General features: G+C 38.6%; 1 protein-coding gene across 1 annotated transcript; it reads right to left on the bottom strand.

Moving 5' to 3' along the window:
* Window positions 1-46,013: 46,013 nt before the first annotated feature.
* On the bottom strand, window positions 46,014-256,788 carry HCN1 (hyperpolarization activated cyclic nucleotide gated potassium channel 1). The gene is made up of 8 exons (XM_075411543.1): window positions 256,332-256,788; window positions 232,512-232,935; window positions 146,417-146,578; window positions 118,412-118,630; window positions 91,323-91,469; window positions 67,889-68,129; window positions 51,387-51,551; window positions 46,014-49,442 (listed from the first exon to the last, which is right to left on the bottom strand). The coding sequence occupies exons 1-8, from the start codon at window positions 256,709-256,711 to the stop codon at window positions 48,634-48,636; spliced, it is 2,547 nt and encodes an 848-aa protein (XP_075267658.1). The 5' UTR covers window positions 256,712-256,788; the 3' UTR covers window positions 46,014-48,633.
* Window positions 256,789-288,358: the final 31,570 nt, after the last annotated feature.

Below are 288,358 nucleotides of genomic sequence, written 5' to 3'. Positions count from 1 at the left end.
GCTGAGGTACTCAATGCCTGCTTTGCCTCAGTCTTTAATAGTCAGAGTGGTTATTCCCAGGGTATTCAGCCCCCAGTGTTGGAAGATAGGCAAGGAGTGCGGAATGAAACTCCCATAATCCAGGAGGAAGCAGTTAATGACCTGCTATGCCACCTGGACCAGAACGAGAATCCTGGGAACTACAGGCCTGTCAACCTGACCTCGGTGCCGGGCAAGATTATGGAGCGATTCATCCTGAGTGCGCTCAGCGGGTGTGTGAAAGACAACCAGGGGATCAGGCCCAGCCAGCATGGGTTCGTGAAGAGCAGGTCCTGCTTGACCAACCTGATCTCCTTCTATGACCAGGTGACCTGCCTACTGGATGAAGGTAAGGCTGTGGATGTCATCTACGTGGACTTTCATAAGGCCTTTGACACTGTACCCCACAGCATCCTCCTGGAGAAACTGACTGCCCATGCTTTGGATGGGAGTACTCTTTGCTGAATAAAGAACTGGTTGAATGGCCGAGCGCAGAGAGTGATGGTGTATGGAGTTAAATCCAGCTAGTGACCAGTCACAAGTCGTGTTCCCCAGGGCTCAGTTTTGGGTCCGGTCTTGTTTAACATCTTTATCAATTATCTGGATGAGAGGATTGGGTGTTCCCTCAGTAAGTTTGCAGATGACACCATGGTGGGTGGGAGTGTCAGTCCGCTTGAGGGTAGGAAGGCTCTTCAGAGGGATCTGGACAGGCTGGATCAATGGGCTGAGGCCAACTGTATGAGGTTTAACAAGGCCAAATGCCAGGTCCTGCAGTTGGGTCACAAAAACCCCATGCAAAGTTACAGGCTTGGGGAGGAGTGGCTGGAAAGCTGCCCAGCAGAAAAGGACCTTGGGGTGTTGGTCGACAGCTGGCTGAACATGAGCCAGCAGTGTGCCCAGGTGGCCAAGCAGGCCAATGGCATCCTGGCTTGTATCAGGAATAGTGTGGCCAGCAGCAATAGGGAGGTGATCGTGCCCCTGTACTCAGCACTGGTGAGGCCACACCTTCAACACTGCATTCCTTTTTGGGGCCCTCATTACAAGAAAGACATTGAGTTGCCGGAGCATGTCCATAGCAGGGCAGCGAGGCTGATGAGGGGTCTATAGAAGAAGTCTTATGAGGAGTGACTGAAGGAACAGGGGCTATTTAGTCTGGAGAAGAGGAGGCTGAGGGGGGACCTTATTGCTCTCTACAACTACCTGAAAGGAGGTTGTAGTGAGGCAGGTGTTGGTCTGTTCTCCCAGGTAGCCAGCAATAGGATGAGAGGCAATGGCCTCAAGTTGCTTCAGGTAAGGTTTAGATTGGATATTAGGAAAGATTTCTTTACTGGATGAGTGGTCAGACATTGGAATAGGCTGCTCAGGGAGGCGGTTGAGTGCCCATCCCTGGAGGTGTTTAAAAAAATGTGTAGATGTGGCACTTCAGGATATGGTTTAGTGGGAATGGTGGTGTGAGTTGAATGGTTGGACTCAATGATCTTAGAGGTCTTTTCCAATCTATGATTCTATGATCCTATGACCTTAGACCTGTGGTAGAATCTGAGGTGTGTGCATAGGTGTTTTGTGTTTCATTTTTAATATTTTGTGGGTTTTATTTGTCAAATAAGAAGATTAACATTAGTTTCTGATAAGAGGCTGGCATTAATTACTATAGCTGTGCTAAAGATGTTGGACTTTGCCTGACATGCAGCAAGCAAGAATCTGACTTTTTAGTCCCAGAACCTTTCCGCTCACACTGAAATGAAGCATCCTCTCGTGCTGTCATATGCTTTTGTGCAATTCATCATGCCACATCCAGAAAGATCTTTCCCTTCAATAGCTGTCAGCACTTTCTGAAAGCTTGCCAATTATTCACTTAAAATTTGCAGGATGGAGGAAGCAAAAGAGCAGATTTATAGGCTGCAGCTTATTGTTTTCCTCAAATTCCACATATTTACCCTACACCTAATGAGTGCTCACAAGAGCACTTTCACTTTGCTAACATATGTTGGAAAGGTCAGAATATATATATTACATATATACATAATATACATAAAAGATCCCTATTTATATTTCACAGGACAATCACATAATGCATCACATTTCTCTTCTAGGAAGGCTAATTGAACATCTTAAATTTAGTGCTGCAGAAGTGATAACTTTGAAGATTTAGGTTCCTGTCTCTTTGGGATGCAATGTACTCTTGAGTGTTTATGCTCATGTGCCCTGCGTGTACCCACAAAGCAGTTCTGGGAAGGGAGGGACTGTGCCTGAGCCAGGATGCAGAACAGAAGCAACCTAAATTGTACTTTGCTTGCTATCTAGTCTGAAAAAACTGTGCTTGATCAACTGGGTGGTGGCTGTTAATTAGTACATCTACTGCAGTGTACTGAAACAGCTTGGCTTCTGAATTTGAAGGCACCGTACTATGTAGGCACATCATCTAACAAAAAGAGAAGTTAAAGATCTCAGTTCTTCATTGTGCGTGTGTCTGAGAAGACGAATATTTAGCTGATACAGTTTTTCCATCATGACTGATGCAGATGATGGAAAGCCATTTTTGCAGGTGCCTGATAAAGACATTAAGGATTCTTGTTTTATTACTCACAAAGAAGTTATCAGCCAATTCAGATAGTTTTCTTGAGATAAAAAGTTCCAGAAAGGGCAATTATAATATGAAGCATTTTATGAGATATTCATGAAGTATTTTTACAAAATGTTACTAATGCTCTTGCTCCATGTTTTCATCTTCCTCTTGTTTAATTTGGATTAAAACACCAGCAGTAGATTGAAGTGGCTCTAACCCAGGTCTCTGAAGTTTGCCAATCCTTCTGGGATCCTACATCACATGTTCACACAATGTCTTTGCATATGTAGGACAATGTATAGCTATACAGTCAAATACTGTAGTTTTTAAGGGTGTCACAGACAGCTTTTGCTGTGCAGCCCCTCCTTGCATCCCTGACAGGCACAGTTATTCATCATCCATGGCCACAGGGCCATGCTCTCACTCTCAAGTTTGGCAGAATTCACCTGCAGGTTCACAAGTAAAATTGTTCTCATTCTCATCTTTGCTTGCACTGTACTACTTCTGTTTCTGACATAAAGAAGGTTTAAAGACTAGAAATCTTGTCTGTTGTTGCAACTCTACCACTGATTCAACAGCAGGTATTCGCCCTCACAACATAACTTCAATATACCAGGATCTAATTTAAATATAGTCAGCTGAAAACCAGCAATGAGGAGACTACTCATAGTGATGAGAAAGATAATGAGAATTAACATTTTGCTGCTATGAGAAAAGCAATGCAGTGACATGTATCAGATATCTGGAGATATGGCTAGGCATTTGAATTAATTTTGCCTTAATCTTCTGTTTTAATTCAGACAATCTGAGCTACAAATGTTACTTTGGAAACTAAGTGATTCTGCCACCTAACCTGTCATGTTAGATTCCTGTATAGAGTATAGTTATATTCTATATTTCTGTCTGTGAGCACTGGAAAATGAAATGCAAGCACAGATAAGAAGTGCCTCTTGTCAAAATCCCAAAACCAAATTCTCAAACAGCTCCCTGGTAGCAGTACAGGTTTTCATTAGTGCACCTCCCCTCTGCTTCTCTGACCTCTTTTCCATCTCTGTGTGATGCCTGCATGAACATTCTTGCAATTATGGGGTGAACTGGACTGAGGAGCTGATCCAGGTGCAAAGGAACCACGAACATTCATAATTTAATTTAAGCAGTACTGTTATTAAATACTGAACCACACTCAGTTCTCTCAAGTAAGTAAGTCACAAAGTAGCAGGATGTGATCAAAACATTTTATATTACAGACATAAATTCCAGCAGCAGAAGACATGCGCGTTCTTTGCCTGCCCAAATATTCATCGCTTTGTCCTGTTTAACTGTGCCTCGAAGTCCAATGAAAGTTCACGCTGACAAAGGTCATGCAGCAGGAGTAATGTCCTGGCTCAGAGAGGCAGGTGTTCTCTTTACTTTTTCCTCTGGATTTGATTTTTGATAATGTAGGCTTTGGAATGAATGGGGAGTTCCACCTCCTACACAGTGCGTTCCAGGAGCCTAGTTGATTTCCAGCTGAGCATGTTACAAGTGGTAGGAAATTTAAGGGCTAAACCTTGATAACAACTCAGTATTAATTTTTTGGACTTCAATGCCTTAATGAAAGGATGTGGCTTGAAAAATGGCTCTGGAAACAACAAGCAGTATTTTTCCTTGTGATAATATCTCATCATACTTACTGGGGCCCAATGCTTAAATTTTCACTGATTTGCAGCATCTGGCTTTAATCAGCTGGTTGAAGACTTAATCCAGGGACATAATGACTTAAATGCTTGTGGAGAACAAGAGCACAATCTGCCTTTCCTGAAAGTCTTTTTAACTAGGATGGGCAAGTTGGCGGGCCTAAGCAGACAGTTTTTAGTTCCCATGTAAGTCACCCTGTGACTGCCCTTGTGTTGCTTTGTTAGGTGGGTCACAAAGAGCACGGCACAAAGGCGGATGTCCTCAACCACCCTGAAAGCCTCTGGGGCATTTTTTGAGCATCGATCAGTTACATGCCCAATGCATCAGGAGCAGCTGCCTTCTCACAACATGTCTACTGTATCTAACTATAACACGTGGGAAGGTTCTGCCAGTAGCCATCCTAAAGCAGGGTTTCTGGGGGATGGAAAGCAATTGTATCTCACTATACATCTTTAAACAAGGGACACTGAACTTGTCTCATGTAATTATTTGAGGGAAAACTATAGAAGTGGGAAAAGACAGTGAAGATACCTTGGGTAAGCTGCTGTACCCTCAGAAAGCTCATGTTCGTTGGAAGCTGGGAAGAGGGGGCCAGGGGACAGCTGCTTCTAGTCACATAAAATACAACTGATTTCTTGTCAGAAAAGTTTAGCATCATTCTTATTTTTCTGACCTCAATATCATGAAACCTTCAAACATTACCACACATAATTAATCGCAAACTTAGATACTGAGATTACCATTCAGCTTCCTGAAGTGCCATAATTGTTACTCACAGGTATCAGAGAAGTAGACATTACAAACATAGTAAAACCAATCGATGAAAACTACCTACAAAAAGGACCACATCGTTTTCAGAACAGCTCAACTACGTTTCCACGATGCATACCTAAAGCGCAGAGATTTTTTTCCTTAAAGGTGCATGTCTTGTTTTCTAAACTGCTACTGACACCGCTGCAGTAGATTTTTATTTCATTTATATATAATGCTAAACTTATTTTGAAAATGCCTCCTAAATTGCTTTCTTCATCCAACACCTTAGTTTAAAACAGCTCAAAGGCTTCAAAATAACAATTATTGATTTCCACCATAAATGAGGTTTTTCCTCCACAGCATATTTGTATCTCAGCCAGGTCTCACTGCTGCCATTGTTCTTCAAAATAAGAATGTATGCAATGAAGAATAAAAATCCCTATGCCCATCCTCCCCACAAAAAAATAGCCAAATAATGCTGGGACACAGCTCACCTGCAACATCTAAAAGAGAAATTACATGACTAGATGACTAAAAATCAGGAAGACCACAACACAGAGTAGTCAGATTTTTATATCAAGCAAGTACCCTAACATTAGTGTTCCTTACATACCACCATAGTATCCGTGCAGCCCTGATCAACCAGAAATGCCCTGTTAGGGATGCCCCAAACCCCAGGAGGTCACTGTCCACTTACACAGCTCTCTCCCATGCATTTTCCCTCACAAGCTCCTGCCAGCCAAGAGCCACTGTGCTTTAGGTCCACCCACATGGTTTCTATGGGACCAGAGCCAGGTTAGTTGTTAATTCAGAGCAGCCCTAGGATGCTGCAATTTCTATTGAGGCAAATGTAGACGTTTAGGATCAGGGAACCGGGCGCTGCCTTACTGTTCACTTAGCTACAACCAGTACAGGCCAGACACTTCAGGCAAGTGCTGAAGCATGTAGGGTAATTTTCTGAACAAAAATCAAACAAACCCCTCCCTTTTCACTCTAAACTGTATTTATTATAGTTTGCCTTCTACTGTCAGTCCCATACTTCCCAAGCTCACTGTTCCAGCTGTCCTAGGAGAGCAAACCAGTGACCAGAGAGGAAGGCATATCTCTTCATAAAGAGATCAGATTGAAGATCTTCTCCCTCATGCTGCCAAATGCAGCCATAAGCAATCACTCAGCAACTGTGCAACACAAATAAGAAAAAACTGCTTCCAAAGGAGAAGTGATTTTGTTTGTAAGCTGTAATAGACATACAAGTTACGCTGACCAAGAGACTCTCATTATCCTAACCAGTTGTAATAAGTCATGGAATAACATTAAAACAGATTTTAGGTGCAATTAGTCAATTACCTTTAAACATAATTGGCTTAATTGTAAAAATAAGCAGCTACACCCTCTGTAGTCACTCTCAGATCACAGGAAGTTTAGCATGATGCTTTCATTGGCAGGGAACATTAAAAATGAAATTATCCATTCCTACTCTGTTTGTTACAAATATCCTATACATATATAGCTTGTTTCTATGGTATAGAAAAGTGCCATATATTTGTGTCAACACTTACTAATTATTAACTTTGTTATATTTCAACACACTGCATATACAGGACACACTGAAGAACACAGCGTACAAACAATATGATCAGAAAAAGGATAATACATTAAATTTCAGATTTCTTATGGATTTGTGTGGCTTCTGTATTGCTGAAACCTTTACTAGTGTGAGTTCTCTTAGCTTCCATCCACAGGAATATTGGTCTAAGAGATTGGAAACAAAAAGTACACAAATGTACTCTCAGACCATAGCAGCACAAAGTGGAGATTAAGCTAAATGTTGAAAGCTTTCCATTTTCAAATATCTTTTGTTTTTTAATTGTCATCACACTTTAATAAAGCTAAAAGGGAATCAGAATTACTGGAAATAGTTCTTTGAATGAACTTTAGCCATAAATGGACAGCTCAACAACATTTTCTTTCCTCTTTCATCTGCCACAAAATGAAGATGAGACTATGGCATTTAAACCAAGTTAAAATAATGTTGCTAGTTTTAATTTTGGAGGATGAGATAATGAACCCAGTACAAGAAAACTGCAGCATGGTTCTAAAGACAGACTGGGCATAGAAAAGTGTATGCATGGTCCCCAAAGGCTGTGTTACGCTAAAGCCACACCATCTCCATGCTGTAAAGGCTAAATCCACCTTGTTCTTGCCACCATTGCAGCTCTATTTTCATGTGTAGACATACGCTCAATACAGATAGATTCTCTGTAGGAACAAGTGGAAAACATTGCCACACTAGTTTCCCCATGGGCCTGGGTACCTTGCCAAACAGTCAAGTGGAAGAGTGGCTGAAGGGCCTGAGCTACCACCACCCATGGCAAGACATAAGCTATCTAAGAGCGTAACAGAACTGAGACCAGGCCATAGAATGGCCATGCTAACAGGGAACAACATAATGCCTCAAGCGCAGATCTCTTAGGCCACATAAGCATGGAGTTGTGCTTGTTTTAATAGCAAAGTTGAAAAAAAGAGTTATTTGTCTTGATAACTGTGTTTGCATAAAGGCTTCTTTTAGGCTGTAACCTGCTTTTGCATAGACTCTAGAAAAGATAGGTAAGGTAGAAATAACCAAATATTTTCAAGCCTCCCACAGGGTTTATGTGTCAGCTGAATGTATTAACAGTCACAGCAGCATGAAATAGTAAGCACCTGAAGCATTTCAAAAAAGATATCCTTACCACTGCATGAAAAAACATGTAAACTCATCTAGTGACTTTGTCCTCTGAAAAAAGTCAGCTGTTTGTCAAGGGAGCGATGACTCAGATGTCTCCCTAATATTGCTAGATGACCTGGCAAGGTTTACTGAAATTCCAATTACCAGAAGTCATTCAAGCACTCTCTAGTAATAATTACATCTTCAGCTACCTAGTAGATGGTACTGAGCAGCAGGAAATTGGAGGAAACAGATAACCCTACATTAGATTCTAATTACTTAAAATTTGGTAAACAAATCAAGGAAAAAAATGACTCTTTCTAGATGATTGCCCCTTAACTTAGTGAATAAAGATCAATATTAAGCATCCTCATTGATACGCAATAAACGAAAGCACAGCTGAAAAATAATCACCTATTCAATGTCTGAATAACCCTGCACGTTCAGATATTTCTCATCACCATGGTTTGAGCAGGTATAGGATTTGGCTTCCTCCTCGGTCATTATGCCCTCATTCCAATATTTTAATGTTTAAATGAGTCTTTATCTTTCTGCCCAAGAGCTGCAGCTAGTTAATGGTTTAACAGTAATTCTAATAAATGTGTTGAACAATGTAGATGATGATCATCATCATTTAAAATCATTTCATGAATGCTTTATCACTATTGTGTAATAATGTAGACTTAAAGTATGTTTTGGCAAAGCTTGCACTTCCAATCCATTATGACCCTGACCTCAAAGCAAGAAACTCATTAAGAAAATTGCTTAAATGTCTTATCTGGCAGTTAATATATGCAATCTAAGAGTGGTCATCATTGACTCATTAGAGTAACAAATAAGATAGAACAAATGTGATGAGACACTGAGATTTATGGGGTCAATATGTGTGGATAAAAGACCACAGAGTCTAAATGCATTAGTTGCTAGGGATCTGTGAGAAGAAGGAAGATCCTGGGTGGGAAGTCTTGGAATCAGGCAACAGCCAGCATCAACCTCCTTTTGGAGAGCTACAGATATTTTCCAAATGGTATATCAGCTTTTTAGCAGTGACCTCATGGCTGCGCAGTCGTAGGGATAGTAGGCACAAGGTAGATAACCTCACCAGGGAAGGTGGCCAGCCTAAGGTTGAGCATCCTGGCACACCTTGTACATCCCTGTACAGAGAAGCCTTGTCCATGTTGACTAATGACAACAGTCTCTGACCTGTTCACCTCGCCAAGACTGTTAAGCGAAATAGATAACTGGAGGCCAGAGCTCAAATGCTTGTCCCAGCTCTATTCAGTTTGCAGACTATCACATCCTGGCTAATTATCTCAAAACTGCATCTGTGCTGACACAAGTTAGGTTTCAGTGCGCTCACAAGGAATTCACATTATCAGCTCTGGATGGTGTCTACATTTCCACAGTGTTATTTAGAGAGGTCATATGAAAGATGTAAGATATATCTGATATAAAAATATAAGAATATCTTTAAGATGTTCTTAAAAATCTAGGGACATTTATTCCATGCTGTTCCTGACCTCAGTGCTGAAGAAGTCAAGCCAGAACTTCTCAAATACGCTATTTCCTTTATCACATTTTCCCAGCTTGGCAGAACTAAACACAATGAGCAATCTACAGGATTTAAAATTGGGTACCTACTGATAATTTCTCAAGTACAATAACTGGGAATACTTCTTAAGTGCCTGTGCTGTCCTGTGGTGCAGCGAGGTTTTCCAAGGTGGTCAGCACATCAGCTGGCCGGGAGTAGCTGGACCACCAACTCTGGCGATGGCATTCCCTAAGGCTCAGCTGTTTCCAGCTGCTGGACCGGCTGCTGGCTTCAACCCTGCTAAGCAAAACAAACAACTCAGGGCTCTCTTTGTTCTTCTGCTATTATTGTACAGAAAGATGTTGCCCTTTTTTCAGCTTCTCTCTGTGGGGAAAAAAAGACTTTTGCTTTAGTTATCACAGAGGGCTGTGCCATTCTTTCCCATCACATAAGTACATACAGTGTCTTCTTTTAGGAAACTGTTTCAGCTCCAAGCAATAAATTAGAAGATTCTTTAGTTTTCTTTATATATCTTGAAATCCTCATTGGACCTCCTATTAGGTAACAGTGTTGCTAACAAGTCTTATTACCAATTTTTGACAGAAAAGAGAAGAGGGAACGTTGCAAGACTGGGCCACAAGCTGATGCAGTGGCAGGGGCTACATTATTGTTTTCCGCGAGTCTCTTGAATCACTTGCATAGTTGGGACTTGCAATACATATTTCACATCCAGTGTTACTATGAGCAGCTTAAAGTCATGCATGCAGTTTGTTATCAAACATCAAAACCAAAGGCTTAGCTTATGAAAATATGTATAATAGCAACACTAAACTGTTGAGTACTACCTAGCTAATAAAAATCAGGCAAATTATATAAAAGTCTTGAACAAACACTTTCTTTGATTCCAGCTGATCCAGTCTTGTGCACGAACTCACCACTGATTTTATAGTAGGATTAGGTTTTGTGAGGATTTCTCAGTATCCCAATGTAGTTGAGACCCGAGTATGCCAGCTTCACCATCTTTTTTCCTACCTCCAAATAATCCTGGTATGAGTTCATTAAACATCTCTTTGTTATACTTTTGAAAACACCACACAGGTGTGTTTAAGCAAAATCCCAGCTAGGCTTGGTAGCTGTCCCTCAAGGAGAGACTAAAGGCTATAAGCACACTGTCCAAATACACTCTGTAATTTTTTGCTGTGTCTTCTTCTCAACAGCAGTTTGGGCAATCACAATGTCCTATCCCTTCATTATTGGAAAGGCAGGTAAACTGATTGGCATGCTGTGATGGGACTCTGTGCAGACAGAGATGCCTGCATCACTTTGCCTAAGGGAATACACCCTAAACGTGCCTTCCAAGACTTTTGAATTAATAAATGTAGAGATTTTTCAAAACTCTGTCTAGAATAACTAACTCCTTAAACAGAAAATATCAGGGTTAAATAGATGAAAAATAAAGGATTTAATGAAGAGATAACTCATTTCCTTTGGAGAAACTGGTAGTTCAGAAAAATCAGTACACTTCCATATGGACCCCTTGAGATTTCTCCTTTCCATCTTGCCTGGCACTTGGCTATGCAATTGCTCTGTGTCTTGCTGGGAACTCTCTCAGCCTTTGACCGAACAGCTGAACCGTGCCCCAGGAGACCTCTTGCCCTACCAGCATCCAGTGAAAACACTGAGAGCAAATGTGATCTCTTCCCCACCACACATGCAAACCATCATTTTTGTCTCGCTTTGTATTTGTCAGCAGCTCCAGAAAGTGCATCAATATCAAACAAATCTTTCCCAGGTTTGTACCCAATCTGCAAATCATATAATTGCATCTGAAAACAAACAAGCAACCCTTGGAGGGTTTTCTTTCTTGGTTAAGCCACTCTTAGCTACGGAGATGTTTCTTATTCAGCAAATATTGACCTGCTATATGCAAAGACATGAAAAATTATTTATGCCAGTGCCCAAGGACCAAAGCCTAGTTCTGCATTTCAAAATATTGTGACTGTTTTAGCAAGTACTGTGGTAGCTAAACTGTTGTGCAGCAGGGCTTCTGGGCATCATTTTATCTTGCATTTTATGCTACAGCATGAACAATGCCTTGTACTGTTTTTTTTTCTATTCTGAATTTGAACAGTATACAACTTTCTCTCCCAGGTTTTTTTTCTGTCTTGTTTTATACCCTCTTTCACATCCAAACTGCAGAACTACTATCTGCCCCTATAAACATCGGAGTGGAAGAAGCAAATTCCCTTGCTTGCCAGATTTAATTACTTTGTCAAAGGCAAATTCTGGATCATTCTGAATGTTCTGCCTCAAATCCTGGAATAATGTTTTCTCTTGGTCGGAAAATCTTCTCAATTTTTACGTTCTTCTGGTGCTCTCTCAGTAAGCACACAACTAAAATGTTTGTTTGTTGTTTTTTTTTCCCCTCAGTAAAAAGGAAATGCCACAGATCATTCATACAGTTTTGTCAAAAAGTCATGTATTCATATAACTGCTCCAATGCCTATAAATTATACCAGTGTAAAAGGGGAGTTATAGACTGATGATTGGAATCAAAGCTATCAGATTTCTGGACTATAGGAAAATTGGTTTGTGGAAAACTTTATTTTGACTTCTTAGTCTGCTGTTATGTAACAGTCTCTCTACTGCCTAAAGATAAATCAAGTTACAAAAAGCCTTTTTGACGGGCAGAAGTTACAGTCAAGCTTTAACTCCCATAATTAATGATTACCCCTTAGTAAAAATATCTGGGTGCAAGGTCCAGAATTCATTACAGAAGTTATAAATGCTGACCTTGATTTTCCCTTTCCTCTGGTGGTTCTCATATATGCCTTTCTGCCTGGGGGCATGGATGCTAATATTGAAAATGTATTAAAATATGCTTCCACAAAGATTCTGGCTAATTGGCCAGATTTTTCTCAAATCAATAGCAAGCATACTGGGCTGAACTCTGAGTGCTTGACCTATGAATGATAAAAAAAAAAATAGCCATGTTCTTAAGATGTGATCCCAGAATCCCAGGATATTTTTAGCGATTTCTAATTTTTCCTGCCCCAAACTTGAAGCCACAAGCTTCATGTCTCTCTGGCACTATATTTTTGTCTTCAGGATTATCTCATATTTTGTTCAAAGTGATTGTATTTTTTTGTCTGTCTTTTTCCGATGTCTCCTTCAACTCACAGAAGCCTCATACATAAGATGAATCAAGGCAAAATGGAGAGGAAATGCATAAATTTAGAATGTCTGCCTGTGCTTTTTCTTCTTTGTTTCACACCATACACTTTCATATTATTTTCTTGATATGAGAAAATCCTGGTTCTGCACATTAAAAAATAATAATTTTGCTTTGTGTTTATTTTTTCTTTGTGTTTACACTGTCAATGTCAGCTCTGGTGTGGTCTTTCAGCCCTCCATCTCAGACATTCTTATGTGAAGGATTACAGTAACATTCCACCCAGAAAAGTCAAACCTGAAATTGTATCTTTGTTTGATGGGAACATCTAGAATAGCATTCATCTCAACTAGTATGAAATGTCTATGAAGCCTAAACCTGTTCAATTGATCTAAGCTCCCTCCCTCATCAACAGAGGAAAACACTCACAACCAAGCAGTGATTCATCCTCTCTGTGTTAAGCACTTACTTCAGTAAGACTCTGGAGATGCTTATTTTTCTAACTTAAGAGAGATTTCTTAGTCTTGTTAAAGAAAAGTTTATCATGGCCATCAAGAGTTGCATTTTTAATTGGCAAGAAGTAGACCACATAAAGTAAAATAAACTTGTATGAAATTCTGGTAGATTGTTAAATGGAAAGTTGGGCAGAGAGGAACTTAATGAGGTTCAACAAGGGCAAATGCAGCGTCCTGCACCTGGGGAGGAACAACCCCATGCATCAGTACAGGCTTGGGGTGGACATGCTCGAAAGCAGCTCTGTGGAGAGGGACCTGGGTGTCCTCGTGGACGACAAGCTGACCATGAGTCAGCAGTGTGCCCTGGTTGCCAAGAAGGCCAATGGCATCCTGGGGTGCATTAGGAGGACTGTGGCCAGCAGGTCGAGGGAGGATCTCCTTCCCCTCTACTCTGCCCTAGTGAGGCCTCATCTGGAGTACTCTGTCCAGTTCTGGGCTCCCCAGTTCAAGAAAGATGAAGAGCTACTGGAGAGAGTCCAGCGGAGGGCTACAAGGATGATGAGGGGACTGGAGCATCTCTCCTACGAGGAGAGGCTGAGGGGGCTGGGCTTGTTTAGCCTGAAGAAGAGAAGGCTGAGAGGGGGCCTTATAAATGCGTACAAATATCTGAAGGGTGGGTGTTAGGAGGATGGGGCCAAACTCTTTTCAGTGGTGCCCAGCGACAGGACAAGGGGCAATGGGCACAAACTGAAGCATAGGAAGTTGCGTCTGAACATGAGGAAGAACTTCTTCCCTCTGAGGGTGACAGAGCACTGGAACAGGCTGCCCAGGGAGGCTGTGGAGTCTCCTTCTCTGGAGATATTCAAGACTCGCCTGGACAAGGTCCTGTGCAGCCTACTGTAGGTGACCCTGCTTTGGCAGGAGGGTTGGACTAGATGACCCACAGAGGTGCCTTCCAACCCCTACCATTCTGTGATTCTGTGATTCTATTTCTTTGGGTAACACTGAAACTAATGATTACTTGATCTGGTAAGAATAGGACACACAAAAACTTCCAGTGCTGAGAATGGCTTCTGATTTCTAATTCCATACTTGATATTTGACATGCTGCTGTAAATGAAAGCTGAAACATTTCCTACAGTTTATAATGATCATGTCATAGGAAATTATAGTTCTCATGACAAGAAAATGACCCTTTTAAAAGACTTTAGTGGTTTGAATTCATGTTTCCCTTTAAACTAGCAGTGTACTGAATCACAAAGGAGACACTGTGAATACTTACTGATTCAACTTTAAAGAGAACCTTGGATGTCCTTTAAGGAGAAGCATCTGTCTCATCTTCTATTCTGCAATATAAGAAGCCACATAAATAGGAATATAAGTGAGACTGCCTCGAAAAAGAAAAAAAATCAACCACCTAATGTATCACATCTCTTTTATTAGTTATTAGTATTAGGGGGGCACAAAACTACCTATTCAGCTGCTCCCAAAGGCTGCATGCCAGGCAGGAGCACAGAAACTGGTGGGAAGGGGTTTGCTACTGGGAAGAGTTGAGTCCACCTTGACCCAGCCTGAGCTGCAGGAACAAGTATGTCTGCAAACTCCTGAGAGGAGGGTGAAAAAAAAAAAAACAAATCCAAACCACAAAGCACTCCAAATCCCAGCTACCTCTAGCAACCCAGAGAGAAAAGTGCAGTTTCAGGCAATCAAGGAAGCCAGGAAAAGGTACTGTGATAGCATCAAGTGAAAAGGAAGAGACAGCAGGCAGAGGAGATTTGTTTTGAAACTTCTGATACCAAGCTTTTCAGTGGGAAGACTCAGCTTTGTCTGTTTTAAAAGTGATCTTTTTTCTAGTGTAAATATACTAGGAAAGCCTGACTTCAAGAGTCTGAAACCAATTGGCAGTTTCAATGTGCTCAGATAAAGGGAAAATTTTAGGCAAGTAAATTACGGACTCATCCTAAAGAGCAAAATTATCCCTAAATTATCTCTAACATGATCCCTAAAATGCTCAGCTCTTAATCCTCAGTCACATTAACTTAATTTGTCAGTAGTAGCGAGACGCCTGGTCCTTATATAAGAACTACTTTAAAAATGGTAGCTCAAGATATTTTCAAGATATCAGTTGGACTGACCAGAGTATTTGTGTCTTATCTGGGAAGAAATCAACTGAATGTTCCGAAATACTGTCATGGAGTGAATAACACAAGCATTAGTTTCTTAATTTAAAATGCCCTTTATGATATCCCAGTCTAATGCACATTTTTCAGTCCTGAAATCCCCAACAAGGGGTAATCTTCCTCCTTGTTCTACCGATATTTTATAAAAACCTAAGTTTGAGGTAAAGACAGTGAAGGCTCCTTAAATTACACGTTTGATCTCAGATAACCCCAAAGCTGGTGTGCACACAGCAACTCAAGTTTGCATGCATAAAAATAAACTCTCTTTGGTGCATTGAAGGCAGCAGTAAGTTTTACTTTAAGTTGTTTGCATGTATTTTCTTCTTCGGTATTAAGTTCATGCTGACCTAGACTTCAGTTTGCTTTAATTGCTTTTTTCTTAGTATTTTATTTCTATTTTTGTAATGTAGAAGAGACCCAGCAGGGTAGGGTAGAAGCAGACGAAATGTCCTTCTTTTTTTGCAGTGTTTTGCAGTAGAATATTATGTAGAAAATGTCTCTGCCCATATTACATGAGGGCTGGAAGATACCTTGGAAAAGGTTGCTGTGCCAAAAAATTCCCAGGTGAAACTTTTAGTTGAAAACTGCTGGAATAAAATATCCTGACACTACAAATTACCCATATAGAAAAAGAAACAAATGAACAATGGCACTTTGGTTTAGTTTAGGAAGAAGAGTTCATACTGAAGAATAAAGTAACTGACTTTCCAACTGTATTCTCAGTGGCCAAATATAAAATCAAAGAAAAAAGAGGAAAGATGGACTAAGAAGGTCACCTATTTTACCTCCAGGTTACATTAACTATACCTAACCAGTCCTGACAGATGTTTCTCTAACTTGTCCTTAAAATCCTCCAATGACAGAAAGTCTGCAGCCTCTGAAAGCAGTCTCATACATAAAAATTTATTACAATAGTAGCTAAACAGAAAACTGAATTTTTTAATCAGAGGCTACATTTAAGGTTCTAAAGGAAAACAGGTATAAAGTTTTGAAACTGCCTGGCTATCATCCAGGCTGGCTTGAGAGAATCACAAGAAGAAAGGTGTACAGATGCAGTGCACTTAAGGTCAAGGCCAGGACCCAATGAAGCACATCCATTTACTTGAAAGGATGATGAATCAAGTGCTGAATGCAAATACAATAGAGAATTATGAATTACTGGCAAAGCTACAGCATTAAATCTGTGCAGCACCTGGCAAGCACACATGAACATGCAGCTTCACCAAGTACAAGGTACCCTAGTTCTCTTCTATTGAGTGGGAGGAGATGTTACATTCAACAGGGAAGAGACAGAACATAGCCCAGTAATGTGGAATAGCTGATTAAGAACTCATGCCACAGCTTTTTTTGCAGCAATAATTTCATGTGTCTATACTTACAGAATGGATAAGATAGTGCAACATTATATTCTCGATTACGTTGATGATTTTGAGGAAAATATAGAAGAGGACATATATTTTTCTTTATTTCTTTTTCTTTTTCTTTTCCTAATCAGGGTTTTCCCAGGGTCAACTGACTGACAATCACAGGGTAGTCTTACACAGAGAGTCAGATGAAAAAAACAAACTTTGATCTTTTATAAAAATTAAAAAACAGCCAAAGGATTATGCAATATCAAAAGTTCTCTGAACTAGGTAATATGTTGGCTGCTGTGCAATGGAACTGAAAATTCAATACATTACCAATATTTTTCAGTTTCTCCATCTCTCCCAGTATGAGCAGAAAACTGTCTGATCTGCACATTGACTTGCATTGTAGTTTACAAGGTCTTTGGAGTCATGAATGTATACTCAGTCTTTACAGCATACATTTCTGCATCTGTTGTGAACGATACTCAATTTGTAACAAAAAATATGTTGGCTGAGGGAAAATGTTAGCTCAAGAGCAAAAATAATAGGAATATTTGGTCCTTCAGATATGTTAGGAGTAAATATTGAGGCGAACATCAGATATTAACAAAACCTGCCTATTTGCACTGACTATACACACCACCCTATCTGCTAAGGGACCACAATTCTGCAAAAGGAGAGTTAAAAAGTTTACACAATATGATATACAAGACAAGATGGAAGATGCTGGAGTAGTTTGGGAAGAGAATAGGTGATCAAATAAAAGTGAGAATGAAACTAAAGGAATAAATATTCTACATTTCTTCGGAGTAGGACAATAGTTTTAAATTGCACCAAGGGAAGTTTAGGTTGGAAATTACAAAAGAGCATGGAGAGTTAGGTATCATAACATTGGTTGGAAAATGACTGCTTGCCAGAGAAAGCCTGGGGAACTGCTATCTCCAGATGTTTTTTAAGATCCTGTTAAAATAAACCTCAGGGAGGACTGCTTCAGAATAGCTGATCTGGAATTGGGAGTAGCGGACCAGACCAAGACACCTCCAGCTCCATCCTATGTTGTTTTCCCAGCCCTACGGCTCGTAGAGAATGGCAGGGATTGGGATGTGGGAAGGCATTGCTTTGCTAGATGATTCAAAAGTCCTTCCAGCTAGAATTCAGTCAAAACCTTTACCTCTCTGCCTTCTCCCAGAAACATGTTTCTAATCCTTTGCTTCGCATTTTCTTGGCTGTCTTTTTGTAATTCCTTTTTTGTGGTGATTTGCCACTTTTGCCTCCGGGCAACCAGACATACAGCTGTGAGCAAATAGATCCCTCACTCTTTGCGTTATTATTTTTCTTTAATCAGAGCTCCTAGGCTTAGAAGGAAGGCTTAGGCGCTGCCCATGTTTGAATAGTCTAGTTTTTGATGTCTGCATGTTCATAGTTTCTTCAGTGACTAGATATAGGGTGATTTATTTCCATATTTAGTGTGCAATGACTGTCACATCTTTCAAAAAGGTGATGAGATGGGTGATCTAACTCATAACAAAATTCACTTGCACTGGGTGTTGCTGCTCCAAAAAATGAGTTGGAGGCGGGAGAGAGAAGGAGAGAAAAGATGAACACAACTTATTGAGACAAACAAAAAAGTATGAGACTACAAATACAAAGCCACATGATGGCAGCATTTTACCCACACTTTTCAGACTAATAACGTGCACTAAGAAACTGGAGAAAATGCTAGAAACTAGACAGGAGTGAACTTTTTCTTGAAATAAACCCAATTAAAATGTTTCTCTCGTGTATAATTTTCATCTCTAGGTCCCCTGGAAAGAATGAGCGCTCAGCAGAAAACAGATGCCATCTTCACTCAGGTATGTTTTGGAGATGTTAACAAAAGCAAGAAGGAAGTGGCAAATTAAATAAACAAATTAATGAGGTGTGGTGAAATAAGCTGCATTTGAAGCTCAGATTCTCAGTGTAGCTCAAAGACCTGTTATGGCTAAATATCTCCAAACAAATTAAAAAATGATATCATTAAAATGACAAGGGCAAAATTTAACACAGATCTCGAATCCACAGCATTATAAATTCCAGTACAATTGCTCAAAACAGAATTTTTGCTACTCTCTCCAGAACTGAAATCAAAGAGACATTATCGTAGCATGAGTTCTTACACAACTGCACAAGGCACCAGCATGAAAGTATGAGTAGATCTCTTCAGAAGCATAGATCACCACAGTCAGTGCTTTTGTAATTCAATGTCCTCAGCAGACCAAAAAATAAACAGTGGCTTGAAGTCTTACTGATTCTAAGGGAAGAAAAATGTTGTTTCACACTCTTTTCAACAACCAGTCACCCTTTTTGGCTGGCCAGAAAGCTGCAGTCTGTGTTCTCTGTACAGCCCTGGGGCTTGCAACTCCTGTGCTGAAGAGAACTTTCCATGAAGTGCAGCATTCATGCTATCGTACACAATATCCGTGCTCAGTACAAATGGAGTCGACCTTTTGCAAGAATATTTCTGCTTCAGGTGTAAAAAACAGAAAAAAAAATTTAAATTTAGAAAATAATATAAAGAAATAATTATGTTTACTTTCAGTACGTGCTTTTGACCCTGCTTGATATGTAAAAGCTAGAAAAAATACTGATTGAATCATAACAAGATTCAGTCTGTGGTTCCAGTTCACTGAAACTTCATTTAGTATTTGAAGAGCTTAAAAGACTTCCAGAATCCATAACACAAATGTTGCAATGACCTCTGCTCAAACAAAATGTAATAAATTTGGCTTTTCTGCCTACAGTAACTACAATTGTATTTAGAAGGATGCCAGCAGCATAACCTTAAACCAGGTATTGCTACACAGAGCACATTTTAAAAGTCAAAAACATTTGTTTGCTCTAGTATAATTGACACACCTTACAATTTTTTGGTAAAGGAAAATGAAGTGGAAGCAGAGAGTTTTCTTCACTGTTTTACCTGTCTAGAGCTAATGGGCTTTTCCATTAATGATCTTTATTGAAGATCCATTTATCACTTTATAAACTTGCTTGTAGGTTTTCTTCAATGCAGGACCACAGTGCAACTGTACCAATTAAATTCTAGCTGGGTAAAAGAAAACGAAATCAGCACCAAGGCACCACAGGCAAGACAGAGACTATTCAACAAGTGAGAGAGGAATCTCTCTGAACGTATATTACTATAAAGGTTGCACAGGTTGTGTTAAACACACTCAGTATAAAATCCTTCTGAAAAATTTATTTGGTGAAATGCGTGAACTAGCATACTTTAACGATATTCTGTTTCCTGTTCGAGACATAACCTGGGGATAAGCCATTATACGTACTACGTGTTGGTAGTCCATGTCAGTGAGAGTAACATGGTTCATTCAGTTCAAACTGTCCACTTCAATCCTTGTGCCCCTTCACAAGAACAAGGTAATAGATGAACTTCTCTGCAAGCAATTTATTGTTTGCTTTTGTAAAATTTTCAGTGGGAAGGTTAACCAAGTGAATGGACTAATCCATCTACCACAGCTCAAGGAAATATCTTCCACTAGCAGGTAGGCTAGCAAGTCTCAGACCAGGTGGAGGTGGCCACTACTGAAATACTAAGCACATTGAATATCCAAAGCACATTCAAGCACAACTAACTAATATTTTGATGCCATGAAAAGCCAGAGTTGAAGACTCAATAGTCGGAAGAGTATTAAGCAGGTATTCTTTGTTACGGCGCCAGGCACACGGGATCTCTCCTCCAAAAGTGCGCACCAAGCACCCTATCATTTCAGGTTAAGTACAATCACAGTATACATATTCATTGTATTTCCCAGAAATGCTTAGTATTTTCATGACTTTTCCGAGAACTAATTAGTATATGTTAATGTCTTTCACGCATGTCTGTTATCATCCTCAGGTTGTTGTCGGGGGTCTTCAGATGAAGGCTTGTACTCTTCATCAGTGTCCGCTGGTTGACCTTTGTTTCTGTGCAAACTCAGTTCTAAGATCACATATACCGTGTCCTTCCAGGTTGTTTTGCTCTGTCTTGTTGCCCTCTTGGTGCCTCTTTATCTCTGTAGCTTGGTGCATTTGCCCTCCCAAGGCTGAGCTCTCTGGGTAGAATTATTTAGGAACCTCTCTATCTTAGAGCTTTCCTGTCTTCTCAAAACAGCAAGGATCTACTTTATTTTAATTACAATCACTTCAGTAAGTGGAAATTTTACATTTACGGATATTTGCTCTATAAGAATTTGCAGAACTGCTATAGATTCTGGATAGAGGAATTGTTTATTTTTGTAAACCTCACAATTCTAGTGTCACTTACTTTACGATAGCCATTTTTGATTTACAAGATTTGAGTGCTGGGTGTCTTTGCTTCTATATAATGATAGATTATAAGCAGTCTACAAAAAATATTTCTGGAAAATGGTTGAGGGCCAGGCATGCAGATTCTCCGTTCAGAGGGCAGAATTGTCCCACTGTAGCTACCAGAGAATAAGGGGATCACATCATACAATTATTTTTTGGTCCTCTGAAACGACTGCAGGATCAAACTTGCTGCTGTTACTGCTGCTATAGTCCCTACGGTTACACTGAGCACTCTCCAAGAAAAGGGTTTGCACAGCTGGTCATCTCTTGTTTCTGTGTTTAATGGGGATTTAGTTCAAAGCAGAATGTTGCACCAGCCAGGGGACTAGTATTACCTGCACGGCACTTCAGGGAAGTGAAAACACTCATTCTGCCTCCTTCTTAGTTTGGATATTCACAGAGCAGGAAGGTACAGTGTACCGTGACCTTCTAAAATTGAAGGTAATCATTAATCTCTATGCTTTTCTCAGCCTGTGAACATATTTGTGTTACCATGTGTTTAAGCAGCATGAATCTTTTCTTACATCTGTGCATTTAATTTCAATTAATTAGAAATAGTGCTAAAGCTAGCTGGATTATGCATGGATTAAATACGTAGTACAACCTCTAGTAAGAAGGCTTGATGTTTTTCAATGCCATGGTACATCACCTAACAACTGAGCATTCCCTCTAGGGTGTGTATGTGACTAGCACAGGGTCATATGTACAAGGCCAAAGGACACAGTAAGATTTAAGAGGAATGATTTAGACTTATAAATTGAAAAATCCAACCATATTTTGATTATATTTTTCCTAATAAGTACAGTCTTCAGTTTAAATACAAAAAAACTAAGTCATTACCATAAACACTAGTGAAAGCTTAAAGAATGTACTGAAAAAAGCATGATAAGCTAATGAATAAGTGCCTAGTGAGCAAAAAAGTAATGTTTCCTTACCTGTGTAACTATTTTAGGAGAATTTTGCAGTTTAATGATCTTAGCCTATTTCTATTTCTAGTTTTGCAAGTGCTGCTGTTTGGGAGTCTCACAGCATTTGATACTTTACACTGGTGTGCGCTGTCCCAGATGTGTCGTTCTATGTGCCAAAATATATTTGCAGAGTTGCATTTTTTTTTCCGCTGACTCTTGGCATGATATCAAAGGCAGGTGCATGCAGAAGTTGGATAAAAAAAATTGTTAACTACCCTACTACTATTTTTATCATAAATAATATTGTTTTTGTAAGTATACAAATATTTTCAATACTTCCCAGGCTGCAGGGATGAAAAACGCAAAGGCTCAAAATTAGAGTGACTTGTTCAAACAAATTTAACTACTTTGTTAATCTCATGGGCAGACCAGATGCTCAGGGAAAGATTATTTGGGTGGCTGATTTGTGAATTGGATTGTATTGTAGAAGCTGCCACATGCTTTCCGGAGCTTTTTTATTAATGCCCATCACAGTAGGATATGGGGGAGGATAAATGCCTCGTAAATTCTTATAGAAAAAGAGAAGTAGTTGTTAATCCAGACCTGGTCCTAAATACTGTTACTATTGTAGCTCATCTTCTTTCTTGAGCCAGATCATCTCACATGTAAAAAATGTGGCTTTAACCCCAATCTCTTTAAGAAAGTGCTTTCATTGAAATTGTTCATGTTTTCAGTGCTTATTGAATAAGGACATCTAGTTATTAACTTATTAGATTTATGTTCTATTTTAAGCAGAATAACCTGAGTGTGGCTAAATCAGATGTTAAAGGAATGTCTTCAGTGAAGATGAGGACCAGCTAGGCTGTTCATGTCTTTCATCATAGACAGTTTTTGAGACTATTTACAATGCATTTACCAACACCAAATGCAAAAGACAAAGAACAGATTTTTTGATGCAGGCTTTTAGGCATCATTCTCCTATAAACCCTCTGGTCATTAAAAAATCTTGTCCTTGTATGAATGAGAGCAAATTCAAGGAATCTACTTGTTATAGCAGCCCTTGGAATAACTCTCCTTTCCCCACCTTTCCCCAGCACACGTTTGGCTCAGGTTCATCCTAATTCTCTTACATGATAAATTCCTAAAGCTTCTCAAAGCGCTTGGAAGGGAGAGATGTAATAAAAACAACAGAGGAGAGAGGAGGTCATTAGGATTTATAATAACTGTCACCAAATGGCTTGCACTACTGCTGAACAGTCATAAATATGTTCCCCAGGAGTGATTTGTCAGGCTGCTCCCCTCTCCCCATAGCATGTCTGGAGGTAGTGATTAGCTTCACAGTAAGAAGCAGACTAATGGGGAAACAGGGGGAAACACACACAAGTCTAGTAAATGCAGTAGACAAACAGGGAAAAACTCATGATCCCATTATCCTGCCCTTATGTTGATTTACCTAGTGAGTGAGATTTGTGTGCATACATTGCTCATGTCTTCATGTAAAATCCCTTCTATGTCGATATGCTCAGGAGCTGCCTGGCATTGTGGCATTTTTTCCATGACTTGTGTGTGCCTGGAAACAGCAGGTTCTGGGCACTGGCACATGACACGCACTGCACAGTGCTGTAGACACCAGTTTCAGTCTGCATTGCCCTGTGCTACAGGGTGCCTGTGCTCTGCAGCAACAGCACACTAGACAAAGAAAACACAGGTTCTACTACAACGAGCAGTTTGTCCAGTTCTGTGCTATTAAATCAAGGAATACGCATAAATGCTAGAGCTTATCTTGCCTGAATAGGTACAGGGGTAAATTATACTCAAGGAAATGAAGAGAAGATGCAACTGGAAGCTAAAAATATCAGGATCAAATGATGTATCTTTGGAAATAGAGAACTTTGAAGTATTCCTAGGATTACATGTGGGGAGAGGAAATAAATAAATGTAGCTCCTTGACTTTTCATGTGTCATCACTTCAGTCAATGTAAAAACTCTGTTAGGATCTGCAGCAGACTTTTCAGTTCATGTGGACTTCGAACAGACACCAACTGTCAGAGAGTTAAAGCTATGTAAGCTACCCTTGGTCACAGCAGTTCTGCTGGCAGTAAATCAGGAAACATTGTGGAAAAAGAATCAAGGAAATTCAATGAAACATCATCACAAAGAAAAACAAAAGGTCACGGTTGACTGCTATTCTTTTCTAGTAAATACTTGTCATCTATATCTGTTTTGGTTTTTTTTCTTATACAGTGATGGAAGGCTTTATAAGTAAGATGAGCACATAGAAATTTCAAGGAAATCTTGCAAAGCTTTATATGTACACATTAGAAAGTGTACATGCCCATTTTCAGTGGACCTGTCATGAATAGAAGAGCTTTTTATAAAACATGAGGAAGAATTGCATAAAATGAGTCACAAATGCGATCAGTATAGTATAGGCCTGTGTATATATATGACAGAATGTTCTTTCTCTTACTAAACACATTGTTCTATCAAGAAGGTGGAAAAATCTGAAGAAAAATAGCTTGAGATATCTGAGAGCTAAAAGTTGATACATATTTCTGCAGGAAGACAAAAAACAGGGCTACAGAACATGGATGTGAATTAGAACATGTTTTTAAGAATCAAGACCATTAAGCATTGTATAACTGCGAAGTTTTCCTCAAAACTTAGAAAATGTCCCTGAAAGATAGATAGATACTGCTCACAGGCATCAGGGAGCAAGAAAAACAGAGCGTGTCAGATCGATATTTCATTTTCAACAGCGCTTGTCTCTAAAGAATTTGGGGTCTTATTACCGACACTTACTCCAGCCCTCGGACTATGGTCTCCAGAAACTCTGGGAAGTGGAGGCTGATAAACTGAGTACTGCGAACTCATGAGATGGCCGTACACTTGCTAGCTACACTGTGCAAATGACCAGCACTGGCTAACACAGATTTCCTGGCCCGAGCCCATGTACCCTGTCCGTACAGCTGACATTCACCCACTGCGCTTTGGGTCCTGGACAGCCTAGGGTGCCAAGGCAGTGTGTGTGCTTCTGCCTCCCTGTGCACAGCTGTCTATGCCAGCCCGCACGAAGGTCATTCAGAGCTTCTGGGTGCTGGACTGTCTTCTGCACTATTGCAGCTGTGTCTTCAGGTCCATAAAGCTGCCTCAAGCAAGCAAGGCCACCCTTGCTCCAAGCTCAGCAGCTCTTTATGTTGGGACACATCATCAGTAAAGTGTGTCTCACTGCTTAGGAAATGATACTTCAGAGTGATGAAGGCATTAAGCACCACAGTCTTAGATGCTCTTCTGGAGCAAGTCTCCAAATCTGATTCAGTAACAGGCATTGCTTATGTTTCAGTGAGAAATCTGGCTGTGTGAAAAGCCTTGCAGGAAGTGCTGCTCTGTGGGTATGCTTTTATTGTGACAAACAGCAATATTCCCTACTATAAAGAATCATTTTACCGATTCAGCTTATGGCTTTCAATGGCTTATTAGCTGCCAGAAGATAGAAACACTTGCTTTAAATAGGTTGGACTACATGAAAAGAAACCACCAAGCCAGGAAAGAAATGAAAGCTATGCTCTTTCTTCTCTCCCGCAGTTTGCCTTGTTTTAAGCACTAGTTAAACGAGTGTAATTGAAAGAAACACTTTCATGCAGCAGCATTCAGCAAATTTACAACTAAAGAGAGACAAGCTCTTCTTCTGTACATGAATTTGAAATATTTAGATCTTATAGATGTTGGCTTTTATAGTTTCAGGGGTATCAAATGTAAACAATGTGATAACACACAGCAATCAATCTTTAACACTGAATATTTATAGCTATTAAAACCTGGAAAACTTTCCATGCAAAACCTGTTCCTGCAGAACGCACTAAACTTCACAAAAAAAAAAGTGATCCAGCAAATCATAAAATTATGGAAAATGTCAGCAGGAAATTATCAGGGACTAGTAGAAAACAGAAAACAAAAAATAAACAGTGATGATATAGCTCTTCCATCATTGAAAACTGTAAATTGTCCTGAATCAAAAGCAACGAGCAACAGTTGGCTTAGCTATCTGACAAAAAAAAATAGAGTGCATGTCTTATTCAAGCATAATATGTTACATAGCCAAGGAGGGTAACATATTTGAATGCCTGATGAAGTAATAATTTACCTTTAATGCACTTAACTGAAGCTTTCCAATCAGAGAAATTGCCTGTTTTTTGACAACAGTCAGAAGTATTTGCAACGTCAGAATGTTAAAATGCATTTTTGCCACAGAAAATGGGACAGGCAAAATGGAAAACTGAAACAGAAACAGTATTGAAGAGCCTGGCATCCACTAAGAGGTATTGCAGCACATGTAGATGGACATTGGCTGATCAGAGATTATACAAAGAAGTAGAGGAATAAAATGTAATGAATTGATAATGATTTATGCAGAAGAAAATGAATATGTTAAAATTAATTCTGACTTTCAGCTGTAAGTGCAGAAGATGCAGCTGGATCCCCTGGGGGACTAAAAGTGCCCAGGTCCTACTCATGGGAGTTGACAGTATTTCCAGCAGCCCTGCTATTAAACCATGAGCTCATCAGCTATTAAACAGGTGCCCAGAGTTTCTAGACTCTTCTTCACCTACTTACTTCCCCCATGAATGAATGAATTCCTGATGATGGGAAAGTCCATACTTAATATGAACTGTGACTGAACATCTGGGCTGCGCACCTAATTCATGCTAAAGCCCTGAGAAGTCTGCACACCTGGGATGTAGGAAGGCTCTGCCCTTGTTTTGGACAGAAATTTTCATCCTGGCTTTGCATCCTCTTGTAAAATGTCTTATCCAGCAGGCTGTGAAATAAATACACTGGACCAGTTTAAACTGGACGTGTTAAGCAAATCTCTCCATGAAATAGCCTGGTGGTGGAGGTGCTCAGGACATCCCTGTCACATCGCTGCACAGTTAGAGAGTGGGTTATGAGCTGCAGTCCTTTATAACCCGATGATTTTTATTCATTTATCTGGCAAAAATTCCTATCTTTCAGCCAGAAAAGAAGGCCGGCCTTGCTTTGTTTAGGCACCAGATGAGGGTTCTCAGCTCTGAATCCTGGATGGAGGAAAATGCTTTTCTTTGGCCTAGAAAGAAGTATGTGGCTCAGCATTGCTTCCTCCTAGAAGAGCTTAGGCTCTCTTGGCTGTCTTTTCTCCCTGAAATTTTGTTTCTGGGTCAGATCTCTCCCTGCTCAGTCATGAGCCTATTTGTACGCACCTAACTTGTCACATGTATTGTACCAGGCAGTGCTGTCAAGGTGAATACTGTGAAGGGCAGCCTAAAAATTTGGTAGTCTACAGTGAGTCTACAGCTTGCTTCGTTCTCAGTTAATCAGCAGTATTTTTCAAGACACACTGCCAAAATATGTCATCTAAAGTGATTTACATTGCTAATGAAATGAATGCAAATGAATATCACACTTTGTCAGATTATCCAAGGCATGGTTTCTGAGTGTATATAAGGATAAAGGATATTAAAATATGTGCATGAAATATTTCTCATAAGGACACAGATTCTGAATTTGACCAACTCACCTCTTGTAAATATCCTTTTGTTACTTAGAATTTTATTTATTTGGGATTTTAAATATGACTTCTGGACTGCTCGGGGAACGTAATTCCAAAACTACCAGAATCTCTTAAGTAGGCAACTATTTGGAGATCAGAAGAGACTATAAAGTTGTAGCTGTGTAACAATCATGCATGATAGAAATCAAACATTCATTTCAAAACCTGTAATTCTAACTGACATACAAAATATTATTGACTGAGTAAGGAACAAAGGCAATGGAAGTTTCTACAATTCTTCACGAAAATTAAAAGGCAGTCTTGAATGGACATTAGAAATTAACAAAGAAAATTTTTACTTGTACCTGCCGTTTTGCATTTGTACATGACAAAGCTGCCCAGTCTGTTTTCCTTGTTCAAGCTGAGTGAAATGGGGAAGAAACAGCAGCAAACAAAAAGCCTGAACACTAGGAATCAGCTTTATTATTCTCAGTCTGACACTCAGAACTCTAAGTTGTTATTACTGCCCCAAAAAGAAACATTGAAAAATAATTTAAAATTTTTTGCAAGTTTTTTTTTCCCCTCACTCTTCTTTGTCTGGCTGAAAGCATGTTAGTTTTAAAAGGATAAGACTCACACAGTCTGCGTTATGTGGCTGCATAGAGATGACTATATACTACTGCACTGGCACAAAGGCTTCACAATTTATTTACAGCTGGATGGGACAGAAATTTGTTGTCAGTTACCCAAGCATTCATATCATCAGAATGACAGCTGGAGTAAAGGAATTGCAGGTATTGTTTAATTTTTTACCTCGAGGGGCATTTACTAAAAAGAAATTAAGATTCTGTGCTCTTGGCAGCATATAAAGGTATTACAAGATTCTCTGAGATTTACACTTATCAATATTTTGTTAATTGGTGTTCTACTTCTGATTTAGCTGGTTGCATCTAATTTCACGGTTGAATTCCTGATATAATTTCTGAGCTTTATTAGTAGTGATCTGGTTATTAAGAGCCATATGGTGAATTAAAAGAACCAATAGCTTGTTAAAAGGGGACCGGATGTGCAGTCTGTTGAAGTCAGTGGAAGCTTCCCTTAGATTACAGGCCAAGCCCAAGGGAAGCAGCTTCTCAGCCACCAGGAATGCTGGTAATTCACTGCCTTCCCACTGCATCCTTCCAGTACAGTCCTGAAAGCAATCTCCTGCCTGTTGGCTGTTACAGTTTTGCAATCTTAGTATTAAAGAAGGCCATTCTGTTTTGTTGGTTTATTTATGATTTCACCAACTTTAAAACTGCCACATTTTACTTTAAAATATTCATTAGTGATTCATTTTTGCCCATAAACCTCCCCACTGGATCCCACAGGTCTATCTATTGCCAACACTTTAAATCATTTTTTGTCCTTTAATCAACTTTCCTCCACTAAATTGATATTGCTCACAAAAGTACATATTTCTTTTTTCATAAAGCACATTTATGTTGAAAACCTGTGATATCAAACAGCCATTGCTACTGCAGTGAAAAATGAACCTTTATTGCAAAAAATGGAAACCTGAGTAACATATTATGCAAAATAATATATGTCAAAGTCACCAGAGTCTCACTTAGGATCCCAGTGTAGATGTGCATACTTTATTGTTCTAACTTAAATACATACATTCACCATACTGAAATAAGGTCATGCAGCCATTTTTACAGCAAGAGTCAGATTTTCAGAGTGTTCCTGGCTAGATTTTCAAAGACATTTACTTCAATCCCCAAGAAAGACCTTTTTTTTTTTTGAAGCAGCCACCTCTGTTTTTGATATACTGATGCTGAGCTTTTTAGAAAATACTGCTAAATGTGCAACAGGCAACAGTTCTATAACTACTTGCTAATATGAGTCATCAACAACAATTAAATCACATGTGCATTTAGATATTAATTACAGAAACAGACACTGATATGGCTGTCCCAAATTTCTTTGTATACACTTTCCTGCGACTCCATACATTACTGAGGCATGCTGGTGCAAAGACCTGGTTTAAGCTAAACACACAGTATTTTCATGTGAAGTGATATGTAATTAAAATATTAGAAAGTTCCTTTTTGGTTAAACTGGTACAGCATGCCCACATGCAGACACACAAATGGACCAGATGATGGAAACAAGCGGGACACTCTGGGCTGTGTGCCTCTACAGTGCAAACACCAGTGTTATTGAGATGGTCTCCACCATGGACCCGCACTGCTGTGTTGTCCATAAATGAATGACTAGTTTGCATCTGTGAAAGCAACACGCAATTTGCTGACACCTTTACTGTAGATTTCCATCAGCTGCACTTCTGCAAGTGTAGTTCAAATGTGCCCTCAAGATCAGCTTCCCCTGAGAGCTGAATGTCTCTAGCAACATGGAGAGCATGGGACTGTTTGAGGTACAGGTAAAAGACAGTCTGGTCTTGGGACAGGACACTTCCGAAAATGTTGGTATTTCTGAGGAAAAATCATGTGTTAACTGTAAGTAACCTAGAAATTTCTGAAATGAATGTAAATCAATTTTAGGAGCCCTCTGCCAAGCCACAGTGACTCAGCATCTCCAAATGTTAGGGGGGAAGCATATAAGGACGTCTGGAAGCAACGTTTGAGTTTGGCTTCCTGACATGCTGGTCTGTCTTTCGAGGAACAGTGGGGCATCTTGCAGGCTTTCAGGTTGCCAGTACAGTCCTATAACTATTTCCTACACTATGCCTTTAAAATCTATCAAGAAAAATATTTTACACTGTACAGGAAGGCCTCATAGGGTCTGAACTCAGAAGAAGCCTCTGCTCCAGTATTAAGGCAGTTACACCCTCCACGACCGACTGGTTTTCAAATGGCTGCAGCCTATTCTGTCTCTGCAGGAACAGCATCTCTTGAGTCTCCCTCCAACCTGACAGCTGCCCAAACCGAGGTGGCTCTCCTGGCACTCCCCTTAAGCTCCTCAGAGATGGACGAGCAGGAAAGCATTTGTTAAGTCTCAACAGATCACAGGGAGAATGTAAACACACAAAGGTGTAGCCCAGAGCTAAAAAGTTTTCACAGCTTGTAACTAAAAAGCAATTCTCTGAGTCAGAAAATGGCTGTTACCAGGATATATTGGAATTAAAAGTTGATGAACAACTTCAATTCCTTGTGACTGAGGTACAGGCAGAGATTTATTTTCTTCCATGATTCCAATACTAGAGCAGTGTCTTAAAGTGAAGACAGATTTGATATGTCTGCTCATGACGAAATAATCATTAAAGTATTGGCTCCCTTTAGCATAAAATGATGTCATCTCAACTCCAGAGCCAGGAGAGGAAGCCTGAAGTACCTTTTCCATACCAAGATCACAGACTCATAGAATAGCTGAGGTTGGACAGCAGTTCTGGAGACCTCCTAGTCCCACACCCTTGCTCAGAGCAGGGTCACCTATGGCAAGTTACTCAGAGGTGTGTCCAGTCAGGTTTTGAGTATCTCTGAGGCTGGACAGTCCACACGCCTCTCTGGGCAACCTGATCCAGTGTTTGATCACCAATACAACAAAAAAAATTCCTTTGTATGTTCAAGTGCAATTTCAATTTGTGCTTATTGCATCTTGTCCTGTCACTGGGCATCACTGAGAAGGGTGTGGCTTAATCTTCTTTATGTTCTCTCATCATCAGGAATTTACACATTGATAAGATTTCCCCTGAGCTTTGCCTTCTCCAGAATAAACAGTCTCAGCTCTCTCAGTATCTCCTGGTACTGCTGATGCTCCGAGGCCTCAGTTATGTTAGTGGCTCTTTGCCGGACTGTAGCTAGTATGTCCACACCTTTCTTGTACTCGAAACCCAGCACTGGGCCCAGCACTCCAGATGTGTCTCACCAGTGCTGCACAGAGGGGATGGATCACCCCACTAGACCTGCTGGCAACAGTCCTAACGCAGCCCAGGATGCTATTGGCCTTCTTTACCACAAAAGCCTGTTGCTGGCTCACAGCCATCTCGTGTTCTACAAGGATTCCCAGATCTTTCTCTTCAAAGCTGCTTTCTAACCAATTAGCCCCCAGCATTTACTGATGCCAGGAGCTTTTCCTCCCTAGGTGCAGGGTTTTGCAGTTCCTTGTTGAGCTCCGTGAGTTTCCTGTTGGCCCATATCTCCAACTTGCTAAGAACCCTTTGAATAGTGGCACAATCAACTGATGTATCAGCCACTCTTTCCGACTCTGTATCATCTGCAAACTTTCAGCAAGTGCACTCTGCATCATCATCCAGGTTATAAATGAAGATGTTAAACAGGATTAGTTCTAATATTGGAGGGAGGCTGTATTGCATGTTCAAGGAAGGGCAAAGTATTAAATGAATAAAGCAAAGCAGCAAAAATATAGCCTTTGATAAGGTCCTCTACTATACAAATCTTACATACATCCATCAATGCAGCTGGCTGGTGGGGACAAACGGCGTCCTTCAACACAAACTTTGGTTCCTGCAGACTAGTGTTCTGGTACTTTGACTTACTTCTACAAACGTCTGTACTTTTAGGTAATATTCTGTCATGCATTAGACTGTCTGGAACTACTTAAATTCCAAGACCAAAACCAGGAGTATTCATCCCAGTATGACCAAATGTAGTACACTCAACAATAAAAGACTGAATGGGCAAAAGAGGCCATCCAACCCTTTTTCACCCCAAAGGCTGTGTCTACACCAACAAGCAATTTACCACTATAAGAGAAGATCAGTAGACTGAAACAGCTGGTGCTGAGGCCCAGAACTTAGTTTGCAAAGTCAGCTAAACTCTTCTGCAATCAGAACCACCATGGGGACGATCAGGGGATTTGCTTGAAAACCACAACTGCTCTGCACTAAAACACTAATGTAGGCACAGCCTAAACCACAGATATCAGAGACAGAAATATGTTGTACCCTTCCAGCAGATGCAGTAAAAAAATTAGTCTGAAACACGCCAGGGAGCAAATCTCTTTGTCCTTAACATCTTTATCTCATTTATCTCTAGGAATAAGGAAGTAGTGTCTGAGGGGGACCAGAGGAATAAAAGTCTAGAGAAATAAGTACCGAGTGGCTGCTTGTATATATATGGGTACATATGTGTGTATATATGTGTGAATGTACAATTTTTGTCTTTTCCCAAAGCTCATGAAGTGCAGGCCATGTAAGTCCTTTTTTATTCTGTATTGTAAGGAAATACATCTCTCTTCTTTTATGCTCAGTTTTGTGTTCACTGAATTAATGGAGAGTTATCTTTGTCAGTTCAGTCAACACTTGATGAGACCCATACATTGGAACAGAGTACAGCATTTGGAGGACTGGCTTACCTTGCATGAAGAACTTAGAACACAGCTATCAATAAATATTTAACATTGCCTTGTATGTTATTGATTTTTTCTTTAAAAAATTCAAGGAAATAATGTCACAACAATGTCATGGTTTACAAACTTTCATTGTTTCTTAATGTGTACAATGTGCATATAGGAACTCTGTAAACTAGGTTTCTATTAAAATCCCCTATTATTTCCCCAGTGGTAACAAAGATCAAATTTACCTCACTGAAAAGTAAATACAGATCAAAGCAATGTACTGAATATCTTCAAAAGCTATTTTTACTTCTCATAAATGCTACTTTCTTAGACTATTAAAATGATTTAAATTTAAAATGTGATGGGTATTTACATCCTTATCAGCTGCAGATTTGCTACAGTAAGCAATTAAGGTGTTTCTCTGTTAGTCATCCACAATGTTGAATTTTCTCTCATTGTAGCAAACTTTTAATCAAATTAGTGCAAAAGTAGCAACTGGTTGAATAGTGAGCCCAAGACAGTATAAAAATATAACCTATCTTTTTCTGACCATAGGTGGTGTATAATGAACCAGGTAATACTAGCACTCTCGAGTACTGGAAAATAGCCCACTGGCAATAATTCTCAGGATGCACCATGTTGGGGACAGGCTACTGTCCCAAATGAAGCAGTCAGGTAGCAAAGTTAAAGCCAAAATATCTTTTCGCCCTCCATCTATGCTTGGGCAGGTTGCAGCGCAGCCAGGGAATGACTGGCCGCTGGGGTCTCTGTCAGGCTTTGCCTGTGCTGCATTTAAAGAAGAGTGATGGTGTCAAACTTAGGCTTCTAAAAATCAAGCATTAGAGCTAAATAAAATAGTGACAGTCTGCCTGTAACACACTCAGGGCTCCTTTTTTTGTTTACCTCACATCCTGAACATAGTTTCAGCTTGGCTATAGAGCAGTAAGATCTAGTCTGTTTGTCTTTTAGTGAAGCTGACATATCAATATGTTCATTAACCTAGCTTTGGGGCTGTTAAAAACAGTATAAAATATCAGAAGACTTACTGTAAACTAGTGAGGACTGGTAACACTGTATGATAATAAGATGACTATAACAAACACCACTGAGCACTGCAGTTTGTAGCTTTATAAGAACTTCCATTAAGTATGTGCTTTGCTTCATTTAAGAATGTTTGAATTGAAAAGGAGTTCATTTAGGTATAAAAACAAGGCATATTCAGCTGGCATTAATTCTCTAGGAAGATTCAAGATAGCAAAAGGTTTTGACAGAGGCTAAAAGTTTATTTTTTGTTGGGGTTTTCTTTAAGTAATTACTTAACAATTTCCTGAGCAGCTACTTATTCTCTTGATGAAATAATACTTTTTACCTTACTTTTTACCAAAAAGCCTTGCAGAGTGTGACTTGAAATGGCAACTGTAAAAACAAGATGCAAAAGGGAAGCAACATATGCCTGGATGCTGCTAGTAGTTTTGACACACCAGTTTAAGCCTAAGAGTGATTCTTCTGTCTGCATGCTCAGCACGTAGCCTAACACCATGGCAGAGGCACGCAAACCGACAAGTGACACAGCAGAGCACTGGTGTGAAGTGACACAGGCAACTGAAAGGCAAGGAGATGTTTTCCCTACGCTTTGCTCGTGCACTTTTCTTTCATGTTGCTAGGTCTCAAGCATGGTTGATACATATTGTGGTTAACAAGGAATCCCTGTAAAAGTGATCTTGGTCTTCAAGCAGCAAAGTTAATTTCATAGAAAATAAAACACTACCTCCTAGCTCTGTTTTCTTCTACGCCTTTTTCCTCTTGAGCTGATTTTGACTGGAGTTCAGTATCTAAATCCTGAGGGCCACCTGGGCCCCAGGAGTTTATTTTACTGTTTCAAGCAGGCCCATGTGTTCTGGGAGAAACATTAAAAGATACTCCTTCCACTGAGCATTACTCCATGAAATACAGGGCACAAGTTGTATCCAACTGACATTAGACTGAATTTTCTAACACAAACTGCCCAGTTACATGAACCTCCGTTTGATTAGCTGTGGACTGCCGCATCCATTCAGATGATTTTGGCTGTGTTTAAGCAGATATGGTCGAACAGGCACTGGAAATGGATTTCTTTATCACTGTTCATAATGTATGCATGTGCTCTGAGTTAGTCTTCCCTGTAGTGAGTTAAATTGGAGCCTGGTGACTTCAAATTCAATTGCTTCAAAAGGCTATTTCTTTGCTCCTCAGACAAATAATTTTTTTGTGAGACACTCGAACTTTATTCTTATTTTGCATCTCTGGGCCTTCATGTATCACCATCACAATATGCAGAAAAATATTCAGGATTTACATCACCTGGACTTTATTTTGGACAACAGTTTGAGTTCACGGGATGTGTGTGATAAGGGTTAAAAAGATTTACAGTAAAAGCTTCTTGCACTGTCTGAGGCAGAATGAACTTGGGACTCTCTTAAAAGTGAAGACGTGGTTTCACTCCTGACTCTGGCAATAACTTCTAGTCCTGTTACTCTGTTCCCCATCTATAAATTGAGGATTATGACATTGCCTTGTCTCCCAGACTATTCTAAGAACTTGTTCGAAATTGTTAATATCTTTGTTATGTTGACTAGCTAGGGAAAATATTAAGTTACCTGTAAGACAAAGAGCACATTTACAAAATACAAACCATCTAGAAAGAACTGTGGGATGAATGTTAGGTGTGTGGATTTTCTAACTATCAGATATGTGAAGCTGTACAATGTTCTTTCACTAGGATGAGTTAACAATAAAATCTGCTAACTAGTAAGGAGATCCAGCAGAAAAAATAGATCTAATGGGTAAGGAAGGTCTCCTTGAACTACTTCTTAGTATGTAAAAAAAATGCAAGTACCTCATCAGTGCTTTTGCCCTCGATCTTCTAGGGCTGTGTAATGCAAACCCTATACTTTTCTGTGCAGTTTTAAAAAACTGTACTTCAAGGCAGCTGACTGTATATCCCTGAAATGAACACTGAATAATTTTAAGCTAATGATATAATAAAATATTTTCTAAACATAAAGGAACGTCTTCTATAAACCACAGTGCATGCTTTTGGCACTATTGTAAGCTCCCTAAAACAGCAGTTACATGTGCTGAGAAAAAGGAATGACTCTAATATGAATAAAAGAAAATTTTTACCACTTCCTGGAGTTTTCTTGGGTAAGGTAAACTAGAAATTATATCAGAAGATATGTGTTTTAGTCATACAGAGTTCTTAATCAACTTTGCTCTTCTGTCACTATTTTACAGAGAAAAAAGGCTACTAAGAACTGAAAATAAATTCAGGTATCTCATTTCAGCTCAGCTCTTTTCAGTTTTATAAACCCCAAATCTAAGTGCTGTCTGCCATATCACTAAAGCCAGTGGCCATACTTGCTCCTGTAACAAGCGTTTAATGATACTGCAAAAAATTTTGAAGACACATCTGCAATTCACAGAGGGGGAAAATAAGAGAAAGGACAGTAATCTTTTCTGAGCTAATCACACACAGCTTCTTAGTTTCCATTACACTAACAGGTCTTCACTGATGCTACCTTTTCAACACTGAACTATTCTGTCACTGATATGAATGGTGCCTGATATCTATTTAATTAATTGGTTGGCTTCTATTTCGCCTAGAATGAACACAACTACTATCACAAACACTGTAATTTTGTTTCATTTCCTTTCTTTATAAAGCTGTATACGATTCTTACAGCAAAGATTTCCAGGCCAGAGAAACATGAATCTTAACTCTTTTTTGGAAACAGACTATACACATATTCAGATCACAGATTAGCTCAGGAAATATTTTCTGCTGCAAAGTTTTCTCAAATAGTTGATTCTGGGAATACAAAAGCAGTCATTAAAATTGCATATAACATTAGTTTCTTGAGCTTGCACTACAGGATTCTGCTAATGCAGCTGCAACAAGGATACATGGACTCACTAAGCTGCAGGATTCCTCCTGGACAGAAAAATTGATCAGCAAAATTCTACTGTTAGCAGAGTTGCTCATTTCATTTATAGGGTGAACACTCTGCAGACTGTGTAGACTGAAACTCTATCTTTCCCACTTAGAGCACTTATCTGGGAAACCACATTTACATTTCAGTGCAGACATAGACAGCATCCACTCACATTTGTGTTAGAAAAAAGTGGCATTAGTCATACATTTCCTATCGCCTCTTTCAGTTTTAGGAACTGATGGTGATCTCATAGTCTTCCTATAAGCAAAAACAACAGTCTCGGTCCCTGCATCAGCATCATCCATAGGACTTTCTTTCATCACATTGCATATGATAGAAACTAAAGAAGCAAAAGTTGCAAGGCAGCTCTCACATCTCAGAACAAATTGTTTCCTACACATCATCAGTTAACGCAACTGGTTTTCTGCTTGAACTTGGGCATAGATTCTGTCTGCACATGGGCCAGCAGAACTATTAAGATGTCTCTGTTTCAGCATCAGTGCTCTGGCAATGTATTTAAGAGTAAGTAGAATCAGTAAATCTGATGGCAATGAACAAAATTTCCAGACTGATTTACACTTTAATTAATTACAATGGCTTGCCAATTATCTTTGCAGATGTAAGGCTAACCTTAAATAAATCGAATTAATCATTATCTGTTCAGAAAAAGAGCACTTAATAATTAAGGCACAGGTTTACAGAAAAATAAAACAATTAAAAGCAATAAGAGAGGACATTATTACTAACTTACACAATGGAGGAAGAAATTAATGGAAGGATGATAGGCCAAGGGAACATGGAAAAAGAAATCTTAAATAAGAGAGTGGGAGTGGCAGACATATATATAAGTATTCTAATTTTCAGATTTTCTTCCGCTTTTTATTACTCAGAATAAAGGAAGCTCACCACTGTGAATTCTATGAAATGAAGAATACCTGCCTGCGGACAGAGAATGTAATTCAGCACTTCGCAATTTTTTATGTCCTACAATAAATACAGGTTCCATGCAATCCAAGATGTAACTAACCAGGAAAACCCACCACATTTGGAAAAGTAGTTCCACTCCAGAAAAGTGACTGTAAAAACTCAGCTGTGTAAGGCTCTGCATCTTATGTGTCTCAATGGCAGTAAATCACATTTGTTCAAAGCACAAGTTGTTTTTTTCCCTTTCAAAAACATGGCCACAAGGCTTCCCTCAAGATAAGAAAGTTCTGCTGTGCTCCTTTTGGCTTATGCATCATCCTCAGAAAGAGATGATTCATTGGAATCCATATTTCTGAGTATGATGTGTGATTCAAAAGGAAAGTAGCTGAAGTTTCTTGTAACACTGGCTACTTGCAGAAATCTTTAGATATGGGGCAGTGACTCAGAGCAGACTCTGAACAGTAGTGGAGCACCTCACCTGGCTAACTATATTCTGTGAAGGCTAGTGTTAAAATGGTCATATAGTTACTATGGTAATCTGCTCAGTAACTAACTTAGCACGCTGCCTTGAATTTTGCGGCATGTGTCTAAAAATGACTAAAGCCTCCTTTGACATAGAGAGTCTACCACCAAACTTGAGATATACATAATAAAATTGCAGCAGTATGCAGTGTACCACTGCTTCGTGTCAATATCTAATCTCCTAATTAAATAAGATACTACCAAGAGCAATCTGCAACTGTATCGGGCAGCGGCTCCTCTCTAGTCCTTCTTTGCCAGCTCAGATGTTAACTACCCTGTGCTTCTGGCTGCAGAGTCTGAGGACTGGAAGGGAAAATTTCAAAATGCCACGAGTCTGTCCCCTGAAATGAGAAAACAATCTCAGTACCTAAGACTACTTTGGCCTGTAGAAACCTCTAGGATGCCATTCAGCCAGCAAAGCCAGAGAGGCCTGTCTACTGCTCATATATCAGCCAAAAAGCACATTTTATCCTCAAAAATTAAAAAACATTGATAATCAGGTATTTGAAGCCTAATTGAAGTCACTGCCTGAATGAAGAGCAATGGCTGTAAGACAATCCAGGCATGTCTGGAGGAAACACACAACCAGATGAAGACTTGTCTCATCTTGTAACAGCGTTTACAGGTATTAGCTCTCTTACGAACCTTTAAATTTTCAGTATTATTGGGCCATAAACAATCATTGCACACACACAAAATCAGTTTGATTTGTAGCTGAACAAAATAGTTAATTCCCTTCAATACGGAGTGAACATGCGGGGCCACGTTCAGCTTGCGTGCGAATTGTGACAGTGCATAGAATATAAGTATACCCTAGTTTCTGTATTACAGATGAGGATGCTGGCCTATAATCCACACAGAAGAATAAGAAAGATGTTTATAGCAGCTTTAAATTTGCCCATTGCACTGCTGCCACAAATAAAGACTGAGTTTTGGCTGTATCACCAGAAGTTTTCTGACAGATTTTGTTCTGGTTTATAGCAAGAGACAGAAGGGAATGCAGCCCAGCCTGCTGGAACTGTAGTGTTAAGTGTGAGAGATAGTAAAGACATTCGTCAGTTGAGTGAATGGAAGAGACTTGAATGTGTGCAGAAATAACACTGCCTGAAGAAAGAATTGGCAGTTTTACTTAAGCATTTTCCACCAGGAAGGACATTGTACTACCTGAGACATTTTATTGCCTTTTACTTTTCTCCACTTCTTTGCATCCTTCTCTTTATCCATTTCTTTCAACTAGAGGAGCAATTTCATGAAACCTCACTTCTAAAGCTCCTTGTACAAGGGGGCTGCTTTACAATCTCCACGCCAGGAAAAGGCCCCATATTAACAACAAACAAATGGTGTTTGCGATTTGTGACACAGGCCATTGGATCCAAGCTTGTTCAAACTAAGTGGCTGGTGCCAAGAAGGCAGGAGAGGTGGGTACAGATGATGACATTGCAATCATACGATCACAGAATAATTTAGGTTGGAAGTGATCTCTGGGGTCTATCCAGTACAACACCCCACTCAAAACAGGTCTAATTAGATCAGGGTGCTCAGGGCCATGCCTGGCTGAGTCTTGAATGTCTTCAAGGACAAAGATCATAGAATTATAGAATCAATCATAGAATCATAGAATCATAGAATCATAGAATCATAGAATCATAGGTTGGAAAATACCTCTAAGATCACCAAGTCAAACCATCCACCAACACCACCATGCCTACTAAACCATATCCCGAAGTGCCACATCTACACGTTTTTTGAACACCTCTAACAGTTGTGACCCAGCCACCTCCCTGGGCAGCCTATTCCAATGTCTGACCAGCCTATTCCAGTGTCTGATCCCATAGCCTCTCTCTGCTCCTGTTCCGGTGTTTGTCTACCCAATTAATAAAAAACATTTTTCCTTTATATCCAGTTGGGACTTCCTATGTTCCAGTTTATGCTCATCATCTCTCAACCTATTGCTGTGCACCTGCATGAAGAGTCTGGCTCCACCTTGATGGTATCCTCCAATCAGGTATTCACAGACAGCAATAAGGCCTCTGCAAGTCCCTCACTTTATTTTAAGGCTAAACACACCCAGCTTGCTCAGCCTTTCGTTGTACCTCACTTGCTCCAACCCCCCCGGACATCTTGCTGATTCTTTGCTGGACTTGCTCCACTTGGTGAACATTTTTCTGGAGTTGAGGAGCCCAAAGCTGGACACAAGATTCCTGATTCAGTCCCACAAGCACTGAGCTGAGGGGGAGGATCACTTCCCTCAGCCCACTGGCTGCTGCATTGCTAATACAGCCTGGCATGCCAATTGCTGCCTCAGCTGCCAGAGCGCAACCTTGGCTCATGTTCACCTTGTCCACAGGATCCCTGGGTCCCCCAGCTCTTTTGCAAAGCCGTTTTCACACAGCCATCCTCCAGCCTCTAATGTTGAATAAGATTATTCCACGCCAAAAGCAAGACAGTGCATTTGCTGTTGTTGACCTTCTTGAGATCAATGTCATCCCCCTTCTCCAGCCTGCTGAGGGCCCATTGAACACGCTTGTCCTCCAGCGTATTAATTGTTCCCACCTCCCGCATTCTCACCTGTCAAACTGGGGTGTTGGCAAACTTGCTGAGAGTGCACTTTGTCCCAACATCAGAGTTAATGAAGACATTAAACAGTATTGGCCTGAATAGTGATCCCAGGGTATGCTGCTAGTTACTGACTGACAGCTGGACTGTGCGCCAGAACCACTATCCATACAATGGGTGTACGCACCATTTAAACAGCCTTAAAAGGCAGGTAATCACTGTAAATGGCTTGTGATTCTCCTGGAGAAGAGAGTGAAAATTCAGGCTGGACTTGGTAAAACTAGCAAAAAGGCGAGGGGATGAATGGCTAAATAAATAATCCTGTGCAGAACGGACGCACCAAAGCTGAAGGGCTGGTACTGCAGCAAAACCATATGAGCAGAGCTGAAAAATTTTTGTTCATAGTATTTGGTAGAGTGTGAGATTTCTTTACTCTGGCCCTTAAAGAAATCTCTCTGTTAGTTCTATTGGGTTAGGAGTTCTTTGTTGCATTCAAACACTATTCTCTAGTGCCAACAGGAAAGATAAGCCATAAAGGTAATAATCAAAAAATATGCCTACTGATGGTACTTTAATCTTAGTATATGGTATAATCATAACATATGATATAAATGCGGGCTTTACATAATACTTGCTGAAGAAAATCTAAAATGAAGTGTCTAAAGTTATGCCTATTGATGGTACTTTAATCTTAGTATATGGTATAATCATAACATACGACATAAATGCAGGCTTTACATACTACTTGCTGAAGAAAGTAAAATTAAGTGTCTCAAGTATTCTATTTAGTATTTGCATACTAGTTAACAGTTTAAGATTAGGAAATACTTTTGTCTAAAATATTTCCCTGCACCTAAAGTGTAAAAGGAATATTTTTGATTCCCAGCATTCTTCTGCTGGCTGAAAAACTATCTCTTTAGCCATTGAGAATGGTATTGCATCCACTTAGCAATGGCTCGAGATCACTAACGGTAGTAACCAACCTAACATCCAATGCGTATTCTCTGGATTCAATGTGTAGAATGCTGGGCTGCACAGCTGTCTGCATAAGAGCCCATATTTATTTATCCTATACTTACTGTTACTATCTATAACAAGCTCTCCTTTCCCCAACTATAATGTTAAAACAAAACTTAATGTACAAATAGATAGAATTCATTTGTATTCTGGATATTTTCTCCTAGGATTTCAAAATAATGCATGCCACTGTTTACCCCCACTATTTGCAGGACATACTATGAAGCAAACAAGTCACTTTTCTGATTACAGTCTTAGGCTGCCAAAGACATGTTTATTGTATTTTAGTGGGGTGCTGTCATGATTTGTTGCCCTTCACAACCAGTACAGTGATGTTCTGGCTTCACTCCCAGAAGCCAACAAACGACTTGCAGGATGTGTAAAAAAGGAAATGGGCAATAAGCCACAGCAAATAAGGAAGATAAGGGAATGTGTGGGAAGGTAAGATTCGGTTCCAATCTTTGGAAGAAACACCTCTGGAAATCTTATGTGCTGTTTATGCCGTGTCTCAGCCTCCACCAAGCCCTGATCAATAGTATTTTTTGTGGTTTCCATCTAAGTTATCTGGACCAACTCATAGTAAACTTGCTTCAGCCTATTGTGAAGGTTAATTACCATTGTTGACAAATCTTGTGCATATTTTCCAGCGTTCATAAAAGCAGTTGTTAGACACACAATGCAATACTATTACAATAAGACAAAAAAATTACTACAGCATTTTTCAATATACAAAAAGTGCTAAAAGGGTGCATAGGATAAGTGACAAAAAGTGCCCAGAATACCCACCAGTTTTGTGATTTTCCAGACAGTCTCTCTCTCAGCAAAGTGTGTCTATCTGTCTTCAGTTCTCAAAATAAATGAAATAAATTACCTAAAAGAAGTCCTGTATTTGTGACGGAAACAAGACAGATTGATTTCTCCTGCTTCTCCTGCTTTATCGCTACTCTCATGACAGAGCTGCTAGGCAGCCTTAAATAGGACATGACATGTTGTCAGCTTTCCTCCGCTATCCCTTTCATGTCCTTCAGGGAATCTCAACACAAATGCCTTATTTCAAGGAAATATTTTTTTTCTGCCTCTGGCACTTCTCTTTGCTTTTCTTCTACTCATTGTTATTGTCACTTTTTCTCTTTTCACTGCTCTTTGGCAATGACATCAGTATGTCCCATTACTATTGAGAAGCTCCCCCAAACATCTGAAAAAAGAGAAAAAAAACCCAGAGATCAATCATTCCACTTGACACAATATATTTTGTCACCTGTCACAGCTGAAATTAGGAAAAAGCTGTTCTATAAGACAGAAGAATTTTTACGTGTTCCAGATATTCAGTATCTCTGTCTTGTAAAGGACTATTAGGGACAGGAAAAGACAGCAAAAAGTGACCTGCAAGAGTGCAGCAATAAGCAATACATGACCTCATTGGCAGTCATGGACTTGAAATAGCCAGCGTAACCAGGACCATGACATATGGTGCTCTGTGCTCAATGCTGTCTTCTGTAATAACACTGCCTACACCATGGAAGTTCACCCCAGATAAGTCAGTTTTTGCCAACTATTAACAATGCCAACTCTCTTTTCCTTTGCAAGCAGTAAAATAAATGGCAAAAGAGCAGTTAAAAACATGGCTCCTCTTTCATGGAACACTCGACCATCATAGACCCAAGCCAGAAAATAAAGGCTGTGAAGTATTCATCTTCTCAGACTCCAAATCTGAGAGATGTTTTCTGTCAGACATTTTCATTCAGATTAATTCAGGTCTCATAGAAACCAGAAACACAACTGTAATGCCTACTTATAGAAGATCAAAACCTAAGGGATTCGTAAAGTCACAGATCCTTTTTTTTTTGTATTTGGATTTGTTATTTTGGGAGATTTAAATGTATGTAAATAAAATAGGAAATTAAAAGCCCAAAATCCGTTTCTCACCTTTTGGCTCAGAGGTTATCTTTGATCTAACCCACACAGTAGATTACACTGTTTAGGGGCACATACCATCTTCAGTCATGTACACAGTGGTGAGCAAATTAATTTTTTCCAGTGTCTAAAAGCTTGCTTTCTGATGTTATGTGCCAGTTGATGTAATATTATCATAAGCTCTATAAAAGAAATTTATTTCTCTGTGTGCATGAGTTCAGACAAGATTTTGACTAGGCGTTCTGAACGGCATCCACAACTTTTTGTCTTTCAAAGTACACACAAACAAAAGAAAAAGACCTGAGCTGTCTTCTCTAGAGTATAATTTATCTGGTGGATCTGATGAATTTCTTGCTACTAGTGAAAAGAAAGGAGATGTCCAAACCATTCTCTTAGATTTTTTCATGGCGTTCATCGTTTCTGCTCAGGGCACCATTATCTGTGGTATAATACCAAAGGTCCAGTGAACCATTAAAATTACTTGAGCCTTTCTTTGAGGAAAGCATTAGCATAATACCTGTTGGTAAAATGCACACAATGCATTCTTAAACTTTTTCAAATATCAACACGTAGGTATCAGTTACACTGAAATATGGTTGAGATACAGCACTGCCTCCATGTATTGGTACACATTTCTGTTGCCAAGATGACTTAGCACAGGGTGAAGACAAATTATAGGCAAAAAGGGTATCGATTCACAGATATAAAAAAATCCCAAAGTTTGCACAGACAATATAATCCACTTCATCATAGAGGATTCAGATGTGAATTGATCAGTCCAGGTGATATTTAGGAATACTTCTTTGTTCTTTGTAAAAGCACTTCTAATGCTGTTGTCCATCTTCTCTCCTTACCTAGAAGCTTGCCTGTTGCTCTGGACAATGACCTGGCATCAGTTATTGCTCACATTGCCTCTTGGCTGGACTACAGGAACTGATGTAATTGTACATAAATCCTCCAGCACTTCTAGCACTGAGAATGTATTTCTTAGAGAATATGGTCTAGAGCAATTTTAATGTTCTAACTCTTCCCTGCTTAAAAAAAAAGAAGGGAGGGGAAAGGCCAAATCCATTAAACAAATAAATATGCACATCCAATTCTTGTAATGTGTTCTAGACTGTACCAGATAATAGTTTTATCTCAGAACCATGTTTTCTAAACAAACACTTTCTCTTCCTATCTTGTAACTTTTTCTTGTGTGAACAGAGGACTCTGGAACAACAGAAATTACTAATGTCACTGTCTATTCCCAGAGCAGTTGAATTGCAAGTTTGTTTAAAAATTGAACATCTCTTTTTTAAAATAAAACTTTTGTCTCAATGGACAAGGTCACCTATAAACTCACATGGGTAGAAATAATGAAGTCAGTATGAGAACTCATCAGTAAATTGTGAAAATACAAATATTAAGCTTTACTCTTAATGACAGGCATCAAGACATGAAAATTTGATGTTTAAAATAAAATTTAGTTTGGTTTGAGTTCTGCTGATGCTTTTTAAGCTAAAATTAAGGTAAAGTAGGAAGTAATCTGAGACAGATATAAGAAATGGATAGATTTTAAAAATATACTCATTGGTGTGTAGGTACATATCAATATTATATATAGTGATATGAATAGCACTTTTTTTCTTTTGGTTCTGTACACAAACATGTATGAAATAATAAGGTCGGACCACAGTATACACCTTGCAGTGGTCAAATGTAGACAGCGGAACTGAATTTTGCTGCCAAACAAGAATTTTCTAGTACAATGCTGATCCGTTTGGAAATAATTTAATTGACTACCATTGGACTGGACTTATATCTTAGTAATGCAAAATAAAAATTATATGCCACTGAACAGAATTCACAATATATTTTAAGGTGCCATTTGAAAATACAACTACTCATGTTTGCGTAAAATCACAGTTTATCAGTCTAGGATTATATTGATCCTACTGAAGTTAATGCAAAAAAAAAAAAGTCTATAATTGGTTTGAATGGACTATGCTTTCATTTACAATGACCTAAAATGTAATTAATGCACACTACTTCCACATAAACATTGCCTCAAAATCTCAACTATTATACAGAAGTTGAGAGGTACATCGTCTAAGGTTGGCACACACAGTAACATAAAGTGAAAGTATGTTAAAATGCAGTTTTCTTATGTTACACAAACAACTACTTGGGATTCTCCTCCAGGATATTTAAAATTTTGTATGTAAGTAAACTGCAGTTTGAAATATTTGTACTCAGGAGATATTACAGGTTAGTGGTAATGGCTTAAATGAGAGTTTTGTGGGGAAAATGTTTTTAGCACAATGAATTCCTCTAATCTACAGAGGAAATACAGCTTAGGAATTGCTTGAGTAAATCAGCTAGTATCCTTGAATTTCTAAGTCCTCTTTCCTACAACGCACGTAAATAGGCATTTTTTTCCCCACCTCCCCATAGTTAGTGCATATCAGTTCTGGGCTCAGAACAAAGAAAAGAGGAAAGCAAACAGTTCTTCCTTCATGTTAAAGCAAAACTTGCTCAGTTATAAAGATATTGGAACCAAAAAATATTCATGGTTTTATTTTTTATGTATTTTCTTCAATTTATTAATAATCATTTAGATATATTTATTTATTTATGGCTTTGAGCAAAGACAAAAGAAAAAATCTAACTCATCCCTGATCATACAATTATTGTAAGAATCAGCTCTATAGTCTTCCCAGCAGCAGTAAGTTCCAACCTTTATCATTAACACATTTCATCCTGTACAGATGTGAGATTTCACACTTATGGGCTTACTTATGTACAGAGAAAATCGGTCAGTTCTGAAACTAGTAATGGACCTTTATCTTACAGGAATGTGAGTCATTTGTTTCTTAATCTAAGTATATATACATTCATACATACATTTATATATATACGTATATAATTTTATACCCTGTACCATATTTTTTTAATTAACATACAAATCCTAGATATTGTCCACTCTATTACAAAGTCATTAAAAATTATTTATGGTTTCACTGAAAGACCATGTGAATTAATATTTCTTCATAGTGCTTAAAATAAAATAAAAATATATATAAAAATATTTTGCTACTAACCCCATTACTCCTATTAAATGTAAACCTTAAACAGTTTGAAAGATCAGTATATGATCTTAATTAACTGACAGAATTTGTTAGTATTAAAATAATATAAGGGCTATTGTACTCATAAATAAATGGTCTTGCAGCGTATCCACAATATTCTAGACACTTTTAAACAATCATATCCCCATATACCACTCTGGGCCACTTAAATTAATGGCAGCAGCATGTTAATGGGTTAATTACATCGATTTTTACCAGTGAGTGGGAGCCAGTGAAAACTGGAGGATTTTTTAACATTTTTATTTGATGTACCACTTTAGTAAAAGGCATAACAGGCAGCATGGGTTCAAGCTCTGTTAGCTTTAGAATATTTACTTGGCTCTCAAGTACATCTGGATTCACTGCATTACATAGCTTGTGATGTTATTTAATTTTTCCATGCATCCTTAAACTCAGCATTAATGGGAAAAGAAGTCCTTTGCATTCACTTCCTGAACATGAGTCAGCTGGATTTTAAGGAACAGAATATATGCTTGTATCATATCCATAATGCTGATTTTTCAATGAGTTATATTATGACACATTTAATTTCAATCTCTATTTAATGTGACAAATCAGGCACAAATGATTACGAAAGAATGCTTTTTTTGTGGATAAGATAATGTGAAGGTTTGAGCAAACAAATCAAAACTTTCACAAAACAGTATGCTTTAACCCTGCTTTCTGTCACCATTTCCTTTCTGTTTTGAAAACATCATAAAAAATAATAAACCTCATACCTATGGGCTATGTTTGACACTACATGCCTTAGGATATACTAACCATTTAATTACAATATACACAGAGCAAATCGTGCATTTCCAGACAGACTTGATGCTATATTATATTTATTTTTGTAAATTAACACCACAGTCAACTACAAACTACAGTGAAGACACAGAAAGCACCTGAAAGCCTAAATCAAGCTGTGGTTTACAAATAATCGTTTAAATGAAAAACCTCACTTCTAGACTTAAATCAGAGATTCAAAGTCAGCATTATAGGAATTTTAAGGTAGACACAATTAAGGAATGGTTATTATTTTCTAAGATACCATAAAGCCTTTTCCTACAATGGCTGACCGAACCTATTTTTATGATTTTTTTTTTTTTTCAAAAGCATGCATGGAATATTGTCAGATGCTATTGAGGGCAAGGAGAAGAAAAATGATGGTACTGGTGAAGTACAAGCGGTTTGCAGGATCAAGCGTACAATTTTGCATAAAACATTGCATGTAAAAGTAACATCGTAGGTTTTAAGCCATTGCATTACATTTTAACAGTTGTGTTGCACTTAGCTTTAAAAAATTTTAAAACTCTAAATTTTGAAGTGAAGAGCAGAACCTAAATTCCTAAACAAAGACCTTGCAATGGTACACCACACAGCAGCTATTTTTGTTTGGGTCTAAAAAGTTATTTACAGTGGCAATATTGATAGTCTTTGTTGAAGTCTTTAGCAATGTGAAGGTCAAAGTCCACCCAGTTTTCTGAAACAACAGAAGGGTCGACATGTCTTGAGGTCACTACCTATCCAGAGGAGTGCTTGTGCCAGCCTTTTGACTGCAGGCATTTGCTATTTATTTCTTTTCCAATCTAATTCCAAATGGAAAGTGCTAACATATGAAATGCAATGGGAAATAACAACTGAATTCTTCACAAGAAATTAACAGCGTGTATGCAGTAAATGAAATAACTAAGGTTTCAGAACACCGCTTGGTCAGTGCTATGTGTTCGTTAGATTGATATTTCTCTTTTTACTTCCTAATATACTTGTTTGAGGTTTGCTATTGTGTTGACAATTTCCCCATGAAAATAGCGAACCTCATAAACAGAGAAATCTGTTAGACTGATTTTGAAGTTGACACATTAAAAAGAAGGAATATTACAGTTGAATTTAGACTTAATGGTTGCGAGAAAGGAAGACGTGTTCAAACAAGTTTTTTTAATTCCTTTTTTTTATATATATATATTTCATATATATATATAAAACTCTTACATTCGTTACGTAGAGCAAAGCTGTCTAAAGTGTTTTTCTCATAGTAGACTGCCGGGGCACATTAGGAAACAGGCTAAAACAGTTCCAGGGACGGTGCTCGGTTCATTGCAAGTCTGTCTCTCACAGTTACCAGGGATCATAGGTTTGACGCGAACCGCGGTTTCTCTCCCTCGGGCTCTGTGCTTAAGACTGTGGAAGAATCCCTTTGCAGGGTGGCCGGGGGCAGCGCAGCCCCCCGGTTCGGGGGGATGGCTCCCGAGGACATCTGTCGGAAGAGCGAGACCCGCTGGGGGACGGAGGCCCGGCCGGCCGGGGGCACGCCGGGGCCGGCGGCGGGCTGCGGGAGGGAGGCGAGGGACTCCCCCACCGTGGGGTGAGGCCTGGCGATCAGGGTGGAGATCTCGTGGGGCAGGGAAGGCTGCGAGGCGGAGAGGGGCCGCACCTCCCGGGTCAGGCTGGTGTTGTGGAGGGCCTGGGTGCTCTTGTGGACCTCGTTCTTCTGTGCGGAGCCGGGGAGCTGCTGGGGCGCCTGCGGCTGCTGCTGCATGAGGGAGAGCTGCGAGGCGGTCGGCGAGGCGTACTGGAAAGTTCGGCCAGCCAGAGGGCTCTGCACGGGCGGGCTGCAGACAGCGGTGGTGTAGGAGCAGGGTGAGAGGATGACGGCTTGCTGGGGCGTCTGTGTGCTGGGTGAGGGGGAGTGCAGGTTTCCATGGGACAGGCTGCTGGCGGTGTACACGGGAGGCGACTGCGTCCTGACGCGCGACGACGAGGCGGAGGTGCTGGAGTTGAGGGCGGGCATCTGCTGCAGGCTCACCGGGGCGACGGTCTGCACCATCTCCCTGTCGTGCTTCACGATCTGCTTCAAGATCTCATTCTCCTGGTTGTTGAAAACCCCGGTGTTGAGGTCCTTCTGGAACTTCTGCAGGAGGATCGAGTTCTTCTTCCCTTCACAGAGAGGCAGAAGAGTTAGCGAGCCTGACATGCAGGGACAGACCCCCACTCTGAATTTGCATTTCAGCCCCCATTACTGCGGGCTATGCACCTTAAAAGCCTCGGCAAACACCGGGCTGAGCAGGGGTCACAGCTCGGCAGGAGGCTGTGCCACACCGGGCACTGCCACGGCGACCCACGCCAGCGACAGCTCCCAGCGGCTGGCCACCATGCACGCCGTGCAGGGCCCCCTCTCTGCACCAGCACGGCGGGCTTCACAACACCGCTGCGCTCAGGCACCTGGACTTGCTCTGCTTCTTCACTTGCTGGTACTGCAATTACTCTGAAAATGTAACCATGGCAATCTACTGAACAATAGGGTGGAAAAAGCCACCGGGCTCTGCATGTGTAAACATCTTTCTCTTTCGTTGCAAAATCGTCCTAATTTCCACTAAACTGTTACATAAGTTATACACACACCTGCCATTTAGCAAATTCCCTGGAACTAATCATTAGACATCAGTCACCAGTGACCACTAGCTTGCAAGAAATAATCTTTTTTAAATGTCTGTGAACTAATGTGAACTCACAGATAATGGTGACACCTATTTGCTCAATAAAGAGTGCTGTACACTGTGTCCTGATGTCTGCTTGATGGCTCTCAGTGTCTGCAAGATGTAGACACTATTCTGTGTCACCAGATGCACAGGAATACAATTGCACTCAATTGTCCCTTTTTTTGATAAAATGGTTCACACTTTATCTCTTATCCTATGTAGATTTCATATTGTACACACAGCATTTCAGATGGCATTGCTACTCCAAGAGCAGACTGGACTTTACAACCAATATTATTTAAGCACATTTTACTTAGAGATTAAATACATTTCCAGAGAGTCTTGTGAGACAAATTGCAAGAGTTTGAAAAGTTTTGTTAAGATCAGTTAATGCACTGAGTGCAAAATACTAAAACAGGTCTATTAAATATTAGAAACCAGTATAAATGTATTTAATTTCTTTACTCTTTCTATGTTAAACATGTTTTCTTCCAGATCTCATCTTCAGCTTAGAATAGACAGCATGACACTGCCCTGCAACTCTTCCTGTATTCACTTTGAAGAAACTGCGGACATAACTCTATTGAGAAAGTGATGTGGGAGAAAAACCGAAATTTTCTTGTGAAGTTGAGGAAATGCTGTCAAACAGGATAAATGAATTTTATGCACAGCTGCGTTTTAAAACCAGTGTCAATAATAACAATCAGAGTGCAATTCTCTTGAGCAAAGACCATCTATTTTATCTAGTATGTCCTATTAGACAGGTCCAGAATGTATGGATGCACCACCGCAGACTTCGCACACCCTGTTTTGATAATCTGCCATATACTTCTGCCTTTCACCTGGATATTGTTGGCCTGCTTTTCTGATTGCAAGCAGATCTGAGTAATGCCAGTGTGCAGCCATCAATGGTAGCAGTGCCCATGTTGTGAGGAAAATGAGAGTCCTGCTGCAAAGGATTAATTCAGTTCAACAAACACACAGGTTTTGTGAGTGCTGAGAGGCTTCAGCTTTTCCCAGCATTACAGATGCCATCTGTAAACAGTTTATGTTGGAAAATGTCATCTACTGCTCATGAAACAGCATAAGCCCTACCAAGTGCTGAGGGCAGCAGAAGAAATATACAGGATTAATAAATAATACTGATCATAATTAAACTATACAAAATAATCCTCAGAGGTGTATGAGAGTTTTCTAAAACTCAAAGGCTTTTATTATTTAAAAGTGAGATTGCAGAATTCCTTGTCTGGAGACACCTCTTATTCATAGCTGAACAGAACATTTACTGCAGTGTGACAAACAAAATTTTGAAGAATTTAAACTGGGCATTTTATCCTGTAACTCAAGGAAAAGAAAATGTATAAATGTTTTCAGATTTCCTAATATGGAAAAAAAAAAATACCTATCCTGTCAAGTCTATCGATTGCCACCGTTTCAAAGGCCCTTCTCATCATGGGGTACTCTTCCAGCACCTCATTGAAGTTGTCCACCGAGAGAGAATACAGGCGACAGTACGTGTCTGCTCGTACACTGGCAGTTCGACGGCCTTTTGTCAAAAGGCAAATCTCTGGGGAGAGAAAAATCCAACACACAGAGAAAATAAAGAAATTAGTGAACGATGCAAAACTTAAAATCTAGGAAGTGACTCAGTGCTAACAAATAATAATTTGGTACTCAGTGGCAATTTTTCTATTGCTGTATATGCAAGGTTGCAGGGACAATTCTGAAGGTGTTTGATTCTATTTTTGCTACTCTGAAAAAATAACTAATGTCCTTTAAGAGCCCTGCTTATAGGTTTTCTTGGTCTGGACTCTGATATTATCAAGTCTTTTTAAAAAAAATTCTTCATTTTAAGAAATGATGTCAGCTGTCAAAACCAGCTTGCTGACTCAATTAACCCAAGTGATTCTATTGATTTTCTTTTAAATATCCAGCTGACATAGAGGACCAATTCCTTTAATCATTTACCAGATTTACTAAACTAACTTAATACATGATATAATGATATTTGAATATAATACCTGTTCTGAGAAAAAATGTTTCAAGCATGAAAATGCCTTCTGTTTCTTTAGGTTTTATGTCCTAGGTATTCTGGGAGAATAAACTTAAGAGTTTAGACTTTTTTTTCTCGTTGGGCTAAAAACCAGTCCCCTTTTAACCTCTGCTTACTCCATTTGATTAGGCTAGTAGCCTTTCTCTGCAAGTGACTCCAACAAGAATTCATCGTTCTGGAACAGAGGAGACCAAAGCCATATGCAGACTCCCAAGAAACAGCCTCAAACTCGTGACCGTTGATTCCAGAATGCACAGGGAGAGGCTTAATGGATAAAGGCCAAAGTCAGTGTCCAAGGTTTGTAACAGTAAAATGTATGGGGTAGAATATTCAAAATACAAAAAATTAAAAAGTCAATTGCAAATAGTATTTGAGTTGATCTAATTTTCAAGCTTGGGAATAAGAACACACTTAGAAATATCAACAATTCTTGGGCTCAGGCAGGGTGAGAGATAGTTTTCCTATCCAGTTCTAGCACTCAAGAGCAGTGAGTTCATATTTGTTCATATTTAAATACCAGCTAGAAAACTGTCTCCTACCCTGCTTGTGTGTCTATCACAAACAATCATTCTCAATCTCAGTTAAACTATCATTCTCAAGTGTGGAAACTCAAATATTCTTCATTAAAAAAAATAAAGAATTATGCAGGCTTTGCTTCATATCTGTACCGTGCTAGCATAGTTCTTTCTTTTTTTGCATGTATTTAACAAAATGCATCTCTTATTATCTAGAATGATTAGAATGTTTATGGTTTTTCTTCTCATGCGTCTTGAAGAATTTCCTCATGCCACCTAACCCTGAAGGCTTAGGGGCTGAGATGCTTAAGTTATAGCGGATAAATCAAAGCAAATTAACGTGGGACCAGTACTAGTACAGAATGTACTTAAACCCCAACAGCTTTGGGGAGAATTTATAGAGTCTAATGGGTATTGTAAGAGTCTTGACTTAATGTCCCTCACAAAACTTGATGCCCATGAAATAATGACAGTTTACTGTAAAGAGCCAGACAGGTCAAACAGAAATCAGTCCTTTCCTCTTCTATCCCTTAGCTCACCCTGACCCCTTCTCCTTTGATTGAACCCATTGCTTTTTAGTTACAAGAGTGAGCAGGACATTTTGCCCAAAGGGAGCAGTTAAATGCAGTGAATGCCTGCTCCATTTCCTAAGATATTCTTTAGATTTCACATAGAATAAAGTTTTACAATACATGGTTGAAATTAGAGATAACTAGCTGGAAAATCTGTGTGACTAATGATCACCTTTTGATTTTCAGTTTCTTCACATCAAACTGCTGCAAACAATAACAGAGACAAAAGGAGATGACTTCTGCTACACTCAACAAATAAAAGTACTTGAGTTTAAAAAACATCACATGCCCAAAACAGAACAGAGGTTGACTATGGATCCCTACCATTCTGAAGAGTGTAAAAAAACCCAGCGAAAGTACTGTTTTCATCATTATTAATCTAGAACACTGTATTTTAGATTACTTCTACAAGAAGGATGGGAAGAAACCGTAAGAGACAATGTTGGATTTCATGACAGGACAAAGGGACCATGGAATTCATGGGTATTACTGCAATAAATCCCCGTCTTTGATCTTCTATTATTCTTGTCAAGTAAGGGGAATGGAAAGAATCACTGAAAGCTATACATTGTATTCTGCAAACCTTGTCAGCCCACAACTTACGGTTGAAAACCACATTTTTGGAAGGCATTTTAATAACCATAACGGAGTCCAAGATAATAAAGGATGGGTCAGAAAAGACATTAAAAATGTCCCAGAACCTAGAAACGGATCAGGGAGTGCCACCTGAGTGCTCCTGTCTGCTCAGGAGGCTGGGAAAGCTTTGTGTTCTCTGCTCCAGTTGAAAGGTCTCATTCAAAAGACGAACTGCAGAATTCTGACAGAAAAAGTTCCATGTGATGAATACCCATGTAATGCATTTCCAGCAATGTTTCTTGACTGATTATAGATGTATTATAGTAACTGATACATCATCTATATTGCTGTGTTATATTTATCAATAGCATCATTCGTACTCTGGCCACAAGATTAATGTGTTTGTTAATTGTATGTGTTCTGCATTTAAGTTCATTTCATCTATTAGCTATTTGTTTGGAGCAAACTCTCAAGCATAACAAGACATAATATATGAAATCTCATTTACTTGGACCAGAGAGGAAGAACACAGAATGTCAAAATGTGTACCCATCAAACACTTGTGTTCTTTTAAGTAAATCAAAGCAATTATTTACAAATAAATAAACAATAGATTTCATGAAGAGGACAAAGTAATGAAAATATCCATGATATATTTAAAATGAGTCTTAGTGGCATCAAGTACACCAGGTGCCCTCAACAATTCTCTCTTTGATGTTCAATTGATTAAAACGGACTACGAAATACAAACAATAGCACAGGAGTGTGCAGTGAAACACAAAGGGCACAGACTATTTTCAAGCAGCTTGGACAAACAGGGTTCTCTCTTAGCACAGAAAGCAGCGGCAGCATATTACTCACTAATATTCCCATCTGCGGTTGGCATGGTGCGTTGCCTTCACGCTGACACTTTCAAAGTGTCAAATACTTCTATCTTTCCTTTCCAAACAAAAGAATGTCTTCAATTCCAATTAGTAATTATGTATAGGCTACAATGAACCTGTAATTCAACTCTTAAGGCAAGTTTTACTTTAATTATTTAATCTCTTTGGACAACTGTTCCCTGTAACATTCTGAAACAAACATCAATCACTGCACTAACGAAAAATGACGATTTAAAAGCACTAAACAATGCTAAGAACACTCATTTGTTCTTATAGTTCATATTTAATACAAATGTAATTAATTTGTGTGTGAAAATGACAATTTCTGTTCTGCTAGCATCAGATCTTTCCTGCAGAACAATGCAGCTCTCAAAAGAAACATGGAAAAGCACTCAAATACAAAGTACTTTCTGCTGTCAAGACATTGACTAAAAAGCACAATGGTACAAGTTTAAAGCTAAGTCTGTTCTGAAACTTATAATAATCAAAACTGATCACCAATGTTTCAGCTGCACACATACATGGGACATGGTTTAGAGGTGTACTTGGCAGTGTTAGGTCAACGGTTGACCTCAATTATCTTAAACGTCTTTTCCAATCTTAATCATAGAATCCTAGAATGGTTTGAGCTGGAAGGGGCCTTAAAGATCATCCAGTTCAAACCTCCCCTGCCATGGGCAGGGACACCTTCCATTCCACCAGGTTGCTCAAAGCCCCATCCACCCTAGCCTTGAACACTTTCAGGGAGGGGGCAGCCATTGCTTCTGTGCACAACCTCTTCCAGTGCCTCACCACCCTCACAGTAAAGTATGGTACATAGTAATACATAGTAATATGTATAAAATTAATACAATGAATTATTATCATATGCACAGCTTTTTTTTTTCTCTTTTTTTTTTTGCAAAGATTCAAGGACCAGAATTAAAACAAAAGTTTGCTTTACTATGTGCAGGAATTATTTGTAGTAATGAAAAAATAAGTTAACTAGCATTTTAGACATGTAGTGCTTTTACATTAAATTAAAGTAAAACTAATTAGCAGTTTCTATGCCTTTCTGAACTACAGCAGTTTATTAAGTACTCTGTCCCCTTCCAAAGTTGTAACAGGTTTCCCATCATCTGTCATATTTAGCATTACAGGATATAACAAAGCGTCCTTCCAGCTGAGGGCAGCTGACTATCGCTTCAGTTCCTTGGCAGGAAACTTGTTTCATCTTGTAGCAGGCATATATGTTGCTGTGCAAATGGGGAAGCAGCTATTCAGACCATCTGGTTACTTTCAGCAGCAGAAGAAAGATGGAAAATTAAAGGAATTCAAAGGCTTGGGTATGTCAGTCCAACGCATCTGGGAATGTTTTATGAGAATGGGAGAGTGGATTAGAATATTATTTATTTTACAGAAAGTAATGAGTTACTAAACCATTACAGACAAAACTTAGGTGTTCGAAAGCTATTTCCATCCACCCATCTTCTATGCCTTCAGAGCAAATTTCTCAGAACTACCAGGTTTAGGTTATTCTTCTTTTCAAACATAACTCTTCATAACAGCAACTCTTTGGCATGGTGCAAAGATCAATAGTTCTTGACGACCTTCAAGCCACTGAAGTTGTCCACTGGCCAGAAACTTGCTAATGGGCACTTTCTTGGTGTGCCAGCCACAGGAAGGGACTTGTAGCTTGGGGCACTCTACTCCCAGCTTTACAACAAGTAATATGAATGATGTTTTATTCTTTAGGAAAGGACTATATAAACTTCAAGCAATTAAAAAAATCAGTAAGCTTCTAGACACCCCTTTATTTCAGAAATGAAGTGATTTCCCTGTTCCATGTTGACTTAACCATCTCTAATACAGAAAACAGGGAAAAGCTGTTTCATACGATAAAAATGTGATTGCTTTAACACATACTTCTGCATTTCTGACTCATTTTTCTTTATTAAGCTCTGGAAAACATCAATTGCATCTATCAACAATTCTTTTCTAACTTTTCAATGTGTTCTTTTTATCTTTCAATACGTTATCACTAGTGCACAAAATAGAGAACTCAGGGATACGCTACTTTTTGTTATAAATACTAAAATGACTAGCACCAGGTCTTATGATTGGTCAGAATGTAGTTTACACCAATTAAATGAGTTTCAGTTATCTACTTTTTTTTAAAAATACCTATGCCGCATAGATATACAGTTTTTATTTTGCAGTTGTTTTGCAAAACAGTATTTACATTCCCATTAGTCACAACTGTGGAGGAAATAAAAAAGGAAGCAATATCCCCCAATTCCAGATTCATGGAGTGGATGGAAATTAAAAGACTCAGGTAGAATTTAGCTCTGAATTCAGTCGTATATTTAAGAAACTTTAAAATATAGTCACTGCTCAACAGGAACATTCCTGCAGCAAAGGAGAGAACTTAAGGAGGAAGGAAAATGGAGACAACTACTGCCTTTTACAGCCAGGTTTGTAATCTGGACTGCCCAAAAGAAAGCTACAAACAACCTACACCTTTTCCGACCTTATTTACACTAAATACGGAATTGCAGGCAAGACAGTTTGAGTTTGTCAGAGTGAGCAATAGCAGACACTGCCTGTATGACCTCTTCATTTAAAAAACACCAACAACACTTGCCTGTAAAGTTGCTTTCAGATACCTGGATTCATCAGCCAGAGTGATGGTTCATGAAGGAGGCCTGGATACACTGCTGAGTAGTTACAATGTTGAAAAGGGACTGAAAATGGCCAATTACAATTAAGAGTCCCAAACAACTTCCTTAATGCCTTAGTTTCAGTCTCCTGTCGCTTTTTGAACTATTTATCTAAACCTAATTTAAATGTATCTATTTGTCGTAGCTGTTGCCCCTATATAGTGATCCTATCTGAAAAACAAAACAAAAACCCCAACAGCTTAGTTTATTTCACATTTCTCTTGCATGTTTGTAGTCATTCAAGATTTCTGGCTCTGAAGACCCTGACACGAGCTCTCAGAATGGTCATTGTTTATTTTATTTTATTTTATTTTATTTTATTTTATTTTATTTTATTTTATTTTATTTTATTTTATTTTATTTTATTTTATTTTATTTTATTTTATAGAACAAAAAAAGAAATAGAAAACGTGCCCTCACCAGCAAGGTTGAAACTGTCAATTTTTTAAACAGAAAAAGATTAGCAAAAGGTGAATTACACCTCTATTAGTACAGCAATTAAAAATGAAAAAATGTGTTTCATACAGGAAGCTAAAGACTCATGGTTACTGACTTCTGGAATTGTCCCCTCATTGCAAGTTAGGAACCTGATTCCTGTTTGCACATATCTGCCCCTCCTTGACAGCACCCTTACCAGCTGAGACAATTTTTCCATTATGAAGACGTCCCATATGTACCATGACATATATCTCAAGAGAGGAAGAGAATGCAATGGGAACTGAAAAAAATATTTCCTTCTATGTTTGAACATGACAGGAGGCTATGGTGTAACAGCCAATAGTAATAACAGGAGTTTTAGCCTTCTTGAGACAGGAAATGGTCAGTAGGAAGAAGAATTATACCATAAAGGATATCAGCAGCCCCCACAAACAGTATTTTACCAGTCCCTTTCATCCAGAATGTTATCCTTAGGACATAATCCCAACATTTGGAAAAAGGAGAGTTCGCCTCCAAAGCCACTCTGGGACAAGCAGGAACCTTCAAAACAGATAAGTTAGAAGCTGCTGGAGACAGATATCCATAATGGACATTTTATAACCATTTTCCTCATCTAAAATACAAACGAAAGATGATTAGTTCTGTTGCTATATTTCTTTCCATTAGTCTCTTCCCTATAGGTTTCCTTCCCTAGCTTTCATTTGCTTAACCTTTGTACGTATATGTCAGACGTTTGGTACAGTAAGTGGTCTAATCCGAGAGGTTCTATTCTTGGTTTTTTTTGAACAGTATTTCTAATTGGCAGAGAGGGACATGTATTTCACTGGAGTTAGCACAAATTTCTTGAGGGAAAAACTATTCTTCCAAACAGAATTGCCTAACTTTCATTGACCCCAATTTTGATACGATTTATGGAGGAATACTTATTTTAAAAAATGCTATTATTTAGGGTTTGTCAACTAGCTTGAAAGTATGCTCTTTTCTTTACTTTGTCCCAAATTTGTCTTTTATGTCACCTACCTGTGAGAAGTCTGTGGCTTGGAACAATTCTGTTCCTATCCGTCCGTTTCCTTGAATAAGGCTTAGTACACTCCTTTACAGCAACTCTGAGAAAAGCAGTGTGATAACATGCTACTAATTTGGATGCTTTGACACTTAGTCAGAGCAGGCGTCTTGTTATTTCCATGTTAAGTTCATTAAACCAACTTGGCAGAGCCTTTAAAATATTATCTACTGTGATATAAGTAAATGTTGATAAGGAAAAAGACATTTTTGGCATATATTAACTTCCAAGGCACATTTGGATGTAATAAGCCAATCTATTTTAGCCATTGTCTAATGACTTTTGTAACTTTTGACAAGACTGATATATAACTGGATGTTTTTAAGTCCTCATATTTCCTGTAAAGTTAATGCTGTTACACTATTAAGCGTATTTCAATGTAATATGCTTAATGTATATTGACAATATAATTTAATTCTTTTCAGAAAGGTTGTTAGCCATAATTATTTTTACATCAGGAAAGAGCCAAATATACATGGTCAGAATACAATTGCCATTATAAAAAGTGGCAAGTTATCTGACCAGAGATATTTTATGTTTCATCCTGACCTATCTTGTCTTTTTTCTGTCTCAAGGTACTGAAAACAGCTGTGGCCAAGTTTTCATGACTGGAGAAAACAGAGGCCAGTAACATTTCTTACATCCTCTCTGTTTTCTTTTGTGAACTCAAATTGTTCTGAGAAAGCTCTGTTTGATAGAACAGGACCTTAGGATTATTACATAAAAGGGAAATGCGAGTCCTTGTTTTATCTTCAAAGCTATTTGCAACACAGCATCCATACATTTTTATGCTACTTTAACAAAGAGTTCCTTCTACCAAGTGAGACTAAGATAGTCTATTTATCATCTTGTAAAAGCTCATAATTTGATTTGTATTAATTTTATTTTCTTTAAAAAAATAATAATTAAGCTTAGATTCTAAGATAATGTGCCTAAGTACAGATTTGGCTTTCATACTGGCGGAGTCATTCATTTACGCTTACTTTTGTTCAGATGGATGCCTACTCCCCATTGAAAAAAGTCACTTAGTTTTTTTATGTATTCAGTGTTATGCTCTTGTCATCTTGAATTTGGCAAACAATAACAGTTACAAATTAAACTATTCATCTTGAATTTAAGTGGACTGTAAAAATATTGCACTTCATTTTTTTTCCCTTAAATTATTAAACAAATGATCAGAGACTGTCAGTTCTGAATTAAATATTTAAATTAAATAGTCTAAACTCAAATATTTAGTTTAAAGTCTACTGTGTAAGATTGAAGGTACTTGCAAAATCATCTTCTGGTTTATCTGTATTGGCCATGTCAGATTTACAAGCTATGCTGATGTGATATTTTGCCTGTGTCTAATTCTTTTATGTATAAGTCTAAATTAAAAATTTATACTGTTCATGAATTCGCAGAATTAGAATTATAATTTGTTTTGAAGACCATGGTATTTAGATAACAAGAATTACTATAGAATTATTATTATTAATATTTTAATATATATTTACATTTGCTAATTAATAAAACTCTTAAAACCAAACCAACGTGTAACTTTTAGCATCACAGACTAAATTATTTTCATTCTATCTTCTTAAAAAGCCTCTTAGACTTTCAATAATAATATTCTGTCTGAATAGCAAGAAGTTCTTCTGACTGCATAGTATTTTCTATATGAAATAAGGTGTCCAAAGAACACAATGCAGAACAAGAAACTATGCTATATCCTGAGGAAATGTATCCTCAAAATGGCAGACTAGTGTGTGCCAAAAAAGACATTTCATTTTTAGTACTTCTTGCAGACAATACTTTTAAAAAAACATTCTATACTGTTCACCTGAAAAGAATTTTAGAATGAGTTGGTATGGAGATCTGGAAATCCTGCTCCTTTAAAGAATTTTATTGTGTACTTGCCATTAAGAACATGAATAATCACACCTCAGGGAGGCTACTTATGATTAATTATTTGGATTGGATTATGAATAGTGAGAAAATTAATTCATCACTACCTTGAATAAGGAGTAACCATATTCAGTATTTTTGCAAAATGTAAAACTGAATATCATATCATATTGTCAGGAGTAAAGCACTGAGCAGTCAGGCACTTTAACAACATTTGGTCTATGTATAATCAGTATTACACTGCAAATCTTTAAAAGCAGTGTATCAAAAGGAAGTACCTAGAGTTTACCCAGAAAAAAATAAGTGGCAAAAGATAATCTAAAGTGACTCAACATTTCCCATGGTATGATTTTCCACTGCACTGGTCTAAAATATACTGACAGTTGCTGTTCCGAAATGGGGAAAAGCTCCATAAATAATAGCTGGGTCAAAGAAGTTCTGCCTAATTGGCCTTCTACAAGCTGAAGCAAATGCAAGATACAATTTATTAGAATTTCAAGTGTGGAAGGATAACTGCTAAAACAGTGTTAAATAATTTAAACAAAATAAAACATTTAAAAACCTATTCTATGAACTATGTGTTATAAAAAATAAACTAAAAAAGAACAGACGCCATAATACATCTCTGGGATGTATTCTGGGAAGATGGGGTTGCACAATTAGCGATAGCTGCCTTTGAAGAAGTAAAATAAAACATGTCTCTGTCTCTTATTACAATGCAAGAGGTAGGCCATTACATTTTCATATTCATATTCACACACAGCAACTCTCATACATATATCATAAAAAGAGTACTAAAAAAATCACATGCACTTATTCATGTTCAACATACCTGGAAGCTGATCAAAAAATTATTTCTCAGAAATATGAGTTTCAATTGGTCTACAAACTGATTTATTGAATGACTCCAAGTGGCATGATACCATTGGTATTCTCAATGGGGAAAAAAGCAGAAAAAAATCAGTGGCAAGGGGGCACTGCAATAGACACATCACAGTTTGGGTACGGTGAATCACACACTGGAACTAGGAAACTCCCTCCAACAGCAAACACAATGAACCCTCCATGGGGACCCCAGAACTAATTAATAAAAATATATCTACACTTCCTACTCACTCATTTTGGATTTCCCTAGCAATATCGACATTCCTTCAGCTCTAACACAGTATCTGTTAAAAACAGAAAAAAGTGGTTATAATTTCCTGAAACATACATTTGCGTTGCTGAATGAAGGAAAGCCTGTGTAAACACAGGTGGGAAAACAGACGGAGAAAGGAAAAGATAGCAGGGACACAAGTCTTCTCTTGCGTCGTTTAAGGTTGAGAGGAATTTTGCCAGTGACTACAGCAAGAGTAGGATGAGACCACAGTGAGCAATCAGTCCTCTGTCCACCAGCAAGACAGCAAATGAAGTAACAGCAGAGTCTTGAATGCATTCCCACAAATCCTCATTCGATTAAGTTGCTCTGAGCCTTACTGGTTGGGTAGTGCTGGATTTACTCCTTTCTTTTTCCCTTTTTAGACATGTCAGCCCCACTCTAATACATCAGTTAAGCACAAAGGCATTTCAGCACACACTTAGTTTGATCAGGGCTGCATGCCCGGAGGATTTGCTCTGACTCTATGGGGCTGGCAGCTGGAGGGGAACAGGACATCACAAAACCACTCCCGCTCATCACCATGTTCTGCAGCAGCTTTGAGACAGCTTTAACCTTTATCTTTGCAGGGGTAACAACCTGAGGCGAGTTATGAAATGGCAAAATGCTGCTTTTCTGCTTTGTTCCCCAAGCAGGAGCTTGCAGTCCGTAACAGAGTGCATGTGAACACCAGCAGGCTGGGGCTGCGGTTAGGGGTATGCAGGCAAGTGGAGGGTTGCAAGTCAGCAGCGAGAAAAAGGCCTTTCTAGAAGGGAAGGAGAACTTGCAGAGGCAGATCTTACTGTGATGACTAAAGGAGCCCTAAGAGCCACATGTGGAGCCAGCTGAGTAAGAGGAAGGAAATTGTTGGAAAGGAGTTCTTTTACTAAAGCAAATTTCTCTTTAGTTTATTACACTCCTGCATGTTTGCTATTGTTATTAATCATGAGATATTTTGAAGCACCAACATACGTAATATTACTATGGAGTGGTTCTGATATCATTTACTGCAGCAAAAATCAGAATTGTCTTGTAGCAGTGGTATTACACTAGTTTATACCAATGTATATTGGTATAATGTCGATTAGTATTAGGCTCATGATATACATTATTTCTGCTCTGTAAAGCCTCAGTAAACGGTGAACCATGCTTCTCTATAGGCAAAAGACTCATATTCCTGTGCATCATCTGTAAAGACTTCAAAATCTTTGCATTTCACCAATTTTATGTGTCTAGTGAAGAATTAATATGCAATCTGTTCAGTAATTCCTCCTGTCAGAAAAAGCCTTTGAGTAATTCCTAATACAATCACCTGTACTCAGAGGAAAAGGTTCAGTAGGATTGAAACATGGCAATTTCCTCACTACCACTTACTGCTTGGGTTCTACCATAAATGAGTTTGAACTACCAAGGTATGAAAGAAAAGAAACAAAAATATGCACCGAGACAGACAAAAAAATTGGAGAGCTCTCATTCTCCACTGCTGTGTACTTAACAAAGACTTTACATTTTCAGCATTGTAAGTGGTACGTACTCAAAACCATGGACAAGATGACAAAAAAATATATAATATAGCCATCACAACATCCTCAAAATAAGTTGCTTAGATTTTTCACCTGCCTTCTGATTCTTATTCTCTTAATCTCCATTCAGGAAGGCTGAATTCACGTGTGTTCATCTCAAGTTTGCTATTCAACTTAGCTGCAAACACACGTGCAGTCTGGTTTTCCTACCTGCTGTTCTAAAGATATAGGTGTAAGCACCTTCCCACTCCTTTACAGATTCTGAAGGCTGCTTTAGTCTGTCTTGTTCAGATGAGCTCTTGCCCTTTGCATTTTCTTCCCTCTCCCATCAATCTCATGCCCACGACGCTCCCCTGCACTCACAGTTCCCCTGTCTCAGATTTCTTTGCACCACCCACAACCTGACACCTACCCGAGTAGTCCTCCCTCTGTTGACCTCTGTTGTGTTCCCCATGCTCTTCTGACCTCCCCTATGGTTTTGTCCCATGTCTTAACACAGCTCTGACCATCCACTCTCTCCTGACCTTCTTCATTTACATTTTACTCTCCCTACAGAAGCAGCTAGAAGGAGAAGGTGGTGATTTCCATTGAGGGCAACCTTGTTTCCCTCCTATGAAAACTGTGTCGGTCTCAGTGGGAGAAGTTTCTCTTCTATCTGTGAAGAGAATAGATGCATTTCCTGCTTTGCTGAAAGTAGCAGCAATGCTATTCCTAATAATGAGGAACTGGGAGACATTTTAGAAAATGAAGGGGAAAAGTGAAGGAAGACATGAAAAAATCCATAGATGTTTAGGAAAATGAGTATTGCTCTATTTCCTCAAAAATAACAAGATATGGTCCTGGAGAATCCAATTAAAGTGGCCATGAGGTATTAAAATCCTTGAATTCTCCACTGGTAACTGTGGCTTACATAATTCCACTGATGTAGAAATGACTACATAGCTGTGCAATATAGTGAAAATTAGATTCCTGTACTCTTCATTGCCTAATTCCTGTCCCTTTCAGAAAAATTCACACAAGCACACCATGTGATGACAGGGATTCTAAGGTAAGGCAATAAAAAGTTACTCTTTTCTTTAAAGAAAATACTGTTCCTTCTAAAACAGGAAAGTATTTTCCTTCTAAAAGGCAAAGGAAAATGGGTTGTCCTCAATCTTTATGAAACAATCCTTCCAATGATCCATGTCTGTTCAAGACAGAATTTATGTCACTCTCTTTAAAATATTTTCTCTGTGGTCATTACTGAAAGACTTGAAAGAACACAGTCAACCTAAAATCACACTTTTTTTCTGAACATATTTAGTGTCTAACAATTGGGGGGGTGTTGGTTTTTTGGTATGTTGACTGCAGATCTGAGGGAGTGTAGAGTGGTCAGTATTTCTCACATGTTCCTTCACACACTTTGTGCATTCCATTGAAGGGGGAGGGGGGCGAGGGTAAGGGGTATATGGCCTAGGGAAAAGGATAGTACCAGAAATTACTTTCATATTCCTACTAGCCCTTGGAGTAGATACGTAGGTTGATAATATTGTTCCATCAGCAGTCTGAAAAAAATTACTGGGGTGAAAATTAGCATCCTACGTGCTGCTGGGCTAAGTAATGCTCCGGCACACAAAGTTCAAGAAGATTAGATTTACGAACACACATGAAGGTTAAGGGATAGGATGCTCTTCCCACAGGAATACCAACAAACAGACCACAAAATCTATGTGGTTACTGTCATGTACTTACTCGTTCCCTCCAGAAAGGAGAAAACAGTGAGCACAGATGAGGAAAGAAGCAGACAGTAATCAAGCCCAGACCTATGAAGGGCTCTCTGGAGTCACCACTCTGCATCTTGCTCAAAAATCAACAGAGAACATAAAACAGAGGTGAAGTGTAGTCTGATTAATCTATTGCATTGATAGTTACCCAGGCACATTCTTTTTGAGAAAAATTGTAAGGCGTATATAGTGTCATGTGAGACTTTTAACACCCAGACCCATAGGGAAGCCTGTTTTTTGACTAAGAACAAAGACTAGGCAGGAGAATTTAAATGTTCAACAGCATCTCAGTCTTCAAACCTCCAGATATTGCCTCTCTTTATTACTGCAACTTTTGTTTTTCAGGCTCTCGCTCTCCCAACAGTCTCCATTCAAGCCTTTCCCAAATACTGGTGACACTGCTTTGAGTCTTCTTAAATTTTGGCTTTCATGCTAACCTTCAGCTTTCCAGTAACTCCTGGGTGTCATAATTTTTCTACTGAAACACTGTTGTCAATACCCAAACATTTTCCTCATTGAAAGTTTGATAAATGTTTTCCAAATTCAAGGCACGATGCTGGTGAAACCCTTCATGAGTTCTGGAGGTGAGCCTGCCTCTCCAGGGACTCCTCCTGAACCAGAGGCAGAGCCCCCCAGAAACTCAGCACTGAGACGTATCTGACATCCAACAGTTAGCACCTCTGAGCTGGGACTGGGAACTTCCAATTCTTGAGACATTTAAAAACTGAAAAATTATCTGTTTAGGTATGGCACACCCCTCCCACCTGTGTGTTCTTCCCTTGCTTGTGAGAGCACAAGTGTTGATACTGGTTTATTGTATCAGATCTGGGAGTTATACAGTTGCTGTTGGAAGTTATAAGCTGCAGCTTCTTAAATGGTATCTCAGCCTCTGATTTTGCACGTCTTGATTAGGCAAAAAAAAGGTCCTATTTGCCTTAGGACCTGAACACAAGCTTACTCTTCCAGCTAGTTATTTTGTCACTGTGCAACTTTTCATGCGTCTGCTTTGGTCAGGAAGCTTTGCTCAGATTCTGATATACATTTCAGGGAAAGAATGTCTTCTCCAGAGAGACAAGAACATTTGAATTTTTATTTTCCGCTTTAACAAACCAAATCTTTTCAACTCACAGTCATCCAATGTGCAGCTTGTGTCCTCTTTTTTCAGCTGCAGTCAAATAGATCTTTCTTCTCCAGGGCCTGAAATCCCCTTCAGGGAATTCACAATGCTGTATGATATTTTGTTAAAACAGATCTGAATCACACCACTTTGGATCTTAAGGCACTTCCTTTCTCAGTTCCTCTCTCGCTGTGTGTTTGGCCTTCCTCTCATCTCCTCTCGCCTCTTCTCATCTTGTCTCCTGTCGTCTCCTGTCCTCACCTCTCCTTGCCGCTCCATGCTACATCCAGAAACAGCTATTATCTCTGATTTGCCCCACCAGCTATCAGGCTTTGGATGCATTTGTCCCCATTTTTGTACCCCTTGTCTCATCCCGGATGCAGTCTGGATGAGCAAAACCGCTTCGGCATGCAGTGTAATAAGTTCTCGTGGTGTCTGGATAATGCAAATAGCTTATTTTTTGTCTGCATTCCTGCTAAGAAGGGTAGTGGATGAACAGGATGAGCTAAGTAGTCGTTTGCACTGCAAGAACAGGCTGACAGTTATGTAAAATACTTTCATGTGCAATCTCCTCTGATCCTCTGCTGGTTCAGAGGAGCATTATGGTCGGATTCAGCATGCAGACACTTGCAAACTCATTTTCATAAACTGGGGCACTGCTAAGCACAGAGAAGACCAAGACCAAGGTTGCTCTGTTTCTTCATCCTCAGCATTTACCTTTTCTTTCTCCTTAATCTCCTGTCTTCAGCGTTTATAGTTTAAGCCCATGGGATAAGCACAAGACCTCTTTACTGAAGTGCTTCTACAAATACTGGTACAAATTACCTTGCAGTGGTTACTGAAGAGTGACAAGGCCTGCTGGTCAGATCAGCAGAGGTTGCTTTAGTGCATTATTCTAAAATGGGATTAGTTAAGTAACTCTATAGCCCATTTCAAACACCGAGCCCAGTTCTGTTTTCTAAGCTTCACATTGCCGTATACCAGCTAAATGCCACTGATTATGCTTTCAATTGAACATTCTCTGAAAGGCTTTTGACTTTGTTCTGGGATGATTCATGGGATTCAACAGATAATTATTGCAATGACCAACTAACTGTAACCATCATGAGCAGCGGTGGCACACACAAAAGTTCAGTCAGCTTCTGGAAACCAGCCTTGCTGCTACTCCCAGGAGCAGACACCTATTTTATTGCACAAAGACAATTTATAGTCACAAGGAACAACATCTTGATACCACTCCATTATTATTTAAACTACTTTTGTAGTTCTTACAGTAATTTTTTACATTTTAGAAGTACTTTACATTTATGACTCAAAAATTCTACCCCTATTCAGGAAGACGAATCCTGTTTATTTTACCTTTAAATAGTTCTAAAATTACTATGCAATTTATTATATTCTTATTGAAATACCATCTGTTAAGTAACAGTGCTCTTAATTCAAAATAACTACAAAATTCAGGAAGGTCATTTTGCATATTCAGTAGCTGTCCTCACAACAGTAAGCAGCCTCTGAATGTCTTATTCAGGAATATTTTGTGCAGTCTTCACGGCAGTTGGAATCATGTAGGCAAAAGACACTCAGTAGACTTGTTCTGATGTCTCTATGCATCTGGTATCTGAACATGTTTTGTTCTAGTGCATTCACTCATATGTTATAATTCATTTTTTCCTACTCACCTCCGAAGTAAGACCCATCTGTCAGCTTTAGCTCCTTGTTGGATTTGGTGATGACACCAGCAACACCATGCTGAATGAAATACATCTTTTTGCCTACAGCCCCTTCTCGGATAATATAATCTCCAGGTTGGAACACCTCAAATCGCAGCTTGCTTAACATGGCAGTCACAAAATTTGGGTCTGCATTAGCAAAAAGAGGCATTGTAGCAACCAGCTTCCGACAGTTGAAGTTGACAATCTCCTAAATGAGAAGGAAACATTATGATAATAATGGTCAGCAAATATATACAATATGATGGGCATTGAAAAAAAGGCTTCCTGTTTTCTTCACAAAGTTCTTTATGCTCATAATGGACTTCTCTGTGTTTCTTTCTGTGCCTAATTTTTTAGTCCTCTCATTATATTTTCATGTGTTTCTAGTGAAGTGATTGAAACAACAGTGCAGTCTGATTTGTATTTCTGAGGTGAAAGGTTGTCTTCTTCAGGCAATTTTTCACATTATTTATAATTCTCCTTGGATTTTAAGGGGAAAAATATAAAGGAGAGATAAAAATTAAATAGGAGTTACACTGCCGGAAAACAAGATTAGCTGCTGCAATAACTGTACTAAGTGATGAAGTTACGCAACCCTTGTGTTTTCAAATCTTACACCAGTAACAGCTTTCTGACAAGAACAACTCAGGTGGTAATACAGATGTGCATTACAGCTAGCTGCAGGGCTAGCTGAAATCAACAGTAAAATTTCCTTCCAGAATTTAATTCATTTTATAAACATCAAGGTGTACATTCCTGCCCTTCGAAGAAATACATATACAGTAGAACCTTACATGCAGAAAGCACTGCTAGTTTGCTAAGACTCCTACAGGCTTTAAGGGCATCTCCCACCAAGAATATTTACATTTACAGAGCCAACTATGGGCAAATATGGATGAAAGTATTAATACCAAAAAGCTATAAATGTACTACTTGCTTTAAATAAAAAAAAGAATAATTTCTGAAAGAGTTTCAAGCTCATTGTTGCAGACCTTACTTTGTCTTATCAAAATTACTACCATCAGTTGTCACACAGATTTAACAGCATATTGAAGAGCTGAGACTAACCAGTGTTACCCATGGAGGGGGACTCAGGCAGGCAACATCTACCGAGTTAGCAACCCAAACATGACAGGAAAAGCATATATGATCATCTGTATATAAATGCACACAGAACAAAAAAAGGAAAAATACAACCAGCAGTTACCTAACTGCTTTAGAAAACTAAACATAATTTCATTGTCAGTGGAGTATCCCTAGCATTTCTTACACTAAGCCAAGGCTTTATGCTTTATGTAAAGGAGACATCCCACCCACCAGTGCTCTCACCCTTTTGACTGATGCCCATTGCACTCCTGATGGAAGTTACTTTTTCAACCTCCCATGCATCTGCTATCTCATTAATCTTGTATCTCCCATGCAGCTAGCTGTCTGAGCAGCAAGCTTAGATATTCTTGTCCACAGTTCAGACAAATTCCTTTCTGCTCCTCCCACGCCCATCATGTAATATTGTGCTTTTTTACATGATGGGGAAGTTCAGCTTATTCCACAGTGTAAGCAACAAAACCATTACAGATTCTTCAAATCAGTCCCTTTGCATCTGAGAAGGAGATGGGGAATCTCTACGGGGAAGCCCTTGGCTACTGAGACAATCAAGAAGCATAGGCATGACCTAAGAGCAAAGAAACAACTGCATTTCCCAGAGAAATCACATTCTTTCAAAATAAATCCAATGGAAATTGGAAAAATAATGTGGAACAAAAAGTCTCACCAGGCACCTGGGAAGCAGAAAGTTCTTATCTCCAGAAATGTCTTATTTTCCATTAAAGAAAGAAAAAAGAAGGCAAAATTACTTCCTAGTGCTACTCCTAGGATAGATATATCTTCTGACAATCCCACAAGAAAATGTCATTATGTAATGGCAAGCTGGAAATAGAAGGGTGTCTAAGCAGAAATAAACATTGTACAGTATTTTTCTTTAACCCTGGTCTCAATAGCATCACCTCTGTACACTCAGACAAACACTACATGAGCCTTTTTCCCCCTCCTCTTTTTTTCCTCTGGAATGCACCAAGGAGACATAAAAGTATATATAGTTATATATAATCATAATTTCATGCAGATTTTATTCCAGAATTATTGGGTTACATAGAGTGAAGGAAGACTAAGATGCTACGTCTTTGAAGTCAAACACTGAACTCTGACTGAATTCAGTGCGGATATGGTTCCACCAAGCACGCTTTATCTGAGAATTATTTATAAGTGATGGGAATAGAACAACACTACTCTTCCATCACTTTTTACTGTATCGCCACATTCTTTGCCACCATCTCTGACTGCCAAAATTCCCCCTTCTTATGAGTGTTTTGGCAAGCCTGAAACACTGCATCATGGATGGACTCCATGGCTAAGCATAAGTGGGCTGGATTAAGACAGGAGGAGACAGATCTGAGACTAACAGCAGACTTCTTCATGGTTGCATGAAACTTGAAATTTACATGAATATACGTCAGGAATGGAAACAGAAAAGATGTGAGGAAAAGAGCACTGAGATCTGTAATGACTGAGAGACTCCTTCTTACAGAAACAAAGAGCAGTCTGACTATGACTCCCACCCAGTACAAACAAAGATATGGGTGCTACTGATGCAAAACTATGGGACAAAACCATCTGCACACATGACATGAGAATCAGAGCTTAAAAAAAAAACCCACAAAATACTCTTGCTTATAAAAACACATTGAAAATTTGATGCAAGATATGGTGCTGTTTGCCGAAATCCAAAAATTATCTCAAGCACCAGCACCGCAAGGTGTGAACTACCAGATAGATGTCACTGGCATTCAAGATCAGTGAATCCTGCTAAATCATGAAGTCAAGAGGAATAATCCCAGGCTGCTCCTTCAAGTATATTCTGTATGAGGGAATAAATATTAAAAAGAGATTCCAGTTGACTGTCTTTCTAAAGGATGACAAAAAGCCTGTTTTCCTGCTCATCTAAATACTCCCTTTCTCAGTAAAGCTTCAGCCACCACCTCCCTCCAAAGGAAAGTTGTTCTCTGCTCCCACTGCTCACAGTATGGTGGCATCATGCAAGGAGTCCCAGACTACATCCTCAGCTCTGTATGAGATGGCCTTACTGCCATCTCAGCTGATGCTGGAAAGATGGCAATAACTATTACTTATCTTGCCTTGCTCAGGGACTTTTCAGTAGACTTGCTGCTTGTTTTCTGTTTCTGAAAGTGAGTATCTTGTCCTGCTTGCCCAGGAGGCAGAGAAAGGAAATTACTAAAGAAAACAAAAATTGACTGGAAATTATATAGAAGCTGGTGGGGATGCACAGAACAGGCTGGGAGAGTGGAAAGTTCAACTCCAGTCATGATCAGGAAGAAAGAGTAAAATAGACCGAAGTGGAGTAGTATTAAGAAAGAGAGAATGGAAAGAAAACAAAAAGAAGGAACACGAAGACCTAGAGGAGAGGGGAAAAAAGAAGGCAGGAAGGCTGACTTCAAAAACAGCTGGAGAAACCGAAAATCCTGAAAAAGAGAGAGCACAGGAGCACCTTTGGAGAAAAGGTGTCTGGAGTCAAAGCTGAGAATTAGGGCAGATGAAGCAAAAAAAAAGGGAATTTGGAAAAAAAAAGACAAGTGATCAGTAACGTATCTTAACAGCATCATAGGAGAGCATGATATAGGCGAAGGCAAGAATTCAGACCTGCATGACTCCTCCTCACAAAGCCGGTCCATTCCAGCCGGAAAGGAATTCAACTCGTCTTGGGAATCCCAGCAAAACACAACCTTGTCACAGGATTTTCACACTTGGAATGTCATGTCCTCTTATGGCTCCATCTTCTGCCCACTTTTCTCTTTCAATACATGTAATTTATATCTGGATATATCCATATATATACTCATGTTACCTGCTTAGCCTGAGTTGCCTAATGAAGGTACCAGCATAGCTACAAAACCACCCTGCTGTGGTAATTTCAGTTGTCATATCCTAGTAATGCATTCATTTTGTTGATTCGTTTTCTGTGAAACTTTATGCTAAAGTACAAACTTTCCTTATTTCAGACCTTAGAAGGTGGGAAATTACTGAGGGAGAAAGAAATGTGTCATTTTTAAGTGCTTTATTTTTCTTTAAAGTGTTCTTTTACTTAAATATGAGATCATTCAGAGTATGTTAAATACATTTCCCTGAGTTTTAATCACAGGCCATGCTGCAATTTCAGATTCTCGTGTATTACTTTAAATATCATCTTGGGGAGAAAGAAACAGTAAAGATTATGAACATGTTTTATGTAACTCAGAAAGTACTAGGAGAAATAGTTCTGTATTGTAAAAGAAAAGCAACAAAGAACAAACTGCCAAATTATAAGTTGACATTTTGTGCAGAGAAAAATCTTTCACTGATTTTCTTTAAGTTAGTTCTTTGGAGCCAGACCAGAACCAGATTATGCTGCCCAATATGATAGCTTAATTAAATGAAATAATAATAATTTTGTCTCATCTCCACATGAAGAAAATACCAAGTGAAGCCTGAGGAAAGGATTAGGAGTGTATTATACAGCTGAAGTAGTTAAATGACAAGAGTGATTCAGACCTGCACAGAGCAAGTGTTCAAGTATTTGTCTCTGTTACACAAGAGCTAAGTCGGAGGTACAATGCTCTGCTTTATGTAAGAGATTGTTAGATAATTACACTGGCTCCTGCTCCTTTATAATGTATTGGTTTTGTTACTCATCTTTGCCTTCCTGGATTTTTTTTTGAACTGATGTTAAAGCACTAGATATTATAATTTTGCATGGGTTCAATACTTCTGGACAACTGCTGTGATGCATCTCAAGATGTCACAGTTACAGAGGCAGCCACAAGACTGTCCTAGCCATGACCGAGGCACAGTGGTGGCCAACTTCTCCAATGGCATCTGTAAGAGTTTTTAGGACCTTTTCTCCAGGAGAAGATTTTTAGATAGAGGTAGTGCTTTTAGCTAGACTGACTGCAAAAAGCTGGTGCTGCAACAAAGCAGACAAAGTTCTTGAAAGATCTATATGCCTGAAGGGTTCTTTGCTTTTTCCCACTAATACAATTGAGCTAATAAAAGGTACTACATTCACCTACAAACTATGTCCTTCTTATGTGTAGGCCACCAAAGTCTGTCTATGACTACATCAAAAAATAGGTTAGTTTCATTAGGTCACTTCTACATACTATTGTAAAAATCTAGTGCATTACTTTAACAATGCACATTTTTTTTCAGAGTTTATCTCCTTTAAACTCTGCATTCAAAGGTTGAGAATTTAAATCAGTCTTGAATTCATGGCCATTGAAAGGAAGAGATCACTTCATTGAGAAGGCTATTTTTTCTCTAAAAAACACTCAAGAAAAATTACTGAGTAACTGATTAAGACAGAACTATAGGAAAAGCACGATGTTTAGGGATTTGAGGCTGTATGAACAGGTTAAGTATATTCAGACCTGGTTTTAAGGAGTCATATTCTGTATGTGCTCATGATTACCTGTAATTTTTTAACCCATTGGTCAATTACAGCCATCTTTGACAGAAAGGAGGCATCTCACTGATATTGAGTTCTTATAGATTTTATGACAGCAGGCAATCAGGAGGACTAGGATTAGTATCTCACTGAGAGAATGACAACATCATTAACTCACAACTTATTTAATGCCAGAAAATCTGCATGTGGCAACAGGATGCCATATTCTTCAATTCTGGTGCACCTGAAATTGTTCAAATTGCTTTGACACATTCTGTTTAATCATCTATACAGAGCATAAGACTTAAAAATAAATTCTGCTCAGAGGTTTTCATATCAGTAATAACAACTATGTACATTTTTCTCTTTGAATGGGATCTCCACACTTTTCCGTTTTTCTGTTACATTGATCAATTTTAACGCAGAGACTCCACTTAAATTTTGCTTACAAATAGGGTAAATCTTGGATACCGTCATTTATATCTGCATTGAGATAAACCTTTTTTTTTTATTCACGACTTTGATATTTTGCCTTTCTGTTAACATAGTTTGATATTGCATGTGTGTGTGTGTTTCAGGAAACTTCAATGTCTAGTCCTTTCGGCTACATATTTTAAAGCCCAAGAATCCAATCTGAGGTAACCTACAAGTTTGACCTACAGACAAAGCACAAAACCTGACAAAACTCTCATCTGTAAGGCAAAGACAGTCCACGTGATCTCAGTCGACTTGAAAACCAGTGGCCAGCCTGCATATTTAAATTTTCAAAGCCCTCAGGTCCTCAAGACCTCAAGCATAGCTGCATATATGTTGTCCAGATGCAGAAAATTTTCCAGCCAGCTATAAGATAAGCCTAGTCAGGCAAAAGGAAGGGAGGAATAAATGTGCTTTCCAGCCAAATGATGAATGAAATCCTCTGCTTGGATTCTAACAGAACTGAGTTGAAGAAGGTTTTTTTTTTCTGTCTAGCTCCATTCAACTCAGTTGAAGACAAGTCAGTCTTAAAGAGAGCATAGGATAGCTAGTATTGCTGTCTCCTAAGAGAAAGCAATCTTTTTTATGCATTTACAAGCAGAAGGGATATAGATTTGACCAATTATATTTTCTTGGCTTCGTTGATTAAATGTTGGCTTTTTGCATACTTTTCTATCATTCCCTACTTGATTAGAATTTTCTATTCAATTCCTTATATGCATTTTTTATGCTTCATAATTATTATTCCATTAAATTCAAATGCAGACAGGATAATCCTGTTGAGGATATATGGTTCAACCAAACCTCCAACAAAGTCAGCCTGATGAAGGATATCCATCTTTTTCCTAGCTTGTTAATTGATTTAACGGAGCTTAAGGGAGAGCAGTTCTGTGCATCTCATGCTTCTCTTCTCTGGATCTTCCGCTATGTTCAGAAGATTAAAAAAGAGCAAAAGAAATAAGAAAAGAAAGGAAAAAGACACCATCTATCCACCTTTTCATGCACCCAACTGTCCATCCATTCCTTAACTGGGCTATTTTTAGAGAGAATTTAGCTGTCATGTTCTTCAATACCCTGAAATGTTCTATGCCTCTTAAGCTATGTTTCCAGCTGGGAAAACAGAAGCATCAAAATGAGATCAGGGATACAGGAAATGTTTTAATGCAGTCTGTAATTGTGAGATAGCCAGTCTAATTTCAAAAGCCTGAGAAGTCCTGATAATCCAAAGTACTGAAAGGTTTGGTCAGTGGACCAATCTCTATTTCTTGCAGGTTTTCCCTTCTGAACTGTACTGCTGAACAAACTTCCTGAATGCTCTTAGCAAAAAAATACCCACAGTTCATTACAGAACGTAGTATGAAATTAGTGCTGTACAATACAGCAGCTGCTGTAGAGACTGTTCCCTTTTATTAACTGAATAAATAAACTGCAATTTGCAAATGTATTTAACAACCACTATTTCAGTTTTCTGCACCTGAGTAACCAAATATCTTCACTTCCGTTTGTGTGTGTTTATACATTTGTGCATTAACTCACTAATACTATAGTATTTACTAAATAATATCTTAGGCAGGGGGCACTTAAGACTGAAATCTTGGTTTAGTAAGGCATTTTAAATATTGAAGTTGTCCCATTATGCCAATGAGACTACAGATTTAAACATAAGTATTATCAAATTGTGGCAGAAAGGCGAATCCTGAGATGTGAATTTTACAAAATTCTCTCGGTACCCATATCCTATCGATAACCATAACAGAAACTTGTTTTAGTACATTGAAAACTGGCATGAATTCGTCATCAAGTTCGTTGTACAAATGAATGAAGCACACCTCACATTTTTCTTCAACAGTGATTAAGAAAAAGGAGAAAGTTTGTTTGATACTAATTATAAAATTTTGTCTAGTCTGCTTGCTCACAGGTTGATGCCTGCTGTAGCATTGCTTTTCCACTGTTTTTGGAGCTTCCAGTCACATCATCTATCTGGTAATCTGAGGATTTTGGAAACCATGTTCATTCTTGTGTATTTGTACTGAAACTCCAGTGATACCACTTGCTAACACCAATCAATCTGTGCTTGACCTTGTATGTGATCTGTGTGGTAGCTACTATTTTTTTCTACTATATCCATTAAAAAAAAAAAGCTCAAATGCTACTTATAGCTTTTCCGAATGAAGAGTACTTCTTATATTCACCAAAGTCAGTAAGAATTCACCTGATTGTCAGAAAAAAAAATCGCTTTGTTTTAGAATAATGCTGGAAAGAGTGCTGCTGTTCTGAGGATTGCGCTTGATTCACCTGATTGCAAGGAAGAGTAGTTGTGCATGAGGGAAAGAAAAAGAGGAAGGGACAGTGGCATTTCACAAAGGCATCCTTAGTTACATCTCTGTGACTTATTAGGTAACATATATTGATTTGGGTACTTTGTTGCGTAAAATATGTCAGTCAGAATGCAGAACAACATGTGATGCCTGAACAACACAGTTTCTCTTGCTTAAGAAAGGGAAGGCCATGAAGAGACCAATCTGTGGACGGAATCAAGAAGGAAAGAAATCTGTGTTTGAAGCTAGCAGGGCAGCTGACTGGGGGCTAAACGAAAGTACTCAAGCAAAGAACCAGGTAGCAGGAAAAAATCAACATGCCTTAGGAGAAAGAGAAAGCTATGGCTTGGATACAAATTTCTGTGTTGACTTACTTCTGACTTGCACTTGTTTGATCAAGATCAGAAACTGAAGCTAGGAATGCTTCCATGGAGAGTTTATCATGAGATCTGCAACAGGCAGGAAACACCTTCTGCTGTCCCATGCCTCCCTCTTTGTCCCCTTGTCCCATCTCCTGTCCCCTGTGTACTGCAATGCAAATGGCCAGAAGAACTGAGTCAGCAAGGAGGTAGTTCTCAAGAGAATGTGCTTTATCTGCACCCTATGTGTACAGTTTAGCTGACACAGTAACAACAACAACCAGGAAAACACTTATTTAAAAATCAGTGGTGTTTTGTTCACTGAGTATTTTAAAGCTCTCCAAGAGCTCTGGATCAGAAATACTGTTATCTTGTTAATTGCTTGGTTAACACTTATTTCTTATTACGAATTAAAAGAACATTGGTTGAAAGCCTCTCTCTATAAAATTATTAAGTGGCTTAAATTAAATCTTACTGATTATACTGGATAAATCCCAGTTAGCTAGCTTGAAATATCCACACTGAAATTACGTTCAGAGTTTTTAAGTACATTTCTGTTTGCAACTAATTTGATTTGTAGCTAGCCAATGAAGGCCTACTCTATATTAAGATGTGGAAGAAACAGCGAGCTCCTAACTTTGTCTAACACACAAAATGTAAACATCTGTACCTTACATATAATCCACATGTTAAAGTGGCGAAAAAGAGCATTTGTAAACAATTATAAGATTTATATAGATTTCTTAGACAAATGTGCAACAGAACCCTGAATGCCTATGTGCTAGAATATTTACAATGTTAGCTACAGAGGTACCCACCTATATGTAACAGAAGGATATAAAAAGAAAGATAAGGAGGATGCACAATCCCTTTCCAATTCTGAATCGGCCTTCGTCACTGCTTTGCTATGTGACTGGGACAAACTAATTATGAGACCAGCTGAATGTGCCCTCTAAAGGAAAATACTGAAAAGGGTGCTGGAGTGGGATCAGGCTCGGTGATGTTATGTTGTGAGTAGTAGCTTGCGACACAAGTGTAAGGAGCTCATGACCCACATTCAGGCCACCGTGCCAGAGTGCAAGCACGCAGAAGTAGAAAAATATTGAAAACACTGATTCTAGAGCCCAGTTTTACAGTGAAGCATGAGGATGATGCTCTGTTGCAAGGGTGAGACATGGAGAGCTGGCTCCAGAAGTGATGTCATCAGACGGTAAAAATGAAGATGAAGTCTCTGGGAATGACTTAGTAGAGTGACAGCCAGAAAGCCCTGAAGACAGAATTTGCTTGAGAGTAACACTTTGGTTAATACTGGCAGCTGCAGGGGAAAGAGATGCATAAATGGCACAGGAGGTGTAAAGAGGATACAAGTAGACAAGGTGACAGCAAGAATAGCCTCGATAGCAGATGAAGTGGAGGAAAGAGAAGGCAAAGTGGCAGGAGTAGACTAGTCACTGTGAACTAGTAATAACAGCTAGAGTAAACGTAATTCATCAGACTCTTCAAACATCCTGCAGGCAGACGCACTCAATAATGGCGTGGTATCAGAGTAACAAAGAAAGAGTCACATTACAACTAGGAGCCAAATCATGGTCCAGACTTGACAGATCAAGGACGCATGGGACATCCTCAGCATTTGTACATCCTGAAATCTTTTGTTCTAGGGAGAATGCAGAGAAAGCAGCTATATAAATAATAAACAGGAAACTAGGGGAGATACCTGTAGCCTTCTGTCATCTATATTTAATAGTTCTGCTGTGCTTGCTCTGCTGCGTGCAATCACTAAGGCCTTAAACATTTGTGCTTGTGCTCTCTTTGCAGGACTACAAATGCACTGAAAGCAAGGGGACCTGATTACAGCAGGGCTCTGGTTCTCAGCAATTGCCATTAGCATCTGTTCATGAGAGCTGGTAGCCACAGGATGCAGGTGCATAGGCAGTGCCATGTTCTTTACCTTAGTTAAATATTCTTTTTCAAAACAATTTCAGTTCATCTGCTTGCCCAAAGTTTTAAATTTATTTAACCATTAATAGCATTTAATTATAATTACATTACTCCATGAATTAAATATAGGCTGAGGATTATTTCCATAAAAAATGTATTCCTACAATTTATTCAGAAAGATTTTCAAATAATCTTAAGACTATATCTTATTCTTTACATTTATGAATAAATGTATCTATATTGACAACACTGTAGGAGAGCCGTTAAAACCCTTGTCATTGCAGTTCATTTTAAGGTAATATATTATAAACATAGACTGGTAGCATAAGAAACATGTTGAGGTATACTCTAACAGTGAGAACATAAAGACCATACTGGAGTACATAGTGCAATGTATGTAGTGAGTACTATGCAAAGCTATCAACAGAGTATTACACAGTATTTTTCTCACACATACATGGACACATGAGTGTGCATGGATGTGCCTGAAAATCTGTTTCTGTGTGTTTATATATATGCATATGCAGGCTCTGCCACACATATATTTAGATGTGTACATCTATATATGTACAACTATACACATCGGTAAAATCAATGTAAAAAAATCAAAGTTTAACTAATTAATGTGTCCCATTAGAACTTTATTTCAAATTAGTTTTAGTTAAATATTTAGAGGTTGATATAACTCATGTAAGTGCCTGTGCTTGTGTAACAGAAGTTATAATCTACAAGTAAAAAGGTGAGAGGAAAGAAGATTCTGCTCCCAGTCCCAATTATGTTCTTTGGAAATGAAATGTCCTGATGTTCTATATTCTGCAAGGACACATGATCTGTATCTATTTTCAGTGAACATCTTCTCACATGGTGGCCTAAAAATAGGCAAGCCATGAACTTTAAATAATGGCTCAGGAAGGGTATTAACCTCTTTCTCACATTCTAAGTTTGTCCCATTGCTGTAAGTATCAATATTATGAAGAAATATCTGGTGTTAGAGAATGACAAAGCAAGCTACATACAGCTCCATTTCTTCTTCTCTGAAGATGTCATTGCCTCTTAATTCCTCTCAAGGTCTATTATATACTAAGGCGTCCACACATAATATTGACAGTGTTTCTGTTCCTCTCAGTAGTGAATCTGTTTTGTACCAGATGCTAAAAAGCATGAACTATTTCATTTCCAGCCCCTACTGATGGGAAACTTTCTACTCTTGATAGAAACATGGATGATTACGAAGACTCACATTTTCATAAATACACAAATGTTTATACAAGGTCTAGCAATGAGTGGTACCATGAGTAGCTACATTTTTGTTTTGGGGACTGTGGATGACTGTACTAGCCACTGTATTTTCCAATTATCTATTACAATTCCCATAGCATAATGCTCTGATCAGGTATATGTCAAATGCTTCTCACAGAATCACAGAATCACAGAATAGTAGGGGTTGGAAGGGACCTCTGTGGGTCATCTAGTCCAAACCCCCTCCCGAAGCAGGATCACCTACAGTAGGCTGCACAGGACCTTGTCCAGGCGGGTCTTGAATATCTCCAGAGAAGGAGACTCCACAACCTCCCTGGGCAGCCTGTTCCAGTGCTCCGTCACCCTCAGAGGGAAGAAGTTCTTCCTCATGTTCAGACGGAACTTCCTCTGCTTCAGTTTGTGCCCATTGCCCCTTGTCCTGTCACTGGGCACCACTGAAAAGAGCTTGGCCCCATCTTCCTGACACCCACCCTTCAGATATTTGTAGGCATTTATAAGGTCCCCTCTCAGCCTTCTCTTCTTCAGGCTGAACAAGCCCAGTTCCCTCAACCTCTCCTCGTAGGGCAGATGCTCCAGTCCCCTCACCATCCTTGTAGCCCTCCGCTGGACTCTCTCCAGTAGCTCTTCATCTTTCTTGAACTGGGGAGACCAGAACTGGACAGAGTACTCCAGATGAGGCCTCACCAGGGCAGTGTAGAGGGGAAGGAGAACCTCCCTCGTCCTGCTGGCCACACTCTTCTTGATGCACCCCAGGATCCCATTGGCTTTCTTGGCAGCCAGGGCACACTGCTGGCTCATGGTTAACCTGTCGTCCACCAGGAAACCCAGGTCCCTCTCCGCAGAGCTGCTCTCCATCAGGTCCACCCCCAAGCCTGTACTGGTGCATGAGGTTGTTCCTCCCCAGGTGCAGGACCCTGCACTTGCCCTTGTTGAACCTCATCAGGTTCCTCTCTGCCCAGCTTTCCAGCCTGTCCAGGTTACGCTGAATGGCAGCACAGCCTTCTGGTGTATCTACCACACCTCCCAGTTTGGTGTCATCAGCAAACTTGCTGAGGGTACATTCTAACTCTTCATCCAGGTCGTTGATGAAGAAGTTAAACAAGACTGAGCCCAGTACTGACCCCTGAGGGACACCACTTGTCACCAGCCTCCAACTAGACTCAGCGCCGCTGATGACAACCCTCTGAGTTCTGCCATTCAGCCAGTTCTCGATCCACTTCACTGACCACTCATCCAGCCCACACTTCCTCAGCTTCCCTAGGAGGATATCATGGGAGACTGTGTCGAAAGCCTTGCTGAAGTCAAGGTAGATAACATCCACGGCTCTCCCTTCGTCTACCCAGCCAGTCATGCCATCGTAGAAAGCTATCAGATTGGTCAGGCATGATTTCCCCTTGGTGAATCCATGCTGACTACTCCTGATAACCTTCTTTTCTTCCACTTGCTTCATGACGGCCTCCAGGATAAGCTGCTCCGTCACCTTTCCCGGGATGGAGGTGAGATTGACCGGCCTGTAGTTCCCTGGGTCCTCCTTCTTGCCCTTTTTGAAGATTGGAGTGACATTGGCCTTTCTCCAGTCCTCGGGCACCTCTCCTGTCCTCCAGGACCTTTCAAAGATGATGGAGAGCTGCTCAGCAACGATATCTGCCAGCTCCCTCAGCACTCGTGGGTGCATTCCATTGGGGCCCATGGATTTGTGGACATCCAGATCGCTTAAGCGATCCGTCACACAGTCCTCCTCAACCAAGGGAAAGTCGTCCTCTTTGTAGGCTTGTTCTCTTACCTCCGGGGCCTGGGATTCCTGAGGGCCAGTCTTAGCACTGAAGACTGAAGCAAAGAAGGCATTCGTTAGCTCTGCCTTCTCCGCACCCTCCGTCACCAGGACACCCGCCTCATTCAGCAGCGGCCCCACGTTGTCCCTAGCCTTCCTTTTGCTGCTGATGTAGTTGAAGAAGCCCTTCTTGTTGTTTTTGACATCCCTTGCCAGCTTCAATTCCAGGTGAGCCTTGGCCTTCCTCGTCGCATCCCTGCATGCTCTGACCACGTTTGTGTACTCTTCCCAAGTGGCCTGTCCCTCTTTCCACATTCCATGGACCTTTCTCTTCTGCCTGATCTCCACTAGAAGCTCCTTGTTTAACCATGCAGGTCTCCTGCCTCCTTTGCTAAATTTCTTTCTCAGGGGGATGCATAGTTCTACTATTTTCTTACTTTTTTAACAGACCCAGGGCCATTTTTTCTTCCTGATTTTCCACTTAGTACAAGAATAAACTCCTCAATGTGAAACAAAATTATTTTCAATACATGTAAGTGGCATTCGTGACATCACAGAAACAAATATTAGTTTTCAGTTGCACAGTTAACTAATAACTGCAATCCAGGCTAAAATGAAAACCGTTAATTACAAAGAATGTGACTTTTCATTAAAGTATATATAACCACACAGGTATTTATTTTATCTACAAAATAGTTTAGCCTTCTAGCAAGGCACTGTCCATTGCTTTGTATGTACTATAATAATCAGAGCACAAAACATACAATGATCAGCTCATAAAACTTGCAACTGTATGTGCTTTAGGGCACCTTATTAGTATCCTCTCAACCAACCACAGTGTTTTTGCTTTTGACAAATGAAGGAGAAGAAAAATGGATGTATTCAGAAGAGAATTAACCAACATAGACTCCACGGAACAAGCTCAGAGATTAAAATCCTCTTAGGGGAACTGCTTGCCAGTCAGTGCTCTACTTCTACCAAAGCTTGCTTAGGATCTAGAGCTACCCCTGAGCAGGACTGTGTGAAGGTATCATGAAAGAGACGGAGATGACAGATAAAAACCATTGCCTTGAACTCAGCCCAGGAGCTACCGGGAAGTGTATACCTGTACTCACAGTGTCATACTCCACATTTTGCACCAGCTTTTAACTTCACTCATCTCTAACAATCTTGTATCACAGTAGTTTAGGGAGGAAGACTCTTGTTAATCACTAAAAATATCAGCCACTAAGTTCCTTCAGTGTTAGATACTGTCTTTAAAACAAGTGTAACTCAACACCTTGTGCATCCATATCTACACTAGATTTCATCTGTCCACTTATAAGTGATTTCAAAACTTTTTTTGCAATTCCCATTTCCATTTAATCTCTTACACAAAGACTCTTTGTCAAAAGAGACTACACTTTGAAAAGATTATTCTGCAAGTGAGGAGGAGAACCCTGATTTTTCAGGTACTGAGACTTTAGAAAAATAATCAGTATTTCTTCATCCTTGGCTTACCTGCAAAACTTGCAGAAAAGATTTTAAGTATTTGCTTATTGTGTTTGCTAGATAACAGCAACAATCCAAAACTACAGATCAGAGTTCTGTGCAAGTTTCAAAATAAGGTACTCTATTTTGTTTTAGTGGCTCTAGGAAAAGAAGAAAACAATGATCTAGCATTGCCATGATGTGCAGAGTTTAACTTGGATATCTCCCACAGCTTTAGCAAGATTTACCTTCTCAAATCACCAGTGCACCAACTGGAAATTCACGTTCATAAACGTGCATTCAGAACAGATTTTGTGCTCTGTTGATTTTGTTCTCCTTGTCTTTGCCTTTGAGATCACACGCTTTTAAAAGGCAACTCCAAAGTTATGCATGGGAAATGCTGTATACCCTTCTGTACGCTGTTACTACCATAATCATAATGTGCAAGTGAGTGCATAAAAATAGGCATATGCATTTGCTTCTGCATCAGACAGTTCACTGCATATTTATCTCCTCTTGCTGGTGGTGAGTCACGATGTTAATCTTTATTTGTGGTGCCTTTCATGGATGCTGGTACATTTAAAGGGTGCCCACTCAACACAGAAACTTTTGTATTACATGACTCCCAGAGCACTTTTACCGATTCCAAACAAATATGCTTCAAAAGACTTTAGCCTGCTTCTGGATCCAGAATTTAAATTTCACAGTGAAAACTGAATGAAAAAATGTTCCTTCTCACCACCTCCAAGGATGAGATTTACAGGAAAGGGACGTGGGCAAGTCCACACCGTGCATCCCTGTCTTGTCTGGATCACCTTTTCTACTGGGACCAGGGCTGCATCCTGTGCTTTACTTCCCCTCCTACCCTTCCCACGCTCCCCTTGTGCAAGTGGAGATATTCAAGACCCGCCTGGACAAGGTCCGGTGCAGCCTGCTCTAGGTGACCCTGCTTTGGCCGGGGGGTTGGACTAGATGACCCACAGAGGTCCATTCCAACCTCTAACATTTTGTGATTCTGTGAAGTGCCATGACTTTTTACTGCAGAAGCCCACAAGCAGAAAGAGGAGAACCCTGGCTGGCACCAGACTGCTTTTCTGTAGCCAGATCCTGCATGACCTAATCTGGAATTAAAACAGACCATGCAGTTTCCAACCCTGCATCAAGAATTTTCATGTATTTATTTTTCATTTATCTTCATATATTCTCTGAAGGGTTCAAAGGAACATGTGTTAACTTCTGCTGTTTTCACATAAAGGACTTGCAGTCACAATTCAGGGATTAGAGCAAAAGATCATTCGGTTTTAGCTAAATAAATCAAAACCTTCCCAATCCTACTAAAGAGGGCACTAGCCAAGCCAAAGCAAGCACAGTCTTAAAAGAACATGTTTACATAAGGAGAACTAACTCAGAAGTCATCTGGGGTAATTTGGTGTTACTTTTAACCTCCTAATAATCAGCAGTGCCATCTATAATTGCAGTAGCATATTCAGACCTAATAGAAATAAACATGCTGGGGCAAGCATTTTCTAGTATGTAGTAACTCTTCCTGGTTTTCAGCAGAAGCTGCATGAAGATAAAAGAATAAAAATGTTTGACTCTTTCCATCCACTGCCCTTAGCACTACCTGGGCATCAGCTATCTGAATAATCATTCATTCCATTAAAAACTGAGACATGACAGACACTGACAAGCATGATCTTGGAGTGAATTAAGGTAATGGTACAAAATTCTCCTCCATGGGACAGCACTCCTGTTGCACTAGCTGTTGTTCTCTCAATGCACCACACATGGTGCCCATGGAAACCTTTCTGATTCTGCTCCTCAGATGTCTGGACAGCAGTTCAGAAAGGAGCAGGCACAGACTGGATTTAGTCTTCTGTAATGGGATTTGACATCTGTCACAGCATTTAGTTTGCTTCTAAATAGTCTGGTACTTTTCTCCAATAACTTATCCTTCTACGAAAGGCAACTACTGCACTAAGATTTGGGGATTTAATTTGGAGTAGTGTATATGAAGAGCTCATGAAAGAACTGTCATGCCTGAAATTTATTAAACAATTATGGAAAAGGAATCTCATAGGTCCAGTAACAAGCCTGTCCAAAATCAGAATTACTGAGATCTGCTGGCGTATTAGTATTTGTATTGTTGGAAGCAGATAGATCTTAGACTTGCCAAAGCATGTCTCAGCTCAGGATGGATTTGCTGACAAAGCATGTCAAACACAGAAGGGACTGTGATGTAAAGTTTCTTGAATATGTGCAACAGCGATGGAAGTGGTTGACAATTCAAAAACTATGTCTCAACTGCAGTATGTACGCTCATGTATGTGCATACATCGTGGAGCAAACACACTCTCCATAGTTCAGAATATCAAACTATATTGTCTTTGTAATGCTGTGATATATCAACATTTATTCTGCAAGACTGGCGCTGCATAATTCATTCATGACTTCAGTACTCCACAGTATGAACTAAAATTATGTTTTATCTGTGTCCATGTGAATAAAACCTTTAATGTACTAGATAAAAAGGTATTCACTCTCCTCATATAGCTATATAAAGAGATACTTAAATGAGTTCCAGTATGACTAAATCTATAATTTTGATGAATTTTCCCTAGTTCTCCTCTTTAACCTTCATACCAATGTTCACTGCATATAAAAATGCATAAAAGTGCAGTGGATTGTATTGAAAGAATTGCCTCTCTGTCTTTTATGCGGTAAATTTATGAACATAAGTTGTTAGGAAAGCAAAATATTTGGAATCTCCAAGAATTTAATTTTGACTCTGATACTTTATTCCTTTTTAATAAACACATTTGATTTTCTACCTTTATTTTAATGTTTGATGGCCTGTAATAAAAAATCACAAGGACTATGTACTGTTAAAAAGGATTGAAGCGCACTACGATGTAACCACAACAAGTTTTGTCCTCATACTATTAAGTCTGGAGAAGTTTCCTCCTTTGGGCATAGGATTATATTATAGTCTAAATGAGAGTATAATGACTTGTGGTTTCTAAAGATAAATATTAAATAGAAGGAAAGATATTAAAATAGGAAGTGAGTTTTAATGGCAAAAAGGAGAAGGTTAACAACCGGGAAAAAAGTAGTGAAGCTACTGAATTGATAATTTTAAAATTGATTTTGAAAGCACCAAATGCTTTCTCTAAAAATATACTCAATTTGTCTACATGTACCCAGCTGATCTGGTTTCAGTCCTTTTTTCACTTAGATACAATTACTATTATCAATTATAAATCCAGTAGTGAAAGCTTTCCATTATTTTGTTGTAAGAGTACTTCCCTTACAAGAAGTATCACAAAATGTCACACCTGATGCAACACTAAGGACTGTAAAAGATCTTTTTCAGAATCTTACACCTAACTCATTAGGCTGTAACAGGTCCCATAATATACTTACATTCACTGTCCCTATGGGAACAACAAAAGCCAAGAACTTCACACAGTTCTGCGCAATTTCAGGAACAGCACCGTGTAAAGATGAAGCAGCTTGTTAAAAAGAAACTAAAAGCAGCTTCTTATGGGCTGGTTGGAAATTACTGATGGAGGGCAATGTTAAGTGATACATCTAGACAAATACATAAAATAATGTATCCATTACCTCTTAGAAGTTACCTCTTACAGTTACAATAAAAAAAAGTAAGCTCAATGGTTGGCAGTGACTAAAAAAGCAAATTAATGTTAGCAATTATTAGGAAAGGAATCACTGGTATTATTACAACATTAGTATGCTGGTTGCAGATCTGGTGCTCTCGTCTCTAAAAGGCTGTAGTAGAGCGAGGAAAAAATTTTGAGAAGGGTAAGAAGGATGATCATGGGAGAGGGTTGGCTTCCATGCAAGAAAGAATTAAGTAGAATAGGTCTCTTTACCTTCAAAAACATACAGTTTAAGGATGTTATCATAGAAGTCTATAAAATCATAGTCAGCAGGCAAAGGGTAGATAGGAACTGACTGTACTATCACTTTTGCTACAAGAATTAATGGCCATCAAAACCAAAGAACAGCAGGAGTGAAGTTCAATCCCAAAATGAGGAGGTGGTTTCTCATGCAGCAGGTACAGGCCTGTGCTCCTTGCCAAAGAATGCTACGGCTGCAGAGAGATTACATGGATTCAAGAGGAGTGTAAACAAGTAACTGCAATATAAATGTATGAAGGATTACCCAGTAGATAAACCACATCAGTCTCAGAGAATTTCTTGAACTTAAAATATTGGGAGCCTAGGAGAGTCATTAAGGGGAATACCATACTTGCTGTGTTCTCGTTCTTGTCTGGGCATACACGTACAGGCACACCTGGTGAGGCTGGTGGCTTAGACGAACTCCACTTTGACATTTCTTACTCTCTGTTCTTAGGTGAAACTGCTTATGTATATGTCGTTGAACTTTTGTAATTCAGGTGCCCTTTTGGAATAGATTTCTCTTAGCTGTGGGGTTTTTTTTGGTTTGGGTTTTTTTTTTCTTCTTCTCTGTACCATCTCCATTTCATGTCATGACAGTTATTAGGATCACTTCTGGGACTAGGAACTTCTGATATCAAATTATGTTCAAGTATGTAAGTGGCAAGAACTCTGAGTTAAAAAACGTGAACTTTAGAAAACTTCTGTCTGCTGAAGAACCAGAGATGATATTTATGTAAGGGAAACACGCTAATTGCTACCAATTGCTAATTACTAGCTCAAGAAATGAGGGAGGGAGATAGTTAATTGCAAATGCTTTTAAATGCAGAATTCATTTCACATGTCAACTGCTGTTTGAAGATGTAGCCTTTTTTCTAAGCTAGTCAGCTAGGCTTTCTCTACAGTGAGAGTGGTGGGGAGGGGGGGGATGTCCAGAGAAGGCCTGATGGGTAGCTCAGACTTATCGTAGAACTTATATGGAGCTACAGATAGGTTTGATGAATCCAACCCTGCATGGCTTGGAAGAAGCAATTCAATGTATTCTGTCTCTACCAAAATTATAGCTGCCAGGAATCTCCTGACTATCTGATTCTCAAGAAGGCTGGACAGTTATTACCAGATATTCAGTAAGAGTGAAATTTCTGAATTTAATGAAAAAAATCCCTTAATTCTTTACTTTCATCAGAAAGCACCCTTCCTTACGAACAGATAGTAGCATACCACATATGGCAACTCATGGCTAATTCAGTTTGAGTGTGTAGAGATGAGGATATCCAATTACTAGATTATCATGGGACTAATATACCCAAATTGTGCAACTAACTGGGGAGAAGATAAAGTTTTGAAGTCCCATTTTCTAATAAGTGTCTATCTTAGTTCCCAGTCATTGAAGGGAATCTCTTTATTAATACAAGCTTGTCCTTGAATGATACAGGTCAGCTACCAGTTGCTTTACTCTTGTTATGAAACATCTAGACAGAGCCTTGTAAAATATAAAAATGTTCAGGATTCTTCCTTTCCTTTTTTTATGAAACCCTAGTTAATTGCCCGCAATAAACATGACTCTATTTCTGTTATTCAGCCATGTTAGCCACTAACATATATGCATCAAATCTTTTCTTAGCTTTTCATTATTTTAATAATCCAACTCACTATGAATATACCATACATAATTTTCAGAAGCTCAGTACAATTAACACCCACCTTCTTTCACCAAAAAGGTTTTACCTCTACTATAAGCATATACAGCTTTCTTAGTAGTATTTACCATGTAAGAACTAATTTTATATCAGATTTTTACTGCTAATTCTATATCCTTTAGCTATTTTAATGGTTGAATGATCATATTTATATCGTGTAATTTTTCTGCTAAAAAAATAATGAGCCAAAATTTTAATATATGGACCAGAAAATGGTCATCACTCCTAAAGAGAGACTAGCTGTGGAAAACTTCAGCCCGTACAGTAAATTTGAGTGGCTGTGAACATGGAGAACTAAAATCACTGCAACATTTTTTATAACAACTGGTGATATTCATGGTACAATCACGCAGTATTTTGTGTATCAGAATTTGGACAGATTCATTGGGAAACCTGTTCTGGCATTGCCACTGTCCAGTTCTTATTTTTTCTCATTTTTTTGGATGTTTTTCTCGAACTACTACTCTGTTATCTTTAGTGCATTGTACAACCAGATTGTGGCTGAGTAAAAGATTTTTTTTTTTTATATAATGTAGACAACAAAGAAGACATGTTAACTACAGCATAACCGTAGCAAAACCAGAAGCCACTCCCTCTGTGAAATTCTATTCTTACTCCATGTTTTTTGTGGCTCATTACTTTTTGAAATTTTCCATGCTTGATCTCTCCTCAGAAGTGCTTTTTGTTTTTTATGCTTGACCAAATTTGCCTTGCTCCTTTGAAGCAATAAGAAAAGAGGAAGGGAAGTGGACAGGACTAGGGAGAGAGGGAGGAAGGGAGGAAACAAGGAAGAAGCAAGGAAAGGGGGAAAAGACAGGTAATTCAAGTCCCATAACTGCAAACTGTTAGTAAAACAACATTTTGCAATGGAAAGGTACTGGACTTCATTTATGGAGAAATGCTTTCCTTTAAAGCAGAAATAGATGGAACTGCTTCTGATGTCAGTGACTGATGCATCTGTATATGCTTCCATTCTTTTAACAAAACAAAAGCTCCATACTGGCCAAGATTCATGTTTTGACTGTCACCGTACTTTAGGGATAAATCCCACACTTTTCCTGGCCTACATGATAGATTTTTATAATACATTTTCCTCTTGACATTTCAAAAGCTACCAAGGGGAGCCACAGGGTAAACTGGCAGAGGCAGTGAAGAAGCCAGAGCCCTCCACCTGCCCTCCAAAACACTTATAAACCCACAATATTACGAACGGGCTGAGGCTACATCTATGTTAGGGAATTAAATGGGTGCAGCCACTGGAGTTCAGTCATCCATACTGTTAAATTGTTAGAACCGTCATGCTTTGGCCTGATTTTGACTTGAACCTTGTAGCGGTGACCCAGCAATTCTAGGCACTGTTCAACATTTCCAGCTGGCACTTTGTAAGGTGGGAGGCAACTACTAGACTTTCATAACACAGATGTGGCGAAACTGCATCAGCTGCCCTCAGAGCCCATAAGCAGGCAAGGTATTGTTTCTGATAACTATTTTAAACACTGAACTTGATAGATTTTGTCAATGGATTGTATGACATGTTTTCCCTTCACAACAAAGAGCAGGATTCAGTGGTACAGACAATTCATTGCACATTTATGCTCTTGTTAAAAAAGTAGCAACCTTCACATCTCTTTCTAAAAGTACAGATGTCATCCTGTGCTCTGCTGGGTGGATATATGCACATATATTCAGCACCGCTCCTTCCACAGCAGAGGATACGAAAAGGCATTACTTGGTATCACTGAAAATTGCACAGGTTTCATCAAAACCAGACTGTTCCTCCTTCCTTCTCCCATTTTCTTGTTTCTTTCCTCCTTTCCCTATTTGTGCTTTCTTCCCTCTGAATTTTTCAACTTCATTGCCCTCCTCTGTTTTTGCTTTCCTTCTTTCAGTAGAGGATATCAGCCAAATGATAACACAAACATCCTTGAGTAGGTATGAGCGCCACCCAACAGAAGACAGTCAGATTTATATTCCCACTAAGGACCTACCTCTGTTACAGCAAGGTAATGCAGCCTTTCTCCCCCACAAGCACCTGGCTAAAGAATATTCCAACTGCACATAACATAACAACATACCACACCATACCATACCATACCATACCATACCATACCATACCATACCATACCATACCATACCATACCATACCATTATAAAAACCTCAAAACTGGGATACAAACTAGAGTCTTAACAAAAGACATTCTTTAATGGCTTGTATATCGTATTCCATCTTCCTCAGCTCAAGTAAAAACCGTCTTAACCGAGGATGCAACTTCACAGCATGAAACAAATCAACTCTTACTTCACTGGTGACTTTCAGTGGTTTCATCAGCACAGATTCATGGTTAGCAAGTAAGGATAGCAGAAAAAATTTTCACCCAGGACCATTCTAGTCCAGCTTCTCTCTATTTTAAATAATGGCAGAAAACTATGAGTTTCTCTCAACAATTAAAGACAGGAATTTACTCTTTGACATCCTTATGTGGCAGCGACTCTGGCAGACTGGTTCAGAACAGAGTGTAAATCTTCTTATTTCTTTGTGTTGATTTAATAAAAAATTCATGCTCCTGGTCTTTCATTGACTAGGTCAAATGACATCAAATGGTACAGACTAGAATCGGAAAGAGCCTTTCAACACAGAAACAGCAAAGACATGAAAGTTTTCTGTGCCATAAAGAACTACTCAAATACTCTTACCTCCCTGAGGGGGTCATTGAGCTCATTCAAAATGTTTTCTTCATCAAAAATCTTGCCTTGGTAGCGGTGCTCATAGTAATCATGGATCTTCTGGCGCATTTCAGCAGGTAACTTGTGGAATGACATATACTGCTCCACTTGTTTGTACTGTCAGGACAATAAAAAGAAGAATCAGAAAAAAAAGCCCACCACTTTTTACCATCTAAAGGCACCTACAAAATGAAAAATTATTCATGTATCTCTTAGGCTTTCCATATTTTATAACATTTTATTTGTATGTCAGAGAACCCTCGCAAAAATATTAGTTAATTTAGCATTACTTACATGATAGTACTCCTAGAAATTACAGAAACTGCCTTGAGTGGTGATGCTAATATCCACAATAATATATACATTTTAGAAGCCAAACCCTCACACTTGTCATGTGCTTCCTAAATTTCCAGCTATACAGAAATTGTGAAAGTACACCAACACCATTTTTAGATCATACCATGCACTAGACAGGGAAATGGTACACAGTATGCGTCTATGTTTCTAGTGCTGCATTCAGAGAGAGTTTAAGGTGTGAAATTTCAGAAACTGGCTATGCTGCATTAATATGAAGCATACTAATGTTGTGTATGGTTATAAAGTGGCTGAAGGACAAAGCTTACATCTGTAGAGATTACGCAGTAGAAAGCATTCATGGGGAGGAATGAAGAGAACAGAAAAGTAAACTGGAAAAACAGGCATGGCATCAGGAAACAGAAAGTGGGGGAAGAGAGAGATGCCAGGACCCAGCAGACTCAGAGGACCTCACTTCATTTACCTTGTGCATTTGATTTCCTTGTTTCTACTAGTTCTCTGTCCTGTCTTCTGCTTTGTTTGCTTCACCTCTTCAGAAGTCTTTTTGGATAGCATAATTTTCAGAAAAGAAAGTCCTGAACTAACATACTTGGAGTGGTACTGCACTAAACTGCATGCTACATCCAAGACCCACACAATGGAGAAGCTGCCTAAACCGCAAATGGACAAGTACCTCTTGACCAAGACTTTTGCCCCTCAGACCCCTAAACTCCTCCCAATTGAAGAGGGTAAGGCACTGAGACACAGAAGTATAAAACGCCTCCCAGGCTTATAAGAGAGTTAAAACTTGGGAGAAACTTGGTTTACTTATGTAAAGAGTTTTCATTTAATTATTTTCTTCATTTTTTCATGGTTAATTAGGCAATTTTGACAGTTTTCAATGAAAAACCCAATGAAGTCTTAATTAGGATCAGCATCTCTGTAGAGCAATTAGATGAATTTATAATGTACATGCACTCCTTACGAACTGCAGCACAAATCCTTTAACTTGTATAATTGAAGGCTGCTCCATCCTCTGGAATTGAAATTAGTTTTTCCTTTGCAAAGTGGCAAAAGATTAGATGAGGCCACATGTACAACATGCATTTCACAAATAAGAGGAAAGTAATTTTGCATGGGACTATTTAATATATGAAAGTCTGATCTAACCTCTGTACAGCTATTTTGCATCTCTGAAGCATGAATTCTTCACCTCCCATCCTTTAGAAATGATATTTAAATTTGCATGCTCATCATTTGTTTCTTTTCTGATATGGAGAAATTTATCATATATTGTGGATTTGAATCAGAATTCTGGGTCTCCAGGAGACAGGTATGGTCTAGCATAAATAAATTATTGCTTCTAAAATTACCCTACTAATCAGTTACAGCTAATCTAGGCACAGATTTACTTAGAGGGAAAGCACAGGAGATCGCCCAGTGCTCTACATATCTCATCGAGGTGGTCACACAGGTCCAGCTGTGGTGCATTGCTCCAGCTTTCTGCAGCAAAGCCAAGGAGAAGATGCTGCACTGCACAATGTCCCCTTCATATCTGTGTCCAGCCCTCCATTGCTGTGGCCTCATGTACGGATATGTAACATGTGTGTCATAGCACACATGGAGCCGGAAAGGACTTTACTATGCTCCCTATTAAAAGGGCTGCACCCCTCTACCCAATCTTCTTTGCATACAAATGTGCTTGAGTAATGCTAACAAAGAGTAATCCTTGCTAATAAAAAATACACATTCATTCAGATGTATTATGCAAGAAAGCTGCAAAGGACTTGTATACCAGAATGACCTTGTGGAAGAGAACAGAGAACACTCATCCTGAAAAGCAATTTGCTTTGCCAGCAACTTACACTGCTCCCTTTCATTAGTGCTGTTGTTTGAATACTTGCTTTCTCCCACACAAGCAAGTTCTTTTCTCTACCAGAGTTTATGCTTGCACATAAGAATTTTAGAGAAACAGAAAAAAAATAAAACTAGTAGGAATGTAGTGCTTATCACTGGTGTGTCTCAAAATGTTTTGAAATTAATAACACATAGAATAATAGGGACAGCTGCATATTAGTAACATTTTCTTTAAAAAAATCTATGACAAGGAAATTAAAGTCTCCCACAGCTCCCAGAAATATTTAACCATCTAAAATACTATCAGGGTTTCTTTCCATGTCAAAATATCTGACCCCGTGACTGTATAGTATACTATCACTATCACTCTGTAATAAATCTTTTCCTAATCTTTCTCAGTGTGATTTTGACTCATATTCTGTATCATTCATGCTACTACTACTCCCTTCCTTACATTCTGTCATACCATTCATGTGAAGTATTCCTTGAAAACTTTTAACTTATTCTTTTGTTTAGCAACTGGCATTTTTCACTAACTCAGTCCAAGTAATTCTTGCTTTTTTTATTTCTCAGTAGAGCAAGCTCATTTTTTCAGCCTGCTATATGTTATTGGCAATATTAAAGGTTTGCCAGATCGGTTGTCATTGTGGTGTGTCACATGCCAATTGCAAGAAAGTGTGCCAAAACGAAGACACAAAGAGAGAAAAATTAATACAGTCTTGTTCATTTAGTGTAATAAAACACTAAGTTTTCCAAGTTAATTTTGAATAATATTTTCTTTGTGGATACCACAGACATCAATAATGGCTAGAGATGGAAACATTTTTCACTTTTAAATAAATATACTGATTTTTGTTGGTTTTGGTTTTTTTTTATTCAGTAAAAAAATGCAAATGAAGAGAATTGAATTATTTTCTGGTAAAAAATTACATGTTAAAAAGGTTCAAGAATTCTCATTAGCTCTGTGAATCCCTTGAATAAATATGAAAATTCAGTAGCTTCTTCCTCTGATTTTTCTAAGTATGATTTTACACATGAAGTTGATAATATTGTCAGTGAAGTTAAATTTCATATGTGAGTGGAATAATTTCTTTCTAATGACTCTTCTCATCACACTGTGGCCTGTATCTTTTTCCTTCTAGATTGATAATTGTGGGTTGCTTGGGAGTTTTGTTTATTTGTTTGTCTGTTTTACTGTTTGTTTTGGATTGTTCAGATGTCTTAATTCTACATTCAGAAAAGCACCTCTGGTTCTTTTCTTACATCTATGTGAAATAACTTTCAGAGCCACAGCAAGTTCCCTCAAAACTCACTTAAATTTATTTTTCTCTTTTTTTTTTTTGACTTTTCTTATGCCACATGAGAAGCACCAGACAACAGCCAAATATAAATGACTGTGTTAAAACCCTCTTTTTTAATTTCAAATTGCTTTTCTTTCTTTGCTTCTGCCTGACACCAAGGAGCACTTGATTTTCCAGGGAGGACTATTTAGAAATGGACTCCACATGTGCACATCTAAAGGGATGTTAGAGACCTCTAAAGGCAATGGCAACTAACTCCAGTTCCAGGCTTCTGAGGAGAGAAAGAAGAGGCATCCAGTTAATTTAGCAGAGCCTGGGCTGGATGAAGACACAGCAAGACAAAGGAAAGCTAATTTAAACTATTTAAAATGAGAACATTATTGATTCATCTAGTGTTACTACACCCAAGTCTGAGTTTATTTCCATAAAACCTTAAATATCGTCCACTTAACCTCTGTATGTTTTCTGGTAATCAAAAGCTTTCAGACTGCTTTTAAAAACTTCTTAATGCATAAATATGTAACTGACTGCAATCAAATAAAAAGATTGTCATCTTTCTTTTTTTTTCCTGAATCAGTTGTCTTATGCTCTGAAATAAGATCACAAGCCTTCTGATCCTAGTTGATACAATTTTAAACGTTTTTACTATCCATACAAATACCTACTTTTCTATCCCGCTGTGCTTGTATACTATCTACAGTGGGTTTGGCCTGTACAAAGAATATATTCTTTTTCCACTTTAATTTTCCTCTCTCTCAAATTCATTACATGCTGTCGTATATTTTCATAAAAGTAAATAGTATTTGTTTCTTGTTGTTTCAGCCATAATATTATTCATGGGCTCTTTGTATGTAGCAAAATTCTGATACTGTGTTCATCCAGAAAAAGGTGAGTTGGATGACATCAACCATATGAGGTCCTTAGTAGAGTTGGTTGGGAAGCAATAAGTATGGAAAAAGGTAAAGGAGAGGAGTGCGGTCTTTTTCACAATGATTTGCAGCTAAAGCAAGGAAAGTATTTTAAAATTGAGAAAATATACCAGCAAAATAGAAATCTGAATGTTGATCTCTCACAAGATATTTTAGTACATATGTTGAGTCTACCATGTCCTTTCCTCATAATATTTCATAACTAGCAAGTTGCCCGTTTTAGCTGAAAAAATTCTCTGAGTCCTAATAATCTTCACAGCTCAACATGCAGTGTTTGATACAACAAACCATATAAACATACAAAATACATTAATACTATCAGTTAAAACATGTGAAACTAGTGACATTTGCATACAGTACCTGGACCTGGACCTGGTAACATCCAAACTATCTGAATACCTTTCAGGAACAAGTGCCAATGTCAGATTATTTCCAAAGTGGCAACACTTAACAAATTCGGTAACAGACTAGTTTTTCACAGGACCTAGGTCCCTATACCTTCACTTGGAAATCCAGCTTGAATGGTATGCCTTTTGCACTTTGTAAAATGATTTTGTCCTTGGCAATACAGCCTCACTTCTAGGAAAGTTCCTCCCAAAAAACAAAGCATCTGTAAAAATGTTTATGTTCAGCTTTTCTTTCCTTCCACCACAAATTTAATTCTGACCCTTAAAGAACATTAACAAAATATTCTAATTGCATTTTTAACATACTGTATAAGAATGTTCATATAAATGAAACACATACAGATGGTCTAGGAAAAAAAGAGGAAATAGCATTTTACTTTATTGGAGGTTTATATCCAGCCAAAGCCACAGCCTTACCAACACAAACTTTTCAATGAGTGTGTCAAAAAAATGAATCCTATATAATGACTACAAATGTAAGAAGAAAGCAGAAATAATTTGTAAAATCCTTCTGCTGAATTAAGCAAGTTCTGTCCCACAATTTAGATGCAATAAATTCATCAGTATTCTTGGGAAGGTTTGAAAACACTTGCCTGCCAAGTACAGAAGAATCTAAGCAGCATTATAATATGCAGGAGATTTAACTCACTGAGAAGGAGCAGAAAGGTTACAGGAGGCAATTTGATCAAGATGAAGCCTTTCTAAATAATGAACATCAAAATAAGAACCATCATAATTCTGCATGGTTTCTAAACTGCTTTAGGAGTTATTGAATTTATTCCCCTGCTACTGCAAATCTACACGTCATATAACTCCTTATACAGAAATGAAGCCACTTCAAAACCAGTTACATTTTCTTTCTTCATCAGTCCTCTAAGAATATTATTTCAAGAAGCTCACTGGTCTTCTATATATAGTTCTAAGCTTTATTCTAAATTTCAGCCTAAATGTAAGCAGATGAAGTTTAAATCAGGTAATGCTTAATACAAAATTATCTAGCACCTCCAAAAGCTCCTGTTCCTTGGTATTTCTCTCTGGAGCGTTCATAGATGGGAATCATGTCTGTTCCCAGCCTTGTCCAAGTAGTCTATTCTACTTCTCGTTCAGAGGACAGCATACTGTCCCTCTTCTTTTTCATCTATTCTAGTGTGAGTTCATCTTTCTCCAACTGTAATTACTAGAAGTGTACATAATATTTTAGAAGAAGTCTCACCGATTCTTTCTTTTATTTCTTTCCTATCTAGTGGAAAACCAAGATGCATTGAAACGGTTGTTTGCAGTCATTCTATGACCAGTTTCATCACTCAGATTCCTCATTTTCTCCTCGTCACTTGCAATTGCTGTGCTTCTCATCTTCCATTTTTTAGCAGCAGCTTGTACTGGTACCTGAGTCCTTTGATTTTGAATTTTTGAATTTCATTCTATTCCTGTCACTTTTACTCCCAAAACTCAACTCATTCTTTCTATAAAGTATCTTGATCTTTCTACAATATCAGTATCTGAAACTTTATACCTTCCTAAGCTTCGTACCATCATTGAACTCATCAGCACGCTCCTGAAGGTATGCAAGCCAAGTGACAATATTATGCCTTTAGGTATTTTTCTACTAGGCTTGCTCCAGCTCAATATCTGGAAAAGCCGCAATGGGTCCACAACTGAACTGGAGGAAGGACTGGTAGTAGTTTATCAAAAGCGAAGAAAATTACTCTCGTACACCAGTTTTGCTTGTGAGAGCAGGATGAGGTCTACACACCCTAAAGCAAATCAGTTTTGTCTGGATGACATGTTACAGTCTACATAGCAGGTGTCACACAGAAGAGATCCCAGAAACTTCTTATACATCCTAATACTAAAAGAATTTTCATCTTTATAAATTTTCATCTACTGCTACTTTCATAATATCAATTGAATCAAAAGGCAACGAACTTGACTATCACCAAAACTGCACTTTAAACAGGAACTTCTAGAATTATAAAATTGACGGCTCTCTTTGTGTGTTAAACAGTCTCGAAAAACGTGAACTGACAACAATGACTGAAAAGTTATTAGTGCAATACCCTAGCTCAGCTTTCTAAAAGTGTGTAATTTAAACCAGTTATCCTGACTCCCTCTCTCATAACCAGAGACAACAAGGGGAAATTAATCTAATTTCTAATTCAAGTCATGAATAGATGGAATAAATTCACCTTTGTCATCCTTATCTCTCTCTCCATTGACCCTAAAGGAGGTCTAAATGACTAGCACAGAACAATTAGCTAAACATCAACTGTAACTATGTATTTTAAAATAATAATTTATTTAAAGATTCTTAAAATATTAATCATTCTATTGTGAAACACATATCTATAACATCTGATCCAATAGAAAAATACTAAAGGATTACTTTCAAATTAAATCTTTTGCCCTTATAAACATGCTTCTAAAATTTTAAACTTAAAAGAAGATATTTAATAAATTTGGTTATCAAATGAAGAAAGTGAATGCTGCAGGGAGGTACTGAAGAATCTTTAGTTATCAAATGTCAGGTGAGGATTTCATACTTGTGTTTCAGATTCCGTATGGAAAAAAGCAGACAGGTGCTCTGCATTGGAAGGGCAATAAATGACATTATGACATTCTCTCTGAAGGAAAGTAAGGGAACGATAGTGTGCCAACACATCACTGAATAACAACTGAAAAAATGCACTGAACTACAGAACTGTCTGACATAGAAATGATTTAATTTTAATCAAGCAATATAATTATAATATTTCTCCTCTGTCTAACCTTTTAGCAGTGACTACCCCATGATTCAGGTGACTGTCAGTCATGTCATCTGGCAGAGTGTACGGCATTTCAAAAACCAGCTCATCTTAATCGGTTTTCCAGTAAGTGTTGAATAAAAAGGAACAGCCCAAACACTTTCATATTATCCGAATGGCTTTTTCTTGGTAGAGTGTTTCTGTATAAACACACAGTTCATAATATGAAACAATTTTCCAGTATTTTTTAATCCCTGTGAAAATTCACTGGGTTTACACATCACGAGTTCAAATGCAGTTCTGCACTTACCACTAAACATAAGCAGGCATCATTGATGCCAAAATCCTTTTTCTCTGTGCCATTGTGCTGCAAGGCCTTGAAATGAATTGAAAGAGCTGAGGAGGTTTACCTCTCCTTTTGTCTTCTTTGCTGGGCACAAGATTTTATTTTCTACCTACAGACTTTTTTTTTTTCCAGTGGAGAAAAGGGTGAAAAACTTCCTGAAGTAGTTTGGGAGCAGGGGGAGGGAATAGTTTCAAAGTATCTAAACATCCCATGTCTCAGTTTGAAATAAATTTGTTTATTCATGGAGTTTTAGGCCCCTCACTTTATAGGACGTACCAGACAGACCATCTTTCAGGAAAAGCGGTGAGGTTCAACAGGGATCCCCAGATACAGAACAAGAGGGATGATTATTTAAGCAAAAACAGTTTAATATTGAAGCTATGCAAAATGAAATGTGAAAAGTTTTAAGCTAAAACAAAATTACACATGATGGTCTTTTTATTTGTGGAAAATGGGCATAATTTTCTTGGAGTGTGGAAAGGATCACGGTTTTGGTGGAAAATTTTGCTCTGTGGAAAGTGTGCTTGGTATTAAAAATATCCACCTTCCCCTCAAGCACTGTTATTGGAGTGCTTGCTCTAAGCTCTGGAGATAACGAGCACTGTATGGACATGGACAGAACTGAATGATGATCACATATTTGCAACGAACTGCAGCTGGGGAGAGGCTTTGTCATATTCACTACATGATAGGTTTTATTACCTCTACCTCAAAATTATTCAGATGCATAAGTGGATTTGGAAAGCAAATAATCATGGAATTACACATACAGTTAAATATGCAGGAAAGTTCAATTCCTAGTTAAAAATGAAACATATCAAAATAGCACTGTGGTTTACAATTCACAGAAATATCTGTAATATCTACTACACTTAAATTTGGTCTTCAACTGAATGTTGACTTATCACTCAAATTACACTAACGAAGGAAATTAAAAAATGCACACTGAAGATTCACCTGACCAGAAATTCACAGGAAATTAATTTTTAAGCAATATGTATTTGTCATGTGTTGAGATTTCATTCTGCAGTTGAAGAATAACTGCAAGTGCAATGAACGAGTACTGAAAGAACATAAAGGAGAAAAGTTTCTCTCTTTATGAAAAAGGAGTAACAACACTTTTTAAAAACAATCTTTCAGCAAAATATACTTTCTAAGATTTAAAGGATAAGATTCACAAAATTCCGTGCAAAGACCACATATTGAAAAAAAATAACTTCCACTTAAATATACTATTTTGAATGAAAACATTGTGCATTTTAAAGCAGCCACATTGCTAAAATACCTTATAATGTACTTCAGTTAAATTCCGTATATTCTATTATGCAATGCTAGTAAAATGGTATGTAGAAATAACATTTGTTCCCCTCACAAAAACAGGAATGTGTAATTTCATTTGGCACATTTCCCCTTTTTGATGATATCTATCTCCCTCTCACAGGAAATAATAAACTATTTGCTTTTTTCACTCAGTCATTTGAGAAATTAGATAATAGATTGTTTACAAGCTTTTAAAATGATGTCTTAACCAAGTAGTCAGGAGTTCCAGCTCACTAGCTGAGCTGCGCAGCTGTATGTTTAAGTATCACATGATACTGCTTCTGTTTGCTGAATGAATAATCTAATCTGTGTAAATAAAAATAATGTGTGAAAAAAATCCCTGAGGCTTGATTCTCCCAGAAGAATTTGAATAACATGAAACAATCATAGACAGCAGACTACACTTTAACTTCCAGTCTGAATTCATAAGTGGATTCCATGTTAAAATAACGATAAAAGACATTAAGTTACAGATTAATGGCAAAGCAATGAGAATAATTGTATAGCTTATATGTATTAATGGCTATTTAACAGATTTTCAATTCAATTTTCTCTTGTCACATTTATTCAGAGAGTCTGGTATTTTTCTTTTCTTTAACTGCTTAATGTGCCACCAGCTGCAAGCATTAGTCCTGACACAGTGGTGTAAATAAGGTAAAACCAGTATTCCTCCACATAAAAAATGGGCAACACTTATTTCTGGCCCAGACATTGTCTGACTGTGGGAGTCTGGGCAGGGCATGTAGATACCACAGAATTCAGTTACATGCATCTTTTCTGTCTCAGACTGCGAACAGTGCTACTTAATGAACCTGTCAGCTGGGTGATACAAGGTTCTCCAAAGTTATTATCTCCTCTCTGCAGTTGTTGTCAGTTGCACAATCCATTCACCAAATGTCCATGTGCCTCGATTCACAGCTACAGAGCCAAACAATAATATACTGGGTCTGCTGCTATGTATTAGCTGTGCTGATGCCTCTAGCCTGGTGCTTCAGCTACCAGCAGCTAGAATGGAGTAGAAGACATGAGCACCAGTCAGCTCTCTTCTACAGTAACGGAATCCTACCTCACTAGCAACTATTCCTCATTATTGCAAGGCCCTCGCGTTATGCAAATACAGCATAGGTCTAAGCTTTTACCTACTGCCCTTGGCTGAGGACCTCAACAGATTGCCGGAGGACAGAAAGGAGAGAAAGATCAAAACCACCACCTTCCCAAGCTATAAAGAATTCTGGATAAATATTCCCAAAGTGTTTAAGCTCAACTTCTATTCAGTCCCACCCAACGTTTAAAAGCATTATCTTCTGTAGCTGCTATTATGTATTTGCTCTATGCATTGCTCATTCTCTTCTGTATGAAAACATTTTTTTTTGTCTGTATAGGAGTGGACTCATTGATTCTGTCCTAATAAAAAAAAAATCTCTTTAGGCTCCTGCTTCTTTTTCACTGGAGGGCTGTAGCCTGTTTCCATGCGCTTGGCAAAAGGCGACTCATCCTCCACTGGAAATTCAGCCAGAAAACAAGGAACTTTGTTGTACCCCCTTGCAAGGGTTACTGTATGTCTGGTGTTTGTACAGCTCATCCTTTTAAAATCCTTTTCATCCTAGCTTTGACTGGGATTACTAGGAAAAGAAAGAAAGAAAGAATCACAGAATCATAGGTTGGAAAAGACCTCCAAGATCATCAAGTCCAACCATCAACCCAACACCACCATGCCTACTAAACCACATTCCGAAGTGCCATATCTACAAATTTTTTGAAAGATTTTGCATCTTCAAGTATCTCCATGTTTGAAATGGAGACAAGACTCAAATCCCTGTCCCTCTCTTGTATGTGTTCCCCCAAACACACTGCTAAAAGGAACGATTTCCATTTCACAAACACCTCTCACTTATGCGTCATCCTCTGGCCTCCTATGGTAGGTTATTTCATGAGCCAGCTGAACTTCTGACCTGACCATCAAGGCATCAAAGGACAATCTCTAACCAAAGATTTGGTCAAACTTGAAGTTAGAACTAACCTTAACATTTACTCATAGGACGATTATCTGTGATGATAACCACATATACAAAAAATGAGGAATCACAGATGGTTCTCAAATGACCAGAGGTCTGGCTGCGTTCAGAAAAGACACCAAACAGTGAACTCGCGAATCAACCATCTGGTTGTCTTATTTCAGTAGAGGCAAAGTAATAAGCTCACCTGTTCATCCCACAGTCACTGAATGGCTGAATTCACTACGAATCCAGAGATATTTCTACAGTCTCCTTTTGTCACTGCTACTCTTCTTAGCATAGAGATATTTTCACAAGAAGGAAAAAAGAGTTTATAATCAATCATAGATCAAAATGAAAGTTTCCTGCTGAATGCTGTGATAGGTTCACTTTTATAGTTCTTTATCATGAGATGGAACTGAAGTGATTTGTTCAGCCTAAAAGCTATCATGTGTTTACTATCTATTTTTCACTAATTACCCCCCAAAGAGTACTGTCGCTTGCAAGAATGCTTTAAGCTGTCATTTTACTTACACACAGTAATTAAACCTTTCCATTCAATTGACACAAAATACACAATCTCTTATTATTGTTCTTTTCAATTAGTGTAATTGAGAAATTAATTAAGTTATAGGGAATCTTCTGAATAGGATTTGTTTTCTTAGTCTGTTTTTTATCTTGCGCAAATTTGCTTTTTACTGTTTTAAAAAGGGGAGCAGAGGGAAGGATCATGAAAACCGAGCTCAGTTCCTCTCTTCACAGAGGCAATGACAGAGCTCTGACTTAATGAAATAACTATCAAAGCCCTGAGGCATGAAAAGAAAAGCATCTCTTCTCCATACTACTATAGGTGAAACTGTATCAAGTCTAAGGCAGGATGATTTTCTTTTTTAATGAGAAAAATACTGTACAGATGACAGCTTATTTGAAAATATCAGATATGCTGTAATGTCTCCTTGAAGTTGTCAGTTTCAAAGTGAAATTTAATACCTATCCAGTCATCTTGTACAATTTTCCTTATCTTTTGAATGCTTTAGATTCCTTTTTCTTTCTTTACAGTTCGCCTGTGCCAGTAAAACAGAATATACATTTTAAAAAGTGCCTGGAGCGGAGGGAGAGGAGGCAGGAGAAATTATTCCCCACGCGCACCCTGGGGAAAGTATGGGCTGAGGGAGATCCTCTCTGCTCTGCTTGGTCACTTTTCAGTTCTGTGCATGAGCAGCAGTGTGTGCAGCTCGGGGACCTGTGGTTGGGACCTCTGTCCCTAGGCACTGAATGCATGCTACCTTTGATGCTGACTCTGAATACAGGGTGGCAAGTGTCCATTGCCTATTTTATTTGAATGAAAATTTTTTAGAGATGCATGTTGGGTCTGCCTATTGGAAGCAGTGGTTTCCTGTGGCACGGGCTTTACCTCACCCCGTTGGTCCTCCAATGCAGAAACACTGCATAATGTTGAATTCAGCATGTGCTGCAATGCCTTTAGCTAAATAGGCATGCTTAATTGTTAGCATCTCACCCACAGGAAAGCCAGTTATTTCAAGAAGCAATTTGAAGTAGTAATTTAGAAAAGGAATACAGAAAAATGAATAATTAGGTTGAAACTATGTAACTTTATATCTATTGTTTAATAGTTGCAATGAAATGAAGAAAAAGAAATTTATTAGCACTGTAACTGTTACATCTGCTTGGTGTTGTGCCAACAGCTATGCTACTAGCAGCACCCACCAACACAAGCAAGACAGAAACACCGGCATGATACAGCTGCTGATCCTGGAAATTCTGGCTCTGATAAGACTTAAATATGGATTGCCAGTTCTTTTTTGCATGAATTAGTGGAGAATGCCAATTCATCAAGAAGAATTTGCTTTATAAATGGATCAATTTCAAAGGCATGGCAATAAGTTTATCATGCACGAGACAGTCTGTCCAACGCTAAAGGGAGAGGCAAAGAGATTCTTCAGTGAACAAAGATGGCCCAGTTGCTCAGTTATACAACGTATTGCTTTTCTTGATCTCTGATTAGAGACCTGAAACTGGCCTTTCATTACACAGCAGTGTCCTAATGATAAGGAAATGGTTCTTCTAGGCTGGGCATCTCTCAGTGTCTTTTCTGCTTTGCCTAATAAGCACGTATCAAGGTAGAGAGAGACTTGATACCCATAAATGTAAAATTTCCACTTACTATTGTGATTGTATGTAACCTGAAATGACAGGGTGTTTGGTGCTCACATTTGGAGGAGACATCCCCGTGTGCCCAGCACCATAATAAAGGTTACCTGCTTAATAGTCTTCCGACTATTGAGTCTTCAACTCCGGCTTTTCACGGCGTGAGACAGAAAGTTCACTTGTTCTTCATAGTGATAGAAATAGCAATGTAGATGATCACATTTCACCTTGCTTTTCCAATGAAGTATAATCACTTACACAGAGCCAAGGTGGTGGGAAACACTGACTAAGACTCTCCCCATGCAGATGCTACTTGTGGGAAAGAAGGGTCTGCACAAGGCCATTGACTCCAGTGAATCTACCTCCTTGCAGGCATTTCACAGGTAAACCCCTGAGTCAGTGTCAGACAGCTGTAGTATTGAGATGTTTTTTAAAAACTGCAGGAGCTTAGAGGACACCAGAAAGCCTCTGCTATAAGCAGGTAGCCTCATTAATACTATTATTATTTCATGATCTATTTTTTAACATATACAGTCTGAAACCTTCTTGCATATTTTATTTGAGCATACAGCTTGTTACTGCATGATGCAAAGAGCCCTTCCACTTACAAATGAGAATTGGAGATTATAATTTATTTATTTAGATAATCTAACATCATTTATTAGACTGTTCAAGTCTCCAGCTTCACCTGAATCACTGAGGTTAACACACAATATCACACAACATTCACGACTCAGCCTTCTGCACTAATGTCTGCAACAGTCTGAGAAACTGCTTGTCTTCTTCATGTTCCCAGCTGTTGTGTTTCATTCATTCTTACAAAATACATGTAATCTTCTTATCTTCTTTTTCTCCTTACCTTGTCTTTGTCTAGTCTTGAAGTATAAACACTTCAGAGACATCCTTGGGGAAATTAATCAGTGGCACCTGGAGATAAATGACAGCCATAGATGGCAGTAAAGTAATACTCCCGGCAAGTTTTTGTACTCCCTTGAAAAGCATCATTATAACCCTGAGGGTTCCAGAGGAATGCCTGTGAGCAACAGGATGTATCCTCTTGCATTTCAGAATTATGGAACTTATTCACTAGGTATGGAAAAAACTTACTGAATTTTAGTAAAACTTAAAGATAATTCATTAATTAGAATAAAAATGAGAAATAAGAGAGCTAGAGAACCTATCAGGGGTAGAAAAGCCAATGGACCGCATTCTACAAAGAACATTATTTTAAGGCAATGTATAGCTGTCTTCAAACAAACAGACTAACAATCTTTGTGATATTTCTGGTTGTGAAGAGATAGTTTAATGCATAACGATTCAGTCATCCGGATTCATCAAACCTTACATAATGAGTAAGTCTTATTTTTTGTTCTCCAAAAAGACAGACAAAAAAAATTTAGTAATAGCGGATTACTTCCCATATCTCTATGGAGATATAACTCTCAAACAAATGATGATACTGTATTTCTGTGCTGATCATTTCTTCAGAAACACTGAGGGAAAGTGTTTTATTCAGTACATCTGGGTTCATCCAAAGGTGAAGTCACAAAATTTTAACTGCTAAAGAGAAATAATGGAATCTTTGTCAAATAATGCCTTTATTTTCTTTTTTTCCTTCTTTCATAACAATAAGGAGAAATACAGAGAGCTTTAGAGAAGCAGGCAAAACATCTGTAAAACATTTGTACGATGCTATGAAAAACCATGAAAGTAGTGAAAGGTTAGCAAAGGGTTCTTAAAAAAATCTACAGATAATTCTATATTAAAAAAATGTAAGGATTACTTACATTTTCTTTGACTTAACAGAAATCAGATTTATAAAATACATATCTATATCTTCCCATATTTTTTGAGGAGCACTCTGCTTAGCATCTGAAATTTTTGCAAAATATACGTTAGAGGATCATAAAGGAGCCTTTGTATTCATGGCAAGAGAGGCAGCTGGCACGAGAGTACCGCTGGCTGTGAGCATGATAGCCTCCAACAGCTGTTCTTTCACAAGTGCAATTGAAGATCCAAGTCCACTTTTATTTGGAACTAGTACTCTAAGCACCACTACCAGCACTGACGACAGTATCCCATGGAAAGGCTGCAGTGCAGGAGCCCTGGTGAAGCTGACCTGGCATCTCCACAGCCCTGCTGAGGAGGGTCCTTCCAGCTGGGCAACACAAAGTGTTTGGTTTTTCTTAAAAAAAAATCTGTTTTGTTGTGCCTTGTTTTGTTTTGAAAGGGGCTTGGTTTTTTAAGCATGCAATAGATAAGATCACCAGGCCCCTTTTCAGTCTTCAAGAGACATTTGGCCTAGACCATGAAGTTTTGTACAACATCCATGAAATTGCAAGGGAAACCTTCCCAAGAGAATAGTACTGCACCGCCTATGGAGAATGCAACACATGGGCTATGTGAAAAACACAGTTAACAAGCTGCTCAGGCAAGGAAAGGCTGTTCATTTGTATTTTGTTTCTCATCTGAATGTGAAAACAGAGCTGGAAGAATTCTGAATGTCTTCACAACATATCTATTTATTTTAAAGCTGCACAGAAAATAAAATACGATTATGAGTAGTCATAATCAAATACAGCACATGGACTTTATGATGCTAATTCCTGAGAAGTACAGAAACAGAATATTGCATCAGCTAAAACTTCGGTACTACGTAAAAACCTCACAACAAATAGTAACTGCATCTAGGTAGTTACTACCTAATGGGCTAACGCAGCAGCCACGTATAAGCTGGTGTTTCCGTTTTTCACATCTGATACTGACATTTTCTCAGATTGATGGCCAGCACAGAAGTCCTCTCTGCCACCCAGGGAAAATATGTTAGAAGTTGCATAAAATGTAAATTATAAAGTTAAACTCTGTTTTGAGCAATTTTGTGCCTTTAGCCCTGGCGTGACATAGAAACCCACACCGCCCCACTGAGGAATTTCCTTCAGCCACTGCAGGTAGAAAGACAGCTCATTTTCTCAGCCTGTCACAGGATTGTTCCCTACTCTGTTCATAACTGTACTGCAAATTTAAATGTCACATGCAATGGGGCATATACCTAATATTAATGCATATGCCACAGTACAATGCTTTCATTATTCACTTTTTTCTCCTTTTTCCTGCTTTGTCAGATTATTCTATGTAATTACACTGATACACCCTCCCTTGGGAAGCTCTCAATTCGCTGGCGTAAGTGGCACAGCATCCTTCAGAAAATCAAAGCTTTTTTTTTCCTGTCATGGCAAGCCTGGTGGAAGGTTTAGATGACAGTCCTATCTTCTCTAAACCTCACAAAACAGACAGTTTCTGTGGGGGACTTTGAGGAAAAAGAGGATAATTTTTCTCTGTCAGACGCAGACTGCCTTGGACACAGGCATAGGGAATGGGGGAAAGACTGGTAGACTGAGAAACTATGAAAGAAAACAAAGGTGAGGTAAAAACAAGGAAGAGTTAAGGTTTGTGTTTGTTCCAAATAATTTCCGGGTGTGGCACTGTCTGGCAAGGTTGCACTGCTATCTTCCCCAAATCATGAGCTCTTACAGAGCAAGACCCACTTTCTTAAATATTTTGCAAACAGAAACTTAGAACACAGTCTTTCAGTAATAAAGAACTATATTTTCATTTACTGAGTTATATATACTAGTGATTTTATTGTGTCATTGCTTTTCAGAATTGCTTATTGATTTTTATAGTTTTGCTTTAAAATCAATGGCCCAATATAGTCCATTAGAGTTTTTAACCTCCTTTTCCTTTTTTATAGTAGTTCATTTACTACATTTCAGAATTTTTTCTAGAAAAACTGTCTGATCAATAAGTACTGTTGTCTGCCTGCAGTGCACCTGATGGAGCAGGGGTTATCAGCTGCTATCCTGTGTGCCCACGCAACCCAGAACCTCATGGCCAACTGACCAGGTGATGTGAGATTGTGTACAGGTAATTATTACCGCTGATCATTCTCACTGCCATTTTATTTGCACTGTCCACTTATGGAAGCTGCTGATGCTCAAAGTGAGGGAAATGCAGCTGGAAGTACAAGGCTTATCTCTACCCCTTTGCCCAAAAATCAGAGAGTATGCCAAATCATTTCCGAATTTCTTCCAGGTAATTTCATGCAATGCCCAACGGGCGGCTTTTCTCAGCAAATGAATTCAAGGACCGTCAACAAATCTCTCCTTGTAAGTTCCTATGACTATGACAGTTCTTCCCTAAAACAAGCTGACATCCTCTCCACCTGGTGCAGTCCCAGTTCTTTCTTCTCTTCTTCCCTCCCCACCTCCTCCCACTTCATATATCATTTGGCTCCTGCTACTTCCAGCTGCTTTTTTCCTCACAGGCATACCATAGGAAAAAGTCACAGATGCCTTTCCAGCACCTCTGTTACTCTGATTAGTCATCTTTTGGGGCTCTCTGCCTTAATTTTCCTTTGTGTTAGCCGTTTGGGCTGCCTCTGGTGTCGGTGGTACTCCTGGCTGAGCTGAGGCCATCTCCATCTTCTGATGCTGCCCAATGCTGCCCAAACAAGGCCTGAAAAACTCCTGGTGCTGTGCAGGAGTGAAGCAGCAGCAAAAAGAGCTAGACTCTTGTGCCAGGTAATCGCCCGCTCCTCTCACTTGCTCATATTCTCTACAAAGTTAGCGGAAAAGAAAGGTCCATGCCAAAAAAAAAAGAAAAAAGAAGCTGAAAAAGGATAGGGAGCTATGCTAATTAGGGGAATTAACTCCATTCAACTCTGGTTGCCAGCTCCTATCAAATGTCTAATAAGAACACCCAAAGACTTGCCTTTACTTTTCATTTAGAAAGTGATAAGTGTTTCCTTTAAAGATTTACAAAATTATTTTTACATTTATGCCAAATTTTGCAGTGAAGAAATATGTTCAGCAGACTCTGCCCGAATACATACAGGCATCCAGCACTGCCCATAACAAAAGGCAGCTGATGAACAAATATTTTGTCTAGAAGAAGATTATATAGATTCTTCTATGAAAATGACATTTTCCTAACCCCAAAATGTGCAATACAAACTCATAGCATTGTGCATTTTTATGAAAAGATCTGCTTTTATTATGTTTTAATAAATATTTAGTGTTTAGAAACGTGTTATAAAGGTTTTGTTGATTTTTTTTTTGATTGCAGATATTTACTGCAAAAGATAAGTCTAGTGCATTTTATGAAAAGACATGGAGAGAAAAACATTATACTTCCATATTCATTACTGAGTCTGTAATAGAGACTGAGGTTTCTTGAATTAGTATTACAACATTTTTTCAAGGTTAATAACCATGTGGACAAAACTGTTAATTTAGCATAGAACAGAATACAAAAGACTGTTTAAAACATTCTTTTGCAGAGAAAAGCTTTCAGAGTTACTGTTGTAGTCTGCAATCCAAAGCTTTTATAAATCTATTTTCATGTCTTAGTTACATGAATTATTATGTTTTCAAGGCAGACATGCTTTAATTACTCAAACCTCAAGAAAGGTGGTGAGGTCGGGAAAGAATTATGATTTAAGCATCAAGATAAAAATAATCCTTCTTTCTTCCCTTCTTCCCTAACAAAGAAAAGCAAAAAAAAGAATCTGCACAGCAAGGATTATTTTCTCACTCATAATATTATATTAGATAATATTGAGTGCTATTTCCTTCTACACATGCAGGACACAAACACAATCATTGTAGTGTAACTGGGATAATTGCTACCAGTTATATCTAACTGGTGTGAAGCACAGTTTCCTCTTACTTAAGGTAATTTGTGATAAATTTGAACAGAGACTTTGAAAAACAAAAGTTAGTTCCTTGTTGTTTGTTTCACTTTAAAAAAAAAAACTATTTAATGTGTAACCCTATGACAATTACTATGAAAAGAAAGCAGATTGTGTGTAAAATTTGGCTCTGGTATAACTTCATGCCTTCACAGCTAATTTTATATAGTCACCATGAACATGGCTGAAAATGTAATGAGCTTGCTCTGCAATTTCGTGTGGAAAACTGTTAGAAACCTAATCCATAATGCACGACAGCAGAACACTTTATAGGTAAATTACCCACAACACAGCAATAAATCAAAGTAAGTCCCATCTGTCATTTTAAAAGCAGTGTGAGTCTATTACACTTTGGCACAGGTATGATGCAGCTGGGTGGATAGCACTTGGCTTGCACAGTACCTGCTACTGGGAGGAACCAATAGCCTTTTTAGAGATACAAGAAAAAATAACCAGCCCGATTACCCCATCAAGATTGACCATAATGAGAAGCTGAAACACAATAATGAAGGAGAAGGACAAAAGAGGAGAGCGGTCTACAGGCAACGTTCTGACTGATTTGTATTCCTCTCTTACCCTTGAACAGAGCGTACTATTCAGTTCCACTTGAAAAGAAACAAACACATTTATTTTGTTATTGCTGTATTGTTAAAGGTGAGTAACTTCTGATTTTTGATTAGGAGCAGATGGGGAATAGTTTTTGTCCTTGTTGCAATAGTATCTGTTGTTCTCTCCCATTTGAAAGCTTGAGAAGGTCAAGGTCAAATTAAATATCGCAACTATGTGCAGCAAAAATTCAGATAATTATAATAAATGCAAATTGATAAAGATGAGCATACAAAAAGAGAAAGCAAGTGATATCAGTAGAGGCCTTATCCTGACATAACAAATATTTTCATGCTCAATGAATAAGTCTCTGTGCAGCCCACACTGGCTCTCGTGGCTGTATTTACGTATTCATTTATATGTCAGAGGACTGAGTTCACAATGGTGCTAATTGTGCATCAAAATATTTAAAAGAATGCACACAAATAAAAGAATTGACATATATAGAAGTTCTTTTATGTGCATGTTCTTTTAAACAACAGCAAGCACCCTGTGAAACAGAATATTTGAAAAGTTTTTCTGAGCTGCAGCCATGTGTTTTTTCCCTTTCAGAACATTTTATAAATCACTTATATCAAATACCTTTTAATAACTTGCTCTATTCTCAGAAATCTCAGTGCTTTCTACACGGATCAATAAGGCTCACAGAAGACAGGAATCTATCCATCTATCCATTTAGCAGCATGTTACCGAACGTTTGCCAAAACAGCGTAAGATGATAAGATGATTCAGAAATAATCCGAAAGGTGAGACTTTAACAATAAGACACCCTGGACTTCTAAATAAAATCACAAGACTAAGAATTATAACTACCAGAAAGAATTCACAGATACTGCCTCAGGCAATGACTCTCAGTTATGCCTGAATATTTAGGGAATAATGAATTTTCTACTTCACAATGTTACGATGACTGTACAGCTTTTGGTACAGTCAATACTACGTCTGGAAGATCTGAGACGGTGCAAAACTTCTACCAACTCTTGCACTTGATCATTTGTAACACACCTCAAAAATTGTTTACTATTTAAAATACTGCTCAGTGGCAAAGCTAAATAGGATATATCTCTGTGCAAGCTCATGACATTTTTATAAAACTTGCAAAACTACAGGCTGATAGTGACATGATTTTGCCCTATTTCTTTTTTCTTTTTATCCTGTGAGTAGATATAACTACAGGATAAGGTAAACCATCTCTCATTCTCCAAAATAAGTAATTCCTTTGGAGCAGTATGTATACTGTAGCACAACTGCACAGAAAAGATAAGATTTATCTGCCAAGTGGCTCACCTTCTTCAGCAATCTCAACATGACATGACCTATTGCTAAAATTATGCTGTATAAGTGAAAATGGACTATTGTTAAGGAAAGAGCGGGAGTTGAGACAAGTCACAGAACATTTTTGTGTTACACTATTTTCGAGCTTTCTAAAAACCGCTAGCAGCATCAGAAAAGCAAGAGGTCCATTTTTTAAAGAAATGTGAACACCATGAAAAGCTACTGAACTTAGCAAGTAGTATTTTATAAGAAAGTCTGCTGCTCAGTTCAGATCAGTCCCAGTAACTGAATGCTAAAACTCCAGGACTGCAAGTTCAGCAGGTTGTCTAAAATTCAAGTTCTGCAATTTGCATTTTGAACATCTGTCCAGTTTAGAGATCATATTTAGATTTTCAAAGATTTTTATGAATGTTATATATAGTATGTATGCAACAGAAACTCTGCTTTATCTGTTTCACTCCATTTCATCTGACTATGGATTCCAGCAAGGGCAAGCTGACAAAAAAATATATTTACATTTATACATGTATAGACAATTATATTTAGTTTAATAAAAAATATACCAAAAGCTGGCACCAACCTAGTTAATCAGTGATGTGGTCCTGAGTTTGCCGTAGCTCTTCCTTTCCTACACATTTTCATCATGACCAGAATTGCCTTTTCCTAGTCTGCTGTGGAAATTCGCAAGTCCCTGATACTTCTAGATGAGATTCTTACAGATATCTAAGATTTTGCAGAATAGTCTCCTAGGCACTAAAGCAGTGCTAATGAGAATGCCAAGAACTTGGCATCTGCCTTGTTCCACCTTCTTTTTATTCATGAAGTGCTTGAAATTTAGGAAAACCTGCAAGTGCTGCCTTGTATTCCTCTTAAGAAAATGCAGAGGCATCACTGGCTGAATGAGTAGCCACTAAAGTCTTGGTTTGCTCTATGGCAGAGCCCCTCCACTGCACCCTAAAACAATCCCTCAGATAAAGGAGCACAAAGAGGCGGTCTTGCTCCCCAGTTTTCGAAGGGAGGACCTCAGACATCTCACTGCACAAGGCTCCTGTGTAGGTACCACAGCTGCATGGAGGGGAAGGGAAGCGGAAACACGCTTCCGCCACTGCTGCCCCTGAGAGCTTGGTGCCTCTCACAAACGCATGTCGAGCATGTCTCTCCGTGGACTACACAGGCCACTTAGCTACCCAAACTGGAGCTGTGCGGGGAAGGTTTGAAAAGCTAGTGCAAGGTCTTGTGCTGCAAAAGCTGAAGCTGTCCACCTGCCTTAACTCTGTTCTTCATTTGTAAACATTTCTTTGCATCCTTAAGAAATGAAAAAGGAGCCATTTGTGCTTCAAATCCCGATGCTGCCTATGTAAAAATGCACATTGCCAATTAGTAAGTTGCTTTTAAATTATCTTTAGATGCAGTTGTTGCTTTTTCTCTGTAGAAAAGCACTTTTAGATCTTTTTCTCCCTTTGAACTAGACTGATTTAACTGAGGATGTGCTAAAAGACCGTTAATTAAGAGATGAGATAAAAGCAGAGTATAAGGTTAGAAGGAGATGTCCTTTGGGACATCTGAAGTTGATGTCAAGCCCAGAATTCTTTTGCAGCCTTAACAATGTTTAAACATATCTTCCCATCACTGGGAAAGCGTCCACTATAGGGAGATAGTTGTCAATTTTTTTGCATGTCCTATGACACATATAGGATTAAATTAATTATATTATATGTCCCTTTACTACTTGCAATTGGTAAAATTGCTTTGACTGTTTTTTCTACTTTTGTAACCTTGTGCAGTTGTTTGAGTTGCTTACAAATAGAGAAAAATCAAAATACACAAAATGATGGCATAATGAAAATGGATCTAATAGTTGTCATTTTATCAAACCAATTTAAAAATCTTTGTGCTATGAGACTATTTGTATGCTACTACAAATATTGCCTCTATTAGCTTGTTGTGACTTTGTTCCTAGATATTTTACGCCCACAACAGACTGGAACAGATGAATTCTTAACCTGTTGTCAATCAAGATTATTCAATGACATTCACAGCATTAGGTGAACATCTTCCTATTAAAAACTGCCAACATATAAAGGAAGAAATATGTAACTAATTATCTTCACCTCCTTGTCAAGTAACTGTCCATTTGGTTGCTTTTTTCACAGTAGTTCGTTAACAAGTTCTGTGTATGCATTTCTGGTTCTTTCAAATAAATTTTGCCTGTGCAAAGGCAAATGTCTTTGAGATGTGGTGATATTGCTTTTATTTACTGCTGCATTCTTCTTTGACTTATACCAAAGACAGGATGGAGAGTGCTAAGATGCCATTGATTCATTGATTTTTTTCAGTCCTTTTATGAGGTAGAATGGCCTGTCAGACTTTCTTACTGAAAAGGGAATATGGATTGAGTATACCTGACTTGGACATGTATTTCTCCTTTGTCAGGTATTCACCCTTCACTCATTTTACCAAGATCTATGTATTCAGTCTGAGAGGTATTTTTCCACTGAGAACAGTTCCACTCACTTCAGCAGAAAAACACCTGAACTTCCTCACAGTGACCAGAATGAACAGCTGTGTCTTTTTTTGTAGTATTTCTTGGTATGTGATTTTATTGTCCACCTTCTACATTTCACAGCTTACAATTACTGTTAATTTCACCTGCTAAATGATGTCTTTGACCCATAACAGCAAACACGTGGAACAGTATTTGCTTTCTTATCATACTTTTTCCCAGCACAGGTTAAATTCTTAGCCGGTGCTCTTAGATGGTGCTCTTTGATGTGTTTGGTTTAATGAAAGCTCTCTCTTGTCTTCCTGTGTTTATTTCTTCCATTATTAATTATGTCTGTTCTAGTTTTGCATACCCTGAGCTTTGGGAGGATCTCAGTGAGGAAGATACAAAGTTTTCAGCAAATATGTCATTTCTTGCTGCTTTCAATGTGAGAAGGACCAGAACACTCCTTCCACTAGCTGCATTCCACAGACACATTTATGAAATATTATTTTAGCTACAGCAGAAAAAAAAGCAGTCAAAAAAAAAGGAGGATAAGATTTTGGAATGGTGTTATGCAGAGAAGACCCAAAGAACAACCTCTTCCTTCATTTCCACTATCATTCTATGTCACCTAGCAATTCACGGTAATTACATAATTTTCTGTAACTGTTATAAAGAAAACAATGGATTCAAGAAATGCACAATCTTATATATGTAAGACTGAAAAAAGAAGTTGATCCTAGCATTTAAGCCCCAAAAATCAAGACAAGTCACAGTCTCCTGATTTTTCCAATTTTTTAATTCCAGGAGAAGAAAAAAGCAATGCACTTGTCAAAAATCGATATTGCAGTATATATACATAAACTATGAAACCTGTGGCTGGAGATTTGATTTACCTTTTTCTCAAGACTCATTTAAGTGAAATATAAGCTATTTTTATCTGCCAATGCATGCTGAAAAAATTGGTAGCACAAACTGATCTTTGAAATACCCATTTATCTAGTTTGCAGAGTAAAGAAAAATATGTAATATACATTAGCAGTATACAGTAATGGCTTGTAATTCTTAGGCTATAATCAAAGATTTATTTAAAAATGTGTGATTAAACTATGATAAAGCAATAGCAAAGAATATATAAACACATCAGTATAGTTGGTACAGCTGATATTATGCATATGATTTCAGGGTCTCAGAAATCAGTAGAAAAAAATTCTTTAATTAAGACATCCTTTAGCTTTAGCCCATAATAACTGGCATAGAAACAGCTGCCAGAAAAAGAGAAACATTTTTCTAAAGCATAGAAATATGCAAATTCAGGCTCATTTCACTCATTCCTGATTGTTAATGCCATGCTATGGTTTTGCCTGTGATGTCAGGAAACAAGAAGTAAAAACAGAAAGAATGAAAATGTTGAGAACTGCAGGAACTGAAAAATGCCAGACATTTCTATGCTATTGTTTACTAAAGTGTGTGCAAAAAAAACAGAGAGGAAAAAAAAAAGGCTTTGTTTGCTATAATGTGAAAACATGAGAAATGCAATACCACTTGACTGCTACTGGGTTTTAATTTACACCAAAACCACAAATGAAGCTGGATTTACGCAACACAGTTTAAAATATACTAATATCTTTAGACATGCATTATATTTCTGATGCTAAAAACACTGTGATGTCATGCTGCAGCCAGCAAGGTCTGAGGATGACTATGAAGATGAGGTTTCAGGTGGATGGTGACATTTCTGCTGATTTAATGTATCTGTGCACGTGTGTGTATATATGTTGACCCTAACCTCTAATGAAACTGCAGTTATATTAGATCTAGGGTTTCCGTCTCTACATCTTCCTTCATGTCCATGGTTAAGATGTTTCTGCCCCACAGCTCCCTACAAATGTCCCATTTTGATAAAAACTCTTCCCTTTCAGCTGGCAGCACAGACCCAACAAGCCCATTACTTTGGGTTACATCACGCACCAGGATTAGCCCCGTGACTTTATGCTGCAATGGGTTAGGGACTTTCACGTGGTCAATGACAGAGCTCAGATTTTTAGAGTTTTTAATGCTCACCCATCCTCTCCTTCTAAACCCCTCATTCTCACTTTGTTTCAAGATAACACCATGTGGTCTTTCTTGCTTGTAAACTTACCTTCTAAATAGCTGTGAGATTGTCAGCCACTGGCTAATATTTCTGTTACTGGATTTACAGCTCTTCCCTTACCTCTCCCTGCCTCTGTTATATTGACACTGTGGTATTCGTTTGACTCAAGCTTAACAAAATTCAACAGAAACTCTTTTTCCCCCACACACTCTGACTTCCTCCCTCTTTGCCTACTTGTAAAGAAAACATCCTAATCCTTCCTACTCAAATCTTTCTTGGACTTTTCCCTTTTTCTTGTCTAGCAAACTCAGGCCATTCCTCTTCATCTTCAGCAGATTCCAGGGTCACACTCTCCTCTACCTACTCTCTTCCAGGTTTCTCCCTCAAGCTTGTGTTCCATCACACTGTGATTTCTGCCCAGTTTGCCTTTCTGGACTTTCTTACGGACATATGCCAAATACTATTGATCAGGGCTTGTTTCTTGTTTGCTGATGTGAACTCTCTGATTTCACTACTTTGCTCAACTGACCTCTCTCCTGGCACCGCCTCTCTAGTTCCCCCATTTACTGTAATAACCGATTTTGGCTTCTTTTAAGCACCTCAGCAACTCTGCACACCCTTATTGTCCCTGGCTGAGGTTCATTCTGATCTGTTCTTCCTTATGCCACCATTCCTAGACTCATCTCCTGGTTTCACATCTTCGCCTACACTTGCCTCTGCCTTTTATTAAACAACTGACAGTGTTAATTAGTACTCATTCCAGAAAGTTCCCATCCTGTACTCATTTATGCCTTTCTAATTCCAAATGTACCTACAAGGAATCAAAAAACCTTTTTCTTTGTTTTTCATAAAGAACTCTCTCTCTTCCACTAAACTCTCTCTACTTTTCTACCTTTTGGCCACCGTTCCTTTTGTCCTTGGAGAGGACCTAATGAGGTCATGGATTAGCATGTAAACAATACCATTATAAAGTAAAAAAAGACCTATTCTGAGTACTTCTCTGAGGTAGTTCCAAAAAAACCTAATTGATTTGGTCTGGTAGTCATTTAAAGGCCATTCTTTTGACATGTCCAAGGTTATACCTAAACTGCAGTCTTACAGAATGACAGGAAACTGTATAGACATGCCCAAGTTACTGAGCTCAAGGCCCTTGTTCAAGCTACCTAGTGCAGCACAGGGGTACAAAGCACAGTCTGAACCAGAGGATGGAGTTTTCACCAAACATTTCACAGAGTTTAAAGAAAGCTTCACATCCAAGATTTCATTCAATGCATGTGACATGCAAAACCATCTGCTCCCTAAGGAAAGTGGGTTCATGCAGGAATATGTTGAGCCCATGGTTTGTTCTGAATTCCTTGGTGTTCATTGAAATCTGCTGCAGGATACAGATGCTACAAGATTATATCATGTAAACTCATATGGCCTCTTCCACATTTAAAACATCCCATTAATCTATTTTGAAACTTAAGGAGTTACATTAAAAGGAGATACCTTTTCTTGATATTGTCGTCGTGAGGAATCCAGAGACTGTATGAGGGCAGTGGCGTGACCAACAAACATAGCATAACAAGTAGCCCCCACGATCATACTCAACATGGTTATCCAGAGGTCGGACATGCTGACAGGGGCACGGGCTCCATAACCAATGCAGAGCATATGGCTCATGGCTTTGAAGAGTGCGTATGAGTACTGCTTTCCCCAGGAATCATTCTGCAAGAAAAGAGACAAGTGACTGAGCCAGCAGGAAGCTGAAGGGAAAAATACATTTGTACCTGTATAGTGGGATCATAGATTACTGGCTCTGAAAGAGCAGTCTGGTAATGTATCTTCTGTGTGTGAGAAGAGATATCCCTTCTAAATTAATTGTTAGATAAAGCATCAGAGATTCTGCCAGATAATACTTAGCACAGTGAGACGAAATTAAGCTGACTATTTTTAATATAGGATTTTATTCCTGAACCTGGGTGTTAACCTAATTACAAGGAGACTAAAGGTCAATTTTATTTTACAGTCCATGGCAGACGGATTAGAAAGAGCTGAGCATGCAGACTTACCAAGTGCAAGAAGGTAGTATTTTGTTTTAATATGCATGAAAATACTCCTGTGGCCCCATTTTCCCTTTCAGAATTGTCCATTCTAGCACACAACCACATTTCATCTTACCAGCTGTTTCAGTTCCCAAGGGCAGAAAAAAAGTGTTATTTATTGTAATGTCTGCCTATCCTGTTTTTTCTCATAATATTGTGTTTATACCAGAATCATCTCAGTTCAAAAGAAATCTGTTTATTCTGCAATCATAGCAAACCCATGTTCACAGCCATGGTCTGTACAACCCAGCTCAAAAGAAAAAGTGAATACCTGGTTCCTGCACTTCTGATGTGTAGCTACCCTTTCCCATTCACTCTCGGAGATTAGTAGGACCCAACAGCTCACTCACAAGCTTTCAAAATTGCAAAGGTGCTCTCAGCATCCTTCCTTTAGCTCTACATAGAGACAGTCAGAGGGGATGTTCACAGAGAAAAGCAGACATTTTAACACATTCCAAAGAGCCCTGGGACTCCTTGTCAGATTTTTCTATTTTCCTTGCTCAAGGAACGAAACGAGAACAGTTTTATAGCTGTTGGTCATCCAGCACCCAGGAAAATAAATTGTGCTTGGAGGCACCCAGTGTACATGAGAAAACACAGTGTTTACCGCAAAGAACTGAGAAAAATTGCAGAAATTAAGAAGTGAAGAAGGAAGAACTGGGATAACGTCAATAAGATTAGGCAGTTATCCGGTACAGTGTGTAATATACAGGACCAAAAATAATAATCCTGTTAACATAAATCTCCAAATCGGCTGTAGCATTTGTATATAAAATTTACATATGAAATATCAATATTTGTGTCTCTCTTCCACCTACAGAAGCTTTGCACAAGTGCTCTTGTTTCTCAAAGAGCTTCAGGCTTGCTCTCTTGCCATTTAAATGCCAAGGTTACTAACTATTCTTGTGCTTTTCATCTATTAAAATGCTTTTTCTAGACTCCCTATTAGCTAAAATAACTGGTAGCAGGAAATAAGCTAACAATCCTTGGATTGCAGATGACAGTTACTATTTATTCACCAGTATAATAATTTACAAACTAATAGTTCCTCTGTATTTACACTTGTTTCACTTTCTGAATTAAAGCTTTTCAGATTTGTGAGCTATTTCTGTCTTCACAACTGAAAATCTTGTGTTGTAAATACTGCTAAGGAATAGGTTTTCAATGTCTACACTTAATTCAAATATCCATCTGAAGCACAGAAACTCCTTGCTGTCTGGGTGAGTGTAAATATTTTAATGCAAGTTCCCTGTCTCTCAGGAAAGCAACTTTCAGCAATCAAGGCATGGTCTATTTTGAAGGACTTTCCTTCCAGCTGGTATCAATCTTCTTTGGGTGGTAATAATTAATAATGGAATTTTTAAAGACCCATACCAAATTCCTTAGCAGTTGCAGCTTTATGTAGACTACATTGGGGAAAACAGTAAACTTCTTGCTGGAAAAAGTATGTTTTTCAAGGCTACAAGTAGCATTATTAAAGCCATAGTATTCAAGAGGTTGGAAGGTCAAAACCTCAATGCTTGCAGGGCTCCATACAGTGGATCTTGCTCTTAAACTGTATTTTTTAGCATAACTGTTATGAATATTAAATAAAAATACAGGCTTATCTTGGTCTTGTCTATGAATCTTTTCTATCCTATCCTTGGTGTAAAAAATCTCAACTTTTTTTCAGTAAAATGAAATTATTGTATCAAAGTCTTTGAATTAATGCAAATGTTGGTTGATTTTATTTTTTGACTGAGATCCTTTCCAAGTCTGTAAATGACAGTTTTAAGTACAATACCACTGTCATTAAGAAAGAATAAGAAAAGGGAAGCGAGGCGAAGCAAGAAGAAACAAAATACACGGAGGGCTTTCTACTAAGTATATAACAAAGCAAGTGAAAAAGAAATGAAATACTACTTGAGAAGCAGTAACCTGAGGGAATAGGTGAGCTACAATAACAGAAGAGAAATAACAAAAAATATACAACAAAATCAACAAATATAAGTTTAACCATGTATCTACCTCTATTCATAAGCCAAAGTAGGATCGAACACCTCAAAAGTCATGATTGCATCTGAATCCAGACTGGAGGTCAAGGCCATCTCAAATGGCCATTTGTTATACAAGTGGCATTAGATCAGTTCAGAGAGCTGAAACACCTCTCCTACGAGGAAAGGCTGAAAAAATCGGGGCTGTTCAGCTGGAGAAGATAAGGTTCTGAGAAGACCTTATTGCAGCCTTTCAGTACTTACAGGGGGCTTTTATAAGCTGTTCCTATGAAAGATGGAGACAAACTTTGGATCAGGGCCGTTGTTATAGGACAATGGGTAATGGTTTTACACTAAAAGCAGATAAATTCATACTAGATATAAGAAAAATTTTTTTACATGGAGGGTGGTGAAACACTGGAACATGTTGCCAAGGGAGGTGGTAGATGCCCCATCCCTGGAAACATTCCAGGTCAGGTTGGATGGGGCTCTGAGCAACCTGGTCTAGTTGAAGATGTCCCTGCTCATTGCAGGGGACTTGGACTAGATGACCTTTAAACATCCCTTCCAACACAAACCATTCTATGATTCTGTGATTCTATGATTATGGTGTAGCTTGTGATAGACATTGTTACAGGCTAGGCACATCTCAGACATTTGTGAATGGATGGTCCTCTGACAGGTAGAAAGGGTTTGGCAGAGGGAGAAAACCACCTGGTGAAAAAACCTGACAAAACATTTGAATTCAACTTCAGTTTGCCTGAGGATTTTGTTGCTGAAAATACTTGTCATTGCTTTTTTTTTTTTTTCTTTTTCTTACTAATCAATTAGTTGTACAATCATTTATAAACATTGGTCTCTTTCGATTCTATGGGCATTTTTTTTAAGGTGATGCTTAACAAATACCTTTGAGGGTACAAATTTCAGTACGGTTTCTTCTGTTGTTCAATGATTTATCCCATATATATACTACTTCAAAAGAACATTGTTTCTAATGTCAAATCCTATAAATCATGTATGCTACTGCCAACATTAGTATGTGACATAATTATTATCATTCACTTATTTTTCTGCTTGCATTGTATAACCTAAGGGTTTGGCAGGAGCAAGTCCAACTTTGTTTCAATGTGAGAGTTTGGAATTTTCCACAACTCCGTACCAATGTGCTGCTTTTTGCTGTATGAAAATGAGGAGTGACCATTCCTCTGCTACTAGCCTATAGAGATGTTTTTTACTAAGAAGCATTTCTGCACTTGCGTCATAAGGAGATGTTTACGTAACACATTCACAGATAATATCCCTGAGTTAAAAAAACCCTCTTCTATGAAATAAAGAATCCTATGTTTACATAGTCAGCTTTTCTTTGATGTAATTTTCAATTATTAATATTTATATAAATGCATGTTCAAGGTTTCCCTAAGTGGTCATATTCTGATTTTATGTATAGATTAAAAAAAAAACAAATCACAGACCTTTATGAGCTGAAAAAATCTCATACCAAGCAGTAAAAAAGAGCCTTTAATTTGTTAGTTGACAATGGGTCGATCACTGTTTCCAGATTAGCAGTAACAGTAACCGTTTTAAAATGTTTTAAATGAAATTACATTAATTTGGAAAAACTATTAAAGACAGTAATTGTGAAAAATAGCAAAGCTGTTTATCCAATGATTGATTACATAATCTTGCTTGATGACATTAGGAAATCCTCACATTTGTGAAAGGAATGATCACGGATCATTTGCAACTAGTTCTGTAAGTATATCAATCAATTTAGCAGTCATCCTGAAGAATACAGTAATCATAATGCACTCCTGATTTTTAGAAGTCTGTTTCCAAGCCTCTTCCTTCACTGCATGATGGTATCCTTTGTCTAGTAATTTCACACGAACCTGCTAGAATTATCTTTTTGCAATATTAGCTTTTCAGCTCATAAGAAATAAAGCACAGAAAGGTCACACGGCACCTTCTAAGTGACAACAGTAAAAGGCAAATAATTTTTCTTCATGGATTAAAACAGGGTTCCTGTTTTACTGGAATCTATGGAGGTTTTCTTCAGGACATTTTGTTGTTATCAGACAAATCAATCCCACTCCCACATTGTGGTCATTCCCGTAGGCACAACTTATCTTCCCTCAGCCATACCCTTGCTCTGAGATATAGATTAATTTAGAAATCTTGTAGTAAGCAGACTATTGCACAGGCAGTAGTGCTTTCCACATTTTTGACTCCGTTTCTTTTTCCTTTCACATCACATTCACTGCATGTGTCAGAGAAATGGTCGTCTCTGTTTGCAAGGGCATGCTTTACAATCATGAATCACAGACTGACTTAAGAATTAAGTGAAATGGTTTCTATGAGGATCTTGAACTCACACTACTGCTTCTCCCTTTCAAAACTGCAGTAGGAGTGGGGAAGTAGCCTCTCCCTACCCCAAAGAGCTTGCCTTGTAATCAATCATACATATCCATTCTTTCCCACCATTGGCTTTCGGTTCTTCTGAAAGTAAGTGAAGAGGAAGAGCGAAGATGCATACAAATCTTGACAGGACGTAGATGGTTTGTCTCTATCCTAATAAATTAAAAAGTATCAGAAAGCATTTCCAAGCTCTAGAACTTGATTCACACGGGTATACTCTTAGAAACACCCCTAGTGTGGCACTGGCCATGTAGCAATCTCCTAAGCAACAGCAAGTCTACTTTGGAGCTGGTGTGGGTGAGGCACCATTCCTTCTAGGCAGCTGGCATCAGCTTGTCCAGTGCTGAAACCTAAATGACGTAAATATTACGGACACAGTAGGTAGTTCCTATCCCAGTCCCCATTAAAAGTGGGCACTTTTAATTTACGAGCATGGAGGCAGATAGACAGTCCGTAAGTAAGTCTCCTGCTTTTACCGTTGTCACAGAAAGTTACTGCAAAAAATGAATGTAAAATTCAGGGTGGAGCTTCAAAGGTCAAAGAAAGCACAAAGCATCCTTGTTCCCATGGCAGCACTGGCTGTAATGAAGTAGCGGCCCCAGTGAAACATCTGCCTAAAATCTGGAGGACATGAGCTGGTTAAAGTTACTGTAAAAATTACAGTCTTTTCCAATGGGAATTCTGTTAAACTGTATTTGTGTCTTATATAGCCATGATATGATTTTTTTATGTATATTTATTTGCAAGCCATTATTTACCACAGTTTTTTATAGACTTCTTAAATTTAAGAACTATTTAAAATATAATTTGATTAATCAAAAAGGCTTGCTAAGAGAATGCTATACTTGTATGTTAATCACATTTCTAATTGATATGTCAGACAGATCTAAAAAAACCCCACACATTTCTTACCAAATCCTGCATCATCTAAGTTCAATGGCCAAATCCTCCCAACAGTTACACTTATATATCCATAAAGGTTTTATTGTCCTCAAAAGTTTCTCATGCTTTGGATTGGCATCTTCACGTCTTCAAACTTTGGCTCTGCTTTCCTATTTCAGAATACAAGTTACATCGGCTAGCAGTAACTTCCCTGTATCAACAGGTTATAGGCACAGAACACTGATATGAAACTAGAATTCGGCCTCTGTATGACATCTATAATTTTAACAGTAATCCATACATACATTTTGATATAGACATATAGCTTACCTACTTGTCCATCAGTCAGTTGCATAATTTACTGCCGCTGGCTTCATAAAGTACTTTAGAATGACACATTAGTTAAAATCTCAGACAGAAAATTACAGCAAAACACCACCTCAGTATTTCAACTTTTAAAGAAGTTGTCTGAATACCACAATGAATAACCAAGATCGTGTGGAATTATTAGTAAAATTAAGGTTTATATGAAAAACATAGCACTGGTCACCCGTAGAGGAAAAGCATAAAATCTAAAGGAGCTCTGAGGATGGGACACAGCTGCAACAGGCATGAGAGGAACCCACTAACACAGCAATTCCATGTAACATACCATAGAGGATGGAGCGGAGTGGAGACTCTGTGACCGTGCTCCGTGATGATAAAGCGGGAAGAGATGGTCCTCTAGAATTGATAAGCAGCTCATCTGACCCCCTGAGCCAACAGGTTTTCGAGATGTTGTCAAAGTGCTATCCTTTTGTGAAGGTTGCTCATTTTAATATCATTTTAATATCAAAACACACCTCCATCCCGAAGGCTACCTGCCTCCGAGGCGCAAACACTCCTCTTTGAGTCTGCGCCCTTGATTTTTTGTAAACTATACCTTTAAATGTGAAGTGAGAGAATTTCCCACCAATCATGATAAAAGGTATGTATGACTACAGTCACTCAAACTCCACTTTGAATGTAGAAAGGATACAAAAATAGCCAGGGAAATATGGGATTTTCGGAGAAGAAGATAACACCGTGAGCAAGTCATTGGAAACTCCACCTCAGACTGCCTCTGACTACCGGGATCGGCCAATGGGCTGAGCTGTGCTTCTCCCCTCCTTGGGATGCCTTGGGTGAGACTTAGACTACGCATTTTTCTCAGGAATCTTGGAAATCTCTCTAGAGAGTTACTCCCCAATGTTTATAGCCAGGCTGTATTATTTATAACCTTTTCATGGGTTTATATTACTTTTTATATTACACGTTATTTCACTTAATAACATCACATTTGCACTTGCTTTCTTGCAGTCACTATCACCGGCAATTCAAAAAACCTATATACCTGTTGCACAAATAAAACTGCACTGTTTAAGTAGCCAATTGTCACAGTTTCTCACTGAACGCGACCAAACCCTACAGCGCGGCTGTGCTAGTTCATGCACATGACTAGACTGAAGGTGCAGAACGCTATTAGCGCATCCAGAATCGTGGTAGTTTAATATACATATTAAACTTGACTGGACTGGTAGTGGTAAATTGGATATCACTCAGAATTTAAACTGAGCTGCACCTAGCCTCCCACTCCAGTGAGGAGAGTTAGAAACAAGGGGGTTTACTTTCTGCCTAATTCCTCCATCCCTTATAACGCAACAGATGGCCAACAGGGATAGTTGTGCAACATACACTGTTTCAAAACTCGTGCAATGATGAATGTACTATCATGCAAAACCTCTACTTCTCACAGCTAATATTACTAAGAATCTCATGTTGTTTTCTAACACTAGTAAACAAAGGCAAGGTGGGGTCAGGCTTGCAAGACTAAAAATTCTGCTGTTCTCCTAAAAATCTTAAGAAGTGCAAGGAAGTAGAGTGTATTTTAGGAAGTGTGTAACTACATATGATTTAAGGAAAAAGCCCAGAACTGGTAAGCTCAGTGGAATAAGCATATGTCTTCAGAAACTTCTCAACATTTCTTTCTGCTGATACATGCACGATAACAGATGGTGCAAATGACTCAGCATATGCTTTGAAGACCAATACTGGTAGAAAAATTTTAGAAAGTGTTTGGCATTGCATTTCACAGGAAAAGAGGTTTGACCGGAGGACCAATGACTAAATATTGTATACTATTTACTTTCTTCAGAGTCGTTACGTGACATTGCTGTCACTGCAGCTTACTCATGTTTTGGTGCTATGCCTTTGGCACTAGCCACCAAACAAAAACAATATGTAGCATAACAGATTTTTCTTTTTCTTTTTATTATTTTTCCTAATGCAGGAAAATTTAAATATTTACCTGATAATACATTCCCCCATTTAAAGCAAGCAGCAAGAACATCTACCTGTGTTCACCTTTTTGTGGTGAGGATGAATAATTTTCATTGTAGAATCAGTGCGGCAATTGATAAACAGCAACAGAAGTGAAGATATTTGGCTTACGCACACAGCCTGGTCTTTCACACATATTTGAGTTATTACATTCACATGAATAGGTCTGTTGCATTCAAAAGGATCGGTTACATAAGAAGATGCACTCAGAATCTCATAGAGGAGGCTTCCCTGTACGCTGCCCACTACTGCTCTTTGTTCTGTGTGTCTGTACCTAATCAGAGATACAATCACGAATTCCTAAGCTGCATATATAAAATTACAAAATTATTAAAGCTTATGGGTCTGTTCTTCTGCTTATGAATCATCCCGCTCTGACTCATCCTTTTATCTGGTCACTGTGCTCCCTTAACTGAACCTAGAAGACTGAAGAAAATTTGTAATGCATAAGTCGCATTTAAAATCACATTCCATTCCAAAGGATTATTTTAATAAGAATTTTTCTGGAATTACAGATTACACAGCTGTTATGAAGCTTTTATAAAGTTTAGAGTAAAATGTTAAAAGTACACACTGTGTCTACTTTTCCCATGTGAAAATTCAATGGTGCTAGGAAACATTCTCCCACCGTGGAATCTGATTGTCTGTACTTTTAGTTTTTCAGAAAGCAGCAGTTTTGGCTCGGGTGAATTAATACTCTCCAGAACAACTCCTGAATACAGCCTGAGAGTTAGCACAGCTTTACTTGAGGCCACCTTGTCTTGGTGACTAAGCAGTCTAGTTCTGTGAAAGCAGGCTGTGGAGGTGATTAAGTTCCAGGAGAGAAAACAGACCTTGGCCTACTTTATTTACCAGTATTAATACAGCCCCCATATCAGTGGGACCAATACTGGTGACAGAATTTTCCAAAACATACCTCTTGCTTCATCTCGTGCCCGTCTGCTGGAAAAGTGGTGCCCAGTGACAGGACAAGAGGCAATGGGCACAAACTGAAGCATAGGACATTCCAGCTGAGCATGAGGAAGAACTTCCTCACTTTGAGAGTAATGGAGCTCTGGAACAGGCTGACCAGGGAGGCTGTGGATTCTCCTCTGGACCCGCCTGGACAAGGTCCTGTGCAGCCTGCTATAGGTGACCCTGCTTTGGCAGGGGGGGTTGGACTAGATGACCCACAGAGGTCCCTTTCAACCCCTAACATTCTGTAATTCTGTGTGATTCTGTGATTCTGTGAAAGGCAAGATCAGAATGCAGTGAAGCAGTCAGGAGTTTTTAAAGGGTTTGTATTTCCATTCCTTAACAACTCTTACAGGATGCAAACTGCTTCAGTAAGGAGGACATTGGGGGGCTCTATACTCTGCCTACCAGTTGTGACTATTTTTTATACATCTGTCTTCAAACTTGTTAGGTGGCGTCACCTTTAGTAACAATTACTGCCACTGGACAGCATTCCTTCTCCCCTCCTTTGCAATCAATTTCATTATTACAAAATATATAGAAAAAAATCAAGTTTTTACAAATGCATATCACTGAAACTGCAGATGTTACCATGCCATTTACGTTGAACTTTCTTCTTTGCAATCCTTTTATTGAAATTTATCAGATACTCTAAAAATCTGATTAAGACATTGGCTTTTGTTCTCCTCTCTCACAGCACACTCAAAGTCTGATGAAGTACAAATCACACTGTTTTCTGATCCTGAAATAAACTTAAGTGCCATTGTTTACAGGGGACTGACTGTAACAGATACACATTGTCCACCAAAGGGAAAATCTGTTGTAATCACAATAAGTACACAATAAGTATTGTGTGGTCACAGTAAGTGATTACATGTACATCTGCAGGTTTTTAGTAAACATAATTTCACTGGGGAAACCACGCATCACAGAGAGAAATACTTTCTTACAAGAAAAGAAAAGAGTCAAAACCATGGCATGTCTAATAAAACAATACATAAATCCTGCAAGGAATCATTTTCAATGAGAAACTGAAGTTCATGAAATAACACTGCTCAGGAGAGGTAAAAAAAGTTAATCAAAGACACCATATCTTTTTTTTCTGCTCTTTTCAGTTCATGAAAGGAGCTGGAAATGATGCCACACATTTTACGTAAGAAGCCTCAAGCATTGAATCAAACCTTTTATCAAATGCTTTTACAATGCAACCACCAAGAAAAGCTTTGAATTTTCAACAGTGGTTTATCTGATAGTCAAGAACAGGCAGATGATAATGTGGGCTTAATATAGTACAGTGTTGGAAGACGGCTAAAGGAGTGAAGTGACATAAACCTGACTTGTGACTCCACAGCATACTGCTTTACTGAAAACTGTTGGGAAGAATCGCCACCTTCATAGACAACATTTGGAACCAATTTAGGAAAGGGAACTCGACAGAAGGAACTGCATCTCTCCATTCTGTGAACAACTCAGACTAGACAGCAAATTACCAAATAAAATGACGAATTAAAATGATATGGTTTTGGCAGTGGACATTTGCCTTTCTGAGTAACCACCACTCTTTTTAAATCAAAGTGATACTGAAGCTATATAAAAACAAGGAAGGAAACAACTAACTCGGCAAGTCACAGAAGAGGCTATTATTAGGAATAAACCAGGAAAACTTGATACATAAATTTCAAGGCACACAGACACACACAAAATTATAGTATCACAATGCTTTCTCACTAAGAACATCACAAAATATTCAAAGCCTGATTTTCCAATAATTATTTTGATCCTTCTTCTATATACGTACCTACCCTAGCAAAATATTTTCTTTTTCTAAGCATTTGTAGGAATGTGTCTTAAGAAAAGAATAAATAAATTGTGGATTACAGTGTATTAAAACAGTCTAACCTAATCCACTGATAAAGGCAAATGTGTCTACTTAAGGTCTGAATATGTTTCAATCTGTTTAAAAATGAATCAAAGTGAACCAATGCTATATTCACACAAAGAATCAGCGTGAGGGTTGGGACTGGGATTCAGGGGTTCCAGTTTTTTAAAAAACAGGTTCTTTCCCTGGTAAGGTGATGCTTGGTACCACATAGGCAAATTCAATGATTTTTCTCCTTAGTCTAAAGATATAATTTTATCCTGTTTTATTTTCTCTTTCAGTAAGTAGTTTTTAAAGCTGAGGTTCAGTATTGGTTTTAAGCATTCTTCTTCACTTAACTGGTACTGAAGGCAATGCTTCCCTTGTAATTTTTTTGGTTTATTTCCTAACCTGATGCCTTTGAGACTTTACGCTACATCTGGTTAGTTTACAGTTCTTCAGGAAATTAACTCACTAAATATATGAGCCCTCAAGAAGCTGGTCTGATTTTTTCGTAAATCACAGTCTTTCATCAAATACTATGTCCCACAAAAAGCTGCACATTATTTTACTAGGCAGGGACAGCAGGAAGCAAAAGAGTTTTGCAGCTGAAATCCTATTTTGGCTCTATGAAAAGAATAAGCCTCAGTGCAAAAGCAAGTAGGCTGGATCTAGGTCAGAGGCTTTTCTTTTTCTGAGAACTCATCTGAGTTTTGCTGATGACCTGTTCTTAAATTCAGATGCCCTAAAACTGCAGGTGCTTACCTGAGTCTGCAAGACTTTCAAGGTAGCATAATAATATAGAGAAAAAATCATTTAGCAGCCTAAACACAGCCCACAAAATGAGGTCTAGGCATTTAAAACAAACAAACAAACAAACAAACAAACAAACAAACAAACAAACACTGAGTGGCTCATAAAATATTTATTTCCCCTTTCTACCAGAAGAAAGTTGACCTAAACTGTAGAAGAGTGTCCTAACTTTTGGGGCACCACTTTCATACTCTGAGGGGAAGAAGGGGAACGTGCTCCTATTCTCTTTTAATGCCCTTGAGGGAGCTGACAGAGCAAGCGTGTGACCCTGTAGCTTTCGCCTAAGATTTGAGGAGCACCCAGGTCCCAGTTTCAGCTCCGAATACAGGGATGGCCCTGTACAACCAGCAGCCCATGTCCACTTGGTCAGCTCTGGGCCCTCTCAGGTAAAGTCATCCCAGTGTGAGATGCAGTACCAAGGACAGCCAGCAAGGCCAGCTCGAAACCATGACAGCGTGGCAGAGTCCTGACTCTGTGACACCGTGCCCAAGCTTCTGGTCTACTAGCAAAATTGCCCTTGGATAGGGGCCAGACCACGGGCCAGACTTCACATGACCACTCTGTCAGTCCTGCAGTTCCACCTGAATGAAATCTTTTTCCTCTGCCCACCTTCCAACCTCTTCCCCAAAACCTCTTGTATTCTTCATCCAAAAGTGAGGTGCATCAAAGTCGTTGACGCACAATTCTAATTTCATGTTCAGTCTTTTGTATAGACTGTTTCACTGCATTACTTTCACCTGATCAGTGATCATGTGGGATATAACCTCTGTTACTATCATGTGTAGTTTTCAGACAAATAAATTATTTGTTGCTGATCAGAGAAACGGCAGTTCAAAGATATTAATTCCTTGTTCTACACTATCTACCTCCACTAAGACTTTTATTATCTAAAGAAGAGGGAAAATAAAAATACTTTGAATAAGTCAAATTTGGAAAAAGCTATGGCCAAGTCATAAATGGGCTTAATTGTTCTATACTTTGTTTCAACAGATTTGTAAATGCAGAAAAGGTATGTCATAAATTACCTACTTTTCACGTGACATTTCTTTAGCCAGCTTGCCTTCTCACAGCTCCACAGTAACTATTTATGAGACACCTATTCCATCCACATAGCAATGGTAATGTGATTCAACTGTACAGAAGTGCTTGGAAATCACGTGGGATGCTTTCATAACGGCAACATAAAAATTGAGAATGTCTCTTGTTGCATTTAAGAATTAAACTGAACACTTTGATTGCAGGAAGATCCACAAAATTATCCTGCCGAGCAATTACAACATCCACCTGCTGAGCAGTTTAAAGGATTTCAGGTTCCTCAGTCTAGATACCAAGGATGAAAATGCTCTGACTGAAATGTATAAGGCTGAGGCAGATGGCTCAGCCCAGAGGACAAACCTCAGGTAGAAGCCAGTCATGGGAGGTCTAGGATTGAAGTCTGAGGGAGAGAGGAACAGGAAGAACATCAGAGTCCTGAGTGATGGAGGATGAACAGGAATTGTACCTGTGCATTTCATTTTGTATTGTTTACACATGGGTATCTAAAACCACCAGCGACCCAAATTTTCCTGGGTTTTGTTTGCGAGAATGGGCAATAAGGGAGGAAAACTTAATAAAATTTCACATCAGCTGACTTCAGGAACTTCACTTTGATGCCTGAGTTGGTGAGTCTCCTTAGGCTTACTACATACTCAGCAAAAATCAGACTCCTGCAGATGGTGATTCAGAGTAGTAGTTTAATGCAGGTGCTCTTTATCACCTCCAGGGGAGAGTTTCTCTCTCCATCAGCTGCAGCAGGATCCTATTCAGCTAAAGCCACCTCCATTAGCTATCTGAGCTACCCTGCTGAGCGAGCTTGTGCTTTAGTTGATGGACATGCTTCCACAATTCTTCCTTGCTCCTATCCAGTGGAGCAAACAAAATTCCTAAGGACAGTTGCTTCTCTCAAGCTATGATTTTATTTTGTAATCCACGGTTTTACTCTTGCAACTGAATCTGACAATCAGATTAGGATATGTGTTTGCCAGTGCAGAGGCTGAGAAAGTCAGTGGGGCTCTGTAAGGGGTGCTGAAGATTTGACTAGGTGAATTCAGTTCCAGTGCAGTAGCTTTAATGCAAGCATACTACCGTAAGATGGTATCACAAATCACACATTAGAGTAAGTGAGAGACAAAAAAAAATACCTAATGAGAACAGAGCAGTGCTCAGAATGCAAACTTGATAATTATTCAATTATATGGATAAAGTTATACAGCAGAGAGCACACAATGAGAGTAAGGGTTCTTGGATTCAGGGCACATATTTGAATATTCACATTTTGAAGGCATGGCATTTACTTTGCTTGAAAAGGTTGAGAAACCTGTTAAAATGGAAATATCCTAAAGGACTCTGATTCTAAAGAAAGTAGCATATATTTGCTCAAACACTGTCTTATCTAACTTGCAAATAGTTGGAAACCTTTCTCAAATAGAAGCTACATAATTACTGGGCATGGGCTAAATGACAGGACTGATCTTAAAAATCTATTGTCTGTCATACATTTAGTATAATCAAAAGAATAGCTTTTTTACTATTAGTTGGTCCATTGAAACAAAGTAATCAAACCATTCAGTTAAGGTTGCCTTGGAACCATGTCAATGTTTGATTATGTTAATAAATCTAGCCACCCACAGTATTACGTATGGCACTAAGTATGCATAGTAATAAAAACCCAATCATTTATTTTTATTGCAACTGTGTTTTACATTCTTCAAGCACATAGGTACGGACAAATTTTAGTTGACTGAGAAACTGAAACAGTTGCATAATTCCCATCAAAAAGTTGTCAACAGAAGTTCTCCTTTCATTGAAATTAGGTTAAAAATGGTCTTGAATTGAATCTAATTTTATAGAATCATAGAACAGCTTGAGTTGGAAGAGGTCTTTAAAGGTCATCTAGTCCAACCCCCCTGCAATGAGCAGGAACATCTTCAAAAAAACCAGGTGTCTCAGAGCCCCGTCCAACCTGACCTGGAATGTTTCCAGGGATGGGACATCTACCACCTTTCTGGGCAACCCGTTCCAGTGTTTCACCAACCTCAGCGTAAAAAAAATTCTTCTTGTATCTAGTCTGAATTTATCCTCTTTTAGCGTAAAACCATTACTCCGTGTCCTATTGCAACAGGCCCTACTAAAAAGCCTGTCCCCATCTTTCTTGTAGGCCACCTTTAAGTACTGAAAGCCACAGTAAGGTCTCCCCGTAGCCTTCTCTTCTCCAGGCTGAACAGCCCTAACTCTCTCAGCCTTTCCTCACAGGAGTGGTGCTCCAGCCCCGTCATAATTTTTGTGGCCTTCTCTGGCCCTGCTCCAACAGGTCCATGTCTTTCCCATGCTGAGGGCTCCAGAGCTGGACACAGGACTCCAGGTGGACTCTCACCAGAGTGGAGCAGAGGGGCAGAATCCCCTCCCTTGACTTGCTGCCCACGTTGGTTTTTTCAGATCGCATGGCTATTTCTTCCTTCTGAAGTTTACTTTAAAAATATCAGAATTCATGATAAGGAAAGAAAATACATTAAAATATTTTTAATACATTAGATAATAATACATTAAATACGAATTTAATAATAATAATAATAATAATAAAATACTAATTAAATAATACATTAAATACTTTAAAGTATTTTTCAGATCCAATCTTTAGAATCAAACCTGTGAAAAAGAACAAAATTGCTCTAGGGGAGGAAGTTTATCAGAGGAAGTATATCAAAGGAGCATTCACTCTTCAAAATATCTGCATTTCGTACACAGAGATGAGGGTAAGGGACAGGTAGCCTTGGTATGGACTATGAGAGTTTATGGAGACATATCTGCATAGGTCCAAAAATTCCAGAGCCAAATCTGCCCTCATCTACTGGAAATGTAGCACACCTGCCGATAGCCTTTGAGTGTACCTTCCCAAGGCGAGCTCTTGCATCTTCTTTTCACATGAATCTGAGTTAAATTTATACTTTGCTCCCACCAACGGTTTTTATTATTACATCATAAACTTGATTTCTCAACATCTGGAAAAAGCTATCAAAAATAAATAGAAAACTCCCTCAAATACTCTTCTGTCAACATTGGATTAACAACATTTAACTGAGTTTAGATTTGGCGTACCTTTTCTAGTTGCATCTAAGAGGTAAACTTAAAAGTTTATTTACAATTAGAGGTAGGCATAGAGATCTTACGTGTTATTGGAAAGAGCGACAAATGATTGGTAGCATGCTTTTATTCCTGACCACTACTCCATTGCTCTCTAGAAAGCTGAACTAGCAGTCTGAGTAGACTCTGCTTGAAAATATAACTTCTAAGTAGAAAGTTGTTCAAAAACAATCATATAAGCCCTTCCCCATCTAGACCAATCTAGATAATCCTTTTTTGATTATATGAACTACTGTCAAAGTACAAGGTTACCATCAAACGCAGTCAAACTTCATTCTCTTCCAAATACAAAAGATCAAATACAGTGACTACACTGTAATGTATTTTTGCCTAAAAAATATGGAAAAGGACAAAAAAAATTTATTTCCATGAGGATTTATTTCCATCCAAGAGAAATTACGTTATCTTATTTTATTACAGATCAAGACATCTTGGATGGAGTAAAATTATACACAAGACGGACTGGAAAAGGTACTTGAATCATCTGTGAAGAATATTGGAACTATTTTCTTGTCTCATTCAAATGCCAAGTGGTGATTTTCAAAGAGATTTTTTCAAAGCATCTCTCTCATTTTATCAGCAGTAGCACAAATGTAGGTAAAATTGTGTTATTGAAGTAGACCTGATAGTGTACATCTCTCTCTGCTCCAATTATACTCATATGAGATTGTCAGGAACCTTTTGTAATAAACCCCAACCATCCAAAACAAAGAAAAAAAAATTATAGTAATGTCAAGAATGTTTTTTTTTTAATTTAGGGAAAATTGTTTTTATTTTTACAGATAGGTTAAACAGATTAGCCAATAATTTATAGCAGTTTTTTAAAACAGATACTCAGCTTTTTTTTAATGCTAAGATTGCTATTCCTCATACTTGAGAAAAAAAACCCACTGTAAATTATTAGAAGTGGTATATGGACCAGAGAAATTCTCATCACAGGGTTTTGTTCTTTTCCTGTCATTATCAGTAGTATTTTCTAAACAGTAAATGAAACAGATATAAAAACACAGGCAGCATAAAGAAAACAAAATATATTTAAGAGGCATTTAATGTTTAAAGTAATCGATACAAGAAAGAACTCATTTCTTGCTCATGTATGTAATGCATAGACATCTGTACACAGATTATCTAGAAGATATTCTTCAAAATACTCTTGAATAACAATGTCAAATAAGATGCTGCACATTTCAGATGTGTAAAGTTTGTGGAATATTACTGTATTTCTCCTGTAGAAAACCCTTTCCATCATTTCCATTAAATTGCACTACTTTCTGAAAGTTTTATACCTCTGTTGGAATTACTTCAAGATGATTCTGCTCAAATGAGTGTATGTACAGAAAGTAGGAAGAGCAGAAAAGGGGAAGGAAAGGAGCAATGTTAAAGAAAATTACGCTACTCTTTTAACATGGGCAAAATACATGGAGCCTAAATATGGGTGAGTTGTGTACGTTCCTGGGTTATATGTATAAAAAGTATGAGCAAAACTATTTCAGATGGTTAAGGAAAACCAGTAGATTAAAACAAATAAAAGAAAACAATAATGCCATATATTTCCTGCTTTTCTCAAATTTTGGTAACTAGAACTGCATGCTAATCAGGACTTCCAGCTCTACAGGGAATTCTCCTTGTTCAGCTTTTAGCTTCATTATGAATTAAAATGAAAACATGAAATATTGACATTTCCATGGAAGGAGACCTTCAGAAATAACCAGATTTCAAAACATTGTTGTGGTAACTTCTTGCCTCCTTCTGGGATTTTGGGAATCCAGATTACAGATTTTATAGACTACTGATGTAGGTTTGGTAGACATAGGTCAATAGAGACAAAAATATCTCAAATGTCTGGTGTACTGCCTCAGTTCAGAATTACGTGACCCAGAACAAATTATCTTGCTCTGATTTTTTTCTAATATGAAATGTTCTAAATGCACTATTTCAGGTGGCCAATTTTTATGTTGAATTGCACGTCAATAGTGACTTCTGTCCAGATGTACTTTAGATATTAGAATAGGTGAGGTGCTGAATAGCCATGCGTAGTAAGTTCAAATTTCATATGGTAAAACCCCTCAGTTAAAAGCACTAAAATCAGTGGTCTTGAGAAAACCTGATTACGATTTGGCAATAATACAAAGTTTGTGCAAAGCCAATTATCTTTATATAGTCTTAGAGCACACAGAACAAGAATTGTACTCTGCATATTAATGTAGGTTTGCAAGGAACAAGAGAAAGATATGTTGAAGAACAGCTGTATATGAGTGGTATTCATCTGGATGTATCTACATCTGGGTTCTTTCTGGGAAACCTGTTCTTGCATGAGTTTTCCAAGGGCTCAGTTTTTGGATATTCCAGTCACAGGAGGAAAGGCCACTCACAGAGAGCTAATTCAGAATAATTGTTCCACACTAGTGTGCCAATTCAACCTGGAATACCACCACATGCAGAAAAACACTTACTGTTAAATTTATAGAGACAGAGCAAAGCAGACTGATCCAGCTCCCCCAGAACAAAGGGAACACTCTCTTCTACAACAGAGAAGCTGCATTTGGCTATGAGGTGTTTATAACTCCTTCTGAATTTTCATTCTAAGGCAAATGAAGGATACAATGTTCTAAAATATGACAGGTCCAACTTATGTTTCTGCTCTAGTTCACACTTTTTCTTAAAGAAATGCTTCAAGCATGCTTTATGATGTCTATTACCTTTCCCTAGAATGTCTATTAAACACAACATTAGACATAACTGTGTTATGTGCGGTTTCTTGTATTCTTTCAAGTTTAAGGATTACGTAAAATATTTTGTAACTTACAGTTACCAGAAATTCTTTCACAATATACTGCAGTATAAGCATTTATGAGTTGGGTTGATTCTTGAGGGGGAAACATGGAAATTAAATTTTGATGATAAATGGGCAAGTCCCTCCTTGCATCGACATCTACCATTTCCTACATTTCTTATGATAAATAAGAAAAAGTGTGGAATAAATTAGTAACCATTAGGTATATCAACATGCTTTTGCATGCTTCTTTTAACTGTTTCATCATTCTTATCCCATATAAGGAAGACCAGCTTTCTCTCTGAAAGAAACAGAAGCACACAAAGCAGCCAACTAGTTCATTGCAGAAGTCATCCTCTTTCGCACCTATTATCCAATCAGTAACACAGTGCAACCATCAGCACTTACAAACACAGGTGTCCTAACTTAGGTCCTTTCTCTGTAGGACTGAGCACAAATATCTACTGAAAAAACTATCACCATCAGTGTTAAATAGTTATATCAATACTACAACATTGAGTTTAAAGCATTTTAGTGAGAATAAAGTAAGGTAGCAGGGCTTATAACAGTAGCTGAATTCATGATACTAAATGATTTCCAAAACTGGCAAGATTACAACCAGGAATACCTTCTTTGAAGGACTGCTTTCACTTTTTCCTCAGTCATAATCTAAATATTTATGGATAACGTGAATGCTATCACTAATGTTAAACTTCTAGGAAGTTTTAAACCTCCTCGTAAAAGTTTTTGCACGTTTTTCTACTTTTCACAGAATCATCACAGAATGTTAGGCGTTGGAAGGGACCTCTGGAGATCATCTAGTCCACCCCTCCTGCCAAAGCAGGGTCACGTACAGCAGGCTGCACAGGACAGCATCCAGGCGGGTTTTGAATATCTCCAGAGAAGGAGACTCCACAACCCCTCTGGGCAGCCTGTTCCAGTGCTCCATCACCCTGAGACATAGAACTTCCAGTGCTCCTAGTTACCCTGAACTACTACTAGTTACCCGTAGAGCTTCTAATGCTCCTAGTTACCCTAAGACACAGAACCTGAAAAGTTCTATGTCTCAACGCATGGCATTAATGCAATTTGCTCAAAATGATAATCCAAGAACACATCAATCGTAGTAAGTCATGAAGATGAATGCTTTTGTCGTTGTTTTAGTTATGGAACCAGTAAGGCCTGACTTAGGCAGAATCTAAAAGAGTTTCTGATAGATATCAGATTTTTAGAAACAAGAAGCACACTGTTTTGCACCAGTGTTTCATGGCTTGAAAGAGATAAATGACACAATCTCAACCAGAAAACGTAAAAGAAACATTAAGAAGAGAGTATGGAACAAATTAATACAATTTTTAGGACAAGAAACAGCAGCCATGATGGAAATAACTTTTAAAGCATACTGTATAAATGCTGGGTTTAATCACCTGAACTTCCTTATTATTTGGAAACAATTTCCTGTTAGTAGAAATCAATACACAGATAAAAATATAAACAATGAAATATTATCAATAAAAACGAGGCACAGGAAACCGAATTGTTTTTATGTATGCACATCAGAAATCTACTGTCAAAAATACAGAATCCAACAGTACAGGAGTCATCAGCAAGATCATACAGAATATTACACCAAAGGCAAGAAGGTAGGAAGGAAAAGTTATTACTAGTTCCCTTTCTAGACCTGCAATAGCGGATGACCCTCTAACCCGTCAGAGAACAGAAAAACACATAACCCAAAACCTATGTGGTCTTCCTGAAGCCTCACCAATCTTAACAATGAGAACTTGATTTGTTTTCCTCTTCATTGATCATGACACACTGAGTTAAAACAACAGTGTCCTCAGCTACCCCATTTCTCTGGTCCTCCCTAGCTTGGCAAAAAACTTCGGTATTGCTATTAACATGTCCTCAGTCTGCATGAAACAATGCCTTGTCATTTAGCACCGCACATCTACAAAATCTTCTTCTGCAGTTTCTCATAGTGTCAAATCACATGAACTAATATATTCTCTGAGCTAATATATTCCTAGGCCTAACACTTGATCCCAACCCACTGAAACAGGTCATTACTTAATCATCTTGATGCAGAGGGAAATGGACTGACCTTAGTGACTAGGTCCGTGCTGTATGCAAGAGAGAAAAATAAGTGAATAAGTGAATTGTGAACAGCTGCATGTTCATCTTTTAAAAGTGACTACATAATAATAATATATTATGGAATTTATTAAAGGAATATTATTATTATGTAGTCACTTTTAAAAGATCCAGGGAACTACAGGCCAGTCAGTCTCACCTCTGTGCCTGGCAAGATCATGGAGTAGATCCTGCTGGAAACTAAGCTAAGGCAGATGGAAGACAAGGAGGTGATTGGTGACAGCCAAATTTGCTTCACTTAAGGGCAAATCACGCCTGACAAATTAGGTGGCCCTCTATGACAAGGTTACTGCGTTAGTGGATAAGGGAAGAGCAACAGATGTCATCTAACCGGACTTGTGCAAAGCATTTCACACTGTCCCACTACATCCATGTCTCTAAATTGGAGAGACATGGATTTGATGGATGGACCACTCAGTTGATTAGGAACTGGCTGGATGGTCACACTCAAAGAGTTGCAGTTAACAGCTCAATGTCCAAGTGGAGACCAGTGCTGAGTGGCTTTCCTCGGGGGTTGGTATCGGGACTGGTTAAACTGCTGTTTAACCTCTTTGTTGGAGACGTGAACAGTGGGATTAAGTGCACCCTCAGAAAGTTTTCCAATGACAACAAGCTGTGTGGTGCAGTTGACATGCTGGAGGGAAGGGACGCCATCCAGAGGAAACCTGACAGGCTTGAGAGGTGGGCCTGTATGAACCTCAAGAAGTTCAACAAGGCCAAGTGGAAGATCCTGCACATGGGTTGGGGCAATCCCAAGCACAAACACAGACTGGACAGTGAATGGACTGAGAGCAGCCCCGAGAAGAAGGCTGGGGGTGCTGATTGATGAGAAGCTCAACATGACCCGGCAATGTGCATTGGCAGCCTGGAAAGCCAGCCATATCCTGCATCAAAGAAAGCATGGCCTGCAGGTTGAGGGAGGCGATTGCTCTGGTGAGACCCCACCTGGAGTCCCGTGTTCAGCTCTGGGACCCCCAGCATAAGACGGGCATGGACCTGTTGGAACAAATCCAGAGAAGGGCCATGAAGATGATTAGAGGGATGGAACACTTCTCCCATGAAGACAGGCTGATAGAGTTTGGGTTGTTCAGACTGGAGAAGAGAAGGCTCCTGGGAGACCTCATAGCAGCCTTCAAGTAGCTGAAGGGGGCCTACAAGAAAGCTGGAGAGGGACTTTTTACGAGGGCATGTAGTGATAGCACAAGAGGTAATGGCTTTAAACTGAAAGAGGGTAGATTTAGACCAGCTGTAAGAAAAAAAATTCTTTACTCTGAGGGTGGTGAGGCACTGGAACAGGTTGCGCAGAGGAGCTGTGGATGTTCTGTCCCAGGAAGTGTTCAAGGCCAAGTAGAATGGGGCTTTGTGTAACCTGGTTTAGAGGAAGGTGTCCCTGCCTACGGGAGAGGGGTTGGAACGAGATGATCTGTAAGGTCCCTTCCAACCTAAACCATTTTATGATTCTATGATGATTCTGTGACGATTCTGTGATTAGCTGAAGATTCCCAAAATATGGGTACCTTACTCCTAAGAATGTCTGTTATACGTTGTTGTTATTGTTATTACCATATTTCCAAACTGTGTTATAAATAGAGCAGTTTTCTGAGTTGGGCCATTCCCCTTATTTTGATCACTGTCCATCTCTGATAAGTAATTCCAATAATTTATCTGTTCCTAGAAGTATTTGCTATAACTAGGCAGACATAAATATAAATATATAAGTACAATATACATTAGAGTAGTAGTATACCTCATGAGATCCTCAGTGCTTCCAATAATCAGATGATTCTCATATGTTCCATATTTCCTAAGTACGCAGTTTGAAACTGTGGGATTTGATTTACATAAGCATTTATTGCTCAGCACTGCAAATGAAGTCAGAGGAATCTAATGCTTTAAACGTGGCTCTACAATATCTTGCCATATAACAAAAAGGTACTCAAAGAATTTGTGAAGCTCTGAATGATGATTATCACATAATGGTAAAATGCAGTAAAATATGAGAAAAATAGCTGCCCTGATGTCCAACCACAGAGAAGACGCTAAGCTGATGCTTTATCAAACATGAGAAAATCCAATGCTGAATAACACATCAACTAACTATAATGCATTTGTTGAGCTCCATTGAGTAAAGCAGAGATCATATTGAAAAATCTATGTGATTGTATAATTGACAATGGTGTTCATTATTAAGAAATGTTGAAAATTAAAGTTGTGTGTGTTACCATTAAATAGTTTTTGTGCACATAATATATACATTAGCATAGTTCTTACAGCATTATAAATCCTCATCATCTCCTGCACTTCTCAATTTAAGTCATTTGTTTTATAATGAGAGGGACTTTCAGATGCTACAGCAGAAACTTCCAAATTCTTTTCCTAGTGATGCTGATACTGTCAGATATAATAATCTGAAGCCTAACGTCTGAGTTCCTCTGCCTCTGAGGAAATAAAGTGACTCAAAGGAGGATGAATATAATGCAAAATCCCCCTTCTCCAAATCCAAACCCTAAAAATCCCCAAGAGCTGCAAACAATCCAACTGCAAGGACAGTAAGGAAACGCCAAAACAAAGAAACCGGAGCAGCTGAAGGTTCTTGCTGAGCAAACATTGGCTGACTGCCACGAGAAATGCCAGCAAAGCAAGCCTTTTCCAAAAGCTCTGCAATCCCTTCTGGCTTTTAAAAACCTCACCCTTCAGGTTAAATTCTATACTTCTCTGGAAGATTTTTATCTCTCTAAGGGAAAGTTATATGTGAAAAATCTGGACACATCAGGTAAATACCTTGCTTAAAGGACCATATGTTTTCTTAACCACACAACCAATTACTGCAAATATAGACAGGAAAATACAGATTAGGCATCTTCAGATACTGTTACTTCAAGGACTAACATGCCTTTGAGTATTTGCCATCAGTCATACAAAAAGACAGAGCAAAGTTCCAACACAACAAAAAATCTTCTCCTGCAAAGGATGCTTCATTGCAGGAAGTCATGCTTAGATGGCCAGATGGCATCTGTGGCAAAAGTGTCATCTCTTATCTCTACTTGCCTAGAAAATCTGTTCTGTATAAGACCTGGCTATAACTATTCATCAGTTGGAACTCACACACTATGTTTTCTTAATTCTTTGCAGCTGAAACTGAACACAAAATGCAGTATCTCAGTTTGCACAGACTGATTATAGGAGAGGATCCCTGTGTTTTCCTGTTCTTGTGTCTCCCCTTGTTTCAGCTGCAAGCCTTACTCCTAATTTTCTAAAGAACTATTGGCTCAAACTCTGAGGTATAACAAAGATTTTTGGTCTATGTGTCATTATGGAAGTACACCAGTCTGAATCAATGCAGATCAGAGAGCTGAGGATAAATCACACAAGGAGCTATAGATATTGGGCTTTCTGAGCCAAGGAAAAAATAGGCAGCTTCATCACAAAGTTTGTGAAACTTCTTCAGAAAAGACCTTTTCTAGGAATGAAACTCACAATTCTAGTGTTAAAAGAAACTAGCACCTAGTTAAACGAAACAGCATCAGAAAGCCATATATCCTCGCAGAAGTAATTGACTGCTACTTTGTAATGGACAGGTTGGAACATGACTTAAAGTGAGTAGAAAAAAAGAGCTTCTGCTTACTTTTACATTGTATTTACTGGTTTTCTTACTTTTAAAGAGCAGTGCATTGATATTCTGGAAGATCACAAGATCCTGCCTGACAATAGTAACTCAGCATTAATAAAGTCAGTTCAGTCAAACGGCAGTAAAGATACAGAAGTGGGCAAGTGGGATCACATTTAGAAAATGAAAGGAAGATGTCAGCTCTGGCTTTCATTTCATCACAACGTGAACGACAATGTAAAGAACTGGCCAAGGCAAATTTGAGAGTACAGATACAACGTGGGTTCATTATTATTATTACTACTATTGAAGATAATATCCAAACATGATCTGATTTGTTGAACTACTTGGGCTGTAAGTTAGTGCAGTATTAACCAGCGGTGGATCTTATTCTCTTTTACAGAGAAGGCTTTTCCATTTCATTTCCTAGTCTACTTCATGATGCTTTATGACGTTTTTATCATACTTTCAAAGATGAGCATCCAACTGATTTATTTTGCTTTAATTGCATTAAGTCACACTGCTCAGAGAGACAGTAAGCAAAATGCAGCTTGGTTTCATTATGCTATTCCTTTGTGACATTACATTTAACCTATGTTATTTTTCTTCACAGTATTTATAAAGTAAAACCATAAGAATGCCTGTAGAATTTGAATAGTTTCACTTCTCAGCTTGTTCCAAACAAACAGCTTTCAGGCGAAGGCTTTTAGAAGAGTTCTTACATTCTACAGCCTGAAGCAACTAATGTGCAAGACAGAAGGAAACTATGGGCTGGAAAAGTACGCTGGGCTGTGTCAACTGAGGAGACAGTATGTCATCCTCATAGCATCCTTACTTCCTTTAGCATCAGGTAATTTGCAAATGCTCTGGCTTGCAACTGGCTTGGCATATTGCAAAACTAACATTTTCTGGCTGAGCACACATTGGCTTGAATAAGTCTTCAAGCCAATGATGACCATGCATAAGTGTTAAAATTATACTGCAAACTAAAATTGGTGTATTAGCCTGAGGTTAGGCCTTGCAACAAAGCTGTTTCGAGGAATGTAGGTTGGAGTCATGATATGAAACCCAGGAAATCCCCACACAAACCCTCCCCTACTCAAAGAAAGACTGAAATCCAAAGAGAAGCAATTTTGTCTTTCTTAGAGCATTTGTATCTCAGAACTATCTGACTCTGAAATCTGAAAAAACTCAAAACGTATGCAGATGCAAGGAGTTATCTTTATCTATTAATCCACTAAAATCTCTGACTACAATCTGAGTAGAATGGAATACTTTGACAAAAAGGTGCATTAGCTGGGGCCAGTGAAAGACCTCCTCTTCCTGCCAGTATTGGCCTTTTGCGACTGCTACCGGTTCACAGCTAAAGAACTTAAGGGCAGAATAAATAAGATTCTTGTCCGACTTTCTGTCTTAACAGCATTTGAGTCCAAACCCCAGTATTAGGAGCAGTCATTTCAGCAGCAAAAGTTTTAAAATTCAGAGCAGATTAAACTGTTTTATGCTGCAGTGTATTGGGGGAGTAAGTCACCCCCCTTCCCAAAACTCTTGCAGTATCAGGAACCTGAAGTCCTTCCAAAATCCAGAGTCAACAGTCAATTAGACTCTGAATACATCAGCAAAGCGTGTAACCATCATCATCACCACCATCATCATCCTTCTATTCCCTCTATATTTCAGAGGACTGATAGTCCGTGATAGCTTTTCTATCTGTATTCACTGCTATAGAATTCACTTCCAAAGCCTGGAAAGCAATCAGGAAACATCTCGTAACATCATGACAGGGTAAGAAGACAGGTCTAGTTGTTTCTGCCAACAATGGCCTTAGATATTCTCTGGATTCCAGGCTGGCAGTCCACAAGTCTTTCTCTTGGAAGAGGTGTGAAAGACTGCCTGTGCTGTGAACATAATCTTGCTTAATTTTCAGATCTCCCCACAATGTTTATTAACAGCAACAGATTCAGTTGCCAGAAAAAAACAAAAAAAAGTTCAACTTTCAAAAAGGATCTTTCCAAGAGTATGTGGCCAGTAAGGAGACAGTATACTTTCCATAAAAAAAACTGAGTGTGGGCAGGCAGAAAGGAGAGTCTTCCTGAGCATGTGTGCATTGTGCACAGCCTTCTTAGATTAACTGTAGCTCTTCTTATGGAAGAGAGAATTTTATAATTTAGTGTTATTTAAAAGTTAAATACTTCAGTTATGTGTAACCCAAGGCTTCCTTTCACTCGCTAGCATGGTTTTCATCCAGATCTTTAACAAGCTGGTAATGTGAATGGAAGATGCTACAAAGCAGAACCCAAAATGCAGCAGAATGCAAAGATATGCCAGTCAGCATCCTGGTGACCTACTTTTATTGTAGCAATCCCATTTCTGAAGATATGTCACTATTCTTTTTAGGTAAGCTGCACAATGAGGTGTCAGCAAACATGCTGCTTATCATTAAAGATGTTGCTTGATGACTGCAAATACTTGTCTGTATGACTGCCATTCTTAGTCAACGAGCTCCCACAGTAATGTGCAGTATCACTTTCCTAAAAGAACAAATACTGTTATGCTTCTACAATAGATATATGTGGGACTGAGCAAAATGCCCATCTATCATAAAGGTGCTGCTCTATGGATTCTAAAACTGTGAAAAACAGAAAGACGTGTTTTCAGATGGACAATGAGAGAGTGGCTTGAGGCTTTTTCTTTTTGGTCTAGGCACATTTAAACAACTATTTCAGTGTGTTTCCTACATGTTCCATTTCCTACATGTCCTAAATGTTCTATGTATTACCTCACTATCTGACTTGATAAAAACTCCTTAGTTCTTCACAGCCATTGATCTTTAAGGCACATGTCAAGCAAGCAGAACATCATTACCCTCCCCTATAAATAAGGCACAGCCGCATTCCTACATTGAACAGTCAGTTCACACACACAAAAGTATCATAGAAGTGAATTTATTTCACTTATATTACTCAGAAAAATCTCAGGGAGACTCATAAGTTTGGAACAACTTAGTAAAGAAATCATGAAATGACCCAGAAGTTATTTACAAAACAAACTGCTGACAACATTGGATGAAACAAACACCAGTAATATACCTTCAGGAGCATTCTGAAACTGCAGCCTAAATTGAAAGCACTGGTGAACTGAGTGCTTCCAAATTTCTCTTAGTGGCTTTTTTCAGGGAATGAGGGATAATAAATTAAAAAGACCTTAAAACTGGAAGTATTTTCTGGCTCATTTACTGACAATGAGTCAATATAATTTTACGGGTGATGAAGGCTACAAAACAAACTAGTTCATTAGCAAGCCAGCCAACAAAACCCAAAAGTAACCTTGAACAACTTGCAGGGCAGTGTATTACTAGGCATGTATTTTTACACTTCAGTCTGAAGCTAAATGTTTAGAAAAATAATATTTAGAAAGCACAATGAAAAATGAACAATACTTACAACCATACCGTTTAGGGACACCCAGCAATCTGGTGGGAAATCCTGGAGCAATGGTACTAAAAATTGAAGACAACCATCCCAGTGGCACAGCAGTAGCATCATTCCAATCAGATTAAAGATTCTCACCACAGCACTGGCCAGATCGTACGTCATGTGGAAAATCTGTGGGTAAAAATTACAGGTGATGTACCTGATGCAAATCAGAAAGATAAAACATTTGCTTCTCATTGGGCAGGTTAAAGGCAAAGAAGTATCATCCAGAACTTCTAAAAAAGCTGAGATTTCTCAGCAAGGACCATTAGTTCGGGCACACTAATTTGGGCAGAGAGCTGTGCTGACATACCTGACTCTTGGCTGCACACGAGTGTTATATAAGCTGCTGAAAAGGCATATTTTGGGTAACAAGTCACCAATTAAAGTATTTTCTCAAAGCCTACAATCCCTTTGGATTGAAGCAAGTCTCACAAATTAAAAAAGCTTGTTAAAAGTAGAGAGATCATTACTTGTCTGTGAATTTGGTGTCTAAAAATCTGAGTAAAGAAATAATATAAGTAATTTCACATATTTTTGGACTTCTATTTCTATACTATTGATCCAATTTGCACACACCAGTTCACCAGGCAAAATGATGAAAAGGTAGTTCATTGCTCTTAATCGTTAGCAGTTTTCCTAAAATGCTGAGAAACCTACAGCTACTACATCTGCAGTAGCTAAGTTTATATCAAACTAATACAGCCATTTGGATTTCAATATATTCCTCCATTCTTAAGACAAAAAATGTTTGCACCTGAAAAGTGTCTTACAGCAAATCACACATATACTCTTTAAAACAACATAGACATTCTCAGGTTTGTCATGGGCAAATTTGTTAGACAGAATTAGCATGAACAGCAGCAGTCCACTGCCAGCTAATATGGAGAAAAACACTGTGTTCGGCACTTTTCTACTATATTCGTTTGAAAGCACTTCCAAACTACAAATACAGGTATATTCTTTACTTCTTATACAATTCAGTGAACTCAGTATAAATATGTTACATTTTAATACACATAATTGTCACTATGCAGGAGTTCCACTGAGAAGATGAAGAATGCGCAGTTGGTATCTTATGGAGTTTTAAGTAGGAAATGTTATTTAATTGTACAGATAGACATAGAAATCAGAGACTTTAGTGCTGAAATCTTCAGATTGCTAGAGGTATACAGGCATTTTGCACATGACATTTTACATTTGTAAATAAAGTAATTCACATATGAAAGAGAGGATGTTTGCATCGTAACTTTAAGACATCTAAACTAAAAGCAGAGATTAAGTACCCACACTGTAAATGAGTGCAAATGCAAATATGGAGAGCATGTTATGGTGTCTTTCAACATCATTTTCTGTTAGTGGGAGTTTGTCCTTGTTTGAAAATGGTGGTGTGTGTTTACCTATGTCGTAGAAACATGCCTCAGACGTTAACTTTATGTGCAAAATATTTTTTCATTCATCTAGGTCATCTTAAGAGAGTATGTTCCAAATCCCAGTTTGATAGACAATGGAAACAGATGCTTGTAATGTTATTCAAAATGTCATGTCTTATCCAAATACCATCTAGGTCCTGCCAAAATTCAGGAGATGACACTGATATTTAGGAGACACTTTAAATGGAAATTAACAGAAAAGTGTCACCATTACACCTTTGTCTTGTTAAGAAGTGTATTTACATTACATCTTTTTCAATAGCTACAGTTTCTGTAGCATGATATGCACCAAGAGATTAGATGTGTGAACTGAAATATTTCTGTTGTAAAGAACTGGAAGTACCAGCAAGGATTATTACTGTTTTGCAACACTAACACTCATTCAGGTTACGCTTTATCCACATAGTTGTTATACTATAATCACAAAGGGCAGATGAATTCCTGGTCGCACGAGAAGTTGCAGAAGTTTTGTCAGAGAAAGAAGGATTTCGTCTAGAATATTTGTCTGAAAAAGTGCAGAAGATCAGGCAGAAACAATATATATTTTACACAGAGAACAAAACTCCCCCAGGAATTTTCTATTGCTCCAGAAAAGCAAGTTATCACGTCTCTCCACTACAGCTGGACAAAAAACAGATTTTCCACCCATGCTGTTTTCATACTGCCTCAATATTCCCATCAGGCTGTAAGAGAGCAGATATTCAGAATAACTCACTGTTTTGGATCCTTTGTGTTTTTTAAAAAATGGATCACAAATACGACAATCGGAGCCAAACTTAGCACAAACACCTTCATTTCTATACTTAGAAAGAGAACTTTTCTGAAAAGATGCACCTAGGTGCATGTGACAAAACAGGGGAAGATCTGGTTCTCCAAATCACTCCAGAGTCCAAAACCCAGCACTTGCATATACTCAAAGCTCCTGAATTCTTATTCTGCCTATGGAGTCAACTATGGGCTTAGGCACCACGACAGCTTGTGCATGATAATAGCTGCATAAAAATGATAATTCTATGTCTTTCACTTGGATGGAGCCCATTTTTGGGAATCCACTCGATTACAGAGACTGCGAAGCTCATAACTTGATATAGAATTTTCTACATTTCAGAACACTCTGTGCTGGTACATTTTCATTTCAAATTTTGAAACTATATAATTGGGTAATTGGGCACTGAAAAGAAAAAAAAAGTGGGTGGATACATTCGCCAAGGTATTTATTTAAGCATTTCTGAGATCTTCCCTAGCTCTTACAGATACATCCCTCTCTGCCCACCCCATGAGACTTCCCAAGCGAGCCAGCAAGAACCGGGATGCAGAAAGAGATATTACAAAGGGAGACTAAAATTCGAAAGAAGAAGCTGCAGCAGTGAGTTCAAACTGAAGGACCTTGCTGAACCAAAGATGTCTGCTGTTGGGTTTGGGCTCTGCAAGGACTATTCTATCTTGCAAAGTGGTACAACTGGGTAACAACTGATTCTCTTCAAAGCCTCTTCATTAGTAGTGTGCCTCCACAGAAATAGTCACATTCTGCAAGAAGAACAACATGTTGAAAATTTTATGTGAAACCACATCCAGCAAAGGAAATTACTGCAAGAGCCTGTATGTGACACTGCAACCTTCCATTATTTCTGAAACCTTTCACTCCAGAAATAGCTCCTGTGCAGCTTAGCATTCAGGGTCAGTACTATTAAAAATGCGTGAGCATATTCTGGATATTATCTGGATTGCTTAACACGGTAACATTGTATCAGCATTTCAACCATATCATATCGTACTGTCATTGCTCATCTTTTGCTCATATAGTCTAATATTTGTGTAGCCTATTCTAATAACTGTGATAACTCTGTATTAAAGAACATAATTTCATAGGAAATATCTTAAGCAGATGTTGAAAAAACCTTTTAAACATCTCTGCATATTCTCTCTCCAATAAAAAAAAAAGCTGAGTTTTTTTCTCCTAAAAGGAACTTCTCATGGAAATGTGTGCTTCGTTGGAAAAAAAAACATTTAAATACCCAAAGCATACATTGTAGGTGAACAGTAATAGTTTGTGGTACTGGGTTGAAATGTTTACATTTGGAAGGGAGGGAAGCTGCTTTTTAAAACTAATATCCAAACTACCCTGTGGACAGAAGACATATATTGCATGTTTAAGATTTTATACTCTTCCGTTCTGGAACTGATTGTGATACATTGAAACAAGAGCAGGAAGAGAGTCATATTTTTATACCATTTTCTTTTCCGTAATCACAAAGTACAGTTCCTATATTAATGAACTAAACCTTACTAAAACTCTTAGGAGATGTGTGAATTTTGTTAAGAGAGGAACTGGAGGACAGAAAGCTAATGCCATTTATTTCAGCAGATGGTAGCTAGCCTTTCAGCCGGTCCTCCAGTGGGATAGGAAGATACATAGGAAGACCACAAATCGATTTACTTTAATTTTGAAGTATACATGTGTGGTTAAATCTCTCTGTTTCAATGAATGTCTTATCAAGATAATATTCATGACAAAAATAATTCAAACACTTGCATGTATCTAAAGTTAGACTCCTAAACCCATTATTCAGGTAGTCCAATATACATAGCCTGGTTATAATTAAACACTTCTCATCCACAAATGCCATGCAAACAAGCAGGAACTGCAGCTGTAAAACACAATTGAAAATCTGGCCACTTTATTTTGACTCTTAATTTCATACCTAAATATTCAGTTTAACCAGCAAGAGGTGCAAATTTTGGACAAGACATTTCAGAAAAATTACTAGAGTGACATGAGATTACTGCAACTGAGAAAAAAATAAAATTCCCCTGAGAACTAACTCTTTCCACATTTTTATTTCACGTAATAGGAAAGATTTGATAGATACCCCTTCTTTTTGCTTACTGCTCAGTTTCACTTCAATTACATATGATATTTTTTATTATAATGTTTATTTGGGAGGGTTGGCTATAATACTGCCATTTTTCATAGTTTCCATATGCTTCAAAATTGTGTTTCATAAAAGATTTAGTTTATTAACTTACTTCTGAGAACTCACAGTTTCTTCTATGTTATTTTCATGACCTTTTCTCAGTACCCTGAAAACCTTAAGTGTTTGCCTGAAGAGCTGACAATGCTTCTGACAATGGCTGAAATGTAACCACAGATAAATAGTTTCTAATATTTTGGCAAAATATTGCTCACAGAGAATAAAAAAATTGCTGAAGAAGTCAGAGTTCACATGTTTTATCTCAGCTTTTACTCCCACTTTATTAATGACTCTTTTTATTCACATGTGTGAAGGCAGGAAGCAGACTATTCCTTCCTCACATTTCTAGTGAGCGTATACTTTAAATTGGTCCTGTTAACTCTGATTTCTGAGCCTGAGACAGAAAAACTGTTCCAGTCTTACCAACCCACTTACTTAATAGTATTTGCGGGCTGTCATATTCAGTTAATAGTGCACATATAGTTTAACTAAACGAACACAAAATCTGTTGAACTGCTGTTGTGGAATGCATAGGTTACCTCTACTGCCTTCTCGTAATTGGAATATAACATTTGTTCAGTTGTGATTTTTAATTCAGTTTGATTTTTAGCTTCAGTTTATATAAAAATTGATTTATATAAATTTAAAAAAAAATCTTAGGATTTCCTAGAAAATTTATTCATATCTCACATCACTGACTACATCCAGATACCTGTTCTCTTCCACCCCTCACTGAAGATGCTCAGCATCACAAAGCTAACTTGGGTTTAATCTTCAGATTAGGTTTTGCATCAAGCCTTGGGCAGTATGAAATGACACTCATACTAAGTGAGCTGTGTGGAGTCTGGAATATTAAATAGACACAGCGGGGAGACAGAAAGAGCTATACACATGCATGGAGGCTCTGGAAAACATGTTGAAAGCTGTACCAAGGGCAACACTGAAACTTCAGGTTAGATTACAGGGCAAAATAACAGCTGTAAAAATGACAAGGAGTTTTTGGTTCAATCTCTGGGTCAGTCCAGAATTATTAGGTTTATCACTCAGAGCACTAACTAGATAGAGATTATAAATCATAGGATTCAAACTTTCCTACCGGAGCTAAATATTCACTTTTAAGACAGTGATTGTAACAAAGCTCTCTAGTAAATGATATAAAAGGGGAAGGAGAGCACAATACCTCTTTTTGAGCAACCATCTCTCAATCTACTTTAAACAATGAAAGGCAATCATGGCTTTTTGTTTGGCCTTTTCATATTCTACAAATCAGTTTCAAAAGACATTCTTTGTAAATATCTATTTATAGGATATGGCATACTACGGGTCTGATCCAATGTCTACCAAAGCCAAATTCTTTGGGAGTTGCAAGTTACTATGCTCTACATTGGAAACATATCTGCACAAGTAGATGTAAACGTGCACTGATTGAAATGCCCGGTTTTGCCCTCAGGGTAATGTTTTACACTCAGCTGACTCCTGATGTGTGTCATTAATTTTATAAGAAATAATTCATCATTGATAAGTCAATAGTGGGAAAAGGTATAAAGCACTATTTAATCTAGTTGTATTTGTGACCTCAAGCTGATGACAAAAGCCAAGCTGTGCTTCTGCTTTATTTGTCCCTGCAATGAAAACACCAGTGATTCAATAAACAGAACAATGTATTTTTAATTAAACGCATCTAGAAAAAAGAGATGAGAATGGCCTATTTTATGTGACCTTTAAAAATTGTTATTTTCTAGATGGAGTCAATCTGACATTAGGTTTTATAATAAAAGTTCAATTTTTTCCAATTCAAGGCATGTACAAATGCAAGCCATCTTCTGTGGAGCAAAAAGAACAGCAGAACAACATATAAATGTGACAGTGTGCTACATTCAGGTTAAACCTGAAAGAATTAATAAAACTATTTTGCTGAAGGAAGATTTAGGCAAGCCTTGGAAAGGTCACTTATAACAAAGAAGCAAAATTTTTTTACTAGATATAAATTTTGCAATATATATTTTCTACTGTAAATTGGCAAACGCCATACTAATATGTTACCTTTCACACAAAGGGCACCACTTCACTGCCAAAACGTGAAGTTTATTATCCTGTTGTTATTAATGTGTGTGACCTGTCTTGACATCTAAATAGAGAAGAGCAGTCACTTTAGTTCTATGATGAAGAAACAAGCCAAGAATGACAAACCTCAGGATCCTGAAATAAAAAATACAGTGCTAATGTTCACTGTGTTTTTACAGAGTTGGAGGTCTCATTCATCAATTATATTGATATCCGAAAGTACCTTATTAGACTAAGCTTTTATCTTTATTAGCTGAAGCAAAGTGAAAATAAACAAAAAACAGCTCACAGCTGTCAGAAAGACACAAACACACAATACTAACAGCCTGCCTCTGAGACAAAATTCAGCTGAAGCTCTTCTTCCTGAGTCATAGTACCAAACTGAGAGTGACCATACAGCAAAAAACACTTGAACTGTACATGAGCACAGAGACTGCGAGTTTTGTCAGTTCGAAGTATAGCTCTGTTTCCTTTTCAGCATTATTTCAAGCATCAGCTCCAGCTTCTTGATGGGCCAGTTATCTCAAGTGACAGCATCACTGAACTCAAGCTGAAGACCTCTGTTGGTGGAGCTGAACTAGAAGGAACACTTCATTTATTATCTTTTATAATTATTTATATCTTACAAAGAAGGCAGCTTGAAGATTCAGCCAGTCTCTAAATGGCACAAAATATTATTTATTATTTTTCTTACTAGTTGAGCGAGAAGAGCTATCTCTCATATTAATGTGCAGATGTACTCTGGCAGCAACAAGAGAAAAGAAAGAAGTTACTCTCCATCACTTATATGCCCACAGAAAGGCCAAGGCAGGGACTATCACAGCACTGAAAAGGGCAGCAGCGCGAGCAGTGTGAATCCTAAAAAATATGACCACCTACAACATTTCAAACATAAAGGCATCAAGTCAGATACCTGAATGCATTTTTTGGAACTAACATCAGCTTCTGGAGCCTATGTTCCCCAGTTTTAGTATACTCGCACAAGCAGTTTTCATTTTTTAATGCATGTGGAACGAAAGAATAAATACCAGACATGTATTTATAAAGAAATCTACCATAAATTGTGTCAAAAATGCTGAGACAATTTAGGGAGAACCTTAGGAAGTACCAAAGTCTTCACAAAAAGTGCCATGTCTGATAAAATTGTTTTATGACTTTACTGATCACTCATGTCTCACAGACCCAGAAACCTTTTGATTTCCATTTTAAAGCACAACCATGGAGATAATCACACTCTACCCCCGGCATGCTAGGTCTTTTCCTTGGAGCCACATATTTAAACGACAGGAACAGGGCAGTGTCCTTGCTGTACGTGGCATCAAAATCAGCAAGACACAATCGGGACTCCCAGACTCCCAGATCCAACAGTGAAATTCAATAAAAATAATAAACACAAAGTGGATACACTGGAGGAAATATTTAGAAATATATACAAAGTAAAAGCATGTCCCAGAAAAATATATATTTACAATCAACATTGTACAAATGTGACACATGTAACCAACCTCTTGCAACTTCAGTATTTTCCTAAAATTAATCCTTTTTTTTTTTTTAAGGTAGTCATATTTTAACTTCCAAACTCTGTGAATATGAAATGAAATCAGATACTTTCTGATAGTAGGAGAAGCAACAGAAGATTGAATGTGCACATAAACTTGAAAGTTTGCATGTTTACAAAAATTCTATCTGAAACTATTGTTTCTATAAAACAACTCCCTTGGTGTTTTTTCTTTCCACTAGATCCATATGTTATGACAGGCTGAAAATACTTCAAGGAGCTTCTTTTGTCTCAGCCAGAATCAGACTTGGGAAGAAAATGAAAGTGTGCAAACAAAAGGAAAAGAAAGTTTTCTCTTCTATCATCCTCAGTCCCCGAAAGAATCAGTTTGAGATTTAAGCGGAAGGTTCATTAGCATTCTTAAATCACGAGTTCTTTTTACATGATGCCTACCCCCAAAGTCACAATGCCACAAATATGAGCTGCAAACTAATTGTGCTAATTATAATACAGCAACATAATGATCTAACAGCAAACAACTGAAATAATTGGGAATATTTCTCCTGGGGAATTTAAACTGATGTCTTACTGAAGCAGTGGAGGTTAATCATCCAAACATGGAAATAATGGGCAAGGAATTGAAAATGAAAGTCATTATGTTAAATTTCCTGTGGAATAAAAGTTCTAAGACCAAACTGATTCACAATGCTTTCTTTTAATAGCATGTGATATCCGCATTTTAAAAATGTTGTTTTATAAGGTACAGTTGTTACATTTTTATGTTTATACATTTGGGTTGTTAAGATTAAATACAAGCTGTGAATAAAATAGGTAAAATTTCATACTGTATTAGAATCTAAATTTTATTTTTTATAGCAATGTAAGAGTTCATAGGCCAATCCTTATTAAAAAGAAAAACTGTCAGTACAAATTAAGACAGATAACTAGTGCATAACACTGTGTGGAAGTCAGCTGGATGCTTGAAGCCCAAAACACAGAAAACCCATTTATTCCTTTGAAAATCTTGGCAATAGCAAACATGATAGTCATTCATATATCAAACACACACACACACACACACAAACCAAAGAAATAACATCTCAAAAGTATATATGTGAATAAATTTTTGTGCTAATTGCATATCAATGATCTGAGGTCTATGTCAGTATTTCACTATATTACAGAATCACAGAGTCACAGAATCACGGAATGGTAGGGGTGTGAAGAGACCTCTGTGGATCATCTAGTCCAGCCCCCCTGTCAAAGCAGGGTCTCCTACTGCAGGTTGCATAGGCCCTCATCCAGGAGGGTTTTGAATACCTCCAGGGAAGGAGAATCCACAACCCCTGTGGGCAGCCTGTCCCAATTTTCCATCACCCTCAGAGTAAAGAAGTTCTTCCTCATGTTGAGCTGGAGTTTCCTATGCTTCAGTCTTTGCCTGTTGCCCCCTGTCCTGTTGCTGGGCACCACTGAAAAGAGTCTGGCCCCATCCTCCATTGAGGACATTGAGTTGCTGGAGCTGTCCAAAGAAGAGCAACGAGGCTGGCGAGGGGTCTAGAGAACAAGCCTTACAAGGAGCGACTGAGGGAACTGGGGCTGTTTAGTCTGGAGAAGAAGAGGCTGAGGGTAGACCTTATTGCTCTCTACAACTACCTAAAAGGAGGTTGTAATGAGGCAGGTGTTGATCCCTTCTCCCAGGTATCTAGCGATAGGATGAAAGGCAATGGCCTCAAGTTGCGTCAGGGGACATTTAGATTGAATATCAGGAAAAATTTCTTTACTGAAAGAGTGGTCAGGCATTGGAATAGGCTGCCCAAGGAAATGGCTGAGTCACCATCCCTGGAGGTGTTTTAAAAATGTGTAGATGTGGCACTTTGGGATACTTTGTAGGAGGAATGGTGGTGTTGGGTGGATGGTTGGACTCAATGATCTTAGAGGTCTTTTCCAACCTATGATTCTATGATTCTCTGATTCTTGCACTTCTTCTAGCATGCCGGTAAGAGAAGTGCAGCATGCGTGCCCAGCCCCTGGCCAGCCCAGCATGACAGCTTTCCTCTTGTCTCACCCTCTCCTGCACAATTTTGCCAACGCTATCCTTGCCACTCAGCCCCTGAGCACAGCAGCGCTCCCGCGTGTTCCTTGTCCCAGCCCCTCTGCACAGTGAGCTGCCCATGGAGCCAGCCTTGCCCAGCGTCTCTGCTGGGCCATGGCACACCAACTCTCCCAGTAAGGTAGTCTTGCTGCCTTTGCTTTCTTGAGTTTCTACTGTTTTCTAGCTTATCTGATGAAGATGTCTTGTTTTCAAATCACCATTCAGCTGTAAGTCACTTAAACTGCTGCAGGTTATTTTGCCCCATTTTCTAAGTACAGAATATCCACTAGGTTGCATTTTGAAAAGGCTGGCTCTGGTTCCCTACTGTAGCTCTTGCTGGCATTGGAGTCACCCCATGTGATCATCTATGGTCTATCTTCAGAGGTCTGATCTGAACTTTTTATCATTGGATTGAGATTTTACGAGACGACTGAGTCTTGAGTGATCTGTTGTTGAACACTACAGAAATAAACACCCTTTGCGCAATTACCTCTATTTCTGCATAGGCTCTCCATTGGCCATTCATGTTGTAGTAGACGATATACCTCCTTACCTGTACCAGGAAAATCTCTGTCCCCTCATGTATTTTGATTTAGTGTATCAACATTTCTGCTAGCTAGATGCTACTGCCAGATCTCCTTCAGAGTAGTATTTCAGTCCATCCTGCACTTGGTAATAGGAACAGTGTTTTGGGCACCACTCGTTGCTTGCAGCGTTGCACTGGTTTACTGCCAGGGCTTTTTCTGTGGGATCGTCTGCAAACTTTTCCAATGGATGCAATTGTATGTCAAAAAAAATCAACTGCATGTTAGTCCACAGAGCTGATCCATCCTGTGTTCTGCAAAAGGACCTTACTTACATGTCTAGCAATCAGCAGTGTGGTTTTTGGGCAATGTCCTATTCTCAGACCACATTGTTGAAGGCTTGGCAATTTAGGTTGCTTTCTTACAGCTGATTATTTACAAAAGCAAAAGTGACAGAATTTTGTCTGTTCTCAAGAGCACTTCTTGCAACCTTCTGCTGTCTGACCCCCATCTCCAGACCCTACCCATTACAAGCACACCAGCAATTAAAGTACTCTCACAGTGTGGTAGTCAGTGCAGGCTGGTGCTGGCATTACCTCTTCCTTGATATCACAGACTACGATGCTGTACGATGCTGTACAAAGTGCAGTTCAATGCCATGCTGCAAAACTGCGTAACACTGAGCAATACTCGTATTTGTCAACAGTTTAAAGCAAAAACACCTCCCATTTCACATTTTCTTATGAACAGACTGCATTCATTTGTTGGCTTCTGAGTGAGTTTATTACATGCTAGCCCCCCCTGCCTTTTTTCAGTTTCCTGTTTCTACTTTGTCTGTCTGCTGACACCAGAGCTGACACCACAGCCTCACTGGAATCAAACTGGCTACTGAGCAGCAATATAACTCATATATGACAGACAAATGATTGACAGCCAATGGAGAGGACACATAGTCAAGCAAAACTTGAGGCTAAGAACTTGAAGCAAACATGTTCTTCTTTGATTTATCCCATATACCCCTGCATTTTTTTATTCTTTCTTGGAAAACTTTAAGACATTTGCTTTGAGGTATTTAATAGTTTTACTTTCCATTCCCTTTATATTGCTATTAAAAGATGGAGATTTTTCTTGTTGCTATTTGAGTGCATTGTCTACTATACAGGCTGCAACCTGCTGCTTTCTTTCTCCATCAGTCTGTTTCTGTCTATCCCTTATTTTGTACAGCTCTAACCTCCTGACATTTTACTTTTCTGCTTTCTATATATAGCCCACATTTAAAACAAAAGAAAGATTGCTAAAGCAGTATCATGTAATTCTTTAAAGGAAAGACTACCCTTACTTCCTCTTTGTGGATCATAAGCAATTCCAAATTGGTGTTGAGATTTTGACTCATTTGTATTTTTAAAGGCAGGCTCTTCTAAACTAAACATCTGGAGGAAAAGGATTTACTGGCAGTAAGTAGACTACAATTTCCCTCTGGTTTCTCTGCTTTCTCTTATTCTCGTTCCCCAGAGCATCCCTGCAGTACATTTTCAGTCTATCCATTCCAATTTTTCTATACGCTGTCCCTTTGCCACATACTCTTTTGGTTTTCATTTTTTTCATCCACTCCCAAAGAGAACATGAACCCTACATCCAAAAAACATCCAGAAAAGGTTCCAAAAATCCAAAAATTTAGAGCAAGTAACTCTGCCCACCCATTTCCACAGTGACTGTGTACAATGCCTTCTATTAAAAGGTTAGTGCTGCAGCTACCATATCATGGCAACATAACCAACTCCAACCCAACATAATTGTGATTTAGGTGACCCCATAATACTTGATATTAATTTAAAAATATGTCTTGGGTTGTTAATATTTGCGTGCCCATTAAACTTAACTCAGAAATTGGTGGGAGGCTAAAAAAAAAAACAACAATAAATCTGACATGTTTACAAAATCACACAACTCCAGGAACTGGGGCGTAGAAAGAAAAGCAATACTGTAAGGCCTACAGTCAAATTGGAAGAGTTTGCAAGTTTGCAATGATATTTCAATCATCCTGCTTTTACAAACTTAGCCTTAAATTAGAGATATTCTTTGTTTCCAGAAGGCTAAATCCTGGAAATGTTTATTCTGTGTGCTCTCAGTGCTGCAGTTTGCATCTCTGGGACAGTGCTGTGACAAAGACTGAATAGCAAGAACAGCATTTACGCAATTGCAGAGTGACAGTGAAATGGAGAGTTATTTTTATCGTTGAGTTTGGCAGCACCATCTCAGCACTAGGTGCTCTGAGTGTTTCAAAAGGCCTAGTTTGCGCATGGTAGAGCTAATTGCCCAGGAAGAGAACAGTAAAAAAAGCAGAAGTGGCAGGAGGGAAGAGGGAAATTGTAACCAGTACCTGGAAAAACCAACTCAGAATGCATGGAAATGAGCTGAGCAGGACTGTTCGGGTAGCACCATCAGGAGCACTGAATGGTGGCATCTCACATGTGGTCAACAAAGATGGAAAAATTAGTAGTGCAGAAGCACGTCCCCGAGCAGCAAAGGTGGTGAGTGCCGGGAGGAGCACCGTCCAGCCGCCACTGAGGCTGAAGGCTTCCCCTTCCCTGTCCACCTCTACTGACATAATCTAATATGATAATAACACCAGGACATTTGGCTTTCAGCATTTTTTTCTGGTTGACTATGTTTGCCTAGGTACCATGATCATGCATGTAAGCTGAGCCCTTTACACAGAGCATCAGGGTGTCTTGAAGCCTTGGCGTCGGGCCGGTGGCAAACCCTTTCATTTACCAGTCCCTCTTATTTCTAATGAGGTGATGAAAATACAATACGAGGAGCTCCCAGGCAGCCCCATCCCACAAGCCAGATACTGGTTTATCTCTGAATGCTTTTCCAGTTGTGTAACTGTTGTATGCCTGGGGGTTGTGCATGTGCCTGGCATCACGCGAGGAAGGGAAAGAAGAAGAATAGAAGGAAGGAGAAGCCGTGGTTTTACAGAGCTGTGAAAACTATTGTCTGTTTCTCTATCCAGTCCTTGCCCTGCAGAGACAGGCCATAAGCAATGAAAACAGGCTGCAGGGAGTTTTCGGAAATACTACTGAATGTGGAGAAGCACTTACTCAATTCTCTAACAGGCAGTATTCCCTGAAGTACAATTTTGAAATTACTCTGGACAATTTATCACCTATCCAAATGACCCTGTCACTTGGCTAGTCCATCTGCCCGGAACTTGCTTTAATATTCCCAGCCCTAGAAGCAGCAATAAACAACTGCCATTTATTATAAATCAACCTGCCAAATACAGTTTTTTCCTCCCTGTCTGATGCCGAGAACAAATAACAGTCATTCCTGGGCCACCCACATGTTTTCTAGACATTAAATTGTCATAATTTTCACTGCTAAACAGAAGAAGGACAAAAAACCCAACCCACATTCATGATCACTATGGGAAATCCTTTACGGTCTGACCAGTTACCGCTTGACTTCTATTTCTAGAATAAACACATTAAAAATAGATAAAGAGGTTGTCTTACTTTTTGACATGCCTCGTTAAATATTCAGGCTGTAGTCTGCAGAAGACCTCCACTATTCTGCTCACTCATGTGTCTTTACAATACTAACTGCAGAATGGCTTACTGTTGAGACGCAGGAGACACAGACACCATGACTTGTCCCTGGCTCCCTACTGGTTGTCTGGATGAAAACCAGGCTTGCTACATCCTTTCTTGTGCACCCAGCACAAGGAGGTCATATATTTCCCACGTATGACGCACATCACCTCTACTCCCTTGAGATTACAGAGTGACAGCACTCGGTGTCTTAACAGCCATTATGAGGAGCAACAGTGATATTTATATTAAAAAAGCTTAAATAATTAATTACATACTATTTCCCCCCAAGAATCACGGAGTTCATTGCATCGTGATAACACTAAAGTGAACGTTACCATATTGAACTACTCAATGCACCAGTACAGGCTCAGGGTGAACCTGATGGAGAGCAGCTCTGAGGAGAGGGACGTGGGTGTGCTGGTGGATGACAAGCTGACCATGAGCCAGCAGTGTGCCCTGGCTGCCAAGAAGGCCAATGGGATCCTGGGGTGCATTAAGAAGAGTGTGGCCAGCAGGTCGAGGGAGGTTCTCCTCCCCCTCTACACTGCCCTAGTGAGGCTCCATCTGGAGTACTGCATCCAGTTCTGGGCTCCCCAGTTCAAGAAAGATGAGGAACTACTGCAGAGAGTCCAGTGGATGGCTACGAGGATGATGAGGGGACTGGAACATCTGTCCTCTGAGTAAGGCTGAGGGAGCTGGGCTTGTTCAGCCTGAAGAAGAGAAGGCTGAGAGGGGACCTCATAAATGCTTATGAATATCTCAAGGATGGGTGTCAGGAGGATGGGGCCAGACTCTTTTCAGTGGTGCCCAGCAACAGGACAAGGGGCAATGGGTGCAAACTGAAGCACAGGAAGTTCCGTCTGAACATGAGGAAGAACTTCTTCCCTCTGAGGGTGACAGAGCACTGAAACAGGTTGCCCAGGGAGGTTGTGGAGTCTCCTCCTCTGGAGATATTCAAAACCCTTCTGGATGTGGTCCTGTGCAGCCTGCTATAGGTGACCCTGGTTTGGCAGGGGGGGTTGGACTAGATGATCCACAGAGGTCCCTTCCAACCCCTAACATTCTGTGATTCTGAGACTCTGTAACGTTAGCTCTGAAAGCCAAAACAAAATGATTGACAAAGTACATCACTATTTTCAAAAGATGGAAAAGTTTTGTAATCACAGACTAAATGCTCTAAATCATAGTCAGGTCTCTCTAACATCTTACTTTCAGACTTACACTTTTCCTCTCAATTGATTTGTCTTCCCTTTGCTCTCCAGTGATTATTGATTCTTCCCTTCTGAAGGAGCACAACTATAAAACAATTATCTGCTCTCTCAGTATTTCACTGTCAGCTACAGGCAGAATGTTACTCCATTAGTGTACTGTTACATTTTTTTCTCTTACTTCAAGTACAACTGCTAAAATGGGAAAACAGTGTACAGTTTCTTTTATAATGCTGGACATAACGTACTAACATATATGTGATATGATCCGTATATGGGTGTGTAAATATATGTGCATACCCTAATATACACAGATGACACGTGACAGTGATGTATGCAGAAGTAACACTGGGCTTTTGATACATGCCTGAATCTCTTAAGCAATCAAAACCCCATCTTCTACCTTAGCCACACTCTCCTCAACAGTATTTCACTACCAAATGCAACATTTCTGTGTATAAATTCAGCACCAACTGATGCCACGCTCAACACACAATTCTTGTCTGCCCTGTTTCTCCTTCACTTTCAAAGAGCTCTTTACTTAAGACTGTACAGAGCTCCTTCAGAGGATGCACATACCTCCAGGTATTCTAGGGAAATCCTTGTCTTCCACAAGTCAGTAGGAGTTGGGTATTGCCTTCAATGGATCCAGCATTTCACATAATTTTCCCTGTCCTCTTGTGACTGAATTAAATTAAATGGCAGTTAGTATGTCCCAACTGTAGCAGGAGAAAGGATTTGTGAGGCATGACTTCAACAGACAGCCAAGAGGGAAAGACAACTGTGTTGTAAAGATAGCAGAAATGTAAAAGCTGTGGTTCATATGGATTTTAGTTCATTTCGAGTACTACCCCCTGTTTTATCAGATGTTGCATGTTTTGGTTTGATGCCTGAAATGGCAAAAGGATCCGTTAACATTTCCTCATTATATCTTCTACATCAAAATAAATGTAAGTTCAAGTTTTATTTGTGTGTCTGTACTCCTGGCACTGAGAACATGCATGTCTCTTTGTTATCAACACGCAGTAACATTATACCAGTCTGTATTACATGTTCTTGCATTTATTTTATCTACAGCAGTAAAATTGGCCATGCTGGTGAACATGCTCTTTTCTGAAAAGCAAGCTATAGACAAATTAATAGATTTTGCATCTTTTACAGTTTCCATAAGATTCGTGTGGAGACAGGATCTTATCTAACCAACCAAAGACTACTGTCATGTGGGTATTTACTACTTTTGTATCTTCACCTGATGACCTAAGAGAAAATACACTGATATGGTTTTATATGTGCTGTGGACTATTTAGCAGTAAACTGAGAGGAAAGGGACATCACTGTCTGTTAAATTTATGTACAGAAATATAAACTACAGCCCAAATCACCAAGCACTGAAAACTAGCACAGAGAACATCCACAACTCCATTACAAAGTCTCCTTGCTATTCCTATCGTTATTATTACTACTTATTTTACACCAACTTTAAAAGAGGTACAAAAACCGCCCTGTTAAGCAACTTTCAACATCACCTGGACCCAGCTAATTAAGGATGCAGAAAAAGGACCATGCAGCTTAATGCATAAAATGAACACCCAGGATGTCTGAACATTTTGTTCTTCTACAACGCATAGCCTGTTTCATTTGAATCCACTAGGCTTTTCGGTGCCTTTATTTTTTTTGTCCACAATCACTGCAGCTTTCAGACTTATTTTTCCATTACTGCATTTGGTGTGACGAAGGCAAAAGTCCCCTATACACTATTTTGAAACCCTGCATTACTTGTAAAAGTGCCTTGCGACTAACATAAACCATTTTAGGACAGAATTAAAGGCTTTTTTGTGTTCTTCAGCTTTGATTACTTCAGTTCTTCTACACAAGATGTCACAGAAACAATCATCTCCAAGCCAACAGGACCGAAGCCACCTTCCCCAGTGCCATTTCAGCAATGGCCCAGATGTCACCAGTACTAATGACTGCTAAGAAATATGGTCATAGAGATTGCTCTTTGGTGTCACTAGCAGCTCAGGTGTCATGCATTACCTTTTGAAGCTTCTTAATATAGTTGATATTTGTGATCACACTGAAAAAGTTACTTGTAAATATATATAGACCTATACCCGTATATATCATTTACCAACTGGGGCACAGTGATAATGGTGATTCGTATGGAGGACATCTCTGTACAAAAAGCCAAGAGAAAGAACCAGAGAAGACTTCTCTCATCTGTTTCTCCTCTCACACCACACACACACCCCAACCCTAAGACTCCTGTCTTTCTCATTAAATGTGCCAGCCAGGCATCCTCAAAGGCAAAATCCTCCAGTGTTGCTAGCACAGGAAACCTTCATGACGGAAGTTGGCTTCTGGAAGAGTCTCTCCAATCCAGTGAATTTAAAAGACACCTGGGAAGACTCACATTCTAGTCTCAGCATTTAAATACCCTTACAGAGGTTTTTCTAGAATATTTTGCTGCAGCAGTTGGGTTTATTTCTCTCTGCTCTCCAAGGGCCAGCAAGATCTTTGTTCCCTGCAGTAAGAACCTTGAGAGAGGGCTGCACCAACCTGCAGAAGCATTTCTCCCTCATTGTCAGGGATGGAGAGGGTAGTAACAGATGTAGCTCCTCTGCTCCCTTGACAGACTCTTTTGACACCTAGACCCAGTGCCGGGAGGATGTGGGTAATGAGCCAGGCTGGGTGCTCACGCAGCGATGCCCCAGAGCTACACTCCCCATGTTTGTACTGTGTGAAAAGCTGGCACAGGCTCGTTGGGGTCATCTATCTACACACAAATCCACAGGGACTCTTGCCCAGACCTTGTACTTTAGGATAGTTCCTGACTAGAAGCAGCTAACAAATGAAAAAGAAGAACATAATAATTCATATATTGCAATTCTAACTGGTCACCAGGAAGGATTAATCCACACACGATGTGCCAGCTTCCCTTAAAAAAAGCCTAAATAGGGGTGCAAAGAAATACATAAGCAAATAAAAAAAAATATTGGGATGATTTATTCTAAACAGTTTAATGGTTTGCCAATTTCCTATTGATTTGAATACGGTATGACTAACTGTCTTAACTAACTCCTGTTACTCACCTTTAAAAAGTCTACATTTCTTCAAATCCTGCTGAATGTGCTAACACATTTGTACCTTGAGACACATGGCTGTCACCTGGTGCAGAAAAAACACTATTTCTTTATACATTTTCAATTTGCCATAACTAAATTTTATTGTAAGAGCCTCTATTCTTATCAAACAGGTCAACCTCTCAGACCCAGTCCACTGCTGTTTGTCCCTTCTCTCACTGTTGGCATGGCTTTACCAGGGAAGTTTAAAATACGTTAAAATCTAAATAAAAAACACAAACATAGTTTAGTGAAACGTTTATACATTTTTAAACAAAAATCTGTATTCAAATCCTTGTACTTATTATTCATAACAAAATGCTAAATAAATTCTAGTATAATATCAGGCAATCCTCACACCAGAAAGGTTTTATTCCGTAAGTTATAAAAAAACTTGTTAGCCACCTTTATTAGAGAAAATATGAAATCCGTTATACAACTGACATTTTAGAGATCATCATGTGTATTAAGCTGTTATGATTTTTCTTTTATTAACATATAAATTATTTGATTATTTTTGAACAAAAAAAGCATGTAGTGCCACCTAGGGGTATCCATAAGCTTATGAATTAGAATTTTTTACAGCTCAGATATTCTGAATTAGGTTTATTTTTCATAACTGCATTCGTAGGAATAAAAATATGTATTAAAGAAGGTTTATGCAATTCAGTTTTGCCAGCCTGACAGTAAGGCATATGGTAATTCCTGAAACATGATGATATTAAGGTTTTTTCTCTGTTTCAGCCTCTAACTCTAAACTAACTGGCTCACACAGAAAATTACAAAATAAATAATCTGTATATTAGAAGGAAATCAATAACAGGGAAAAAAAGTTGTTCATCTGCCTCAAAACACCCACCTTACCAAAACAGTGGAAAATGAAGAATCACATTAATTTGCTATATTGCATGTGTGAAACTCCATTTCACACGCTTGAGTTTGCATCCAATTTCCTCCAGTCCAACAAAAGATGGGCCAGGTGGGAGGATTCCTTGGCAGTGGCATCAAGCCAAAAGGGAAGTCAGACACAGTATCTACTTACTCACTTCAGTATTTATTTCTTGAGTTGTTTTGTTTTCTTTTGTTTTGTTTCCCCCCTTGTTTGCTTTTGTCAGTAAGGGACATATAGGCATTATTCTGGAAAGACTGTGGATAGTAAAGTGGATTAAACTATTCTAGACTACTTTCAGACATAGTTAATTGACAACAAATGCATTACTACCAAAAGGAGCCTTGAATCTGTCATACTTATTACAGATAAGGACTGCTTCGTTCTTCAGGCAGATTTTGTATAGAAAATAGTACCGCAAACATAATGTAGCAGAGGATTAATCCTTGCTATTGTTTTTCAGAGCAAACTTGAAATGACCAAACTGACCACACTCATAAAAACATTTTAATCAGGCTGCCTTAGCAATGTAAATGCCTCACCACCTTCTGTGAACATGGTATGGACTCACCACACAACACTACCACAGCACTTCACCAAGCCAGAACTTTATACACTAACTTGCTCAAGGACAAAATATGCATTTGCAGGTGATGTGGCATTAGCCTTGTCTGCCTAACCCAGCAAAGCACCTAGCAAGTACCTTATTTTAAGCACATGAGCGGTTGTCTTGATTCAATGGGAAAAAAACCCAAACATACATGGGTCTGTCCACCATTTTAACTTGGTATGAGAAGATTCACAACACTGGAAAGTGTGCAGTTATTGGTCTCTCTCAACCCTGTCTCTTTTGTCAGATATCAAACAGGGCAGTGCCGCTCTCAGTCCAGTCTGCCACCACCTCTGTGAAATCCCCTGATACCCCTTTCATAAATACAACAGGAGCAAGAAAGGCTGGGTTTAATAATCTGAATTAATTTATCTTCGACTTTCAGTCTACCTAATTTTTTCAATCATATTGGATCACAGAGTCGTAGTAATCATTCAGTTTTACTGAATATAACCTAAAAAAAGCCCCACCTAAGAGCAAAAGTGCCAGAGTGTATTCACTACAAACTACAAGAAAACCAGACAAATCATTTAACAAACGATCTATGTTCCACACAGCAGGGTTTTTTTCACAGCTTCCTCCTCTCTGTTGAGCACACCCACTCCTCTCTATGCTGAAGCAATTCAAAGATGTTACCAGCATGTCTGTGAGGTTTGAAGAACCTGTGAAATTGTATGGATTATTTAGAAAGCACTGTTCAGAAACAGTGATGAAGTCATCATAACAGATTTTTCCAGAGAAGTTGCTCAACATCTCCCTTAGAAAGCTGCAGGAACTGGAAATGTAAGCACATGAGAGAGGATTTAAGTCTTACTTTAAAGTACTAATATCAATGCAAATGCTGACCGTGGAATCTTCACATTCTATTGTTAAGCATTCAGATGATACAACAACATTAACACAATAAAATTCTGTTAATCATGATAGTGCTAAAAAGAAAAACCACAGCAAAAAGGCTACTAAACTTATTGTCCCTGGCAATGTTGGATTTGTCACAGATTATATGGGACATCAGTCCTCCAAAATGCTGGATGGGTTCCCTGGTCCTAATCCAGGAAAGCACTTAGCAAGTATCTAAAGTATATTAGCAGTTGTCTTGACTCAGTGGGAAAAATCCCCAAACCAACTAAACAGAGGTCTGTCCATCATTTTAACTTTTTATATTTAGGTTGGCATCGCTGGAGAGTTATTTTGTCATCCGTCAAAATGTAGATCCGTTCTAGATTTAGCTCTTCTGTTACATTCTAGTGGAGGACTCTGCTTTACATCATCTACCAGACCCAAGAGCCTCCTCAGTTGCATTATTTCTGTACTCTGAAGTTGGTACTTCTGCACCTATACCCTGTAAATCCTATTACATCCCTATGTGAGGGTCCTCGTCTACATTTCACCAAACCAATAGCATTTCCATACATGCATTTCCTTCCAATCAACTAATTTGATTTTCTAGTGGAATGGTTTAATCATCTATTTGGAAATAACCCTTATCTGGTATATTCTCTTGGGCTACTTTTCCGCTGCATGGAAAGAGAATAGTTATGGACAATTAAAATTACTCTAAGCGATAAAGGGAAAATTACATCTGAAATCATGTTCAATAACTAAGAGTTTGTTGAGCTGACCTCCCTGAGTTACAGACAGGCCTAAAAATACAGAACAACTGAGCACCTCCCCTTGATATACTGCTTATTGACTTTCTTGTTCTTACAAAAGAAGTGTTAAGAGGTTGGGTTTTTTCCCTTGATGAATTACTGCCTTCATTTACCCAAAGTGAAATTTTTATGAGTCAGGAACAATCTAGGCCAGTCGATCTCTGCCACATTCCCAACCTGCTATATTTTTCAGTCTGCCCGGAAAGTTATACAAGGGTCCCTGTTAAATTCCATGTTCTGTGGTAGATCTGCTTATTACACTGTTTTCCCCTTCTTCTGCTCTGTGCAGGCAACGCAATACACTGAGTAATGGTTTCTGAAGTGGTGCTTTTAGCTACGTCACCTTCCCTTTTGACTATTATTTGAGACATTTTATGCACTTATGTGTTTAGTTCTTCAGCGCTTGTACTCTGAGACCACATGGCACTGATCACACCAGCAATTCAAACTGGAATTTCTCCCTCTGCATAAAAAAAGAACACCCCCACCTCCACCCCCTGCCTTTGTTATAAGCTTTGTGGGCTTTCTTACATACGAACTCATCCCTCTTGAGGGGATCCACACTGAGACCAAACTGAGAACCAACAGAAGGCAAGGCAAAAGTTAGCGTGTGAATCTTGCAGATCAGCACGGACTAAACAACAAATGCCTATAAATAACAAGTGTGGAGAGCCTAGTAAAAATATCAGTACAGTAAGACACAATGGGGTAAAACATCTGAGGAGTCAAGATAAGCCACTCCAAATAAGATATTGAAGGATTTTTGGTAGTAGATGGGGGCATTTAGCAACATCAGTACACTTTCAGATTGGGAGAGTATAAGAGGACAGAAATAAACACAGGTTTTCTTAATTCTTTCTGGAGAACACATGAAGAATGAGCAAGTTGTTCTGCCTGAGCACCAGTCACTTTCTGAAATCCAGATTCTCTGCTCTGGAGGTACCTAGTAGTCTGCTAAGACATAACTGCAGAGCAAGCAAAGCTATTTGATCTTTGATATGTATGATATGTGGCTAAGTCTTATTTTGCTATTTTGTGAAGACAGCTGTGAGAATTTTAGGATTCTCTGTCCAAAATAGCAGCTCTAGCACCAAGTTTCAGTCAAATACTGGTTTTCTATACCTCATATACATATCCAGGCTGTCCCTGGCCAGCCACAACACAGAATAAGGACTTTGTACACTCTTAGTAAGCTACAAGGAGTCCCCTCTCACAGAATCCCACACACCAGAAACAGCTCACCTCTTCCCACTACCATTTCACCCAGACCCAGATGAGGAGGAAACAGGGTTGCACACCAGCATTTCACCTCCACACTCCCATGCAGAAGCCCCTGGCATATCTGAAATCTGTGATGAATTGCAATTCTCAGTTTCATTTTCAAAGCCAGGGCAAATGCTTTGGCAGCAATCATACTTCAAACAAAGTATGTAACAGAGCTTTGACATTTGAATTTGGACTTGTAGGTCACCTGAGGGTTTTAATGGAACAGTCTCATACACACTCACAAGAACACGCAGTGATGAACCTTTCCGATGCAGGCTGGGGCAGGTTTTCACATTAAAATACAAACCAGCTAATTCACACATTGCCCTCTGATATTAGACAGTGGAAAATGGTACAGAATGCTCCTCCTATCCAGGTCTAAGAAAAATAGCAAAGTAGAATTCTCAGAATAAATGCTAAAAGGAAAAATAATTTACTTCTTTTGGTTCTTAGCTGATTACTGGGTTTTTTTGTTTTTAATTAGCCTGTCAATGCTTATGAAACCTTCCTCACAGATTCATTTTGCCTGTGTCTAAAAATTATTCAGAAATCTAATCCATACTTTTCTTTCTTGTGCCTTGGCTGGACAACTGCAATGCCTTCTCAGCAGGTCTACCAGTAAAGCCGATTACTAGACTCCAAGCAATTAAAAATCCAGCTGCAAGACACATAGCTAAAAAGGATATTTCTCAACTGTAACCACAGCATAAATCTTTCAAACAGACTTCTAGTTTGCACTTGGAAACATATCATTTTGCAGAGAACACAATAAGACTTTAAATTGCCTTACTAAGTTGCTCATCACATACTTCATTCACTCCTCACTTTCCCTTTAGTGATATGGAAAACAAGGTATCAGAGGTCTGTTTTACTGAAACAGGATGCTGTTATAATCTGTATTATCACAGAACTACACTGCGATACATTAATCAGAATAAACTCCTGATCCAGAAGGTTTACCCTTTGCACGACACACGATATCTTTACAGTGGAGAATGGAGACAAATATAGGACTTTTGTTAGCACGCAATGAAATAGGAGACAGCAACAGAATCCCCCAAATTATCCCCAGTCAAGTCATGCAGGCAGCAGCACTGTTCGCTGCTCTCCTGTAAACAAACAAACCAAGAGGAGCAGAGAAGAGCAAACTGGGGGGGAGGCAGCCGAGGGAGCTACATGAAATGTTAGGTAACTTGTGCTCGCAAAACATGCTCCAGCTATAGGGTGCAGCTATAGCAACACACACCCTGAAACACAGCAATGCTTACAACAGAGGGTATGTGTGCATGCCTGTGTCTTCCCACGTGATGCACTATGTATGCGAGACACTAGAAAACGCTTTTCAGGCAGGGATATGTACACAATACATTTGGACCCTCTTCTTAACTTTCATAACTGTGATGTTATAAAACAGCCTAATGGCTAATGGCTTATAAGCAAATCATATGCATCTGACACAGCAGAGCAAGCCAATTTGAGATAGGATTGGGGTAAAACATTCCTACATATCCGCTGGTACTTTCTAGACTCTCATACATTTTCCACATCAGAAGTTGTAGTTACAGGGTAAAGTTGATTTCTAGGGTAGGAGAACATGCATTCCAACCTATAGAAAATGAGACTGTCGGGAAAATTGAGTTTAGATTTTTTAAAAATCATAAAATATACTAAATTTTGCTAATGCTTATATGGCATTCAAGTTGACATAAACCATTACTCTCACTTGAACAACCACTGCCTAATATTTTACTTTCTACCTTCCTCTAAATCCCTTCCAAAAACTGAAAATGACACTTTTTATGATGTCTCATTATTCTGAACTTACGATCAGCTCATGTTAAAGTACCAAAATGGTTACACTGCTATCATCTTTCTGTGCATGAGAGATAATTTTGCACTAAAGTTTGACTGCATTTTATTCATGCTTGACATTAAGGTATTAACTAATGGAGTCCAGTTTCTCAGGAACAACCATGTGAATAATGTCACAGTCATTTATTCCAAGTGTTATTTACTAAAATTCAATTCTCAATATATTTACATTCTTATTGTTTGAGTACTCCATGGGGGTTTATTCCACCTGTGGCAATTCGGTATTTTTCAGTTCACTTACACAACCTCCTGCTTCCTATTTTCAGTCATCAGAGAAAAGCATAAGAAGATTCTTCTTCCCATCTTGTTCATTACCATCCTTGGGAAAGCTGCAGAGGCCAAGGTGACAATGAGGACACATGCAGGCACATTTTATTCGGATTTGTGTATCTGTGGAAAACTTAACTGTGAGGGTAAAGTGAGCGAAAGCAAGCAGCATCCTCACAGTTTAGTGACCACCAGGGTAAGAGAAGAGGGTAGAGAAATCCATTTCACTCTTGTGATTTCCCAGTGTCTTCTATTCTGAAGAGGCCAACAGAGAAAGGAGGTAAAGATTCTCCCACTGTTGTTAGGAATTCCGAATAATTTTTCAGAAAGCAGTAGCAGTTTTTTTAAAGAATAAATCTTTCACTACTGCTAACCAGCTACTCTTTTCCTTAAACTACATGTATAACTATTGTAAGTGGCTTCAGAGGCACATGTGCATGTGTGTGCGTAGAGGTCTATACCAGCAACCGGAGTAGAAGTACAGGTGTGTCTATGGTGCTAGCAATAGAAAAGGCAGTGTGTGTGCATGGGTATGTATGTCGGTGTGTAATTGCTAGCAAACACCAGGCTGGAACAGCTGGTGAGAAGGATAAGAGGCTGGGGAGCCAAGTAGCAATGGGGCCATAAGTCTGGGCCAGAAACTGGAGGGTCTGTGAGTTGGCTTCTGGAAGTGCCAGGGGTCCAAACCAGGTACTGGAGAGACTATGGGGTCTAGGTTTTGACCAGTGATAAGGTCATATGCCTGGACAGCTACTGGGCAAACATCTGCATATATCTGCATGTCTGTGTACAAGGTAACCAGGAGATGGAGATCCAGGGGCAGCTACTGGGCAGAGTTTCTAAGCTCAGGTCTTGCAGGGAACCATCACGCATGCATGCATGCATGCATGCATGTGTCTCTGTGTGTGTGTGTAGGGCTGTGGGCCCCGGGGTTTGTATGTCCGAGCGTCGGCAAGTTGGGAGACCAAGGACCCAGGGGCAGATACTAGGCACAGTGAGTGTCTGAGCCCAGCTGCTGGCAGAATCCACATTCTAAATGTGTGTTTTTATACCCCTGTATGTTTTGCAAGGGATGGAAACGGGCTGTTTGTGTTTATGATGTGAGTATTGTATTTTCTGCCTGGGTTCATCTGTGTGGCTGGCTATAGGTTTAGGTATATGTATATGTATTTTTATATGTATATGTATATGTATATGTATATGTATATGTATATGTATACGTATACGTATACGTATACGTATACGTATACATATATGTATATGCATTGTGTGCACATGTAACCTACTGGGAACGCATGTTCAGTCTCACTACTGGCTGGACCTAGGTACATGGAGCTCCAACAGCCTTGACTTTATTGGGCTACCAGATTTTGCAATTTCTAACAAATGTCACTGACACAAATACAGATTCTCAAAACAGTATTATGCACTACTTCAATTGAATTAAAAGAGTTTGATATGTCTGTTATTGTAGCTGTGCTACAACATATGGTACACGAAATACAAGGCTTTCAGACTAGCTGATACAGCTAGTAAGTTGCACAAGATTTTGGACATTCTCTCATTACATATTATTGTAATTCTTAAAAGAACAATAATGTCTGCGCAGAGAAGTTGTTTCTCCAGATAATACTTAGCACAAATGTGTAAAGCCGTCAATGTGACATGGAAACTAATTGCATTCGGAGGCCAGTATTACAGCTGAAGACAATGGCAACAACAGAGAGGCTTATGGGCAGTAAGCAGAGAGAACAGATTTGCTGTGAGAAAGCCAAAGGAACCAAGTGTCTGTGCGGTTTGGAAGGATTTTATGGAATGACAATAAATCCCCATTAACAACCTTTAAATCTAAAAATGGTTACACGTGCTAAGATTAATCTACACTGCCAAGGGCTCTTAACTGTGCAGATACTTCCCTTTCTCTCCGTTAAGCCAACAAAAAACAATTTGGGATGCCAGTATTTTAACTTCACTTTTACATGACTAACATCCCAAGGTGTATCACAGCAGATAAGTGAGATCACACTAGAAGTGCAAAAGTGCCGATGTCTCTATCGCAATTCCATTTATTGTTATGCAGGTGGATCTCCTGCTTGACCTTAGTGAATAAAAGATAATACTCTACAGATAAGTAAAATTACCAACTAAAGGAACTTATTATGGAAGCAGTATGGCTGACAGTTCTTGAATCAGTTGCATGTATAAGCTCCACTTGGCCTCCCCAAAGGCAGTGGCTTCATGTCCCAGGCTGCCCGCCATCACCTTCCCAGGGGCAGCATCCCCCAGGCTGCTCTCTCCACAGCACGGGCTTAGTCGCCAGCATCCTGTCGCCCGCTGAGATCTGCTTAGCAGGTCTGTACGGTGATCAGCACCTCTCGTCGCAGAAATTACAAGGTCACTTGCTGCTCTGGACAAGCAAAGGAGCATTTGCTCAGAAGAATAAGATTTGAGGATGAAGGGGAAATCTGTCTCAAAACAGCAAAGAGTTTACATACTTACGGGGTGTACTGGGTAATAACCCATCATCTACCACAAACAGCCCTCATGTATTAGTAACACCGGAGTCTTCAGAGCTCTTGAGGTCTTTGAATACAATCCAGGTAGGTTATGTGACATTCATTACCTAATTGTTTCATTACTCATAATTTACATTAACTGTCCCTCTTGGCTTTACTTTCTCCAGGAAGTCTTCCATATTTTACCCATTCAAACACACAAACCACTAAAAATACCTAAAAAAGTGTCTGAATATTCCCAGTGTCCAAAGTATATTGAAGGGCAACAAACCATGCCTTCACTTCTTCTAAACTAGAAAATTTCAATTTAGTTCATTGAAGTTCATATATTTATACAAGTGAAAGAAGGGGTGCTATGGTTAAAATGCATTTACATTACTGAACATGACACAACCACTGAAAAAAGTAACCTAAACCTGAGGTGAATTTCGTTGTTGTCTTCTAGACCCTGCTTCAAAGGGCTGCTTAAATTGAGAAACAATTTTGCTTCAAATCAGAGTGCACTTCAGAGACTTTAATTAAATGATCCATCATCACTGTTACAAGTAAGCCCACACAAACAGGTAGGCTCAGCTTTAAATAGATAGCACTCATTCTGCCCAGAAATTATTTCTGATTCAGTCTCAACATTTGCCTCTTGCCATGAAGGGGAAAAAAATAATTCCTTCTGCCTTTGAAAGGAATGTTCTCCATCCTTGCCCAAAACTTCACCCAGTGTAATATATTTCTCAAAACTTCAGCTTCTAGAATTATGTGATAATGTAATAATCAAATTTCACTTTAGCTTTGTTTCTTAAGGCAAATCAAGGAGCATTTCTTTCTGTGAATCTCTTCTTGCCCCTTTGTCACTGCACTTTTAAATGAAATCCAACAGAAGAGAACAAAAGGGCAGGCTTTAGTATATTGCTTTCCTACAACTTTCAGGAAAATAGCTGGAAAGAGAAGCAAGTTCACCCTTCCTCTCCCAGCTCTCCTCCTCATCCAAGAGGACGGCCGCAAAATCAGCTTGAACATTATCAGATACTAGCAAATACTTAAAGGAGAAGTCCTCACCCCAAAAGAGATTCATCTTATTAAAGGTAGGAGGATCCACATGGAACAAAGCCACAGGAAAACAGGTTGATAAACATCACCATTTCCCAAAATACAACCTGAAAAATGCAGGTCACTCACTCTCTTGATTGTCCTGAAAAGCTCAGAAATGCAAAACCTGGGGGCTCATAAAGCTGACACAAACACCAGATAGTTTCTTTTTATACTCTTATGATCAAAACATGAAAAATAATTGTTTCTAATGCTTCAGCTTGTATTCAATTTCTTGAATCAGTTATATGCAGTTTCATAGAGTTGTGTAACCATGAGTAAAATCTGTCCTGAATGCTCTGAATGCTTTCCTCAGGAGGACGCTAATGGCATGGCTGAAATGAGTTCCTCAGGATGTTGTGAGCTTTACAAAAGCCTCTAATCATATTATGTAGCAGAGCTTTTACTGTGATAACAGATCATAATTCTATTCTGTTTTGTGGCATATTGAGTGAAAAATGTAAAAATGCTATACATTCTGTGAAAATTGGTGGAAAATTGGAACTATTTTTTAAGGAAAGTTGCTTTCCTGATACTGTGAAAAGTAGGAGAGTCAGTGAGTGAATATTTGTACACAAATGCATTTCAGCATCTATTTTTCTGTCGGAAATGAGAAGGAAAAAAAAAATCTGTACAGAGAGATTTTCTGGAATCGGTGGGTTTTTGTGTCTGCATCTTCCATCTGAATGTTATGTTGTTACAAATATAATTACGACAGTGATGCATAGGACTAGCCATTCACTTTCCTTTGTCTTCTTGATACAAAGCAGAGGAAATACAGGAGAGGAAATTTTACCCTAGTGGAAACTTGCTTTTAGTGGTTTTAAAAAATATTTTTATAGTTACAGGATACTAACTACACAGAAATATTCCTGGGTACTCTGGCAAGTCTTCTTTTCATTACAGTTGTTTCTTCATTACCCTTCTTACCCTTTCTTGAAGCAGGGACCCAGATATCAAAAGGAGGAAGATGTTATATGATCTTAAGGCCAAGCTTTTCAAAATTGGGTGCCATATTTAGGCTCCTATATATAAATGCCCTGTTTTTCAAAAGAACTGAGTACTCATCAGTTCCCATTGATTTCAGTAGGGCCTAGAATTGATCACACCTCTGAAAATCAGGCCATTTCTATTTAGGCGCCAGCATGCAAATATACCAGAACCACTTTAAGCATCTGTGTTTAAAAGCAATAGCCAAAAACTCTACGTCAGAATTTTTAGATAAAGATTGTAACCTGTAAATGAACTCACAGCAACACAAGAGTTTAAACAGAGACACGCGAGCAGTCACACTTCCTATTGCCCAAAGGGAGCTGGTGAGAATTTTGCTGCTGAGAACAACTTTTCTTCAGAGCTCTTGAAAATATGGAACTTTCCTATTTGTAAATAAAGTGGATCTGAATAATCTCATATACTCATTCTCTTTCCGAACTAAAATAACCCAGTTCTCAGTTTCCATTTCACTAGCTGCCTGCTGTGACACTAAAAATTATGTTAGTTATGTAACATCGTGCTCTTTGTAGCTGCAGAATAAGAGAATAGTGACAGGGATTGGGACAGCAAAGCCACCATGATGTTTCAGCTTTAGCTGTTCAATGACAGCATGTTGCAAATGCACTTTGCTGAGCTGGAAGGTATTTGCTCCTTTATTCAACAGAACAAGAGTTTAAAAAAAATAGAGGTACAAATTGCATGAACAAGAGGCATGAAATTAATTTTTAAACATCATAATTGTTGGGTTAAGAGACCACACACAAAAGAATTTTGTGTGAAATTTCAGAGACACAGAAGCAATAAAAGCAACCTTATCATTTCACAGAAAATGGCTGAAACCATGAAAATCACATACTGTGATGCAAACCGCTCTCCTAAAGTTTCTGTTTCTTTAATGGCACTCTTTTACAGACCTTAATAAATGGACAGGGGTAAAGATCTCCACAATAACATTGACTCATGCCAGTGAATTCACACAACGCTGAGCTGGGTTGTGCAAATACAGAAGCTCACATCTGGAAGCAACACAGGTTTGTGTGATGCTGCACCGAATCTCATACACCCCTATAAGGCTTATCTGTTAGGTTACGTGATAAAAGCTGCACAACCTCAAGGGAGTACAGAGAGACGAGGGCAAGGGCAGGATGAGGGTGGTGGATAAGCCCAAATAATACCTTGCCAAGCTTCTCCCAGGTCTACGCCAGCAGAGCTTCAGTCCCCACGTCCAGGTGTGGAACCCGTCAAGCCCAGTCGACACTACCACTGCTTTTGACTGAGAGGGGTGGCTGCCTGGGGGACATGGGGCACATGATGGGATGCAGGGGAAAAGCCAGCTCAGGCACCTCTGTATCACCGTCCTCAGCAAAGCTAATTCCAACATAACTCTGTGCAATTTCATAGCTTTGCAATCAGGGTAGGTGAGACAGATATGAAAACAACTGTCCGTGACGAGCTGACAGCAAGAACTTTCATATGTAAGTCTGTATATACAAACTCTCTCAGCACAGTAATTACCAGCCACTCCCTTTAGCTTTTAAAGGACTGCTCCTAAACCACAGCAACAGCAGCACTGCAGCACTCAGTGTACGCAGGGACTTTAAAGGGTATCCTTCATCACTCTTCTCTCTCCACTTCAGGCAGATGCTTGCACCAGAACTGTTTCTTTCTCCCTGACCATAAGACATGAATATTATGGTGCCTTCTCTTTTTGACAGTTATATATGTTGAAGCAAGATTTTGGAACATTTGTTTTCCTTATCACAAGCTCACCGAATCTTCATACTTTTGAAATAAGCAAGCCATGTAACTGAGAAAAAGAAGACGGTTCAGACGTGAGGCTGTTTTTCCTCAAACTGGCAGCTAGCATGGCCATTGCTGCTCTTTTATGGAAGTGTTTTGGGAAGAATGTCACTTAGGTGATAGTGACAGACAAATAGCAGCAGAAAAAATTTGTCTTGCGACCCTGTAACTCTGTTTTGGAGGTCTACATTAAGAACTCAGAAAAGTATTATACCTCAAAGATACATTAAAGGAGTGGTTAAAAGCTGGATGCAACTGCATTGCGAATGAATGGGGGAGAAAATCGGGCATCTGTGATGGCAAATCGATCTGCTGCTGTTCACTGAACTTATGCCGTAATGGGCAGTTCCAAAAACAGCAAGGGAGCTTCTGCAACCTGAGACCCTACTGCTCCTTATAATGCTGTAATTTCTTATTCTGTCAAAGTTAAACTGTGCCAGGGACACTTTCCCTCTGCTATACAGAATGAAGTTTCACTGAGATGCAGAACATGCTGTACGTAAGCACAAAAAGCTAAAGTGTAAAAAATTTAAACAGCAAGAGTGTTGGGGAAGCTGTAGCCTGGTTCCACTTTGAGGCTAGACTGAAATACAAACTGCTGAGACAGCTTGCTGACTTGCACTGAAGCAGAACTAAGTATCCATGAACATACAGAAATCTTTCCAGAGTACAAAACATATACATCTTTGCACTGTGCGAGAAAAAAAGTGCATTTCAGTAGCTCCAGACAAAACAGTGAACCCATTCAGATTAACAGTTGTTGAGGGCGGACTTGCTGTTCTTTTCCTTTCTGTGTACAATGTGTATCTCATGTAAATTTCACCATCATTTTTCCCTACTATTAGTTACAAATATTCCCTTGTTAGACCTAATTGACAGCAATTTCACTTACTCCTAGAAAAGGGCTGTGGCATCATGTTTCTATTCTGAGTTTCCCTTGCACTTTTGACTCACACAAACTGCGGCCTTTGTGATTGTTCTACTTATAAATAATTTCTGTGTTATTGTATATATACACAAAGAAACTCATCATCACGTTATTCTAAACTCCTAAGTCTAAGGACACAAAAGATAACAGTAAAATGAGAGACTGATTCTGGAGTCCTGAAAGAAATGTGGTTCATAAATACCGGGATAAGACAAAAATTACAGATGATGCAGCTATATATAAATGAGGCTGATATGAAGAAAATAATATGTCAGAAAGAGATATCATAGATTCTTTTACACCTGAACATAATATTTTTTATTAAAGTAAAAACTAGAGGAAAGAAACACATAATTGCAAAGTTACACTGTTAACCAAAGACTTCCCAATAGCTCAAGGAGTCTTCCCATCCTTTCCTGACCTGGGCTGTGCAGAGTAAATGGAGGGCTTTTTACTGTACTTACATGTCCCTACTGTTTTTTTTCAAGACAACCGGTAGACATTGCCGTACAATGAATTGGGGAAATCATTGAATGAAAAATAAAATGATAAAAAGTCTATTTTGGTTTGGAGCTTAGATCTTCTCTCTGATCCGCTTTATAGAGTGACCTGAGAAACACCTACACTGGTGCAACAAAAGGGGTGAATTCAAGTAAAACAGGTCAAGACAGGCACTTCAAACTATTTTTTCTAACAAAGCATATTCTCTGAACTACTTTGTCAGCCACAGCTCTTGAGAAAGAGTCCTTCCATAATGCGAAGTTATAGCCTGTGCTCTTTGTCTCTAGTCTGACACATTCCTTACTGCTGGATTAAAATGACTGATCAGCTTTCTTTCAACACCAAGTTTTACAAGCAAAAGTTTTATATTTTCATTCAAGTTTATGATATGAAAAAGCACTGGACAATGAGCAGATTCTTCTGATAACCTGATAATTTTCTGAGTTATACTGGGTTTCTTTTTCTTAATTATCATTGTGTATTCAATATGTTTAGCCCTATTAGCCTTGTTTTGTTTAGCTCTTATCAGTTCCCAGCTACCTGTCTTGGCTTTTTATTCAATGCCTTCCCATTTTCCTTTCATTTACATACTTATTAGAAATACATATGTATCACTGATTTCATATCTCCTTTTGACCTGGATGGTTTCTGACCAATTCGCAACTAAATAAATGTGGATCCGTGGCTTTCGGGGCATTCAGGAGGAAGTCCTTGAACAGTTTTTTTTGGTTTTGTGAAAACTTAGCCTAATTTAAATGCATAATCCTGCTCAGTATAGTGACAGAATGTGATGGAATACTAGTCTCATACAGGCCTAAATTCTGATAATCTTATTTGCATATGGAAAATACAGCGAAATGATAATCACTCCAATCTACACAGTGACTGTTCTTCAGCTTCCACAATTCACTGTTCAGAACAACGTCCAATTTGAGTTTGATCTGTTTTTTCACACAAGACTTTCTGGTCTGAGACAGTTATTCTGACTTCCGAGAAACTCTGAGAAGGTTTTCTTGGGTTATGTGTTAATCAGAGACTCGCTGAGGTGGGATGGCTCTTCTGGAGATTGCTTAGTTCAACCCCTTGCTCAAAGCAGGGTGACCTACAGCAGGTTGCTCAGGGCTGTGTCCAATCAGGTTTTCAATCTCTTCAAGGATGAAGACACCATTGCCTCTCTGAGCAACCTGAACTACCGATTATAGATTAACATCATTGACTAATTACAGATTAATATATTCTATTTACTCTGGAGTAACTTGCTGAACTTGAGATTATTAGTGATACCCGTAAATGTAAAATTTCCCCTTACTAGAGTGATTGTAAATCCGGCTTTTCAAAGCATCATTAGGTCACTGCATTAAGAATCTCTGCAGCACCCACCTGTGCATGAAACCTTCTTTTTTTATTGCTAAGACTGAGATACAAGACATTTATTTTCTGATAGATATTAATTCAATATTTTGATAAGAATAGTATAAAGCAGCAGGAACAAAAATCCAACTAAAAAATTCTAGTGGTTTGGACAGTAAGAGGAGGTAGAATTTCAGTCCAGCTGTCATAATTTAACCCAGCAGCCGGCAGCTAAGCACTAGACAGTCACTCGCTCACCCCTCCCCTTCCTCTCCAGAGAGATGTGGATTGAGTTAAAGACAGTTTAATAAAACAACAAAGTAAAGACTAACCCTGTTAATACTACTCCTCATAATAATGATAATAATAACAAATATGTAAAACAAACTATATACAATACAATTTTTCTCACCACCGAATTACCGATTCACAGCCAGTCCCTGAGCAGTGATTGTGGAACAAGGAAAATCATGAGTTTTTCAAAACTCCTTAAAAAGACTCCCAGAAAAGTTTGAACTCATGGCCAAAATAAGATTTGAACCCACAGAAAACAATAAAGCAAGATTTCTGCCCCCCAGTCAACCCCCATACATAAACTGAACATGACATCTATGTTATGAAATATTTTCATTGGCCAACTTGTCTGGCTGCCTGGCAGTGCTCCCTCCCAACTTCTGCACACCTACTCATTAGCTGAATATGAAAAACTCGAAAAAAAGTCCTTGACTTCATAGCAACCACTGAAAACATCAGCATTATCAACATTCTTCTTGTACTGCTTCCAAAACACAGCAGCTACTGGGAGGAAAATTAACTCTATCCCAGCCAAAACCAGGACACCATCCAACATCAACCCATGTGAAGTGAATCAGATCAATCCAAGCGAAAATTTGGCAAGCTGCTGCTCCTCCGAGTTTATGAACTGCCATCACAACCACCCTTCCGAGAAATAACTCAACCCTATCTGCTCAATTTAACAGGTGATAAACCTTGATACCTAAACTGGAATTTCAACTGACTTTGTAAGAACAAGGATCTAGACCTCCGTGTTGAACTTTTTTAGTCAGGGTGTTCAGGTTTAACGTTTTGTACCCTCAACAGTCCAGAGCAGGTAGTAATGAAATATGTCCTTCCTACAAGGCTTCAAAAATGACTGTTCATCTTCCATTAGAACAAGCAACTTAAACCTCCTTCCTCAAAAGTGTAACTAGGTCTCCTAACTCTTCTTCATTAAAAGCACATTAATATTTACTTATATTCTCAAAATGAGGACATATTAAGTCTAATTGCTAACCTTTTGCTCTGATGGCATAATTCTCTGCCATAATGTACATTATTGACAACTATATTTTCTTTTGGTACCATTCAGTAACACAAAGATGGTTAGCAAAGTTGGCCACTATAGATTTAACCTGTAACAAAAGTCTCTTCAGGCTTACTCTGAAATGCTTGATAATAGCTGTTTATCTTTTAGATTTCAAATGGAAAACAAATCATAAAGCAGCCAATATTTAATGTGGAGACTTGCTGAATTTGTCTTTTGCCCACGCTTTTTCCCAAATTTGACACTGTTCAGGGGATGGCATATAAAACCATAAAGCAGGTGACGTTGCTAGGAGGGAGACTGCAAGGAAGAAGAAGCGATTACCTAATCAAATAAGAAGACATTCATTATGAGTTTAATTCCCCTTTCTTTGACACTTTTTCCTCAATTTAATTAGTCTCTCCCAAGGCTCACAGTCTTAGTGGTCTTCCTATGCAACAAAAACTTACTTGGCAAGGAAAATATGTCCAAAACTCTTCCAACTCTGCGTCAGTGAGACTGGATTCTATAAATAATCCCCCACGAAATCTATCACGTTCTCAGCCTGCAAAGTCAAATTATTAAACCTGACATCTCCATTATATCCAGCTGTGGCACCATTCCTCTCTTCTGTCTGAGATCTGCTACTTTACCTTGCAGACAACAGAAATGCTGCAGCTGTGGACAGGTAGTGTTTCCTATGAAAGAAAGGAATACTACCAACTAGACATAAGAGATTGTATAAGAGTATTCTGGGCTTTACGAAACCCAGATTTTTGTCACAATAGGCTTTGTTTTAACAAGGGGATATAATATTTTTAATTCAAAGTTTAAATTTCATTATATTTTTAATGCTAACATGCTACTTCAGCAGTTTACTGCTCTACAGTATATGGTGATCCATTTCAAAACAAGAGAAAATTAGTGAATTTTACTGAGCTCGTTAAGGGCCTGATTCTGCAGACTTTTTCTTGAGGAACTTTTTGCATTTCAATAAGTCACAACGTCATTGTGAGTCTAACGGTTCCTGCCCTTTTGAACCTCATATCCTACCAGCATACCCTGCAAGTGTCTCATTTTTAGTGTCTCAATTTCTGTAGCGATTAGGAAAACCTTGAAAAATACTAGTCTCAGAGAGTCAAAATCCAAACGCAGCCATTTTTTTTCAAGGAAAATATCATGATCCCTGAGGGACATAACTCGTGAATTTTAAACTCCTGACAATACTTCTGGATGTTGAGTCATGCAGTCATATTGGCTTCCATGAGATACTTTCATGGGGTGTAGAAGGATTTATAAACTCAGCCCTTGATGACAGGTACCTATAGACAGAAAGAGTGAAATACAGACCAGTTATTACTGCCCTGAATTTTGTTGCTGCTTCTAAAATCAGAATGCTGCTTTGCTCACATTAATGTATCCAGCCGTTCTGTCTGCTTTAGGATCTGTTTATGTGCAATAACTTTTTTCAATGCATTTTTACTTCTGTTCACCAGTTATAAATATAACTATGCTATCAATCTTTTTTGTCCTACATTCTTCTGTGCTGCACGTTTTGTAGTATGGTGTTGCTCTCTTTATTCCTCACTTTGCATCCATGAGAAATGTATAACAGTGTTAGGCAGAAGCAACATTGAACAAATAGGGACTTCTTCTGAAACGGAATTTTGTTTGTTTTTTATGTCTACCTTAAAGAAATGAAAGAGAAATATTCAATTTTCTGCTTCATGTCTGCAAAAGAACAGATTATATCTGACACCAAACCAGTAATGAAAGTGTCTGCATCAGTGAATGATCTTTTCACTTTACTTCTCCATATGGCTATGTCCTGATCATCAGAAAGCTTCCAAGTTTTTCATACCAAGCACTCCACTGAACACTTCTTGTTAGTTTTGTAAGCAGACAAAAAAATCAGCCAAGTCTCCCTTACTATAGTCTTTCCAAAGTGCACAAAATACTTGCAGCTACAATTACATAGCCCTTTTAATATATTTGTCTTCCATGGATGCTAAAGCTCAAGGTATTACAGCAATTTACAAAGAGGAAACCTATCACTTCAGGCATTTTCCCTAGAAGTCCACTATGTCATGACCCAGTCATCTATTCTTCTCTGGATCTGCTCTTAAATTGTTCACAGAAGTTTCCTTTTTGCTTGAACCCTCACTCATCAAGCTCATTCGTCTCTCTGCAGGAGAAGTCTACTAGTTCAAGTAAGAGTAATGAACCTGGTCTTATGTTTCATGCTAGAGCTATACAGCTAGACACCACTCAGCACATTACCATTAACATGGGTCTCCAAATCACGGCCCCTGCTGGGTTGTTTGGATTCATGACAGATTCAAGAAGAGGGAGGATGCCTGCAGCATTTCCCTTCTACGGCCTCAAGGCAGACGACATTTACGGGTAGGGAAGGAAATCTGTATTCCCATCAGGTATTCTCTCTACCCTACAAGCACCATAATCATTCAGGAAAGGAACATAAGTTCAAGGTGGGTTTTTTCACTGCTGTTCTGCTACCCAGCCAGAAGCAGAAACAGAAATGATATATCTTGCCACATGCCTCTATTAATAATTCCTATGTGCAATCTTTGCAATTCAAGGCCAGAATTTAATGCTAACTGCTTTCCGTAGCATTGTTCTTATTGATTGAAATTTCAACAGTCTACAACTGTCAGCAGAAAGAACAAAGCACAGATATAGAAATCTATTTACTTCCTTGGCATCATCATTAAAGTAGCTGAGTTGGTCCCAAGTATTTGTAAACAAACATATTTCTCTTTATACACAAGCTATATAAAGCACAGGTCAATTAATATACCATTTCAGAATCCTAACTGATTTTAGGAGGAATCTCTTTTTCATCAGTATATACTGACAAATTGCTCAGTATTTCCACATATTGACAAACACAAGCACTTTGAGAATATATTCAGCCAGATTGTTACCAATGTGTAGAGAAAAAATGTGGTTTCAAATATATAACGCCACACTGAAGGAACAATGACTTGCTTTCTAAACTGACCTTGACTTACTGTCTATCTTTCTGTTAACAAAGTGGAGAAAAATAGATGTCTACATAATTGTGCTGGCATTACACACACAGAAATAACTGTTTGTCCTGTTCTATAGCACAAGAAAAGAGACTTCAGACTTCTTAAGTAGTCAGATCATCTTGCAGTGAACAGATGCTATGGACTGAAATCAAAGTTTAAAACTTTCATCTTCCTTTAATCTTCCAAGATTTTATTCTCTGTGTTGCTCACGTTCTCCAGGAGACTAGGGCTGACCTAGAATCCCAAGTCTGTAAAAGGTTTACTATAATGTATAGAACAGCACACAGCTTAGCCAGACATAAACCCAAACTTTTGGCTCGTGTCAGCAAAAACGTTTGGGACTTTTTTCAGTTTTACCAACTGTTTCTCTTCAGTTCTTCACTGTTGTACAGACACTGAGCTAAAATGATAATCTTCGCTTCTCTTTAGCTCTTATCTTCTTTTCTTCTTTGTACTTTGTCCCTTTCTACAGAAGTTGGCTGCAGTATCTCACATCGGCAGGGAGCACCATGGTCTAGCTGTGTATGTTTTAGGTCAGAAAATCTGGTTAACAGCCAGTTGTCTGAATTTTTATTTTTTGAGTAGTTTTTTCAGCAATATTTAAGATGCTGCTCAGTGTACAGAAACATTTTAGTGTCTCTTCTCTGTTTCTAGGTTTTAATTTGCAGATTGCAAAGTCAGATGCTCCTAGACAGTCTTCCTCGCTATTTGTCATCCAGTGGCATATTTCTTGGACTGGTATGGCTACATACTACTCTTACAAAGACAGAAGTCATCAACAGTAACACAAAACACTGAAAAATTTGTCTTTGATAAGCAAGTTCACAATCTCACAAACGTGAGTTGTTAATATAGACTAGACCCCCAAGCCATGATCTTTTTTTGCCCTTCCGAACCGCTTCTTCTTTTTACCATTTTGTATGTTCCATTTTGGCACAGACTTCTTTCATCCTCTCTTTTCAACTTCTGCCAGTGACAGCCTCATTTGTCTAGCTTCTGTGTCCTGTACCAGTACTAGGTTTGTTTCAAGGTTACCCAAACTAACTTGTGGTTAAGAGGCCTTTGCATGTTTCAAATTTCTTACGGAAGTGGCTACACTGACAGCTCCTTTTATTATGTTTTTGAAGGTGAAAACAGTGCGGTTCAGTCTGGAGTAAAGAAGTGGCCAGGAAATTCCTGGTCTTGAAGTATTTGTAGTTGAAAAACACAAAAAAAAGTTTAGACCCCTGAGAAATTTGTTTCTTTGAGGCAAGATGAAGACAGCATATAAGAAATCAGAATTCAGCAGTCAATGATCTATACATTAAACAATATGCAAGTTAAAAATCAAAAAAAACCAAACCCCAAAAAACCCCACATAAACCCCCCTCATATTCTCAGCCAAAAGCTATCTATCACAATAACTCACCAGTACAGCTACAGTATTTTGTAATAAATTTTGAATCTGTATTGGAATGCATTCCAATAATAATTGAACTTATGTATAATTCTGTTGTGGAACAGTTTTTATCGTCGAAACATTAAGTAATTTTATTCTTACCAAAATACTCAAGTAATAAATATGGTCCCCCAGTAATTATTGACTCCTACAAATCCTCTTTAAAGGTTATTAATTCCATATCAACTAAGTTATTGGAAATGTTTCTCAGTTACCTTCCTGTAAATCACTAAACCAGTATCTTATTGCCACATATCTACTGCACTCAGAACAAATTCTAGGTATGACAACCTTAAAGCTTGAGAAACTTGAATTCTAACTTAAAAGTTGATTTAAATTGGTCAGCTGGGTCAAAAAAATCCATCTTATCTCCTGTTTTTCAAAACACATTTTTAGGGAGTCTAAAATAAAGATTTGAACTTGACTGACAAGGATTATTCCATTTTCTTTCTTCAGGGCATGCACAACTTCTAATTCTTGCATAATTTACCTTTTGATAAGCAAACCATGAAAGAATGAGAATGACAAGAAAATTCATGACACCACACGACTGCTGTTTCAATGCAGAGCAGGAGAAAGTGTTGTTTTCGCATTCCCTTTTCCTACTTGAATTACAAGATGCTTCCTTCACTTTTCTACTTTCTAGAAAAGAAAGCTGGTGACTAAAGGTGATTCATGCAGAATTAAAATGGGCAGATATGTGGGGAAGTGATTGTGTTTCTCAGTCAGAAAATATTTTAGCTACTTCAGCACCTTTTGTATGTTGATTCTTATCTTTGAGTTTCTGAGGAATTTAGACTATAAACCTTCCTTAATCATGGTCGAGGAAGTTTTTAATCTGTAAATTCATGTTGTCAAATGGTGTTTGTTTCACTTGCATTTTCAGTCTTGAATTATATTCTGACCTCACTCAAATCACTAGCAAAGACGTTAGCAGCGTCAGTGGAGCTGTGATTTTATTCTTCATGTTTAGTTGTTAGTGCTAAATTAGTAAGTTTGTTTGCATATTAAGCCCCATTAAATCCACCAGGAAACATATGTTTAATTTGTGGAAGAGTTTAGGACAATCTCCCATCTTCAGAACTAAGCTGCTACTCTTATTTTCTCTACTATAAATAACAAGGTTGGAACTGAAAGAAGCCAAATGCATACTCACGCTGTACATGTCTCAGCTTGACAGGATCAGGGCCTTAAATCTGGCAGTCCTAACTATGCAACATATTCCCCTGTCAAAATCTCTTTGTATTAACTAATTTTGATAGCTATCACAAAATAAATCCAAACAAATACTTGGCATTAGGAAGGAGTGTGAATATCATTTTTGTAAAAACTCATTAAGAGCATTGCTAGACTACAGTGTTCAACATTAAAAGAGCATTTTATCCAAGCACTGACTGTGTTCAAGATGCTTCAGTAAATATTGCTTAAAAAGAAAATGCATGTATCAGTTGAGAAATGTTTTTCAGTTAATGCTTAGTTATAAAAATCTTTATACAGTTGCATGTTTAGCAACTGGATTTATGTTGACATTGTGTAAAGGAATGTAAAAAGTAATTAACACTAGGTCATGTTATACCTTCAAGGGCTTGAGGGGTGACTGAATACTAGACCAGGAGAAAAGAGGTTGCATCATGGCTTCATCAAAGTCATTAGCAGAATACCCACTGACTCCAGCAGAACCAGAATTTCACCATAGGACTACAAATTTAAAACTGAGCTCAGAAGTGTAACACGGGCATTCAAGTGAAGAGGAAAATGGTGGCATTCTTCATTTTAGACTGTAACTATCTCACACTAAAAAAAAAACAAACCAAGAATACGCCAAGTGATTCATAGTGCTTGAACTTTAGGTAGCTAATTATATTCTGTCAACACAAGGTAAGAAACGTTCAAGAATTCATTAACCCCACTATGAAGCCTTTATAAAGTAGAGATTTTTTAACAGAATGAGTTTCACATAAACAGTTGTTACTAGAAAATATTTTTGCTTTACGTGCATGTGTATGCATATATCCACAACCACTGGACAAAAGCGCCCAAACCTAAAACAACTGCAATTTACACAAAGACTAATAAATATCTTAACTGAAAAGAAAATATAGTAATTTATAATCAAATTATAGTGATATGCTTTGTATATCTCATAAAATGACAGTCTGAAAGACTGAGTAACAATCTAAAAATGAATAAAAATTGTCTGATCTTTTTTAATTCTCATAAAATCAGTATGTATGCATGCTATTCTGCACAAATAATAAAGAAAATCAATAGCATTCTCTAAATCCTGGAAAGTACTCAGGGAAAAAAAGCCAGCCTGCTTTTAAAATAAGACATGCGGGACATGTTATTTAATCTGGGGCAAGGAACACAAGAGAAGAAATAAAGGACGATCTGGTATTGAACAAACATGGGACAGGTGGCAGGTTCACTTATAGCTGCTGTTAGTCTGTCTTGGAAAAGGACAATGGAGAAAGATGTGTGGATTTGTGAGGACTAAAGATCTTCCAAAACTACCTTCATAACTACGTTTTGGTTTTCTCCTACGTAAAAGAAACTGTTAAATACCTTCTACAATATGGCCCTGAGCAATTTTTCTGTCAATATGCTTTCCTCCCTGGCCCAGACATTGATCAAAGAGCAGTCCACCTTGTCCCTTGGAGTCATTACTGAAAACACAAGGGAAGGAAATAGCATGTCAAAAGGCAGCTGAATATATGATATTGGAGTTCCCAGGGCAGATGGAATTACCGTATCAAGTAAGAAGATATAACGCATAGGATAAAAACTTTCTTCTTTTAGAGATGATCCTAGCACAAAAGTAGCTTATAAAGTATCAGACTATCTGTCCTAGTTGTGGAGTATCATTTTCCAAATATATTTGAGGGTCAGCCTAAATGCAAGCTGGAGAGGTGTTGCATTTTTTTCCATCAGGAATCTCATACAAAGCTAAATTTCATTAAAGCTTAAATCAGTTTATTTTCCAATTTAGGCAACATTATATTTTCTTTTATCTCAAGTAACTTTTCTAGAAATTTTCAAATACTATCACTGCTGCAATACTGTTCATTTCCACTGGCACTCTTGAATGATCTTTGATTTATGATAAACTGCTTGCTAAAATATCCTCAGTTACGTGTTTCATATTTGCATCTTTGACATTAAAAGAGTTTTGAATAATAAAGCAGTCACATAAACCCTTCCCATCATACTGAAAAAAAAAAAGAAACGACCACCAAAAACTAATTTTTGTCTTAAGAATATTGAAGAACTGTAATTTTCTTGTAAGAGCTGAAAGATGCAGGGGTTTTTGTATCATTTCACTTACAAACTGCCCTCAGTCTTCCAGTAGAACTATGTTTCAGTACGATCATGTGTAATATTTGGTACAATGTATATACACAATTCCGTAACCATTCAAATATTTTAATTCTTGTGATTTTGAATAAGCTTTCTGTTATAACTGAGAGACCAGTAGGGACTTTCTGAGAAGAGTGATTTCTGTTCTGAGCTCAGAATGTCATCACTTCTGTCCGCTCCTGCTTTCAGTCTCAGATGCAGCGAATGACACTTTAATGGTATCTGCAATAGTAGTCGTCTTCAAGCTTACTCTTTAGCAGAAGGCAGTATATAAAAACAAATACATTAACTTACATAACAAGTCTAGAGGATTTACAATCTATTGCAATCTTCTCTCAATTCTACCACATTTATATAAGCAGTATAAGTAAAAAAGTAATATTCTAGAATACTTTCTTCTCATTTTTAAATGATTTTGCATAAGGAGCAGAGAGAATAACTTCCCTTGCTTGTTAAGACATTTGTTTCTAAACACAAAATATATTTACTGCTTCCCATTTTAAGCAGCATGCTATAATCCAGCTAGAAAACCTGATGAAAAATGAAAAAAGTAATTAGGTGAAATCCTCAAAGTATAACCTCTTCTGTGCCATGCACATGCATATGCATATATATGAGGAATGACATTATACTAAAAATAGACCTCTTTTCTCACAACTGTAAATATGAATATATGAAAACAATTTTTCAACACCCTTAAAAATTGGAACTGATGAGGTCAAATCTATCAGATCACTTAGCACGTAAAGCTTTCAAAAATCAGAGGAGGGTTGTTACTTTTTTTAATGGACTGCTACAAACCAGTAATCAGCCCTCAGGATGGGGGGGAAGATTCCCAGCAGTCAGTGACATTTTGTAGTTGCAGAATTTTCAAGTACTTACATGGCACTGCTGACAGCTGAAAAAAAACGAGCCATAAATACATGATACTTCTGTTTAAAAGAAGTCTCTGCTAGTGGAAAAAGCAACATTCAAACTATAAAGAACCAGGCATTGGCATATGGCTGAAATGCATTTAGGAGCACAGCTGTGCTTGCTGACCAAAGAAACTGAAGTTCCACACTCTGATTTATACAACGGATGTGTTTTGTGCCAGCCAGAGGGAACAACACGAGAAAGAACGGCTGGGGACAAGGCTTTCCAGGCTGCTGGGGACATGCTGGCTCTGTGCAGAAACAAGGGTGGCAGTTCAGAAGCCTGAAAAGCAGAAAAACATCTATCTCACTGCAAACCAACCTGAGAAAGATTAATACCAATGACAAATTATTATTTTTAGCAGATCCTGTGAATACTTGTGCTAAGGAATGTTTAAGAGTGATGAGCAAAAGACAAAAATGGGAGAAAGATTACCGAGGACAGCCTGGCAAGGATGCAACTAACAAATTAGTTTGTGTTTTATAACAAATAGCATTTTAAGTCAGCTCTACTTTCACGTATTTCAGCATCTGTATCGGATCAGAAAGGATCAGCTACTCTTTCAATCCCATCTTATTTATTTATGATGTATTTTCAAAAGAGGATGCTTTTTAAAGCGTTTTATAAGAAGAGCTTAAATTAATACTTCATATCGGAAAGAAGTAAGTAATTACCAATGGGCTTGAGGTATTTTGTGACAATATGGGGACAGAAGCTGGCGAAAAGTGTCCTGACCAGAGACATCTCTACTTTACAAAGATTTTTGATCTGCTAATTAGCACAAATATTAGACACTGTGCAAATATCAAAGCAGTGATAAAAAGGCACTCCAACAGTTTTTCTACTGTTTGCTAATTATTTCCTAATAGCTTTGCCTACCCCCAGTTCAGAACCATTTTGCTTACCAGTTTTAGCCCTCATTTCAAATAGCCTTCATGTACTCTATCTAGAGGGTTTTAAGTATGCAAATATTCTAAATACACAACTTTTCATACTGCCTAACCAAAGAACTGAACAATCAAAGGATGAATTTTGCATTGCCTCTGAGGATTTCAATAGCACAATATGTTGCTGTTACTCATGGTTGGAAAGCAGTGTACAAGCAGCAAGAAAATGTGAAAATTTAGTGCTTTACAGTTCTGGATCAGCTCCAACTGCAAGAGTGAAACTCATGAGAAGATGGAGAAGAAATTTCGTGGCATTTTTTCATATGATCACTCTTGACATAAGCATTCACAGTATGAGAACTTAATTAACCTGAATTACCTTATTTAGCAGAAAAACAATGGTGGAAAGGATTAATTGATACTTGAGAAAAACAAGACCAACCCAAATCAACCTCAGCTATTTATATGAAGACACAGCTCTTAAATACTTCGGTATCGAGCATGACACAAAAATCCAGATGCAGTCTCAGAGAACTTAATAATTTATTTTTTTAATAAAACAGTTTCCCTATACTATCCAGCAGAGAGACAGGCACAGAAATTGCAATGGTCATATTTTCAGATTTGAATTCCAGAAGCTAATCACCTAACAAAAAAATCAAATCGAGCATCAGGCAGAATTGATACCCCTCCATACTTCAGGCCCAAGTCACCAATGGGCCAGGAGAACACTGTGATAGTGATGGTCATCAACATGAACCTCTGCAGACCTTAAGTTACATCTTCTTGATTCCAGGTGAGACATCTAACCACTAGGCTATTGATCAAAAGTACTGGCACCAGAGTCTCCTCTGGCCTCAACTTAAAATAACATAACAAGTCCTATTCTTACATGGAAGGAAATTACTCCCATCCTGAACTCTAGGATAATACTAAAATCCTTTCACTATGTTCATCTGTAAATTTCTAGCCAACAGTATTCAGTGTTAAAATAGATACAATGAAAATATAAGTTATTTTGACTTTTTACATTCACAGCACAAGCACTTACTTTTTACAGTACTCAGATTTTGGACATGAATTATCTGCTAATTGTTACTGTGTAAAAGTATAGCTTACTTTCTAACCTACATCTTTTTTCCTTCAGAATACGCCATCAGTCCACTAACCTGATTCATATCTTCTCTCTCTGTGGTTTCAGACATCAAGGAGGGATCATTCTATACCACAATTATTCTAATTTCTCAAACTTGTTTATTCTATATCTGATCCAGACAGAAAAAGTTAAACTAAAAAGGAATTATCAGGAGCTCTACTTTCAGACTAATCAAAAATTTTCTGCTCTTATTAAGCTTCACTCAACAATACAGTTTGCTTCTGGGTCCATTAAAATCAACCATTCAGCTTTTGTTAACTACAATGTGCATTGCAGTTAGGAGACATTTTACAGGCAATTTTACTTGAAATGCAAATTTAGAGGTCATAATGATGTGCAGAAAACAGACACCACAATCTGTAACATTGTAAAGTAGGTATGTTTATTCGGTGCCAGGCAGCATGGGGGGTAGTCCCACCAAAGTGGTGCATGCCGAGCAGCAACTTGTCTCTTCTATTTATACAATCAAATATTACATATACATTAGATTTCCCAATACATATGCATCTATCTTCATTTCATATCAGAATCAGTTCTGAGAAATAATTTCCATATTGTAATTAGTTCCAAGAAGTAGTTTCCATAGACTCCTCCCAGCTGCGCTTGCGAAGTGCCTCCTGGTGGTGGTCATCGGGGGTCCCAAGACGAAGGCCCATCCTCTTCATCACGGTGTGCACTGATTGACCTTTATTTCTGCACAAACTCAGTTCTCTTCTGGATCCCATCCATAGAGCAGGGTCGGTCTTAACCGGTTCTAGGCGACTTCCAGCCCCTATCAGGAACTAACCCCTTTGTATGCAGATACAAGACTCTCTGCTTCAGTTAATTTAGACAATAGATAGGCACTATCAGTTCTCTTTAAATGCCCGCAACTATTAGGTAATGCTACTTATACTAAAATCCCTTTTAACCCCTTCCTTCAATAAGATCTTCAGAAAAATAAGTAAAATCTTTAATATTTTTTGTGCTGTATGAGTACTATTTTCTCATCTTTGGGGAATAAATTATCTTGATTATTTCATTTTGAGAGTTCAGATAAAGCTAATAGTCTAGTAAAGTTCATCAGCAATAAGTCTGAAGGCAAACCTTTAATTAATTGCATTTTAAAAAATGTACCAATACATATAATATTAATTTAAGATAAGCATATGAGATTTAAATTGCGATTCCCACATGCTAAGAAGATATATAGGCATTACTAAGACTGTGAAACTATGCTTTGGCATCAGGCATTGGTTCACACATGCAGTAGCCCTCATTCCCTTAAGTAACATTTTATGCAGAAGAAAGCTGAAGCAAAGACAGTCTGCAACGTGCAGAAAAAGTGAAATCGAAGTTACAAGAATAACAAAGGGCAAAAAATGCCCCTAATTCATCGACCCTTCCTTCAGACTGAATAAGTAAGAAGAACTGGAAGGACGTATAGACCCATGACTGTTACACAGTCTGAGAGCTCATCTGGGAACATCCCTGAAAATTCAGACATTTTGAGCTCATACAAACAAATTCCTAAGCTGTATCAGCTGGCTCTTCATGGATGATGTCCTGTCCCCAATACCCCTCAAATACAGAGGAAAATAATGTGGAGGAAGTTGTCTGGAATTAGAAATCTCTGAAGTAACTACTCACGGGAGGCAAGGAAAACGGTTGTGGATTGCCTTACCACTTCCTAGAACAGCAGATCAGGGAAGAGGAGTTTCATAGTTCTGAAAAATCCTGCTAAAGGCAGATATTTTTATCTGATATTTCATTTGGCACTAGTCCTCAACCAAACATACAACTTCTGTACCTGAGTGAAGCTAGGCACCTCTGTTAACAGCATGTATTTTAGGAGAAGCGCTATCTCATTCTGATACTCGAAAGCTGAAGCTCAAAGATTGAGAACACAGGTCTTCTTCTTTCCAGGAGCAAATACAAAATTCTGCTCAATTTTTTTTGATTCAGTTACTTGTAGCAACATCAAAATCAGAGAAAAGCCCTAAAATCCTTCTCAAAGCTTAGCTCAGGTGAGCTAACACATTTTCTTTTCTCATAGCACCAAACTGAAAGAATTACTGTTCTTGATGAGCACCAAGATCATCATTATTCTTCATTGCTCAGCATATTTCTTCTATATAATTATATGTTTTTTATGAAATAAACAGAGCTTTTCAGACCCAGGAAACCTTCCTATTAGGGAAGAAAATTCTGAAATTATTTTAGTAGTTTATAGTATACGCATGCATCTATTGCAGGTATGAAAAGATGATTCTCTATCTGCAATCCCATCTCAAAACTGCGATGTGTTTAGACATTTCCTTCAATTGTCAACTGGAAGTGATACAGCAGAGTTCTAAATATATTTCATTTAAAATGGTCAAAGTAGTGTTAGGAGGCTTCAAGAACTTTTTATACAAAAACTGAAAAAAAGGGAAATCTTTTTAGAAAAGCATACAATGTATAAACTAAAATGCTCAAATGATGAAATGCAATATGAATGAACTGAAAGAATACAGCTGAATATTAACAGAGAGAAAGCAGTCGACGTAATGTCTCTGAAACAATTAATCCTTATTTGTCTCCAAAACATTATTGTATGAAGAATGACAATGGAATAACACTTGAAAACAATGTTTAAAATCATAATATTCATATTAATCAATTATTATATTAATATTATCTTTTACATTGTTATGTTCTCCAGTTTACTACATCTGGACCAGTACCTTATAGCTGCTGTCATAACTAAGCTTACTTTCTATCTTGTTTAGTTAAAGTTGTTGAAAATCGTCATAAAGAACAAACCCTATATAGAATTACTAACATAACTTTAACAGGTCTGTGTTTTGCTGTAGAAACCCTAAGTTCAGCAGATCTTTACTTCTCTAGAGCCCTGTGTCACCACAGTTAAGAAATGCTGAGCCACAGGCTGATCAAATCAGGCACTGATAGAATGAGGATCTCTTTCCCTGAGACAGTATGTTGCTATAGAAAGGACATGAAGTGGGTAGGCACTTAGACGCACTCAATGAATACAATGTAATTCTTAATTGCTATGGCTCAGATAAGGCAATGCAGTGGAGAAATGTAGGACAGTGCATGAGACGCAGAGGGCAGACAAACTGCCAATAAGGGTGACAACTGCATATCTATCTGAGCAGCAGAAACGAACAACAAAGATGCAATACTAAATTATTTTAGAAAAGTATGAGTTCAAAATATACTCAATGACCACAAATTAAACAGCAAAGAAAGATACAAACAGATTGGTTTCTCTTTTTCTGCAGCTAAACTTTACGAAGAACTTGTCCCGTTAAATATCAAGATTTGTGGCAGACGAAATTCAAGAAATATATTGCTCAATGGTAGTAAAATATGAATGGATAATATATTGCAGTCTAATCAGTTCTGGCTTTAGTCAAAAGCAATGCTGTGTCGTCACCACGGTAACAAAGTCCTACTTGTATAAAAAGCTGAGTTCAGGGGAGTACTGACTGTTCTGCATACCAATGCTAAATTGCTGTTGTGGAAATATCTTAGAGGTATCACATTACAATGGTTATCTTTTGCCACAGCTTAAAATGAAACATAATGAAGGTATCCAAACACTGGTAATGTGTAAAAGTGACACACCATGTACCATACACCTTTTCTTTGCTACACATGTTCTGGTCTTAAGTAACTAGTTATTTATAGTTGTGTATCCTTTATTGCAACATGAATATGACCGTATAATGTTTATATCATAGTCATGGGACAAAAAAGTCATCTTTTTGATGCATACTATTGCTTATTAATAACCTTCATCCAAGTTTCAAGCTTCTTTTCTGTCATGATATTTAAACTTTCAAACAGAGACTTGAGGTCTGGGAAAAGAAAATGCAGTCAGGTGGTAAAGATCTTTGCTTTGCTAATAGACATTTGCTGACTTAGGTATTTTGAGGGTTTTTTTGTAGCCTGTTGAGATGACATTAAGAATGTCATAACTGTCATTTCTCACAAGAGACACTACTCCATAATGTAACAGAACAAAACTTAAAGAACTAAACTTCGTAAGCTATTTCACAGAATCACAGAATGGTAGGGGTTGGAAGGGACCTCTGTGGGTCATCTAGTCCAACCCTCCTGCCGAAGCAGGGTCACCTACAGTAGGCTGCACAGGACCTTGTCCAGGCGGGTCTTGAATATCTCCAGAGAAGGAGACTCCACCACCTCCCTGGGCAGCCTGTTCCAGTGCTCCGTCACCCTCAGAGGGAAGAAGTTCTTCCTCATATTCAGACAGAATTACAGAATCACAGAATCACAGAATAGTAGGGGTTGGAAGGGACCTCTGTGGGTCACCTAGTCCAACCCTCCTGCCAAAGCAGGGTCACCTACAGCAAGCTGTAGAGGACCTTGTCCAGGCGGGTCTTGAATATCTCCAGAGAAGGAGACTCCACAACCTCCCTGGGCAGCCTGTTCCAGTGCTCCGTCACCCTCAGAGGGAAGAAGTTCTTCCTCATGTTCAGACGGAACTTCCTCTGCTTCAGTTTGTGCCCATTGCCCCTTGTCCTGTCACTGGGCACCACTGAAAAGAGTCTGGCCCCATCCTCCTGACACCCACCTTTGAGATATTTGTAAGCATTTATAAGGTCCCCTCTCAGCCTTCTCTTCTTCAGGCTGAACAAGCCCAGCTCCCTCAGCCTCTCCTTGTAGGAGAGATGTTCCAGTCCCCTCACCATCTTTGTAGCCCTCCGCTGGACTCTCTCCAGTAGCTCCTCATCTTTCTTGAATTGGGGAGCCCAGAACTGGGCACAGTACTCCAGATGAGGCCTCACCAGGGCAGTGTAGAGGGGAAGGAGAACCTCCCTCGACCTCCTGGCCACACTCCTCTTGATGCACCCCAGAATGCCATTGGCTTTCTTGGCAGCCAGGGCACACTGCTGGCTCATGGTTAACCTGTCATCCACTAGGACACCCAGGTCCCTCTCTGCAGAGCTGCTCTCCAGCAGGTCCGCCCCAAGCCTGTACTGATGCATGGGGTTGTTCCTCCCCAGGTGCAGGACCCTGCATTTGCCTTTGTTGAATTTCATCAGGTTCCTCTCTGCCCAACTTTCCAGCCTGTCCAGGTCACTCTGAATGGCAGCACAGCCTGCCGGTGTGTCTACCACACCTCCCAGTTTGGTGTCATCAGCAAACTTGCTGAGGGTACATTCTAACTCTTCATCCAGATTGTTGATGAAGAAGTTGAACAAGGCTGGGCTCAGTACTGACCCCTGGGGGACACCACTAGTTACCAGCCTCCAACTAGACTCAGCGCCGCTGATGACAACCCTCTGAGTTCTGCCATTCAGCCAGTTCTCAATCCACCCCACCGACCACTCATCCAGCCCATACTTCCTGAGCTTCCTTAGGAGGATATTATGGGAGACTGTGTCGAAAGCCTTGCTGAAGTCTAGGTAGACAACATCTACATCCTCCTTTTATATGTTGTGTGATGACAGAGAAACAACTGAATCCATGCAGCTCAAGACACATACACGCAAGTAGCTACCAAGATGGATACCAGGTAAGTTAGCCATTTTGAGCTGTATCCATCTTCAACACTGACTTCAGCAAATTATCTAAACAGTTTCTCTTTAAAAGTACAACTAACTGCAACAAATACCAGCAGAAGGTAAGACATGCAGAAAAAGATTTCTTAGTAGCCATTTCTGAGCACAATAATGATTTTTATAATTTTAACTCGGGAAGAAGAGGCCAATACAAAGCTGTACAGGAGATATTTGAGATACACTACACTCAGCATAAAAATGAAATGTGATCAATACACTCTTTAAAAGAAAATGCAAAAAGAATGGAAACATAAGGGATTTTATGATCTGTTAAGAGCTGAAGAAATCCAGCATATTTGTGGAGGAGTGCGGGAGAGGACGCTTATGATGTGTGGGCAGTGTTGTGACATAAATAGACATTTTAAACAATCCAAGAGAATAAGAGAGAAAGTTATCTGGAATCCAAAATTGAAATCTATCCAAAACCACACAACTGCATACACAGTTCTGGCAACCAACGCATTATAAAAAATGATGCTTATCTTACACGAAAAGATGCAAGAAAGGGAACCAATAATATTGCTCTGTGAATTTGCAAGCAGGGACAAGAAGTCCAAATTACATCATCTGCCATAATGCTTTCTGTTGCATTAGTGGAGACAAATTGCTATCAGTCTGATAGCACAAATCATTTTTTAATTTTAAACTGGACAAAGATGTACAAGCAAGTATCTTGCCAGAACAAATTACGGTGGATATTAATGCAGAAAATAGGTGAAACTGTGGGAATGTATTAATGGCATATAAACAAAAAACAAACTAGAAAAATAAACTTCATAAAATCACATCAGTTGGAAGGTACCTCTAGAGGCCAACTAGTCCAATTCCTTGCTCAAAGAAAGGTCAACTTCAGTCAGGTTGCTCAGGTCCACATCCAGTGAAGTTCTGCATATCTCCAGGGACAGAGATTCCATAGTTTCCCAGGGCCCCGTTCCAGTATTTCACCAGTCTTCTGGTAAAAATCTGTGATATATCAGGCATGTCACCTCTGAAAATTACCTCTGTTCCATTGTGGATCATCTTGCTATAAGACTTTCTACAGTGTAAGTATTAGTATTTTGTTATCTTGGCAGTCAAACACAGGAGATAAAGGCATCTGAATTTCTGTCTTTGTTTTGCTGTCAGGATTTTACGGTTTGCATAAGCATTTATCCTGCACCTTTGAAAGCAACGTATTTTCTCTCCCTGGAGGAAACTGTAAGGGTTAAGTAATTGTGCTTGCACTTAAAGCAAGGTGTTTGATTTATGGTTAGACTTAATGATCTTAAGAGACTTTTCCAACCTAAATGAATCTACTGTTCTGTGATATGCAATCCAAGTTTGTTATTGCAATTTGTGTCCACTGACCTCCTCTTACTTGGCACATTTGAGAAAGGTCTAGCTCCTCCAAAGACTGCCTAAAGTTAGGCAATTGTAGACAGTAATCAGATCTCCTAAAGACTTCAATAAGCCCTGGTCTCTAAGCTGCTCCTTTTACATCTTGTGCTCCAGACCCTCAAGTGTCTTGATGGCCATCCTCTGCTCTTGCTCCAGATACGTCAATGTCTGTCTGGTACTGGGGACCCCAAATCTGAATCCAGCACACCCTATATTCACTGTCACAGGTGTCAAATAGAGGAGAAGGATTCCTTCCCTCCATCTCCTAGCTGTGCCCCTGTTCCTACAGCGCTGGATGCTGCTGGCTTTCACTGCTGCTAGCCCCAGTGTGGCCCCTGTGCAGCTTGCTGTCCCTCAGGGCCATTTCTGCAGAGCTACTGCCCAGGCAGTCAGTGCCCAGCGTGGACTTTTCCTGGCAATACCAGGGAAAAATTAGATATCATTGCACTAACCTGTGTCTTGCAAATGGCAATATTAAACAGCTGAGGGAGAAGTTTAAGTACATCTTGCAATGCATAAAGACTCTGTCAACAGAGGAGCACCACATTTAAAAATTAACAGACTCAGCAGCTGACAGATCAGAACCGTATCAACATTGGCAACTAAAAATATTAGAGGTGAAACCATAGCTTATGAACAGACCCAACTGAGAAGGAAGATATTTTTGGAGAGAAGTGAAGTAAAGATCAATAAATGGGGAGAGCAAATATTTACTCCTATGAGCTGATGAAGCAAGTGTCAAGAGTAAAACAGAGCAAACATTTGAGGTCAACTAATCCCTTTTACAGAGAACACTCTTCTTGAAGCTACAACTGCCAGCTGAGGTCTTCAGCCATGGGTTGGGAGAAGAACCTGACCAGCAAGAAACTCAGCAGAATGGCTGAAGATTTACTGTTTTCGGGTTTGTTTACTGCAGTGAACACATCGAGGGACTACATGCTTTGTTCCTGACACCCTTTACTTTTACATTTGTAAAACATTTGTGTGTTAACTATTCAGAACGTACCAGCTGTTGTGAGACCCAGCAGGCAAATGACCCTCCGGAGCTTGCTGTGTGTCTCCAAGATCGTGTTCAGAGGCAAACTGCCAGACAGCCAGAGAGGAATGGTTTGCCATACATTTACAGGGACATCTTGAATTGGACTGGGTACAAAAATTGTGTTAATTCTAAGTCTGAACTGGAAGTAGAAAAGCATTGTTCTTGCCCATATTCAAGAAAAACTCCAGCCACATCCTCCCTTTGCTCAGATAAAAAGTTCCAGAAATATTTTTTGAGCAAAGGATGGCAAAATTACTTCCAAATATGCCTGAAGTTATGTTTACTTTTTGCATTTATTTTCTCCATGGTAACATAGACAGAACAGAGTGTACTACATGTTAGGTCAAAAGCCTTAAATATATTTCTGTCAAGCCTGAGTCTAATATCAATTCATTGCCAAAAAGAATCAGCTGTAATCACCATCTGGAATATACTATACTGTCTAACTGTGCCATCCTTAACACACTGCTGAGAAACGTATGAGCTCATATTTACGACCTTCCTCGTGCTTGCTATTACTGTATTTGTAAGTCATGTAGCCAAAATTGAAATAATTTCAATTAAGTTCTTGCAGTCATTTTGCACTTGAAGGTGTCATTCATCTGACAGATTCAGAGTAACGTTGATTAAAATGTTCATTCATCTATTTGAATATATTTGCATATGCATAATAAGATACGAACAAAGTCTCTAGCCATATGATTTGGGAAGGAAGACTTAACATTTTTATTTATCAGCTCCTTTCTTTATTTTCCACTTAAATCTGGGGTAAGGAAAGAGAGTGTTTGTGTATACTCTTTGTAACTTTAAGGTTCATGATGACATATTTAATCAAGTGTTTCCAAGATAAAAAAAAAAAAAAAAAGGACATCTCCACTAAGTACTAGCAATTTCAGCAATTAATATTCATGCATTTCAAAAAGTACCTAGCTGACTTGCTGTACTGACAGCTTAAAAAATGTCACTCTGGCTTATCAATAGTGCACAAAATTATATTTCATCTCTTTAAAATATAAAGCAGCTCCTCAACCTTAAAATAATGTCATGGTATTATTCTCAACCTTAAAAAAACTACCAAACAACCCTCCAAAACTCAGTTAATAAATATGAATTCAATATGTTGTTTTTTATTTTGAAATAAAACATATTAGTCTGTCATATGCAACCTCATGTTGAGCTCTTTTTTTCCACTTTCCACTGGAAGGTTCCTTCCCACTCAGCTAGTTTTAAGAGGCACAATTTTAACAGAAGCGTGGCACTCACACACAGATAAGCAGCAGTGTGGTCACATTAGCAAGTTTCAAGTTCAGTTTTCATGACAAGTTCACTTAGGCTTGATGGAGATTAATACTGATGAGACACTAAAGCTGGAAAATCTCTGCAGACGATGAGCAACTTTCTAAGGAACTGGGGAGTGTGCTGAGAGAGAATACATTAAACTCTGACCGGTACCTCTCCAGTAAAATCTAGAACACTCAAAAAATCAGAGGAACATGCATCAGTCTAATTCTTGAAATGCTTGTTACAGTGTCATATTCCAAATAAAACACACTCATATACAGAACAATATTGATTCTTGCGATGGACATCAGGAACAACACTGCTTCAAATCAGTCGATTTCAGGAAAGGTGACACTGGAATAATTATAAAAGCAGCAAGAGATTTTTAAGTATTTACAGTCTTAGAAAAAGGGGAAATGAATGAAGGGATAGAGTTAAGTGGCAGAGAAAAGCAAGTAATCTTAAATACTTTGCAATTGTATGTCAAAACACTAAAACAAGACATCAGCTAGTTTACAGTACCATGATGTCAAAAAAATTTTGACCAGGAAGCCACCTGAAAAAGTCAACCAATTCATGCCAAGACACTCTTTAGTCAGAAAAGCTGTAAAAAGTTGTATTATTATATCAAATAAAAAAACAGAAATGTCACCCATGCAACATCACAACTTAATCAACTGCACAATGGGACCTGACGAGATGCATCCCAGAGTCCCGAGGGAACTCGCTGATGTCATTGTTAAGCCACGCTCCGTGATATTTGAAAGGTCATGGCAGTCAGGTGAAGTCCCTGGTGACTGGAAGAAGGGAAGCATTCTGCCCATTTTTCAAAAGGCTAGAAAGCAGGACTCTGGAACTACTGACCTGTCAGCCTCACCTCTGTGTTTCGGAAGATCATGGAGCAGATCTTCCTAGAAGCTATGCTAAGGCACATGGAGGACAGGGAGGTGATTCGAGACAGCCAGCATGGCTTCACCAAAGGCAAGTCCTACCTGACCTACCTAGTGAGGGGTCTACCGAACAAGTCTTATGAGGAGCAGCTCAGGGAACTGGGGCTGTTTAGTATGGAGAAGAGGAGGCTGAGGGGGAACCTTATTGCTCTCTACAGCTGCCTGAAAGGAGGTTGTAGTGAGGCAGGTGTTGGTCTCTTCTCCCGACTAACTAGTGACAGGACGACAGGCAATGGCCTCAAGTTGCATCAGGGGAGGTTTAGATCGGATATTAGGAAAAATTTCTTTACTGAAAGAGTGGTCACGCATTGGAATAGGCTGCTCAGGGAGGTGGTTGAGACACCATCCATGGAGGTGTTCAAAAAAGGTGTAGATATGGCACTTTGGGATATGGTTTAGTAGACATGGTGGTGTTGGGTGGATGGTTGGATTCAATGATCTTAGAGGCCTTCTGCAACCTATGATTCTATGATTCTAGTGGCTTTTATGATGGCGCAACTAGATCAGTGGACAAGGGAAGAGCTATGGATGTGATCTATCTGGACTTCTGTAAAGCCTTCCACACAGTCCCCCACAACATCCTTCTCTCTGAATTGGAGAAATATGGATTTGATGGGTGGACTGTTCAGTGGCTAAGGAATTGGTTGGAAGGTCGCAGCCAGAGAGTAGTGGTCAATGACTCGATGTCCAAATGGACGCTGGTGACGAGTGGTGTCCCTCAGGGGACCGTACTGGGACGGGTGCTGTTTAATATTTTCATAAATGACTTAGCAGGATTGAGTACACCCTCAGCAAGTTTGGAGATGACACCAAGCTGAGTGGTGCAGTTAGCACATCTGAGGGAAGGGATGCCATCCAGAGGGACCTGGACAAGCTTGAGAAGAGGGCCCATGTGAACCTCATGAGGTTCAACAAGGTCAAGTGCAAGGTCCTGCACCTGGGTTTGGGCAACCCCTGGTATCAATACAGGCTGGGGGATGAAGGGATTGAGAGCAGCCCTGCCGAGAAGGACTTCAGGTTACTGGTGGATAAAAAGCTAGACATCAGCCACCAACGTGCGCTCGCAGCCCAGAAGGCCAACCGTATCCAGGGATGCATCACAAGCAGCATGGCCAGCAGGTCAAGGGATGTGATTCTGCCCCTCTACTCTGCTCTGGTGAGAGCCCACCTGGAGTCCTGCGTCCATCTCTGGAGCCTTCAGCAAAGGAAAGACATGGACCTGTTGAAGCGGGTCCAGAGAGGCCACAAAAATGATCCAAGGGCTGGAACACCTGCTGTGAGGAAATGCTGAGAGAGTTGGGGCTGTTAAGCCTCAAGAAGGGAAGGCTCCAGAGAGACCTTATAGTGGCCTTTCAGTACCTGAAGGGGGCCTACAGGAAAGATGGGGAAAATATTTTCAGCAGGGCTTGTTGCAATAGGACAAGGTGCAACAGCTTTAAACTAAGAGAGGGTAGATCTAGACTAGATATAAGAAAGAATTTTTTTATAATAAGGGTGGTGAAACACTGGAACAGATTGCCCAGCGAAGCAGCGGAGGCCCCATCCCTGGAAACATTCCAGGTCAGGTCGGACGGGGCTCTGAGCAACCTGGTCTAGTTGAAGATGTCCCTGCTCACTGCAGGGAGGTTGGGCTAGATGACCTTAAAAGGTCCTTTCCAACCCAAAGCTTTCTATGATTCTCTGATTCTATGGTCTCCTCTTGCTAAGAGGTCTGAGACTGAATACTGATGCACAGTTGTTTGTAGCTTATTGCTTTATAATGGAGATAATAAAAGTGTAGGAGGGAAAAAATGTTCCACATTCAGTCCTAGTGTAATAAGACTGACTCGGGTCCCTTGATTTCATCTGAGTTCAATTCACTTGCGTCCAAATGAAATCAGTCCAATATTCTTCAAAGAAATGACAATGAGATCATCAGTCTTTATCCAGCAGATGTTGATAATTCAGCAGTGACTATTTTTTAGAACAGTATGTTTAAGTTTCAGAATCTCCCTCTTTCCAGGAAGGTTAATTACTCTAATGTATTTATCTAGTTGTCTAACAGTAATACCCTATGTCACATGGTAATATCACTTTAAAAATAGGGCAGATTAAACAAAGCTCTTTACTTGTCCTGTAAAAATATTGGTTGTGGTTTAAAATGCACTTTCATAAGTATGCCATTAATGGCTTGTCTTCTAAAACATAAAGGGATATGTAACTACAGTATTATGTTCTTCATAAACCCTGAGGCAATGTTGAAAGCAGATAAACAACGACTTAATTCTAACTGCTATTGGCTAAATCTAAATGTGCATTGAACAGATAAAATCAAAATTAAGCAACACTGAAGATCTGCTTATGCAAAGCAATAGGCACTTACTAAATTCTACTCCAGATTATTTCTGCAGTTTTTGTATTTAACATCTTTTAACAGGAAAAAGCATACCAGTATGAAAAACAAGAAGACATTTTACAGCACGCTTTTAACATTTAGCTCTGTTCTGCAAAGTGCTATATGGCCTTATCTTAACAACAGCCCAAACTTATCATCTAAGTAACCCAATGCTTAACATGTACGCCCAGCTTTTGCTTCAGTGCCCTGAAGCTGAATGGAACAACCACTGCCTCTGCTGGGACTGTGCTGATCCCCATACTCATGAATAGCCTGGAAAGGGGGTAAGAATGCTTGCTGATAATAATTAGTTAGGGTAATAAGGGCCAGGAATGGTTGAGAACTGCAGAAAGACATTATAAAAATGAGCAATAAAATGACAAAAGAATTTCCATTTAACACACAAGGTTAAAAAACCGCTTAACTTTATACCCAAGACGATGAGCACTGAGCTAACTACTATATTAGAAGCAAGATCTTGGTGATTATAGTCTCATGAATAGAACAGCTCAATGCTCATCTCTGGTCTAAAAAGTAAATATATGTTGGAAGTTACTGAGAAATAAATAGAGACCAAAATAAAAATGACTGTGCTGTGGTAAAACCTGTGGCTTTCTGGCATCTTAAACACGTATTTTTGCCTGAATTAGAGAAAGAGTACTGAGCATCCAGCAAGAGTTGCTTTCTAACGTCTATTATCCACTTTTATTCAAAATCAGAAGAGCTAGACTTGCTAAAAAAAATACTGGGTTGCTATTAGCAACACAGGAAAAAAATTAACTTTGAGACTCTGAATGAAAAATTGCTTTGAAGCAGAGTACCTCTACCTTTAAAACTCAGTGATTACACTTCTCAGTTTTTCCATTTCAAATAGAAATTTCATTAGTTTTCTTTCAGAAATAATTAAAGAAAATGTTGTTATGAAAAACAAATGTAATATGAAAAGCAGATAGAAGTTATGCTTAAAAAAAAATCAGTATATGAACCGTACTGACTTTGACAAGGGACAAACAGCAAAATCTCAACTATTTTGCTATTGTCATTTTAATTACATAGGAGCTGAAAGTTTCGCACAAGTAGACATCTACATTTCATGAGATCAATTTTATCCTGTATGTCCATATAACTTCAATCTTGGTTTAAGTCTCTAGGCACTAAGAGAAACAAAAAATAAATAGTAACAACTATTAACCTTGTAGGTTACGGTGCTATTTCAGTGGTGAGCTACTAGAATGCAGATCAAGTTATTAATAGCAGTTATTAATTATATTATCATAGTCCCAGCAAACCCCAATTGAACACCAGTACACAATGTGCTTGTATTTTACAGACAGAAAAAGAAAACAGTCCCTGCTCCAAAGAATTCAAGATCCAGAATTTTGATAAGGTAGACTAAACGGCCAAACTAGACTTGCTGGATCAAAGATGAGTCAGAATGGTAAGTCAGCAACAAAGTGAGTGGAGACTCAGGTTTCTATTTGCATAAACAAATTAGAAAGAAATGTAAAACTGTCAGGGAAATGGAGCCAAAACAGAAGAAAATATGGGAATTATTCTGTTCCTGAAAACCCAGATGCCCTCAGGTATTGCCAGCAGTCTTTGACACCTTTTGGTTGCCTTTGTTCTCCCCCAGCTGCCTCATGACATTCTTGCAATAACCTCCTCGGTGCCACATCCTGCTTGCTTTCAGGGTATGATGCTGCAGCAAAAGAAGCATAGATTATGATAGTATCCCTCTAAGCACCTTCCTCAAAGAGCACCTTGGGAAGGAGGCATCAGAGTAGGGATATTGGAAACAGTTTTTCTCTTTTTATTCATGATTTCAAAAACTTCAGTAGTTCTGAAAAAGTCTGTGCAGTGACTACATTAATGTGGTGTAACAGGGATTAAAAAGCTAAGTACAAATGAATGGCTAGAGGAAGAACATTATGTCTATACGCAGGTAAATACTAACAAAAAAAATCAGGGAATATTAATGTTTCTTTTTCATCAAATCCATTTCACTTCTATTGACAGCCATCTCCATGTATTGCAGGAATAATTTGCCAAAGCAGGGCATTTTGAATTTGTACTAGAGAACACTAGACAACAGATTTGTTATTTATAGCTGGGAATACTTGTACCAGAAATATGACTGATTTTTTTCTGGCCAGGGAACACAAAAGCACGTGACCCATTTGTTCATTCAAAATCAGCTGAAATTTGAAAATCTTCTTCAGTTTCCATTCCAGAAGATGAATAATGGCTTTCAGAAATAATCCAGCAAACAATTTCTACTCAATAAATTTGGAAAAATGCTATGCAAATAGTGAAATTAGTTTTGAGTGCTTGATATTAATCTGGAGGAAAAATTGACTAATCTCTGAGTCAGAACTGTTAAGTGAGCAGGCATACTTCCAGTCTAACAAGGCTGTTCTTCAAATAGCAGTAGGTCTCATCTCATCTATTAGTTGTGTATCTCGGTAACTCGAAATCTGCACTGTGGTGCAACCAAGCACAGTCAGGCATTAAATGAGCAAACCAGCATTTCTGGAATCGTTTATGAATGCGGAAATTAGCATTTCTAGAATCAGCTACATTTACTTGAGAAAGCAGTAAAGAAACCATGAATTATTCCATGTGGAAAGAGAGTTTCTAATAAAATGCATCTGAGGTAATAACAGACTATGTTATAACAACACAACAGTAGGGCTGAAAAGTAATTTATAGCTCTGTAACTTGGAAATCTATGCTGCTGCTACTAAGGCACTGTGAATACCATTATGGTTGGAAGGACTTTTGGCTTGTCTCAGGCAGAAGAAAGTGGATGGACACATGTGATTTGAAATATTAATTAATAAAAGCATACTCAGTGCATACACCACAAGTGAGAGCATTCAGCAAAATTCTGAGACAAAATTTATGTATTTATGCATTCTAAATGAAACCTATACTATTTGAATAGTTATAAAAAATAACAGCAGCTTAATTTTGTAAATTCTAATGTGCCATAGATTACATTTGTGTTACATAGACTAACCTAACAAAACTCTTTTGCCTAGAGAATGATACCTACTTTTCCCTTTTCCTCTCTCTTCTAAGAAAACCACAGTAGTTCCTGGCTTGAAAATAAGTGAACAGTTAGAAAACTAAAAAGTCTACATTTTTGTGACATGCTAATATAGCAGAATATTGACAGAAAAACATAACTCTGACACAGAGTAAATTACTAGCACTGCTCCTTCAAAGTTGTTCCCAGAATCTGACCTTGTGTTTCTTATTCCTTACTAAAAATGTGCATACATTTAGTATGTAATTTCTCTATTTCTACTGAAAGGCAGTAAGCCTTATCTGTGCCATTCCATTGACTCTACAAACAAAATTATCCAAAAGCATGTATTTCAGCTGCTGGTGAACTGGGATATGATTTTTGTTAATTGTTCTGTACTGCTTTACAATTAGGCTTGGTTTATTTAGTTTTGCCTGTAATTAGTAATTCTTAATACACCCTATACATTCAGTCTAGATTGTAATACTGTATCTAAATTGAAATATCATAATTATGTTGGGGGAAAAGTTTGCATGTCTGGAAAAACTCCATTACAATGAACTAAATAGGCCAATAGGATACCCTCCATTTGCGTCTCTAGCAGCTAACAACCTTGGGCAGATTCCTGCTGCATCTGAAACATTGTGACTTCCAACATAATATAAAGTATTTTAGGTAGCACTACAGTGCAATTAATGGACAAATATAGAATGCCATTCGATGCGAGATTTCTTGAGAACTTGTCAACGAATTGTATAAGATGTGAATGTCTTTGTCCTACTTAGCTGAGACAAGGGCATAGATTGCATTATCCATTATAATATGAAAACTGAAGCAAGTCTTTGTTGCCCGCTCTTCCAATTTAACCGTACTGCTTGTGATATTAACTTTTTTTCATCTTGCAGTCTTGTGATACTGTATTTAAATCCATTATTAGACTAGAGTATCATCATTTGGGGGCCTAGATTTTGTTTAACCTTTTGAATCAGGCAATACTAAAACTAGATAATATGATTCTCTCCAATGTCTCTTAATGAGCTAATATAACTTTTTCGATTACTTCTATGAAAATATTGATAACTATATTCAGTTCATTCATACCCATTTCACTTGCTCCTCCACAAGATCAAAACACATAGATTTTATTCCATTTATTGGAAAACTAATGAATGATGAAGTTCATGACTCAAGTAATGGATGTGACAAAATTTAGCCTTATATACTACATGTCTAACAATACCAGATTGCTTACTGTGGAGAGATCAGGACAATGCGTTTTCCTCAGAGCTTTCATGTTGCTATCTTCATCAACAGCTTCCATTTTATTAACTAGAAAATATCAATTTTTAGTTACTGCGTTTCAGGACTAGTTTAGCAGCTTAATAGAGAAGTGACTGGAGATCAATGTTAAATGAATATCAAACTACTAAAAAAAGATCTTACAACCAGTAACTGGTCCATTTTACAAAAACTCTTTACAGACGCAGTCAGACAGGCTTACCCTCTCTCACTGACTCTTATCAGTTCTAAGCCAAAGTTCATATACTTCCACCCCGTCCCACAGCCTCGAGGCAGAGAGATGTCACAGTAGTGGAGCTTGTGCAAAATGTAGCCAAAAGACGAGCGAACAGTAGCTCCTACCTTCCAGTGCAATGCACATTCCAGTGAAAGTGAATGAGAGAGTAGAGAGAACAAAGGAATATGGGGGAAAAAAAGAAACAGCGTTGTGTAAAACCATTAAAATTCTTATTCCTGCTATAATAATTAAACAACAAAATCTAAAACTGTAAAAGCATGAAGATTCAAAACCAACCTTGGATTAAACATCAAAGCAAGATAAAGAGATAAAATGAAAGCTCAGGCTGAGGACAGAATTCTCATTACACTCCTGGCAGCATGGTCTGGAAGCACTCCAAGAGATCAGACTGTCTGAAGGTAGGATTACCTACACCTACAGCATTTACCTGACCTGGATAGATGTAGGATAGACGTGGAATACTTCTAGTTATGTATGTATGTCTTTGAAGCACTATTTGCTTCCTAAGGCTTTTTTTCCAGCTGGTTTAGTTCCCATACAATCACGCTTTCCTCTCCCAATAGTATGACCTCCTGTTCCATGCAGATTAAGTATGCTCAAATGCAATTGAAGGACAATCTAAAATAATACCTAGATGATGGAATATCTAGGGTCACGCAAAACACAGAAAAGTATAAACTGACTGAACTTAAAAGAAGGTGAGTTAATAAATACATTGCTTAACCTTATCTAAACACACACCTTAATTTTCCAGCCTCACATTATTTTCATTGTTATTTGCCATCAAGTCAAAAGTAACACCAGAGCAGAGAGTACGCTCCAGTACACTACAAAAATACCACACGGTCATGTGGTGGCAGCATTGTTGTCACTTTAAATGAAATAAAATTCAGTGTGGCTATGGACGTGATATAAAAGCTAAATTGCCGTATAGATTTATGATGGATAATGTTCCACTAAGGCTGATACCTTTTTCCTTATGTTCTTTGAAGGTGATAATAAAATGTCAACATATGGAAAGTTTTGCAACAGCCCATACAGCTTAATGCTGACTTTCAACTTGAAACAGCCCGAGTATTTTAAAGAAATGCTGTCTGTTTCTTCTCGTAATTCTCTGAAGGCCATTTTGGTGGTGTTCTCAAAGCAGCCTAGTACAAATGATTGGGAGTTGGTGCCTCACAGAATTAATATGGGACTATTAGTAGCACTAGCTTTAATAACAATATAAGTATCTGTTACATAATTGTTTAGTAAATTGATTATCTCCTGATGATGGAGGTGGGCTCCTGTTTAAGGCTGAAAAGCCTGCCTCCAAGTCACAGGACATATGCCTGAACCACCACGGTACAGACTCTGTTGAATGGCAGAATCCTACACCACTCTGGCCTCTGTGGTTTATACTGTTTCTATTATTTGTATTATTTACCCAGCCACATCCGGGTCAAGATGTATGCATTTAGGGGCACAGATTCTAGGATGGTTTTGAATCCTGTTCTGAAACAAATTCCTTGGCACAATTGATGGTATAAATATTAGGTATCTGAATTGTCCCTAAACTTCATTTTGATTGTAATTTTTGTGCTTTCCACATTCTTAGCTTTTTACTGTTGCAACAAGAAGAGAAGGTATATAGACCTTAAAATAAGAAAAGTATTAAATAATGCATGCTGTAATTGTAAAGTAAAAACCAGACAGCATAAAAAGTGTTCCTGGCAGTATAATGCCTCTATCTGTTTCTGAAAATGAGTCGTCATATTTCAGCAAATGCTTGGTCACCAATTTTAGTCTGCATAAAAATCTGTTATGATTTTATATGACTCAGCAGTATGTCTGATAAAATTTTTTTAAAAAAATTCATATTAGGAAACACATATATTTAGAAATGAAAGAACAGCACTTCTTCCAACATTTTCTAGAGGAGTAAAGAGGAGGAAGTTAAGGACTTGACAATGTTGAAATATCCTGTCTCTTAATTAAAAGTAAAATTGTAACAACTGTATATACAATAATGCAAATAAAGGTGAAATCAAATGTTTTGATTTTGCCAACTAAAATATTCTAGCTTAATTGAATAATATTCTCCTTGATTCTTCCTGGTGGTAAACTTGACAATACCATTTTTTGTTCTTTATTGAAGCAAAGAAAGATGTCAAAATCATAAAATCCTTCACAAAACAGAATTGCTGAACAAGAGACTGTCATGCAGCTGTAGCTGCTGTCTATTAAAGTCACACCCTGAACACGGAAAATTGTGGTCCTACATTCCTTGAGATTTCTTTGCCATCATCCTCTAAATTAAAAAAAAAGGCTTTCAGAAGTGAAAATTAATAACCTCGGTCAGAGTGTACTGAACTAATAAATAATCACAAATCTGCATTGGGAAATCAATCAATATTAAAGAGTCATAAATAAATTCTTCCTATATTGTCTTTCCTCATGGTTAGCTTGCACTCTAGATACACATGAACATACACACACAGCATACGTATATCTCTTATCTGTAGATAAATAAAGGTAAACAAATTCCACTAATTTATTTTTCCAAGCTAACAAAATGACCTTTGAGCTCAAAATGACAAAAATTACCTTTCATCTAACAACTTAATGTTGCCTTCTATCAGGGGGTAGAAAAAAAAGAGAAAAGGTGACAATAACTGGAAAGTGGGAGACGGGGGGAGAAAAAGGAAAACAGAATAGTCAAAGCTGCTGTAAGGATGGTGGTTCTGTGTCCTTTTATTTTTATGACAAAAGGACATATTTCCCAATAACAGCAGTTGAAGCAAGTCTTCTCATTCTTTTTTCTAGCTGCAGGCTGAAGAAACCAGATGGACTCTTTTCTGACTTCAAAGTCACAAATATACTCTGTAACTCTTTTGTACCAGCGATCAAATACTATCAAACTCCATGGAACTGAGAACGCTTCTGAAAAGATGATGATTTCATTTATCTGGACATCAATTGCTTAGATATGAAGGGCTATTAGTAAGCAAACATTCCATTACAACATCTATCAAAAAGCCTGGTCACTTTACAGAATTCACTAATAATAGAGAGAAACAGAATTATTGCAGTGCATTGGGACTGACCATTTTCTCAGCAATGAGCAGCTGTTTTGTAGCACTGTTAATATTATCTTTTCATGAGCTGCCAGCACTGACACTTTAAAAGCAACTGCTTCTACCTCTTCTGTCACCGGTGGTTATAACCACCTGTGACAACTGGCAAGGCTCAGGAAGGCAAACGGAGAAAAGTTAATCTTCAATAGAAATAAGACAGAAACACCAGTGCAGAAAAATTATTAAGCATAATTATTTCAATTTGATATTGTCATTTTGGAATAAAATGCAGATACAACATCTGCTTATCTTTAAGAATGAACAGGAAAGGTTCTCCTCATCCCAAAAGCCTCTACAACTTCAGGCAAAACACAAGTATTTCTATGTGCGCTGCAACAGGTCCTAGACATTTTTGCAGTGTAACAAAAAAAAAATATCAGGCATTTCTCACTGCTTAGCCTAGAGGTCAGACCACTTATCTGAGATATGGAATAGAATAATTATTTCCTAAGCAGTTGCCTAGTGAACAAAATGGAACTGCTTCCACAGATCAAAAAGGGAATAGACAGTCATCTGATAACTCAGGCCACTCACTAAGGAGTATATGAGCGCAGCCAGGCAGGGACTTCATCTGATTCTCCTATACTTTACATGACTTATCTCTTTTCTGAACATTATTCTTTTTGGCTTCACTGTCTCCTTGCCCACCCCCTCCCCCCCACTTTCATGAAAAATATTCAGATCTGAGGTTTTTCCTCACTAAAGAGCTGTCATTGGTAGCATCATACTTTCTTTTTAAAAAGTTATTACTACTATTATTATTACTATTTTTGGCAACCATGAATTGGCATTCTTTGTTGAAAGCTCATATTTGAAGAAAATGCCAGCTCTAATTATCCTAGAGCCTTAACTTCTCACTGTCAAAATGAAGGCAAGATTGACGTGCCACTTGGGTGTGTTACAATACAAGGTCAGAAATTGCTACGGCTGTTACTGGAATTGTCTGCAGTACATAAAAACAGCAGAACAAGAAAAGACAGTCCCTACTAATGGGTAAGGAATATTTAATAGTCTGACAGTGGAATTTTCCTTTCCTTGATTATAGTAACCTCCCTACGTCTTCTCCCAAGGAAAACAAAAAGGTGGACAAAATAACATGCAGGGCTAAACAAGTTATATACACGGAACATGTCATTTGTAATGGACAAAAAATATTACTAATTTTAAATAAATTTTTCCAAGAAACAAAAGCTCACTGGTCTTATAACTACCCAGCACAGCTCCATTTTTCATTATTTTTATATCACTCATGGAATTTGTCATGGTTCAACCCAGGTAGAAGGCAGCTAGGACCACACAGCCATTTACTCGCTCTTTACCTGCCAGGTGAGATGGGGAGAAGAATGGACAAAAAATAAAATTTGTGGGTTGAGATAAAGAGAGATTAATATTAATAAGACAATAAATTAATAATAATAATCATAAACATAATAATAATGAATATGAATATGCAAAACAAGCAACACGCAGAATCACAAAGAAGCACCGAATGGTAGGGGTTGGAAGGGACTCCTGTGGATCTTCTAGTCCAACCCCCCTGTCGAAGCAGTATCACCTAGAGCAGGTTGCACAGGACCTTGTCCAGGAAGGTCTTGAATATCTCCAGAGAAGGAGAATCCACAACCTCTCTGGGCAGCCTGTTTCAGTGCTCAGTCACAGTACAATTTTTCTCACTGTCCGACACCTGATTGTGCAACCAGTCCCCAAGCAGCAATCACGGATTTCGTTGAACTCAACGAACTCACAGAGCTCGCTGATTCATGCCCCCTGGCCAAACTCCATTTATAAACAGAGCATGACATCTATGCTATGGAATATTTCCATTGGCCAGCTTGGCCTATGCTCCCTCCCAACTTCTGCACACCTGCTTATTAGCCAAACATGTGAAAATGAAAAAACATCCTTGATTTCCTAGGAATGCCTAAAAACGTCAGTGTATTATCAACATTCTTCCGGTACTAAATCCAAAACACAGCAGCTACTGGGAAGAAAATTAACTCTATCCCAGCCAGAACTAGGACAGAATTGAAAAGAAGAACTTGTGTCATGAAGCATCTTCAGGGAAATCCTGGAGTCCCCCTCTCTAGTGGGAGGTGTTACAGCAGACAGACCCCTTGGGAGTTTCTCAGTGTCCCCTCCCTCCCTGTATACTTATTCATGGAATTCCCTCATAATTGTATCTTGAATACAGAGAATCACTGAATTTAAGACATTATGAAGAAAAAAACAACTCATACCCAGCAAAACTTTGCGTGTGTTGAAAATTCTGAAAAAGCTCTTTTTGAGATAGTTCATGGCCAGTGACAAGTCCTCTCAGAAATGCAGGTTATTAAAAGCTCATGAAGCCTATCTTCTTTTTAGAATTTACTATGTGCAAATTCAAGCCTTAAAACTTTCTTCAAAGTATTCCATGTTTTAGACCTGAAACCTAAAAGTCTGTCAAATGCTCCAAAATGAACACTGTAGGAAACAACGATGCTCCCCAGCAGACAACATCAATAAGACCCGCATTTCTTTAAAACATCTTTAACAAATAATAAGAAATCACATAAAAATAAAACAACTCATATTACATATTACTTCTGGAGGGAAAAAAATTAAAATATCAGAGAAATCAGTTCTAAGTAGCTTGAGAAATAAGACGGAACAATATTTAGTTGGCTAGCATTAGGCAGTGCTCACAGAAGCATTAATAGAAAGGAACAGGTGATCTGCGAGCAATACAACAGTTCCCTATCCACCGCACTCATATGCAACAGGCGTATAAACACACTGCAGCAATCTCAAATCCATAGTAGATGCAGGATACTTTTAACACTGGGCTTGGCATGGCACCAGTGAGCAAGACCAGCAGTGCATCAAAAAGGACTTGTCTCTAACAGCCTGTTCAAGTTCTTAAAGACCTGCTCCCCTGTTAGGTATAGAGATTGCTGTAATCCCATTGATCTTACAGGAATAAACAGGAAAAAAGGATACAGACATATGAATACTGATGGCTCAAGATCTGTGATAGCTAATCTGCACTACAAAGAAAAAGGGCATTTTAACAATCCCTTTTGGCCACTGCCAAGTCTTACAACCACTTATCAATGGCATTCCTAAAAGGCATAGAACAAAGGGAATTTGTAACACTTCTTTGAAGAATGGTGCTATAGCACCAGGGAGATCACTGAAAACAATTACATGTAAGCATTGGTATATATTAAATATCATTCTGGATTGCTATCAAGTATGTCAAGGTTATAAGCCTATCTGCATTATGCCAAGAATGCCAAACCCCAACTGGTTCCCAATTTAAAAAGTGCTGACTGTCTAGGAATCGACTGAGACAGGACAGTATAACCTTGCACCTTACAATGCATTTTTATATGCCAAGGACACCATAGCAATCAAGCATTTCTGAAGGTATGTGAATCTTAGCTGCCTACTGATTTTAGAAATCTCAGATTCTGAAGTCTGCTTTGAGGTAACTTGTACCTCACTCCTTCAAGCAATCAAGGAAAGATGTGGTCAATCAGGAACCCTGAATAGATGTCATTTGGGGGGGAAAAACCTTAAAAGTTGTTGATGGATGGTACAGCCAAAATCACTTGAGGTCACAGGAGAGGTGTGTAATAACAACGCAATAGAAACTGCATTTGAAACTGGGTTTTGGTGGAAGAAATTGTGAACAGTGAAACAAACATTACTTAACATTAACTTAACAACAGATGGACTAGCAGCCTTTACTCCTGCTTACCATGACTAAAAGGCAGATTACAATATATTTACACACCAGCTAAGACATCACTCCGAATTACAAAGCTGTTATTTAGGGTAGAAGCTGTTATTTAGGGTAGAAAGACATTTTGAAGAACAGTATAAAGCAAAAGATATGTCGTGTCAGGCATTGCTCTGAAAGTATACCTTTTGAATATAATACTCCATTTTTCTGAGCGATTTCCACTCACTGTTTCTTCTTATACTGATTAGTTATCAGGGTGGGAAATCTCTGTCAATATTTGACCACCTTTTATCATTTTTCAATTACTAAAAATTTATCTCATCACACATTCAACCAGGAGGTATATTAAGTCACCAAGCTCCTACAGAGACATGCTTTTTTATGCATTATCATAAAACTTCACTTTGAGCATGTAAGGATAAAAGCCTTATTAAAATGTGCTTTTTTCATTGCTAGAAATATTATTTTTTCTAAACTAGACATAGTAAGTAGAAGACTTAAAGTCTAGTAATGGCCCAGATCATCTGATGATTTTGATATATCTCTATCCATTTAAGAGTTATTATAATTCATTTTGTTCTACCTATGTAGCAGTGTTCATCAACCAACACTAGTGAGCTGATCAACTCTTCTCCATATCATGTCCAAGCAATCTGTGATATTTCTTTCAAAGTGCATAACACAGAGTACATAACTCTATTTTTCAAGAATAAATACTTGATCTGCCATGGAAAACATTGTGAAGAGTTAGAATCCTACTTAATCATTCTTTGCCTGCTACCCCAGAAATACTCTGAAAACATCATCTAAGATAACTGAATGCTAGCAGTATCCCTGCAAAGCTCTGGCACAGTCTGAGAACTGGAGCAGACTATGCCAGTTACTTGCTTTACGCTTAAACACAGGAGCAACTTTAAAAGTTCAAAAAGCTTAGAGTTGTTCTTCTGTCATACAATTAAAACCGCTTTTCGGCAGACATACCTATTTTTCCTCTTGCAAATGAATGAAACCGGTCAGCACAGTAAGTCTTGAAATTCCCTAATTTTCACTGGTGCAGCCTCACTGAATTCAGTTGAGATGAACGGACTGGATCACTAAATTCAAAATATTACAAGACAAAACTAAACAAGTTTCACCTTTTCATTCTCTCCAGGTAATACACCTTATTTCTTCTGTACATGAGTAAATTCTCAACACTGTCACTGGCTGGGAGCTTGAAAGCAGCTCTAATAGCCAAGTCCAAGCAGGTCCCTAGGTAGTGTGTTTTGAGGCGTTTGCTCTCCAGCACTTAATGGTTGTCTGGGCTCCCTGCCCAATTTTTGGAGAGAGACGGACACTTCAGATGGTGATGTTAAAAGAGTCATAATGGGGAGTGCAGATCTGCTGACAGCTAGTCGATGGGAAACACCAGGGCTGAGGCACTGCCCTGTTTGTGCGTGTCATGAAACAGCCATTCCATAAAACCCACGCACGCCCACGCTGCCTCTCTGTCGGTACAAATGCTCACACCGTCAGGGCAGAGCCACTCGCTCAGCTGGGCGCTCGGTCCCACACGAGGAGCAGCATTTGGACAGCCAGGGCAGTGTGTTACCACAGACCTTGCCCCACCCCAGCCTGAAGCCCTTCAGACTGAGGAGGGGTGGATTCCCAGTCTCCCACTTCCTTTCTTCAAGATGTTACTGGACAGTATGGTGGACTCTCTTGAGTCTGTTTCCCTTTATAAAATATAACACTGCTACTATAGGGGAAATTTTTAACAGGGAATAAACTTGACAATTGGAACAATTCTACATTCTGTAGCTTTCATCTGCTGTGGCTTGCAAAAATACTCTATTTAACTCAGCAAATATGACAAGTTCAGAAAACTGGTTTTCACTCTTTTGTTTCCAACTGTAAAAAAAGAAACTAGAAGCATATGTCTTCTCGGTATGCTTATTTGTACTAGTCTAAGTAAAAACTGTCACTAAAACCTCTCATGTTTTGCACCTTCAGCTGTGGAAACAGACTTGAGGGACTCGGAGCTACAAATTCGGTAACAAGCTCTGACCCTCCGCAGTCACTGCCTGCGAGCACAGAGAACAGGCTTTCTGTCTTCCCAAGACACCTACATGACATAAAGGAAGAGGTAGGGAACTGAAAAGATGTTGGAGGATAAATGTCTGGGGACATATTTCTCAATATGATAAAAACAGCTGGCAGCCACTTGAGTGCCTTTGCAGCTCAATTTAAAAATAAACTACTGTTTGATAAACTTTGTCCATGTAAAATATCAGAAACGTGAAATGCTAAAAATTATTTAACAGATTTATATCTTTGTATTCCTGAGTCAGATTTTCAAGTATAAATCATCCAGTGAAAAGAACAATGTCAGGGCCCAACATAATATCTACCTACTCTGCTAACCAACTGGAATACTGCAGGCTCAAAATGTTATATACGTGCAAACACAGAGGGCAAATGATGCAAATGCTGCACTTGCGACACTTCAGTCCCGCGTATAGTGGTAATAGTCCAGCTCAGCTGCTGCCTACCCCTGACTGGGTGTCTGACCCTACTAAAGTCCTCTAGGTACCTAGAAACCTGCTTCTACACCTGTTCCAAACTGCCCTAAGCAGCCCAGACAATAAAAGACTGATGGACATCCAAGAATTAGAACAAAGCAATTAAACTTGCTTGAAGATGAGCAAGAATATTTCTTTTGAATTTACTAGAGAACTAAATTATTATACGATAATAATATCAGAGCAAACCTGGAGATACCAGTCAAAACTGGAGTCCATAAATATAAACATCAATTAAAAGCTGGTGACTGTCAAGGAAAATGGAGAAAAAAATAAGGTAAGGCTAGTTGAAAGCTAGTAAGTCTTCAAGCAGAATTGAGAAAAAATACCAGATGCTGTGATTTCCAGTATAAGTTCCCTTAGTGTCCTAAAGCACCTAAACTGACCAGACATACTTATGATTTCTATCAAGATGAATAATTCTTTCCATAATCACAAATATGAAAATATAAAAAAAAATAAATATTAGCACATGAAATTGATAAAAGCACTATTTAGATTAAAAAGTTACATTGAGTATATTTTCTTTCTTAGGAATTCAGAGAGACATTTTCTTGTGAGGTGCCACCAGTCCTGTTTCTTTTTCATCAAACTGATTCTGCTGAGTATTTGCAATGACAAGAACACAGCCAGGGGAGAAATGGAGTTCTCAGCTTCCAGCCACAAACTGGACATCAGGGTAGTGGAAGCAACTCAAACAGGTCTGTGCTACCACCAGCCATACCGCTTGTTTAATTTTCAAATAGCTTAAACTAAAAGATGGTAGTCAAGGAAAACATCACAGATGAGCTTTTTTGTACTGGTTTTCCAGACAGCAGCAGCTAACAAGAAGCACCAGTTATAGAGAAAAAAGTCACTTACAGGCATGAGGTTCCTTGCCCCTTCTCTTGTCAGATTTTTTTTTCCCCCTTCTCTCCTCTTCCCTAGGTTTATCATGCATAATGATCAATACATTATTACATTTCTTGAGTGTATTTAACACTGGACCATAGAGCTAGAGATGCATTGTTGCTCCAAAAAGCTTTCTGTCAAAAGGTCAAAAAAGGAGAACTAAAAGAAAATGAGACTCCTCAAACATGTATAATAATACTGAAATTCAAGTTTTACATATCTCAAGGTATATCTCTTTCAGAACTTCGCAAAAAGTTACAGTTTTTTATTGGTTGGGAGTTATTTTGCACTGCTCCCATGATAATCCACCACTGAGCTGAATCTTCTAATTCTGAGTAAGCTGATTACTACTTCTAAAGAGCATCACGATATTCTTCACATCAGAGAAAAAATTCTAGAGACAGGGGAAGGAAATCCATAGGACCATGGTCATGACTCATGTGGGACTATAATTTTCAAAACTCTTTAAATGACAGGAGGAAAAAAATCTGTACCAACTAAAAAAGAACTAAAAATTTTCATTCATTTTGCATTTATGTGTTGAATTTGTGAACCAAATATTTAACTGACAATCTTTATTTCATTGTCTGTTCAAAAGAAAGAAACTGATTCACTAGATCAAGAGTCTTAAAATAGCGGAGGGGTCGAAAAAAAAGATGTTCACATATCTCTGTAATAAATAATGCCCAAAATCTATGCTACTGTATTGTTGCAGCAATTTTAAATTCTTAGCTCTAACTAGGTTGTTCAACATAGATATGTGCAGTTTTACAATTCCTATGTAGCTGAAGAGATCATGTCTTTAGCTGGTATTCAGACCATGTTCACTTTACACAAAGGATCCATACACATCTAAAACGGGGGAGAGAGGGTTTCCCAAAGGCAAAATCCAAAGCTGTCAAGATTACTTTCTCACCCTGAAGAGTACTAGTAATTGGTTGAAGCAGACAGCATGGGAATTGCTGTGTCACAGGAAAGCATCCAGTATAGCTGCTGTCACATGCCACCGATTCTAAACACCCTGTTGAGGTAAAAAAAAAAAATGCTTCTACCTCAAATATAAACTTACTTAACCGTTAAACAAGAGTTGACAGGAACTAGTGAGTCAATCAATTATGTTACAAACAGAAAAATAGTATTTGTAAAAATCTTGGTGTTGATTAATTTTATTTTCAGTAGCTTCCATGGAAGTAACAATGGGAAGGTTAAGTGAAAGGAAGAAAGAATGTAAAGCTCTACTGGAATTCATACTGTAGTTATTTTTTAAATAAGCTCTCTCTTCATGGATTTACTTGTTAAAAAAATTACCTAGGTCTAAGTTACTAAAATTGTCACATAATAAAAGGACAAAGAGAAAACCATGGTTATGGTATAAGTTGGTATTGCCATGACCAAAATTAATATGTGACAGGAGAAGAGAGTGTTTACATGATTGATGCTGAAGGAAAACCAGTATTTCACTTAGTTCATCAGAAAGTCTCTGCAAAAATAAAAGTAAGTTATTTCTTTGGGTTCAATATCTTAAAACTTGTTGGAGATCAAAACAATGCAGCAGTTCTAGAAGTTAGCCCTTGCCTGTTGAAATTACATTTTAGTAGCATTTTTTCTCTCATTTCTTGTTAAAATATATCAGATACTGAATTTCCCCAGCTACAAAGCAATACTTATGTGGGATGCCCAGTTATTTTTGAGACAGTTGAAGATATAGTTCATGGTTTTGAGTGGAGAATTGATCATCCTGAAGAGAACTACTACACATTTTTTCAGTAATGTTCCTTGGAAATCCCACAGAAAGGTATTCTTAAAAACAGATTCATTTTAAATCATGCACAGCAATATCCTCTCTCTAGGTTGAGGGTCTGGCCATAAATCTTGCGTGCCACTATCTTAAAAGTATGAACGGAAGCATCAACTTGGCAGCAAAACTTACAGTTTTTAGTGGAGATAAAAGATTCTTTGTCATAAGCCTTTGAATATTCCCACTCACTTAAAGTAAACTGACCATAGGATGAATGGAGGATTAATCTGGAGAGATAGAGATTGTAGATAGGACAATTTTCTTTGGTTTCTATTCAGAGGTACACAGATACTGTTAGGAACCTTCACACTTTGAGACATATTCACATAAATACGTACATGCACACTTGTTTCCATTACCATTGTTTTCTCACCTTTTTTTTTTTTTTCTGATGGTCTCATCTTTCCTCTCTTCTACAGGCAGCCCAGGAGTAATTAAATTAAATAAATTAAATACTCCACCTAGGAGTACCCTCTTGAATGCAAAGCAGGATCTCCAACATTCCATACCATCTTGTCACACAAAACCAAGGTTGAAATGACACCGAATACACTGCATGGCAGCAATTCCTGATGGTTCAATAACAAGTTGCAACATTTAGTGGAAAGAAAGGCAGTGCAACTACAAGGCACCATAGGAAGGTAAGCAGATGTACGGTTGAGGTTGTTGCCATTGCTTCTGAAAGCAGGGAGGCTGGAAAAAAAGAGCTGCTTTAAGAAGATAACAAGTAGCAAAGAGGAAAACACTCTGAGCCTAGAGACCTGGAAAGTCTATGGCAAAGCACATCCAGGTTAAAGAAGGTGAAAATGGTGAGAAAGAGACTATGTTCCCAGTGCAGTATGTTGAGGAGAGCCTAACTGTTCAATCACAGCCTTCGTTTCTGCTTGGAAGCAAGGAGGGCAGATCTGACAATCTCCAAATTAGGTTATTATCCTGATCTTTTCAGGTCACAACTATATTTAAATCATACTTCACGTATGTGGGATAATGTCACAGTTATTTGGAATAAACTCCATGAGGTTCAGGATAGAAATAACTCATTAACTATAACTTGCAGTTGGAAAAGCCATTTCTACACTGCCATCTCAGTTCCTCAGGTAAATAAATAGGTTTATGCAGTTGCATCTTAATCCCTAAGTAGATAATTCAGAGCATTTCATGCTTATAAAGCAGAACCTTTTTCCTAATTAACTATTAAACTACTATTCCATTGTCCTCAGTGGGAGCCATAACAAATGAAACCTACTTAAACAAGTAGTGTCCCAGGTATATTACTGTATTAGAAGGTAGTCAAATTTGATCAAAATCATAACATGATCCTCAACCCATTGACTTGTGGTGACTTCTGTATCATTTCAGTCCTGGCCTTATTCAATAAAATGCCCAGATGAGTTAAGGAACATGACAGGCTGGTAAAATAAATAAAAAGAACAGTGCATGGATGGTCTATCCAGCACAGCCCAGCACAAATTCTCCAGATATCTCCATTTTCTGCCTCGCAGACCTTTCTGAGATAACTGAGGCAATGTTCTCCCACAAAATCCCACAAAATTCACCCACACGCTGTTCTCCACATAAGAGAAGGAGGGAATACAGTGGTGGGTTTGGGATTTTTTTTTTATTTAAAAAGCTGCTCAAAGCAACTGACAACTTTTTCTTTATACCATAGAATTGTATCAACTTGAAATCTAATGAATTGTCTTTCCACCCTTTCATGCATGATTTCTTAACTTAAAAATAAAATGCCCCTTGTAGCCAGAGGAAAGAAGGAAAGAAAGAAGGAAAGAAAGATGGGTAGACAGGAAAGAAAGACAGAAGGAAAGAAAGAAAGAAGGAAAAGAAAAGAAAAGAAAAGAAAAGAAAAGAAAAGAAAAGAAAAGAAAAGAAAAGAAAAGAAAAGAAAAGAAAAGAAAAGAAAAGAAAAGAAAAGAAAAGAAAAGAAAAGAAAAGAAAAGAAAAGAAAAGAAAAGAAAAGAAAAGAAAAGAAAAGAAAAGAAAAGAAAAGAAAAGAAAAGAGAAAAAGGAAAGAGAAAAGAAGAGAAAAGAAAAGAAAGAAAAATTCTTGTAGTGGATTATAAACCCTGCATTTCAGCTTATAACTGCGTATATTTTACCATGTCGACTAGCAACAGCTTCAAATTTGTCTTCTAAGAATGTTTTTTGAAAGTAAGTCTACTGAAGACAGCATAAAATGGCCATAACATATCCCTAACAATCTCATGCAAAGATCTCTTGGTATTATGCAAACAAACACAGAGGGGAAAGATCTTGCAAGGCATTAGTGACAAGCTGAGAATATATTTTAAATTACTGTTGCTGAGTAATTTAGAAGAGTAAACAGTCATTCTGAACTGGTCACTATTAGTACAAAGCTGAAAATGCAGAGGTACTTCAATGGATTGAGTTTAGCTTGCAAAGAACAAACCCTAAAATTGTCATTCTTGTTAAAATAATTTGGAAAAAAATGAAAAATCCAATTCACAGGTTCCCTTCTGTCTTATCACTGCAGGAACCACATGCACTCTCTGCGGGAAGGACTCTTCAGTATGACAGTGTTCGAACGGTGAACCACGGCCCAGGCCGGGCGCTGCCCAAACAGCTCTTTGGCCATCATCACCTTCTCTGATGGCTCTTCAGCTCCAGGGAGGGAGCAGGACGACGTGGTGAGCAGCCGGCAGCTCTGTCTCGCAAGAGGCCTGAACATCCCCAATGTAACCCCTTGCCTGGCGTGGGGTGTATTCATCAGGCCACTACCCTGTGAAAGCTAAGCGAGCTTTCTTCTTGTGTTAAAAGTTTTAGGATGAAAGAACAAGAGGCTTTTTTCCAAATCTGCAGCCAGAAGTAATGTGTGCAAGCTCTAGCAAGTGCAAAACAAAGAATTATCTCCAGAATGGCTTAAGAAAATAATGAACAAAAAATTAGCCTTTAAAAAATTCTTCTAAAAAAAACGTGTTACACTTGAGTATCAAAGACAGGCTGACACAGTTCTGATCATTTTCAAAACTGACTGACTGGCATTACCTAGAAAGGCTGCTGCAGGGGTGAACGCACCTTCTCGGGTCTACAGCCAAGAGTCCAAGCAACAGGCCCACTACCACAGCAGCAGAAAAAACTCAAATAAAGAAGAAAACATTATTTTCCAACATTTGAGTTCAGGGAAATTTATCTCAGGCTATGTTCCACATGATTTATCTCCCAGGGAAAACATCATTGCCACACAATTACTCTCTTGGCATAGGCGTGCAAGAAAAGCAGCTCAGTTTGCACAGTCTTAAAAATGGGGTAAAAAGATGAAGCGAAAAACTTTACACGCATAACACTTCCTATTTACTCTGTAGGGGAATGAATATTTTTTCCACTAAAGTGATTATGCATAGACCATAAAGTAGGAAATTAAAAATGAGAATACTCTGTGTCTTGCTTACGTTTCAGTAATTGCCTGCTTTACAAATGTGCTGTTCTTTTTTGGCTGTTAGTATTCTGTTATTAAGAGACCATGGATTATAATGCCTTCTAATGGTCTTCATCAGTTAGGTGTATTATTCTACTGTTGTATAGAATTTATAAGAGTGAAGAATAAAAACTTGAAAGTATGGTCCATCATCTGTGTCAGTGATATTTCATGGATTTATGCTTTAGCTGCAATGAAACACACTTTTCTCAAATAAATAATTTTCATTGAAATAAATAAAAAAGCACTGGCACTGCTGAGCACAATTTACCCATCTAATGTTCAAATATGGATAGTTCCATGTAAACAAAAAGGTTTACGTGATGTGAGATCCATTGTAATTTCCCATTTAAAACACTAGCAATTTAGTAAAGATTGTATTAGGTGCTCTGTTTAGCAAAATACAGACAATAGGCTTGTAAGTTACACGACAGAGAAGAAAAAAAAGTATTTTACAGCACTGAGGCTTGCATCCTGCCTCACCAACCTGGTGGCTTTCTATGATGGTGTAACAAGGGTGGACAAGGGAAAACCTATGGATGTCATCTATCTGGATTTTTGTAAAGCCTTTGACACGGTCCCCCACAACATCCTTCTCTCTAAATTGGAGAGCCATGGATTTGATGGGTGGACCGTTCGGTGGATAAGGAATCGGTTGGATGGTCGCAGCCAAAGGGTAGTGGTCAACGGCTCAAGGTCCGGATGGAGACCAGTGACGAGTGGAGTCCCTCAGGGGTCCGTACTGGGACCGGTGCTGTTCAATATATTTATCAATGACATGGACAGCGACATCGAGTGCACCCTCAGCAAGTTTGCAGATGACACCAAGCTGAGTGGTACGGTCGAGACACCAGAAGGACGGGATGCCATTCAGAGGGACCTGGACAAGCTGGAGAGGTGGGCCTGTGTGAACCTCATGAGGTTCAACAAGGCCAAGTGCAAGGTCCTACACCTGGGTCGGGGTAATCCCCGCTATCAGTACAGGCTGGGGGATGAAAGGATCGAGAGCAGCCCTGCTGAGAGGGACTTGGGGGTACTGATAGACGAAAGGTTGGACATGAGCCGGCAATGTGTGCTGGCAGCCCAGAGGGCCAACCATGTCCTGGGCTGCATCAGGAGAAGCGTGGCCAGCAGGTCGAGAGAGGTAATTCTGCCCCTCTACTCTGCTCTGGTGAGACCTCACCTGGAGTAGTGTGTTCAGCTCTGGAGCCCTCAGCACAAGAAGGACATGGAACTGTTGGAGCGGGTCCAAAGGAGGGCTACAAAAATGATCCGAGGGCTGGAGCACCTCTCCTATGAGGACAGGCTGAGAGAGTCGGGCTTGTTCAGCCTGGAGAAGAGAAGGCTGCGGGAAGACCTGATTGCAGCCTTTCAGTACTTAAAGGGAGCCTATAGAAAAGATGAGGACAATCTTTTTAGTAGAGACAGCAGTGACAGGACGAGGGGTAATGGTTTTAAACTAAAACAGGGTAGGTTTAGGGTAGCTATAAGGAAGAAATTCTTTACAATGAGGGTTGTGAAACACTGGAACGGGTTGCCCAGAGAGGCAGTGGAGGCCCCATCCCTGGAAACATTCAAGACCAGGTTGGACAGGGCTCTGAGCAACCTGATCTAGTTAGTGGTGTCCCTGCTCGCTGCGGGGGGGCTGGACTAGATGACCTCTAGGGGTCCATTCCAACCCAAAACTTTCTATGATTATATGATTCTATGATCTCTACATATTGTAAGACTGACTTTTGCTCTTATGAATATGTTTTGATTCACATGTTCTTTCATATTATATTATTTACTTTGGAATTCAGGTATTATTTATGTATCTTTTCTATCATTTCGGTTCTACTCATGTAAGAAAATTATATTTAGTAAACTAGAACTACATTATCAAGACATAGTATCAACAGCCTCAACAGTATCAAAGAAACCGCCTCTACAATGTCTAATTTTAAGTGGAGAAAAACAAGGGATAGTAGTTATGGTTCTGGCTCTACAGGATCAGAGTCTGCAGATAAAATACCTCGCTCTCAACTGCTGTCACAGAGACAGACCATCCATTAGCCAACATCCGAGTCAAATCAGGGAGGAACACCAGCACTGCGAGCCCTGCTCAGTAACGAACTGACAGCCAGCGCAACTGCCAGTCACAAAGGGAATGCATTCCCCACCGCGAAACCATGCCGTGCAACCTCTGCTCTGGGAAAGATACAGAGCCCATCTTCTACCATGGCTATGCTGAGCAAGGAACGCTCTTAGACTTTGTGACGCAAACAGCACGGGGTTTTTTCCCTCTAGATTACACAAGCGGTGGAGCTGGTGAGCACATGTCAAGCACACTTGACAACAGCTGCGTCTGGCAGGGAAGACTGCAGAACAAGGAGGAAGGCCCAAGCAAACCTCGCAGGTGTCTGAGAAACAGCCCAGCACAAAATAGAAGTCAGCTGTGAGAGACATACATACAAAAGCAAGTATCTGCACACTGAAGAACAACGTGAATAACTGGTTTGCATATTTACTTAGTCCTGCTAAGGAACACTTCTTACTAAAAAAAAACCAAAAAAGTGCCAAAGAGCTCAGGCTTTTGATATTTCTCACTGATCCACACAACCTGTCCCCAGCCATAGACTTCTTGTGGGAGGACACAAATTCAGTAATTTCTATATATGAGGCATTTTCCAAGCACAGCTTTCCAAAAGAATGCAAAACGTGCTTTTCTGTTTCCTTCCTGAAGAAATCGCCAGGAAATAGGGATTTTCTCCCACTTCAGTCTTCTTAATGGTAGGAAGGCGGAAGACACCAATACCGAGGCTTTGGTGCAGAATTCACAGGCTTTGTGCCAGCAAAAGAAGATAGGCTTACCTACGTCTGCTTTCCCCCAGAGCTATTTAACAAATTTCCTCCCCTCGCTCCCTATGAGCTAGGCAGTTTATATTGGATTGATGTATCTGTAATAGGCAGTAAAAAAGTGTGTCCCACTTCAAGCTAATTTACTTTTAAAATGCCACTCAATCTGTACTGGTATGCTTATTTGCAGCACTTCACCAACTGACACAACTTTATAGGGCTAGAAAATATATTTTAAACTATCTCCTTGGAGGACAGGAATTAAAACTGAAAGAAAACAAAGCAAAAAAATATTGTGTCATCTCCCATTACCATGGGACCATTAAAAAACTGAGTTAAATTGTATATCACCATCATTGATAGGAAAACCCCAAGTCTTGTAGACACAGTCCTGCTAAAATGAAATAAAAATAATAATCCAATAAGTAATGATACGTGTTTTCATCCAACACTACCAAGTACCCACCTAACTCATCATCTCTCCCTTCCCACACTATGCCCCAGTCAGTGATCAAAAGGAGAGAGACAAAACCTTGGGTTCTCACCTGGCTGTAGGAGAAAGAAAAAGTGGTTTAATTTTTTCTACAGGGGACAAAAGTCATCTGTATACCTACCACAGAAACAGCAGGCTGCCGAAGTTGCTGAAGTAAGAGTCGTCATCGGTTGTCCAGATAACACAAATGTTCTATTACAATATTTTAATTTAGGCAACAATATTGGCTTAACATCATATACACATACAATGTATTTTTGTCCTGTTGGCAACAAGCAGCGCAACAAGGAAAGGACACCTAGTGGTGATCTGTCATAGACCTGATTAGGCAAAGCTCTTACACACTTACCTAATCGTTCATGTCTTTTATTTTTCATTGTTCGGTTATCTGTGAGCATATTTAACTAAGAATAACTTACTAGTTGCATGCAAACCCATGTAAAACACCCAGGGGTTGGCAGCTTAGGCAGGCTTACAAAATAAGGTAAAGTAAATAAGAATTAGGTCCAGTATGTCCTGTTCGGTATTTTTAGGAACCTACACTAAAACAAAACAAAACAAACCTACTGTCAGAAATTACTGCAGAAGTATAATTTCTGCAATCATCAATTTAAATAACAATTTTTTTGTTGCATGTCATAGTATATAATTTTGTTTAAGTAAGTATATTATCTGTTTGTCAATATCTGAGTTGCAAAGGACTGGAATATTAGATATTGTAACTAAAAGGTAGTTTTAGGACAGCGTGATTTTGCAAATTCAGTAAATTAATTCCTGCCAACACATCTCTTGTCCTTTTGTGAAAATGTTTCTTCCCATTTCCACCAAGTCATTCATTTGGATAAGTTATTAACATCAGACTGATAAGAATATATCGATCAGATTTCATACATACCACACCACAGGCTATATCTCAGTTCCCTTACAACAGTTAAGGACAAAGATTCTGCAATGCATATATTATTTACCTCACTATTACTCTATGTGGCTGTTTGCAGTTTGATCTAGATTTAATTGCTTTAAACAATATGGAAATAAAGAAAAAGGGAACCTTGTATCATATACAAATCTTTCAAATTTTTGCCTAGTCATCTTGAAGTTCAGGATACTGACCAACTGATGTTCAGGTATGTGATGCTAAAAAAGGAACAGCTCAATTTTAACCTGTCTTTTCTGTTGGAGGACATATAAATACCTAAATAGGATAACAGCCACCTTATACAAACTGGTTTGTTCATCAGTCAGTTTTCCATGAAGTATCCTCTTGGCAGGTTATGACGAATGAGTTTGCTGGCTGTCCTTTCAATATATTTAACATAATGCTCATTATTCTGGATCCAATTACACAGCGTTTCAGATTTATCTGCATCACATTTAAAACCAACATGTCCGCCCATATGCAAAAACTGTTAAATCCTTTTAAACAAGGCTAGACAAGACAGACAGGCTCCATTTCTGTGTAACAAAAATTAGTTAACAGTTGGTCCCTGTTGTGCATGTGCAAACACACGCAGTACAGAAAACGATTAATATCAGCAGCAAAGGTCTCATTTATATCCCCTAAGGGAACATCCAACTATTGTTTCCTAATTCATCAAAGCTCATCCCTATCTATTTTTTTGTTTGTTTGTTTTAAAACATTACAGTGCTGTAACACACAATTTCTCAAACATGGTAATGGATTGACCGTGCAGAACAGTTTCATAAGCTACATCCAAAGTAATAATCAACTACTGCGATAACAAGAGCCAAATATGAAAATCCATGAGTGCCTTCATTTCTGATGTCTGTAAAATGCTAAACCAACAAAAAAAAGAACATTTTTTTCTTGCATGCATTTCATTTTGGGATTTATCAGAACCTGATTGAGTCTACATATTTATCGCTGTTCCTGCATGTTCTCACAGTCATCAAGCATCTTTTTTAAAAGCAGCCAACAAGGTTCTTGCTGCTTTATCGCAGGCTCAAAAATACCACCCCAAATATACTTTAGACCCTCCCTCACCTTTCTGAGAACAGCCAGGGAGCACTACAATGTGTTCTCAAACACAAAAAGATGGACTCCACTTATTTTTCAATATTTGTCAAATAAAGTTTCACACAAGAAATATTGCCCAAGTTTTACTAGTGGAATCAAAGATTTAGTTGCAATCAAGCAGCCATTAGCTAAAGATTAAATGGACCAAACACCAGCTGTCACTGGTTTGGACCACATCCTCTGGTCACTTCTAGTCCCTCGTAGTGGCTGATTCAAGTATTCTTGGTTTAGAATACCTGCTTTATCTTTGACAATAGATGGAAGAAGAAAATAAAAAAGGTATTAATTTCTCTGCTTAGTGGGGCTTACAGTGGCAAGCCATTAACTCAAGCTGCCAGAAAATAATGTCATTGAATGCATTTCAGAAGGCTGTCTCTCTGTGAAGCACTGAGGAGACAAAAGCACTGCTCTATGGTAAAACTGCAAAATATGCTTAATCATTTGCCTTAGTTAAACTGGGTATAAAACTGCAGTGCTCTATTTCTGTGTCAAAAACATAGTCACACTGCATTACAGGGAGGCAAAAAAGAAGTAGAATTTACAAAATACAATAATAAAAAACAATGACCTATTCCAGGAGCTATTTTAGAAACTACTAAAAATTTGATGCTTTGTACCATCCAGCATCACACCATTTTCAAATGCGATCTGACTTTATTTGTGAGATGGTTTCATATTCATGTTTCTGTTAAACCAGAAAGTGAACGTAATACTGGAGATAACCAGCAGAAAAAGCACCAGAAATGGTACCAAATCACCCTTTGATATTAATTTAACTAAACAGGTCTTTATTAAACTACATTAAAAAAAATCATGCAAATTTATTTTAATAGTGATTCCATGAAAATACTTTACAAAATAATTGTCACTACACTTGCTGCAAGAAAGGTTCAGTAAACAGCAGTTATTTTCCCCATGTTTTTAGCACTTCCTTTTAAAATATATTATGATATTTAGAACTGCAGAAATGGGGACAGGCAAGAAATCAAATGACTGAATCATAGTGGTATGTGCCAAAGCATTAAACATTTCCTAGCCATGGGCATGCCAATTTAAGAATGCTATAATTTCCTGGAAATGTCACTATGCCAAATTGGCAGGCAGCATAAGGTCATGACTGGAAATAGTGGAGTTGACAGTTTAGAAGGCAATAACTCAAAATTTGAACTACCCATTTTTTATAAAGAAGGTTGGGATTTAACATATTCAGTCTACACGCAGCTTTCAAACAATGAGCATTCTAGGAAATCTACTCAACTATAAATGGTTTCAATTTCTCCTGAAATAGAAAAACATGAACGTGTATTGTAAGTTCTCTGTGAACACAAAAGTATTAACTTCATAAGTTTAAGTGCTAGTCACCAAACCCAAAGCCAGATTTAGGTGGTTGCTAAAATTTCTAATATTCTCAGTAGGAGCCCATCCAATGCTTGTGTTGCTGATGGTCCCAAACACATTTTTGGTCTCTGTTGTTAGCAGAGAGAAGATGGTTACTCTGTGCTTTTCTTTCCAAAAAGGTTTTTCTACTAGCACCTGTATGTAAAAACTGTTTATTCCGTTCTAGTTCTTGTGTAGCTCTTTGGAGAGACCTGACTAATTTTTTGTAGGAATAATATCTTAGCAAATAATGTTATAACCATATGAATCTTACCTCTTCCCACTGGTGTATGTATCTAATCAGTCTTGAAAGGCGCAATAAGCGTAGCAGGCTGAGAATTTTTGTAAATCTTACAATACGAAGTGCTCTTGCTGTCTTGTAAACTTCTGAATCCATTCCTTTTTCTACAATGAGGAAGATATAATCCACTGGTATAGATGAGATGAAGTCAACCACAAACCAGCTTTTTAAGTAATTCATCTTAATGATTTTGGGGTCCAGTATTATTTCAGAGCTGTCTTCGTTTACAGTCCCAGTTCTAAAATTCATGATCAAGTCCAATAGAAAAACAGTGTCTGATGCCACATTGAAAATAATCCATGGTGTTGTTGTTTGTTCTGTGAAGAATGTGATTCCAACTGGTATAATGACAAGGTTTCCAACCATCATTATGAGCATGATTAAGTCCCAGTAAAACCTAAAAAAAACAGGAAGAAACAGAATGGTTGATGCAATGTGGTAAAACACGCTTAGAAAAATGGTCTCTACCATGCCGCCAGCTTCATGTCAAGATGCTTAAACATTTTGTTAATGCTAAGAAAACTCTCATTGTGTTAGCTCATTCAATATAATCACAGTCAGTAGAGAAGCCAAAGTAATTCATACATTTCATTATGTGGTTTCCTTCTCACGAATACACATCTAGGATAAAGACAGTACTATGGCTTAGCACTCCATGACATATCTGAAAGGTGTGCATGTGTGGCCCTCAGTACACTTACACAGACTCCTGTCAAAACCTGTTAGTGGGTTTATATACCTAAAACTGACCTCTGATGCCAATCAGAAGTGCTTTAGCAATGCAGTATTTTTTTAAGGCTTCTATCCAAATGGAAAACCAAATATCTAACAGATAACATATTAAATGTAAGTACCTCTTTACAAATGTACTCATACCATTACAGGGAGGGAATAAAATTACAGGAAGAGAAAAAGTGCACTGAAGCAAAATATAGAAACATAAATTAGATAACATCAAAACCTTCATCCACTTTTATAACCTGAATTGAACTTTCAAGCATTTTTACAACCCCACAGTCTATCTTCTTTCAGAGCAAGATAGGAAGTCTGTACAGTAACAGCTACAACTTGCATGGTATAAAATGGGTACTGCATTTCACCATTTTGCTCCAGAAATATCTAAAGGCTCACCTCTAACACTGTTAAAATGCTTCCAACAGTGCTTGACACAAATGGTAGAGAGCCAGACTCACAACTTTAGTATCTATTACAGAAATGCTGAGTAAATCCACCTGTTACACAGAATATACATTTATCCTGATGGAAAATTTCCAGGGGATGGTAGCATGTACCAAACACATTTCAAGAAAATTATAAGAACTCCTAAATGTTAAATTGACAAATAAAGTTATTCTTGTTCATTAAAAGAACTGAAACTGAACTTGAGAACACCTGAACTCAACACATGACCTCTTGTTCTGCTTGAGAACATATCTGTTCAAACTAAACTTCATCTGGAGAGACACAGAAACCAGTCAACAGCAGTTCCCCATGGACTCACTGGACTAGGCAGCAATGGCTCCACAACAATCTCCTTACTCCAGCCCTCCATCGCAGTGGGGCCTTGCATGGTGAACATGTAATGGACGTGCCACCAGCATACCACTTCAGCACTGACTTCCAGGCCACTTCCATTATACTACCACCAGCCTTATGGCATGCAACAAACACCCTCATCTTGGTAAAGCTTCATGGCAATCAACAATAATAATAGTTTAACTGCCCACAAAACATTTCAGAACCATGAGGTTAGTTTTTCCTAGATCTGCATACAGTACATGGATTACATTAGATTTCTGAGATTGCTTCTTGTATTCTCCAGATGATCCAGGTTTATAAATTCCGTTTGTTTCACATTCACCTGTGAAAATACTTTACAAATTGCGGATCTGTGAACAAAAATAATTAACTGTAACTGTAAAACACATTAAAGGAAGAGCAGCATAGGACTGAGAGTGGCATGAGCATTCCCAGTTTTAGAATTCTTTATTCTAAACCTACAGAGATTATGTTTGATTATCATTTGAGAGAGTAGATGGCAAAGTACTTTTAACTGGTACTCGCAAATCCATGAAATAGACTTTGCATGTAATTCCCTGTGTACAAATTTATTTATGTCTTACACATTTTCAATCTTACAGCAAATGTGAACACTCAGTGCTACAGATATTCAGTTTAACCCAGGTTGTACATATTTTCACTTAGCATGTGATGGTATCCACCATATCTGTAGCATATCTGGCAAAAACATTCCTATTTCTCTTGTCTTTTTAAATTCATGTAATAGACTTCTTGCTGTGCTAGATTCCTTTTCAATAACCTAGAATTATCATACAGAAGGAACCACTAAATTCATATATTCATATACTTTTACAATAATATTGAACAAAATATTTCAAGAAACTGTTTTGGAAGAATAAACGTCTCCAAGGAATCCTGGAAATGAGTGGAAAACAACTAGGAGATAATCACAAGAGGCGTACTTGTATCTGTGGCTCACTCCTAAGCAAAGCACTGCTTGATTTCAGGTTGACCTCTACATTTCACCAGCACAGGGAGCAGCTAAGCAACGAAGGCCGCACAACAACCAGCCACCCAGCAAACGTAAAATGTAATACAGAACCAGGTGGTTTTATCCAACACTAATCTGCGGTTTAAAGGATCGTTACGTACTGTGATTACACAATACACACTGTAGTTCCTGATGCTGAATATCAGCAAAAGTGATAGTGTGAGGGATTCTGTAATAAAACAAGATTGAATACTAAGGACTATGAGACTAGACCAGTTTTGTACTTTGATTGTAGCCCACAATATAGTATAACCTGATTAGTTAGTTAGAAAAACTCATATTATTATTTATTTTTCATTTAGAAATTAATCAGACTTTTTGTTTTCGGAAAATGTTTACAAATGCCATTCTGTTGGCCATGTTATATGATATTTTTCTTTCAGGTGAGAAAAACTAGATGCAACTCCCTGTACTGCCCTTCTGTGACCTGTGCACAGAAAGTAATACAATGCATTCCTTGCCTACCAGCTCAGAACATCCTACTATTCATGTAACCAAGAGCAAGCTGAAAAGCTTCACGAGACAGTGCAAGAAGCTGTTGTGGAGACAAAGAGGTAGCCCTTGTTTCAAACTATTTTCAGGATTATTTATTTATTTTTGCTATTTCCCCCCACCCCCCACCCCCCAGTGAGGATGTTTATAAATTTAAAACTTACAATCTCAGAGTTCCAGATTTATATAAGATATTACAAAATGTTGACAGAAATCAAGGGTGAGACAGGCCTATGACACAAAATTTTTGAGAATGAGGAAAAAAAAAAAGAGCCTGGGGGTAATGAGATCTTTCAGAGCTCATAATTAGAAGCAAGAACTGACCTCAGCCCCACAGCAAACAGCCATAGAGTGTACTGTTCCTTGGAAGCTAACAGCTCAGTACAGCTACAACTAGTTACCATCAACTGAAGGTACAGACGTCAGCACTCCACCACACTGAACTACTCCTGAAACTTTTTAAATGCTTCTAAATGACTCCAAGTTTTAATACCTCTAGGTGAAAAAAGTCTTCAAGCATTAAAAGAGTATAAAAAAACAGTTTTAAGGAATATTTTTTTCCATATCTTAAAGAATTATTTTATACAGTAATAAAAAAAAATCACGCTAATTATTACTTTGCTATTCTCAGATAAACTAGTTGGATTCTCAGCCCTCCTTCGGTGATCTTTTCACTGATAATTGATCTCCTATACTTGCAAAACTTACAGGAGTAACACCGTGCTTTTCACAGCTTTGGAACATGTTGCTGAAGCTTTGGTGTTCTATTTATTGCCACAGGGTGTCCTGCATAGCATGAACAGTCTGTTCAAAATGAGTGCCTACCCAAGCAGCAGTAAAAAACTACTTAGTATTAATTAATCAATGTTTATACTAAGCTTAATAATGTAAGGCACTATGAAATCTAACAGGCATTTTATTTCCACTTTATATATCCAATCCAAATAAAACTGAGTCTTAGAGAAGGACATTTCAGCTCTACGTTGGTTAATTTGCTGCATAATTTGCTGTATATACAACTGTGTAAAAAGTCATTCAGATTTGCTTTCTTTATTGTTTCCTGGTTGCTGCCCATTGACACAGCAGTCTCAATGTCCTTGAATCAGTGTAGTTTGACTTATAATTATCCTTACGGTACACCCAGGGTGACCCAGCAGAAGTTGTCAGCAGTCTCACAAACCACATAGCAGAGTGAACAGGATGTGACTTGAGGCTACTGAGCACTCAGGGATTTGCTTAAGATTAAGTATTTTGAGTTTCCAGAAAGACCACAAAAGCCTGATTATTTAATAAAAAAGAGCAAAATTGATCAGTAAAACTTCAGGAAATTCAGTCACAAATACTCATCAGCCACATTAGAAGTGAAAGGTCTCTGAAAAAGATATTCATTCCAATTGCTTGTCAAATGTCTTTCAAACCAAACCTGATGCATCTGAGATGATTTCACTCTACACGTTCAGGGAACCAAGGACTGTAAAAAATTTTCACACGCTTTCCATGCAAAACCTGCCTCCTCTTTAGTTAAATATTTTGATTGACTAGCGGATGCTCTGTGAAAAGAACACTGACTTTTTTTAATCTCACCTTCAAACACAGCTTTATTTCTTTTGCTTTCATGGATCATCAGTTCACTTAACAGAGAAATCAATGTCCTATATAGAACAAAACAATCTTAGGCTAGAAATAACAGTAATATAAAACTTCATTAGAACGTACTGTAACAAACACTGAACTTGGTATTATCCGTGTTAGAATTTGATTCTCATAGGACATGCCATCTTTGTCTTGCTGTGCAACTGTATTACTCTTTCCATAAGAGAGAGCAAAGCTAGACACACCTGAAAACATCTACTTCCAGATAATTACTGGGGTATTTTGGAAAGGACAGAAGGATAAAGAAGGGAGGGTTTTCTTCAGGGGACTCAGATTATTTTCATGATTGCACAGGTGTCTGTGCTTGACAATTTTCTGAAAACTCATCATCATTTTTTTTCACAACCTCAAAGTGAGGATATCCCCTTCTGCCCAGCTATCCATTTTCATTCTGCCTGTCTGTCTCTCTCTTACACATACACGCACCTAGAGGAAAACATGCTGCTTCTGGGGAAAAAGCATACAAATTAAATATTAAATTCCTTCTTTTTTAACACAAAATATAGCATCAACATCCTCCATGGAAAAAATTACGTTTAAATGTTGAAAATCTCTTGTGGACTGCTTCTGTGATTTTGGATCAGCAGCAATATTTTTCTTTTAAAATTTCCAAACTTTGAATTTATTGTAACCTGTGTGATCACATTAATACAAATGCATCAAATTGACTAGCCAAGTGTCACTTCTTCACAGTGGCCGGATTTGCGTTAGCAAACAGGTCACTTCCACAGTTGTGTTGTCCTTCTGTATGGATACAACTTTCCTTATCTGAATGTACTTCATTTTGCAAAGGTTGGGTTTGGTTTTTTGTTTTGCTTTTAAAAGATAAAATATTCTCCTGCAATTGTTGATTTATATTCTGTTTTCTCCTCTATTTCCACTCTGACAGCTTTTACCGTATGCTATGTAAACACAAATGAGGAATCTTGCAAGTCTGAAACAGAGTCCCTTTCATAGCTCACCCTTTCAATTTAAAAGCACACACTAATAAAAGTAATAAAAGCATAGGATCATAGAATAGAATCACAGAATCATAGAACAGTTTGAGTTGGAAGGGACCTTTAAAGGTGATCTAGTCCAACCTGCAATGAGCCGGGACATCTTCAACACAATCATGTTGCTCAGAGCCCCATCGAACCTGACCTGGAACATTTCCAGGCATGGGGGCATCAACCACCTCTCTGGGCAACCTCTTCCAGTGTTTCACCTTCCTCATTGTAAAAAATTTCTTCCTTATATCCAGTCCAAATCTATCCTCTTTTAGTTTAAAACCATCACCCCTTGTCCTATTGCAACAGGCCTTGATAAAAAGCCTGTCCCCATCTTTTTTATAAGGCCCCTTAAAGTACTGGAAGGCTGCAATAAGGTCCCCTGCAGCCTTCTCCTCTCCAGGCTGAACAGCCCCAACTCTCTCAGCCTTTCCTCACAGCAGAGGAGCTCCAGCCCTGTCATCACTTTTGTGGCCTCCTCCTGCCCCACTCCAATAGCTCCATGTCTGTCCTGCGGCGAGGCTCCAGAGATGGACGCAGGACTCCAGGTGGGCTCTCAGAAGAGAGGAGCAGAGGGGCAGAATCACCTCCTTTCACCTGCTGGCCACGCTTCTCTTGATGCAGCCCAGGATACAGTTGGCCTTCTGGGCTGCAAGCGCACATTTTCACCTCCTGTCCAGCTTTTCATCCACCAGTATCCTTGGGTCCTTCTTAAAAGGGCTGCTCTCAATCCCTTCTTCCCTCAGCCTGTATTGATACCAGGGGTTGCCACAACCCAGGTGCAGGACCTTGCACTTGGCCTTGCTGAACCTCATGAGGTTCAAATGGGCCCACCTCTCAAGCTTATCCAGCTCCCTCAGCATGGCATCCCGTCCCTCAGGCGTGTCAACTGCACCACTCAGCTTGGTGTCATCTGCAAACTTGCTGAGGGTGCACTACATCTCGCTGTCTATGTCATTGAGGAAAATATTAAACGGCACTGGTCCCAGTATCGATGCCTGATGGACACCTCTTGTCACTGATCTCCATTTGGACATCGAGCCTTTGACCACTACCCTCTGGTTGCGACCTTCCAAACAATTCCTTATCCACCATACATTCCACCCATCAAATCCATAGGTGTACAGTGTCAAAGGCTTTATAAGAAATCCAGATCGATGACATACGTTGCTTTTCCCTTGTCCACTGATGCAGTCACTCCATCATAGAAGGCCACTAGCTTGGTCAGGCAGGACTTGCCCTTGGTGAAGGCATGCTGGCTGTTTCAAATCACCTCCTTGTCCTCCATAGCTTTTCACTCATAATTGATAGCATGTGCCTCCACATAGCATGTGCCTTCGCATAGCTTCTAGGAGAATCTATTCCATGATCTACCCAGGCACAGAGGTGAGGCTGACAGGTCATTAGTTCCCAGGGTGCTCCTTTCCACCCTCTTTCAAGTCTCTAGGGTCTCCATGTGACTGCCATGACTTTTCAAATATCACGGAGACTGGTTTGGAAGCTGCATCAGCCAATTCCCTCAGGACTCTGGGGTGTATCCCATCAGGTCCCACAGACTTCTGTATATTCAGGTTCCTCAGGTGGTTACAAACATGATGATCTCCTGCAGTTCGAGGCACTGTTCTCCCCCAGTCCCTGTCTTGCAGTCTATCCACTCGAGAGGTGTGGGAGGAGAGGCTGCCAGCAAAGACTGAAGCAAAAACATGTTGAGTACCTCAGCCTTCTCCTTTGCCGTTGTTACCAGTTTGCCAGTCTTTTCTCCTCAGTGGGGTACACTGTCTTTGACCTATTTTTCTGGCTGATATACTTGTACAAGCCCTTCTTGTTATTACTTGCATCCCTTGCCAAGCGTCCCTCTACTCTTCCCAGGATGCCTGTCTCTGCTTCCACTGCCTTTGCAGTTTCCTCTTGCTATTTAGTCTGACCAGCAGGTCTCAGCTCAGCCATGCCGGTCTCTTGCCTTCTGTTCCTGATTTCTTACATCTGGGGACTGAGAGCTCCTGAGCTCTATGGATTCAAGTGTTGGGGTTGAAGGGCAGAAATAATATTAAGTAGAAACCTGTGACACTTCCTAAGGTGAAAATTTCATCAACATTTTCTATTCTTCTTTAATTTAAAACATATGAAGCTTAACGAACTTTCATTGACATAGCTAGGTAACCTGCTGAAGCGGCAGAAAGGCTTTCTCTACCTGCCTGAGACTCGTCAGTCTGGGATGAGGCAGAGGTAATGTTCAGTCCCTGCCTGAATTACAAGCAGTGCTGGACCTGAGAATCTTCCAATTTCATGTCTTCAATCTGATTCAAAGTGATTAAAAAAACCCCCAAAAATAATGAAGTTTTCAGACCACTAGAAATCTTCATTTGATTTCAGACTAATACTGAATTCCTTCACTTCAAGGTTAGCAATATATACTTAGAGATCCAGTTTATGTTCCTTGCTGCTACTCTTTAAATATTGATGCAATTTCCTACCTGGTAGCAGAAAAGAAATTCACAGGGAGATTAATAAAATTCAGTAATACTGAGGCTTCTTTTGCACAATTTCAAACATATTTCATGAGTTTTATCTGGTAACTAAGCACACTTAGCAGTGGAGATTTGCAGTGTTGCTCACTTGTGATTCTATGCACACATCTGATGATTAGATAAATGCAGCTCTCAGGGGACCTGATCAGAGACCAGTGAAGCCAATGAACATCAATTTACTACTTTCAAAAGGCTTTGGTTACTGCATTTGGTTAGGTTTAAAGCTTGAGTGCTTCAAAGGCTTGATTACTAGAAAAGAAAATCACAGTACTTTCCATGGATAGTGACTATGTAATTAACTAATTAACATCACACTAATATATATATGTGTTATTCACTAAATTCAACTAATATTTCAGCAGTGGATGTTTCATCAAAAGGTTTTTAATTCTTGGTACACATGCAATAGTTTCAACATAAAGTTTTTATAGTATTTTACTTGCATTAACAAATTAAGTCTCAGATTTCTGAGGAATACAGGTACAGGACCAATGTTGTCCTCATTGCACACGGAAGGGGAGGAAGGAAAGGACAAAGAGAAATTTACAGAATATGGCAATATTATTTAATAATAAGTCTCTTGGGTTTTACCGAATAATCCGCTACCGCAAGTGCTTGAATACATCTGATACTTGCAGTTGCTTTTCCTCCAGAGAAACTTATTAAACTACAGTAGAAAGAATTAAAGCCTGACTTCCAAGTCACCTTGGGCAAGAACAGTGCACCACTGCCAGTGGAGCTCTGATACCGCTTTTGCACTCCCCTTTCTTTACACAGTTCCTCCTTTCTTCAGCCCTGTTCCTCGGTGAAAAAGCAGGGTAGTGCTCCTGTCCAGATAGCTACCAGCTAGGAAAAAAGGCTGATGAAGAGTCAGGACTCACAAAGGACTTTTCTCCTGGAAAATGCTGAATCTGTCTATGCTGGCCTGTCTGCTGATCAAAATAAATATATCTTCAATTATCAACATCAACATTACTTCTGCATCAGAACACATCATATCATAAATAACAGTATCTTCATCAAATTTACACCCCCCCACTCCCACCCCCATTCAAACTGTTAGGCAAAACTTTGTGTAGGGACTCCCAACAGATTTGTTTCAGTTTCGTATTACCAAACCTTGAACCAATTGCAAGTTGCCACATACCAATTCTTTAAGTGTCAGCAAATTTCTGTAGTGGATCACTGTAAAATACTCACTCACATTCTCAAATTAGAAGCGACCACTTTACAGGCATGCAAAAAAATCTGAAAGAGACAGATCTAAAAATATTTCAGCTGCAAAATAATCTCTTATCTCATGTTGGAACACTTGCATTAATTAAGAATTTTGTAGTGACAGTAATTTTAAGAGCACCATTTAGAAACATGACATTTAGGATGCCTCCATACTAAGTGGAAATTCAGAGGCTTAAATTGGGAGAAGCCTTCTCTAATTCTTCTCAATAAAGCACCATGCAAAAAGGAACGTAACTTCACCCACACCCTCTCACAAAACCAAGACAGTCAGACAACATCACTTAATATTCTCTCTAATATATTTTTTTAACCAATTCTGTCTCCGACTTATCAGTGTAATCTTGAAAGTTTCTGCTGATGGGGAAAAGCCCATTTTCTCTATTTATGTTCAGAGAAGGAGATGATGGGGAAGACATTGCTCAGTAGCTCAGTAGCATGATCTCAGTCATGGGGTTTGGTGAGGAGACTGGCCTGTGACCACCAATTTAGTTGGGACAATTCATTTTTTGGGGTGAATACCTCTGACAAAAAAACAAGACTAGGACCATCAACTTGGTTCACGTAAAACACCAAGATTTCTGGTGTTTGACATGTATACTACTACTAACAATTTCATTCTGATAATCAGAGGTAAAACTGGCTTTGTGTATGTAACTGTACAAAGATACTGTACATTCATACAAGCAGCTTCAAACATAAATCTGCATTTGCTGGAATTTGATGTATCATTAATTTAAAAAGTTAATTGAAAGCAAGACTGGGCACTATGTTTAAACAGAAAAACATAGATAATCTTCAAATCTATGAACGGAAAAATCACAAATGTGAAAAAGGGTAGGCAGGAAGGAGAATGCTCAGCTAGGAAGCTCAAAATTCAGTTTTAACAATATCATTCAACACATAATTTCATACTTCATATACTAAAACACCTGTCCCTACCAGAAATAAAATGCAGCTCTTACAGATTTCTGCTTCCACCAGCCACATCCAGAAATCACCATTTTTTACACTATTCAGCTTGTACCCAGATCTCTCTGCTAGCCATTTGCCTTCCACAACATTTAAGCAGATGCAATGTAATTTTAACATTTCTTTAAAATTTCCCAATTTACATACTGCACATTCCAGTCTCACCATCCTTTCAACATCATAGCACTCTGCCTGCATTGTCAAAACAAATCAGCTAATTATGCAGCCTGACAGAGCAGTGATAAGACAGCCCTGAAATTCACCTGTTTAAAACAAAAAGGAAAATCCAGAAAAGCAAACAAAGCAGACAAGACAGAGAATACATGATGTTCAAAGACGTAGTTTTTGGCCTAAGTGACCATGACCTTGTTAGTTTTACCTCTGCTCCTCTCATCATCTTTTCATGCTGTTGACCCTCTAATGCTCCAGTAAGCTCCATGCAAGCAGGCCTGAGTGAAACCTCCTGCACTGCCATTGCGACCAGCTCATTGAAGGGTGGAGGTTTGGAATACAAATGAAATTTCTGGGGATGTAAAATCCACCTCTGACATTTATGAGCATTGATCAGTGTAATGGAATGCGATTGCTGAATGGCCCTCTTGCAATTTAATTCAATATAAGGAAACAAAGAAGGTTTTTCCAATTAAATGGCTTTGGTTATTCTTAAAAAAGCAAACAATCAAATGCCTTCTAAAAAAACCCAACAAAACAACTTATGTATACTTATTTATTAAATATTCCAAGCATTCCAAGAGATTGCCTTTACATGCTAGGAGGCCTTTTCTCCTTCTAGTACATCTTCTCCAGCAGCAGTACTGCAGGTGATACACACCACATGGTTGTAATTATAAAACGAGGTTCCATTACATTTTGTCACAGGGATATACAGCACTGAAATAGATGGTCAAGATCCACTCCTAGAAACAAGATGTATTAAATTTACAAACTATGTGTTGAATGTATTTATTGAATTATGACAGATTATTGGCTTGAAATACATTTGTTAATTATTTTGGTTTAATTTAGTCATATGAAAAGGCTGTTGAGCCACTGGAAGATATTTCTCACCAATATATAGATTAATTTCAAATTCTATGCTATCTTCATTGAGACAGAACCATCCAAATTAGAGTTATTACAAAAAGATATGTTTATTAGATAAAGGTTTTTTCATCGACAGTTGCCTTTCTTTTTTTTATAAAAGAGAGGAAGACACTTTAAGCTTCAGAAAAACATGTCAGTTTTCAGCCTGAAAAATGAAAGATTGATAAAGATATGAAGATCTGAAAATTTATTCAAACGTAACCACAAGCTTTGTTATATGCTTCACCTATAAAGATTTATCAGAAAAAATATAAAAGGGAATTATTTAATAATCTACTTCTCCACTTTATATTTTGGTAGAGTGTTTTGTTTTTCACAGGTGACTTTGAAGTCTCATGGTACAAAAATTTTCTTTCTCTGACATTCTGGCTTTCAAACAAAGTAGTCCATGTTCCTCAACAACGGCACAGCACCCGTGCTGCTGTTGAGATCAGCCACACAGCATAGGTTAAGTGCGACAGGGGAAAGTGTTTGCCTGCAAGTAACGTTGCCTATAATCATAGCCACTGATAAGCAGCTCTAAAATAAGCACTCAAATAAACTTTGGTCAGGGACCTATGACCTGAACTATAAACAACAGTAAAAGTACCACAGAAGCTATGTACTCCCATTCAGACAGATGACAGTTTCTTTGATACAGCATCACAAAAACAGCTTTCCTTTATTGTGGTGAATAAAACACCAGATGTCCATCTTTATCTTCCACCCATATTCACTTAAAATGAAGTTGTCTAGATATATTAAATAAGTTTCTGTCTTTCAGCAAATGAAAACATTTCACTTTGGAGATCTCAGAAGACGTTTAAGCCACAAGCCAATAATCCTCAGAAAGGAAAAATTTAATTTAGCCAAATGTTTATGTTTCATTTTTGGAGGAGAGCAACTTATGAACTACTCAAGCAAGTTTAAGCTAAAGATGTGTAATAATTAGAACAGCCAAACAGATGTTAATAATTCATTGGTGGAGTACTGCAAGAAACTGAAGGTGAAAAATGATTAATAGAACTTCTCATCATAGTCCTAGTAAATATATTGATCTGTAAACTGCAAATCAAAATATATAATATGACAGAAATGGAACATGAGGCATATTCAAAATATTCTGATATACTAGTTCTGCAATTGTACAGCACCCATGGGTAACATTTTAAAAATCAGTTTTACCATTTATGGCTCTTTATGGCTAGAATTCTGAACGATATTCATGCACAGAGTCGAGATGCTTACAAGTATCTAGGTCCCTAGTTAGTTCTGAAATCCAAAGATAGATAGGCTCCTGACTTCCATCTCGGATCTTCATCTAACATCCTATAGATTTGCACACTCTCTGCAGAGCATTGGGTAAAACTGACATTTTCAAAGCCGTTCCAGCAATGGAAAAGTTTGTACTAGAAACATGAAACCAAGCTATATATCATATTCCATTTGCTTATTTTGCCAGTGGCATAGAATCAGTATGTACATTCAATGTTAAGATGAACTGCTGTTCCGTGACACTTCATAGAATTACAAGTCCGTAGCCTCAGCAGAAACATCTGCTACCATTTTACGCAGATTCATGGTACCTGCACTTCTGAGCTATAAAGCCAGCTCTCCTTCCCCAGCGCAAGTTTGAACTCTGCCATCCTGTGAGGAACAAGCATGGGAGTGAAAGTTCACTGCAGCTCTCCCATCCCTTCTACAGAAAGGCAAATTTGGTCTAGCCCGTGGAGAATGTAAAAGTCGGCTGCAGCTTAGAAATGATAGAAACAACCATGGGCACATTGAGAAATGTTCATACAGTCCTGGGGAACGACACGGTGGGGGTTGACATTGCTGAATAACACTGACAGCTTGCATAATACTGAAGGAGTATTCCTCAGACCTGTCTTAATGAGAATCGTCTCTCAACAAAAGAAAATTAGCCTCCACGTAAATGACAGAGCACAGCCTACAGGCAGACTACAGGAAAATGTACCTTTAGGAAACAAGAGCAGAGGATAGATTAAACAGAAGCAAGAAATTTTAAACTCCTGGCTAATACCTTTAGATAGCAAACTAAAACCAAAGGCATTTAATTGGATTCAGTCATCATTTATGTCATATTTAGTTCACATCTAGCTAAGTAATACGCATACAAAATAATACAATTACTAGGTCCTGGATTGAATTCTTTTAAATGTCAAAAACCTTGAATTTGTGTTTAGATTTCTTCTTCCATTTCAGAAGGTTCAGCCATCATAATAAATTCACTACTTAATAAATATGCAATAAGAACATGTACAAATCCTACTCAACTTTTCAACACCCAGCATCATATCACTACATGTAATATTCTGTCCCAAATTTCAAAAAACACCTTTAAGTTAGTAAAAACATATGTTTCAGATATTTATGGACAGAATGCATGCAATTAAAAGTCAATTTTGGTCATGTGGGCAACTAAATTTTGTTGGTTATCTCTCACTTGTCCCACACATGGAACATCTATTGCTTAATAAGCCATCAGATTTCAGACATTTTCGATTTTGACCCTTTTTAAATGCTCTGTTAGATTGCCTACCATCTGGCAGCGCTTACTCTTGATACCACACTCCCTTTGCATTATAGAGGGTGTTTCTTATAATTATATCTTTAATGTGATAGATGTATGCAACACTAGAATTCCCAAGCTGGCAATAAATGGGCTGAGGGGACAATTTCGGCAAAGTATCTTGTTACTAAGTCTATGGTAACATCTTGTTCAATTACGTCAGGTTTCAATTCTCAACAGAAAGCTGGCAACCTGCCCAAGTCATGGGAAATAGAAAATGTGCATACAATTATTTTTTTAAATTATTAAAAGGTATTTATTTACAAACTCCAAGACACTACAAAGAATACTTAGGCTAACTTCTCCCTGCTAGTTAGAGCAAACAGCTCAGTATCTCCCAGCTAACAGAATCAGTAAGAATGGAAAACTACATAGCATAGCTAACAAACTCGAAAAAAAAAAAAATCAATGCATCTTTTCCATTTATAAAAAGAAACTAATTACATCTTCAGGAAGAGATGTATGAAGAAGAAGGAAAATCACAATGAGGGAAAAGAGAAGTTGTTTTAAAATAAAAAAATCTGTACGGGACTACATCACCATGCTTTTGCTATCTTTCAAAAGAGAACTGCAAGTTGCTTCCAGCAGGATTTCACTATTTAAAAATTAGACCATAAGAAAAGCTATAACTAAAAGACAGAAAAAGCAGGATTCAGTATTTAAGGAGTTGTCTAGATAACAGTTTTCAAGAACATGGCATAGCTCTGAAAAACAGGACATCTCTGAAGTATACTTGCTAAGCTGTGTAACGAGAAAAGTACCCAGTTATTAACTGAATCTTGAGGTATATGCTTGATTTATATAATAAACCACTTACGTTTTAATTCCAAGATTGTGTCTAACAGTAATTTCTATTTGGAAAATGAAATCTTTGTGTTACTACTGAGCTTGTCTGGCATTGAAAACAGGGTGAACCAGAGTGATAGACAAGCTTGGCTGTTATCTTCACTGAGAAATCAAGTGCAAACAAGCCCATATGCAGTCATCCCAAGGATCCTGTAACCCAGGATGTGTGTGGGGAACCCAGAAGCATTAAGATGTTTTAGGGGGTACTATTACCTACTTCTGGTTTCATGGTAATTTCTCTACCAGACAGAAATCATACGTCCTCCTGGAGTAAACAAAGACAGAAGTCACTCAGGAGCCTGATGGAAAACCTTTCAGTAGTCATGCGAAAGCTTGATTGCGTCCCCATGGTTTTGCAGCCATACATTTATTTCACCTCCTGGCAGAGTTGGATAGATCTTACTCTATATATCTTACAAAAGTTCTGCATATTTTCCATAGCTTTGGTCTATGGCAAATTAGAATAATCATTTATCACTAGGATCTTATGATACATTACCCTAAATTTACTGCAATTTACAGATTTGTATAACGTCACATCTCTCAGAACCACGGTGCCCATTGCTGCAGTCATGACATCAAATGAGGTGCTTCTTAGAGGAGCTGGTAAGTTACTGTAAGATACAACAGAAACAGTCAAGGAAACATCAATATATCCATACTTTGCTGACAGGAGACAAAAAAACTGGAGGCAACCAGGGTACACTATGTATAGAACTAGAAGATTTTATATCATGAGGGCACATTTTGTTTCTGTTCATTTCTTTATACACTGGAGCTTTAGCACAAGTGTAAGCTTCAGTGGATATCAGACTGTGAATTGTATGAAAAAGAATAATACTATCTACAAAAGTCTGCAGCCAAAATAATGTTTATGTATATTTGCTATTTTAAATTACACAATTTAAAAAACAACAAACAAACAAAAAACAAAACAAAAAGAGAACCAGCCTAGCTTTGACTGTGAGCATAAAGCAGCCTGTGCTTTTTCAGTTAAAAACAAAATATCTTAACAAGAATTTTTAAGAAATTTGACATTTTTAGAGATAGATTTAGCAGCAGGCTAAATTCCAATACTGTATCAAATTATTTGTTAAATGACATACTTCTTTAAATAAGATCTCCACATAAACTACACAGAAGTTAATAAAATACGAACAAAATCCTATTCTTAGCTGCATGATGCAACTCCAGTTGTAGGAACTTCATTGTCATAAATAAAAACTGGTTTGGGGTTTTGGGTTTATTTTGGGGTTTTTTTTAAATATATAATGGAAATAGACTGCATTTATTTTGTAACCAAGTGAACACTTTTGAACACGTTTAACCCAGACTTATTCCAGTTGCACTGCAAACTAAGGCAATAAGATTATTGCAAAATATCATGCAGCCTTGCTGAATCTGACTATCATCAGATTAAAAGATATTAGCAGAGATTTTATGGAAGCTAAATGACAGTGTCCTTGAGGTAGCACTGACATTGACGCCAGCTGATACAGTTTTTGGTCATTAACATACCTCACTATGTGCCTAGAACAAGCCCTCCAATAATTAGAGCTGAATACACTATGATTTTTAAAATTAAATCATGCCTCTGGGAAAGAATCAGGGAATAGACAGCTAAAAGGACTTTCAAGCAATTAACGAGAACTGTACTGTCAGGTTAAAAATTAAACATTGCAAAGTAGGTTAAAAGTTTCTTCTCTCTCAAAAATTATACATTGACATAGAAGACAGCTCTCAGGCACGCTGTTGAGTGACAGCAGAGGTGAGAATGGATACCTCTTATTTACAACTAAATGAAGTAAATTTCTCTACTAATTTTCATATTCTACCCTCCTCTATAAAAATAGTATTTTGCCTTCTAATACCTTTAAACTAAGCCTCTTGAAAAAAGCTGTCAAAATTTAATTAAGTATTACAATATCACCGATCTTAAACAGATAGGCAGAAATGCAGAGGTAAAGATTCACACTTTTTAAGTGACCTCTGATTTTGTATGTCTCTATTTCTGCTACCCCAGGCTGAACAATCAGAAACTGAGCACATTTTAACTTGATTATATAACCACAAAAAAGCCTAAGCAACTGATCAAACGTTATGGATCTTTTTTTAGCTTGGTAGCCATTAAAACCCCCAACCAAATCCGAAACCCAGACCTTTATTTACTATTCCATGCTTCTACATAGTGTTCCAGTTCATAGTTCCTCCCATATACTCAAGTCCAAGGAATCTAATATAAAGAAAAATCTTTTACTGAATTTATTACAGGCATTGCTCCTTTAGATGAGCTAACAAATAAAGTGCTGGTACACATTCAAAAATGTGTGGTTTTGCTAAAATAATCAATGGGAATAACAGAATTAGTACTTTTTCCCCACAAGCCTAAGCACGATGCTGATCTTATGAGAACTGAAATTTGATAAGTACACATAGAGAATACTAATCAAGTGCTTTCTTCTCACTGCAGTCAAAACGAAATTTCAGAAAAGGGAAGAGGAAGTCTCATGATATTGAGCATCCCAGGTCAAAGTTTAAAGCTCTCATATAACTCACTCACATCATCATCTTTTAGATTACTCACAGGAATTTTGTAACATTTTGGGTTGATTTTGTTTTGTGGGTTTTTTTAAACTTTTTCTCAAAATTGTGATGAACATATTTTCCTTCTTTTAGATTATGGAGAAGGTGAATATTCTAAAATTAAGCATACTGCAGAAAAAAAATATACATGTGTACTTCTTCATAGCTGCTGCCAGTGAACCAAAACACCCCAAGTTAAATTAAAAGTACCTTAGAGACCTGAGGAATTATCCTGAGTTACACTTACTGAGCTCCTTCTCTGCTATAAACTTTATTCTATATTCAAGTATATGACATGTCAAAAGTGTGTAAGAAAATGCAATGAAAGGACAGTTATTCCAGGACTGGAATGGACATAATGAAAATTCGGAAATGTTTAACATATACATGAGCTCAAACTATGTATCAGTGTTCTACATTATCTAGAGGCTGAAGGATGTCTTCTCAATACAATGAATTGCTTTCCTTGAAGAAACAAACGCATAATCCTTCCCACATCCCTCAGAGGTCCAGAATGTGAGTGGCTGCTGCGCTAACTTCAGCTGGACTCAGCTGGCTTGCTTTTGCAGTTCTCTAAGAAAATCTCAAAGCTGACAAGAGCACGTGGCTCTCCTGAGCTCAAAAGCACAACCTACACTTCTACATATCCATTTTCACTCATACACACTTACAACCGGTACAAAAACTAATACCAGTAGTTAGCTTTAGTCAACTAGATTTCATAAAAAATGAACCTGTGACAGCCAATGATGAGTCATTATTCAATACTAAAAATAATAGGAACTGAAGATGAAAAACAAGCTAATGCATTTCTGGCCCATATTCCACATCAAAGCATTTCCAACAGAATATTTTGTGTCTTATTTTTGGTCCTGCTTCCTAAACGTCTCATTTAGATAGTTGTTGCTGCAGTTTCACCCTATTACTTCTACGTAATTTCTTTCTTCTTCGTAACATCCATTCATGCATTTGAGGACCATTTTCATATTTCTTTTCAGCCTACCTTTATGGGACTTGCATTTTACCTGGAGAACTATTATAAAGCGTAATATGTAACTTACTGTCAGAAAGAATTTTCAGACATTATAAATACCATTTATATATTTATATTAATGGCACAATTTTGTCATTTTGTCCTTTGGGGTATTTACAGAAGTAAAGTGCAAAAAATGTTCGAATGCAGCAAACAAAAAGACAAGCATTACTAATAATCTTTTCAATACTAAATGGTTCTTTATGTTTAGTAATGTACAAAGAGTGACTGTAATAGGAACAGTTTAACTATACAAAGTTTTTCTTTAATAGAAATATAGTCACCACAATAGTACTTGAAAATGATACATGAAAGATAACCGTAGTTAAACTTTGCTTCAGTCATAAAAACATAAATAATAATAAAAAAATAATTTGTGCAAGGAATGTATACAGTATAATTATAAATCCCTGATAATTTAGAAGTCTCAATACTGCAAGAGAACGTCATGACAAATCCTGAATAACAAGACTGAGATGACTACCTTGAGAATCCAAAACTACAGACATTTTGTACTGCACTATCAGTGACGTAACCTCTTCACTAAAATCCAGACTAATTTGTATCTGATCTACTTAATATAAACCAACATGATTTATATACTTAATTTTGCATATGTATACCTATATTAATTACGCTTAGGTATGATACAACTCATTTTGTCTTCACAGCATATAGCATTACCTTCCAACTCTACTGCTCTATATAAATCTAAGTATGCAACAGCTCACGAAACGATAAATCTCATTAGCTTCAACTGAGACATTACAGATGTGTCAAAAGACAGGTACAAAGTGCTTACCCTAAGCTTCTTAAAATATAAATGACAGGTATAACATGTAGAGTGAAGACTGATCCCAAAGAAGAAAAGGTTTTAAACCAATGCATGCACAAATTTTAGAAATATATATGAGCCACACATATAACACACAGTCTGCAACATTAGACCGACTGCTGGTGGTCAAATGCAGGTCCAAAAGACAGGTACAAATTAAAAAGAAAATTGATTCATAAGGCAAATGTAAGTTCAAAGTGGAGCGAAGTATAATAAAAAACATAATGCACACTAATACGTTGCAACTATGACTTGCAGTCTGGCACGTACGTAACCGAAAAATTAAGATGCACGTGTGCATAACAAACATGGATGTGTTGCATAAAACTGCACAAAATAACAGAATGATTTTTAACAGCAACAGACTCAAAAATATTCTTCCGTAACTGCCTAGATGTACTCCTGAAAATATTATTGTCTCCTTCACCCTGATTAAAACCCATCAAAACCTGACATTAAATTCACTTACAAGGTAGCATCAATAGTGCTTTCTATGGTTTACAAAGATTTATATAATAAAACTCATACATTTACATTATAACCCTCAAATGTGTATACAAAAATGTTTCAAAACTGTAATGCCACAAGCGTTAAAAAAATCTGGCATACCTTTACTATTCACTGTGCTCTAAAACTTTCTGTTCAAGTTTTAGATTTAACTCTGCTTTTGCTTTTCTGTTATCATTAAAATAAGGCTTTGTGCTCCTTGAATAGATGGGAAGTTACCCAGAGAGATTCTCTTGACCTGAAATGTCAATAGTTTTTTGCTATTGTCGCAAATTTGTTCATACTTCGTATTCATCTACACAGGAAAAAGATCTTCAGCACTGTCTGCACTGCACCTCCTTGTTTGCTACTCTGCCAGACAACTCCACATCACAGTCTTACTTCACTTCATCTTGAAGCCAATTAAAATTTTTGTTCCTACTTCCAGTCAAAGGCTGCTCCCAAACATCAAACTGAGAACTGTAACCATCAGAGTGAGAAGGCTGCATTTACTCACGTATTATTCCCACTCAGTCTTTCTCATACATTTCTATTTCTGGGCAAAAGAAAATGCCTCGTCCATGTGACTCTGGAGGTAGTAACTGTTTGCTTTTTAGATTGTTGACTACAGGTGCCCTAGCTGACATGGTGATAAAACCAAGATTTCTGAGACAGCGTGAGTTTTTCTGTGTGCCCATAGACAGGGAGGGAGGGAGATGCCACCAAGCCAGACCAACAGCCCGGGCACGTGCAAGACAGCCCTCTGAGCATTAAAGAAACTCCTGACGTGCTGAAGGACACTTAGGAATTAATCACCTGAATTATCAGCCACGCACATTTCCACTAATACCAGAAGGCCATAACATATAAAAGTCACCCAAAGCCCAGATCCACCGCCACTCTGCTACGAAAGGAGTGCAATGCTTATGGCAGCAGCCGAACCATGTGCAGTTGCTCCCGTCTCCTATCGGCTTCGTGCTGCTCTCATCCAGTGGCTCCGAGGCCATGGTGTCGGACTGGCAATGGTCTCCTGCGGGCTCTTTCTTCTGCACGCGAGCAGGGATGACCAGAGGCACTCGGTATCTCACAGAAAGCATGTGGGACTTCAATAAACTCTAACCAAAACATTGACAATAAATGCACTTTTATGAGTCATGCAATTACACAGAATTATTGTCCAAGTTTAGAGACACAGTAATCACAGCTGTGAAGAGATAAACAGAGGTCTTGTGCTGGGTTTGATGTGCATTAGGTACTTGGTTTACATAACAGCTTCCAAATTAGACATTAACCTCAGAAGACTGGGAAAAAGACAACTGGGAACAACATGGTCCCCTGGTGGAAAAATTATGTAATACTTATTGAATTTAATTCTCCAAGGGTGTATGTGCCTGATGAAGAGCCAATTCTTCCCTGACACAAAGGCAGGACGGAGAGCCCTAAAACTAGAGACGAAGCCCCACAAGGACGCGAGTAACCAATTCACAGAGCACCGAGTTTACAGACACAGTACATACAGAGTCTACAGACACTGTTCATACCAAAAAAGGGGGGCAGGAGGGTGCTGGGATTCTGCCCGCTCCCCCAAATGACAGAGTAAAATATTGCTTGCTGTAGATAAACATATGAAGTTTTATAACAATGATGAGAATGAGGTCAAGAAATATAACCAAACGCATCAAAGTATCACAGCAAATGCACTCAAGCATTCATTACTAGAAAAATAAAAACAAATGAGTCCACAGCAGCCTGTACCAGAATTTTCCCATATTTTGGGTGGTTAAACCAACATTCTTTTAAGTGTACCTATATTTAAACTTTACTGTGATGTCTGTTTTCATATGTGCTACAAACATCTTAACAGCTAAATTTACAAACTTATTCTAAATCTTCCTACTTGGATACCACAAAATATTCTGCTCTTTCCCTTTTCATTGTTATTTTTGTAGAGAAAAATAATTCCTTCCCTTAGTAGTATCAACATTAACACAGTGAACCCGGTCTCTCTGGGTGGTTTACGGCTTGTCTATACACAAGCATTATGTTGTTACAAAAATAAATCAGAACAACTCCATCCTTACATATGCATTTGTTCTTGTATGGATACACTGCTAGGAGGCACTTACTAGGATTGTTGTAATTCTCATCGAAGAAGGTGAATACTCTATATATTACAACTTCTTCACCCTTTTCTATAAACACTGCCACCCAAAAAGAGTAGTAGCATCATGCAGTTGTGATTATTTCAGGAGAAACAACACAAACATCTCACAATTCTCACTGAAACAGTCCCACTGGCTAAAAAATTTGGTCCGGATCAGGCCACTTCATCCCAAGGCTAATGAAAGAGGATGAGCTTTATTTGAAAAAACCACACACCTCCATTCTAATAAAACGAAGACACAATAAAACCCTCAGAAAATACAGTTAATTTAAGAATATGCAGACAACAGGCCTGAAAAGGATGCAGTGTTGTTTAGTGCTACTGAAAAGAATAAGTAAACACATCCTACGATCGCTAAACCTTCCCACAGGAAGAATTAGTAGAGAATTAGGAGATATTTCCATAATGAAACAGAACCAACATACCTACCACCTATTTTACATATCGGCTTAAAAAGTTACATGCTGCACAACACGATGCACAACCTCCCAAAACACCGTTGGGTTGTGTGCGTCTTTCAGAGATCAAGCTTACAACAAAACAAGGGAATTTACTCGCAAGAATAATCTCATTCATTTTAGCGGAATCCTCACATGAATAAAGTTACTCATGCACACAGACGGGTAAGTGAGAGGCTACCAGACCCCCCTAATCCCACGCTACCACAGCACCAGAAGTGACCTGCTACGTCCCTCTCTTGCTGAGAGAAAGGGAGTGGGTGGACTCTTGGCTCTCTCCCCCCTTGATGCACCTGCTAGTGCAGCTGAGCTGGTGTACGAGGGGGAAAAGGTACTCCAGGAGAAGAACGAGTGCAGCTTGCTGCCTCCAGGGAGACGAGGAAAAGGCAGGGATCTGCAGCATGATTTCCAGTCACAACTGAGTGCTGCCCTGCTCCTCCACTCTCGTAGCTCTACCGCTCTCGGGCTCGACTGCAAGGTGTTCGCACAGCTCACTGCGCAACACCTCGCTCTGAATGGTCCCACAGAAACTTGGACTTTGGAAGTATTTCCTCCTGTTCCCACTGGAAGCACGTTCTGTTTAACCTATTTTTTTTTTTCTTAGCAGAACCATGTAACTACTGAACCTTCTGGATATTCCGTTTTTAAAGACGGTCTCCGGGTGCGGTTCACTTACTGTATGCACGCAGGCTGTTCAGATCAAGCCGTTGCTTAAATGTGCTTAACGACACCGATAGCTCCTCAGCAAATACCGTAAAGAGTGTTAAATTTACAAAGGCACACAGCCAGCTGGCATAGAGGATACAACGAAACGATCCTTCACTTAAGATGCAATTTCAAAAGGAAGTAGCTCTTCCCGGGAATTTATCTGCACTGCTTGCCGTATGAACATCCCAATTCTGCCCACGCTCAGCCCACCGCGAAAGCGACGCTAACTTGGCGTCCCCTTTACACGGCGCTAGCTCGGGACGAAGCTCTTCCCCTGTGACTCCGACCCAGACGCGCGCCCTCCACGCCACCCCTCGGAAAATTCTTGACGCCCGGGCGCTCAAGGAGAGGGCCCGGCGTGCTTCCCCCGCCCGCTTCAAACCCGACGGACGCGGCAAACGCGGGCAGACCGCGACGGACCCACCGGGCCCCCCGCCTCGGCCGGGCGCTGCCCGCAGCCGCGGGCAGCGCCCGGCCGAGGCGGGGGGCCCGGGGGTGCAGCACGCTGGAGAGCGCCGGTCCGTGGGACGCCGGTTCGGGTCCCGCCGAAGTCCGGTCTCACCTGAAGTCGCTGTAAGGGTGGATGATCCAGAACCCCGCAGTTTTAACCCTTTCCTGCTCCTTCTCCACCGCCTTCTGGCTGCCGAACATGCGGAGGGAGAATTTGTTCACCCCCGGCTGCAGCATGGAGGTGAACTGCCGCTGCATGAAGCCGTACTGCCGCCGGGGACCCTCGGCGTCCTCGAAGCCCACCACGGGCTCCTCGCCCCCGCCGCCGTCCACTTTGAAGCAGACCGAGTTGCCGTGCTCCTTCACGCCGCTGCCCCCGCCGCCGGGGCTGCTCTGGGCTTTCTCCGCCGGGGCCGCCGGCTTGGCTGGGAAGGCGTTAGCGCTGCCATCGTCCCGGCTGCCGGCGGAGGAGCTGCGCTTCCCAGCCTCCATGCTGCGGGCCGTGCGCGCCCCAGCCGCGGGAGAGCGCAGGGAAGCCTCGCCGCCGCCGCCGCCGCCGCCGGTGCCCTTCAGCGGGGCGGCTGGGCTCGGCCGCCCGGGGCTGGGCTGGGCTGGGCTCAGCTCCGCTCCGCCGCGCCGCCCGGCATGGCCAGCGACGCCGACTCTGAGCCGCTCTCCCGCGCAGGGCCGCCGCCGCTTCCCCTCCCGCGCCCGCCCCCTGCCGGCGGCCGCGCCGCGCCTCCCGCCTGACATTGAGCGCCCCGGAGTCCTTGAGGGGGGCTGAGGCGCCCGGGCCGAGGGGCGGGGCGGAGCCGGCGCCGCGGAGCGGGCTCTGCCGTCGGGGCGGTGGAGAGCGTGGGCGCGAGCGCGGTGTCCCGCGGGTGGGGCCGGGCGGGGCGGCCTGAGGCGAGGGGCGGGCAGGAGAAGGGGGCGTCCGTGTGTCCCCCCGTCCCCCCCGGGGTCCCCGCCCGCGCTTCCACCGCAAGCACAGCAACAAGGGTGGGCTCGCGTCTCGCCTGGGGCGAGGACCGGGGTGGCAGCGTGCCTCCGCACCCCCAGCGAGAAACGGTGGACGGGCACGGGGCTGCGGAGAGGTCCCACAGGGCGGCTTGTCGCTTGCGAAGCCTCCCTGGTGCTCGTCGGGGAGCGGGGTGGCTGGAGGAGGGCGAGAAGCCGGAGTCTGCCCGGGCACGGGGGCGGGTGGCGGCACCGGGGGTAGCGGAGGGGTTCGTGGTTCCTGCACTGAAGACGAAGCGGAAAGGTGCCCTTCGCCGGCGCGGTGCGCGGGAGCCAGGGAGCAGGAGGGGCTGTGAGTGGGGAGGCAAGGCCGGGTGGGCGCTGGGGTGACGTTCGTTTTCACACGCAAGGCAGTTCTCTCCGGTTAGACGGCATCTCGCCACCTCCCAGCGGCAGTTTCCCCGCTCCTGAACCTTGCGCTGGCTGAGAACGCGGTGCCGAGCGCGCCAGCCTGCCTGTCGCACCGTGAGGTGTAAGATGGAGGCTGTACCCGAGTGCGGAGACGAGCTTTTCACGTATGCCAAGAGGTGGTTTGGGGTTTGTGTGTGTGTAAACAGGGATGTGGAGTCCGTGTTCAGCTCGCTCCGCCTGACAGTGAAGCACGTCAGTTATAGTTACAAAGCCTCCAGGAGACAACAGAAGGCTGTTGGACAGGAAGGAAGGAGAAGATACTTCTTGCTCCTGATACTCTGGGTACACACAAAGAGATTAGACACGTATTTCCTTGGGTATCTCTACGCACATTATCTTAATGATTGTGATTTGGGGAGCTGTGGGGTGAGGTAGGATCAGAGAGCGCTGTTCTGCCAATGGTAAGCAACTGTTTGCAAGCCATAAGTGCGGAGCCGGGCCTTGGTCTCTGCTCTGAAAACTGAAAGATGCTGGTGTTTACCCCTAAAGGTGGAGAGTTTGGGTTACAGAATGATGGAGAATCTGCCGATGATATCACAGGAGCTGTAGCATTATGTGGACCTGCAAAAGCATAAAGGCACACACTATAGCACATGTGCACAGGCCCTGGGACTCCTTTGGCTTGACATAGCTTTGTTTTTCACATGTTCTCAACATATTTTTCATTTTGCACATTAAAAATACGGTAAGAAAGAGTGTCCCAAGCTTGGCTCTGGTATTTTCAACGGTATTTGTCACTTCATTGTTACCCACTGCGCCCTTTACAAAACAGATGCTTGAACAAAACCTGACAGAGAAACAGATGTGCAAATCTGCACACAGCAATTTGCACAGTGCAAATCAGGTGCGTTGGGGAGCTGTGTTTCAAAACTGCATCTGAGGGCTTTTCTCAGTAATTCCAGCTCTAACAGAATGTTTGTGCCTAGTGCACTCAAACACACAAGGTTCGGATGATGTTAATGAGTTGTTCAGTGTGGAGGGTGTTAGCATGATGTTTGTGTGGAGGAAGATGGCAAGTGTAGATGCACCAGGATGAATTGCTGGAGGCTGGGCAGTGACCAGCATGGGAACGAACATGTTCCCAGTGTGACTGGTTGAGGGCTGACGTACAAAAACCTTCCCCATCTGGAGTGTTACTTTTCTGTATGATTTTATCCTAAAACAGTGAAGAGTGTGTGCACAGCTGCTGATGGCTCATGCATAGCTGCTGATAGATAAAACCCTCTTACTGGTTTATCCCCAGATGATGTCCGCCTCCTTCCCTCATCCAATGTCTGTCACCAAATGATAATTAAAAAGTAAGAAATTATTATTGTGTTGCGGCTTTGTGAAAGAATTAGCTCACATCATATTTGACAGAAACCCACAAAGGCAAAGGATGAAAAGGCTAAGTCATGCTGTGCTGTTCCACGTGCTCACGCAGTTTACCACATCAGCATTGGTGGACCTGACACTTTCCCCACTTCAGTCATGTATACGTTGCAACCTTAACTTTCCTCTCTGAGAGCAAGCAATTCTCCAACCTCTTCACTCCTTATTTCAGAGGACTTCTGCATGCAGCCCTAGACCTGAATGGTCTCTCCCGGCATAAGCTAAACAACAATCAGTCATGTACAGGAGAAAATAGGCTTGTAATGGAGTAAACCAGAACAGTGAAATGGAGACATTTACAGCTGCAGTAAGCAGATTCTGATGAGCATTCCTTTAATTGCAGAAGCAGTGAACATTGTACTAATCGTGACGGTCCTTCACTTCTGGATGATGAAAACAGTGCACAGCAAGAACATCAAATGTCTTACTTCATGGAACTTTGCTTCTGCTTCTGTTTAATGTCTCATTTCTCAATGTTTATCCATCCTTACTTAGCACGGACTACAGACCTACCAGAATGACTACCCCTGCCTAGCTTCCCCCTCCTTCTACAGTACAAGAATCCTGAAATACTCTATTTCCTTTGGTGTCATTATATAGATCCGAGACTGATTTATTACATCAAAATGTCATATAGTTTAAGACAAGTTGTTAATGAGAGAAAATAACTTGCATTATATGCAACTCATAGTCTGTGTGCTTCTCAAACACGGCATATGTATAAACTACACAGGTACAAATCTCTTTGTAAAACTGGTATTTTGATATTTTGTGCTTTCTGTGATCAAGTATTAGATTTTTATAATTTCTATTCTATGTAGAAGAATTGTATACTTATTTGTGCATGTCTGAGTGCTATTTGTCTTAAGTATTAACATGGCCTAAATGGCCTTAACAGCTCAGCATCTTGCAATTTTTAATAGTAATCCTGAGATTGTAAGAATGAGGAAGGATTTTCATAATCTGTAGTTTTTATGTGGGAGAATGAATTCTTCCCCAGGTCAAAATAATTTATGTTGTTTTCAGCCAGGAAATTGATGTCTCCTGAGGCCCCAGCCAACATGTTAGTTTAGACGACAGAATTTTGGTTTCACAGAAAGTGAAGTAATGGGGCATGGTGTGCATGAATAGTTCTGCAGGCTGCAACAGGGCTACGTATGGTAGAAAGATCACAGACTCACTTTAGCTAAAGATACAGCTTCTTTTCTGTCAAGCTTGTTTTTAACTTTGTGACTGTGTCAGGAGAGACACTGAAAAAAATGGAATTGATAAATGAAATTTCCAAGAATTCAGTATTAGCAGAACAAGGGGAAAAAAAACTTTTTCTTTTGTATCTCTTTGTTATGTCCTATGTTAATGGATCACTACTAAAAATTTAGTAGGCTCTTTTATTTGTTTGTATTGAATTATTTTGATTACTTACTGGACTCCATCAAACTATTATAACATCATTAATTCCAGTGCTTTATATGACTCTGTAATACTAATGTATACCTCAAAATGAATTTCCTTCTCTTCTGCCAAACATATTAAATTTTTATGCCTATAGTAAATACAGTCCCATTTCTCTTATTTTCTCATATTTTCTCATTTTGATATACCCTGAACACAGCAGCTCACCTGAAACAAATAACAGCCTATATATTGAAGCATATGTAGTTTTTTCAGTGAAGAAATTGGAGCACACACAAGTAACAGAACTTCTATGAGATGAAACAGTAAGAAACGCCTGACTGCAAAACAAAGCTTTTGTCTCTAAAGTTTTAGTTTCATGCCCTGTGAGATTTTTTTAAAAATTACTTCTCAACAGAAAGTCACCATCAAGTCAAATGCTAAAGCAGCATTAGCAATGAAGGAAAATAATATTTGCAATTATAGGACTAGTTGTGCAAGATAAATTGAGGATTAGTCCAGATTCATAAGATGTGCTATTTTCTGTGTCTGATCGCTCGAAGTTCGCAGTAAAATAATTTTGATTTGGTCTCACCCTACCTACATTACTTTCCATGAATATGCAGTCATACCTACTTACTGGCAACACATGTTGGACAACAAATTAATATTGCATAGTGTTTATGAAGAAGGAAGAATCTTCCTTTTGCAGTTATTACTGTCCCTTCTTCCTTTTGCAGTTATTACTGTCCCTTGAAGAAAACTATCACAAAGCAAGTGCATCTTCGAGTGTGAATGTTAGGTTGTAGCCATACATGTATTTATGTGATTTTTACCCTGCTGGATGGTTTGAATATACACAGTGAACACTGATGTAAATGTGATCTTGGTGATTTCTGTAAAGATCAACAAGAACAGATGTGCTTGACCTGTAGAAGTTTCAAGTCCTAAATTTTCCTGACCAGGTAATTGACACCTAAATTTGCTGCAGAGTGTGGAAGGCAGCTTTTTCCCTGTTGCCTGTTTCCAAAGCAGTGATCTGATGTATTTCCAGAAACGTGTTTTGTGGGAAATACATCTCTTGGCGTTAAAAGCATGATATAAAAGAAATCCAAGGCAGTGGTGCATTTTCTGTGAACAAAAACTAGGGTAAACACAAGGGTGAACAGGAAAGAGAAACATAACCTAGGGTGCAAGACACGGTTGTGTGTACAGATAGGAAGCACCATGGTACATGTGAACAGAAGCTCAGTCATCTTGTGCATCATCTGCTGGGTCATATGAAAATCTGGTAGACAAGAATAATTACAGTGCACTGAGATCTACTAAGTTGTCTATTCAATTACACTTACTCTACAGAAATACTTATGTGTATTTGTGCTTATGTGTTTACTGCATGCCACAGCTGTCTTTTACCTCTTGGAAAGTCTTGGTGTTCAGCTCTGGCCAGGTGCTGAAAACTGGAAGCTCCACCACAGCAGCGGAGTGTGGTGCTTCAGAACAACAACTGGTAAGGTGGGACAGGAAGGTTTTATTTTTCCTCATGTCCCAGGGCGAAATAAAAGTACAGGAAATTCCTGCTGTTTTCTACCAACTCTCTCGAGTGTCTTTTACTTATGCAAATAACTTCTGAATTTGGTAGAGTATTTGCATGCTCTGAGTGCTTATCTTTTTTGAAGAACAGTGTTTTAATGCTAGTGTTTATTATCTGTTTAATAACCTGCCAGATCTTTATCCGATATTTATGAAGACACCACCACCACAAAAGCAAAGTAAAAGGTGGAAAACAAATTCTAATTTGAATTTTGGGAGTTGCAAGTGTATAGGTAATTGTTTATTAATCTTTGCTACTGTCTGCATTGTTGGGTACTTGCAGTGCTTTAGAAATCATTAAGAAATCACTTTCTCTGACGAATGTTCAGCTGACCAGCTAAATGGCTTTGACAATGTACTTTACATTTTTGTTATGATAAAAATAATTCTTTTTTTTGTTTGGTTCATATGCAAGTGAACTACATATAAACTTTTATCTTTCTTTAAAATATTTGTGTTATAGTTGTATTGGTTTGAAGAACTATGATTTGATATGACAAAGATGTAGACACTCCCGAATAGTTTCTATGTAAAACATGATACATGTACTAAAATCAGAGTATACAGCTGTGCAGCATCACATGGTACTATTCAGAGTGCTGAATACTATGCTGGGCAGCAGGCTTACTGGATCGCTTCCCTGTAAAATGAGAAAAATATATAATTTCTTTAAAAATGCAAATACCTTTAATTCATCTGGAGTCCAACTTCACATTAGCAATAGCTTTTTCCTCCCGTTGCACACAGTGTTCCTACGTAATTGTATAGTCACTCCACAGAAAACAAGTTCTTGTCATTTAAAAATGCCTTCCCTCTGGAAGTTCCAGGACTAAATAAATAAATGCTTTTTTTAAACTTGTATTTTTCAATAATGTGTGAATATCAGCATAAAACAGAATGACCAAGTATACATTGTCAAATATTTGAAAGTGATATGCATGTATTATTGACAGATACTAAACTACCATTTAAATAATTTTGTTTCCATATTCCTGATTTTTCCAGAAATCAACAATCGTGTTCAGCTTCTCATCCTAACTTTGCTCAGTTATAGGAGCTGGTAGGGTGCTTTTACAGAAAGCTGGGAAGTGGTGTCTTGTTGACTTTAAGTTCATTAGTTAAGGCTTTAGTAGTTCTCTGTTTGAATCCTGCAAGCTGCTCTTGTGTATTGACTGACTTAGTTTAAGCACTTAAAATCCAACTCTTCACCATCACATTTTAATGGATGTAGACACTAGTGGCAAGACATATGTGTATGTCTTGTATTCAGTTCTTTATACAGAGCAACGTCTTGCAGGACTAAGATCTGTCTTTAATATAATACTTATTAAGTTAAATATACTGCTTTTGAAAAGATTCTTGGACTCTTTCTTAAAGGAATAGCCTAAAATCATGAAAGATGATGGCTGATAAGTGCTTGCAAAAAAAAGAAGGCCTGCTCCAGTTGTTTCTAAGTTGTAGGTAGATCTTCAGGTTATTGAAAATCAAGAAATTTCAGCTATTAAGCTAACCATGGGGAAAAAAAAATACAAAACTGAAGACTTTCAAAACAATTATTTAAATTTACACTGCCTTTTACAAATTTGCAGAATATATTTTTAAATTCAAAAAGTGGAAAAGTGTATTTTTAATAAGCACTTTGTGGAAAAAAAGTATGAATGTATAAATCTTTTCAATGTTGATTTAAATCTTGAGTTTCACCATCAACTAAAAAGGAGTCCGGAGGAGTCCAGAAATGGTTCCAGCACTAATCTAGAGCTGTATCTCTCCTGCTGTCTTTGAGATACCTATTTATGTAATCATTTTTCAGAGGTACTGTATTCGTCATAGCTAGCTGTGCTGGTGGTAGGCATATTTCAATTACTAGAACATGTACTTAGAATAACACACAGAGCACTATTCCCTGATGATTGCACTGCCTCGGAGATGCAGGCGAAACGGTGACATTGAACAGACAACTCCAGAAGAATTGTCCCAGTTTTTGCTGTCAGGCTTTCTGTTGCCCAGTTCACACCAGCAACTTTCTTGCAGCTAAAGGTATCTCTGCTGCAGAGGAGGGGAGTAAGTTACCACAACCAGCAGAAGCAAACAGTACAACATGCACAGCTGAGCAAATGTAACCTCCTGAATTGCCGTAAGTACTCAGAGGTAAGTACTGCTACTGCAGACACTGGCTGTTTAGGTTTGAAAGCAGATTCCATACGCTTGGACTTCTACTTTAAAAGCAGATGAAATAGTGCTTATAAAGAATGTCCACCTCTAAGATGATTTTTCGCCTTCCAGTTGTGATATCAATACATGAGGAAAGGAAACTGCTATAATGGAGTCATACCTGTTACAGGGTTAATGTCCTTTTGTTAAAGAGAAATATGAATAAAATAATAATCTGTATCAATTAACAGCAAGAATGGAAAATAAAAAGTGGTTGCTCTTTTCTTTGCTTAGGCCACTGATGGGAGAAAACACATATGACCTTATATATACACCCTAAAATTAGATGGTTAGATAGCGAGGGGGAGTTGTTTTTTGACAATAGTGGGACTATGGCGATTGGTGACAGATGTTGCATGACCTATAAATCTCATGGAGAGGGAACAGTGGCAACCTTTGCAGTGCTCTGTAAATGAACTGCTGGATGTGAATGCCATGCCTTTGGGAGCCTTACATGCAACACTCCACAGAACTATAAGGGACCATGTGTGTCTGTAGGAAGTTCAGGTCTTGTGGAAAAGTAAGACTGGGTAGAAAACTCAAACTTTATGAACTAAGTAACGTACGTCAGTTGTTTCCCAGGGCTTTTGTGGTGGAAGCATTAGGAACATAGAAGTATAAGGAGGTTCTTAACCTTTGTAACATGCAAGTCAGCTCAGAGGAATTCAAAGTTTGGTGCTGGCAGTAGTTATCAATGTACTTGTAACCAAAGTATTGCTGAACTAGTGGTGGCAACTGTAGAAAGTTAAGGGAAAGATGATTACAAACATTCCCTCTAAGTGGTATCAGAAAAAGATATGAAGATTTTGTCATTTTAGAAGGAAAGCAAGTGGAAGAAATTCATAAAAGTTGTAACTTTTATGAAAGGTTATACATAGTAGGTATCCTCAGCAGTAAACTAAGGTAAATATACATAAAGCTTAAGTAAAGGAAGGCACTTTCAATATTTATGTCCTTCCTATAACTTCTTCTATATATTTATTCTTTTATTTAAGTTTTTTTAAATTACTATTCTCTCCTGTGAATTTTAGTCCAGTAAAAAATGCTGCTAAACACTACTTTGCATAGAAGTTAGATAGACAAAAACTCTTACGGATGGAATTGCCAAACAACAATTCATCTTTGTTTCTATGCATACACAGAGATGCAAATAGGTGTTTGTTTGACACACAGAACAGTGGAGACAGTTGTGCACGTGTAAGTGTCTTCATTCATCTGTGTGAATGGTGGAAGAACTGGACTCAAAGTTTAACCAAGAAAAGAAACACTACATGGGCAATCTTTCTACAGTATTTAATTTCTTTTAGCAAGACTCAGAGGACATTGTAATACAGGGTGTTTTTTGGTGGATTTTTTTTTTTTTTTGTAGGGAAAGTAGAGGACAGATCTTCAACAATGAACAATTTCAGTTTCAAAAACAGATGATGCAACAGAGAGAAAAGGGGAAAATAAGAAAGAATGCATATTTGCCTTCAAACCTTACCTGAAAAATTGTGGATCTGACTTAGGAACTGAAAAGAACTTTATCAGATCTATCAGGTACAGTTAAGTATCAGAGAATACAAGATAAAATGAAATAGGATAAGAAATTGAAAATGTCTTCAGAGAAATAGGGATAGCAGTCTGTGCAAGATGTGAACTTTCAGAGTGATTGCGATGAGATACTACTTGACATAGAAGGAGCATAAATTGAAGGTGGATATCCTCAAAGACTTTCAAAGCTTGCGACAAAATACATGCAGCAATCACAGATAAACATAGGAAAAAGGTATCTAGCACTTCATTAATAGAGAGTTCTCCTATCTTGTTTGTAATGGCATTCAAAAACACAACAGCCTTCTCTGACAGTAACGCTTTCGAGAAGGTAGATGATGTTGATCTTAGATCAAGTGTTATCTCAATTCCTTTTGTAAGCATGACATGGGATTTCAGAGTAAAATGTTTCAAGCTGTGAAGTCAAATCTGAAAAGTGGAAGACTGTAATACAACCTGAAACTAGGTAGTGGTAGCAACGGAAAAAAGGTCTGGAAAGCTCTGTATCTAAAACTTGCTTTTTCTGAAATGCTTGAATAACTGTCTTTATACACTTGATAGCAAGTTGCAAAGGATATGAATGATTTTGCTGATGAGCTGTTATGTCCCAAACTTGGGTTTGGGTTTTTTGACTCACCTTTCTTCTTGTCTTTAAGAAGTATAGCCTCTCTATGGCAGGGACTATAATAGATTCTTCTTGTGCTGTTCTCACTTTGTGTCCACAAAAGACAAAGGCTTTTACTCTAGTATAATTACAAAACTGATACAGCTGAATATTTCTAATGGAATTAAAATCCTAGCCTTTTTATCATCTTGTAGGTGATCTAGTAGTACATTCTCTGAAAGTCACTTGTGTGAAGAATCACTTCCCAGTTAACGTTCTGCAAGTTGGTGTTGAGGTAGATTTTACCTGGATAGCTTTGTAATATATATCTTAATTCATTCTGGCAATTCACTAACCATTCTTTTAGTTCTCTGTTTAGCACTGCTGTATCTGAGCACTTTCTATTTAACATGAATAAGAAATTCGCCAAAGTGCTACCCATATCTATCTTTCTTCATCTGAAAATTATTAGTTGTTTGTGACTTTTATGTCCCTTCTATGTATTGAAACACTGAAGTAAAAATCATGTTGTAATTTATATTCAACATTCAGAGTTTCATTCTTCCAAGTATTATAAGCTTAATAGAATCTTTTTAAATCCATGTATCACTGGTATGCTTATCTGTGATTGCATGAGAGGCTTGCAGAGCATCATGCAATTTACAAGAACTATGGCTTCTGAAAATCACGGTAAGCAGTCTACAATTCTTTACAATATGCTATGCCATAGTTTATAAACAAAATCTAGGCTTTTGTCTAGGCTTTGTATGTGGTGCGTTGTGAGAGACATGTTTAGTGTAGACATGAGTTTCTTCATATGTATCCCTTTCAAAAAATAGCCTATGATCAAAGTACATATGAGCTAGAATCTTAGAACCATATATCGTTACTACTAAGGATTTGTCAGTGAGGATCTATTCAGGAATGCTGGACATAGGTACTCTGTAATCTTTCATACTTTGAAAACCATGTCAAATATCCCACTAGCAAAAACATAGGAGGACGGTAGATATTACTTTGGTCACTGCCTAATTTTAAAATTTGTCATTGACTATGACAGATATTTGATACTACTATGTATTCTTTACTTTTTTTTTCCCAGTTAAACATTTTTGATTTCTTTGCCTCAAAGATGTGTTCATCTTCAACTCTGAAAGGTCTAGGTACATCACCAAACCTCTGCAGCTAAGAAAGGGGAGGTAGCTCCTACATAGAGTTAGAATCATAGAATAATCTAGGTTGGAGAATAATTTTAAGATCATCAAGTCCAACCATTAACCTAACACTGCCATGCCCACCACTAAACCATGTCCCTAAGCACCATGTCTACACGTCTTTTAAATACGCCCAGGGATGGTGACTCAACCACTTCCCTGGGCAGCCTGTTCCAATGCTTCACAACCCTTTTCAGTAAAGAAATTTTTCCTAATATACAATCTAAACATCTTCTGGTGCAACTTGAGGCCATTTCCTCTCGTGCTATTGCTTGTTACTTGGGAAAATGGACTGACACCCACCTCACTACAGCCTCCGTTCAGGTAGTTGTAGTGATAAGGTCTCCCCTCAGCCTCCTTTTCTCCAGACTAAACAACCCCAGTTCCCTCAGCTGCTCGTCATAAGACTTGTGCCCTAGATCCCTCAGCAGCTTTGTTGCCCTTCTCCAGACACTCTCCAGCACCTCAATGTGTTTCTTGTACCGAAGGGCCCAAAACTGGACACAGTACTCAAGGTGCAGCCTCACCAGTGCTGAGTACAGGGACATGATCACCTCCCTACTGCTGCTGGCCACACCATTTCTGATACAAGCCAGGGTACTGTTTGCTTTCTTGGTCACCTGAGCTCACGTTCAGCTGGCTGTCAACCAGCATGCTCAGGTCCATTTTCTGCTGGGCAGCTTTCCAGCCACTCCTCCCTAAGCCTGTAGCATTGCATGGGGTTGTTGTGACCCAAGTGCATGACTTGGCCTTCTTGAATGTCATACAGTTGGCCTCGGCCCGCTAATGCAGCCTGTCCAGGTCCGTCTGTAGAGTCTTCCTACCCTCAAGCAGGTCAACACTCCTGCCCAGCTTGGTGTTATCTGTGCAGCTGGTGCTAGAGGGGGAGAAGAGACATTTTGATAACGGATTTAATAAATATTTGCTGGCAACAATAGAACAGTGGGTTCAGTGGGTTCCATTCCTGACTTGGAACTCAAAGCGGAAAAATTTTAATACATATTTAGAAGAAAGACCATGGTTTATTTCCTGCCCAACAGACACTTCAGCGAATGTGAATTTTTTCTGAAAATATTCTATATTCTGGAAATTCTAAAAAAAAGTTGCCACCACTGGATATAAGAGAAATATACTTTGTTTTGTCTAACCCTTTTTAAAAACATATCTTGAACTGTTTTGTCCATCTGCTAAAATTCAGCCTAAGGCAGATTCCTGGCACAAGAAAAATATGAAATTGAAAGTCTGTGGGTTGGTGCAGCTGGCAAAATTTTTGCCCCCTTTTTTTTCAGCAATTTAAAAGGATTTCACTGTTGGACAATCTTATTAAAAGAAGGATGTGTTAGTCCCATCTACAATGTGATTATGTTGTCACTATTGTCTAGTAAAGCAACATGTTCTGTGATTGGAGAAAAAGTAAGAGAGAACATGGTAACACTGCTGAGTCGGACCTTCACTTTTATTTCCTCAGCCACCTGCCGTTTCAGATTGATATAAAGAATACACCTGCCCTGCAGCCAACAGAAAAGTACAGAGATACTCATCCTAGCTGCACAGTTGACCTTGTTTGTATGAAGCAATCCAGTAGCAGCATGGAGCCCTATGTGAGTCAAGGCACACACGTGAGAAATGAGAGCTGATTAGCTTTTGTGCTAACACTTTTAGACCTATTCTATTGCCACTGCTATCTCTTTTAAGGCTGGCTTGTCCATCTCTGTACTGAACTGCAGGCATACTTTAAAAGGAGGTAATATTATGCTTTAGAGGTAATCAAATAAGTTATAACTTGCAAATTTTCCAGATGTATTTAGTTTACAATATATTATATTTATTGTGTTCTGTCTTCAAGCATTCAAGTACTACAAGCTTTACTGTATTTGTGTTTCATATACAATAAATATCTGAGCTGCTCAAGCAGAAACAGGGTTTTTTTACAGTGATCATGCATTTTTTCAAGTTTCTTGGTTTCTAAGTCACTGAACAGTTTACCATTACACTAACTGACTCTGTAGAGATACTTTTTCATTAACAGAGAGACAGATTGTCTTTTCCTTAGCACTGCTGCCCACTCCAAGCAGATGACTGGAGAACCATGGAGAGCATATGCTCAGCTATGCCAGTGAATGCTACACAAGCACTTCTTCTAGTGCTGTGAAATGTGGCTGTTACCATCTCTCAATTTTTCTTAGTACACTTAAAGGCTTATTCAGTTGCTAATGCTGTTTGAGTCATGGAATATCTTTGCCTACCACATGGAAACAGGAGGAGGAAAAACATGGAATACACAGTTTTAGATGGAAACTACGAGAGAAAAAACAAATAGCAATGGAGGAATTCTAGCAGTACCCATAAGACTGCAGAAAAAATATTTCACAGGGAAAAAACATTAAAATTCTCTTCTGACTTTCAGAGTTCAAATCTTAAATACACATCCTGAATTTTAATCTACAAAAGCAATCTAACAGGTCAGAACTTCTACTGTTAATCACATTAAAGGATTTTTAGTGGGTCTTTAAAAATGTGGGTCCATTCATTTTGCATAAAGAGACTTGGATACTTGTGCTTATGGTGAGTCATCTATTCTCCTTCTATTTTGAAATATGATACTGGTTTTAGACTACATACATAGAAATGCTGAGTGAACAGCTAGTATCTCAGAAAATAGTAGAAATTCATTATTTTAGCTTGTAAATATGGATAAATGGACTATTAATAATCTTTAAGGCTGAATGTTTCCAATACAGAAGTCAAGCAGGCTATGTTGTGTAAGCACTGAGTGTTGGCATTGCACTGTATTACCTGTGGGATCCCATGATTACTGGAAACAAGGCAAAGACTTTGGTTGATTGTAAAAGTTAGAGTAGGTCTGGCTGTCATCTAACGAAGGAAAATAACTTGGCAACATTTTTAACCATCTTTACAAATTCTGCTATGATAGCAATTCATATATTTCTGCTGTTTCAGTGAGATTCCAGTGAGTTTTAGTTCTGTAGGATAGGTAACGTCCAAATCCTGCATATGTGCTAATCTTCCCTAAGCAAATCTGTATGGTTCCCTGACCCTGAATGTCCAACAAGTCAAACACATCAGAAGATAAATCACTTTGTGAGGTGTCATGGGCATCAGAGCAACTTTTCAACCACTGACCTGTTTGCTAGTGCTTTTTACACTGTAAATGTTCTTCAGCTTTTGTAATATGATGTCTTGATCTGTGCTCATTGAGATAAAAAGTGATCTTTCTCATGAAACTCTGAAAAAGAATGTATTCATGCAGGTCACCTCACTTTCAGTCATAAATCTAACAAAGAGTTCTGTGACAAAAATAAAAAAAAGTCTTATACTGCACAAGATTATTTATGTTGCTTATACAAGATAATCAATTCAAACCTCAGAGGGAGGTCACTATCTGTGGTCATACTTTTAAAGATATTATACTGGCGTCTAGCAGGAACATGTAACACTGCAGAGCTTGCAGGATTATTTATGTAACTTTTAGAAATAAGCAATAAAGCCCAATTTAGGCATGTTATTTTAAAACAAAAGCTTGCAACCTAATAAATTATTAAAGCCTAATCTATCTGCACTGATAAGCAGTTTCCTGAAATTTTTAGGTGACTATCACATACTTAATTTTGCCTACCTATAGTAATTTACTCTGATTCAGCAAAATTATTAAGCTTATGTAGTCTTGTTGATTTCACAGAGACCATGCAGATGCTCAGGTTTTAATATACACCTCAATAACTTGGGGAACTGAGATCCAAGTATTAAACTTACAGTATTGCATCTGTCCAGATACATCTTGGGTTTGAGTTAGGTGTCTGAGTACAGACACTTTGGAATGTTTTTCCCTACAGAATTAATCTTTGAAAAATTATACCAAAAGGTGACAATTTAACAATTTCTGTTCAACAAAGGAAAGAAAACCAAGGCAAAACATTTTTCAGGAACTCTTTTTCACTAAGATAGGGACACATGAGTACGTGGTAAAATCTCAGTAGGATACTAGTCAGTCCTTTCTGACTGCTCAGAAGATTCATCTAGCAATTCCTGTTCCCCAAACTCTTTTTTCTAAAGACTCAGAGGTGGGATGATGAGCAGAAAAATATCCCTCTCTCTGTAGAGCTGCTTTCCAGTACAAGAGAGCTACAGTTTTCTGAATTTAATCTACGTGTTATTTGACATCAACATACAGTCCTTTGCCTGCTCATCATAGTGACCATCTTTGTATATCTGGATACCAACTGTGTGGACATCTTTTCATTCTTCTGCTTTTCTTCTCCTTCCACACTTTCCTTCACACTGTGCTAAATCAGGATTTTAGCATAAATTGAAAATCGAGCCACTTTTTAAGAGGACTGATAAAAATATTTGAAAAAGAGGACTGCACATTCCCTTTGCTGATCTGAGTTACCTGTGTAGCTTACATACCCTGTCTCGTGTAACCTTATCAAAGGTTGATAACAATCAATTCATTAATTCAGTGTTGAAATTCTAAATTTTCACATTTCCCAAATAACTCGGCACATCCCACTGACTTATCAGAAAGTTGCATATAATTACATACTGTAAAATGCGATTTTAGGATTATGCTAAATATATCAACCACAAATCCAGACGTTTCTCCTTCACTATCTGTAATGTAAAACCTGCGATGTTTTGTTTTAAATGTAAATAGATATAGTAGAAATTATTGTGCTAAAATTAGTGGCCTCATTTCAATACAAGTAGCAGGAGAATCTAAATCTGAGACATTTTCATTGTGTCTCTGAGGCATGTACCTTACTTAAATTTTACAAAGTACAGAGTGAAATTCAAACAGATAGTAAATTCTATATTCTAAATTCTATGTATAAAATATGAGGATGAAAATCTTTGAGCTAGTACTTTTCCATGCAGATTGAAATCAATCTAGGCAGAATAACACTGCCAAAAATTATCTAAAGAAATATTTCAGTCTTTGAGTTACAGTCTTTACTTATAGGATTAAAAGCTTTTGCTTGTCTGTTTGTTTTACAGGAAATAATTTAAATGTCACTGAATTTTTTGAGTTATGGATAATAATAACATCTGCATGGTTCAGTTGCAGTAGCATCAATAGGTCTTGCTGTTAGGGTTGCCACATGGAGGTTTCCTGCTGTAACAAAAAGGACTATAACTTTCACTTGTACTACAGTAAAACTGTGCCAAAATATGAAGAAATGACCCTAAAATCTTTATTCTGTCCTATTTGGTAAATCTCAAATCACAGCTGTGTGCTTTATCCTCACATCAGCGGTAGCAGAATATGTATGATAGTTATAGGAACAGTAAAGGGCTCAGGGTACAGTTCACAGCCTTAAAATAGCTTTTGGCATGTTCCAAAAGCTTTCTCTTCAACATATAAAACTGGCTGTGGCTGAGGGCATTGTCTTGAGAATGAACTCTGAAAGGAACTGGCCAGGGCTGTGCAGCTTAATACTCTCATAAACTGAGTAAATCATTCAGCTTTTCCCAGGCCTTGCAAAGCATTTCCATGAGGATAAATGGAAGCTGATGTGCCAGTTGGCACTGAGTTTCTGAAATGAATAAAATACTACCTGGTATTCTTTAACATCTTCTAGTCTGTTTTATCAACTGCTAGCAAATGTTTCAAATTAGCATGTCACATTCTACAGACAGCCGAGAGACAAATTCTCTCAACACAGCGTATTAGGCAAAATAATGTAACATATTATTTGAAAAATCAATAGATCAAAGTGAGTGGTTTTGGTGTCTTATAGATCCAAACAAAAAATACATTGTAAATCAAATTCAGCACTAAAACTCTGTGAGAAAAGTCCATTACGTAACATTATAGTCATTTACTCACTTTGTCCTCTCCTGACAGTATTTCCTATTTGAAGATTATACCAATAGGAAATAATGCTGATGGTTGTTTTCAAAGCCTTTTTGACATAACAGCTTGCTAAATCTTAAGCGATTCATAAAATTCACAGGAAGTGACTTTAAGCACCTTTCAAAAATCTACGTATAGAAAAAAGTGATTTATAGACATACTATTTTTCAGTAAAATGTACACTCTTCTTAGGGCAAGGTTTTCAATATTGCTTGCATAATTACAAAAAATATTTTTGCAAAATAATAAAATTGCAGTGTCATCTGCATTCCAACATAAACTCCTCTGCCAAGGGGATTGAATTCATCATCTTACTCTGTCATTCCCCTGATTAAGGTTTTGCCCTCAGAATTACCTCACTGAAGGCGACCCTAGCCTGTGATGAGATCTTCAATGATGAAGTGATTTCTGTGCAGATCTTGCACTACTGTCAAGAAAGCTTTTTGGATTTCCTAGGTATGAAATTAATTGAGATGTAAAAATCTGCACACAAGCTAGTAATAGAACAGTTGAGGAGACAGAGATTAAGTGAATTAAAAGACAGACTTGCGCCTCCACCTTTTACCTTCTTCACTTCAGTGGAAAATTGGCCTTGTCTTCTTGGAAGTGTAATACTAGAAGGTCAGTGAATGAAATAAATGGCTAATTCTGTGAATAATATTAGACCACAGCCTTTTTTTTGACCCTCAGGAATGACAGTCCTAATCATTGACAGCCAGCTTCCTTCCTTCCAGCTTAATAAAACTTAAATTCCTTTTTTGGAAAATAGGTGTTGCAGTCCTACTTTCTGGACAGGTAGCAGAGCTTAAGGGGTTAAAAACCTAATCAGGCTGAGGAAATAATTTGAGACCAATCTCATTTTATTATAAAAAGTGGACATCACCACATTTGCTAACCAGCCATGCTTAGAAAAACACTGGTTGATGAACACTGATTGCATTTCAAGAATGAGTACAATCTGTTGAAGCTTTTGATTTGAGAAGAATTCTAGAAGAAATTTTAGAATCTATTGGACATTTTTAGATTTTTAGAATCTGGCATTATTATGCAGTGTTCTTATTATCAGCTTATTCATCAATGACCTGGAAGCAGGGACAGAGTGTACCCTCTGCAAGTTTGCTGATGACACCAAACTGGGAGGAGTGGTGGATACACCGGCAGGCTGTGCTGCCTTTCAGCGAGACCTGGACAGGCTGGAAAGTTGGGCAGAGAGGAACCTGATGAAGTTCAACAAGGGCAAGTGCAGGGTCCTGCACCTGGGGAGGAACAACCCAACGCACCAGTACAGGCTCGGGGTGAACCTCATGGAGAGCAGCTCTGCAGAGAGGGACGTGTGTGTCCTGGTGGACAACAGGTTAACCATGAGCCAGCAGTGTGCCCTGGCTGCCAAGAAGGCCAATGGGATCCTGGGGTGCATTAAGAAGAGTGTGGCCAGCAGGTCAAGGGAGGTTCTCCTCCCCCTCTACTCTGCCCCAGTGAGGCCTCATCTGGAGTACTGCATCCAGTTCTGGGCTCCCCAGTTCAAGAAAGATGAGGAGCTGCTCGACGGCTACAAAGATGATGAGGGGACTGGAGCATCTCTCCTATGAGGAGAGGCTGAGGGAGCTGGGCTTGTTTAGCCTGAAGAAGAGATGACTGAGAGAGGATCTTATAAATTCGTATAAATACCTTAAGGGTGGGTTTCAAGAGGGTGGGGCCAAACTCTTTTCAGTGATGTCCAGAGACAGGACAAGGGGGAACGGGCACAAACTGAAGCTTAGGAAGTTCCATTTGAACATGAGGAATAACTTCTTCACTCTGAGGGTGACGGAGCACTGCAACAGGCTGTGCAGAGAGGTTGTGGAGTCTCCTTCTTTGGAGATATTCAAGACCCGCCTGGACAAGGTCCTGTGTAGCCTGCTGTAGGTGACCCTGCTTTGTCAGGGGGGCTGGATTAGATGATCCACAGCGGTCCCTTCCAACCCCTACCATTCTGTGATTCTGTGACATTTCCATACCCCTAAATAAAATAAATAAGTAAATATTCAGAAAGACTGCTAAAATAAGTAATGGAGTTTACTGTATTGTACAGTTATGCCTTTTGTCTGGTATCATAGCAACTGATTTTCATCAAGAATACAGAACACCCTTGAGGTGTTAGTTAGGGTTCAACAATTTAAAAAACGAGGGAAAATATGAGATAAGTGTGAGCCAAATTACAGAGGGAGAAAGATCTTCCAGAACAATTCTCAGTTTTGGAGTCTGCTAAAACAGTAAGATTCTGAATTTTTAATCTGATTAATTAAAATTACAAGACTAAAAAATAATCATGAAACCTCTACGGTAAAGCTGTTAAAGATTGTTTATTTGTTTCCCAGGTTTGCATAGAATTGAAAACGGTAATCACAAAATTAAATCCATAAAATACTTTGAAACTGTATTTTGTTTTGTTTATTTGTGAACTCAGGAAGCTCTGAAATTATTCTGTAATTCTCGTTCTAGCTTGTCACCAAAATATTTCAGATAATTTTAAATAAATTGTGCATAAGCATCTAGCTGAGCAATTTTTTAGAACAAAAAAGTGTTCTAAAAACTTTACACCTATTTGAGCAATAACAAAAAATGAGATTTGTGAGTAGTAGTGTCTGAAGTCAAATAATACTAGTCTGATTAAAATCCAGACTAGATTTTTGGCTTTTGGTGCAGTCTGTATTACTGAACAGTGGCATAAACATAGGCAGATTTTAACTCAAAATCATTATTTTTTGATAGTCAAAATTGCATACGGTAAAAACATAGTTTCGTAATAATGATGTCACTTAAACTACTAACAGTGTGAGTGGTAACTCAAAGTGCAATGTGAAGTACACCGAAGTCTTAGTAGAATGAGGACAACAGAACTTCAAAGTATTTTTTTGAAGCAAAAACTAGTTTGTTTTAAGATCATTTTGAAATGAGAGTATGTATATAAAATCAAGCAGCAAGAAATGTCCTTCTAAAATTTTGCTGTGAACTTTCACTTTCCTCAGCTGTTTTCCGGCCTTGTTTGGTGGAAGGAAGTAATATGAAGCAATATATATTGCAGGCAAGTTAGGGATAGTAACATATACCATGTGATTAATTTCAGATTTATTTGATAAATATATTGAGCAGGGAAAATAATTACAGGTTTTCTTAGGGGAAAGGACAAATTGTAAAGATGGGCTGTGTTGCTGTTTTAAATTGATGAGAATTAGCATGTTGAAAGAGAATTGCACATCCTTATTTGTAACTCCCCCTTATTCCAATACATTAGTGTGTAATGCAAGTCTCGGACATTACCAGCTCAGGATGTAACCCTAAATTACTGTCTGGTTGTAGCTTCTCTTGTTCATCTTGCCAGCCTTACTGAACAGAGTACATTAAGTCAGTGGAGCTGCTCACATAATCTTATTCAAGGGATAACAGAATCCAGCTACATTTTTAGTATGACACATTTTTTCCATTCTTATCCATAATTCATTTGTGCAAGTGGGCTTTTTTACATTTTAATAAACAATATGAAAGAAAGACCGATTCTCATGATATTTGCAGAACAACAAAAAAGTGTTGAAATGTTTACAGTAGCCCTTTCTTTGGATATGTTTACACTAATTTCTCTGATAAAGTGTTTGGTCACCCAGTAAACACTGATTATTTAATGTTACAGCAGTATTGATTTTTTAATTTTCTAGAAAACCAAAATACAAAGAAAAATATTTTATCAGGGTACTGTTTGAATTGGTGATTTTGTTGTTGTTGTTGTTGTTTGTGCATATTTCACTAAGTAAAATGGCAAGATCTGTAGTGCCCAGAAATTCTCTGTCATTTGAGAAGCAATGTTCACCAAACAAGAGAAAAAAAATAGAACAGTTACCGTATTGTAGAGATAGCTTTATGTGGAATCCAAATCATTGAATCATTTTTCCAACAGATGTTGCAAACAAATTTCAAAAAGCAACCTGTTTACTAACATTTTCAGTAGTAGCTGTTCAAAGAATTCTTGTAGAAATGTTCACCACCACATCCAAGTTTATATATACATAAGATTTTAGGATATTTTTTAATTGTACTGCATTTAATGCAGCATCTTCAACAAAACTGAGTAAAACTAAGGAGAACAGAAACATCCTTAGGCAGCATCAATCAAAGGGTTATATATTAGGTGATGTACCAAGCACAGTTCTAGAGAGCTCTAAATAATGAATGCATAGTACACGTGCTACCTCCCAGTGGTTAGGGATGGGAATTGTCCCACTTATGAGCACTGACATGAAGCTATACTTTAAAACCAAAGGCTAACAAATGATTTGAACTTGATAATATTAAACAAAACACTATTTTTATGTTTACTGTAATTGATTTGACTTCAAGATATGGGGGTGGGAATTCTTTATGCCAAGATATACCAGTTCACATTCAGTGTTTCTGTCTGTTAAAAAGACAAGAAAGGCAAATAAATAAAGGCAATTTGTCTACTGACATTTGGTTAATGAAGATTGCCTGCAAATTTAGCACTGATATTTTGCGCTCCAGCTCAGATCCTCGAATGCACTTCAACCTCTGCTGAAATCACTAGGAGTTCAATGTCTTGCATCATCAAAGCAGTTGGAGATGATGAAACCAATGGCTCTTGTAATTGCAGGAAGCTACTCGAACATCCACCCCTCTTCTGGGTTTTACACAGAGGTATTCAGAGTCATGAGTAGGACTGAGATGTTTCCCAAGATGTGCTTCCCCCTTACGTTGTCAGAGTGGGAACTGAGTATCCAGATGCAGAAAGCAAAAGTTATGATCTATAAATAAACAGAAATGCCCATGTTCAATGTGAACTTATTTTCTGATCTTACAGTCCCAAACGCAGCCAGAATAACATTTTCATTATGCTATTGAAACTTAGATGTTCATTAATCTTGAGACGCAGTTGCTAGATGCTCAAAAAGATTTCCCAGCATCAAGTAGATTCCTAGTGATAGCATACAATACTGCATAAACAAGTCTTTCTCACATATCTGATTATTTTAGCACAGGAATAACGCATCAGTTGTTACTGTGCATACACAAAATTCCACTTTGCTTTTGCTGTCAACTTCCTGAATACTAAACATACAGGATTTAGCTTAGTTGAAATGATTCTTTGAGACACAGTGATACAGTAATTCTATTGTGCAATACTTCAAATAACATGCTGCCTTCTCAATGTCCATTTAATTTCCACCTTTCACAGGAGAAAGTTATTGCCCGATAACTTTCAGTGCAGCTTTGGGTTAAGGGTTGGGTACATTTAGGTCTGTTCAGATAAGTTCTGTTTGGGCCCAATTTCCTTTTTTTTTTTTTTTTTTGTCCAGAAAGCTACAAATCCCTTTTAGATTAAGAGATACCATTTAGAACTGTCGCAGTCAGCTTCAGTTTGGTACCTTTATCACAGTTAGATAACACAGCTTAGTTTTTCAGGTTAAATGAACTTCAAGACTACTTAATAATAAATGAATAATTAATAAAAATAACTCTATAAATAATAAAAGTTACTTCTGCTTGTGCTGACCATTGCATTCACAGTGCTTGCACTAAATATTTTTGTGTTGGGTCTCTGCCTGATACTCAAAAGGCTAAACACATGAAGTACAGCATTACATAAATGAGCAAAACGCAGTATTTTCTGATTTTTTCAGGCCCATGCTGCAGTTCTGAAAAGTCTGGAGAGTGAATCTGTATCTATGCTCACCTTCTGCCACCTTTCTCTGTACTAGAAGCTGGATGGGAGCTATGTAAATGACAGCCTCTTTTAACTGAATCAAATTCATCAAATGGAACAGAATATCATGAACTATGTTTCTGCCTTTCTGTTGTAATACCTCCTCCCTACTACCCAGAGTTTTACAATTTTTGAACTTGCTTATCCAAATTTCCAAAGGGAAAAACCTTGTCTGCCTTCTGTGTTCGGAAAGTATTGTGCATGACAGTAGTATTCTTAACAGATCATTCATAAAGAGTGAAGACTTGCAAAGTCTTGCTGGAATAGCACCTGACAAGTTAGCATTTCACAACTTGCGGATAAAAACATGCTCAAATTATAAAAACTATTATGGTAGACTACAATAATAAGCAAATTAAGGTCTAGAGAATGGAACCTTAGAACTGAGGGAAATGTTTAATTGTTTGTATAACAGGTCTCCAGAACTTCATTGAGTCAAGAAAATGCTATTAGTAAAATAACTAAAAAATAAATACATAAATAAATAAATAAATAAAGGAAAAACAAATCAACAGACCGACTTTTTTACTGCATGAGCATAGGATGGTAATTTCACAGAATATTCTTTATGAGAAGGTGTTAGTGGAATGGCAACATCTCTACCAATTATTGCTTTGATATCCTACTTTGCTAATAAAGGCTTCATCCACTCTTGCTATTGTTATGACTTAAGCATGAGTGCCTTTGAGTAATCATAGAATGGTTTGGAAGGGACCTTTAAAAGCTGTCTAGTCCAACCCCCTTGCAATGAGAAGGGACATCTTCAACTAGATCAGGTTGCTCAGAGCCCAGTTCAACCTGACCTAGAATGTTTCCAGGTATGGGGCATCCACCACCTCTCTGGGCAATCTGTTCCACTGTTTCACCACCCTCAGGGTAAAAAATTTCTTCCTTATATCCAGTCTAAATCTACCCTCTTTTAGTTTAAAACCATTACCCCTTGTCCTACTGCAACAGGCTTTGCTAAAAAGCCCGTCCCCACCTTTCTTGCAGGCCCCCTTAAAGTACTGAAAGGCCGCAGTAAGGTCTCCTGAGAGCCTTCTCTTCTCCAGGCTGAACAGCCCCAATTCTCTCAGCCTTTCCTCATAGGAGAGGTGTTTCAGCCCTCGGATCGTGCTTGTGGCCTCCTCTGGACCCACTCCAACAGGTCCATGTCTGTCCTGTGCTGAGGGCTCCAGATCTGGACACAGGACTCCAGGTGGGCTCTCACCAGAGCGGAGCAGAGGGGCAGAATCCCCTCCCTCGACCTGCTGGCCACGCTGCTTGTGATGCAGCCGGGGATACGGTTGGCCAAGTGCACACTGGTGCCTCGTGTCCAGCTTTTCATCCACCAGTACCCCCAAGCCCTTCTCAGCAGGGCTGCTCTCAATCACTTCATCCCCAGCCTGTATTGATACCGGGGTTGGCCCTGACCCAGGTGCAGAACCTTGCACTTGGCCTTGTTGAACCTCATGAATTAAGTAAATTGATTACCACCTCTTACATGCTATTGTTTCATTTTTTTGCCCGGAGAGGGAAGTACATGCATTTGGAAAGTGTATTCTGTATTTCTATGTAGTATTGATGTGCACAAATAGATATATCAATCTGACTGATCTACATGTCAGTCCATCTCACGGAAAGCCACATTGCAAGAGCACATTTTTCAGTTGGAGCAGGAAATGGTGAGGTCTGTGACAGTCCATAGTTCCTGTGGTCTTCTCCTCCATAGTCATGGGCCAGTCTGTGGGAGTACATTATCTTTTGAAATGGCAAGCTCTGTTTTTATTTCTAGCACCCTACTGTGCTAGCAGAATGAAGTTGTTGAACGTGGTCCTTATGACAACCCAAAGATAAGTGTAAATCAGTGAAATACTACAAAATTCAAAGTTATGAGCATATCTTAGAGGTCAGTTTCCAAATCAGGATATTTAATAAAATATAAGACTTATTTTTGGATTCTAGGTTCTGAGTTTTTAATTTAAATGTCTACATGTTGATTTTCTAAATCAGAGTATAGACAGGCAGCTGGCGTGCATACATTTAAATACAGGATTAAATAATTTACTCAGTGCTATATTTTGTTACTTAATTGGAGTCTTAATCATGTAGAATCATTGTAAGGTTTAAGTTCTTATATTTTTTGAAAGTATAAATACTCTTCTTCTGATAGAGGACAGTATTTGGATCTTCAGTTCTTTAGTATTCCTTTACATTTCAAGCCATTTCTATTTCCCCAAGTACCTCTCCACACTTCTGTTCTATCTTGAAATATAAGGCTAGATATTCCTCTCTCATCCTTCAGTGTAATTGTCCCTATTAGTCTCACTTAAAATACAATTCTTTTCTACCCATTTTTTTTTGCCAGAGTGGAGGAAACGGCTGCAAGTCATTGTTTGTCGTCGCCCTGTTCTTGCACTGGAAATGACATACAAATATTTATTTTTCCTTTATTAGATCCTCCACTCTAGCTAGTCTAACTACAGAGCTGACTGTCACAACAATTTAAATGAAACAAGGTGAAACCATAAGACTGGCAAATGCACGCAAATTACATGAAGTAATTTGGTGTATTTAATTTTTAAGTTTTTAATCAAAGTCATCCATTGCATTTAATGATAATATTTTTAAAGAATTGGAATAATTTTATCTTGAAACTGATAAATATTGAAGTGCTAAAAAGTGGAAGTAAACAGTATCAAATAGCACACACCTGGTAAGAAATGCATTAAATTTTAGTTGGAGATAACCTTTCCCTGAAATACATCATACCAATAAGGATGAAAAGTATTAAACCTGATGGGATTATTTTTTGCTCAGGCACAGATTGGCAGAAGGTGTATATCATTAATACCATGCCTTGGAGATACAGCCCACAATTATTTTAGGCCCCTAGTACTAACCATCTTTTGTATTGCATTTTCTTCCCTTTTCTGGCATGTTGGTTTTCTACACTTACGTGACCACTCACCGGGGTTTGTGTTCAGTCTCTAGTCAAGCACAGAGATGATGGTTGCCAGATAGGGTGATTGTCCATGCAGTGCCCCCGCTGAGTCAAACTGAATTCACCTCCTCTTTCCCGTCGTGATTTTATAGACCTCTCATGACATTTTTCCTTCCCCTTCCCAGTCTAGGCGGTGAAGACCTATTTTGTTTAGTCATTCCTTTCGTGAAAGATACTTTTTGTCTTTGATCATCCTTTTTGCCTTTCTCTCTTCTTTTTTCTAGTTCTACTGTAATCTTCTTGAGACACAAGAACCAAACCACAGGTGCTGTTTGAAGGTGCTATACAGATTTATATAGTACCTTAATGATACTCTGTTCTATTTTCTATTCTTTCTCTAATTATTCCTAACATTTTATTTGCCTTTTCACTGCTGCTGCACACTGAGCTGACATATTTATGAACTCTTTCATAGAATTACTTTTTCATAAGCCTTCTATCATTCTAAAATTTCTTTTCTGAGTGGTAGCAGCTAGCTCATAAATGTGTCAGTCATACCCTACATTCCCAATGATTACCATGGCTCATGTTACTTTTTATAAACTATGTCACTGGCTGCAATACACTTATTTACTAGGCTGACCATCTTGCCATACTGCTAACAGGGAGACTGTTAGGACTCAGCCCTGTAAAAGAGGGGTGGGTAGCGTCACAGTAACTTGGATATTGATGGAGCAATGAAGCTCAGGGCTCTCAAACAGTACAGAGCACTTACAGCCAATAAGCCCTTACCTTAATCAGCACTGCCCTTTGATGACAGCTTAGCAACTAACGGCCTGTCATTCATGATTAAAGAGAGCTGATTTCCTCACACCTCAGCCAAAAGCCCCACCTTGTGTATAACACATAGTCTCAACAATCTGCAACTGCAAATTGCAATGGGGAATAGGTCATTTCAAATGCAAACACAAAACACACTCACTGCAAAAACGAAATTTACAAGCAGGTGAGGTAGAAATAATGAATCCTTCTTCCTTACAGAGAATAGGTTCCATGAATCCTCTCCTGTTGCATGCTATGTATGTCCCATTTCAGAGACCAAACTGTTCATTGTTTATGTTGAAATGAAGTCATTTGATAGACAGATGACAGGCATAGTGTGTACTATAAGAGCAGCTGTTTGCAATATCATAAAAAATCCTAGCAAAACCAAGGATAATGAAAGCAGCTGCTGGACGCTTTTGCAAGTAATGTCATTATGTTTCTATACTAATTCTTGAGTGCACAATTCAATTTCTTAATAGTAAATCTTTGCATTTTATTTTGTAGCAGCTGAATTAGGCTCCTATTCTTAACTGATTGATAGGAGAATCTTCATTTTTCTGTGAATTTAGAAAATTATACCAACTCCTGTAATTTCATTAATTTTTCCAATATAATTTCCCAGTATTAAAAAAAAACCACAGGGTGAACTTTTGGGCTGATTTACTGCTTTTTTATCTCTTTGCTTGTTGCTTGTTTCTCATTAATAACTAAATGGACTACTTTATTATTTTGTGCACTTACTTCCTTGAGATTCCTGTGTGATTAGTGGCAAAACATCTTTCTTGCTATGTTAGAAAAGCAATTACATAGTCAAAAACTCACTTTAAAAGATCTGAAACAAAATTTAATGAACAGATTGGAAAGATCCTAAATGGAAAAGTCCTTTAAATATTGCATGTGCGTGATAACTGTGTATTGGTAAAAGGATAAATACAAATGGAAAGTATAGTTTGACAGACCTAGAAATCTCTTTGCGTATTTCTAGAAAAGTAAAAGCGGATGCTGGAATACTCCTTACCTATGTCCCACAGCCAAGGTGTCATTTAGAAAATCTAGGATGATCACCTCGACAATAATGGAGGTAATTCCTCATGGCTGAAATTCATTCATTTATTCATATTTTGTATGCCAACACTGGGTTAAGGCTTTTGCCTTTTAGTAAGTGTTACCTGGCACATGTGTCCAGTCTTCTGAGGCTGTCAATAAGGTTGCAAATCAGTGTCACTGAAAATGATGATACGTGAGTGTCCATTGAGAATGTCAGTGCTGCCATTCAGCTCTATTTACATATGCCACAAAGTACTGCTAAGCTCCTGACAACTTATTTACTTGAAATTGAATATTAAATTTTCTAATATGGCAGAAAACCTGGGAAGACTTTTGTGGTAAGATTTTTTCCAAAGTTTCCTTCTGGAATCTTAACGTGTATAATTGTTCAACAATAGTTATTTGTGTAGTTTTACTTGTGAATGCCAGAAATAGGCTTGCAACACTTGGCTTCTACCAAACTAACTTTGTAGATGCAGATTACATATCCATTGTTAGGATATTAAGCAATTTCATTGTTATGTAAAAAGTTTTATATTATTCACGCTTTCTTGGCATGTATCCCCTGCCATATTAATAGGTGCATCATATAGTGAGCAATGCAGTGGGCACACTCTGGACTGGTCCCATAGGCTGTGCATCACTTAGCACTTAGAGCTCATCTCCTAAGAGGAATTCGGTTCCTCCTCTCCGAGGCTGCTCTGTAATGCAGACAGCAGCAAGGATGACTGGCAGATTGCTTCAGCATCATGCCTGATCTGAAATAAAATGCTAATGCATGACGTGCACAGTCAGCTCCTTAAATCAACTTTCCATCTGTCCTTTCCTTGAGAGGACAAGCAGAGTCTCCATCACTCCCAAGGCTACTGTCAGGGAGCACTAAAGGCTGCTTGTTTCAGAGGGAACAGGGAACCAAACCCAGCAATGCAGCTGGCAGAGCCTCGCCAGGCAGGGCCCAGTCCCCAAGCACAGTGAGCAGGACAGGTCCGGTAGCAGCTGGGTTCACCTGAGAGTCCACATTGATGCATAAGTTCATAGTGATGGGGGAGGTCCAAGGTCAGATCACCACCTCAAACGTGCAGGTCAGGCTCTGTCCAGACCAATGCACACCACAGGACAGCCCAAGCAAGGACTGAGGGCACGAGCTTTGGCTTAAATGCAGCTCCTGAGCAAAGAGGTTCATGGGGTGAGTAGCCTCATACTTCTCACAGCAGTGTTAGCCGTGGTCACACAGGTGTGCAGTATCACTGACCCTGAGCACAAGGAGCAAAGCACCTGGCAGCCTCTTCAATATCCAGTGTTTTCTGCTGCTCAAGTGCAAGTAGAAGCATGCTCAGACACTACATATATTGTGGGAACACTCAGAAAGGGTCTCCTTTATCTGGGAGAGAGAAGAATATAGAGTGAAACTTTCAAGGGCTTTTTTTTTTTTTTCTGAAAGGTAGTTAGAGAGATAGAAGTATGTTGATTGTTTTATTTCATTCTGTTGAAATATAGAGGTTATTACAAACATGCCTGCATATTAGGTATGATTATTAATTTTTACTTCTCAAAGGTTTACTATTGCTTTGGACTAAACATTGTTTTCCAAACTTTAGATGATAGATCTAGTCATTGAAATTTTACAGAAACTTGAATGCTGTTTCTTTTATAAAATTAGTCTTTAAAGACAATTAAAATGTAACGTTAATTGGAGTTGTTGTGTTTGTTAGCTCTCTCTTCTCATGTTCCTCTGTCTTGAACCAACCCTTCTGCTCAGGGTTTTTTTTAATTTTTTTTCAGAGCTTTACAGTTTGCAGTAGTTTGGCTGTAGGTCAGTAAGGCTGTAGTTCAAACGTGCTTATTTTAACTTCTGCTGGGCTCATTTTACCTTTCTTATGCTTTCTGCAGAGTTATTTGGTCTAGCTTGATACCACATTAACTGCCCTTCTGTGACTGGGCTGAGGTCAGTTCATCTCTACTTACAACAGGTTCTACAAGCACATCTTGAAAGAACTGGCCTTGAAAAAACCCATTCTATCCATGGATATCACGTACTTGCAAGTGATGGTATTCATGACTATTCATGGGGTTATACTTGGCAGCTATCTATAACAAATCAACGTGCCTGTGAAATTTCTGCTACAGCTTGCTTTCTTAAAAGAGTACCTGCAATGCTGAACTCTGTTCTTTAATGCTGTCTCCAGTCCTCCTCCTTTTCTTCTTCATTGCATGGAATTTATCTTCACTTATCTTTATCCTTGTAAAGTGGGGCTCTGGTCTGTTAGTTGTCTGGGCTCTGTCAGTGGTTTATTATGGTTCACGTTCCAAAACAGGTAGAATTGCTCTCTGGAGGTAACTTACCCAGTGACAGTAGAGCAGGGGGGAGTCTAGGTAGCTAGCTTACACTACATTGCTGCTGTGCAGACAGCAAAGATGAGGAGGGATGAAATCCCAACTTCAGATTTATAGCTAAATGTACTTTCCAATGTATAAAGACTTTGTTTTTGAACATGGGGAAAAACATTCAGAGTTAGACGAAATGGATATGTGGATTTTTTTTGCCTTTATTTGATAAGGGGATGCTCATTTTAAACCTCCAGATGTTTGGTAATGAGGTAAACTGGCATTCACGCGGTTTCCCAACATAATGAGCACATTAAGCAGAATTTGCATCTCTCTTCTTGTTCGCAATGTTACCCTCCTGGATTTTTGTATTGAGGTGGTAATGGGTGGTAAATGAGTGTGTTTCACATGGTGCTTACTCAGAATCCACATGAAGGTTTCCTTCCAAATGCAGCTATTTCTAGAAGCTTTTTCAAATGTATTTACAGACCTTGTTGCAATGTGAATGAGAGAAGTGACACAGCTGGAAGTACCCCAGTACAATTTGACAGCTATTGCTCTCATGTGGAACTGTAATGGTTCCGCTCTGCTAAGAAGATAAATTATAAAGTAAACCTGCTAACATGGGAATAAAAAGCACTTAAGTTAAAATCATGATAACTTGTTATGACATAATCCTATGTTTAGTTAATACAATCTCTAGAATGCCCTGCAGTGGAGTCCTACAGCTAATGTGGAACTGGATAGCATAACCTCTGTTGTTTTTCCTTTTTCCAAAATGCTGGACTGCTTTGAAATTGTATTTATGACTACATCAAGTTGCTGACCAGTATAAAGTACAAACTCTCTCTAAACTGTGAACTCATAAATCCATGAAAGGCAAAATTAAAATTCTTAGGAGTTCAATGTTTTCAGCATAATTTTTTAAATAGAAAATGCTTTTAAAGAGAGCAGCAGTAGTAAGGAATTGCTCCACAGTAAGTTCTTTAAATCAACTACTAAGGAAATACTGTATAAATAAAATCAACTTATTGAATTCCTTTATTAGATACTTTTAAGAAGCACATCAGAAATGAGGGAGAGAATGTTTTATTCATGTGATGTATGGAGTGTTCAGCTTTGGATAACAGGCAGGGGAAAAAAGAGTTTAAAACTTCCTTTGTTTCCAAAGTGAACATGTGGATGTAGACAATACTTGCTGTAGTGCAGGAATTGAGAAGTTACTTGGAAGATTTAAATGTCATGGAAAAACTCATAAGACAAATCTCCTTTTCACTCTTTTAGCATACGAGATACTCCTGGATGAGTATCACCAGGTGTGTTACTAAAGGAACATCAACGACACTACAGGCAGGAGAAGAAAGTAATAATCCTGCTAAATTTGTTTCTGGATTCATTGATTTAAAGTCTCTGACTGTTCTGTAGCTTCTGGCAAAACACATCTTTGACTGCAGCTTCTTTTTGATGCTGTTTTCAATGAGTAATATTATCAAATTGAATCCTAAAAGTTGGCAGAGCTTTCGCATTTCTCTCCCTCTCATGCTATGGCAAGAGGCTTTTTAAAGTAGTTTCAGGGAAGTCCATTCATATCCTCCAGAATGCAAAAGAAATCATTCTCTTGCTAGTATGCAGATAAATGCTGTTCATGGTCCAATGTATAATCAGCAGAGAGATTTCTCTTATTCCTCAACTTAGCAAATGGAAATTCTGGTTATATGGATTTCAGGAGGAGGAAGAATTGAAGTCATGCTATGTAACCAAGATAGGTAATGTCTGTTAAAAAAAAAACAAAAACAAAAAAAACAGCCTCTTGTACCTGCCCATACAACTCCCAACAGATGTTTTTGCCCTCCTGGCTGCAACATTACCTGCTTTTCATGCTCTTTGTATTTGAATTGCAAATCCCGATGTTTTTTGCATGAGAACAGTAATGGGAAAGATATGCTTTGCAGCTTTTTCAATCTTCTAGTCCATGTACTCAGAGGCACTTGCAATTTAAGCTAGTAAAGCTTTGTTTGAAAGGTATTAACCAGACCAGCATGCCTA

Source organism: Opisthocomus hoazin, chromosome Z (genome assembly GCF_030867145.1).
Source record: "Opisthocomus hoazin isolate bOpiHoa1 chromosome Z, bOpiHoa1.hap1, whole genome shotgun sequence".
Lineage (NCBI taxonomy): Eukaryota > Metazoa > Chordata > Aves > Opisthocomiformes > Opisthocomidae > Opisthocomus > Opisthocomus hoazin.
The sequence above is the reverse complement of the archived record's forward strand: the minus strand, read 5'-3'. Positions and strand labels throughout refer to the sequence as shown.

What these genes read in the sequence shown, in the direction of transcription:
- HCN1 (XM_075411543.1), bottom strand. Translation starts at nt 256,711, where the DNA reads ATGGAGGCTGGGAAGCGCAGCTCCTCCGCCGGCAGCCGGGACGATGGC. An exon ending in ACATACACCAGTGGGAAGAG is followed by an intron (nt 146,579 to 232,511) that starts GTAAGATTCATA and finishes TTTTACCCACAG; the next exon opens with ATTTTCCACATGACGTACGA. An exon ending in CGATAGACTTGACAGGATAG is followed by an intron (nt 49,443 to 51,386) that starts GTATTTTTTTTT and finishes CTCTCTGTGAAG; the next exon opens with GGAAGAAGAACTCGATCCTC.